Source organism: Denticeps clupeoides, chromosome 2, assembly GCF_900700375.1.
Source record: "Denticeps clupeoides chromosome 2, fDenClu1.1, whole genome shotgun sequence".
In the NCBI taxonomy this organism is placed as follows: domain Eukaryota; kingdom Metazoa; phylum Chordata; class Actinopteri; order Clupeiformes; family Denticipitidae; genus Denticeps; species Denticeps clupeoides.
Window position 1 is genome coordinate 8,740,303 of NC_041708.1, and position 274,326 is coordinate 9,014,628.

The following is a 274,326-nucleotide window of genomic DNA, read 5'->3' on the forward strand; positions in this document are numbered from 1 at the left end:
AAAAGTGTGGCAAAAAATAGAAAAATAAGTGTGTCTCGCATAAACTACGTAATACGCACGCTGTAATTATTCCAGTGGCGAGCTAAAAGGCTAACGCCACACAATATACCGTTAGCCGTCTGGCTAGTTAGCGCGAAAAACACACGCCACAAACAATATCCAGCCTGCAGCATCCGATGGGCAAAAAAACACGAACGCAGGCGTTACAGCCGGCGGAGCAGAGCAATAATAAATATACATGAAGGAAAAATAATAATAAAAAAGGAACTCGTCCGGATAAACAAGGCGGGCTTGTCGGACAAGGTTAGCCGGATAGCGCGCAGGTTTGTGATGGAGAAAGAAAAGAAGTAGTGGACGGGCTAGCCGTTAGCATTAGCTGTTAGCGTTAGCATTAGCCTAGCATCGGTGCGGATGGAAATAAAAACTCTAATTATAGCGGCGCTATTTCCAACGGTTCCAAATATCACCGACGCATCCCCAAGCACGCCCGAAGTGCAGCGCGACGTGCCGCGGAGACCCGCACACATAGCGGCGAAAAGGAACCGCGAGGGTGCTTTGCGTTTTTTAAAGTAAAACCATAAAGGAGATTGGGCATCTTAAAGCCGTGATTACACGAGCCACATTAAACGGCTCATGAGCCGAAAACAATGATGCCTGGTGCTGAAGGCGGCTGTGATTTGATTCAGACCTTCTCATCCCGCACACTTTCGACTGATTCCCAGAGATCGCCGAGCCAAACGCACATCCAAACGCCCCGCCATACTTACCAGCGCATGACCGCAACCTACACTTTAACATCTGCCGCTTTATCCCCCCTCGGTGGATCTTTTGAAATTTTTTACGGCCAAAACATTGTTCTGCTGCGGCTGCTGTTCTCTTCCATCTTGTCTTGGCGCAAGGAATTATGGGTTGGCGGACGGGTCGTGAGAGGAGACAGATGCAGCAGCGGGACGGGTGCCGCTCGTTCAAACTGCCACTAGGGGTCGCTGCATGCCAGCCCAAATTCACGCATTCTGGGTTGTTATGCGCACTGGGATACGCGATGAACGGAACTTCAGTAGTGCAGGTAAATTAAATTTGAAAAACGAATGCGTTGTAAGATAAGAAATATTTTTACCAACATTTACAAATTCTGAGACAAATCAAATTCATAATGAATAAACATTTTGATAAATAATGGCACAAATTGACGACAAATTACCTCCAACCTCAAGATCAGGCTCCATGTTACAAATTACACAATGTGATTACCCCAGCAACATACGAAAAATCTCATTCACTGAATTGTGTAAATTTTCCTTACATGGACCTCCTGAATCATAAAATTCTCTTTTATCTGTACAAATTCGTCGGTGCATTAATGAAAAATAATATTAATTGTATTATTGTTGTTTATTAGAATAGGACATTAAACTACGACCGCATTGCGCCCTAACCGGACCAAACGGCATACGGTCGATGACGCATCAAACGCCCTTCACACGCGCACCTGCTTTGTCATTGGCTGCATCTGATGTTTAAGACCCGCCTACTGCAATTTAATTGGCCCGGTCAAGGTACGCGCGTCCAACCCAAACCCCTCCCACAACTCCACGCCACTCTACACACACAAAGCGCTGGACCACACCATCGTGTTCGACGTGCCGCCTCTTTGCGGTGATCCGAATCTATTGACTCGGTTCACCACAAGGATTCTTATCTTTCGCATTTAAAACAAAATCAACATGCATACCCATAATTCTCATATATGATTCTCATATTTAAGTTAATCGACATTAAAATGGGGTGCATCTAAATGCTTAAAAATGAATCGTGTGACTCGTTCACTTAAGAACCGGTTCCCTCCGATCACCAAAATGATCCGTTCGGACAGCGTTCTTCTAGATTGTAGCGACACGCCGCTTCAAGAGCTCAGCAGTCAGAAAGTGCCGCAGTTGGCGGGACCTTTGCGTCTCCGCAGAAGCTCAGTGGGAAATAGGCACGAGGACAAAGTTTGAGATATAAAAATGCGGTACTTATATTTATATTGAATACATAAACATTATTTATATTAAGCATGCGACAAAAAAGTTATCGCCTGGGAAACACTGGCTAAGATGACCTATAGAACCGTGCTTAGACCTTGACTAAATGTAAGCAGAATTAATTTTTCTGGAGTTCTATTGCCTGGGAATGCGATTCGTGTGACGCTTGCGCTTTTGCCAGATCAGTTATGTCTGCAATCAGAAGGAAATTCGGGGAGGACTACCAGGTGGTCAACACCAGCCAGGGGACAACTTTCTCCGCCCCCGCCGCCAAACGCAAGCGCCAGCGGTTCGTGGAGAAGAACGGCCGCTGCAACGTCCAGCACGGGAACCTCGGTGGGGAGACCAGCCGCTACCTGTCCGATCTCTTCACCACCCTGGTGGACCTCAAGTGGCGCTGGAACCTCTTCATCTTCCTCCTGACCTACACGGTGGCCTGGCTCATCATGGCATCCATGTGGTGGATCATCGCCTACATCCGCGGGGACCTGAACCACGGACACGACCCGTCCTACACGCCGTGCGTGGCCAACGTCTACAACTTTCCCTCCGCCTTCCTATTCTTCATCGAGACCGAAGCCACCATCGGCTACGGGTACCGCTACATCACCGAGAAGTGTCCGGAGGGCATCATCCTCTTCCTCTTCCAGTCGCTCCTGGGCTCCATCGTGGACGCCTTCCTCATCGGCTGCATGTTCATCAAGATGTCCCAGCCCAAGAAGCGCGCCGAGACGCTGATGTTCAGCCAGGACGCGGTGATCTCGCAGCGGGACGGGAAACTCTGCCTCATGTTCCGGGTGGGGAACCTGCGGAACAGCCACATGGTGTCCGCACAAATCAGGTGTAAGCTCATAAAGGTAAAAAAATCATTACAGCACCATCCCCACAACCACAACAGAATTCACAACATTCGGGTCAAATGTACTATTCGTTTTACGTTGCACTTATTTTAAGTTACATTTGTTAGGCTTATTAATTTAACCCTAATAAGCTTGCATTACCCTATAACTTTTTAAAAGTAATTTATGCTGTGCAAAAAATACCTCTATATTAAAACCACATCATATGCATAATGCTCTGTTAGTATGCAGGGTTTAATCATTTTTGGCTCTATTATCATATTAAAACGCTGAGTATACAGCCCGAAGCAAAAATACATTCAGATGTTTTTTGTTAGTGAGGCTGAGGAAATTGTTTTTGAGGATGACATTATTTAATCATAATTGTGCTAATAAATTAAGTATGAATTAGAACACAACATGATATGATATAGCATGAGTGTTGTAATGGCTGGAGATACGGCACTTCTCACATCCATCGTTCCGGCTGACATGCGAGACGGGGGATGTGTTAAAATCCATGTGGCTGTTCGCACCAGTCAGCACTACTCGTAATGAACTTGTCTTCTACTCCACAATGGATGGGTGCTGTTTTACAGCAGGACTAGATCGAACCCCTCTAACACCAACTGCACAACGGCCCCCTCTTTGCAAATTCCCTGGGACTTCAGATAATTTTCCGTCCCAGATTATTGTTTGTTAAAGACAACATATCGACTTGAATTCTATTTTGTTCTTATAATTTAAGGTGCAATAGTTGAACAGAGGCGGATTCGATTTTTGTTTGCCATCGTAGGGGTTTCATTGCTCCTCCGTAACACAGCAGCCAGGGAGAGTGGAGATGGTACAAAGCCCAAGGTCACTCATGTTCTTGGCGAGCGTACGATGCATTCAGATCGCACGATGTTGTAAACCTCACTCTGATTCTGCGTCAGCAATGCCAAGCACTTGAATGCAGAGAATGTGCACTAATTCACTGGTGCACTGGTGCACCCTTCATCACGGCCGTGTAAAACTTAAGCTTCCTTGGCTCACAGCGCACTTTTGTTACGCTGAATGACAGCCTCTGTTTGAGGTTTTTTCATTTTCAGAGGCGTCTGTCAAAAGAACATAATGTAGAAAAATAGCAAAATATGAATTCTTTTGTTTGTTTTTTTTTTCCTGTTTTTGTTTCAACCCCCAAAATGACAAGGTTGCTGAATGGTGCAAATGAAGAGGCATTTAATAAAAAGCAGGGAGTCCATGGAAATTAAATAACATGGCAAGGATGTGTGGCCAGAAATAGAAGAAGGGGGGTGGATGATGGTGATTGACAGATGGGCCTCACCCCACACTGTTGACAGTAGCGGATCTCAGCAGGAGCAAACATGATGTCGGGTGGCTGGTTCCAGAAAATTTCTTTGCCTCATGGATCTCACCACATATGTTGCTGCTAGCTGGCCAATTCATAAAAAAAAGAAACCTTGTGAGGCACCAGGCAAAGAGTAGCACTTCCAAGATGGTTTGTGACCATTATCTAAACCAGTTGTTCTCAAAAGATTTTCAAAAATGTATGGCTCTGTTGGCACTATATACATTTGTTTAGGCTCAGCTGCGCCCAGGGAGCAGTGTGTGGGGACAGTACCTTGCTCAAGGGGACCTCAGTGGCACCTTGATGGTTCGGGATTTGAATACGCAACCCTTTGATTACGTGTCTGCTTCCTTACCCGCTAGGCCACCACTGGACAATAGGAAGTAGGGTGTGTGAGAGCTGTCAGTCATTGCCATTGGTCCTCCATTTTTAACTTTGCAAAGAAAAACTCATCTTATGGGTGTGATCAATGATGATACTGATACTGATGATACTGAAGTTCAACCAGCCTTCTGAAAAACTTCTGCAAAACCTTTTTATCCAATCACCACAACCATTCCAACCATTTAGAGTCAGTGGTTTTTCAGTTTTTCATGGGCACAAACCTTGAGAGGAACCAATGCTCAGAAAAGGGAAGATGTTCTCCTCTGGCTGGGACCGGATTGCTTCTGGTTATTTATGTTAGGTTATAGGGTATAGTGACATACCTCCTTGGTTCTCGAACTGTGGTACACAGGATTCAGGCTCCCTCAGGAGATTTACATGTGTACTTATTATTCTTAATGTAGTGCTGTTAATATCCTCACTTGCTGTGTGTTTGGGTACTTCACTGCGGTACTCCACTGTTCCAAACATGGCTTGAATCTGCTAGGTGAAGAATTTAAAAAGGTTCTTGTCAGGTTTGAATAAAGTTCATGTATTTTCTTGTTGTGCATATGAATACAGATATTATTAAATTCATAGTCTGAAAGTATGAGGTGTCATTTTTTAAATTTATATTACAGACTCATCCACTGTCTGAATGCATGTTTGAACAGCAAAATTATTACTCAGTCAGGCTGAGAGGTGATGCACGAACACCAGGTTTCCTGTGCGAATGGCAGTCTCTCCACGGTGCCAAAAGAGGGAACACATTTTGGAGGTGGGGGGCCAGCTGGCACTCGCGGCAGCATGAATAAACATCACCTGGGATCACACGCTGGGACTGTGCCACGGGGATGAGCCGAATATTACCCACCCGGCTCGGCAGTGCTCCATAGTATTAAGCAGGGAGTCCAGGGAGTCTATGGGGCGATCTCTATGGTTCTAAGACCTCCACTTGGGAGTTGCTTTCAAGTCAGAGGGGTGTCTCTCCTGGTGCAGTTTGATGTCCTCTGTTTTGCATCATTATGACTTATTTTTGCCACCTTTTTCTGCTTCTTGAGATGTACTCTGGGGAAGAGGGAGATTGTTGCATCATTTTGGATTGACTTCAATCCGTAACAAATTATTTCATGTATAAAAAACCACACAAAAAGTGCTTCTAGGGTGCTCACTCAGGGTGATGGGTTAAATGCAGAGGACAAATTTCCCTGTGTGCACCGTGTGCTGTTCTGCTGTGTATCACATGTGACAATCACTTCACTTCACAATCACTTCACCTTCTAATCCTGCTCATATATACACAACTATTGGCCTGTTATTAATTATTTGCTTCGGACTGATCACAAAACTCAAAATATTATTTCTGATGATAGTAATATGGAAGACTCCTTAATTCACCCTAAATATGACAGTGTTCCATTATATGCAATTGTCAACATTCTGTTCCCTTCAATCTTATGCAACGTTGGCAACCCAATTCTCTATGGTCAGATAGCACAAAAGAATCTGCAGGTCGTTATCTGTCTTCCTTCAGCAAGGAAAAAAATGACATTTTGCTAGGTTCATAGCAAGGCTGGATACAGTTAAATAACAAAAGAGCTGTCAAGGATCACAAACTGACAGATTAAGAATAAATGACTGATTAATGTGGACTGTTAGATATCTTTTCAGTAGTAAGTAATTCCTCTTCTTCCTTTTTACATGCCGGAAATACATATGGTTAGCCAAAAAACATGGTAAATGTGTGGTGGACAGTCAAAAAATTCAATGTTCACTGACAACCATTAACTCAGTTATATAGCATTACTTCTAATGAATGCCAGTTCAGAGGTTCAGTCTTCATAGAACCCAATGACCCTTATGCAAAGCCAGACAAATTTTAATTGCCAAAACAAAAATGTATACAATTAACATCTGTCATGGATGGTGGCTGCTTGGCACATAGCCAGCCATGCTCATCATTTACATAAACAAATAGATAAAATTTAAAAAATAAAATGACTTAGTATCTTGAAACTAACTGCCATTTTAGTTGGTGTCTTTTTATTTCTATCACCCATAACACTCCAATCAATGGCAAAGATAATATGTTTCTTTTTTGTTTTATCTATTGACAGGCCTGTTTTGCCTGTTACTTGTGATCGATTAGCTTGGCTAAAAAGTGAACACTTATGACACTGACAAAAGTGAACACTGGCCAAACTTAAAAAAATTTATTAGCTGTACATTTATATCTGTCACACCTAATATTTTATCATTGCCATAATGTGAATAATCCAAACAAACCTGGTGTCAGTAACATTATAGTAACGAAAAAAAAAAAAAATCATTAGCAAAAAATATATATAGAATTTTTAACTACTGTAATTTTAAAGCTACAGATACGGTTTTCAGTGCATCCATACACTGTAAAAAGTGAGCACCGGCTATACTGGCTATACTAGCTAAGAAATCTGTCACACCTAATATTTTAATATTAATTAGTTAGGAAAATAAACCAATCAAACCTGCTGTAACCTGTTTATTTACATTACGTCAATGCTAAAATATTTGGTGTGACAGATCACTTCAATTTTTTTAAGTTTGGCCAGTGTTTACTTTTTTCAGTGTAGTGTCATGCCCTATGGGAATGTCCGGAGTTCCATGTTCTTTTGCTCATTTCACCTCATTCAAACATGCGCATATTTGAACAGATGGTAACATTTTATTTGAAGGGTGAGTGCATGTCATGCTTCACAACACATTTATGCTTATTTCATAATGCATGAATCAACATTCATACATTACTTTCATTCTAAACTTCCTTTGTTCAACTAACATGTACATTTTATCATGACTAATTTCTGACCAAATCTTGTTTACAGATTTAAATTAAATTATTACATTATTAAACACGTTTAAGATTAATCTGTCATTTGAATGAAGTAACACACATACGTGTATGTGCATTATGCAAATGAAAAATGCAAAGGGGAAAAATAATTATCTGTTATCTTTCCAAATTGTCAGTGAATTAATGGTCAGTGAATTATTGCCATCTTCCAGTATTCCATTTTTTACCTAGAATATTAGAGAGCATTACTTTTTCACTAAAGCCAGTCAAGTTTCCAAGCATTGTTCAGTGATAACTGTACTCCACACTTTTTAGTAGAGGGGTAGATTGCTGGTTTTAATGCGGCTTTAAATTTAGTGGAAAGTATGGCCTAAATATTTAAATTCTGTAGCTGTTGAAGAATTTGTGAAGGTTTTTTGAATGCACTCACCCCTCAAACACATTCCATTAATTACTAAGACTTATTCAGTATTTGAGAACCTTTCACCACTGTATTTAGGGACCCCCCCCTCCAGTTATTTCTCAATATCAATATGCCATGCACAGTTGCATGCACTCGAAAAAAAAAATCGCAGGTCTCTTCTGAAGCCAGTATGAGAGCTGTGAGTACAGGCTCTCTTCTGTGAAATGTCTCACCCTTCACACTGGCAGTGGCACCATGTGCACGGCTCAGTCTGTTCACCATCTGCACCCTACCTGTCAGCTCAGCCAACAGAGCTGGCCCGTCCACTAACTGCGGCAACCGTTCCAGAAGGGCTCTGGGTTTCTACTCTGTTTGTTAAATGTGGTTTCTCATGTTGTCGCTATACCCCTTTCTGCTCTAGTCTCGTCAAACTCCTGAGGGAGAGTTCCTACCACTGGACCAGCGGGAGCTGGATGTGGGGTTTGGTACGGGTGCCGACCAGCTATTCTTGGTGTCCCCTCTCACTATCTGCCATGAAATCAACCCTAAGAGCCCCTTCTTTGACCTGTCGCAGCGCTCTTTGGTGAGCGAACAGTTTGAGATTGTTGTCATCCTAGAAGGCATCGTGGAAACCACAGGTCTGTGCAGATTATAGATTAGATATGTGATAATGCATGGCTCCAAAAATGCCATTTACTCTTCGTGTCTGTCCCCTGTTGTCTTCCTAAGGTATGACTTGCCAGGCTCGGACATCCTATACTGAGGACGAGGTGCTCTGGGGCCATCGCTTCCTGCCCGTCATGTCACTGGAGGAAGGTTTTTTTCGAGTGGACTATTCCCAGTTTCACAATACATTTGAGGTACCAACCCCCCTGCTCAGTGTTAAAGAGCAGGAGGAGAAGGCCTCGCTTCTTTCACCTCCTCCGGTAGCCGCCCTCTCCCCACTTCCTGGCGACACGCAAGGCCGGCGTGAGCGGATCTTCTCCCTGGATGGGGTCTCCCATGCTGAGGAGCGACGGCGGCCCAGCAAACTCCAAAGTATGAGTTCCAGGAATGGAAAAGAGGGTCTGAAGGCAAGTGGTGCCCCGTCTACTGAAAGAGCCTCCAGCACAGGCGACCTTCCTCTTCGGATCCAGCGACTGGGGTCCATCACATCTCCAGGGGAAGGTGAAGAAAGGCTTCAGCTCAAGGCCATCAAGGTGAGCTTGGAGACCTTCAGCCAGTGTCCGGGTGAGCTGGAGCCTCACAGGCTGCCCTTGATGCCCACAGCAAAAACTGGCCCGGTACCAGGGCCCAGCCTCAACCCTCTTCCTATGGGAGGGAGCCGACCAGAGGACAACCTCCCAGCGAAACTGCGAAGAATGAATGCCGACCGGTGAACTTTGAGCGCTTGACCTTTCTGAGTGACAGTAGAGGAAATTTGTACAAATGAAGCATGACGAGGATCTCAATTTTTTTCTTTTTTTCTTGTTGGAAAAGTACTTTTCCTACCCTCGGGCAACTGCTAATAGGACATAGCATCTCCTCCCCACTGTGACTCATTCTGAGAGAGAATTAGCCATATTTAAATGACCATCGGACCCTATAATATACTACTACGATTATATGCCTTTGCTCCTATAGAATTAATTATGCAGTGCATACTTGTATTGGTCTATTTATAAGATTGTCTGTTGCAGTACACATATTCATGTACATGTTGCGCGTACCATGTTCAGCGGTGCAACAATTTGATATGACTTTTAAAATCATATTGAAGATCATATTCTAATGCAAGGTTAGCTACACTCTGTGGTTGTCACCACAACCATCATCGCTTTATATTGTGCACATTTGCTCAGCTTTATCCATTTTGGGAATAAAGTTAATATCCTGAATGGAGTGGAAAGAAATTGCACATTGTTTAGAGTGAAATGTTTAATATTCCAAGCTGCATGGCTATAGCTTGACGGCAGCCGCTGATTTGCCTCAGGTCAAGGATTTTGGTTGGCAACCACAGTCAACCTCAAAATTGGACTTCAGTCACGTAGTGTGAACTTAGCTTCTGTGGTGTACAGTAACAGATCGTACCAGCCTACTTTAACCACTGGTTGATGTACATTAGGAATCTTTTATGTAGGCTAGTCCGACCAATAAAGCAACATAATATTTGTCTAACAATGTACTCAGACATAAGGGTAAAACATAAGGATCACTCTCTGTTTGTACATTGTCCTACAAACATGAAAATATCTTGGACAAACAGTAATGAGCAAATGGTAGGTGTATCGATTAACAATTCCTGATGTAGTAATGAATCTTGACTGAATATATTGCAGTTCACTTCTAACTTAATAATTTGAGTGATTACAATATATGATGGTATTCCAAATATTTGGATGGATGACACTAGGATTTTTCATATTGGAATAGCATTTATTGCTATATTTAACTAATAAATGATGGTATGTTATTCTTGAAGCACATTTGAAATTTTTACTTTAATGTTACTCTGTGGCTTGATATCGAGGGTGAAGGTACTTTTACTCTTGTGCCGGTACTACTGCTACAGACTTCATCACCTTATATTGTGCACCTTTCCCTGGCTTTATGCATTCTTAACTCTTTTAATATTTTTCAATATTTTAATACCTGTATGAAGTAGAAAGAAATTACAAGCACTTGATATTGTTTATAGCAACAAAAAGAAAGATGCTAACGTTATCTAGCAGTAAAGAAATGCAGCTGGGCTCAGTCATTCAAAGATATATTTTGAAATGTTAAAAGCAACTTTTTATGTCTTCGTCATACTATTTTGAGTAAAAACCTTGAAAGGATTGACTTCTTAAAAATATGTAATCTCTAGTCAGGAGATATACGGCTTTATCCTTGCACAGCCTTGCGTGGGTATTTTTAGCATAAGCTCTTTCACACTTGTTCAAGGAGATCAGTCAAAAATATATATTTTTTGCATACAGTGAATCTTACAATTCATAGTTTCGAATAATATCTCCAAAGAAACCATTGCAAATATTTACATTTAAATGAAATCAGATGCTGAAACAGTATTACGATATCCATAGGGCTCACTGGCCAGTACATGTTGTACCTAGTTAAAGTAATAAAAGGCTGAATCAAACATGGGAAAGTGGTCAAGCCTTGAGATTTGGGTTAGGGTCCAATGAATTGGATGTTATCAAATGTTGCATGGATGTTGCATGGAAAACTTCAAGGATGTTTCAAAGAAAACCAGTGCATTTGAACAGGACATTCACACCTAGACATGTAACTTTCTGACGAAGGCCCGTCTCCATTCAGCCTCGCTGCTTTTCAAAGTCCAGGGTCTGCAGCGCGTCAGCATAACCTAGACATTGCCAGCTGTCATCTCCGTGGCAACCCCTGCATTCACTTAAGTCAGTGGGCGGAAAAGAAACTAATTAATTCAATTTGCGTCAAAGAGGAAATAAATGTGTTTTCGGTGCTCAGCCGAGACAAGCAAGGCAAGTACATTACTCTTAATAAGCAAATACTCAGACTCTTTCGAGTTTGGCAGATGGAGCATTTTCCATGTGATATGTGTAAAACTGCAACGCTTGATTCCTGACATCGAGAGACAAGGCGACAGATGCAGTGTGAGCCAGACTGGGCCCTGACATACTGAAGAAAAGCGAGGAAACAAATTACAGCAACACCGCCTGCTTATGAAGTTCCACTTCATAGGAAACTGAATCAGTGCATAAAATACAAAATGAATTACTAGGAAACATTTCCACAGTGTGGTGCAGAGAAATTAAAATCCTCACCTCCACTTTTTTCCATTTGTTTCTTCCTCATATTTATCAAAGGTTTTCCTAAAGGCTGCATTTGTTGAAAAAAAATTTCAATGAAACTGTTTTTAGGAGGACTTCTGGTTTCCTTTTTTAAAAATATGCTGTTTTTGCTATTTGCAATTTTGAGGGATAATGGATATGAAACCACCATCTCATTGTTTGCTAGTGTGTCCATTGATTTGTACTGACCTGAAGAAATGCATTCCACCAACCTTATTTGCCGCCATGTGTCTGTATTCTCTTTTTTGTAATCATTGTATCACTTGCATTATTTGCCTTCACACAACTGTGGCACAAGAATTTTACTGTATTGTAATTTATGGGACAATAAAATCTGACGAGTCGACTTATGAGGATTAGTTATTTTTGCCATTCTTACACATAAAAAAGTATGTTGATTGCATTAAACCTAAATTTGAAGCATAAAAAGTCAATCCAATATATATAGTCATATAATATGGTTAGAAACAAAAAGCAAGTTTATTGTTCTGCTTCAGTTTTTTTTTTTTTTTTTACTTTAATTGCATTTAGTGTCTAGCTGAAGCAAGCTCTGCACGACCACAAGGTCACATGCACACTTTTGACTGCTTGCCAGGAAAGGCTAGCGCCTTGACTTAGAGGACACATCGATTGTTGGGCGCCATTACAGTGCCCTGGACAAATGTTACAGCTGAATAATATCCGCCCCATTCCCAAGGTACAGCCATGCAGACAGATGAAAACGTGTTTCAGAGAATGCAGATCAGGAACTCCCTCTTGCATGAGTGAGCAATTTGCGGCATTTGAAAAATGTGTTAATTTTATTTTTTTGCAGGTTTTCAAATTCAGCTACATCAAAAAATAAGTATTTAGTCTGTCCTCTAAACCACTGAAAATTAGATACAGAAAAACAGTTTATTATTTGACCTTGAATATCATGTCACTTGGTGTAATGTATAATGCAATTTTATAACATTTTTTTATAATCAGGCTGCCCACGGTCAGCGCTCTCTGTTTTCATTGAACAGATGCTCATAAATAACGAATGAAGGCTGACACTTCAGTGTCAAAACACAACTACAGACACAAGACTTCAGTTTCTGTAAATAAAAAGGTAAAATTAACAGAGGTGCACAACACTTAAGGGAAAGAAAGGCACAAAAGCTTTATAATTTTATGTTGTTGGGGTTGTCAAATTAATAATTCAGTTTAATAAGCGTATAAATATTTAATGCTTTAAAATAAATTAATTCAGTTGACACAGCTGCATTTTGTTTACTTCCTGTGACATTCATCCTAGCCTGATATAATCATAATAATAAACATGGAGACAGAGAAATTTGGGGCCAATTTGGATGATTAATTACAATCAATTAATTGTAAAATGTGATTTATTACCATCAATTGAGAGCCCTTTTTGTAAATATGCTAATGGTTTAAAATTTTTTTAGTGACATGTCCATGAACACATTTGGAGCAGATGAGCAAAACAGTTTGCAATTATCTTCAAATCATAAATAATAGAATCACTGACAATGTCAGTTTAATGATTCTAAATAAATATTTTTGACCATCATTTTGGTGCTCAATATTAAAATCATCAGTGGACATTCATAGCCAGTGTGCTATGTTACATAGAATTTTTAATTGCCAAATATACTGTAAATTGTTGGGTTCTTTTGAGATTTTAACCAAGATAGTCACCGCTAATTAATAACAAAACCAACACAATACAAGATGTTAACCAAGAGTTAAAACAATAAAAAAATTAAATAAAATTGTGAGAGTTTTGCAGGTGCTGCAACATGGTCTATAATCTTGGTTATTTAGTGAAAGGTGGTAATTTGAGCAGATTTACAACATTGCTTTTTCAGTCCTGCCATTCCGACAAAATGAAACATGTCTGATATTATCATTAAGACCTATGGTTAAGGTTTATGCAAATAGTGACAGGGTCAGTACAGGAATAACTGAACCACTACTGTACCACTACTTTTCCATCACCTCAGTGGCCCCTGCTGTCAGTGGGAGTGCCTAAAGAGTCTAGAGTTAACATAAAAGAATCTCCATTTCCTGTGATGCACTCTAGACCCAGATTGCAATAACAAAACTAAACGACTGAAACAGGAGCTTGAGAAGTACCTACTCCTGGTAGCCCTCCACCTGGTCAGCCCACCCTCTTCATGCTGAACCAGCACATGCTTCTTTACAACTCAGCCGGAACCAGCGAATCTTGACATCCACCAGCCTCTCCCACTTTGAGGTGACCACTGGCCACGGATTCATCTGGTTCCCCACATATGGTGCCATCAGTGAACATTTACATTTTACATTTACAGCATTTACCAGACGCCCTTATCCAGAGCAACTTACAATCGGTAGTTACAGGGACAGTCCCCCTGGAGCAACTTAGGGTTAAGTGTCTTGCTCAGGGACACAATGGTAGTAAGTGGGATTCGAACCCGGGTCTTCTGGTTCATAGGCGAGTGTGTTACCCACTAGGCTACTACCACCCAACATCAAAATTTGACAGATGAGATGCCCCCTGGATCTGGTCCGCACTGCAGAATCCATGCTGAATCCACGTCAGTTGGGCTTACCACCTAAGCCTGACCAATGCCACAGACTGGCACTGATACACCACCCTAGCAACCCGATGTGGGTCTCCACTTGTGGCCATCTGATGCCAAGATGCTGGGGCCCCGTTATGTCGACCCCTTCAGCGTGGTTCACCGGGTCAACCTGGTGGCCAACACATTCTCACTTTCGGTGCATCAAAAACCGATGCTTGGTCACAGCCCTTCGGTGTTGTTTATTGACGCACAAGTCAATACACGCTCCGAGGTTGTGCTCCATCCGCGTTGCTATTTAGATACTCCGAGACCATGCTCCGGTCGCCCACTTCACTTTAGTATTAACCCGACCATGGCGCTCAGAGACGTTCGGAGCATCGGTTGCTGTGGCGGCCCCATTTGGGTGCACATGCGCATGTTTTCACATCCATATAGTGAACACGTAAATTCTTACAGAATCATTAGATGCTAGATCCCTGTAGCTTGGTCGAAGCTTGGCCCAAAATAAACGGATTGGACGTTTAACTCGAAATGTATGATGGGACACAAAATTCAAAACTCAACTTACCTAGCTGTGAATGCACGCATGACACACATTTTGCATCCCATCATGCATTGCGATTTAAACATCCAATCACTTTTAGTTAGCTTACTGCGTCAACCAAGTTGCTTCTCTCTGTGTTTTGATCCTCTGCAGGCACGGATGTTGGAATCACTACGGATGTTAGTCGCTACTACTGTCATTACCCTACAATGAAAGTCAGGGCGAGTTAATACTGAAGTGAGGTGGGCAGCCGGAGCTCGGACCCGGAACATCTGGTAACGACGCAGATGGGATTGCAGTGGAATCAACTGATTGCATTGGAATCGTCTGAAAGAGATGCAGAGAGAGGCCTTGAGAGACTGAAATCAGTTTATGCTAATTTTGAGCATACATGCTCATCACACAGCATCCTGAACAGGAAAGAAACATTGTGGTTGGTAAAATGTCATTAAGTCATTGGTTCAGATGTGATTTGCAAATCACATGGAATGGGGGCCAATATAAGCAGAAGCATTTGGTGCATTGTCCTTTCATAGCCCGTTCAAATAAAGACTCTAGATATTGAACACTGTGTCTTCTAGATAGTGAACAGTGTGTAATGGAAGCATGCAGTTTCTACCATGATGTGAGTGTGAGGTGACATCAACCACAGAAGCTATTGTTTGTCTTGTCATACCCCCCTGAGACCCAGCCATTCATGTTTGTCCTCTGCCAGCGATCGTTATGAGCTTTACCGCATTGTCAAGAGGATGTCCGGATCTTAAGAGTGATATCAGAGTTGTGGTGTTCTGGCCAAATACAAAAATAGATGTTTTGTGAACCTTCATTCTTTGGGTCTCAGGATGAAATAATGCTGATCTTAGAAAGGGCAAAATTATGTTCTCGATAAAATCCCACTTCCTGCAGACAATATGCAATATATTACAAAGAAGGAGTATGTTTTCGTCTCCTTCAGTCAGTCCATCCATATTTCTATCCGTTAGTACTCCAGGACACAGAACAGTTGCATAAAGGACGAAAACCAAGCAGTGACCTCAGGATGTTGCCAGGCTGAATCTAAAAGAGGTCCTCTTTACCATCTAATTTGGCCCTACCATCTCATCCATCGATCACATGTATTTTTAGAAGACAACTCAAGAGCAGACAAGCACTATCGCCTTGGCTTGGCATGGAGATTATGCCTCTGTGTCTGTGATGCAAGAAACAGGGGATTTTTGGCCTTGCTGATGCTCAAGGTTACAGGAATGAATCGCAGGCTCGCTCACGTGGAGATTTTTCCTCAGGCATTCTGGTTTCATCTTAATGACTCAAACACACAAGGTTCAAAACACCAAAAGCCAAATTTTTGTCTTATTATTATGGTTCATCTCACTTGCTCAGCGCTGTGCTCCAAATTTGTTCAATTGGGTTACTGGCCCCATAATAGGACAGTGTAGGCAGCACAGTAACAGGTGGGATCATGTAAAGTCCAAGCTATGTTCCAGGCACGTTTCAAACAAACAGAGTGCATTTTACATTTACATTTCACAGCATTTACCCAGAGGGATTTGTTATGTCCTGGTATTGTGGGTGTGTTTCTGTTCTGTGTTTTGTGTTGTTTGCAGGTGCCTGGTGATTGTAAATGGAGCCCACCTGTTCCTGCTGTGGGACAGACAGAATAAAAGGAGCCTCAGTCTCATTTTTCGGGGCTGCGCTTGCCGTGCCATCCACCCACCCGCCTTCCTACCATTTCCCTTTGACATCACTTCCGGTTTCCCCTGCGCTTCCCCTAGGAGGCGACGCAACTTGTTGTGTCGGCCTGCTTCGGGGTTTGTTTGTTTTTCTCTGTTTTCCTGTTTTGTTTGCCGTTATTCGTTGTAATTCGTTTTGTATGTATTTCATTTTTATTTATATATTTAGTTGTTAATAAAATACTGGTTTAAATTATCCGTTTCGTCTTAGTAGGTTTACGTTTGTGTCCTTTCTTTTGTTATGGGCCGGAGCCCCTAGACCGGCTCGTAACAGATTACAATCAGTGGCTAAGTATAGGGGTCACAGCAGCCTAGTGGGTAGCACACTTGCAAGAAGATAAACAGAGTCACATGTTCAAATTACACTTACTACCATTGTGTCCCTGAGCGAGACACTTAACTGTCCCTGTAACTACTGATTGTAAAATCGCTCTTAATAAGGGCATCTGATATGTGCAATAAATGAAGTGTCTTGCTCAGGAACACAATGGTAGTAAGTGGGGTTTGAACCTGTGACTTTATGATCTTCTAGTTTATAGGGGAGTGTGTGGTAGTAGCCCATGGACAGTGCCTACTCATCGGGATAATAAGTAAGAGCCTTCAGCATCCATAACTCTGCAGCTAGGTTCCTTGTGAGAATGCAAATATGTAAACACAAAACTCTCATATTCTGTTCACGCCACTGACTCCTTACTTCTTCTAGGTTTGAGTGCTCCATCCTCTCTCACTAGAGCATATATGGAACAGCGCCCCTCAAGCTTAAAGAACTATTAACCCCACAAACCTCAACACGATCTCTGCACAATCAAATTGCCTCCAGCCACCAAGGACAAAACTCTGCACTATGGACAATTGGGCCTTCTGTGCTGCTGCCCTTCTGTCACCCTGGGAGTCCCACAGTCTATGGAGATTTTTAAACAGAATTCTTTTTAGCAGAATATATGCGCTCTCTGCTAGTTTAGTTCTCAAATGCTTTTTATGTGCGTTCCTTCTGCTTTTTATTATTTTTGACTGAAAATGTGCATTATAAATAAAATGTATTATTATTACAAATGTTGATACATTTATTTCTGAGGATGCACCCAATATCCAAGGGAGGGGGTGCAGCCTTGTCTTTTTGGCAAACAGGTTTGTTAATATCCAGTCTGTTAATATCCATGCTGTACACACTCCTCTCATATGACTGTGCTGCAAGGTACCTGGGCAATCACACTCTGGTTGGACAGATCTCCAACAAATGATGAGTTCATTTACAGACTGGAGGAGCAAGAACTTGTGTAGAATTACCAACCTCTGCATCAATGTGGACGAAACAAAGGTATTGGTGGTGGACTTTGAGAGTAGAGGTGACACTTCATTGAACAAGCTGTGGAGAGGGTGTTTACCTATAAATGCATGAACCTGAACATATCCATTATCTTTATAAAGAAGGTCCATCAAGGCTGAAGAAGGCTGTCCTGCTGTCTTGAACTCCTTTTACCCTTGTGCGATGGAGAGGACACTGGTGTCCTCCATAATGGCCCGGTATGGGAACTGCACTTTGGCTGTGTAAATCTGCCCAGAAATAGCAACCTCATAATCATAATGAATGACCCCACCCAGCTTACAGAACATGGCTACGGCTCTTCCCAGAAGCTCTGGGTGTTCAATCAAGTCACTTTATAGCCACCTCACTCCTTTTTTGTTTATGTAAATCTTACTGGAGAAAAGCATTGACTAAATAAAGAAAAGTCAATGGAATGTGAAACTCCAGAGGAATTTTCTGGAAATTAATCTTTTTAATAAAAGAAAGGTGCTTCACCTTGGAAACTAGGTGTCTTAAAAAGCAACAGGGCTGGCGGTTATTTATATTCTGCAGACTCACTCTTACACAGATGAAATATAAGCCTTAGGGAAGATTTTTTTTTTTTTACTCTGATGGTATCTATACAGTCTGTAGTGTTCTGCCTTAGCTTATAATAGACCTCAAGTGCCCTGTTTCTGTGAAATAAGAACCTACCATTTTATGACGGCTTTTACTCACTGTAATGTGTTTTACGACGCAGATAGTAAACAATACTGTATACTGTATGTTCTGAAGAACAGACTGAATGATAAAATGACATAAGAAAATCAAATCCATCAGCATTTTGATTACTCTCAATAAATAATTTCCTCATATAAAGTGCTTTGCTCATCATCCCCCTTTTTATTTGGACATTCTGGGCCCAGGTCTAGGTTTGTGGACATTGTGGGCTCAGCTTGCTTAGGTGAACAACAGTTAGTTTTATATTCCCATTGATGCTGCCTAAATTATCCAACCTCAATTTAGGATTAGTTTAAATCTGACCCAATTAAAGTACAGTAGTAGTTTTTTTTACAGGTTGTTGAGGGTGAAAACGTGGTCCCAGTGCATTTTTCAGAGGGGCACAATTGACATAGGACCAAAAAAAAAAACCAGCCACACATCCACACCACTTTCAGTATGTATGCCCCATAAATGCCCCACCACTTTCCAATCATAATCACTTTAAATTTGATGGTTGACATTAATTTGGTTGGGTGTCGGCATGCTCTTTTCACAATGATGAAACTGATGATGCCAACAAAGAACAAGCACAAGTGAGACGTGAACTGTGAACTGAGGTTTCATCCATGAAACTTGTATTGATATTATATAAACTATTTATGTTAATAAGCGTATGCAAACAGACGCTATGCAAACAGCGTATGCAAACAGATCCTACTTCCCGTTTTAAAAGCAATGAACTGAATGCAGTTAAATATAAAAAAACATAGTGCTGTACTTAGTGTCAAAGCTAGTGCCCATAGTATACAATAATTCACAATTCTACATTTTAACTGTACTGTTTTATTTACAATTTATTTGGCACTCTGGGCACTTTTTTCAACCTGACACTAAGCTTGCCTTTGAGTGTTATGAGCACTTCATTCATGTATTTAATAAAGGAAATGTTCCCTGGGAGCATTTGCCCTCTGCCTCACCTCATTGTTGAATGCTGCCTACATTGGTATTTTATTTCACACTTTCATCCTGGGCAACTCTTTTGACATCTCTTTTTTAAAATGGATTGCAGCAGCACTAGTTTGGATAACCATCCAGCCATTACACTAATAGAGAAATAAAATATAGATATACTTGATGCCAGTGACAAAAAGCTAGTAGCAAATGATGAAAATGCGGACTGCTCATTTTTCTTTACCTCCATCCAAGGGTTTTTGTAAAGTAATGGTCAGCACTCTGTTTCCAGTCTAATTACAGTACACTTTTGTCCACTTAAACGTCTCATTTAAGCTACCCCATTGTCTTGGTGCAGGGTTGTTGCAGATTCTTAAAAAGTCTTAAATTGGATTTTTGAAAATGAAGGCCTTAAATATCATTAAAATGACTAGTAATCCTTACGTTAAGGTCTTAAGTTAAAGGTCTTAAAAATATTGCACACCAAATACATTTATTTAGTGGTAATCTCAAAATAATTAGGGGATTTTCTAATATGTGTTTTTTTTTTGTGTGTATTAGATCAGAATATTTTAAAACCATTTGAAGCTAGAGTGTTAAATTCTGCACTCGCCGGAGGACGTGTTCTGGGAGTTGGAATTCCGCTTTTATTAAATATTTCTCTGATATTAGTGAATCAGTAAAAGTGAGGAGGGGATGTTTCTACATTTATTTATTTTTTCTAAATAAAATGAAACAAGCTCGAATATGGCAGAAATATAACTCCATAAAAGCCACACCCCCTCCCGTACAAAAGCGCTGCTCTCTTAAAGCACCCCACACATTTACAAGTCATATGTGTGATGTTACCATGACAGTTCAGGTGGGAATGGATATGGAGTTGTGCCAACACCAACTTGTAGTCAAAAATGAAACAACACGAGGCAACACGACAAATTTGATTCAGCAACAATCATTTATATCCAGCAGTTCCTATTTACTACTATATTTAGTACATCTTTGTTCAAATGTACCTGTTTTTGAAAAAATAAAAACTTATTGATTTATTTATTTTTAAGAAGCTGCTTTTTATTGCTTTTATTTATCATATTGCAATATTGATATCAAAAACCACAATATGAATTTCTCCCTGGCTTGTTGCAGTTCAGGTAATGTGAGTCTGAACATGAGTCTTGGAAGGACAATTAATATATCAAATGATAATATATTTCTTAAGATAAAATACAATTAATATTTTATTTTAGAAGAGCGTCTGGACTTCACAGTGTCTGCCAAGAAAAATTCTGGCCCTTGGACAAATGAGGTTGACGACTTTGATGAAGGGTCCTAAATTTGATGATTTGATGGAGTCTTAAAAAAGTCTTAAATTTGTCTTTTTTAAAAGACCTTCCACCACACTTCATCAGACAGGAGTCATTAGAGCTAATTGACTTGATCATCTGAACCCGCCCTGCCTCTGAAATAGGGCCACTTGGACCCTGACGAGGTATTGATCCACGATTTCACATTAAGTTACTTTATGCTACCTTCCTCTTCCACAGGATTGCATTACAGTACAGTTGCACTTCCATGGGGGTTTCCAGAACAATCCCTGGGTGGAATACTAATGGTAGGGTAATGGTATGGTAAAAAAAAAATCCACAAAAGGAAAAGCCGAATGCATCACAACTGACAAAATTGAATCGCTCTTATGTTTGTTCAAGGACATGCTGTGAGATTGATCTAGGATTGATACAATATTTAACCTCCTTGGATGTACAAATGCACCAATTGTGAGTGACATATAACAACATGCACACTTACACTGGAGAAATGGCACTTATTCTGGTCCTTACAATGATTAACTGCACTTTGTTCAAATACATTTTACCCGGAAAAGATTTCATTAATAAAAGTCATATATGATTATGTTAAACTCTCAGCTGTAGAATCTCATTCATTTGAACAATTATGCTGGAATCTATTTTCACATACATCTTAAAACTGTATCAATTAAGCATGATTAAAAAAGGATGCATACACTCAACTCAGGGTTTTAAAAAACAAGCTGACACTGAATATGCACATATGACCCTAGTGGGAATGATGAAGGACAGAACAAGGACGGGACATGGCATGGATATAGCAGTACTAATTAACAATAATCAGGGAATCACAAGACATTGCAAACACTAAACTCTAGTCTGGAAGATATGGCACCGGAATGCCAGGAAATGTCCATGAACGTGGGCATAATAAATAATGTGAAATTAACAGGCCACGTGCATAAAACATTGTAGAATTATGAAATTATATTTAGTTTAAAGACCATTGACTGGAGCATTTCTCCACTTCCTGACCTACCTCTAGAAGAAAATGATATATTTAGACAATTTTTTATACAGCGATGAAGATTTTTATTTTTATATATTTTTTTTTGTGAAAAGCAACTGTCAAATATTTGATGCACACAGCTGGGAAAAGATGAACACAAGACATGCAGGTTTGGTCTTTTCAGCCCTAATGACCTTTTCATTTGAGGCTACATGGTCATTTTTATTCATGTGGCGTGATCTTGTCCCAGATGGCCACAACTGTTAAAAGGGCAGCGCTTCAGCTGCCTCTTCAATATGCAATTTTGTAACTCAGTGGCTCCTGGGAAGCCTGCATCTGTGTGAATGAGCCAGTTAATGAATCTGTGCTCTGATCTTTTTGAAAAGTTATTTTCAATGCCCAGCATATAGCTGTCAAAAACATATGTTCATTCGGAAAAAAAACAATGCGGTTTAATTGGAACCAGATCAGTCTGACTGTGACTATAGACATTTATCGTTTTGATGATGGATGGCTAGATGAATCTGCAAGATCTGACCACCGCAACTCAATGATCTATCTGTATGTAAGTGACTATTCTACTGAATTTCCATTCTGAAAGTGTGCAGTTTCCCCTCTCTAGTTTTAGATTCTCAGAATACCTAAAGCAGCCTTCCAAAAACCAGGGCTCATTGGCTGCATCTCATCATAGTGTCCTGCAGGGCCATTCAGCGTCATTAACCCTGTGCGCCGTGTACGCCTGTCCACCAGGCGACTTTCTGTGCCTTTACTGTTCTGAAGACTATTCGGAAGTATCCTGGAATGGAAATAAATGAATAAATATACAATATCGCTTCTCACTTTGTAATGCATGTGACATGCTATGATGGGGATGAACCATTGATTATGGGCCAATTAGCTTTATTGATTTTTTTAATAACTGCACTGGCACGAAGCCCCTTTCTGCAAGGGTTTTAATCAGTGTTCATTTACAAGTGTGTTTTCCACTGTCTGATCAAGCAATGGAAAGGAGAGAGGATTTCAGATAATGTGATAATGATGGGAAAAAGGGTTTTAGAAAGATAGAACCCATTGAAAACCCTGTTTTTTAACAGTTGCAGGTCTTCCTAATGATATTGTAAGCTTTGAGTCATACTTGCATGATGGCTGCCTTATGTATCCATGATCAGTCAGTAGTGTTGTGGCAGTGTAGGGATGTGATGTCTACAGTGACAATAGGATAAGGTTTAGAGTTGAAATTGTATAACAAGGGAGTTGTCAGCTGATATCACATACCATGATTAGTTGTACTTGTTTTATACAGTATGGCCACCATGCAATATTATCAATTCAAACTGTAACACAATAAGTAAATTGCTATCAATAAAAAAATAAGAATTGCAACAAGTGCAGAGTGTTAAATATTCAAGTATTTAGCAATTACAGAGAATTTTACAGAGAGCCCAAAAAGCCATAAAGAACCATTCAATCAAGCTTGCTGGTGAGAAATGTGCAACATGAACTGTTCAAACTGGAAATGGAGTGCCTCTAGGTTCTCTGGTTTTGACTACTTGGACTCGACATTAGCAATGTTAAAACAGCTGTTATTATTAAAAGTTAATTTTTTCTTCCTGAGCAAATTGAGAACGATAAAGCAGAACAAATGAAATTCCCAGCTTTCCTATGAACCAAATAAGCACATCACAACACAACCTTGAATACATGAAGATCCAGCCTTTCAAGGTTTAGGGTTGGTAACCTTCAGTGAAAAGGAAATATGACCCTGTCTCACCCAGCTATCCCTTTCACCGCAGCAATCAATCTCAGCTTGGGCCTTAAATCACCGGCAGGGATGGCATTCACATACAGAGAGTGCAACATGGAGATTTATAGGTCCTGGTTAAAGGGGCAGTTCACCCAGGATCAATGATTTAATATGTGATTTTTTTTCACTGTAAGGAGAGACCAATTCTGTTTACGTCCTCTGGCCTGTCTGTAGCTACAAATCAAATTTGCCATTTTCTATTAAGGAAGTGAATTGTGTCCTATGTAAAAAGGAAAAAAAATCAAATTGTATATAGATGCATTTATTTATGTTTTTACAAATATTTATGTGTGTGTGTTCAGAAGATTAGGGTCATTTATAGAAACCAATAGGGTTTTGTTGTTGTTGTTGTTGTTGTTGTAGAATCTGTCCAGACATTGTTAGTGCTGTAAATGACAATGGGAGCCGGAAATGGCTGATAATGCATGGAATATCTTCATAACTGTAGAGTGGCCCATTATCAGCAACACTCACTCACTACCCATAACCACTTAATCCATATTGGGGTCGCGGTGGCTGGAGGTCATTCTGGGACAAAGGGCCTAACAATTAGTCCATTGGAATTATGTGCTCGATAATGTTAGTCTGTTTCTTTAGAGGATTCCCTGATTCTTAAACAAAACCTTTTGTCAGTTGTTATTTCAGTTACTATTTCACATTAATTTAGTAATATTTTCTTTTAATTTCATAAATTAATTTTCTAAATTTTCTGTTTTTTTTAAACCTGAGATCTCAGCAATCTATAAAACATGATGGAGGCTCTGTGATGTTTGGGGCTCGATGTCAGTCTGTGGTGTTCTGGACCTCATCAAAATTGGTGCTCGTATGGACCCTGACACAAGGGTTTGTGATATTACATGTAATGAAAAATAATCAAATTACAGTTCTACAATAAATATTCGACCACATATAAAAAGTGCAGACTCCCAGTCTTCATTTCAGTTATATCATGAACAGGAGAGAATTCCTATGATATTTCATCATCATTTAAGGAAATTAAAGGTCTGGAATAATTTCCAGGTGGGGTTGTTGCAGCTTATCAGGGAACTCACACCACAATCCCCTGAAATAAGGGGATTGTGTATAAAAATGTCAATGTCCAAATAATGATGAACCTAACGCTAACTGTTATTGGCATTTTTTTTTTCATATGTTGCAATAAATTACTGTAACTGTTGTTTCATTTTCCAGAGAAAATATAAAAGCAATTTACACTAGCGTCCTCCTCTAGTGGTGTAAATTACATTCATCCCCAAAATCAAGTAAAGCGAGTTTGGGGATGGATAATGGACACGTAAAGTATTTATTTCATTTACTCAGGGCGAGTTCAGCTGCCGGCTGATCAGGAACCGAAGCCAGAGCAAAATGAAAGTAGCCAGGTCTGCATGAGGCATAATTAGAATCTGAAAACAAAGTAGAGCAGTGTGTTTAAGCACAAGTGGGCCATCACACTAATTTACTACTAATTTACGTTCTAAGGCTCTGAAAAAAAAATCTATATTGAAATTATGCTATAATGCTAATGTTAATACAATAATGCCACTGGTAATGTGTTTAAAGAGCCTCAAAGAGAAGAAAAAAAAAGTTCTCTGTGCCAGTGCAACAGAAAATATTAATATTAATATTCCACCTAAGGAACATTAAATCAGAATAGCAAAGAAGGCCCAGAGTAACTGCAGACATGCACATGATGTCATGAACAGACAAGCATCAGACTTCATTTAAATGGTCCCTTTCATGGACACGACAGCATGAAGAACAATTTGGACCTTTTTTTATCCATAATAGGTCAAATGTTTTGTTTTTTAATCATGCCCGAGGTAGTGGGGTGAGGTTAAATTGCTAAACTTTTGCTAATTATGGGCCGATGGTAGCCTAGCGGGTAAGGAACAGACCCGTAATCAGAGGGTTGGCCGTTTCTAATCACGGTCCGCCAAGGTGCCACTGAGCAAAGCACCGTCCCCACACACTGCTCCCTGGGCACCTGTCATGGCTGCCCACTGCTCACCAAGGGTGATGCTTAAATGCAGAGGACACAATAACTTCACTTTCACTAATCAATATGACCATCTGAAAAGTGGACCATTAATATATTTCTGACATCCAAATTTGTTTGCATGGTCTAATGAGATGGCAATTAGCCTAACAGTGTGCACGTGTTTTAAGCTAAAGATGACTTATTGCATAGGTTTGGGTGTGTTGAGATATTTTAGTAGTATTTTCATTTTGCAACAAATGTGGACAAGGCTCAGAGCAAACACTGATTTTATCGGTCACCAATGAAAGCAGGTCAGAGAATGAAATGCAGCTCCTGAATTGATGCATTAGCTGTAATGGCTGCTGTGGCAACAGAAAGTCAAAAGAATTAAATGTCCGTCGATATTTCAAACGCACTCTACAAACATCACAAGCACTCAAATCCATGTCTACCCAACGTGATTTCTTTCAGGCTATCATTGCCTCCAGAATAAGTTTTATTCTTTTATGACCAAAAATAAAATTTCACTATGTACTGTGTAGATGGTTAGAATGACAATACAATCAAACTTGTCTACTGAAAAAGCTGACAACAAAGTCCCTGTGTGTTAATGACAGTCATTTTCAGGTTGTTCCATCATCTGTCCCATTCTTGTGAATACCATGTTTCAAGAACACCTTGGATTTTGTACAAATGTTGCCCCGTTCATTGTTGAAAGTGCTGTGGCCTTGTGTACCTCCTATTCCCAGTCCATTCAATTTCTTTTCAAATTCAGGACACACATTCACCTGAACTCATGGATGGTAAGGAAAGGTCAAGGTCACTCATGGTTGTCTACACTGTGTGGGGATGATTACCTATATCAATATATTAAATGTCTTGCGTATAAAATTAAATATCTTAATTAGTTGTGCAGCTTCCTATTTAATAATTTAAACCTACCAAAAAAAATAAAGTACAAAAATATAGTACAAAAAACATTTTTTGTTTTGCTCCTGTGCATCTGCCTGCTGGTAGCTGCAGGCACGGCAGACTTTCCGTTCACTTCACCTTTATCACTGGTCTCCCTGACATTCCCAAAGCTCACAGACATTTAAAAAAATTACACTCAAGATTGGGGCAAGACAGTAGCAGCCGGCGCAGGCTTCTGTTCTGATATGTCCCTCACCAGTCAAATTATGCACTAGGGATTTGTTAAGAAATTCACAAGAACTCAAACAAAGAGCCAGTGGCAAGCCTGGATTTAGTACAATTGTAATGTTGCTGTGGTGTTATTCTGCAGAAGATGCTCGTGTGGCAGACTTATGGTCACCAGAATTTGTGCGCATTATCACATCACAAGCACATGATTCACATCATCACATGCTGCAATTTCCTCCACAATTTACTGACACCAGCAGTCAACGTTTCGATTGCAGCGGGCCTTCTGAATGAGGGCGTGATCAATGCTCCTGAAGTGAGTCCTCAAGCATGAAAACTTTAATTAAAGGGGAAAGGGGATTCCACTGAGCACTGAAACATGTCTGACATGTACAGCATTGTAAAAAAAACAGCCAAGACAGTAACACCATCTGACAAATATTGTGTGTTGGTCCGAGGTCATAGTTCATGAAGCAGACTGGAAACACAGAAGGTTGGAATGAGAATGTTCCTCAAGGCACGGTGTTCGAACCTTTGATATAGGTTCTCCTTGATAATATTGAAGACATTGGATGTAAACTGATCTGAATCCAGCCTCAATTACTTTAATTTTTGTAATGTTTAAGGCCCTATAAGAAAAGTACTTTTTGCATTTACACAAGCAAAACCCCTCAACAGAAGAGAACATGATAAAAACCTTATCGTTCAGTTCTATACCTCTCCAAAATGTTGTAGTTTTATTTTTCATTTATTTTTAGTTAATGGTGTTGATCCTTCTGTAACACAATTCCTCAGTCTGTGTGTGACTGCAGTGGTTTCTGCTTGGAGAAAACACTGGCTGATAAAGAGACAGCAGGTTACATAGGATGCCAAAGATAGAATGAATGCCAAAGGTATGGAATGGCGTCTGTTGCTACATCTGTGAAGAATCACAAATACGCTTAAGGAAATAAAATAAACAACAACAAAAAATTAAATGTATTTTTATATGTTGACCGGACATAGCTTATTTATTTATTTGTTTATTTGTTTGTTTATTTATTTATTTATTATTAATTCCAGAGCGGTGTTCCTGGAAAAAGTCTGGATGGCACTAATGTAGGAGAGATGGCTGCTCGACCGCTCAGGGGAGCTTAGGCTTCCTTTCTCTGAGAGCCAGCATGCTGTCCACAATGCAGCACTTCAAGCCAGCAGGATGCACAGGGTCAGGCTGTTCTAGTGGGAGAGGCTTAGACATCAAAGGATCCATGGTGGTGTTTAAAAAGAAACTACAAAATGTATGTTTTGATCTGAATTGTAAAGACATTAGTTCTCTGGTTATGCTGGCTTGATAAAGGAAATAAATATAATGTACTCTGAATACAGTACTTTTTTATGTTACAGAATACATTTGTGGCAGCAATGTATTCAGTTTTTAGCCATCGTAGTTTTTTTAATGGTCAGACCTGCTCAGCGGTGATTCTTCAGTCAGAAACTGGGTTTATGAGTGTTTGATAAAGAGAACATGTTTAAAGTGGGTCACCTTTAAAAAAAAATGGCGTGTGTGTGTTTTTAAAGAAGCGGGCAGGGCCATTTCACTTGCACATTCAAACAGACAGACAGGTTCTCTTCCGTGCAGCTGTCACCCGAGGATGGAGGAAGAAGTGTCCCAAAAGTGCTCTTTTGGGAATGTTGTGTGCTCTCACACTCATAACTAAAGTCCACCGCATGCCAGAGCAGGTCCTTTTCCACTTCAAAGCTGAGCCAATCTTTTTCAGCGCTCAGCCGCACCTCTCAGCCCCAACCAGACTTCAGCGGTGGAGTTTGTTATCTGTGACAGAGAACCGGTGTCTCAGAAAGGGGAGGTTCTTTCATTACCATTCTGATCACAGCACCGCAGAACAGCTCGTGGTTCTGATGAACATCTCAGCTTCATGAATTTCTCTGCATTCATCAGCTGTGCATTCATCATCGAACAGTGTTTAAATTTTTTTTTCCAGAGAATAATACAGAATGTGGATCTGTTCTAGTTTTGTAAACAATATTTATTTAAGAACTATGCTTTTAGCAATTTACTAAATGGGAGGTCTAATGGAGTCCTTAGGGTAAATAAACAAATATAATAGATAGGGTTCTTTCAACCGGTCAAATAGCTTGTTTTTCATTGGCCGGGAGCATCTTAGATTTAATAGAGGCACGGAATGACATTCACGGCACTCATAATACACGGACACCAGGATTGAAACAATTAAAGAGGGCCGTAGAGCTAATGTAATAGCTTTCCTCCCCGTCTCTCAAGGACATGGCCTTCCACTCATGGCAATTATGTGTAAAAAAACGGCGAGCCACGTACATGAATTTCCCGACATACATGATCGCTTTTTATCGTAATGGGAAACACAACTGCGGCTGTAACCTCATTTGACGGCGAAAAGGTGGAAAATAATATCAGCCGCCACCTTGCTCTGTCGGTGGAGTTGTAATAAGCTTCCCTTTTTTTCCAGTTCCCACCAATCAGGCACCAGTTCATGACTGGAATTTTTTTATGATATTTATGATTTGATGATCATTTCAGGCAAGGCAGGTTTTTACAGATGATGAATCGCTGGTACTGTCCTATAATTGTAAATATGCACTTTTAAAAGTCTTTCAAAGAAAGGGATCATCATTTAAAATAAATCATATGACATACAATACATACATCATAATCTCATGTTGTCATGGCTCATTCTTGTGACACCCTGCAGCTGCACGCCCTGCAAACACACTCCTGACTACTCATCATGCTATTATCACTAGCCACACCCACCTAACCTGAAGCACATGTGCACTCCCTGTTCACCCACACTATAGAGCCCGGTCACTCCCAGTAGCAGTCATTCCGAGCTCTCCTTGTGCAACACATCAGGAAGACACCTATTTGTTCAGTGGTCCTTCACATAATAGGAAAGGTAGAGTGCTTACGTCCTGGTGTTGTTCTGTTGCTTTGTGTTTTTTTTTTTTTTTTTTCAATAAATTGCCTGCTTCTGCACATGGGTCCTTTGCTTCCATCATTGCCCCTGGCATCACAATTCCATAAAATTGGAAAGTTTTAAACAATTTATTGGGAGACTTTTGGAATGTGTTTTTGTTTTACTCCATATTTATCATGCATATAACCCCTTCATCATTAATATGAATTGTGTTGAACAATTACAGTGTGTAATAGCGCAGCTATTATTTAGATGTTCATACATTGTTTATCAGCCTGTCCACTGAGTTTCGAAGAATAATTGACTGTATTCATTATTTCACCATGTCCTGTGCTGTGGTGTTAATGATTCCAAGCGGCTGAACAGCATGATGTACTGTGCAAGATGAAAGATTCATTTTTAAGTGACCGGTAGGAACCCGTGAGACGTGCAGCACTGTCGCCATCAAGACAAGAAATGGGAAAATATCCCCTCTCATGTAAATTCATTTTTATGGATTTTTCTCTTGTCCATTTTTGCTTGCCTGTTTTCTTGCCTCGTGCTTCTCAAACAGCCCATGGCCATGGACCCATCCCATTAATAATTAAAATGGTGAACGTGTTCCATACGTTCTGCTCAAAGAATTGGGATGAAGAAAGAAAATTGAGGGCTGGCATGGAGAATGCATTAACACAAGGATTACAGGCTTATTCACGATGTTCTTCCTGCCCCAGACTGTATCTGTCCTACATATTTGAATTTACACTCTGTAGCAAAGTGTATTTAAAGTTCCTCAAATATGTTAGTCAAAGCACAATATGTTCATAAATAAGGTATCAGTAGGTTCCTGTTCTACCTCACCCTTTATCTTAATTTGTGTTTATATTGGATTAACAACTAAGTGCCATTTATTTGGATACTGTAACTCTTTCATTGATGCATTGCGTGTTTGAATATTTCGAATTTTCTTTTTAATTTACTAATATGACATGTTGTTAAAATGAGCTGGAGCTGTCCAGTGTCTACACAGGGCCAACAGGAGATGCTCAGCCTTCTTTTCACTTTCCTAATAATTCAAACACTGGCTAAAACATGTTTTCTATGAAGCTGAGAAAATAGGTCATAAATGTACATGTTTAACAACACGTATTGGCCCTAAGCACAGCGCTACATGCTAAACATGGAACTTGTTCGCTTGTGTAAGGTCTTCAGGATTTACATAAGAAAGAAAAAAATGTTAGTTTGATGTATATAAAGAAAATGAATACCATTTTTGTTGGTGCAAACATCATGTCTATACATTTAAATCCTGAGGATGCCTTTGAACTTAGACTAGCAGACTTGCCCTGGGCTCATCACACTGGGCTGCGCTTAGTGGCAGTTTGAAAATAGTGCCCATAATGCCAGTCTTTTCAATATTCCAATATTAGTTCCAAATATTCTTGAATTTAAAATACAACAGATAATCACAGTAAAATTTAGTTTGTTCCGCTGTTTATGTTCATTTTAAGGGCTGCCTCCATCCTATAACTCATTTAGTGTCAGGATTGCCTGCAGCTGGGCTCCACACCGGAATCCAATCCTGACGCCCCATAAATGCCGGAAGTTTCCGCCCGTTCGGGGTCGCTGGCATTTTCGTGAACTCTCTGCACGAACTTGACCTGGTTTAATTTATGTGTTTTGAGTTCTGGCAATCGCCACACGCCTACGGGTTTGTTTCAGTTCTTTATTTACGTTAAACTGTTTTCGGCCACCGCGCCATTGTTTCTTTGAGTTTATTGTTTGTTTATAAATAAAACCCCTTCCCAGTATGTCAGACCTCTGCGCTTCCTTCCCCCGTAAGTCCGTAGACGTGACATTTAGACCATTAAGAAAAATTCTGCTCTGAAGAAATCAGTGGTTTAGTAGGAGCTCTCCACTCCTTCTCAGCATTAGAACTCTTTTTTTTTTTTTTTTTTTTTTTTACATGAACAGTTTAATTCAGAAGAGTATGTGATTTAAACGTTAAAAAACTGTTAATGTCTTGCAATGATCAAGGCTGTAAAATGATTTGAAAAGTGTGTGTATGAGAGAGAGAGTTAGAGAACAGGGGCTTTATAGACAAGTTTCTGAATAAGTGGATGTGTCGAGACTTCACTTTGCTGAGCTGAGATAAGCAGAGAAAACGAAGAGATTACCCTGTCAGCAAGGCTTAGGTCAGCTGTGGAACAATCAAGTGTGCATGTACACACTCACACTCACACACACACACACACCCCTTAAAAACTGAAAGAAGAGATGTCGAGAGAGCAGGCGTGGTTGTAAAAAAAATCTTCAGCTATAAACAAAGACAGGTTTCAATGAAAGATTTCTTCTCAAGGCTTTTACTTGTGTTAAACACACACACATTTTGACATTGCCTTCAAGCTAGAACACATAAACCACTGTGATTTTACATTGGTAAAAAGCCATATTAAGATTTTTTTATGGATCCAGGAAACCCTTCAGGTTATGCATTCATAAAAACTAATTTCAATGACATTGCACTACTTTTTGACGCAATAAAAGGTTGAAACACATATGGGCAGTTCAGGTATTGAAGGTCTGGCTTGTTTGAAGCATGTGAACTGTGGAGGCACACATCATGGATATGTTTAAATCAAGCAGGCCAGTAATCCAAAATAGAGAACAGTTGGAACAAGTCTGGCAAACAGAGAACAAACATGATCCAAAACAGCATCAGCCAGCCAGCAAACAGACAAAAACGGAGGAGTAACAGCTGAGAACAAGACTTCATTAATGCAGAGAGGAGGGTTCTTAAGTAATATTGCATCTAAAATATGAAATGAATATGAGGAAAAAGGATAATTGTTTATGTAATTGGATCGCACTGTTGCATGATGGGTAGTGCTGTGGATTCAAACCTCCAAGCTTGTGAGTTTGAATCTGGCTTTGTGTGTGTGGAGTTTTCATGCTCTCCCTGTGTTACTGCGGGTTTCCTCCGGGTTCTCTGGTTTCCTCCCACTGTCCAAAGGCATATACACTAGGTGGGCTTGTGACTAAATTCCATAGGTCTGAGTGTGTGTGTGTGTGCGTGTATGTGTGTGTGTGAGTGCCCTGTCGCCCAAGGTGATTCCACGCCGTGCTCCCGGTTTCCCGGGATGCGCTCTGGCAGGTATCCTGATATGGATTAAGTGACAATGTACAGTGATACAGTGATTTTATTTAATTCAGAAAGGTAAACCCTCATATATGCTATCTGTATTATGCTTAAAGTGAAATAATTAATTTTTTTCTCCAGCATCCATTATTTCTGCATAAAATATCTTTAGGAACCTGATTTATCAACAAAATGTTATCAACACAGTAAAAGCTACAGTTTTTCTTTAACTACTGGGCTTGACCAGGCAAATGTCTTAGATGGATGGATGGATTGGTAGATGGACTGTGTGAGTAGTGTGTGTGTAGTCATTAGATAACTGTGTAAGTGGGCACTTGGCGCCCACGCTGTGTTCAGCAGGTCGGAGCTCATTATGAAGTGCATTAACTCCATCAGGGCCCTCAGCTCTCCCGCACTCATCAGGCCTGGAGAGGTTGCGCCACAGCACCGCCCCACACCAAACAATAGCGCCACTCACTTGATTGAATCAGAGAACTCTGTAAACATAAATTACACAGAGAGTACGGTACTTATTTGCCGCGGAACAACAAAGTGATGCCATTAGGATCAGGAAAACCCTCCTAGGACCTTTCAATAGGAAATAGTTACATCTTCTTCATTATAGTCTGTGCTTTACATTTTACGTCTAAAAAGAGAAGAAATTATGATATTACTTATAACAATTTGTCCTAATTTTCTCTCTTGTATTATTATAATACTGTAATTTTTGAGAAGAAAGAAATTACGGGCTTAATAGCATGTAAGACCCCACTGGAAGGACTAGAAAGGAGAGAGTGGACTATGTTGCCATGGCATTATAATGACAGGCGAGTAAAGGGTAAGTGCACACGCACACACACACACACACACACACACACACACACACACACACAGCAGGGCTGTGACATCAGATTAACAGTTATACTCCACGGCCTGTCCCATCTCTCCTGTGAGGGACGAGTGCTGCTCCACATCCCTATCTGTCTGTATGATGTGTTTGAATGACTGAACATAAATGTAGGTTATAGTGAAAAATCCCAGGTCAATGGTGGCAAATTAATCTCTATTCATCTGTGCTCACCAAGGGTGATGGTTAAAAGCAGAGCAAACTTTTTGTTGTGTGCACCGTGTGCTGTGCTGCAGTGTATCACAATGACTTCAATCACTGTAAGAGTTCACACTCTTACAAATTCACTTTTCATTACCACTTAGTCCTACTGGGATTGGGTATATGGTGTGCCGTCAACCACACACACATACTCACACCTATGGACATTTCAGAATCACCAATTCACCAAACGTGCATGCTTTTGGATAATGAGAAGAAGCTGGAGATCCCAGAGGAAAGACGTGTGCAATCTCTACACACACAAGGTCCAATCCAAATGAATGATGAATCAAAATAGCCTGATGAAAGGATAATGACACCGGTTGCAAGAGTGCCTTTTATTTCTTCTTCAATCCACGTAACAGTTTTCAGCTCTACTAAAATTATTCAAAATGGTTTTCTAATAATGAATTTAAGTGAAAGTGAAGTGATTGTCATTATGAAACACGGCAGCACAGCACACAGTGACACAACAAAATGTGTCCTCTGCTTTTAACCCATCACCCTTGGTGAGCAGTGGGCAGCCATGACACCCGGGGAGCAGTGTGTGGGGACGGTGCTTTGCTCAATGACACCTCAGTGCCACCTAATGTGATAGACTTGGATTAACAAACACATGTATGCAGATATTTCATCATTACCAAAGTCATTTAAAACATTAATAATGTCTGGACGGAAGTTTTCATACATTTTACGCCTTTTTAAGAGGTGATATTGCAAATTTCATTAAACTCATTCTGAATTGAGTGCTGAACTGCTGAGTGGATTAATTATAAATAAAATATTCAGTCATGTGTTAAAAACTAGTACTTTTTAATAAAGATTAGAATTTTTACTTTTTGAATAAAAGGTGTATTTTAAAGCACCATACAGAAGTTACAAATAAATGTGTTGCTAAAATCAATATTTTCCAAAGGCTGGTCTCCAAACAATATCAGATTGATATAAAAAATTTATCTTTAAGGCATGCTTACTCTAAAATATTAACGCATGTTCCTGAATTTGGAATTGCAAACACTGAGACAGCTGTCAGCTTTTCTATCAGTTGATGACTGATGAATACAGATAACATAAATAAAACATTTTCTATATTTCAGAGCATACAAATCAATACAATTTACTCTGCACACATTCCCTTTGACTGAGGAAAAAAGTAAAAAAATATCTATTATTTGGATGCACAATACAGGGAGTGCAGAATTATTAGGCAAATGAGTATTTTGTCCACATCATCCTCTTCATGCATGTTGTCTTACTCCAAGCTGTATAGGCTCGAAAATGGGTCAAAAGAAGGACTTGACAGGCTCAGAAAAGTAAAAAATAGTGAGATATCTTGCAGAGGGATGCAGCACTCTTAAAATTGCAAAGCTTCTGAAGCGTGATCATCGAACAATCAAGCGTTTCATTCAAAATAGTCAACAGGGTCACAAGTAGTGTTTGGAAAAACCAAGGGCAAAATAACTGCCCATGAACTGAGAAAAGTCAAGCGTGCAGCTGCCAAGATGCCACTTGCCACCAGTTTGGCCATATTTCAGAGCTGCAACATCACTGGAGTGCCCAAAAGCACAAAGTGTGCAATACTCAGAGACATGGCCAAGGTAAGAAAGGCTGAAAGACGACCACCACTGAACAAGACACACAAGCTGAAACGTCAAGACTGGGCCAAGAAATATCTCAAGACTGATTTTTCTAAGGTTTTATGGACTGATGAAATGAGAGTGAGTCTTGATGGGCCCGTGGCTGGATTGGTAAAGGGCAGAGAGCTCCAGTCCGACTCAGACGCCAGCAAGGTGGAGGTGGAGTACTGGTTTGGGCTGGTATCATCAAAGATGAGCTTGTGGGGCCTTTTCGGGTTGAGGATGGAGTCAAGCTCAACTCCCAGTCCTACTGCCAGTTTCTGGAAGACACCTTCTTCAAGCAGTGGTACAGGAAGAAGTCTGCATCCTTCAAGAAAAACATGATTTTCATGCAGGACAACGCTCCATCACACGCGCCCAAGTACTCCACAGCGTGACTGGCAAGAAAGGGTATAAAAGAAGAAAAACTAATGACATGGCCTCCTTGTTCACCTGATCTGAACCCCATTGAGAACCCGTGGTCCATCATCAAATGTGAGATTTACAAGGAGGGAAAACAGTACACCTCTCTGAACAGGGTGGTAGTGGGTTAGCCTAGTGGGTTAGACACTCGCCTATGAACCAGAAGACACGGGTTCGAATCCCACTTACTACCGTTGTGTCCCTGAGCAAGACACTTAACCCTAAGTTGCTCCAGGGGGACTGTCCCTGTAACTACTGATTGTAAGTCGATCTGGATAAGGGCGTCTGATAAATGCTGTAAATGTAAATGTAAATGTAAATGAACAGTGTCTGGGAGGCTGTGGTTGCTGCTGCACGCAATGTTGATGGTGAACAGATCAAAACACTGACAGAATCCATGGATGGCAGGCTTTTGAGTGTCCTTGCAAAGAAAGGTGGCTATATTGGTCGCTGATTTGTTTTTGTTTTGTTTTTGAATGTCAGAAATGTATATTTGTGAATGTGGAGATGTTATATTGGTTTCACTGGTAAAAATAAATAATTGAAATGGGTATATATTTGTTTTTTGTTAAGTTGCCTAATAATTATGCACAATAATAGTCACCTGCACACACAGATATCCCCCTAAAATAGCTAAAAATAAAAACAAACTAAAAACTACTTCCAAAAACATTCAGCTTTGATATTAATGAGTATTTTGGGTTCATTGAGAACATGGTTGTTGTTCAATAATACAATTATTCCACAAAAATACAACTTGCCTAATAATTCTGCACTCCCTTTATTCTCTTCTGTAAGAAGGTTTAAGGACTATGCCTTCAAACCAACTTGCTAAATGCTAAACATATGCTTAATCTTGCCGTTATTAGTTATTAAGATTGTCTTAGGAAACCCACACACTCACATCTATGAACAATTCAGAGTCAGTAACCCACCTAGTGTAAATGCCTTTGGGTGGTGGGAGGAAACCGGAGGACCTGGAGGAAACCTGTACCAATAAGGGGAGAGCATGAGAGCAACACAAGTTCTGAGAGGGATTCAAACTCACAACCTTTGAGATGTAAGGCCATGATGCTAACCACCAGACCGCTGTGTAGCCCCATTTGTAACTTACTATATAAAAACTCAAAGATCCCAACAGAGATATTTACAGACAAACAAAATGGGTCTCCTTGTCAAGACACCAAAAATTAGCAAGCATTTCTTCTTTCTTCTTTCTTTTATTTACACAAATCCTGTATTCAGCAATCATCTCTAAAACCAAGGAAAGTAAATTCGGATCGGATGTGAACGTTTCCTCTTATCCAGTCAAAATGTGGAATTAGTCCTCCTTTAATTATTAGTGTAAGTATTACTGTATATTTCTGGTAGGGCAATGCTAATTTGTTCATATCAGTTTCCATGTAAAACTGAGCTCCATTCCCCTTTTTTATTACAGTAGAGAAAAACCTAAATATTTCAAGTTCAATGTTTTACCCTCTACAGAAACATATTCTTTTGTGTAGAATTTCTTTCCAGATAAAGGTATTTAATTAGGACATCCTGTGTAGGCAGCATGTGGTTGCATTTACATGGATGGGGCTCGTTTTTGTTGTTTTTGAGTTATTCCCCTCAAGGGCACCTTGAGGCACTCACCAGGCTGACAGCATCATTTGTCAAAGGGTTGGAAATAAATTCCTGGTTTCTGGTACCTCAGCCTCCCCATAATGCACCACAGGATTCAGACATAGCAGATTGGTTTAATTAGAGTTGCACATGAATCTACTCAAATTCTGGCACAATGAGCTTTCGTTCGACATTTTGTGTCAACAGCTCATGTTCAGCACTCAGAGCAAAGGACTAGGGACCAGAAGGTGTACGCCAGTCTTGTACTTACCATTACAACTGTGTCAAATTGTTGAGAAAAATTAATTAATTAACTTTTTGTTTGGTTTATAATTACTTAATCTTTTATGACGCTTTTATAAACTGAGGAGCCAATGACCAATATGTCACATGTGCAAGGTAGCACAGACGGTGTTGCCAGATACCTGAGCCCAAAATTACCAGAAATGGCATCCAAATCTCATAAATCTGTAATTGATGCAAAATTAAAAACCAGACACAAACCTGCCCAACTTGGCAACACCAAGAGCAAGACCATTTCAGTTCCTTCCTCCATTATTCACCTCATCAAACCTGCAGATAGACTAACAGTGTAGGACTTTGATTGGCCAATATACCCAGGGTTGCGTAAAATTCACCATTTCTCTTTCCATAAATAGGTTTCCTGTGGAGATTCAAAAATTCAAGATTTGACTTTTCACATGCATAGTTATACCAGTACAACACACAGCGAAATGCACCCTGAGCGCTCTAAATTTTGTATGTGCATTTTTTGTTTCTTCACCATTCTGGGTGCGAAAACTGACAGGTCCTGAAAATATGTTACACATCTTGTTGATGAGGTCTAGTGTAAACCCATGGAATATTAGCATTAATAATTTCAGTTCAGGAAGTTTGGTCAGATTATAATCGCGACCAGTAACACCCCTTCCTAATGCAAGGTCCTTCTGAGTGTAGCTGTTTCCATTAGTTTTGATATTGTGAGGTATCTGAATAAATGGAAGGACTGCAGTAGACACAGGAAAACAAGCAGCAAGCAATCAAGAAAAAGAACGAGAGGATTGAAGGCAGGGGAGAAAGCAGCAGGATGTGGTGATAAGATTAACATGGTTTTTGAATGCGCATTTTGGAAGCTGTGTTCATTACACTTGTGGTGATAGCACTGCAAGAGACGTATTTTCACCCACACTTCTTAATACAAACATCTTTGTCTCTTGCTTTCTCTGCGCATATTTTACTACTGGCTGCAGGATAATAAAGTTTATAAGCCACACATATTGTGCCCTTTATCTTATTATTGTAAGGAGTTACTGGTTTAATGGTGACTAATTCTGATTTGATGAGCCCAAACTTAAGGGAAAGTTTGTGTCTGCATATTTCATAAATGAATTAACAAAACGCCACAAAGGGTAGTGTCACTAGACCTCAGCCAAACCAACTATGACTTAATATGACCTAATATGTCTTCAGCCCATCGGCTGTCCTGTGGGTTTTATAGGTAGAAAAGCCAAATGGCTGCTCTCTACGGACTAGTATGGATAAGTTGAGTTTGAAAAAGGAGGGCCAGATGCATACCATAGTCTACACACATAGCATACCACAGTCTACACACAATATGAAATAATTCAATCTAGATAAGACAGAACAAAAGGACACAAAGTGTAGCAATAATGAGCAACAGTACTGGTCTGGTGATGGGGAATATACTGCAGTATTCTGTGTGTGTTCTGCTTCATTAAAGACTTTCTAATAGACTGAAGGTGTTATCAGTACGGTGCTTCTGATACAAGCGGCGTCCGGGATGGAACAGGTCAGATGTAATTTTCATGTCACGTCGATGTTCATAAATCTCCTGAATAGATAAGCCATACTCGTCTGAGCGGAATCTAATCATTCGGTGCCGTAATTCAGAGTAGCAGTAAAATTCTGAGAACGCAACATTTTTAAAGGCTCTCGACTGGTTGCTTCACCACTAGCATTAGGATGCATATTTGTGCTGATCTGGGAAATGCATGAATGTAAAGTGCAAGCCTGCAAATCTGGTCAAGCCTTTCAGGAAATGTTCTGTAAGTAATGCTGTAGGAATTTGATAATTGAATTTGTTGCTCAAACCAAATAATGCTGGATTTTTCCTCTCCATGTTAAGGTCTTTGGATGGTTACAGTAATACAATGTGAAACATTAACACAATGCATACTCTATAATGTTAACACTTACACAGAATTTTTTTCTGTATCGTAAGAAAAATGCTGCGATTTATAATTAAATTCTGCTTTAAAAAATTTTTTACAACTTTTTCTTTGGCAAAGGGTTCATCATAGACAATTTTCTTGCAATATATTGACTATTGTGATAGCATTGTTATGGTGAGCAATACTGTACTACTTACTAGCTACAATTAGCCATAACTATAATATAGGCCCCCACCCATTTCAAATTTGCTCATAAGGTGCCCCCGAACATTTACATTTCATGAATTTAATAAAAGATTTGCTATGCTATGAAATGCTATGTACCACACAACGCCATTTAAAATAATCATTAGCAAACATAATCATAATTTTGCAAAGGTCATGATGACATTTTATACTCCCTGCTCCCACCCCCGCAATGTTGACTCCATGGTTACGGCCTTGATTTCATAATTACATTTCAATTTCATTTGCAGCTAATCAGATTTAGGATATTCACATTAGATGAACAATTTCCTTTGTCTTTTTTTATTAATGTAAGAACGTTGATATAGGCAACTTTTTCCATTTTTGGGACACACTTTGTCCCTAAACAAAGGAGCGCTGTTGAGCATTCATGAGACATCTGTACTTGCTCTTGTACCAGTGTGCAAACCCTATTATGCTTTGAGTCACCTGATGCCTCCTGTCACACAATGACAGTTAAGTCCCCTCTTCCTGTCCACCTGTTGGTTGTGGCCATTTCACAAAGAACATGCCCTATTGTATTCAAGTATAATAATTAATTTATCAAATATGGCCTTGACAGCATTACTCCATTAATTTTGTGCAATTTTTAATTTTGGCTGTTGATGAAAAATTTGACCAATAAGCATTGTCTCATGAGATTCACCAGTCATACCAGACAGTGGCTGTATAAGATAAAAAAAAATGCAATCTGTTGTCTTGAGACATTTAAAAAGATTTGAGGTCCTTTTCTCACTCTGGTTCAGAGTAAGAATTTTCTTTCCTGTATGATACAATTCGTGTCTGGGTAGAACACAGTGATGGTTTGCATTTCTTTTTAGTTTGTATATGCTTGTTGCTTGTTAGATTGGAGGTGTGTTGATTGTATGTTTTGTGATTGTAGGCTCTGTATTTTTTTTAACTTGATTATATATTTATACACTGTATGAATACAGATGCAAATTTGTTGTAGTATCTATTTCTTCTTATTATTTTGTTTGTTTTGTTTGGTTTTCTCTTTATTGCTGTCTAATATTGTTATTGCTATGCTCTAACCCCAATAAACAAATGTAACAACAAAAAAAAAGCAATCTAAAAGTCTACATTAATGGGCATTTTCTCACCGATAAGGCACAGTCCACTGGATGTCAGTACATACAGCATCATAAACATGAATGCTTAAGTTTTCATTCTCACTGGAACAAACAGCCTTCAATCTGCCTTTTCATGAATTCTCAAAAAGAAACTCTTTCTATTTTTGTTTTTTCACAAATGCACAACATTGTGGTATATATCATAAAGTGCACAAAACTAACTGAAAACAGGCACAGAGGCCAAAAACACAAATATCTCTCAGGCGAGGTCTGAACTGAACAGCAACAGAGCAGGGAAAAGTAAACAAGGCGATCAAGAAGGGAGTGATGGAGGATGGGAGCTAAAGTAAAGGTGAAATTTAAATTCATCAGATACACACGAGCATATGATTATGGCCAGAACGATGGCAAACCAGGATATTATTACAATTTTAGCACCCTAAAAAAGGTCCACAACATCCTGGAGGGACTGTATTATTCTGTTTTGGACATCCTATTAAAAGGTGAAGGGTATTTGTGGGGTATTCTTTAAAATTGAAAGAGCTAACTGTATCTCACAGGTCACCAAGCACCTTTCACTGCCATGTTCTTTTGTCAGAACATCCGTTTTTGGCCTGAGTCCATGATTTCTGGTTCAAATTACATATTAAGGGATTCGTACCAAAGTAATTTATTTCAGATATTGAACTCATAAGAGTGGGATAGACAACCAGATAACATAGTCTTGGCCATGGATGTTAAAGCTTCAGAGGTGCAAAAAGTGTCCTGGTCTTAATTCTTTACTCCCTAGTTTGAACCAACACAGTCAAGTTTTTTTTCCCTCCTTCAAACACAGATTTTGAGAGTACTTATTAGTGTCCTGGAACAAAAAAGTGGAACCCTCTGATTTCCGAAAGTGGCAGAAGGAGGTGAAGAAAACATAGAAGAAAATAGAGAGACCAGAACAGTCACATTGGCTCTGGGTAATTTAGCTTCCAGCAGGCAATATCCAGCACGCTCTGCTGAGCTGTGTGGCTGAAGGTGCGGCGGGAGGCCAGATTGCAATCTCAGCAGAGATTAGAAGCTGAGGCAAACACAAGGGGCTCAGAGGGTGACACGCAGGGACAGGAAATAATACTACGTGTATGGAAAAAAAATCACTCCCTGCTTGTTTGCAAAAGCCAAACTATTAATCACATGGAAGGAGAGTAGGCTGACCTTTGATGAGTGTAATGGGGTGTAATTGGCCAAAATCAACAAACTTGACGACCTTTTAGCGCACAAGTGGCACTGATGTGACAGACTTAGACTACGTTATGTAATATTGAAAGTGTGGTGTTCAAATTAGACAATAGAATTTGCATGATCCGTGTAGAATATCACAAAAACATCCTTTTGACCTCGGAAGGTGTCCTGTGGTATTTGATACCAAGACTTTAACCAGAGATCCTGACAAATCTTTTTATATTATGAAGTGAGGCCTACATGGAAATGTTTTTGTGAGAATGTTTTTCTTACAAATGCTCAATTAGAATTTTGTCATATTCATCAAAGCCACTTCTGCCAAGTCAGTTGTGCAGATCTGCTGCGCTGACCCCTGTGGTTGGCAGTGGTTGCCTAGTGGTTAAGGGAACGAACCCCTAATCAGAAGGTTGCCAGTTTGAGTCCTGCACTGCCAAGCTTCCATTGAGTTGACACTATAATCCTATAATAACAATTATTGTGTTAAGGCATTATACCTCAGTTAGAATGTTTGAATAGATGATATCATATAGTAAAGTCCATAATCAACCCTTACACACCAACCTATACCCACTGACACCTACAGCCTGAAAGGTGTGAACGTCACTCCAGTTGCAAAAAATCCTGCTATTTTGATAGATAGATAGATTTGAAGAGGTAAGATACTGTTAATTTTTGCATATTAACAAGGTGCAAAAGCACTGTCATGAATGTCAGTCTGTGACCTACGTGCAGAAGCAGCAACGATTGTGAGGAACCATCTTGATCTTTGATGTTGAATGCAGATGGTGCTTTGCTATAATGGGGGGGTTGCTTTGATGTTATTGTTGCTACAGAAGGATCAAACTAATACATGCAAAGCCACAAATTTCCATGATCATAGAAACACACTTCAGCAGAGTTGAGAGGTCAACCACCAGCTGTCAGCCCCTAGACTCCACCTCCATCCTACTTTTTTGTAGCATTGTCAAGCATGGTTTGCATTTCATTGGTCTATAATACCTTACAATAGTAATTTAGTTTCAGTTTACACTTAAATTAGTTAGTCCACCCTGGAAGGTTTGCTTACATAAAAATATAATTTCATGTAAAACATATTCATGACGTTCAATGTAAAATTCCATACCTTACAACAGACAAATTACACATACACATACATCAATTAAGAATTAAGGTCACATTAGATTAAAAGAAGAAGTCTTTAAATGCCCATTTAAAAGGAAATACACTGAATGCAGGGCATGCAAGGAATCAGAGCAATATAGTTGCAATAAAGCAGCCAAGAGTCTTAAGAATTCATAACTCAATGCATAAAACATAAGAACTCCCACTAACTGAAAGGACACAAGATGTTCTGAGAACTCAACAGTAAATGCAAATGTATGAGATAATTAATTAATTAAGGAAATGGGACTTTTTTTATCCACAAATAACAAAAGAGCTAGTGCTTTCAGACTTTTGCATTTTGTGAGGTTTATTCTGTGTATGTTTCAGCAGAGAACAAAATGACAATGTCAGAGCTTCGTCTTCAGTGAAACAATTATGCTCCAATAAGGGATCCTTTCTCTTTTGTTCTTTTCATATGACATTTAGAATGTTGGGTGGGCTAGCAGTCAAACTTTAAACAATTCTTCTGTTTAAGGCTCAGATTCCAATTTTGATGTCAGATTCTGTTGAGTATATCAGTTGGGTATAACATTGTCAGCACTGGTGCATATTCAAGGCCCTCTGCCATCTGTCTTAATGTGATTTTTTTTAAAGAATCAAATCAATGTAGTTCTCTTACACCATTCTTGCTTTAAGCGTGGGTGTAAAAAAACAGTGTTCTGTGTTCCTTTTTCCATGTTCTAAATGTCCATAGTATATGGAGCTTGACTTTGTTTAGTTTGATGTAGGAAACTCCAGGTCTCTTTTGCCAGAGACCCCAAACTCTTTAAAATATTAAAGAGTTTACGCTTTAATATTTTAATATTGCTGTTGTGACAATGTTAAAACTTAACAGAAAACATGAACTCCTGGAATTAAACTTGTTGATTTAAATACATCATTTCTGATCAAGCTGAGAGAGATTCTGGACCACATGACCAGCCATTATCTGACATCACGCCCCTTAAACAATGAAATAAGGTAATTTTTTTTTAAAGAAATGCCTAAGACATTTCTCTCCCAGTCAAAATTCCCATGTTGATCAAAATACCAGGTTAGACCTAACTGTGGTACAATCTGCCTTTATAAAGGCACAAGCAATTAACTGAACAGATTTGCCAAACTTTAGTCATTGCAGTGCTTTTTAGTTCCTTAGTGAAGCTTCAGTCCCTGCCCAAATTTGTCTATTTTATAATTATACAAAATTATAGAAAAAAAGACTGATTGCTTTGCCTCTTGATAGGTCTGACCTAGAGATTTAATAATCAGCTGAATGAGAGATCAAGACTGAAAACATCAGCCAAGCAAGCCCCAATAGAAACAGCAGGCTTGTGTGCAAGTCGGAAGATGTCTTATCATCACTCCGCATAAAACATTCCAGACCATCTGCCATAGCCTAAACAGTCAGATATGATGTTTGCTTTGTGCAATTTTATCATACCCTGCCGTTTAAATAACTCCATTCCCACCAGCAAAATTGAACCAGTCAAAGTTAATCACAGCTTTGAATGAGTGATCGAGCTACTAGGTGACAAAGCAATCTCTAAAACCACAGGAACATGCTGATGGAGTCGTTTTATTTTAGTCACATTTTATTTTATTGATCATCACAAAGAAATGGCAAGAAGACAATTTAATACAACAATACAAACACAGCCACATACACGGCCAATCAGAGGTGAGTCCCGCCCCTCATGATCCCCCCCCCAGCCCCCATAGGCCATTGTCCAGATATAACCCCCCCTGATTGGCCATGGTCCAGATACTCCTGTACTGACCCGTGTGCGTTACATTACATGCAGTGTTTTCCCACACCTAAGACTGTCTGTTTTATCACCTGACCACGCATTTACCGCCCAAGCCTGAGTAAAATTATAGTTCAAGCCCTTAAAACACTTGCACTTTTAAATGAGCAAAATAGTTGCATTTTTTAATTTTCTGTATGTTTGTTAGTGCAGTCGCAGGTGCTAACTTAATGTTTGCTAACTGAACTGTGGAGACAGTTCAGAGACAAAAAGGCGGACAGACGACACTTTTAAGTTGTTGGTCGAGACCAACCATGTGCAAAAAGGGAAAAAAAGGACTTGAAGTAGGTAAATGGCCATATAGTGAAGTTAGCTGATGATTTGTTGACTTCATCTTTTTTTGTTAAGTACATAACTCCACATGTGTTCATTCATAGTTTTGATGCCTTCAGTGAGACTCTACCAACGTAAATGGTCAAGAAAATAAAGAAAACACATTGAATGAGAAGGTGTGTCCAAACCTTTGGCCTGTACTGTTAAAGTATAAATAAGCAGTATTTAACCATGTGGTATTTTTGCTATCTAGCAAAACAGCAGTGAAGAGCAAAAAATGAAAATACCGGTGGTCTTTTGAAGTTTAAAAAAAAACAAATGTATTTATTTGTGTGTTTATTTATTTATTTAGACAGAGATCTAGGACACTGAGTGCCCAATGCAATAAAACTCCAAAATAACCAAATAGAGTTTAAATGGATTGGTTTTCACTCATGCACTACGTTAATTATATTAGCCTAATATGAAAAAAGATGTTTTAAAGCATTACATCATTAATTGTAACAATTAACCTGTTAATATGTCAAATTTCATAATTCATTAAAAAGTTTTTTGTGTGTTTTTGGGGAGGTGCATGTGTGCATTTTGAGTTGGAATCCGTGATACACCCATAGTTATGTCACTGGTCCAGTTGATACCTGGATTCTGACAGGCTGGTGGATTACTTCCTAACATCAATGACACATTCATAGGTGTCCACAGCATCACCACACCAGCAGGGGACTCTAGGACGCTCAGGCGTCGGTTGAGAGGATGACGATTAAGCCCAGCCCTCCCGTACCTCTGCCCTCGCCAATGCCAAACCCTACCCGGTTTTCACTACCCCAAAGCCACGGTGAAAACTTTTCTTCTGACTCAACTGTGTGCCCCTAACACCACCATGTACCAGCTTCAGAGTCCCTGCACCCAAGCACCTATTCTCTCGCCACTCCAAATGCCCTGATTCCTGTCCAGTACTGCCCAACATGTCTGCTAGTGAGTTAATCTGCGTAACAGCCTGTCAATGGAGCAATAAAGAAACATCTCAATGTCATTTTATCCAGAATAAGAAAAATGGGGGTGAATTATGGTGGATCACTGCTCCATTCTACCTGTTCTGATGATTTTCTCGCTCTCTAATCGGTGCTGGGGGCAGTTTCATCTGTTTCTCACCACAGCAAACCGATTCCCCAGCTCTCACCAGCCATGTCATCTTGTGTGGAGTGAAAATGCTCAAGCACAAAAGCACACAATGGAACCGAACGTCAGCTGGAATTACCTTCAGATATAGGGGAACAATCCAGTTTCCATCAGACGTCCTCGAACTTGATTTTACCCACATTAAAGACACAGACCTACTTTACTTTATTTGAACAAATATATTTTCTCAGCCAGAGGCAATTCATTTAGTTTCTATTATAGAAAGCATCAGGAAAAAAATCCGGACATAATTGATAAAGTGCCTCACCTTGGGGAAATCTCCAAAGCGAGAGAACATAAAAGTGACACAAAACTTGAAACTTAATGCCTTAAGGGTCCAATTCACTTGAATAACTTAAATGGGGGCCCAACAAATAGAGCAAATAAAGACATAAATGTAGTTTTTAAACAGGCTGTTCTTACCTCACATTCCCTCAGGGATATTCTACAGCATGCTATCTTTCTGGATGATCATGGAAAAACATTACTTAGCAACAATGCAAGCACATGCTACATTGAACAATTTTTCATTGCAGAAGGTATTCCTAAATATTTCCGATATCTGATCAGATTTCCCACAGGGCCTTGAAAGCTTCTGAATTTGAAAAAACATCAAGGCCTTGACTCAAGTATACCTGAGTCATCAGCAAGGCAATGAAGACCTCAGTACGGTATTATTAATATTTTACCATACTTGAAAATTCCATAAAGCCTACTACCAATACTCATTATGCCATTCTCAGCTCTGCAACAGTAATTAATCTTGAGCTCTATGTCATGTCTTAATGCCATGATGGGTCCTTGGATTTGGTGGAAAATCTGCCTAGAAAGTTAAAGAAAGATTACAGACCCTATTTTATAAGTGCTGCTAGGTGCAGCACTACGTGTAAAACATGGAGTTGGTTTCCTAGTCTACATTTGAAGCCATCCCCAGGATTTACATACCTAGAAAGAAAGAAAGAACTACAAGAAAGAAACTATCTTGAACAAGAGAAACTAACTACCCCTTTTGCTGGTGTGTTATTATTTTGTCATTTTGTCAAATAAAAAAATTAAAATCCAATCACAGCCCACATGCACACCATTTCCCTTTTCTGCATGATTTTCTTTCAGGTCATTGATTAATCTTTAATACAGTGCCCATTGTGCAACTAGTGACATGCATCCCATCCCCTTCCATTCTTTATACATTCAGATATGCTCAAAGTAACTGCAGATTTAGCAAATTTCATATAATATTGCTTATTTATTTAGTCCAAAAAAAAACAGTAATTAACAGTAAGAACAGGATAAAATGTAATACTATCGCAGTGTTTAGAAGCCTTATAAGCTGTAAACAATGTGTTCGGTATTAAAACAGAAGAATGAATATGCAGTTTACGTTCACGGAGGCAGTTCATTGGACTGGCAGCCTCGGTGCCACACCAGGTATGGAGAGAGGAAACAACGTAACATTTAATGCACTTTTACAGGCAGTTTCCCCCTTTTATCACAGTTTCACAAAGGCAGAGTAAATAAAAAATAATCATAATAATACATATATTTATAGCATAGCTGTATGTATGCAACTTTCCAAAAGGCAGATTAATATAAAAATACTGAGGCTGTACATTTGTTTTACATTAAAATGTAAGTTATATTATAGGAAAAAAATAATGTTGCTCCTCTTCAACCACAAGCAGTGACGAATATACAATAAAGTGTTCCAGATGGATTTAAAAAAGGCCTTTGCTCTTTTTCAGGTTGAGCTGCTTCCAGTGTGGGAGGGAGCTGAACTCTTCCCGCGTCATCTCCAAAACGCACTGAAATCCAGACATACACAGGGTGACAAAGGCAGTTAGTAACACTGATAAATGCCTTTTATCTGACAATAGCCGTCCCTGCCTGCAGTTTCACTCATTTATTTGGCTGTTTGTTTGGCCTCTGATGCTGATTAAACTGTTTCAAAGTTTCCTCCATTTTCAGACAATTAGGCAATGAAAAAAGTCCTCCATTCATGTGGAAGAATGTTAACAGTTGCTGTCAACGGATAAGACACTAATGAACCTGCGCATCTTGTACCCAGTCCTTTGTTCCCCTTAGGCAGAACTCTGGCTTTTCCCCTATTTTTTAATAGTTTCATAACTGCAGGTCTGCATCCTGACCTGAACCAGATGGGACGAAAATATCAGCATTTTAATTGGTTCCGACTCGGGTCAGAATGGGCCTGAACACCTCAGACTAATTTCTGGCTTGGAGACGAGGCTGAGGCTTGTGTAACGCAGGTCTGTAATAGGGCCTGTTTGACAGTGTGACAGAGCAATCTCGTCTAAAGTCGTTACCTGGAAGTCCTGATCGGACAGGTAGACCTCTAGATGAAGTGGGTCGACACCCTCGGGCAGTGGTTTGGAAGTGAGCTCCTCCAGGGAGAACTGGTTCTTACTGAGCTGAGACAGAGCATCCTCTACCAGGATGATTTTATTGCGAGCTCCCTCAGCCTGTGGGCACACACACACACACACACACACACACACATTTATAGCATGAAAATGTACATTTGTTAATGTACAAATATGGAACATGGCCCAACACATCTAACCCTTTAAAACAACCAGAATCAGAACCAAAGACAGTTCTTCTGTAATTTTATTCACTACCTGGGATGTTTTGTAAAGATGTTAAGGGGTTAAACTAGTTTAACCAGAATTACTTATTGAAATTTTCTATGGTTAGAAAAAACCCAATACTCACAACAAATTTGGGTTTGGGCTTTGTATTGAAGGACAACAGGACAACAAATTTGGGTTTGGGCTTTGTATTGAAAACCAGTCCTTTACCCATGGGTTTACTTGGAAACTGAACGTGGAACTGATTTGTAAAAGACACCTTAATAGGTCTGAAGATCTAAGAAACGACCCATATTGAGTATATTGTACATTTTGGCATTGTCTTCACACACACAGCCATTCCTGTCACTCATTCATCGATAATGTCTAGGATGCATTAAAAATGGAATGAGTACCAAATAATACAAAGGAACTGAAGGAAACCAGAGAACCTGAAGAGACTCTAAAAAGACTTGTGTAACATTATATCAGGGCATCTGTCCAAATGGTATTGGTTCTTTACAAAAGAAAAGAAAATAAATGTAAATGTAAAATGAGTGAAGAAATTGGACCTTTCGTGATCAATGATGACTGAAACGTTAACAATATTTGGATATTGCTGCTAATGTTGATGTACCTGCACCGTAATGCTGGGATGGCTCTCCCAGTACGGGAAGATGTTGGTGAATGTGAGCGGCTCTACGCCAGCCAGGATCAGGTACGACTGAGGTGGCCGTCGGGAATTCTTCTCTGAGGGAGAAAAAACAAGCGCCGTGTCTGTCTTTTAAACAGGTTTCGCCCTGACAACTGGTCAAACTGCTCCCCCTGTTGGTAAGGGGACACCAGGTAAGCTAGTGCATGAGCATATTTAATAAAATACTAATGGCTACAGTTTAATCAGATAAAAACGTGTGTATTGGGTATTCCACTGAACTGGAAGTAAAAAACAGGTAACTATAAAAATAAAGCCAAGCCTAACAGCATTCTGTGCTTTAAACTCCTGCAATAACACTGCTGTTAGATACTTCCGGAGAGCAGGACTCTCCATGCAGAATATGACAGATGCAGGGGTGGGACAATAAATCGATCCAGCAATTGATTGCTATGCAGTGACAATTTGTCTAGTATCCAGTATACTGATTATTAAATTGCCTTACACAGAGATTAATGTAATATGATAATAATTTAATATGATATAATGTGATGCCAAGATTTTACCATAGTGTCCCACTGTACAGTACACAAGGTGTCTGTGAAAGACATTTTAAGGACTAGCGCATTTCTGCATTTTTCCTTTGTTGACCCCTGACCTCTGCAGTACTGCAGCACGGTCTCCATGGCGCATTTCCTCTCCATGTCCCAGCGGATCTTGGCGGAGCCGGTGCACTCAGTATCCTCCGGCTGAGCACCCTGCCACAGGTACACTTCCAGCTTGTTATCCAGGAGAAACAGGGCTGGAGAAGGGAAGGGAGAGACAGAAACAATGTGAGCGGCGTTTAGGAGAGGGGTCATTTCAGTGGTTGGGAACGGACATGGACGGTTGCCATGGTGCCAGAGAGGGGCTACTGAACTGAGCAAAGTACCGTCCCCACACACTGCACCCCGGGGCGCCTTTCATGGCTGCCCACTGCTCACCAAGGGCGATGTGTTAAATGCAGAAAACGCATTTCGTTGTGTCACGGTGCTGTGCTACAGCGTTTCACAATGACAATCACTTCACTTTCTTTTAAATTCGTACCTAACTGAGTGTGGCCATACCTGGCTGCGGGACGGAGTAGAGGTTCTCTTGCAGGAACGGCATGGCCATGACCGCTCCAGTCACACGGGCGGGACCGAACTGCTCCTCGCCCACAAAGCTGCCGGCGCTGGCGCTAAGCCGGAACAGACGCGGTGTGAAGCTGTATTTGCCCGGGTCTGCAGGACACACACCACATCAGCGTAGGACTTCCTAATGCCTGTTTAACAAGATCTCAGCTTCTTCACCCCGCACCCACATGAAATCATTTGCTTGACGGTAGTCGTGTCTTAGGATTGAGACACTGGCCAGTGCCAATACATTCAACCCCCCATCAAGCAAGGTTCAGGCACAAATGTACAAATGTCGGATTGGAAATGTAAGCTCTAAAAAGAAAAAAAAATCTCATAACCAGCAGAAAGGTTTGGAGAAGGTCCCTAAGGTATTTAAATAAAGTTTATAAGACAGTGAAATTTTCCCCCCATAAATGTAAAATGATTCTGTATTTCTCTATATTACCCAGTGTTCAAATTTAAGTAAGAACATTTATTTTCACAATCAGTCAGGTATTAACCCCTTTCAGTCCGTTTCATACCCCAAACACTGTTAATGTCTGATCATCAACAATTCAGACACTATTATATATTCTGGTTAAGCTCTAAAATATTGGCAGATGCAGAGCTACGATGGAGTGAACGCTGGTTACACGGCTTCTAATTCAATTATGAAAAATGAACTTCGGATGAATTTCTGAACGCCAGGTTTATCAGTATGGCCTTGAAAATTATTTGATTGGTCGGTGTTCTCCCTTATACTCTTCTCTGAAAAATGAAATATGATTAGCGGATGAGACCCATCTCATTAGCGCCACGATTAGCAGAGCCCTTCGTAAATCAGGTGATAATTGGACACGAGGTGACCTCATCTGTGCTGCGACTCGACGCTGCTGCTGTGAGTGGAGTGAAATGGGTGGGTTGGGGACAGGGAGGGACAATCTCTGTACCTTGCAGCATGCAGTCATAAGCTTTCCGCTCCTGCTGACCCAACACTCTCCAGAACTCTTTTGGCTCGGCGCCTTCGTCCACTTCCTGCACCTTCACGGAGCTGTTGCTGTTCAAGCCGAATTCAGGAGGGCACCTGAGGCACAGAAATGCAATCTTTTCATTTGAATCATCTTGTCTATATATTTGGAACGCATCAGTACATCAGCCACATTAGTATCGGCTGAGATGTTGATTTCTGTGGTCTATATTTCATCTGTTGTGCCTTATTAATTTTATACTGGTTCAAAAGAATATATGCCTGTGTCACAAAGGGGAGAATTGATAGTAAAACTGCACTGTTTGAATTAAAACATAAATAACCTTAAACAACAAAATAATTTTAATCAGGCAAACAGACAGTAAAATATTAGTATTGGCATCTATATCACATCTGAATTAACCCAATGCCATTTACAACTGAACTGCAAAAAAGTATACAGTTTTATAGTCTTTCAGTCCACTGTGTGAAGAGAAAGGAGCATTGTGGGAAGCTCACAACTGAAACAGAAGGTAATCCCCAAAAATGAATGGTCCTGACAGGAAGTTTGGACTGCCCAGTGAAACAAATGTGTGATTTACATTTACAGCATTTATCAGACGCCCTTATCCAGAGCCAATCAGTAGTTACAGGGACAGTCCCCCCCTGGAGACACTCAGGGTTAAGTGTCTTGCTCAGGGACACAATGGTAGTAAGTGGGATTTGAACCTGGGTCTTCTGGTTCATAGGCGAGTGTGTTAACCCACTAGGCTACTACCACCCTTGATAGTAGCCTCACAGGAACCATTCAATTATAACCAATTTAACTTTCACCATTCATTCACAATGGAGCCTCTTAACAGTAAAGCTGTAGTACAATTCTGGCTGTGTATATATACAATCAATCAATCAATCAATCAATCAATCAATCAATCAGTCTGTCTGTCTGTCTGTCTGTCTGTCTGTCTGTCTGTCTGTCTGTCTGTCAGATGGAACTCACTCCTGGTACTCACGTCTCGGTGAGGTGCTTCACTGCTCTTTTGCCCACCTCCCGGGCCCCGGGGTGGGCCTTGCAGCCATGCCACAGATAAAGCTGCCCGACGTGAGCCCCCAGCAGCACGAGACTGGCACGAGAGCGCAGGCTGGCGCAGGAGCACTCCACCTCCACGAGGTACGCCTCTACTGCAGCTTCACCCCTCACACAGAACAAACGCCAGCCCCCTGCAACACACGCAAAAACATTACACTGCAGCTATGATGCATGTACTATTACATAAAGATTAGTCTAATTGCATCTGCTCCTCAAACAAACGTAAGTGTTTGTGAGTGTTTGTACCTGTATTGCTGCCGCAGTCCTCCCTGCTGCCACGGTGGATGGTCAGCCCCCCCTGGAAGAGCTGCAGGAAGCAGGCAGGCTCCTTTCCCTGAGCAACCAGCACCTGCAGACCAACAAGCAAAAACAGGGCCACTCCGCAACCGACATAATCCACAGAGCAAACATGCGGCAGCATGATCAATACATCCAGAGGTGCAATCAATCAACATGACACGTTCTGGAAGTGAAATTTGCATGCTTTACCACCACACGATACTGGCCAGAACATAAGACAACGCCCCCTTTTTACGAGACTATTTAATCAAAATACTGTGTTTTGTGCCACCTACCAGTCTTGCATGACAGGCCCCAAATACTGTATTTGTTGCCGTCTATTGGTATTGGATCACAGGTCCAAACTATAGGATTCTGTGCCATCTACCCGTCTTGCATCAAAGGCCCAACTATTGTATCTACCAATATTGTATCACCGGCTCCAAATATTGTATTTGGTGCCATCTACCGGTATTGCATCATGTCCGTATCTTTAAAACCAGCCCAGTCTGTACGTCTGAAATGTACCTGTGACCCTCGATGGCTGCCCAGCTCCACGGTCATTAAAGCGGATGTGCCCCGCCCACTGGCGCTCGAATGACGCCCCTGCCAGAAGAAACAGGCTGTGCGCTCTCTGCCTGGACCGGCGCTGCTCAGCTCGCCAGGTTTCTGTCTCTTCCCCACTGCACATGAGCACAAACATGAGAAGATCTTTGTGAAGATTTCCCACCCCAGAGCTCCAAATAAGTGAACATGAACGAAACAAATCTACGTCGAGGAGATTTTGCTGCATATGAAGAGGGAGTTGGACTGCACCATTTCAGCTTAATTTCATCTTAATTGTATTATGGTTAACAAAATGTCCAACATCTGAGCAGAATTTGAAAAATGGTCTGGTAGTGTGGGAAGAATTTAAGGTTTTAAATAATAAATAAAGTGAAGTGATTGTCACATGTGATACACAGCAGCACAGCACACGATGCACACAGTGAAATTTGTCCTCTGCATTTAACCCATCACCCTGAGTGAGTGGGAAGCCATGACAGGCACCCGGGGAGCAGTGTGTGGTGACGGTGCTTTGCTCAGTGGCACCTTGGCGGATCGGGATTTTTAACCGGCAACCTTATGATTACGGGGCTACTTCCTTAACCGCTAGGCCACCACTGCCCTTCGCAAGGTCACAGAAGATCAGATTACAACTCTCTCACCTACACTGGTGATGGAATACTTCCATCGGATGACGTATGTGTCGCCCTCGTGCAGCTGGCCTACACTCTCGGCCGGGATCTCAAAGTCGTCAAACTCCCGAATGTGCCACGCATCCACAGCTACAGTGGCCAGCTCCGCCCGCCGGCCGTCATCGCCGCTGATTAAGCCGTAGCCGCGCTGAACGTCCACACCCTCCAGAACGGTCTTTACTGGTGCCCCCCCCTCTTCCATCAGAGTGGTGACATCACATGGCCGAAGGTCCGAGGACTCACGTGGTGAGGTGGGTACCGGAGTATGAGCCTGAGGAAAAAACAGAGTTCTCCACTCATCCTCTACCAAAACTAGAATATATGATACATATATGATATAACACAATATTAGTCTAAATATTGTTTGTATATCACATGGTGGCATTTTTGCACCTTGATTTCGTCCACTGCAGTATCTTCTTTTGCAACTTTTCTTTCGGACCAGTCTAGAAACTTCTCTCTGAACAGTGCTGTTTCGTTGTGCTCAGAAAGCCGGCCAAACAAAGCCCAACTGGGCCGACCCTCTCCTTGTCTGATGTCACACACACGCACACAGACACACACACAAGCCTGTATTATAATAGTTCATAAAAATATCTAAAATTGCAAAATAAATAATAAAAAAATGTGTGTGTAGTGTAGCAAAACACATAATTTCTATCACTTTTAATCTGGACACTAGAGGGAAGCAGTGCTCCATGCTCTGTACATTTTCTAAATCACAAATATTATGGAAAAACAGAAAGCTTAAATATCTCTAAGTGAAACCTTTTAGATCCAATTTAGCTTTTTATTATTCTGTGAATTAGAAAATTTTTTAAATAAATTAATAAAACATTACACACTAAACTCCACTGTTCTCTTAGTAAGAGTTGCGTTCATACATGATAATATAGTTATTAGTTATTTCATAACCAGGAGCAACTCAATCAGGGCCAGAGGCAATCAAATTCAAACTCACCGGGGGAGGTCTACATTGGCTGAGGAGGGATCAAAGGGGTGGACACCGCAATTGGTATAATCGTAGGCCCCGCCCCAAAGCTGTTTGGCAAGCTGCACAGCCACCTTCCTGTCACTCAGGGGCACATCCTTCCCGTGCCACACGTACACCTCAGCGCCGAAGTCAAACACGAGGACCTGCAGGAGGTAGGAGGACAGATAGACACATGTGGTTTTAAGCCTACGGCTTCCCCTGAAAAGGATAAAAGCTCCCCTGAACATTTGGAAGCAGCTCTACATGACACTGCTGTCTCACAGCTCATGTTGTATCATAATGCACATTAAAATAACTGAAATGAACAAATTCAAAATATTAAATGGAAAATTTTTTTGTTATTATTTAGATAAATTTTATTTGTATACGAAGATGTATATTGTATTTACGTTATTTCTATATAAAGTAGTCAATGTTGTACCTTCATTTTTTCATTATGTTCTATTTTCTGCGACCAATTACGACTGCGACTTTTGTTTTGCTCTGTTCAAATTTACCCACACTGTGGATGTGTCCTGGGGTGGGCTCCAGCAGCCGCAACCCCGAGTAAAGGACTAAGCGCTTATTCTATTTCTTAAATGTATGTATGTATGTAATAAATGTATGATCATATGACTTGGAAAGTCATGATGCATGCTAGAAAACAGGGCTCAACAGAAAGCCACCAACAGGCTTCTTACACATTATTAGAAAAGAATTACCATGGCTTTTCAATTACTCTAAAGCAAATATTCATGAGCATGTCTTCTCTGAAGTTTTAAACGTTGCATTGAAAATTAAAAAAAATGTATCTCGCTCAGTCTTACGGGAACAACGTACTTCGTTATACATTAGTGTGTCAATCATTAGTGTGGTAATTACTTTTCCAACTTTATATGCTTATTTTGTATTGCAAAACTTCTCTTCTTCAAATTCCATGACTTATCCAGGTTTTTAAATGAGCATAGGAATGCTGCAATAAGCAACACAAATAATCACATAATGCAGTTCAAATCTATAAAAGCATCACAATGTGCAATCTACTTGTGTGAAAGTCATTGTTTCTGTCATTGTGATACACAGTATAGCGAAACTATGTCACCACTATTTTATAATTTCCTTGCATCGAATGAATGAAATCTGAAAGTGATCATACCACAGATATCACTTATTTAATACAAAATTAATATCTATTTTCTCTAGCCTTTTGTTAAAGTCCCAGACACTCATTTCACTTCACTTTGACACAGTGTCAATTATAAAGTCCAGTTTATCACACAGTCCCCCTGTTAGACAGTGTTAAATTCACCCTAGTTAGGCTGTTCTAGTTAGGGTACCAGGCCACTGTAGCACCAATATACCACTATAACCACATATTTCAGTACAGTGCCACCGTCTGCTGCTGCTTCTGTTTGTTTTCTCCGAGACACAGAATCAAGCACCCATACCACCGGCAGACTCCAGTGAAAAGACCACCAGATAAATCCTGGTTCCTGGCAACTGCTAAACGATGACTCAGCATGAAATGAACCAGAGGGTCACCACAGCCACCACCACCGTAACAACTACAGCTTCAGGGATCTTCAAATGGACCAGTAACATCATAATGGACCCGTAATGTAGACCATGACACTGGACTACACTCTGGTCTTCTCCAACCCTACAACTGTAGGACTTATTTTTTTGCAAATAAATTTGCAAGCTCACTCTACCCTGGAAGGGGGTCCCTCTCTGTATCACTCCTTCCCAAGGTTTCTTCCTTTCTTTTTTTCTCTCTCCTAGAGTTTTGTTTTGTGTGGAGTTTTTCCTTGTGTGCAGAAGGGTCAAGTGTGGGGCCTGTCAAAGCCCATTGAGACATACTGTATTTGATTTTGGGCTATTTAAGAAACAAATGTTGTTGTTGTTATTTAATACAAAATCATGTGCATCATTTTCTATGCACATTCTTGCCTTGTGTAAATGAACTGTATTGTGGCAAATTTATTTTGCCATGAAATGGATCTAACCTCTCTGGAGTTGAGTAGTGAGACACTGGGGATGGAAGCCCAGGCTTGTTCATGGGGCACCAGCTTCTCTTCCACCAATCTGTACACACCATTAGACTCCACCACCCCAGTCTCATACAGCTCATCCTCCTTAGGGTCTCCGGCACCTGGAACAGATACACACATACATATGCACACATGCACACAGAAGAACATGACACACAATGAGGGTGTACACCTCCTACCGCTGTACTCTGTCTTGCCCCCGAGAAGATTCCAGAATTCTTTGGCTGAGCGGCTGTCGGTGTTGATTCCCTCCTCCAGCAGAGTGACTTGGGAGGCTTTACAGCCGAGGTCACGTTTGGCCTGAACATACTGAGCCATCTCTGAGCCCTGATATTCACACACAAACACATCATCTTTCGCACATCTTCTCAATGATTAAATACTAAGTGTGATGTAAGGAAAAGTCAAGACGAAAGCTAATGTTCCAAGATTGCATAAAAAATATATACATAATACATAGAACAAATATTCATTTAGCTATTTTTGTAATTTACGTGTTTTTAACAGCCCTTTTGTTAAGATGACATTGTGGTTTATTTAAAACGAAACATTAAAAATTGCTCAGTGGCCTTACCTTGGCTTTCTCGATGACGTTGGCAAACTCGCCACACCACAGGAAGCAGTGTTTGGCCGTTACGAGCAGGAAGCAGTCCCCACTGTTCAAAGAGCGTGCAGTCGGCTCCACCAAACGCACCTGGACATGTCTGCGTCCTGCGCACACGTTTGCAAACCGTCAGACGGCCAAAGCTCACCTACGTTTCCGGGGCTAGTACACGAGGAAGTCTGGCTCATTTGAATTTAGTTATGTAAACAATTCCCAATAATTCAAAATTGCACCCAAACCATGGAACCGTATAGAACCATCCTGATGATGAGACCAACCACACCTTTAACCCCTTAACTACTGCTGACCTTTGATAAGGATGAGCATGAGCTTGTGGAAGGGGACCGCGCTGTTATTGGTCACCACCTCGGTGGATTTGACGCTACGCAGGCTCACTTTCCGGAAGTTCTCCTTGCTGGCCAGGCCTGCCAGTGCAACATCTGCCAGGTTTGAGTGCTTTGCCACTGTGTCCAGAGGGAAACCACACAGACACGGGTCACGGTTATTACTGCGTCTTCGCCGTTCATATTTGGGCGGTGCTAGTTTAGCTCCATAATTTCACACGTAAATCTCTGAAATATCTAAATGCATCTGTTCACAACATTGAGCCTCACTTCTCTCCACTTGTATCCTCTTGGTTTCCACAGTAGCCACATTGAGCCTCTGTTCTGTGTAGGCCTGCCGTAGGTCTCTGCGTGCAGCAAGAGCCCGGAGAGGGTTTGGAGACGCCTTTGTGTTCCGGGCAGGACGAATGGCCCGTTTGTGTTCTGCTATGGCTGATGTCAGCCTTAAACGGAGGAACAGGAACATGAGTAGACTTAAATGCACTGATGGATGAGCGATGAAGATGAAAGGAAGTCGGGGAAAAAAAGGAATGAATGTGCTTACCGTGGGGTGTCTGAGCCGATGACGTTGAAGTCGTGGTGAACAGAATGGTGCTCAGCACTGGAGATGACAGTGACCGGAGACACAAAGCTGTAGAAACGACCGAAGGTCTCGTCGTCGTCCAAGGTCATCACCTCCTTCTCAGTTTCCTCCGTTACCTGGATGGTGGAGGTCTGATTGTGACCTGTGCCTGTAGGCAGAGATCCTTTAAAATTTTTTGTATGACGCTGACGCCACATTTAGACGTCGCTTTGCAGAAATCCAGACGACCAAACCAAACCAGGTGGCCATCTATTGTAACTGGGCAGACTTTAATGGAAATATTAATTTCATCACACTTGTGGTTTGTTGGATGGATGAAAGAGCAATATTTTAAAAAATATAAAAAAAATATATATATTTATATATATATATATAAAAATTCTGTTTTTGTTGGTGACTAGCCCGTGCATTTATATGAATGTTTTAAAGAACCTTAAGGGTTCACAATATCGGTTTCAGGGAAAAAGTGAAGATAAATGACAAAGTTCTGCAACAAATCTGGGTCATGGGACTGATAAAGTAAACTGCAACCACACATGTGAACTGTGAACTCTTTCACTGTCCAACCTTTGCTGTGCAGCTTGCCCAAGAAAGACTCCAGTTTGTCCAGCCGCTTATCTCCCTCGACCTCGACATCAGGGCGACTCGCGATCTCTGTTGGGAAAGAGAAACAGCACTGAGGCCACCCACAGATGATAAGAAGTGGAATCCAATTACTTAAGAGTACTATGGATTAAACCCAGAACAAAATAATCAAACCTTTTCCGTGTAGAAGTCAGATTTCTTTTTTTTCTTACTAAACTTTAAATCTTAAAGTGACAACTCACCCTCCAGTGGTTTGACTGGTGTTGCTGCACTAGCTTTCTTCTGGATAATTGGCAATTCATCTCTAGCTGAGATGGGTGAGACAAGGCCTTATGGAGGAAAAAAAAATTAAGATAATGAGTCATTATGATCGCGTCACTGAGAAGTAAAGTGTCAGAGCAAACATGGAGAGGTAGTGTCCTACCTCTCTTGGCCATGCGTCCGGCTACAGAGAACTGTGTGGAATCGTTTGATGCTCCCTTTCCTTTCATTTTCCACTGTTCCTCTTTCTCCTGGAGGATCTTCATTCGATCCGACAGGGACATTTTTGTCTCGACATCTGCAGAAGCTTTCTAAGTAGTGGACATAGGAGAAAACAACAAAGTCTGATGACATGTCCAGGACAGGTAAGAAATGACTATATAATGGCTAAATGATATAAATACTGGTTAGTTATAGTTTGCAATGTCTGTTTTTATTGTGGCTATTTGCATATACTCCAGAATGTTAATAAGAGTGAGCAGATAAGTGAGCAATGTCCCTCTTTGCCATAAAAATGAACTTAATCCCCCCAAAAATTTTACATTGCATTTCAGCCCTGCCCCAAAAGGACCTGCTGAGATCATTTCAGTGATCCTCTCATTAACACAAGTGAGAATGTTGATGAGCACAAGGCTGGAGATGATTTTGTCATGCTGACTGAGTTACAATAGCAGACTTGATGCTTTAAAATGAGGGTGATGCTTGAAATCATTGTTCTTTCTCTGTTAACCATGGTTACCTGCAAGGAATAGAAGAGAAAACGGAGAAACAAATTGGCCTCAAAACTGAGCCTTGTGGAACTCCCTGTGTAACTACTGTACTCTCGGATCTACAACTCATCAGCAGAATGTTAACTTGTCAGCAAGAGCGGATAAAAGCCATAATGAAGTGCTTAGCCACAGGCCCCAAAACTACTCAAATATTGAGTAAACAAGTAACAGAAGTGACATGGTGAGCTAAGATTAAGTAGAAGAAGGATGCTGAGTGGCAGCTATCTCCTCAAGAGTTTGAGGGCAAACTAATGGGATATTTTAAAGATATTGCTGAAGTAGATATTATAAAATAAAAGGTGCAGACGTTTCAGTATGTCGAGAACAAATGCCCCTGTGCCAGGTGTGCCCCTGTGGCTGGATCCAATTCCTTTGACAGTGCTTCAATCGATCCCAATCGATGACCTCTTCCCTTTCATCACATTCATCTTTAATAAGTCCATAACATCTGGTCTTGTCCCAACAGCCTTCAAAAAGGCTAGAATAATCCCAATTCCTAAGAATTCCATGAACAAACCCTTTGATATCTCCAATTATAGGCACCTGGACTCATCACCTGTGGCCCAATCCGGACAGCATTTAAAAGCCGGGGATTTCCGCCCCTTCGGGAGCGGCGACATTCTAGTGACCTTGCAACTGTGTATGTATTTTGAGTTCTGGCAAATGCCACAGGCCTGCGGGTTTGTTTAAGTTGATTCCCCTTTATTCCCTGTTTTTGATTATTTGTATTTATTTATTGTCTTCATAATAAAATCCCTTTCCAGAATGTATTGCCTATGCGCTACCAAACCCCTCAGCTTGCCGGCGTGACACCTACCTTTTCTTTCAAAAATCCTATAACATAGCATCTATAATCAACTCTCTATCTACCTTACCCAGAACAACCCAAAACAGCTGGGTCATTAAAGATCTTCCAACGCAAACTGAAAACTTCTGAAAAACTACTCATAAAATATTTGGAGGAAACTTTCTATCTTCAATAATTATATAGAAAAACAAAAACTGAAAAAAAGGTTTTGTTCTGAGTTGTTACCTAAACGGTATCTACAGATTGGGTCCTAGTGAACCAAACAAGAGTCTTCAAAAATGTGGGGTTTCCCTAGACGAGGTTGAGTTTCCGTCTAATGGTAAACAATCATGCATGCAATTTTTAATATTTAATATCGTTGCAAGTATAAACAATGGATTTAAACATACTTTTTATTTTGTACTTGTATAGTTAACAAGTAGCCATGAACAGTCATGTCATTTATGAAATACTATCATAATAACCCATGCCACATGGAACACAATCCTTGTGATTTGTGATTGTATTATCAAAAATAATATTAGAGTGACTGATTCCATTGTCTTGGCTCAATTTACTAGGTTCTTTCCCACAAGCCAAAAACTAAAGCGTTCATCTTTCGTGCAGCAATGGGCTTTCCATTGTACATTTCTGAATGCTGACTCTCCATTACAAATTGCAGTAGAAGGAATTCACCATCTTGGCTCACGAGTGACAACAACTGAGCTCACGTTTTCAATTGCAATAAGCAATTGCAATTTAAGCTGATTAAGCAGTTCTTGAAAATGTGTGAGTGAGGAAAATGTTTAGAAATGGTTTAAATAGAAATATTCTCTCAAATTGTTAACGTTAAACTCAAAAGTTTAAGGTATATCATCGTGAAAAAAGCTAAAAGAGGGAAACGAGCTCCGAAATAAAAATGCTCCGGACAAAATCCCTAAAATAACACAGAGGCCATAACTCAAGTTGGGCCTCAGTTTTGAGACTCATCGCTGAATAACGTAATGATGAATGACAGGAGAGCAGCCATGCCTAAATAATGACTCAGCGGCTTCGTACACGTGGCCCGAACGGAATAACGGGAATTTATTATTGTGGCCTGAGAGCAGCTGGAGTGCTAGGGATGCCGGGCAGACTAGGTAGGAAGAGAGATTTCATTACTGCCAAAAATGTCCCCTGCTCAAGGGTCCCTCAACATCTGGATCACATCACAGGGACACCTGTGATGTGATATGCCCAACTTAAATAAAAACAGACGTGTTAACTGGTGGTCAAATGTTCTTAGTTCAGTGGGCACAAATGGCAGGTTTTACATGTTGTCTCTCTCTATACTGTCACACACACACACACACACACACACACACACACACACACACACACACACACACACACACAGACCTTTCGAAAGGGGCGTGTCATGTGCAGACAGGACCTGCAGGGCAAACGCTTCACAGGAAGTCAAGCTTTCTAAACTCAAACAATACTCCATTCAACACACTGCGGCCTCTCAACATTCAGAGAGCAGAGTCACCGAAAAGCGGCTGGAGGACGGCCAACATGGCCCACAGCCACGCTGCAAACAAGCGAAAACATGTCAAATGGTAAAAGACAAGCAAGGAAGTGAAGATGGGAAAAGGGATGCAAGTAGGAGTTGAAGAGACTTGCAGAACAGCAACACAGAAGATGGAAGGGTGAAAGTGTGTAGATTAGAACAAATTAGAACAAAGGTCTAAAACACAACAGAACACTCACCTGCCTTACAGAGACTAGACTAGATGGTTAGGAGAAGAGGAGGGGACAGGGTCCTGATTGCAGAAAAAGCAGAGCAGAGCAAAGCAAAGGAGGATGAGAAGGAAACCCTGAAAGAGGCTAGAGAAGAGAAACAAACATAGAAACATCAGCAGAGGAATAAAGGAACATTTTGTGTAGTTATTTGTTTGTTCTCCTGTATGCAGGTTTTAGAACAGATGAAGGTGCAGTACAGGCCAAAAGTTTGGACACACCTTCTCACTCAATGTGTTTTCTTTATTTTCATGACCATTTACATTGGTAGATTCTCACTGAAGGCATCAAAACTATGAATGAACACACATGGAGTTATATAGAATGTGTAAAGTATGAGCATAGTATGATGTTACAGACTATTGCATCTAAAAAATAATTCAAAAGGGTCAACAAGTCAGTCCTACTCAACAAAGTACCAACAATACAAATGCAAATACTTTTAAGAAATGGGACTTTCAGTATTTTTAATGATCGTAGGTTAATTTCGAATAATTATGTTAATTACACCAAGAATATGAAGGCTAGACTTTTAGAATAAAAAGTGTGCAATTTCTTGCACAAGTAATGTGTGTGTGTATGTGTGTGTGTGTGCTTTCAGGCCCAGTACAGTGAAGCCATTCCTGTAACAGGAGGGTGTCGGTGATGAGCTCATTGTTATGATAACCGATTAGCCTCCCCAAAAAGATTAAATTTCTTCTCCCTTCATGTTAAGATCTTTCCACACGTCTGTGTGTGTGTTTGTGTGTGTGTGTATATGATGGGAGAGAGTGCCTGTGAGAAACAGACTCGCTGGGTCAGCTTTCTAGATGAGTGCGAAGGCGGAAAATGTGTTTTAAGACCCCCTCTAGTTTTGGGATGTTGGGCAGGGGGGATTTAAACCAGATTTAAGGGGGACTCTGTTGACATGAATTCCCCCCTCACTCCCTCATTCTCACACAGACACAGCAGTGCAGTGGTGTAATTGAAATTTCACAGACATTTGCTGATGGGTTAAATGTGCCAGCCACCCTCAGAAAATGTGCCTATGTATGTGTGTGTGTGTGTGTGTGTGTGTGTGCGTGCGTGTGCACATGTGTGTGTGTGTCCCTCCGTTTCTCCTCCAAACTGGTGAAGACAGGCCTGTCACATGACAGCCATAAAGCCTCAGACAGAGGCGTTACTAACACAAAGCAGCTGTAAAAAAAAAGGTTGTGCCATCCTATGTAGCTTGTGTGTGTGTGTGAGTCTGCATTCTTCACAAATCTATGTCTCCTACCAAAGGTATGCCTCTCAGGAATTAAAAACAGAAAAGCAGAAACTAAATTATTGGATGAACACAATTGAAATGTTGTTCCAAGTACAAACTCCCTCCCTCTCTCTCTCTCTCTCTCTCTCTCTCTCTCTCTCTCTCTCTCTCTCTCTCTCTCTTCTCTCTCTCTCTCTCTCTCTCTCTCTCTCTCTCTCTCTCTCTCTCTCTCTCTCTCTCTGTGTGTGGTGTGTGGTGTGTGTGTGTGTGTGTGTGTGTGTGTGTGTGTGTGTAATTTACTTGACTGCTGTGGAAAGATTTTGATCTGACTGAAGCACTACTGAGACATTAAAAAATATTGAAAAAAGCTTATTTATGCAAACTGTATATACATAGACAATAGTCTACTTATGCTACTGTATTGTTTCTTTAGGCTAAAGTTTTAAAGTCACATGCACTGATAAACTTGCATTTTGCGCAGCTTAAAAATGTTGCTAATTGTCAAAATTAAAACCTGGAAAAGTACATTTACACCTGCCTCTACATCTATAGTGGGTTATGATGACTATAGAGCGTGACATATAAAATGTTTGATACCCATGTTTAAAACTTGGTATTAGTTAGATGGGAGGATTCACTCTGTAAAAAATAGTGTTTCTGGCAGTAATAAACAGTAAATTTTGGAAATTTGTGCTCTATTAATCATGTAACAGTTGTAAATAACCGCCACTCATAAGCAAAGACTGTCCAGAGTGTCTCCACTCAGTCTTCTGTGATATTAAAAGCACAAAGCATGCCGACTCCAGCAGCATCCCAAGATTTATGGGGAGCAAACTGTGAACACATCTCCCTCAAAGTGGTCGCTGATCACATGACGACAGTGTTCAGCCACAGACATTTGGGAAAATGCTCGGGGTGCCCAGACAGATTCAGAGGGGGTGACCTCACTCCACAGCTTAAGGGTGGAAATCCACAGATGGTTTGGATGCAGTTTTGCTGAAGTGTCACTTCACTTTTTTCTTGGGATTAGAGCGTATTTGACCCATAAGTCATTTTGACCTTGTTTTTACACAATGCTTAGATCTAAATAGCAAAACTACATTTTAGCATTGATTAGTTTAGCATTGATTAATATATAATATGACATTTATGATGTGCTTATTAATTTGTGTGTTTCTGTATGTGCACATAAAGCCCATAAGTACTTGTTAAGCCACCCTGAATCAGCCTCCCTGGTCTCTGCTCATAATCCAACATACAGGGCCCAGTGGGTCTCTGGAAATATTTACAGTAACAAGGGAGCAAGCAATTGCCTAGGTTGATTATTTATTGAACACAGTCATACTTCAACATGATTTACTTTCATTCACCGAGCTGTTTGATCAGCTCAACCAAATCTCACCAAACAAGGAATGGTATAAGACCCAATGCTGCAGACCCAAAAAATGCATCCTGTGTTGACTAAGCTAAAAAGTCTTAATAGTGTTAAGTTTTGCACAGGCACAAGCCCATCAAGTTGAGAAAACCTGAGCTGTAGACACTCAGATGTGCCACTGAGCAAAGCACCGTCCCCACACACTGCTCCCCGGGCACCTGTCATGGGTGATGGTTAAAAGCAGAGACACATTTTGTTGTATCACTGTGTGCTGTGCTGTGTTTTGCAGTGACAATCACTTCATTTTCACTTTCACGGGTATTCAAACAAACTGATTATTACTGCACGAGGTCACCCTCATGTGAAGGGAGTGCATGTTCACCTTTTTCTTCCAGGCATTCTCCGAGTCCTGCAGTTGACTGTAACGATCGGCCAGCGACGTCTGCACCACCTCACCAGGGTTCGTCTTCGGCTGCTTTCCTCTCCACTCCTCTTCTCCACACTTTAAATCAGGAAGTCTGCAGAGAGAAAGAAGCAAAGTGGGTTTGAAATAGCAAAACAACAGCCACGGTCTGTTGTTATAGATCGCTGACTCACTCATCGTAACCGCTTTTTTTGCAAAGCAGGCTTGCAAGTTATGGATTATGTGACATTGTAATTATAATTTACTGCACAGAGTGTGGCTATGTGAAAGATTTTCTTCTGAATGAGGAAATGAGAAAAGATTTACAGTATGTCGCATTTGGGTTAATATTGTGTGTACTGAGTGGTTAAATGCATTGTGTGAACTGTTTTGTATGATGTAAATGTAAATGTAATGATGTAGGTTCTTCCAGACTTGCATTTTAATCTACATCTGTGTGAAAACTAAACCGATTCTCAGACTTGGTAGTGTTGTAATGTTCTTCCATATTTGAAATGAGGGTAAATCAACAAAGCAGCATATCGGACACCCTACCGGATGCCGTACAAGCTGGTGTCCAGATCGTCCCCGTCCTCTGACAGAGACAGGGATGAGGTCTTCTCCACGGACGGATGGGAAGACAGGCTGATGGGGGCATCACTGGAGCAGCTGTCTTCCCTCTGCAAGCTCCTGCTCGCTGCCCTCTCCTCTTCCACGGTGTTATCAGAGGGGTCATTTGGGGTCACTCTCTTCTCATCAGAGGAGTCGGCATCCACGCTGGTGGAGCGGCTCTTCTTCAGAATGCCCCTAATCTCTCTGTGCCCTGAATCCGGGCAGGGATGGAGAGGCCCGGCTGACCCTTCGGATGCTGGAGCTTCGTTGTGAGGGTCGGCATCCTCGCTGGAGGTGGGCTGTGATTGGCTGAGCAGGTCACAGTGAATTTTCTGATAGAAATTGGAGAAAAAAAGAAAGAAGACATTTTATATGGATTCTAAGCACGACCTCTCAGTGTTAAAATTCCTCATTTCAAACATTCCTCGAACAGCATGGAAGTGTTTACTTCTCCTTAACGGAACATTTTGTTTGTTCAAGTCTAATTATGCAAGGAAAATGTCTTTCATTCCAGGGTGATAATGATAAGCACGATCATCTTAGGAATTAATTATATACACTACCATTCAAAAGCTTTGACAGACCAATTCATTTCTGGATCCTCCAACTGAGGTTTCTGAGCACTTAAATAAGAGATGTGAGGTTTTGTCATGAATTAAAAGTAAAATATTTTAAAAAAGTGAATTCCTGGGATGACATTTCACAGTGTTAAGCGCCTCCAACAGTCCTTACAGAGTCGAACACTAGTCACTCATGTTAAGGAGTCCCAAAGGTAAAAAATAGACAACTCTGCAGAATCTGATTCAAGAAAAACACATTGTTTTCCTTGAATTCTTAAGAATCGCCTCTTGTCATAGTCTCAAAAGAATAGGTGTGTTCAAACTTTTGAATAGTGGTGTATAACGGGAAAAAATATTTAAATAGGTGTGTGTGTGTGTGTGTGTTCTTTTACAGGGCTGTGTTTGTATGTGTGTTCTCTGTTCCCATGTTTCAGTGGGTTTGGACAGTAAGGCCTTACTCCATCTGCTTCCGCCTCCTCATTTTGCTGTGTTTCATCCTCTGATGCCGGCTGCTCTGTGTGGGAGACACTCGCATCTCTTCCCAAACTTCTCCTCTTTTCTTTTTTCTCAGTCAAGGACAGGGGTTGACTGGGAAAACTGAAAATTCACATCTTTCAGCATCTATCACCTATACTTCATCCAAAACAAGAGCTTGAAAGTGAATAAAGACATAGAACAACTGCAGAACAGATCACAAATATTTTATTGCATCGGTATTTGATGCTACCATGACAACCACTGACATGAAAAGGGTTCTTAAACTGGTTCCAATCCAAACCATCTGCACCATGGATCCACTGGCTGCAGAATGACAATTTGGTTAAAATTATGCAATATGACATAATTGAATATAATTGGTCCATAAATATTCCTTTGTTCCATGAACTAATATCATAATATCTCATTCAACATTAGATAATGCATGTTATGTGTAATGCTCATTAATAATTGTGTTAATTCAAAACCTTTTATTTTGATCCATAATGGAAACAAAACTGAATTTAATATGAATTATTTCCAAATGAATTATCTTCAGTAAGGGGTTGAAAACGTTACTTTGGTATTTGAACACATGACAGTAGGGACTACTGTTTCTGTTTCCTGTGCTGGCATGTTGTGGTTTGTGTTTGTGTGTTAACAGCACACAAGTGAAACACGAGACAAACTTTTAACATCATGCAGGTATGACTTCCAGGAAGTGCTGTCATCCAGGGTTAATCCAGGAATTGTGCAACTCAAACCAACCAGTGACTATACCACATATTTACTGTCTACAGATCAGACGATCGGGTTTCAGTTGTTTCATGAAAGAGGCGCCACAACTGACAATAGTCCTTCCAGGCAAGTCCCGCACCTCGGCAAACTTCTGGGTACTGGCCATGGGGCATTTTATTGGGCTAAATGGACTACCCACCACTGCATGTGGTTTATGGAGGAACGTGGAGTGATTTGGGTTGATTGTGTTCTACAAATTAAACTGTGCTTTGTTTTTAATTACAGTGGGTACGGAAAGTATTCAGACCCCCTTAAATTTTTCACTCTTTGTTATATTGCAGCCATTTGCTAAAATCATCCTCATTAGTGTACACACAGCACCCTATATTGACAGAAAAACACAGAATTTTGGACATTTTCGCAGATTTATTAAAAAAGAAAGACTGAGATATCACATGGTCCTAAGTATTCAGACTCTTTGTTCATATATTTAGCTCAGGTGGTGTCCATTTCTTCTGATCATCCTTGAGATGGTTCTACACCTTCATTTGAGTCCAGCTGTGATTCTACTGATTGGACTTGATTAGGAAAGCCACACCCCTGTCTATATAAGACAGATGCAGTCGGGAGATGGGGAGAAAGTTGTAGAAAGTCCACCATCATTGCAGCCCTCCACCAGCCAGGCCTTAATGGCAGAGTGGCCCGAAGGAAGCCCCTCCTCAGTGCAAGACACATGAAAGCCTACATTGAGTTTGCTAAAAACACCTGAAGGACTCCAAGATGGTGAGAAATAAGATTCTCTGGTCTGATGAGACCAACATGGAACTTTTTGGCCTAAATTCTAAGCAGTGTGCATGGAGAAAACCAGGCACTGCTCATCAATCATCCAATACCGTCCCAACAGTGAAGCATGGTGGTGGCAGCATCATGCTGTGGGGTGTTTTGCAGCTGCAGGGACAGGACGACTGGATGCAATTAAGGGAAAGGTGCTTCTACTAAATAATGAGCAAAGGATCTGAATACTTATTTTCTTTTAATAAATCTGCAAAAATGTCAATCATTCAGTTTTTTCTGTCAATATGGGGTGACATTAATCACATAATCACATTAATGAGGAAAATGAGCAATATAACAGAGTGAAACATTTTAGGGGGTCTGAATACTTTCCGTACCCACTGTAGATCAGGTTGGGAACCAGGGTACTGTTAAGCCATTTCACCACCATTAGTGCTTGTCACCATCTCTGTTCCCACTGTTACCGCAGGATATTGTTTTAATTTGCTAACCATGACGTGGTAGTTGGATGCTGTTAAGATGCAGTTGAGATTATATCAGCAAAACCAAAAAGTGATATTTTCAAATTCTCTATAAAATACAAATGAAAGTGTTTCGACTGAGGGATGTTGTGAAATGTAATTTTAATAATCGTGGTGATGGATGGTCAGGTGGTAGAAGGTGTTATTATGGAAAGGCAAGCCCCATCTACATGGCCTTGGCCACGTATCAGGGATAATCAGATTATTGGCTATTGACCATACAGATACACTGTGTGTTTAAATTGCACTTTTTCCACATAACCTCAAATGCTACTTCACTAGAGCATAAAAACCTTTGTTTTATATACAGGGGTTTTTCCCCCATTGGACAATTTTTCAATGGAAACATCAGCTCAAAATGCAGGTTGTCTCCACACACACACACACACACACAAACGCGGTGAACCCACAGGGTAGGTATTTCTAATAAAACAATGCCAAAGTCACACCCACACCCGGTGACACCATCGTTACCTAACAAGACGCGTTTATCTTGTCTGGCTCGCAGCTAACAACAGGCCGGTGGCACGTTCCTCGTTTCATGCCAATTACAAACAGACATGAAAACATGGCTGCGTGGGGCGCAGGATATGTGAACTATTCCGGCCTCACCTGTGAGTTTGGCAGGGGACCATGCATGCTCCCATTATCACATTATCTCTTCATACTACGGCCACACAGGCAGTAACAGAGTCAGTACGAGACCAATAAAAAACTATTATCCTCTGCTGGGAACACTCCCGCCCTCTGGCACTGCCTACCTGCTGGTAACTCTATTTTCATGGCAGCTGACTGGCTGGGAAAGGATTTCGTTGCAGCGGCCACCTCTGCCCCTTCCTGTAGTGTTATCTGAATCCAGCAAACCCTGTGGCAGAAAGAGAGAGAGAGAGAGAGAGCGAGAGAGAGACACAAAATAGAAGAGAAAGGAAAGAGAGTGGCATTATGGGTACTTTCCACATTAGCACAATTCTCAGGAGTCACACAAAGCAATGCTTCCCAAATATAAAAAGCCCTGTGAGTGCTTCCCTCAATTGTTCCATGCCAAGAAGAAGCCTTCCCATTTACCAAAACAGAAACCATAATTGTGATTATGTGCACTTACCACATCTATCCCCCATAAACCTATAAACATGATGAATAAACTCTGATGTAAACTCTTAGTCTTATGAAGGCAGCCAAAAAATTACATAGTTCACAAATCTTTAGGACCAGTAAATATCTGTATGGAGGAAAATAGCGGAATTTACTTAATGATTACAATGATAATTATAATCGAATAATTTATAAGGTGTTTCTTAGACTGTTTTTATTCCCTTTTTGCACACATTACTGTCATTCGTAAATGGTGTTGTCTTGTATTAAATCTCTATGTTGTCTGAAAGTAAGCTCTTACCTGCATATTGTATAATATGTTGCATTTATATATATATATATATATTTTTTTTTTCATATTATATTGTGTTTTTCGAGAGACACAAATGGCCGGAAAGGAAGCGAGGGAGGGTGGAAGGGAAGGAGGGAAACACACTCGCGGCATGGGAAAGAAGTGTGCAGCAATGTGAATGTGCCCTGAGGGATGGACGTGTCTGCAGCGAGGCCTGGCAATGGGGGAGGGGCCTTTGGGCTTTGACCGGGTTTATTCAGAAAGTCTGCATGCTCCCCTTCGCCGAGCAAAATTCTCTCAGCCCCTTTAATCTGAGCGACAGACGTGACAGAGGGGTTAAACAGCCACAGTAAATCTGGCCAAGTGTAACATCTCAAAGTCAGCTTTTCACGGACGCCCGGAGAAAAAACACGTGCGCCCACACTGTGGCGACCCCACGTCATAAACATGTCACATGCACGACTAGTTCTAAATTAAGAAAATTTACTAACCAGTGGCCCCAGCTTTAACCCTTGTCTTTTTTTTTTCACTTTTCTGCTTTGTAGGGAAGCAAATTACATCAAGTTCCTGCTAAACTTACACAAAAAAAAAGAAGGACAGAATTGTTGTGGAGAACACACTCGCATAATCACAACTTCAGTCCAGCTGCAACCGGACTGGGAAAAAAAAAGAAGTGAAGGAAACCAAGGAGAGAGACACTGGCAGGGGGAGAGTTTCCACTGCAGCCTTCAGGACACCTGGCCGTTCTGGCCGGGACAGAGAGCTCAAGGACATGCAACTTGCAGACCTCAGAAAGTTCAAGGCCCCACAAGGCTCCTTGTAATTTTGAAATTTTATGCAATTTATTAGTCATGAGGTCTATGCATGTCTGTGCTATCATAGCAAACTAATGATTAAATATCAAAATCGCTGATTGCAGTTATTTGTAATGACAAACTTTCATATTTCCCTAAAAAGATGACCACTCCCATAAAAAGTGTGTGTGTGTGTGTCATACTCACTTTAACACAAGATGCCTTGGCTGCAAAACACGTCTTGGCACATTCATCTGTACTTTTTTCAGCTGTGGAATACACAGATGCACAGCCACGTCACACACACACACACACACACAAAACACACACATACCGCTCAAGTGTGCAATATATCACCCCCCCCTTCTCCTCCTTTGTGAGTGACATGTTGGCCTCCAGCCTGAGAAATGGAGCCAGACAGGAGTGTTTTCTAGTTACTCCACACTCTTATCTTCACATTGTAATCGTGAAACGTATAGTTCAATCTCAGAGGGGAGTAGAAATGTGTAGTCAGTACAAAGGCCGCACGCTCTGAAAGATTATGATAAGGAAACCTCCCAGAGACAATATTTTTTAAAAAGATGAGGGTGGACTGGGGGGGAGTGAAATGTTGGATTTTCATGAATATGGCCAACATGGTGGCACAGCAACAAGTACGTGGATAGATGGAATTGATGTAATGTCCCAGTAATGTTCATGTTAAGCACTGGTTAACAAAATGGAGAAAGAGATCCATGTGGGTCGTGAAGACACACCAATTAATTAGGGTTGCAAATAAATATTACTCATTTATATCTATCATTTTCTCGATTAACCGACTAGTGTTTTAAACAAAGAAAAAGTTGCACCAATATGTATCCATCAAATAATCTGTTCCACACATTATTATTGGGGCAGTGGTGGCCTAGCAGTTAAGGAAGCGGCCCCGTAATCAGAAGGTTGCCGGTTCGAATCCCGATCTGCCAAGGTACCACTGAGGTGCCACTGAGCAAAGCACCGTCCCCACACACTGCTCCCCGGGCGACTGTCATGGCTGCCCACTGCTCACTCAGGGTTAAATGCAGAGGACAAATTTCACTGTGTGCACCGTGTGCTGTGCTGCTGTGTATCACATGTGACAATCACTTCACTTTCACTTTATTGCATTAATAAAGCTGTGTGATGGAGGATCGGGACATTTTTGATAGGAAAAACAAACTAATTTAATTGAAAATTAAGTGACAGCAACGTTTGATTACATAATGTAAGCAATATATTGGCAGACAACTAATTGACAGAATTAGTTGGCAACCTAATTGAGTTTTTAATTAATATGTGGGCTCAAAGCTCTAGACTAACTTTTTGCACTGGTTCACCTAACTTTTTTCTTAGGTGCACCAGCATGACAGTTAGGTGCACCAATTTTTTTCGACAGCATCGCATTTAACAAAGCAGTTTTACAGGTTCACTTTCCCCACCCTTTTTAAATCACTGTGCATATAAGCAGTACTGACTTGTAAATGATTAACTAACAATCTGGTTAACATGAAGTTAAAATGCAATTCTACAGAAAGGTAGAACAAGTTAAAACAAGTTCAGGCTTTTAAAAAGATGTACTTGTTGGTTTCGAGTCTAACGTAGGCCTGATTAAATCTCTAATCTGTGGCTACATCCACTCTGTCTATCTGACAGGTCCAGGCTACTCACCTCTCTGTGTCTGACGGCAGCACGTACAGGAAAACCTGAACCACAGCCAATCAGAGGCAGGCACCACCCTTCATGATCTCGGATTGGTTTACAATATGACATGGACCTAGCAGTATACAGTTCACGTCTGTTGCTTGTACCACAGGGAGTTTACGAAGGTGTGACCTTCGATTGTTTTTAGTTGCACCATTGAGAAATTAGGCTGTGTTCTAGAGCCCTATGTCTAAAAAGTGCCATGTTAGCCTTACTTTTGTCTCTTTGCTCTCTATACTTCTATGGCCTCCATTTAATTTTTTTCCAAAATTCTGTTTCTGGATTTTTTTCTGAATTCCATGTTTTCCATTACAAATGTATTTATTCACCTAAAAATGGTGTGATTATGGAGTAGATGGAAAAAAGAACAATGCAATAAAATCATATTTAATCACTGTTCAACAAAGTGCTTGGGTATTCAGTGTTTGCTTTTGTAAATCGTTTACATGTTAATTATATGTGCAGTTAATGCAAACATTCGTCTATTTGAAAAATAAAATAAACATAAAAATAAATAAACATTGGGGATTGGGAATTCCGCAATTCCGTCTCGATAACCAAGTTATACCATCTTCATATGACATCTAGGCTTTAACCAAATTGTTCAGATACTCACTTTTTTCCATCCATCTGTTGCTCTCTCAAGATCAAGACACCCCCACCCCTAAAGCATATGTAATAGAAAATGAATGTGCTGAGTTAGCGTTTCTCCCTCTCAGCAGGCTACATTTTCCACCCGTCAGGGTTAACATGCATCCCGGGGGAAGCCGTGTCTGGATCCGATGAGACTTTAATAAGTCTGCTGACTCAAAAACAGGGTGGGGGGGCGTAAAAAGTTTAATCATCATCCCAAATCTCAAGCCTGTCAGCATAGGACACCCACCGATGACAAAGGAGACTTGGCCAAGTTCCTACGCACACTGATCCCAGGGTTCTCTACATTCTGAAAGTGTTCTGAAAACGTTCCCGTCTGAAAGACTACACAAGTTAACCCTTTACATGATGTTGCAGACTTGGGAAGACCCACTAACAGGCTCTTTTCATCTGTCAAGTTCCTTTCTTGCAAATCCCAAAAGACACACTCATATAATTTCCATAAAGACCACTGAAAGAATCCATCCACCCAGTCTTTGTGCCTGTCTGCCCAGCGGTCATGTTGAGCTGTACACTGACCCTCAAGCATAAACCACCGGGTAGCACAAAAAGGGCAAGGAGGAGGAGAAGAAAAAAGAAAGGCATCTGTGTTTTACAAAACAGTCTTTGAGTATAAATGAAAGGAAAGAGGGTTACCCTTTGGCTTCCTGGCTTCCTCTTCTTCTAGCAGACTATGAAGGGAGAGAGAAAAAGAGAAGAGAAATTAGGCTTTAAATTGAGACCAATCAACAGTGCCACAAAAAAAAAAAGTCAATCATATATAAAAAAAACAGTTTTTTATAAAAGTGGTGCTGGTCAGAGTAAAAAACAAGAAGCTGATGCCTACAGGCCTATGAGTCAATTCAACTAAATCAAAATAAAATTTTGAACCCATTTGCAACTATGTCATAAAAAAATAATAGTCAGGAATGGAATAGAATAATAAATTCAACCCTCCCAGCTTTCAACTTTATTCATTATTAGTCAATCAATAATGATGAGTCTGAGGCAGAGTTTCTCTAGGACGAGAACTGTGAACCAATAGAATAAAACAGCCACATTAACCCATCAATTCATTAATTATAATTATTAGTTTGTTTATTGCTTTTTAAAATGCATTGTTAATTCTGATGGTTTCTCATTTTGGTCACTTTTATCACAGAATCTACACATATAATCGATTATCTGATATTATATATTTCTATAATGATACACATTTTCTCTTCATGTGACACTTGTTCTAATTTTTAAGAATATGCAGCATTCAATGTCACAAGGTCCCTGTGATCTTCAGAAGAATAGCAGGAACTGGGCAGGTCTCCACACCAATTCACCTAACACACATGCCCCGGCTCTGTTGGGAGTGCAGTCTACCTGTTTAACTGTTCTATTTTTATAATTTTGGCCTATTTTACCTAGGACATTAAATTATTAATATTATGATTATACATAAATACAAAGTTGCAAAAATACTAACCGGAGGAATTTAACATTCAGATCCAGTGTCTGTTATTCCTTCATGCACATGTGAAAATGAAAGTGACCGAATCCGGTTTATTTACATTTACATTTAAGGCATTTGGCAGACGCCCTTATCCAGAGCAACTTTCAACATGCTTCCATGTTACCATCAATGAAGTGATCAAATCTGGTTCACCAGGACCCTCAACTATGAATACAATCTTTTTATTTACTATGTTGTAGTTTCTATACATAAGTCAGACAATATGAAGGTTACAAGTTAATCTAAATATTCCCTAAAGAGGAAGGTCTTGAGCTGCCATTTGAAAGTGCTCAGTGACTGTGCTGTTCTGACCTCAAGGGGAAGTTCATTCCACCACCGAGGGGCCAATATAGAGAAGAGTCTAGATGAGTGTCTTCCTTTTACCTTCAGAGATGGAGGGACCAGGCGAGCAGTACTGCATGTTTTGATTTGCAGGCCAGCATCAGTATTTTGAATCTGATGCGTGCAGCTACTGGGAGCCAGTGGAGGGAACGTAGCAGTGGGGTGATGTGGGAGAATTTGGGAAGGTTGAAGATCAGTCAGCACATTTTGTATTAGTTGTAGAGGTCGGATGGTACATAGAGGTAGACCAGCTAGAAGGGAGTTACAGTAATCCAGTCGTGAGATTACTAAGGACTGAACCAGTATCTGGGTGGCCTGTGTTGACAGATAAGGATGAATTCGTCTGATATTGTAGAGAAGGAATCTACATGAGCGGGAAAGATTGCTGTTGTGAGTCGGGAAGGAGAGTTGGTTGTCTATTGTTACTCCAAGGTTGCGGGCTGTTGTAGAAGGAGAGAGCTGTGAGTTGTCCAGGTAAATAGCAAGATCCTGATTTGGTGAAGAATCTGTTTATTTAGCTCCTCCCAGGCATACTGCTAGATGACAGCTTAGGAACCTGTGGACTGAGATGTAATGTGACCAGAATTGAGACCAATTTGGGCCTCAGCAGATGATGGTCTGAAGGTCTGAGTTCATCTGCCAAATAAAATGGAATATTAAGAACACTGGGCCGGGAGGTGGTATGGGACCAATGTCATTGAAGAGCACCAAGCTCAAGTGCTTGGACTCTTGCCTAAAAATTTCAAAACTAAAGCTCTTTGCTCACATAAACCTCTAGACAACATTTACAGCTCACACGGTTTATTGCAGAAGCAAACAGTGTATTAAATAGTCTGAAACAGCTGTTTAAACGTCTACAGATCTTCTATGGAACACTGGCAAAACTCAAGACAACCTTTAATCATTTCTAGGGTTGAAATACAGCTGCCTCTGGCTATAATTTTAGATTCAAGCGTGTCCGTGTGAACAGCTTTGATTGGTTCTCTTGGCTCTCTGCCTTCAGATCCTTAGTACAAGCATCAGCACTTAACTTGGGTCAAGTATATGCAAGGTCTTAGATTTAGATGCTGCTCATCACATCCCACATGGACAATGAATATGAAAAGTAAAGGAACCAAACATCTTCAGTAAATCTCTCAATAACACAAGATGCTTCTTTATAAAGACATAGTGGGAAACTATTGAGTGGGAAAACTGGGCATGGAAAACTAAAAAAATCATCAAAACATCAAACTGTTTGAAAGTCAGGTCATTTGGAGATGTTCCTTGTTTCCCATGGGAAAAAAAAGGTTTGAACAGAAAACATTAGAGCACATTAGAAGATGCACCAGATACCAGTACTACCAGTTTTATTGATTCTATACATTACAACTGTTTTCATCTATACTAAACTAACTGAAAATGGTTTCCTAATAATGTTGTTTCTAAAAAATGAAGACTAATTGTTGCTAATAATGTTCATAAAGTTGCTAATAAGCAGGTATTCCATCATTAACAGAGACCAGAGTAATTTACAACATGAACAATGTCTGGACTGACGCTTTTACTAATTTTATGATATTATAAAACAGACATTTTCAATCAAAATGAGGACATTTAAAGGTTAAACTACAACCTGAACATCACCCAGTAGCCAATGGTATTCATATTATTTAGTCTGAAATGAGTTTTTTTCTAATTAGCATCCAATATCTCAGTAGGTTTCATCTCTGTTTCTGATGTTCTCGTGTTCTCTGCCCCTGATGTTCTCAGTGCATTCCAATTGTGGTTTTCCTGATCTCTGTCATTTGTAAAAGCTTAATACTGCGCAAGTGAAATTAAATAACAATTACTTTAAACATATTCTCCTAAGTGAAACAAAAAGGCCAGAATAAAGCCGGCAGCATGTTCTCTCATGTTCTCTCCTCAGAAGCCCGTTCATTATGAACATGTCGCTTTCTCAGCAGTCTGCCAGTGTTTACTGCAAACAAGGCATGGCTTTAACCAGCACACGTTCCCTCTTTCCCGAGTTTCTCAACGACCAAGAAGGAAGCCGGGATTTCACACGGATAGAACAGATCATCATCAGATGATCACCATCACAGGCCTGAGCACGAATTTGGATTCTGTTATGGCCCAGCCTGCCAAACCATCATCAAGATGTTTCTAGGAGTATTCAGTAAATTATGAAACTCTTCCACATAAAATAAATCTGAAACACCATAAATATGGTTCCGTGTGTTTTTATAGCAGCTCTCTTACAGAAGTAATTTTTTTGTTCATACTTGGTGCTATAAGGTTTGAAATGTTCAACCACTTAAAATATTAGAAGCAATGGCTAATTTTGTCCAATCGTTAACTTTAAGAATGCATCTTGCAACTAAATCACAATTAATCATGATTATTTTTTAAGACAAAAGATTGCTATGATGCATATTTAACTAGGACAGAGAGACAAGTGTGGAAAAGAGGCTCAGACAGGGAGTGACGGGGAGACAGTACTTTGTGAGATTAAATATTTTCATCTGGTCGCGCCTTATTTGCCTGAAAAAAAAAGATGCATCCAGACGCATTATGTACACGCAAGTTGCTCCCATGTTTGAGTGCACTTGTGAATGTGTTGTGTGAACCAGAAACTTCTACACTCTGTCTCTTTCTTTATGTATTGTGACCTGAAGCAGGAAGAAAAAGAAATGCTGCTGTGTTCATTTATTTTAATTACAAATTAATCAAAATTTCTTTAACACATTAATTTGACAGCAATCCATATTTTTACTCTCATTCACCACTTAGACCGTGGCTGCTGGAGACCAAGTTGCCAATCCACCTAGTGTACATGCCCTTGGAAAACCCGAGAACCTGGAGGTAACACACAGATCCAAATCAGGATTCGACCTCACAACAAGGGCCACATCACTAACTGCTGCGGTTATTTCCTAGAGCCGTGTTTAACTGAAATTCATGACTGTTCAAAAAGACTTCAGGTAAGAAATTCTTCTTCATGGAACACCCCCACCCCCCAGGACAAAAGACTGTGGAGATGTCTCAAGGCAGATGATTGTACTTGTGTATCATTGCAATTCAAGGTGTTCCCTTCATACATATCCCCCTGAAACGTACAGCAATAATAAGCTTGGCAGCTCAAATTTCATAAGAGCGAGGCATGTCCTGGCGAGGACCTCTGCAAACAAGCAAATTCCTGATCTTGTGAAATTCCAGGAAAATTACCAGAGAAATGTGAAGCCTATGTTCACTGCACAGTTGAAGGACATAACCCAAAACCTCACCTGGAAGAGGAACTGGACACAAGAACATGGCTCTCTTCTTGGTTCTGGGACACTGAAGGTCCACCTGCATCGGCTGTGGACTGCCTCTCCTGTCTTCCATTGCCGGTTTCAGAGTCTGGAACCTCCTGGCTTTGCTGTGCCTCGTTGCCTCTTGGCTCTGTTGCCTCGCAGTGCCTGTCCCTCTTCACAAACTTGGACGGAAGGTCCTCCAGGTTTCCATAGCGCTCAGCCAGCTCCCTCCGTCTCTCAGCCTTGTATCGTGCTATGCGATCGGCCTTGGTCTCCACGGATGGCCCGGATACAGTGTCCAACCCATCCATGATCACTACAGTCTGTTCTTGGTCCTCTTTCAACCAAAGGAAAAAAAAAACGTCTCTTGTCTAACTATAACGTTGGTCGCTCCAGGTGCCTTCAGCTTCAGGAACAAGGATCACTTTAAGGAAAGCATCTCTCTGTGCAAAAGAAAGAGAACATCAGCATTAAGGCAATTTTACGAGGCTTAGCACCTCTGTGTGTGTGTGCGTGTGCGGTGGATATAGTGCGCAGTGTCTGAGTGTCTGCATGGTGCAGAGCGCATGCTGGGGGAAGTTGTGAATGGGCGTGGTTGTGTAAGTAAAGGCGCAGGCCAGCAGGAGGTTAATGTGTCCCTTCTGGAATCCCGCTGTAGAGAACCGCCATTAATGAGCTACATCTGGAGCAGCAACGAGAAAAAAAATGGACTGGAATGGAGTAAAACTCAACAGTAATGTGGCACAGTGTGCTTATAATGCATATAAACAAGAGTAAGACGTGACAAGAGTGTAGTAAAGGCAGAGATGTAGTAAATGGTAAAGAACAGAATGCGGATGATGGAAAACAGTGAACTGTGCTGCATGAATTTACATGAATTTACAGTTAAATTTCATGTCTTTAACACACCAGGGTCTTTCTGGCTCAACTCGCTCAAACTGAACCCTTTTGTTGCATTTTCTTTGCCCCCTTGGCCAATATAAACTAATCCTAAATATCTCTGGCCTGCCTATTAAAGTTGAGGACTTACACTGGCCTTCAATTTAATGAGATTTTTCCATGAGATCGCTGCAACAAAATACAAAGTTGTAAACATACATCCCTATTGAATCTTGTCTAAATTTGCATTTCTGTCAGTACTATATGCATGGTCACCAAAAACACTGGCAAACCAGTGTTTCCTATACACATTTATTAAATATGTAAAACAATCCTAGTTCTGACCTGCATACTGATGAATGTGGCCGTGAGTTTAGAGCAAGAAAGTTAAACCTATCACCTCACCAGCAGCTCAAAGCAGATTATTTAAATGATAAAAAGTGATCATGAGAAACAAAATACTTTGATTTTACAGAAACGACAGGAGCTAAATGTTTAGTAACGTAACCCTGCCATTTACATTTACGGCATTTATCAGAAACTCTTATCCAGAGTGACTTACAATCAGTAGTTACAGGGACAGTCACCCCTCTAGCAATTAAGGTTTAGTGTCTTGCTCAAGGACACAATGGCAGTAAGTGGGGTTTGAACCTTCTGGTCTTCTGGTTCATAGGCGACTGTGTTAGCCACTGGGCTCCTACCACCTAATTTCCATTGATCAGAATGGAAAGAACATGTGATGGGGAGATGGGACCCAGCATGCCTCATCAACTGGTAATCCAATAACGCTGGCTGACATCTGAACAGAGCTAAGCAGCCCCCCCCACTGGCCTAAACGTCTCAACAGCAGACCAGTCTGATAAACAAACTCCAAACACCAGGCCCTTAAGACATATACAGTAATAACAGTGAGGAATAATATAAAAAAAAACACCCTCTCGCTCATTTAAATGAGAAACACACAATTCCTTAGAAACCACAAAAGATACCAAAGTGCCCACATAGAAATATGCACACATCTTCTCAACCAACAAACACACACCACACCTCTGTAAACCTCTTAAAGATCCGCTCTTAATACGCACTGCTCGCATCAGAAGCGTCAAATGTATAGCTTTTAATATTTATTGCAAACACCTATGAGGAAAGTAAAAAAAGAAAAAAAAAATTCAATAAATTTTTTTTTGTGGCAATGAAAATAAAACAACAAGGACTCATTTCTTGGTCCTCGGAAGCCACAGAGTGTGAGCTGTGTCTGGACGTGAGTATGGTGGGCGGGTCCGTGCCATCGTACAGCGACTACAGCCTGATAAAGCGTTAGCAGGACAGATGGCCAAGAACGGAACACTCTTCTATGGCCAAAATGCATAAACACCGTTACCAGTGATATTAATAAACTCACGACATAAAGTATATAAAGCTTATCATTAATTAAAGGCAGGAATGACTAAACTGTAAGTGGGTAACACACTCGCCTATGAACCAGAAGACCCAGGTTCAAATCCCTCTTACTACCATTGTGTCCCTGAGCAAGACACTTAACCCTAAGTTACTCCAGGGGGGGACTGTCCCTGTAACTACTGATTGTAAGTCGCTCTGGATAAGGGAGTCTGATAAATGCCCTAAATGTATGGAAGGACCAGGTTCTTCCGTTGGCCCTGGGATTCAGGGTGTAGGACCAGCCGGTTCCACTACACATTCTTCAAACACGCATGGGGGAAAGGCCAAGCGCCTGAGCAATAAACAAAGTGAAGCGACCTCAGACTTGCTGTAAAGTCAGGAAGCGTTCGGAAGTATTAAGAGTATTCATATTGGAATGTTGTAATGTAGCCTAAGCATTTATATTATATTGCACCATTAAACAAAACACCAAATTGATCATTAGCCTGAATCATAAGCCAAACCAAATATAATATATCCCAACCCTATGTGTTACGAAACAGCGAAACAGAATGTAATCTAGGCATTGTAACAATCTTCGAGTGTTACAATTAATACATTTTTTCATTTTATTCAATTTAATAATCTAGAACAAATATTGACTCGTCAACGTGAAACTTTATAAGCAAAAGCAAGGGGAATGGACCTCGACATCTAAAACCCAACACTGTCGATAGGAAACATTCCTCCCAGCCTGTCTTAACGCTGACGTGTTCCAGCTATCAGAGACGTCCGCCGTCCTGACTGAAGGGCACATTTTCACCATTCCTTCAAGATATAACAACTAATATTAACATAATTACCAATACTTTTGTTATACCTCCTCATTCCAGATGCTGGCAGAGGTGGCCAGGGACAGGCCAATTATCACACTTTAACCTGTTCTGCCAGATCAGCAGCCCCCAAACAGAAGACGGAATGTCTTTTATTATCTACAAGCCTTAAACTGGTGGACCATAGCGCTTTCAAAGACATGTTTGTAGTTGCACAGGCGCTACAGTTAAAAACCATGTGTTTCCACATGCCTCACATACCTGCACATAGTAAAGTGATGGCCGCTTTATTTGCAGCTCTGAACAAACAGGAACGAGTGAGGGCGCTGGACTGGAAGGAGCTTGGGTGATCGTCCTGGCAGATAAGGCCGCCCCTGCCCCGCCCTTCCTGCCATCTCTCTAATCCCTAACCAGCAGGCTGCATGTAATTGAGTATGTGTGTTTCCTTTTGTGTGTGTGCGTGCTTGTCTCCTGCTTCCTGCTGCTGAATGGCTTCGCTGGAACTTTTATGGGCGAGCACAGGAAAGGTGGGACAAAGAGAATCAGGGCAAAGGGCCAGAAACAGACATCCAGGAACACTGTTTACTGGTGTTCAGCATGTGGATATGGAGCACCAATGGCCTTCAGGCCTTGATCTTCACTTCGTATATTAAAGAGAACCTGTGTCCACATTAAAAGAAAGCCATTGGATTAGTCCACACTTCCGAATTTAATCTTAAATAAATAGTGATAAAAACAGGAACAATTGTAATCGAGCCCAACCGAATCTGACCCGACGAAACACTTTTAAGAAGCTTCTTTTCTTATACCAATAGATATATAGAGGGGGGGGGGCATAATATTCAAGACCAGTATCCTCGAGTTAGGTCAAGTTATGTCAATTTTATGCCTGTTGCCTACCAACCAACCCTAATGTTGGCCACTAGCCCATAACTAGTAGTCGAGTTGTGAAAACAAATCAGCGGGGAATGGTGAATTTTACCTTGCTACACATGTAAATTCACGTGGTCTTGTTCTTTTCATATTAAGACACATTAATGCAAACTAGTTTTCGTTTTTTTTCCGCCTTCACTTGTGGCCCTGGATGGATGATGCTCTTACCATTTGCCTATTTTGCCTATTCCACATTTTAAAAGAAGGGGGATTTTGACAGTTATTATTTCAGGAGGGATGACATCACTACTCAATGGAATTGAGGAATTCTGAATGTACCCTGTAAGCCAAATGTATTACTGTTTTCCCGCAAATGAACACTGGCTTTATGACCTGATCTTGCCACCTTTTAGGTGAACTGATGATTTAATGACAGATGCAAATATGAATTTTTTTTTGCATGAACTTGATGTTTGGATGAACTTGGGGCCGTGAAACTCCCACACTTTCTCAAACAACTACGACCTGTAAGGATTCCTGTACACTTCACAAGGAAATATATTTATGTTAGATCTGTAAACTGTAATGGAGCTGTGTGACATGCTCTTCCACCCCGAGGCCAAGACTCTCCTTCACCTACTGAAGTCGAATGACTTTAAAAGGCATCCAGATCAGGGGAGATTTTCAGAAGACAACACGTGACATAGTATAGCCAACATATGCAGCTGCTATTCTGTAAACTAAACCACAAAAATGTAAATCTAAGGCTTGTAAGCTCTCTGCAAACCCTGGCTTTGCTGTAGCAGGCGACTGAGTGAATGTCAAGAAAATACTACTTTATTTTCAAGCACAATCACAGTATCACAATTGTACAGGTTATAGGTTATATTAAATTTGGGAAACTTATTGCATCCTTTGTAGATGCCCCCATGATGTCATGATGGCAAGTTGTCTGAAAAGTGTTCATACTGTCAGTCAAAAAAAACTCATGACCATACTGATTCTGCAACACTCAACACATTAAATGATGGATCATCAATCACAATACATTTATAACTGAAGAAATTACAATCCAGCAAAATACTCGCTTGGAAAGGGAGGGGTTCCCGTTACGCACGGCATGTTTAATTTCCTGAATGACTTCTACTCCTCTCCTGTCAACTGTGAGTGAGCAAGAATTGCAACACCTCACTGCTTGAGCAGCATTTCTGCTTTCCGACTCGACCGTGTGCAAACGAAGAATGACATTTAATATATCGCAGCCGGCATGTGTTCGAACCAAACTATTCTCCTCAGGCCGGTGGGCGTAAGCACAAAATCTGCAGGAGAATGTCAGTAGTGTCTTTATCACAAGGGTCATCAGCATTCCCGAGCCCTCTGACATAGTGTAGAAGATAGACGAACCGGAGGCAATTCCTATTGTTTGATCATCAGTTTGTGGGCCTTTTCCCCCTGTTGTAACTAGAAAAGGCCGAAAAACACTGTTGCATTGGCAAACAATGACCTGCTTGACTTGATTTATTCATCAATTACTCATCATGACTACTGTTCATTTCCTGTAGCTCCCAGTGGATCTTTGCCCTGATGACAACAGAAGTGACAAATTGTGACCCATACAGATCCTGGGCAGCCGGTACTGCTGAAAGAGGCACAAGCAAAGCTCACAGACGTGATTCATCAGTGGCACACGCAAACAGTCTAAACAACAAACCCACATTATCATGCAAGAAGGTTACTGTAAAATGTGGCAGAATGGGACTATGGGCTAAACAACAGCCTATTGACCGGGACCATTCACACCATGACGTCCAGAAGAAACAGCAGGCGCAATCTCTCCTGGCTTTTAACCACATCCTTTCCCATGCAGCACAAATCGCCACTGCAAATTCAGACAAAAACACAAAAGAAAAATTAAAGATCAGTCTATGCAAATGAAAATGAACTAGTTCACATGAACTAGTTTGTTAAGTTCACCACAAGCTAGTTTGTGTATGTGTAAAAGACATCGAGTAAACTGCACAGACTGGGTAGTGACAACGCACCATGTTTATGGACTAGCCGTCCAGCATGGCGTAAATGGTGCAGTTATTCAAGTGATAGTACAATTAATCGTTCAGTTCAGCTTTCACAAAAAAAAAAAATCATGCACAACAGTGCAAATTAGCACACTTTTACTACTGCACTTATTTTCAGCTTTCACTCAGAACTAAACACATCCTGGCATTCGATAATGTAATGATATAAATGTTATTTGGCTGGTTCATTAAACAGATTTGACAATCAACCATTCAAAAATTATATAATCATGATTATTACTTTGCTCAGCATAGTAATTATAAATTTACAAAACTGATTTTTGAGAACTTGACTATGAGAAAACCTAGAGAAGACAGTATAGTCAATAAACAGGTTCAAATCCCACTTACTACCATTGTGTCCCTGAGCAAGACACTTACCTCTGAGTGTCTCCAGGGGGACTGTCCCTGTAACTAATGAATGTAGTTCTGTAGACAATGGCGTTTGATAAATGCCATAAATGCATTATTTTCAGCCATTGATGGCCCTGCTCCCTAAATACAGACACTGGCCATTGAAAAAGCCATAATGGTCAACAACAAAATAAATAAAAATGATTAGTTAGCTAGCCAAAGTGACCGAAAGACAAAAAATTACTGCAGAAGCAAAGCAGAGGTGGATAGAACGTCTAAATGTTCGGTATGACTGGTGGCTTTTTAATATGGCCTCTTAGTTCACGTCTGGCTTTCATCATAAAAAAAAACAAAAAAACTTTTGAAATAGGAAATAGGCCTTTCCTCACTGCATTAGTGCCGCTATAAAACAGACATCACACACAGGGAAGTAAACGTTTGAAGAAGCTGGTCCTGGGAACCTCGGCCATTACGCTACTGTAAACGCAGCCGGTTAAACAGTTTGGCTAATCCAATAAACAGAGCATCCAAATTCACAGACGGATCCGAATTATTGGGCCAATGTTTGGGTATCCCTGACATAACTGTGCTGTCAAGTTATTAATATGTGCGCAACAAATGACTGGTGAATATTTGGAAACGATTATCGATAATTCATTGAGAAATGGATTGAAATGCAACAGCTAGCCCCATCGACAAATTATCGACAGCGTATTCGGTAATCAAAAATAGTAAATCTCCAACTTTCACGATTCTGTTGTGTAAAGGGTTGAATACCTAGACAACTCGCAGCTCTCTCCTTCTGCAACAGCCCGCAACCTTGGGGTAACAATAGACAACCAACTCTCTTTCTCAACTCACATCAGCAATCTTTCCCGCTCATGTAGATTCCTTCTCTACAATATCAGACGAATCCGCCCTTATCTGTCAACCCAGACCACCCAGATACTGGTTCAGTCTTTAGTAATTGCACGACTGGACTACTGTAACTCCCTTCTAGCTGGTCTACCACTATGTACCATCCGACCTCTACAACTCATACAAAATGCAGCAGCACGACTGATCTTCAACCTTCCTAAATTCACCACACCACCCCTCTGCTACGTTCCTTCCACTGGCTCCCAGTAGCTGCACGCATCAGGTTCAAAATACTGATGCTGGCCTACAAAGCCAAACATGGAGTAGCACCATCCTACCTCACAGCCCTTATTACACCTCGCACTGCACCTCGTATACTCCGAGCCTCCAGTGCTGCTCGCCTGGTCCCTCCATCTCTGAAGGTAAAAGGAAAACAGTCATCTAGACTCTTCTCCGTCTTGGCCCCTCGGTGGTGGAATGAACTTCCCCTCGAGGTCAGAACAGCTCAGTCACTGAGCACCTTCAAACGACAGCTCAAGACCTTCCTCTTTAAAGAATATTTGGATTAAATTGTAACTTTTTTATTGTCGAACTTGTGTACAGAATCTACAACAGAGTGAATTAAATAGATGTATTCATAGTTGGGGTCCTAGTGAACCGGAATTAATCTCTTCATCGATGGTAACTTGAAAGCACGTTGTAAGTCGCTCTGGATAAGGGCGTCTGCCAAATGCCGTAAATGTAAATGTAAATGTAATGTAATGTAATGAATAAAAGCAGAACGAGTGAAAGGAATTCCAAAAAATAAATTTCTGAGGTTTAAAATGAAAGGCCAGCCCAGCAGTAACTCTGTGTGACGCGATGGCATCTCGACCGTACGCAGCCTGAGAAAAGTGATGGTCGGCTGTGACTGCCCCCCCCCTTCCCCCGAGAAGCTCTTTGTTTGAACAGCTGATGAAGGACTTTTGCTATGATGGACAAATATCTGAGATTATCTACAAAGTTTTCTGACTAATACTTTCATAATAATAAACATAGGTTCTTATAAATTAATGTTTGGTTATTTTCAACATAATTTTTTTTTTACATATATTACAAGGTCATAAACAGTTCACCAAAACCCAACAATATAAAAAAATTACGTGATATTACATAAAACTCAGCAAGTGTATAAATATATACTTGCATTTATGCTGATGGCCTTTGGCAGATGCCCTGACCCGCGGTGACAATAAGAAGTGACAGGGACGGTTCAGGTGCAGCGGCACGGGGAAGCGTCCTGCTCAGGGACACAAGGATAGTAAGAAGTGGGGACACTTCTTCCGTCGTGTTCCATCAGGACTGCCTTTTCGGGACCTGGTAATAAATAAACCCTAATCCAGCCGTGTTTGCATATGATCTGGTTCAGTCCTCCTGGCTGACAGCTGTAAAGGGCGGCCTTTCAAACCTATGGGGGTTTTTTTTTCTGTGCAAATGTGACTCAAACATATTCAATACACGCGTTAAAAACATTATCTTCATTATGAACGTGCGAGCGCAGCAAGGAGATTTGCAGGATGCGCCGTGATAATCAGATGATTATTCATCCGGGTTTTAATGGCCCTTGATCGGATATATAAGTGTGTGACAGCTTGATGAAAGGCGCCACTGCGGGTAATAACGCGGCCAGTTCGATCACGTTTAAAACGTCGAATTGGCTGACGAGGGCAGAATGGAAGGCGCGTTTACCTGCGGGAGTCCAACGGCGGTCCGGAGGGTCGCGGCTTCCCGAAGCGCCAGAAGGCGCACGGAGGCCTCCGGGTCGGTGCAAGTGCGTCCAAAAAAAAAAAAGCGACAAAAATAAAAACGACAGAAACAAACCCGAAACAAACAAAAAGGCGGCGCGCACGTGTCGAGCGCAGACGGTCCTGCAGAAAGCGACACGACGGAAGGGGAAGAGGGGGAAGGTCCCGACAAAGCCTCCCGGGGAGCGGGGCCACCTCGCTGGGTGTCGGCGGCGGAGCGGCTGCCTTCTTCTTGCGGGGGCTGAACTTTGTTTTCCAGGCGGGCTCGGAAGCCGGGAATCCCGCCCCCCCCGCGGCGGTTCCGCGCTCCTGCAGCCGCGGCCAGCTTTTCAGGTCTCAACACTAGCTCTGGACCTTTGTTTTTTTTTTTTTTTTTTTGATATTATCCTTCAATATTGCTGCCGGTACTAAAAACCTGGAGCCATTTCAGTGTTCTTTGGGGGGAAATTTAAAGTGAAGTGATACACAGCAGCACAGTGCATACAGTGAAATGCGTCCTCTGCATTTAACCCATCACCCTTAGTGAGCACCTTGGCGGACTGGGATTCGAACCGGCAACCTTCTGATTACGGGGCCACTTCCTTAACCGCCACTGTTCCTGAATTGGAACTTCTACTCCTGCACCATAGAGAACATCTTGATGGGAAACATCTCAACCTGGTTCAGGAACAGCACCATGCAGGAGAGGCGAGTCCTACAGAGGGTGGTTTGATCAGCTGAACGCACCATCTGTACCAAGGTCCCTGACCTTCAATAAACCTACAACAAGCAGTGCCGGACCAGGGCCAGGAAGATGGCGAAGGACCTCAGCCACCCCAACAATGGACTCTTCTCTCTGCTGCGATCAGGGAAGCGCTTCTGCTCCCTGAAGTCCAACACAGAGAGAATGAGGAGGAACTTCTTCCCGCAGGCTATACGAGCTCTCAACCACAACACTAAATATGACAGACCTCTAATACACTCCAGCACTTTCAATCACTTCTGGACTCAATCCCCCCAGAATTTTGCACAAATTTTCACTTTACACATTTGCACACCTTCGCTCTACCTGTTACACATATTTTATGTTTAAAAAACATAAAATTGTAATATTTGGTTATGTTGGCAATATTTGCATATTGGTTTCACTTGAAAACTATGTCTATGGCAGTCGCAAAAGCATTTCACTGGATATCATACCGTGTTTGACTATGTATGTGACTAATTAAATTTGAATTTGAAACCACGGTCTGATTTTTAGAAATTTGATTAAAATAATAATGTAACAATGGACTATGATGTCTACATTTCCCAAGACTGACTTCACATAGTTCTTTTTTAGTTTAAATGTTTAATCATTTAAATGAGTTGGGAAACAGGACGGCCTCTGACACAAAGTGCTGTAAATTAAATGAAAACTTTTGGATAGCATGTGGTTTGAGGCTATTTAAAACATCCCTACATTTATAACCATGTTATTTACCTTCACTTGCTATTTTTTTTTTTTTTATTTTTTAATCACATAGTTTAAGGCGCAGTCACTTCCTAAGATTAGACATCATACACAACACACGCACAAAAAAAACTTTAAAAGGTAACCGAGAAGAAATAAATAATGAATTGAAGGTTTTGTACAAATTAGGCAACGTGTTTCTTATCACAGTGTCCAAAAGAAGTTACCCTGGCTAGAGCGAACATGTTGACGACTAACTGAACAAGTTAGGGCATAAAAGTCTTGCACAAGCAGTTTTATTCTGAGATTACAGGGTGCTTATTTAAATTCCCTATTTTAGACACTGGTGTCAGAAATGGTCATGAAAAACGGTTAGGATTATACCTGGTGTTTCTGCTCTGTGTTAAGGTTTTTTTTCTGGAAATGTGATCAATATGGTCGTGCAAATAGAACTGATTTAAAGATGCCGATCTTAACCACCATGTTTAAAAACCCTTCACTGCTATACAAATTATGACACTTCCAAAGCTTCACAAAGACTTTGGTCTTCTCTGGACCATTCTAGATTGGTGGACAGACAGACAGAGCAGTAAATTAGATACCTGGAATACACAATTAACAGAAAAAAAATTTTATTGAAATATTTAAATGTTTATTAGAAAAAAAAAAAACTATGTTTACACATGTACAGCAACAGATTTCAATAGATTCCATAAGTGACTTCCTGTCCATTCCTGTAGCGGTCAAGGTATCGGAGGGGCTGGCCGTGTGGGTATTTCTTCTGGGGAGGATGATAAACCGGCGGCCGGTCATATTCAAACACAGGCTCCTTCATGTCTGTGTGGGTGGGGTTGAAATTAAAACAAAATAATGGAACGCCACGTTTGGCCATATGCAGGAACATCGCAGTCTGTGCTGTTAAAAATGATGGATATGCTTGTACTTTAACCGTGTGTACTGTGTGTCCATGCTGCTTTGATTCTAGTTGTGTGGTGTAAAATGCTACATAGAAGTCAGCAGGCGGCAGCACAGGCTGGCCCAGTCTTGGAAGTGTTAAGTGCGTCTAACCGCTTTGCACCCCGACTAAGAAGGATTGTCCAATTACACTGGGAATATGCAGTTACTTACTCAGAACGTTGTGAAACACGCTCGTAACAGATTCATCCCACTGACACTGGAAGAAGGCCAGAGAAGCCGGGGTGAGGACATCCTGGTGCTTACGGTAGAAATCCACAGTCTTAAAGGTTCTTTCGTTCAGACAGTGACTGTTGGGAGGGCAAAATAAATCAATAAATAATACTGACAAGATTTTCTCAATCGTGTATTGAACCTATAGGAGATGAGATAAAGGAACAGCCATCTAACCACGGAGAGGGTCTGCAATCGTCTTTGTAGTCAACGATGGCGTCCTGCTTGAACAGAATAAAGACAAATCTGTGAAAGCCTGTGCCCTTTGCAGGGAATGGGGGCAAGTAATGACAGAGTTCCTCTCCAGACTGGACTGCATTGCCAGGGATGTTCCCACTGCAACAAGACCAAAAATTAGATGAGGAAAAAAAAAACCCAAAAAGTATAGTTACTCAAGCATTATGATATTGAGGTAAACAACTAATGTACACTAAAGATGATAGGCAATACAAAATATCCTGATGGTTTGATTAGGTTCAAAGTATATTTAAATAAATATTTAAGTTTGGTATTTTTGCCACTAGACTGTTGGCAAGTGGACTTTGCAGACCCAAGCAGAGGGAATGAGATTGGATTACTTAACAGTCATGAAAATGTCATTAAATGATTGATTGACCGATTGTTGTGCTGACACTTTAATAAAAAAATCTTACATTGTTATGCTTTAAAACAATATAGCTATAATTTCTTGAACTGGAAAACAAAAGGTTTTGACTAATCCCATACTCACACTAGCCAATGTATATATTCTTGCTCGTTATCCTGTAGGTGCTCATCTGTGAAGATAAAGAAAATATTTCTAAACCTCACACTGCCACCTAATGGGGAAAATGCAAACTGCAGTACAACGTCACACAAAACACATAGCTTACCTAAATTTGGAGGGCTACAAGTGCCAAAATTAAATTGATGAAGGCATTAATAATTACATCATAAAAATTGGGAAATCAAAACATTCTTAATTCATTCAATGTGACATCAATTATGACTAAAAACTGGAAATAAAAAGATAATTAATTGAATCAAATTAAAAAATTTAATATTTAATAATTTATTTAATTTGGGCACATTCGGTGGATCCATCACATCAATTACATTTTGTAATTGCACAGGAACAGAACTAGTAAAAACCTTCGATCCTAATAATTCAACTGTTCATTGACAGTTAATTTTAATGTAAATCCCTATACTGAAGCAGAGCCATGGCAAACATATTTATACATTTATAGTCTTAATACCTGGACTGGTGAGCAACAGCGTCCAAAGCGATCCTTCCTCTGCCTCAAATGTAACATGAGGGGGCACTTCTGCCTGCACACACAGAAAGGAATTTGCACTGGTTTACACCATAATATGCAATAAATGTTGCTTCTGTTCATCATTATAGTGGGGGAAAAAAAAGAGAAAGCATGTGAACAAGATTCCCCACACCTTTGAGGCCGGAAGCTGATTTCCATAATGCACTCCCCCATCTTGACCATACCCGACACGCAGCATGACCCGGGGCACAAAGTAAGCCATGGGGAAGAGGTCTCTGAAGACGCCATAGTGCTCAGCCAGCCTCTGTACGTGGTACGGCCCATTCGTTTTCTCCCATTCTGCCTTGACGCGATCCAGGGGCATTTTAACTAATAAAAGAAGGTCGTGTCTCATTAGATCATGCAGGGAAATACAGAAGCAGATGATAACTTTCTTCAAAAAGATGCACATACAGGTACGCAGCCGCATAGCCCTCTCCAGCTCAGCATTGTGCTTGTTCTCTTTCAATGTTATCCTTCTTTCCTTGGCCTCTTTAGTTCGGGAGGGACGCTGATATGGAAGCCCAATATCCACCAAGAAAGAATCTAATAATAAGAAAAGAAAAGATGATGAGTATCCTAGTATTCATTACATATATAACTAAAATGATAAAAACACATTTACAATTAATTTTACTGCCAAATTTCTATATGTTTTTCCTTCTTTCATTTTCAATACAGTTACTCTAGTTTCAATTAACTTGCCATTTTTTGGTACTAGGCTATTTTTGAAAGATACTTAAAGATAAAACACATTAAGATATGAAAGTGAAGACATTGCACTGCAGCACAGCACATGGTGACTCAACGAAATGTGTCCTCTGCTTTTAACCAGTGAGCAGTGGGCAGCCATAAAAGTGTGTGTGGGGACGGCACCTTGATCAAGGGCACCTCAGTGGCACCTTGGCAGTTCAGGACCGGAACCGGCAGCCTTCTGATTATGGGCCCGCTTCCTTACCAGCCAGGGCACCACTGCCCCATCCCATCCACCTTGAGATGTACCTTGGGCTTTTTCTCCCTCGGCATACTGGCTGTACGTCCGCCACCACGCCTCCTTGCTGCTGGCCTCCCATGCTGCTCGCAGGTAGCGCTTGTAACCGCGGTATTTCTCCAGCGCATCCAGGTTTTTGGTGTCTATGTCCTCATTTGGCATCGGACCCAGTGGTGCTGCTTTGTGACAGAGAACAGCTAGAAAAACAAACAAAAGAAAACATGTGATTTGCACATAACTTATTCTCCGACTCATGAACTAAAGTATCAAAGAATAAAAGAATCAGAAATATCAAACGCTGAAAGTGACATGATGAAAACATGGTGACAGGATAATGGATGAGGAACCCTGGACAAACACAACAAAACAAGCAACACGATCGGGAAATACAACAAATAAAATCAAAACACAGTTCGGCACAACGCCCACAGACGCTTACCTGCGCTTCCGAAGCCCCTTATATTACTGTTGACCCCCAAATCTGTCCCCACGCGCAGCGCGGAGCCCAGCGCCATCCGGAGCGCCATCTTGGAACGGCGTGGTGACGTCACGCCACACGCAGAGAAAACGAAACGATGCGCCGGCCTGCTGCGTCATCACGTCATTTCGATACAGGAACTGTGCGCCTCGGCTATACATGCGCTGTAATTCTTCATTTACAGACCTACATCAGCTACGTTTTGCGGCAGTATGGAGTGGTAAGCCCCCTTGTACTTAAAAGTGACTCCGTATTGGTTTTGTTTTTATTAATATTTTATATAATCATTAGTGTGCCACGGAATTGTCGTTTGCTCCATTGTCATTTTATTCTGCCGACTGCTTGTCATGTGTATCCTACATCTGACCTGCTTTTGGCAAAAATGGCGTAAAATGACGTACGTCATTACGATTAGATTCATTTTTACTTTATTTTCATTGCACGCAGTGCTGTTACCGGCACTACGTAATGCATAAAACTTGAAGTGAATGCAGAGTAGAATAAGGTGCGAGGTGTAATATGTAGTGTATTAGTAGATAATAATGGTTTGGGGGTTATTATATATATATATGAATATTCACCAAAGCAATAGCTTCAGTTTTCATACTTTCATATCAAAAGTACTGTGATTTATTATTACTGATGTCCTATTCCTGTTCTTGTTTGTAATAAGACTGTTCACACGCTTGTCACTAAAGTCAGTCATTTAATGCAATTAATTAGTCTAATACATTTACATTTACAGCATTTATCAGACGCCCTTATCCAGAGCGACTTACAATCAGTATTTACAGGGACAGTCCCCCTGGAACAACTTAGGGTTAAGTGTCTTGCTCAGGGACACAATGGTAGTAAGTGGGTGCATTTAAGACGAGTGTCTTACCCACTAGGCTACTACCACCTTCATAATACTTATTATTATGGACAGAAGAACCAAGTGGTTTTGGTTCGAGATTTATTCATGACAGTTGCCTCTGCATAAACATGAACCGGCAAGATCAAATTAGCTAACACAGGCCAGACACAACTGCACATGTGTACATATTTCTATACTTTAGTCATGTATTGCTTTTAACCATCATCCTTGGTGAGCAGTGGGCAGCCATGCAGGCGCCCGGGGAGCAGCGTGTGGGGACGGTGCTTTGCTCAGTGGCACCTTGGCAGCTTGGGACTCAAACCAGCAACCTTTTGATTACGGGTCCCCTTCCTTACCCACGAGGCCACCAAATAGCTATTTCCACACAAAATCAGCAACTTGCTGCATGCTTTTTAGTTTTGACACGTTACATTTTTAAACACGTATGAAGTATAGGGGATATTTGATTTTGAAATGTAGTGGAGATAAAGTAAGTATTCTCCTCAAATGGAAGTATCTACTTTAGTCCAGTTACCAGTCACATTTACATTGCTGAATATATCTGAATCTTTGCAACCTGAAATATTAAACTTTGTTATGTGTACATACAGTTTAAATGCAGGGTATGGAGTGGGCAACATACTATAGTCAAGTCTTTTATGACAATGACTTTAGTCAGAATTTTTTTTTTATTTTGTATTCTGTTTAGTCTGGATTTATTTTGAAACTATTAGAACACCATGATAATAAAGTACACAGTTAGCCATTTTTAAATTCATATCATATAAATTAAATTCATATGGCATTATTGATTCGTTTGGAACTGCTGTGCTTTTTGCAGAGACTCTGTTAACTCTTTTTGGGAATGGAGACTGAAAATTTGTCCTGTATCATCTGCCTGGAGAGATTTAAGGATCCAGTCACGGTGCCGTGTGGCCACTCCTTCTGTCACGCCTGCATCACTGAACACTGGGACACCAAAGAACGAGACAGCAGCCCCCCACAGTGCCCGGTATGCAATCATACGTTTGTGCCCAGGCCCTCCTTGAAGAGGAATGTTAATCTGTGCCATTTGGCCGAAGCCACCATGGCCAGGAGTCCAGAACAGAGGGACTCCACTCTGGCCTCCGGAGATGACAGATGCTGCCCAGACGTGCTGTGCCAGCATCACCAGAAACCCCTGGCCATCTACTGTAAGACTGAAGGCATTTGTGTGTGCTGTGAATGCTCTATCAGCAGGTGCAAAGGCCATGAACTGCTCATGGTGGAGACTGAAAGGAAAAACAGAGAGGTGAGTCGGGCATCATCCATATGTATTTTTTTTGTAGAATGAACTCATGGCAAAATGTCTGTGTAATGTGCTTGATAGGAAGCGCTAAATAAGAAGACTGTAGAGATCGCAAAATACAAGGAGGACACTGAAAAAAGCATGGCAGAACTTACAGAGAACATTGCCTCAGCCAAGGTAAGGAAGGAACCTGACTTTTCCAGGAGTAAAATGTAGGCCGCTGCGTAACAGGCACTGTAGCCATACTTTAGCCATACTGTTGCCATACTGTATAAATATTCCAAATATTTATTACATTACATGCCATGGCTGCTTAGACCACTGTTAAAATGTATTCCTTCCCAATCACAGCCTGCATGAAACAAGCAGCAATTGCTAACCAACACAAAGCAATTATTATTTGAATGATGCCTTATGAAAATATTGCTTTTTGCAGCATTTTATATGATTCTATTATGTATTATGCCTCCCAACCACTGCATTCCTCTGTAATGCGTCTTCCCTCAGTTAAGAGATCAAGTACTGTCATTTTCTTTTATGGTCACTTGCTGACTGAATGGTTTTCTGTTTTAAAACCTACCTTTTGCACTTTAGTTCTTTTTACCATGACTGACTTATCAGTTTATCTGTCTAGTCAAAAGCCACACAATCGGGTATTTGAGATTAGATTATAGGAAATTACATTGTTAACTGGTCACATGCACAGTCATACCCAATACAGTATTTGTCCACTTGCAAACACATCTTAGTGCATCTTAAGATGGGGAAACTAAAGACACTTACAGAATGTTGTATTTAAGTTAAAAGTATAGCCTTAATAAATGTAAATTTCATAGCTGTTACTTTACTGCCATCTGTAGGAATGTAAGAGAAGTGCACCGGAGTTGCATAATTGCTTGTGCAAGTGACAATGAACTGATACATTCAAAGATACAATATGAAATTAAAGATGTACTGCATTTTTCCCCTCAAGTTCTTCCCTGTCTGTTGAAGAAAATATTAGTTGAATGTGATGTGCCGTTTGTCGTCTAGGTTTCCGTACAGCAGACATCCCAGTGGATAACCACCAGGTTTTCTCAGCTGACGAAGACGATCTTGGAGAAACAGGAGTCCATGCAATGTTTTATAGATCTTGAGCACCAGGCAGTGCTGGAACAAGCTGACCAACACCTCAACACACTCCAGGAGAGGCTCATGCAACTGCAACACACTAAAGAGCAGATTGAAGGCCTTCAGATGCTCTCTGATAGCCAGATGATCCAGGTTGGCAACAATTTTAAAAACATGCTGTGAACCTGCCGATTATTGTCCCTGTTGGATTGCTGTAGTTGAGGTGAGGAGGAGGGGGACACACTGTGGTGGCCTCATAGGACAGTTACATATCATATAACTATTATTTCTACTACTATTTAATAGGCTTTGCTTTGTAGGTAAATTCATGTGGTCTTGATCTTTTCATACTAAGACACAGTAGTACCAACTATTAAAGGTATTAAAGGTCCCCGATTATGATAATTTCACTTTGTGAGATTATTTAACATTTTTATGAACCCGTCTATGGATTATGAGGTGTCTAGGAATGGCGATAGGTATAAAGAGTGCTTTGATCATTCTGCATCACTGTTCAGTCACTGGCATCACTGGTATCACTGGCCGTTCTCCACCTCATCCCGCCTCTCTCCTCCTCATTTGCATTTAAAGCTACACACACCGAAACAGCGTGTCCTGGCGAAATCTCATTGTGGGACTGGCTAAAAGTGGCTGTAATTCTCCACCACTGCTGAATTTCAGAAAGAGACTTCAGATACAGTATTAGGGGACCTAACCCTATATAAAAGCATTTGTGGCTCCCCTGGATGGATGACAACCTTAGCATTTGCCTATAATGCTTATTCTTTGGGCCGGAGACTTAAGTTTATCTCATTGTCTCCATCTCTCTCCGCCGGTTTGTTTACTGCACTTCATATATCGGTGCATATAATGATATCGGAAAAAAACATGTTCCACGGAGTCACAAGCACCCCACTTATTTGAGAAGGGCTGCCCTACAGGAAAATATGAATGTGTTCCTATGGGCCACTGTGATAATACCCTTCATGTTGTTTTTCCTCTCTGCAGGAATCCAGGCTTATTGAGGTGCCGCAGATTAAGGAAGTTCCCACCGAAGTCTCCGTGACCCTGCATAAGAAGCTAACACAGGTTACTGAAGTTTTGTCTCAAATCACCAAGCTTGTGCACGAAGACCTGGAGAAGGCAGTGGACGCTGCGGTTGGACAGGACAAACAAGGTGTGGATGGAGGTTGATGAATGCGCCAGGAACATTGGTCGGCTGTAGTTACTGATGCAGCCTTTCTGCTACAGGATCACCTCAGGATAAGAGACCCGTGCTCGCCGTGGTCCCGAGCCCAGCCACTCCGTCATACTCTGCTGGGAAAGAAGGTCTCAGTGCACGTAAGATCTTGCCTCTGAATTTATGAAAGTATGACTAGTGCAGAGTCCATGTGTAAAGATGGGTTTTTCTTGTTTTTTTTCCTCTAGGTATTAGAATTAATATCCGAACTTTTGAATCTCTATGCCTCCCACAGTGTAACTAATGAGCAAAAGTGGTTTACAGTGATCTTCAGCTCTAATTTACATTCCTTTTAAATGGAGACATGGAGTTAAGGAAGTCATGGTTTTATATGTTAATAACTGTTTATTCGCTTTCAATCTGGCAATATCAGGAAAAATCATTCGAAATAGGAAAGTATATCCTCATCAATAATTTATGTTCCATCTCCCCATTTTTTTCAGACTACTGCTCATTAACGTTTGACCCCTGCACAGCCAACTCCCACCTGCTCCTGTCTCAGAACAACTGCAAGGCGGAGCACCTCAGCACCGGCCAGCAGGCCGTTCCCACACACGATGCAAGGTTTGACAATACCTGGCAGGTGCTGTGCAGCGAGGGATTCAAGCAGGGATGTCACTACTGGGAGATGGTGGTCTCCAAGCCCTGGGCATATCTGGGTGTGGCCTACTTAGGTATTCCACGCAAGGAGAAGGGCAAGCGCTGCGTGGTGGGCATGAACGAGGTCTCCTGGAGCCTCCAGCTGGACGAGAGGGAGCTGAGCGCCTGGCACTCTGGCCGGCGGGAGACGGTGTCAGCCCAGCAGCCGCAGCCGGACAAGCCGCTGCGTATCGGCATGCTGCTGGACTACGATGGCGGCACGCTCACCTTCTACGGCGAGGGCCAGGTGCGACTCCACGCGTTCTACTGCGCCTTCGCACAGGAGCTCTACCCGGCCTGCTGGATCGGAGAAGGCGTGAGCGTCACGCTGTGCCCCCTCTGACCACCTCCTGAAACTTTTCTCTCGTGTCAAGCGTGAACAATCATAGGCTGTATGACCAGCCTATACACACCTCAGAAACGGAGCATAAAGTGATCAAAAAGCGTGTGAATTCTTCACACGATCACCGCAAGTGGGATTTTTTTATTTATTTATTTTTACAAATGATGAGCACACTCCAGAACACTAGTCCACATCTAGTAAAAGTAACCTCCTAAACTGTACAGAAAATGTACTGTAATGATGTACTGTACCCAAAGTGGGTATTTGCACAAAGCAGAATTGAGGTTCTGTGGCCTTGTTCAGACCTGGCATTGACACCAACAACTCTAAACGCACCAATTACGGCATTCGAGTGCAAGACCGCTTGTGATTGGATCTCCTTTACCTGCTTTAAGGGCAAATGTAAATGTCAAATGCGATTCCAATCAGACCCCCAGCCAACCATGGCGGGGGCATCAGCTGGCTACGTTGGGCAGCATTGTGGTCCTAGTCATGCTCAAGAACGTTCAATTCAAGCAACTGTTTTGTTGACTTGCTTAAAGGAAAATACGTTTTAGGCCCTGCAGTACATGAATTATGAGTTCCAGACAAATCTATTACAGTGCAGCAAATGAATTTGTGCTATTGCTAACGCTGAGGTTCACACTACACAGGGGTCCTGGGTGCGTTCATACAGTATCTCACAAAAGTGAGTACACCCCTCACATTTAAAAAAAAAAAAAATCTTTCCAGTGCTGAAGATATGACATTTTGATACAATGTGTTGCTGTGAGTACACCCCTAAGTGAAAATGTCCAAATCGTGCAGTCCTGCGTCTTCTCCCTTGGTTTCTTTTATCAAGGCAGTCATGGAGATGTTTTTGGCGTTGTTGTCGTGTGGCCCATTTTCTGCTTCAGTTTGTCACAGGACATATGGGCAATTCCCTCAGTGATCAGCAAATCTACACTGTTGTACAAGCTGGACAATGAATTCCTTACATTAAAAGTGTTGTCCCAAGAACATTTTTTATTTCCATTTACTTTTAATGTGAGGGGTGTACTCATTTTGTGAGATACTGTACATAAACTGCCCATTTGGGCTAATGCCAGGTCTGAACTGAATGGATACGATTGGATAATTGAGCCCCGCATGACAGGTCTACAGATTTGGAAAAAACTAAGAGACCACTGGATCTTTCTTTTTCTTTTTTCTTTTTTCCCCTGATTTCTCAACTGAAGGGCATGTGTCTGTGTAAATTACACACAGCCTTTTTATTTTCTTCAGTAAACTTCAGTAAAACATGCAATTCATCAAAGAAATTAACAATAGAACTAAACAGTAATTATACAATGATACTAAACATGATTATGCCCGTTATTACCCATCAAGTATAACATGATTTATCAGCTTTAACGACAACAGGATAGAATAGATGGGTCATGTCAGGGGTAGAGGTTCTCAAATCTTTAGCCATTTGATGAGATTTGGTTGATCTAATGAACAGCTCATCATGTTGAATTTCAACTGATAATTGACCTGGAATTGCTGCCATAAAAATAGAAAGTGGTCTCTTTATTTTTTCCAGAGCTGTCTGTTGTAGACTACTGTTTATGCATTAGACTTCATTCCACAATGTGAACATAACAGTTGATATGATTTAGAGTAAAACCTATTTATTTAGGTTACTCCTGTATCTTATGTTTCTCATGGTATTTTTTTCCATATGTCTGTAGTTTACATGGGGCCTAATCTGCCCATCAGCAATTCAAAACTCTGTACTGTATTACCTTTTCAATCTAAACTAAAACCTGATCATTCAAATCATTCACCAGATTCACACAAAAAATCCACCAAAAAAGAAAAACAAGTCCCTCCCGTTCATACCAGTGAGGTTTGAATACTTCCTCCTCATTGACATTTCACCTTTAACCATGGCAGTCTAGATTTCTACCTGTATGCATATCTACTATGCATAATAATTGGGCCTGTGTTCAGTTCATTTTTCCGATTTGGTTGTCTTTAACTTGACCAAGTGAAGTAGCCCCCCTGATCGTGGTTATGTGTGTGTGTGGTGCCTGTAACTCTGTAATAAAATCATACAATACAATGTGTGATTTCACACAAGTTGTACTTTATTAAAATCCAATCAATGGACAACAGAAGTCATGCTAGACGGGTTATGCTTTTCACACTCAAAAATAAATATCACGTACAGGTTATCAGGACCGACACTGCCACTGAGAGGAGAGGTTGCTGTACAGCAATTTAAAGTGCGAGGAGTTGTGGGTCTGCTGTGTGCTGGGTTAGGATGGGGAACAAATAAAGTAAAACGTCCAGAGCGATGCGCGCAACGAGAGCTTTAGCCAGTGGGGTGGTGACTGAGTACGACAGGGTTAATACAGAAGAAAAAGGGGGATGGGTGCCTCATGTACACAAACCAAACGTCATTCGTTATGTTGTGTTTCCCACCACATTCACCAAACTTCTGATTTCTAAACTTAATTATTCAGTTTTTGGTCATCCAGTTTCCTCTTGAACCAGTGAAAAAAAAATCCATGAGACTTGTGAAATTAAGGTAGTAAAAACACATTTGAGAGAAATTGTGCCAATTAAATGCATGAGAAAAAAGGCAAAATTACTTCCATTTTTGCAATATGAAGTGGCTTCATCCACAGTTTCTGTTCTGAGCCACACCACATGGAAGTAGCCTGTAGTTTTCCACTACCTTTTGTGGAAAAGTTTCTCGTATAATCCCAAGACAAAAGGCCCCATAGTAGAGGTTATAGTGTTAACATAAAGTGTGACAGAAACGAAAATCATTATCATTTGTATACTTAGGTCAGTACTGGATTATTTTCCCAGATTTCCCAAAATACTGACTGATTGGACTCATTGATTCCCTTCATCCCACTGATCTGCGCGATGCCCCAACTAACTAACTCTGCCGTCTCTTGATCAGTGTCTTATAAGGTGCATTTCTACATTCTCCACTTTTAATAAGATTTAACTGGCCAACCTAAGAACAACATACAGACTATTGGTCCACACAAAAGTTGCCGTTATGTGTCAGCATTTTTCGGTAAAATATTCTGATATTCATGATTTTTAATACATTCGTTAACAATAGGTGGAGTATTATTTGCTTGTTGTTAATTTGTCCAGGCTTCTGTGCCCCTTATGTTTGGGTCCAACTGCCCCATACTGGTCCCCACTCACAAAAAGTCAGTTCGATCATATCGAGCTTCCAACTGTCATTCACGTTCTACACTGTACACGGCACAGTGGTGTTTAAACAAAGCTTAAGAGAAGCGCTGATGGGAAATGGGGGCTGGGAGGTGGAGCGTTGATGCCGACACAGCAGCCAGGTTGAAGGAGGGGAGCTGGGGAGTTGCTGACTGAGATGTCTGGACACAGGATGCTCTTACTGGTTCTTCTTGTCTTCTGGTGGGGAGTAAGGTGGAGGCTTGTCCTTAAAGAAAAAAACAACAGATTCAGTTTGGGGGAATAAATAGTAAAAATGCAAAAATATTTTGAGGTGGTAATTTATGTAAAACTATAGCTCCTCAAGCCTTTGTGTTGGTGGTGTATGGGGTCATGTAGGTGATGCTAAACTTTACATGGTCAGATTTAGGGTTTTAATTTAAATTTAGGACACAGGTCTTCTGAGATAGGATAAACTGACCCTTTAACAACTTACAGGGTTCACATAGAAACATTTTTCATAGCTAAGAAAAGAGGGAAAAACTACCATATTGAAACCAAAATAAATGGAAATCACTATCATTTGTAACCGTATGTCATTACTGTATAAGAGATAATGTTAGTTTGGTCACCTGTGGCAAGTAGACATGAGAAGGGGGAACTGTGGAGCAACTGCCACTGGCTGCTGCTTCTGCAGCTTTCGCCTCCGCTAAACAGATCCAAACAGAAAGATGCCCTTTTGGTATAAATGATTATTAATTAAACAGTGTGGCTAAAACTGATTTCATCCTATTTAAAAGGCCAAAAACACACTTCAATCTGTAAAAACCATGATTACAGTGATGCGTGGCCTAGTCATGTAAGGATCTCTGACGGGTTCCTACCAGCTGCTGTCCTGGGGAGGCCAGGCTCAGGTGCTGACTCCCCTAGCGGTGCTGAATATGGAGGTGGAGGCATGTAAGCTGCAGGGCCATCAAACATCGGAGGAGGCGGGTAGTAGCTTCCTACCAACAGCAAACAATAGGAAGTATTCAATATCAGGCTATACACTATTAAATTCAAGTCATTTTATAATGAACACCTCAAGTACCAGGTGGGGTGGGGTAGCCTGGTGGAGGTCCAGCTGAATACATTCCATTTGTATTGGCATAAGCTCCATTTGCCATGTAGGGGCACCCAAAATTCCCCGTCACCGGTTGCCCTCTGGATGCTAGGAAGGCCAAATTAAAGAGGAAACAAAAAGCTCTTGTATATGTCTGTTCAAGACTTTTTTCATTAGGCCAGCAGAATTCTGGACAGGAGAATTAAACTAGCAGAGTGGGTAAGAAAATAAATGTATGTCACTGTCACTTACCCTGAGCTGCAACTTGCAGCATATACTGTCCAAACTCAATGGCTCCCCCAGAAGAAAAGATCAGCTTGAAAGTGGCAGAACCTTCCCAGCCTCCTGCAGAGAACCACAGTATTAAAGAATGTAAAACCAATAAACAAATGTCCAACTAACCATTTCCTGGTTTAAAGGTTCTGGAACATGTCATTAAGGTAATTAATTTTAAATTAATTTAAAAGCCATTGCAGATGAAAACCTGCTCATGACAAGGCACAAAATAAATACAACTCACTATAACGGATAATCAGTGGGAGCCTTGAGCTTGGATTCCTACTTTTTATATTTCAGCTCAGGCTGACTTGTGAGCTTCATTTATTATGCAGTTGAAGAGATCAAGCAATAATTATTCTATACAAATGCACTAAAATTGTGGCATTTCCATTTATAGAAATAATGTGAGCTCAAATATGATTGCATGACAGCCCATGTGGTCTTTTGAACAACATCAATTGACCTTATTTGCCCCGATAATAAAATTCTTACTGCATGACGTTGCTTAGCAACAACACTAACAGCTGGACAACAGATGGAACAAATTTTCCCTCAAAGAAATGTAAGAATTGCTGAGACCAATTTAGCTTTTAGTGTTAATATAAAGTGTAACAGAACAGGAAATCATTATCATTTTTATCTATTGGTCAGTACTGGATTATTTTCGCAGATTTCCCTAAATCCTTATTCCATAGATTTTTCCCCCAAGAGGCAACTGGATGTTCAGAAATGGTTACTGGACTTATTGTTTCCCTTCATCCCACTGATCAGAGTGATGATCCAACTCTGCCAACTTATAAGGTGTCTTATAAGGTGCTTTCAGGTGCATATTAGTTGGACAACATCAGTCAACTGTGCCCCAATTTACTTGTAGTGATAACAAATTCCTACTTACCTTTTTTTTAACTGCATGATGTTGCTAAGCAACAACACTAACAGCTGGACAACGAATGGAACAATTTTTCCATCAAAGAAATTTTAAGTAATGGTGAGACCAACAATCTACTTTTCCCAAGTGATTATCGCTGCTATGCTACAAGCCCCACCCCCTTCTTGACTTTGAATAATTAGATGTTACACTGAGGAGACGAGCACTACAGCGGTCATAGACAAAAAGTATCTCCAACTGCTCTTTTTACATGCGCATGCAGAAACCATAATCACATATGCTGAAAGTCACAACGTTCAATAGATTTTAGAACATTATATTTATTATTACTACTATTTATTATTTCTAGATATTGCATGCGCACCCGTTGCTGTTTTGTGTGGACCTTACCTCCAGGTTCAGCAGTCACGTGGCCCTTGACATAGTTTGCTCCAAGCACAGGCTGCTTCACCTCACAGCCCTTCACCAGGTAAAATGGCATCATGAATGACTGCAGTGCATCTTTGCCTTTGGTGAGAAAGATCATCTGAGAAAAGGCAGGAAGTACAGTTATGTTATTGAATATGCCACTATGTCACATTTCATATTCTGTGTACAACAGTTCTAACGCAGGCATTTAAATATACAGCATAAAAATATTTTAAAAAAGAAAAATCAAATACAGCACATGCTTTCATTTACAGATAATTATTACTGAATTCAATTGCAATATTCCCTTGTTAGCAACTTCAATGGCAACCATAGAGTAATTTAGGGAACTGTAAATGTAATTATAAACATCGTGCACAGGGCGTGTTCACTAAGCTCAGGTCAAGTGAGCTCCTCACGGTTTAGATGATATAGATGATGCAAGAATAAAGAATTGCCTGCTAATTATCTGTATCTTGATAAGGAGACACTAAATACCCATTTAGTTTGTGAGTAATTATCTTGGTCACTCGAAAGTCAAACTATTAAAATGGGATGAGCCCTCGGAGATGATTGACGGCTCTCACAAACACTTCCTCATTTTGCATGATTTAAAAACGCCTCCAGTCAAGTTGTTTCACATGCAAAGTGCTGTGAGTGACCAGAGATCCGCCGAATCTGCCTGGTAAGTATTTTACTTAACAAACTTAAATTAGAATTGGGTTCATATTGTCAGAAATGGGCTTCTAACGTGTAACAGAATACAACATTGCAGATGTTTGCAGAAACAACTTGAATGCAGAATACTGCCAATGATTCCTAACAGGTCTGTGTGTAGAATATGAGCACAGCCCCTGGTCCCATTCAGACAGCCACCATACATTCCATTTAGCACCCTGTACCCTGTATGGAGTCAAGTAGATGGTTCCTTTCTTGCTCTTCCTGAAGCACTCCGGGAGGCCATCTGCGTCCGGGAAGATCAGTTCCACGTTCTCATGGCTCATCAAGATACTATGGAAATAATAATAATAATGACAGCGAAAGATGACACGACAAACCAGTCTGAATTATGAATAACTCCTGCACTCCCCACCAGATCACACAGATGCGTTTTAAACCGTGAAAGCCACCGCCGGGCACAGCATGGACCACCACCACCCCAAAAAAAAACCCCATCCAGGCTACAATCCCGCACCCTGCACTCACAGAGGCGTTTCTACTCCATTTTAATAAAGAGGAAGAAGAACGCACGGTCCACGTTGCCCCGTTGGACGGACCAGCTTCAGACTGTCCCAGTGTCCCCGGATGGGGACCGACCATGAGCAGCTAACGGGCTTAACCCTCCTGATAACGGGAGCGTCTTAATAACAGGCTCAGCGTACGCAACTGTGCACTGTTTACATCACTGCAGGAACCTTCACCAGTGACGCAAAAAAAAAAGAGAAATAACCGGACTTTAAACTGTCGGGTTGGTTATATTCGTAATTAGCCAGCAAAGCTATTAAAATGTAGGTAAGGAGGTTATCTAACCCGACAGCGCGTCGTCATACTATTTACCTCTCGCTGTTGTTGATGATGACGCCTCCAGACTCCGAGTTGTTCTGGTTCAGGGCCATGCTTTCACACCGGATATTTTAACTGTTTCCCTGAAAATGATTTATTATTGTTTTGTGTTTTTTTTTTTTTTTATGCCCGACGGCCACGGAGACTTTCAGCCATGTAACAGAGTCGTGAAATCCACCTGAACTTCCGGCTCACGCAACGCCTACCCTGTGACGTAGGCTGGGGCTAATGGCAAGACGTGTGCTCATTTATCCGCTAAAAACCGGAACGAGAACGACGCAAAAATCCACTGGGCCTGTTTTATTCATGATAGCGTCTATGCAAAGCAATACACCCAATAAACGGAGGTTCAGAGTCCAAAGTTCCTGACCTTAAGAAGTACGGAGCAAAACGAACATGGTGACAGTAGAGGAGGCCGGCATGACGTTTTAATAGTAAGAGTTTATTAAAAAGATTCCAGCATTTAGATGGCTTGTGAATTTTTGCTATATGGCATAAAGTGCATAAAAATCTGTTGCATTACTTTTTTGCGACTTGAACTATTAACTATTAGCCCTGACTGTTTCCAATGGTACTACTCTGTTCTGACTACATACTCACGCTTTTCTGAAAACATGGTAGTACATACTAATTGGACAGAATGCTCACTCTGTCTCCGTATTTGTCTTTAACAATGTTAAAGGAAAGATCTCATTTGTCCTGCATTGCATTCTGCAACTTTTGATATAGGGGAAGACCCTGTGCTTTTATATAGGTAGAAAAAGATTGTTCAAAGTACAGGTATTGACTGTCGATATAGCCTAGTGTTTCTTAAACCAAAGTCCAGGCCCTGTTGTCAGTTTTCCTGATATTTCTCATTGGCTTCTCTCAGAGTAGTGCTCAAAGGGGATTTATATAGCATAATAACACAGTCTATAGATAGTCAGTGGATTTTGACAATCTTGTCCATTCTAATAACCAAATAAAATAAAATTAACAGAGGACGTACAATTCCTGCATTCTCCTATAAGAAAAGTATGACATAAAAAGTCTTTACCTAATGATAACAAAATCTGTAGCATATAGATCATATTAAAATTGACAGCTATGTTGTTTCATATGTTGCCTCACTGCATCCACAATCATTGTATTGACTGTACCAGTTAAGAAAAAGAAAAGTGAGGGAGGAGACCTTGAGATAATAGACTGAATGACATCCAGCCCCACTGTGATACACTGCCAAAGAAGCAGTTGCAAGTCACAGGTCTGACCTTTGACAGGAAGCGGTGACTTCCGCCTCTGCTAGAAGAGCTTGCTTTTGCGAAGTGTCAAGCACTCTGAAGACATCTCAGACTTGTTCACAGTGCAGACATTTTAGGACAATCATCCTTTTATACGTTCTTAAGTGATCATTTGCATCCTCAGAAGAAGTTTTCTGGATCTGGCTCTGCAAAAAATGGTGCCAGCCCAAGATGGGGCAACCACATCGGGGGACACTCTGCTCCACCTTCCTCTACAGGCAAGCAAATTGTTTCATGCTGCAATGTCTCAATTTGAATTATTTAGAACAAGCCTAGAAATTAAGCAAAGGTCTGAGTGTTACCCAAAAATTTAAAGCCCAGTGTATACCTTTAAAATAGGAGCCTGTTTTGTAGAGCGGGATATAGAAATAGGGTTCATTGCCTTAATAAAGAGAACTACTTTTTCAAAGTAGCTTTGAAAAAAACAAAACAAAAGGGGCTAAGACTATGTGGTTTAAGACACACTGATGGGCTTGTTTGATTGCCGTTGGTAAGGAAGAGCTAAAAAAAAACTCTAGATAAACACTATCCTGACATGTGCATAGTTAACAGCTTGGCCTATAGAGGCTTGTGTGAAGAAAATCTTTCGATAAAAAAGAGTCGACCAAAGTGCTATAGAGACTATGGTGAATGAAATAAGAAATGTCCGTAAAATCTAAATGTACAAAAACTATAACATGCACATGAGTTGTGTACTCAGTAAATAAACAATTTAGTGTTTTCCACTTCAAAATAAATTACAATTATTAACGCAGTTGTGTTTTGTTTATGCACTTAATTGTAAAAATGGACACAGACAGATTGAAACATTTATGATAACACAATAGCACATGCAATGTACATAACTGTAGAAACAGCATGGACCATCACCCAAAAAAAATAAAAACATCCACGCAGCACTTAACAACTCATCATCATACTATTTACCTCTCGCTGTTGTTGATGATGATGCCTCCAGACATTTGTTTATGCCCGAGTTTCTTTAAAATGCATATAAAGGGCATTGAGAATTTGTCAAAGTCAAAAAAATCTTTATTTAATTTTTAAATTCAAATAATCCAAAATTTCTGTGTAAAATGACCTTCTAATATATTTGTCTAACCCTTTATAATCCATACCAGTCCTCAATGCGCTATTACGGTCATATAGTTTAATTTCAGGCTATAAACTGAATTTTTATAAAAGCACCATTGTGCAGGTTAATCAGAAAGCAATGTCACTGGATCTTAGTTCCTTTCCGTTTAAGCAGGTTCTGGAATTTACCTATCTTGGAATTAATGTGATTCGGGGCTTTCTCCTATTTCCTTAAGGAGTGCTCCTACACCTATGCAGCCATACTCACGCCTCCTTAATCCTGTAGTAAAACACTCACTTAAGATTTGACTCCAGTTTAGGAAACATTTCCGTATAAAGCAACCTAGCTTATTCTTTTAAAAAAACATATTTTCTTACCATTTCAAATAGACGCAGACTTTCAAACCTGGCACAAGAAAGGCTTAATCTTTATCAAAGACCTCTTTGCTGAAGGAACACTTATGACATTCAAAACATTCCAAAAAATGAGCAAACACTTTAGATCTTTACATTCACCAGCTAAAAATGATACAGATGAAATTCTTGTTCTGGACCCCTTTATGAGAGGCAATATATCAAAATTATATACAGGGTGGGCCATTTATATGGATACACCTTATTAAAATGGGAATGGTTGGTGATATTAACGTCATGTTTGTGGCACATTAGTATATGTGAGGGGGCACAACTTTTAAAGATGGGTGGTGACCATAGTGGCCATTTTGAAGTTGGCCATTGGATCCAACTTTTGTTTTTTCAATAGGAAGAGGGTCATGTGAAACATCAAATTTATTGGTAATTTCACAAGAAAAACAATGATGTGCTTGGTTTTAACGTAACTTTATTCTTTCATTTATTATTTTAGTTATTTACAAGTTTCTGACCACTTATAAAATGTGTTCAATGTCACCAACCATTCCCATTTTATTAAGGTGTATCCATAGAAATGACCCACCCTCTACTCTGATCCAGAACATTTATTCACCCTAATGGGAGAAAACTAAAGTGGTATGGGAACAGCATCTTAACATTGTAGTTACAGGTGAGAGCTGGTAACGGTGCCTAGAAGCTATTCATACCTACTCGGTCAGAACATTTTAAAGTACTACATTGTCTACACTACTCCTAATACCAGCTTGGAGTGCCTATGATGTCACCAAGGGACAGCTACTTTAGGCCACATGTTCTGGAACTGCCAGTCATTGTACAATTTCTGAGAGAATATTTTCATAGTCTTGTCTACATGCACATACATGCATCTACACCATACATCTCTGTTTTTGGGGTTCCCCCTCCAGATATAATTCTTATGATTTCTCAAGCCAAGGTGGTAGCTTTCGCCTCAATAATGGCCAGAAGACTTATTCTTCTGGTGTGGAAATCAGACAAGCCCTCCTCTTTCAGTGGTTGGATTAAGGAAATGTTCTCCATGTTGCAGTTGGAAAAACTGCGATGCAATCGTCAGGAAAAGTTCAAGGAGATATGGTCACCATTTATTGATTTTGTTAAATCATCCAGTTTAAGTCCAGCATAGACATGTCATTTCTTAATGCATATACAAAGTAAAATTCAAAAATTCTAAAATTTTCTTATTTATTTGTTTGTTTATTTATTTGTTTGTTTGTTTATCTTCTCCTTGCTGTTTGACGGGTGGGTCTGAGGGTGATGGCTTGATATTGGTCAACAGCTGTTATTTGTTTGTTGTTGAAAATGTTTAAATCACAAATAAAACATTAAAAAAATTAAATTCTGCGTAGTTTATATTTTCAGAACTAAAATAAGAATCACACTACATATATATATCACATTTATATGCTGACCCTGCCTCTACAGACTCACTCATTAAACCAGGGGTCAACCCGACTGAGACAGAGACAGGTACAGTCTGAAGAAAAATTGTGCTTCTTACTTCAATGTTTTTCACCATTAGGCACCATCTCACATTCTCCTCTTTTTCCTCAGGGTTCGCCTGCTCGTAAACTGGCCATGACCAGGAAGCAGAAGGAGAGGAGGGTAAGGCATCCTATGAATGTTAAAAGTGGACAAATCAGGGTCACATATAGCTCTTAAGCATTACATTTCTTTTTTAACTGTAGGACTTTAAAGAATCTGAAAACCCAGAAGAGGCACAACGGAGACACAAAGAGCGGGAGGTAAGTGCATTCATGTTAACAGTGTTAACATTAGTGTTCAAATCTTCATGGAATTAGAATTAAATGAAAAAATACACAGAACATACATGTTGAAATAAAAAAATATGCTATAGCAATATTAATAGCAATCATTATTCACAAATGATATGTTTACTGTTTTTTATGATTATATATATATATATATATATATATACACACACACACACACACACACACACACACACACACACACGTTATCATGTTACATACTCTTTTTTTTTTTTTTTTGCCTCTTTTATCTTTTTTTGGCTGTGACTAAGACATATATCCCAGTTCTGTCACCATAATGACATTGTGATATATATGTGAAAAATAAAGAAGTGATAAAAATGAACACAAGCATTAAACACAGGTATGGATTATTACAATGTGCAGATCTCTTGAACAGCACCTATTCACCTATTCAGTTATCTGCAGAACAGAATATAATATTGAAAACAAAATATTACAAACAGAGACATGAAAAAAATGGTTTCTCATTAAAGTTCCAGCATCTGAATTAATGTTGTATTCTTCTGTCTTTTCAGTTAAAGCCTCTGTATAAGGAGCTGCTATATACCATCACTCACAGACTTGGAAAGCCAGCCACCAAGACAAAATACTCTGAGCATCAGCTATACGAATTCATCCAGCAGGTGAATTGACCTGGAATGCATTTCAATAACCTTTGCACATATATATCACATATGTAACTGAATTTAAAGAAGTTTTACGTGATTTCATATCAGGCGTTTTCCATGACTGATGATGAACACAAAAGTTTAGCAGACAAAGTTCGGAATGCTGTGGTAAGAGAAATAAAACTGCAAAAATTATCATTTTACTCATGGGAGTAATGCTGTTTAGCACCATATTTCTTCTTTACAGGCCCCGGTGTACTGTCTGATGGTCACAATAAAGGAAGCTAAGGGAATTTTGGGGAAAGATATCAATGGTATGCACACACTTTTCCATCCTGAAAATAACAGTATTGACACAGGTCAAATCAGAATCAGATCCATGCTAGCGCATGGCGCAAACAGGAACGCAGAAATTAATTGATAACTTTTTGATTCGTTCATGAATTAACCAAAGACAAAGATGAAACATGAAATAAGGCACGAAGACCAAAACAAAACACCATGGCATACTGATGTGCAAGACAATATAATTACCCACACAATAAGGCCTAACCCGCATTGCTTAGCATGAATAGCATAGGACTGAATGCTTAGCATGAACTATTAAGTATTAGGCACTAATGTTTGGCAGTTGAGTGGCTGATAACTTTGGATGAACAGTTATTTGAATATGAGTGTGACCACAGGCTTCAGCGACCCCTACTGCATCCTGACTATTCTACAAAAAGAGAAGGAAAGCAGGGATCCGGATGCTTTGATGAAGCCGAAAAAGGCTGTGGTGAAGAGCGCAGCGCCAGAGAGAAACATATTCCAGACGGACGTCAAAAAACAGACCCTGAACCCTAAATGGGACGAAACCTTCAAACTGTAAGATCTGTGGAAGTTCATTTAATCGAAAATGAGATGGGGGTGAGATGAGGTGATGATTTCAGCAGATTTACGATCGTCAGAATAGAATGAATAATCAGTCCCAAATTTACTTTTGATTTTGATTCAGAATCTATACTTATTATAAAAAATTAAAGTAGCTATTTATTTAATAAAACAAAATAGCTACATCTAATACTTAATTAATACCGGCCTCTGTGTATAAATGGCACAGTTATTTAAAACTTTAATGAAGTTTGATGAAGTGACAGTTTCGTGCTCTCAAATCAGGGAATTTGAAGACATCATTGGTGACAACCTACATGTGGAAATGTGGTGAGTCATTGGTTCCTCTTCTTCCGCTCTTTTTATCAGGCAAGCTTTCCCCTTTTCTGTGGCACGAACCTTAAGCCTCCAAAACCATTTGCTGTTTTTGACATACATTTCTGCAGCCTGTAGTGTGGGAGTGGGCTTTGCAATACTGTGATTCATTACAACTGAAAATGGAAAAGTTTGTTGTTCTGTGAAACTTGATTTCATTGTTTGGAAATTAGTATATTATTTTAAATAATCTAATCTGAAAATTATATTGTGGCACTAGGTAGATTTGGCAACAATCTGGCAACATTGAAACACATTTCACATACACTGAAATGATCTAAGACGCAAGCTATTTTGATCATGTAAAAACAAAACCTCTATGTTAAACTGTTTATTGCAGAATTCCCTTATTTTTCATGAAACAATTACATTATGCGTAAAGAGAAATAGACTCCTGTCCTCCTGTTGTTCTCTGAACTATGTTGTTCTCCATCTGTAGGTTTTTGCTTGTAGGAGAACATTCATTCATTTATAGAGTTGGGAGATAGCAACATGAAATCATTGCCACTTTCACTTTTTAATAATTATTATTTGCGTGTTTTTCATTTTAGATCGTCCCTTCCTGAACAATTTCAGAGTTACTGTTGGGTAGCTGCCTAAAAGTTTTGCACAATATCACATGTAAAATAAAATACATAAAACTTAAACATAAGCGGTAATAAAGCTGTGAGAAGTCATATTATGTAGTACACGGTGTGAATAGATATGAAATTATTTTTAATACACAGTGTTTTAGGCATCAACTTGATTTAATTAAACTTTTTTTTACCTAAAGGGACAAAGATGAGGAGTTGTCGCTTGCTCAGAAACTGGAAGATATTCGCACTAATATTCATGGCTTGAAAAGGTCAGTTTGCATATGATCCTTCACACTGGGATGACTCAGACAAAAAGTAACACTCAGCCCCCATACACAGATACTTCTGCAAAGCATAGAAATGACTCAAAGAAATGGCTTTTGGTATAAGGTTTCTGTGATGTTGCATAATGACCTTTGCATTGGTTTCGCTCTGTATCTGTCGAAAAGGATGATAAAGGACGCAAAGAAAGAGAAAGGACAGGACGATTTCCTGGGCAGCGTGGTGCTCAAACTGCAGGTACAATTACTGTTTTGTGGTAAGAGCGGTCCTGTGATCAGAAAGGGACCATCACTGATAAAAACGTTCGAACACAAAATTAGAAAAGATTAGATACAACCTGTTTATGTGTGTTTGTACAGGACCTGCACTGTACAGAGGACAGGTGGTACAAGCTGGAACCTCGGACCGAGACCTATCCAGACAGAGGAGAGTGTCGCATGCAATTCAAATTCATACACAAGGAGGTCAGAGCCATGAACACTAAGAAATAATCAGCCTCATATGAAACAACGTTAACGTAAACCATTCGCTGAAACCAATTGGACTGAATACGTAATTGCTGCACTTGTCTGACTAATGACATTTAATAATCATTATTGTGGTTGGCAGAGGGACGAGACTCTTAGCGCTGGACGCAGTCCATATGTGAACTACTGCGGGATTTTACAGCAGTTTGTCCAAGCCCACATCTCGAAACACCAGGTAGTTTTTGTTTCTCAACGCTGTGCCCACTTCATATCATGTGGCACTTTCTGTCTCAACTTCCTTCCTTTCTCTTGAACTGAAGCAAGAGGCCTTTTTTTGCACTTGTTACTGTATATTTATATTTGTGATTACTTGATTTCACATTTAGATTTGATTTGAAATTACATTTTAGTAACCATTACATGGTGACCCACTATGATATCAGGGTGGTGGTAGCCTAGTGGGTAACAAACTCACCTATGAACCAGAAGACCCAGGTTCAAATCCCACTGTGTCCCTAGAGAAATTCAAAAACAACGAAAAACAAGTGTTCATATCAAAAAAGTCTTTTTTTTGTTGGAGATGTTTGTGAAAGTAACATTCACTTGTTCTGGAACAAAAGCACCGATAATCGAAGTGAATGTAAGCCTGAGATGACCATAACAGAGATCATGTTTCTGATGTCTGCAAATGGCGGTGTGAACAGGTTTTATTATGAGCAAATTAAAAAAGAGGGATGGAGCAGGAAGGGAGGACGCAGGACCTTGCGCCCAGTGTTGCCAGATTGGGTGGATCTGAATTTGGCATTTTGGGAAAAATTGCTTGTGAAGAGCTGTGGGCTGAAACCATCACAAATCTGTCAACACGGCTTGTGGCTGTTGTGTATTGACAGGAGCAGGTTTAAATAATCCAGAATGAGGAAGTAGTGTGTGTGAGAAGTTTGTCTTGTCGGTGTCATTAACTCATTAGTAAGCATGGTCCAAGTTATTATGTATATTATTGCACCAGAGGAATTATTGAAATAGAGGTGCTTGTCTTCTTTCTTGCCAATTTAGTAATAGAAAAAAGAAAATGGGAGAAAACACTACATTTATTTACCAGTATGTCTTTAGGGAAGTGGAACCTGGAAAGGTGAACTGAGTGGAGAGGGAACAACTCTGCTGGAGTTCTATGCTACCCAAAATGACCTTTCGCCCTTCCTTCAGGACCTTGCGTAAGTCTGATTTTTTCCCACTGACTCACTTTTTAATCTAATCCCGTGACCGAACAATAATGAAACTGGTCCATGGGGTATTTGATGTGCCTTAAACAGTGACGTATGCACACAGGCAGGTCAGTACAAACCAATAACAACTTTAAAGTGGAGTGAAGCGATTGTCATTGTGATACACAGCACAGCACACAAAGAAATGTGTCCTCTGCTTTTAACCCATCACCCTTAGTAAGCAGTGGGCAGCCATGACTCGTAATCGGAAGGTTGTGGCACCTCAGTGGTAACTTGGCAGCTCGGGATTCGAACTGGCAACCTGGTTATGTGTCCGTTTCCCTACTCGCTAGGCCATTCACTTCCCCAAAGTCGTTCAAGGTGTTCTTTCTCTGCATGTACCACATTACAACAATTATTTCACATCAATAAAAACCACATATCCAATAGCAATGAAGATGATATAGTATATTCTATTTAATTATATTTTTTAATCCTATTTGTATAGGAAATGGGTGGCCTACAGTAAACTGTACCAGAGTTTAGAAGTGGATTCAACTGTACTGTTTCAGCAGCTCACAAGTATCGAATATCACTGGGACCAACAGAAGCTGCCATATCAGCAGGTAAACAGATGTGAAATCCCTTGCCCTGTACAATTCATGTCCGTATTTCAAACAGATCACATGCTTTTCCTGTCTACATACAGAAAAAAGAACTTGGGGACTCTTTACACGACTTCCTGCAGTACGGCCTGTGCCTGGTGTCAAAATACAGGGACATCTTTCCCCCGAAACAAGACACTACTGCACGTCTACACACACTGCTCAGGTACAGCACTGTGTATATGTGTTGCTTCTGGATCAGTGTTTTACTGATGATAATAAGGGCAAAGAAAATTTCATGATTTTTTTCACCAAATCAATCAAATTGACAACTAATTGCATTTTCATCAGGTCACATAGTGAACATAAAAACATAACCAAATGTTATATGTTGCATGTTTAAGAATGAAAGAAAAGTTTAATTTAGCAAATTTGATCCGGCAGATCAATGATATAAATATGAAGGCATTTTTATTAGCTATATTTTCTGTTTTTTTTTAATTAGAGTACTGATGCAAATATGCAAAACCAGGGCATTTCAAAACCTAAATCCTGCCCAGTTTGATCTGTGTGAAGAGGTTACAGATTCTGTGCAAGTAAGTATTATTGCAATCCATTGTAAAGAGTTGCAGATTAGGATAGACAATGCTGGAAATGGGAAAAAAACTGTTTTTCTGTCGACTGCAGGTGGGCACACAAGAGTGGTTCAACATTAAAAAAGGTCTTCATCAGCCCATGACTAAGGTAAGTATATTTTACATTATCTCACCAGTACACTTTGTTGTGAGATATAATGCAGATGTGTATGCGGATGTATGTGTCACACATTTTTAATGTAGATTTTTTACATTATTACATTATCCTTTTTCACTGTATCATTCCTCTGGTCACCCCTGTAGGACATGCCAGAGACAGTGAGAGCTCTCTCCAGCCTCATTTCTGAAGTCAAGGAAGACATTCAAGTTAGCAAAGATGTGTGGAACAAAGTGTTTTACAAGTAAATGAGTCTTATAATTGCTTGTAAATTACTTAAGAATGTCTTGACCTGTGAATTGAGAACATCAGGAAATTAAACACAAATAAAATAAATAGGAGAATTCAGCTGAGACAAATAACCTAATAATCACTTCAGAAAAAGGGAAATGTTTTCAAAGCCCAGTGTGTAAATAGTGACCCCTGATGGCCAAGGCCTGCTAGGGCCAGGACCTGACCAGTACATCATTTACATTTACAGCATTTATCAGACGCCCTTATCCAGGGCGACTTACAATGAGTAGTTACAGGGACAGTCCCCCTGGAGCAACTTAGGGTTAAGTGGGTCTTGCTCAGGGACACAATGGTAGTAAGTGGGATTTGAACCTGGGTCTTCTGGTTCATAGACGAGTGTGTTACCCACTAGGCTACTACCACTGTCTCTACCACCACCCTACATCCTTTTATAATTTTTTTTGCAGTACTGTGAAGCTGGATGTGTTTACTGTGGTCTATACAAAGCTGGACTCTTTGGTGAGTAGCTGTAACTGTGTTGCTGCCTGCATTTCTGGATTCCCACATGCCTTGTGGCCTTGTGCTGTATTGACCTTTATTTTAAACATAATTCATGTCAGTAATTTTCATGGTCACAGCAGCGACATTTTTGGTTTTCAGAATTTCATATATTGTATTAGTTCTCACAATGACAAGTGTGCGAAACTTTTTGTTTTTCTGCTGCTTGGCTTAGCTTGCAGTCGAGATCCAGCAGACCCTGGCCCAGATGTGTGACCAGATGGAGCAGTCTCTGGCTAACACCTTGTTTCCAGTTTACTTGAGCCTGCAAGCTGTCCACAAAGACAAGAACTTTCTAAAGGAATGGTAAGAGATAAATGAATAACTACCTCTAGCAGCCTAGCAGACACACATGAAATATGATAAGATTTAGTCACTGAGTAATAAAAAGATGTGGATGTGATTAGTAGCTGCATTAGAAGGTCATCTTTTGCTAGATATCGCTGAATGGCCTATTGGTCTATTTGCACTGTTGAATATTTTAAGGTTAATATATGTCCATAATTACATTTTTTTATACATTTATTTTATGATACTTAAATTTTAAGTAATTATAGAATTTGTGCAGCAAAAAAATAAAAAAGTAAAATTTGGGTTATGTTAAATAAAGGGTACATTGTGAGTATAACTTCTGTTAACTTTTATTTAGAATCCAACAACTTACTGGAATATACTGCATTAGCCACTGCAATGTATCTGATTTTTGATCCCTTAAGGAACATAATTATTGGCCAGTGATGACCTAGTGGGCTTGTAATCGGAAGGTTGTGGGTTCGAACCACCAAGGTGCCACTGAGGTGCCACTGAGCAAAGTACACACTGCTCCCCGGGTGCCTGTCATGGCTGCCCACTACTCACCAAGGGTGATGGGTTAAAAGCAGAGGACCCATTTTGTTGTGCATCACTGTGTGCTGTGCTGCAGTGTATCACAACGACAATCACTTCACTTTCCCTTATTGCTAATGCACTCTGTAAATTAATATAGAAAATAAAGTAGATATGATCTGTCCAGGGACAAGCCGCTGCAGCTCACAAACTTTCATGAACTGTTCCGTGACGCCTTGCCATACTGGCTGAACACAGCCTTCAGCACCACGATGGAGAGGGTGGAGAAAGCTGTACAGGTGGACCAGGTATGATACAAGGACATCTTAAAACTCCCCTCCATCCATCCACCCATCCATCCATCTACTCACTTTCCCTTTCTCTTATTCCAGCTCCAACCTCTACAGGGTGGCTCTGCACCCATAAAATACAGTTCTTCGGCGGTGGACCTGGCTGCCTGCTTGCAGCCCATTGCTTTCCTCTGGGAGCAGCTGGCCTGGCCGGACCCAGAGGAGGGTTTCATGCTCATGGTCAAAATCACTGAGGTGCTGTTTCACGTGACCAGTAGACCAGTGTGGTTGTTCTTGTGCTCAGGATGGACTCTAATGTGTGTGTGCATGTGCTGTTTTTAGGACATGTGTAAGATCTCCTCTACGTATAGTCAAATGTTGAAGCAGCGGGTGAAAAGACTATCAGAAGATTCAGACCAGGGAAGAGCAATCAACATGGTGGGTCAAGGATCTTCACACAGGCCTTCTAAATCTTTAAGTGCCACCTTGTGTACTAACATAGTTGCCCTATTGGTAGCTGTGTGTGGTGGTCAATGACTTGGAGCACTTACGCACGGTCCTGAGCCACCTTCCTCACCAACTGAAATGGGCAGGGCTGCGGGAGCGCACGCGTCATGTGATCAACGACACCCAGTTCCAAAATACTCTCCACTCGCAGCTACAGCACACCCAGGTGGTCCTGAGCCGGGAGATCCGCTCAGCCGTTGATACGCTGGCAAGGAAGGTTGGTACTGCTCTTATAATGGAAGAAAAATATAAGAAATAAGAAACATAATTCACCTGGGCCAGACAGGGTTTTCTAATAATGAATGAAGCTGTTAAGGTAACAGGCTTGGGTTTACATTCCCCTGGAAGACTATTTGTTGCTGAGAAGGTTCCTCTCTACATGTATGCAGATATTCCATCATCAGCAGACATTTCCAGCTACCAGAGTCATTTAAAACATCAACAATGTCTGGAGTTTTCATACATTTTATGCCTTTTCAATGCACCAAACACACATTTCGTATCAAAATGACCTAAACAAACTTTTCCTGCCGTGTGGATGTCATCCGGCAGTTCATGAGTTAATTTTATTACTTGGGTAAGCTAGCAGGAAACATATAGATCTGCATCCACCTTGCCTCTTAAATCACAGGTTCAAATCCCACCATACATCTAATTAGTCAGTATAAATGTAGGGTACAATTATCCCCTTCTCTAGACCTGTTAGCATGGAAAGGCCATGCACAGGAACCCATTTAATGTCGTAAATGCTTTATTATTGGTTTCTAATTTAGAAGCGACAATGTCAGAAAGAAAGCCTTTATCACAGTGTCTTTGTCTGTTCTCGTCTCTTAATTTACAGCTTCACACAGATATTGAGACGTATGTGAGGAATATGGCTTCTCGACACCGACACCCGTCCAAGTCTACAGAGGATGTGAGAATTGCATTGAACACCACACTACTTCCCTTTACTCATGCTCTTGTGGTTTCATTTCATCTTTCAACGTGAATTAAAGGAACTGTGCATTGAAAATATAGTTTTAAGGGACTTACAGAACAGGATTTCTTCCCCTTGTTCAAGTCCTTAAGATGTTCTCTGACTTGGAGGCTTTGTGGGCTGGTTAGAATATACTGATTAACCCTTTAATGCCTGAACCCAGTACCAAGACAGAACATTAAAATTTGTTAGTCTTTAGTCTTTATTAGGCCCTTTACCAAAATGTAAAAAATTAAATACAAAAAGAATTCACAAGTCTATTTTTTGTTTGTATCATATTTGATTTTTGACTTTTTTTGTATTTTATTTATATTTCGGGCAATAACAGACATCATGGGAGTCGAATTCGTACCTTCCACTTCATCAACTGTCTCTTCAAAGCGCACTATGTCACTTAAGCAAGTGAACTTCCAACAAATAGATATTTTTGATTGTAATTATTTGTTGTAAATATCACATTTCAATCTGTAAATTGCGTAAAACACTATTGTGTACTATGGAAGACAAATGTATAATTGTGAACTCCACCATAAATCCTGCTACTGCTTTTGTAGCCACAGGGACAACATTTGATCCATCCAGTACGATATTTCATTTTTATGAAGTATAACACACGCTCAAAAAACCAACCAAGTATGTCTATATTTTTGACAGATGTTAAAACCAACCAAGTTGCAACAAAATATTGCACTGTTTTGTGAGTTTGATCCGAACCAATTGTTCACATCTTTGTGTGTGACTGGGCGAGATAAATTAAAGTCTCAACTAGAATTTTTTTCAGGTTGAAAAACCATTCAAAACCAGACCCAATTATGGAAATAAATATTGTCAAGATGGTTTTCAACACTGTGAACGAATTCATTAATACCACTTGTGTTGCTGCGTTAGGCTGTCATTCCTTTAATGGGTTATCTGGAGAAAGAACTGAAGTACATGAATGAGAACCTGGTCCAGGAGAACTTTAACAGGTGAAACAACATCCATTGTAACCAAATAAATCAATTAAACATAGAAGTTGTGGCTCAAAATCCAGCCAGCAGGGGCGCCAGACCTCTGGTAGTATTTTTTATTTTGATATTTGTCCTGTACTTATTCTGTCACAGCCTGCTAATTCCACTATGGACAAATTCTGTGAAGATTTTGCATCAGGTTTCAGCACAAGAGGGCGGGACAGTTATCTATTTTCAGAGATTACAGTACACGCTGCAGGTTGGTTAACAATCATTTTGTTTGTTTCCTATGTTAATAATCTAGAAATATTTTTTACCAATTAAATTAATCAATACATGCTTAAGGTGGTAGTGTTTGCCCTTTATGGTGCACCTTATGTTTGGCAGTGTTTGGAACAATGCTTCCATGCAGAGGGAAACGGACTTCCTTTAGAAAACCTTCACACTGAGGAGTATAAGGTGAGCAGAATCTGGTCAGTCATATTGTAGCCCGCCTAGTGGTAATACACTCAACACTTACGTTTTACATTACATTTACAGTTACATTTGATCAAATCTACTTACAATTAGGTAGGAATATTCAGGTATTTTAAACATTGCAAAATATTATTCTGGAAATTGAAAGTTTATAATCATGACATCATGCAATACATTTATTTTACACATCTATTTTACGTCACTATATGGACACAGTATGGATTGCACAAACGGGATTCCTGGTGTAAGCCAGAAAATGCACAGGCTTCTTTGACAAGGAGATTTTATTGTCATTGTCAGACTGTTGCTTTTAATTTTTTTGCTCAATTTCATCTACAGCATAAATAGGTTCTAAGCTTTTGTGACCCAGAATGCTCTGACTGCCTTTGAAATTTGTGTTCTGGTCAAGCAGCAGGTTTAGTATCCTGTAGTTGTGGGTTTCAGGCCAGATGGGGAAAATTCTCTCTCAATATAATACAGTATTGATGTATAATTCCATTACATATTCTTGGTAAGGGTCTCCAAGAAAATACAAATGAAATACTGACACATTCGTACATTTGCCCCATATGTTAGGTCCTTCAAGACAACTTGACTTCAAATGCTCTGGGCAGCCGACAACTGATCGAGAAGTTCCTGGAGAGGAAGATTATGGAGCAGGTAGTTGGACTGTAGTGTCCGTTACACTCTCCACATGTATCCCACCTAGAATGAACTCAGAATTGCTTTCCAGAAAGTGCAAAGCAGCAAGAATTACGGCGCGGTGACCCTGATTGCCTCCTTCCGCCGTTCAGACAGCCGCCTGATTGTGGAAGTTCTGAACGCCGTCAACCTGATACCTATGGACTCCAACGGTGAGCTCGTCTGCTGTCTGAGTGAATCCACTCTCAGTTGTTCTGAAAAGATCTTTACCAGCGCTGCCTGTTTTCCTCTTTCAACCCCAAAGGCTTCAGTGACCCATTCGTCCAACTCTCCTTGGAGCCCAGGCACCTGTTCCATGAGGTGGAGACCCGCAGCACCAAGATCAAGACCCGCGAACTGAACCCGCTCTTCGACGAGGCTTTTGAATTGTACATAATCAAATATCAATCAAGGCTTTAAATCCTTTATTTTCATACACCTTCAACTTCTTAACATGAAAATGAAAATATACAGTTTAATATTATTTATATTAGCTTACATTAAAATGCATTGTTTTTAAAATACAGAGAGAAATTTGCATATCATAGTAGTGTCAAATGTTGTCCTTGGTGGAGGTCCCCTTGTCATATTGGGCGAGGGGTTAAAAAAAATCAAATGAGAGATCGGAATGTGTAAAAGCATGAAAACATGTTGAATGACAGACCTTATATACCCTCTCTCTTCTATCTGCGAGATAGTCTGGTGTCTGTGGAGCAGTGCCAGGCGGCCGGCGCGGTGTTGGTGGTGACAGTGTTCGACTACGACACTCTGAGGAGTGACGACTTTGAAGGCGAGGCTTTCCTCTCTCTGAAGGGCGTGCCGGGGGTTGGTGGCGACGTGACAGATCCATTACCTGCTCAAATTCGCTTGCCGCTCATGCATCCTAAACCGAACAGTAAGCACTCCACACATCTTCTCCCTTCAGGTGGCAGGTGCAGACATATGTAATGCCAGTAGATGGCGACCAATACCATATAATTTATAACAAGTTTTACTTTACTTTACTTTACTTTATTTAGCTGGGTAAATAATGTGTAAATAATGTTTATTTGGCTGTGTAAAACCTCCCCTTTTGAAAAAGGGGAGGTTTTACACAGCCAATAGTGGGATATTTGTCTACAGTAGATCCACAAAATACGCATAAGCATGACGTCACAAATGTAACGTGACCCACAAATAGACAAGAAGTGATGCACAAAAAGTGCACAAAAGCCTTTTCAGTTGTCTTGGGGTGCGGGGGTCATGAAAACAAGGATTTATTATCAATACAACAAAAACAGGGAAAAAAGGGGGAGAACAAAAACTAACCCGAAGGCGTGTGTCGTGATGACAGGGACATATTAATGCAGTAGCGTCTGTCTGCTGCCACCTTGTTCCTTATAACACAACCCTAATCATGAATGACAAGATTGCTCTGTATTTTTGAGGCTTTTACAGAACACAAATGTAAAAATGAGTATTTGTGGATACTGAAATACTTTTGCATCACTACACAAAGTCTTCCGTAGGTTACAATTCATGATGTCTCTTCACGCGCTTTTGACTGATTTCAGGTGACAACTACTTGAAAATGCTTGAATCCAGGAAGGATGACCGTGAGGCCCAAGCTTTTGTTAAGCTTCGCAAACAAAGGGAAAAGAAATCTCTGGAGGTCTGAAGATGAAAGGATCCGTCAATGAGAAGTTAATTGTGACAACAAGCAAATGAAACATTTACCATAATATACAAATACAAATAGATAAATCAGACAAACAAAATATTCAAATGTATACTTAAATTTAAATCAAATGTATATTATAATTAGTAGTATTATTATATGTATCATACTGTAAACATTACTTATTATATATACTATAGTAGTTATATTTATATAAAGTATCTATATAACAATTCTATATTTTAGAATTGCATGAAGATATTTATTTTCACATTTTTAGTCACATAAACTGGTCATCACAAATATTAAAAAAGTGCTTTTATTCTTGTCCTATTTTTGTCTGTTTTTAATGTGATTTTAGATCCACCAGGTGGCGCCCCAGAGCCTGTGACATTTATTCCACCCTGGCTTGAATAACATTTATTTGCTTTTTTCCCCTCGATAATGCAAATCCCAAAAGTATACATGTCTGTTGGCAACATGAAGTCCTTCCCTGGATGACGCCCGCTGTATGAAGTATAAATAACGGAGGGGGTATAATGGGGTACATCTACAGTAAATATGGCCATTTTAAAGTAACCAAACTGTTACAGATAAAATTAATCATTACCCTACGGACAGCATAGTCACGATGATAATAAAAGGTCCTGCTCTAGGGTAGATTTTCTTTTTCCATTATCACACCTAGGCTAGGGAATGAAATTGAAAAGTGGTTGCTCCATTCTCCGAAAAATATCAATTAGTATTTTCCAAAATTAGTTCCTAAACACACGAAGCAAATACAGTACAGTTGCTTAACCTGATCATTGCATTATTTAATTGTATTAGTTGAATCAACACTGTATTTGCAATGGCAAACCGCAATCCACCTTTAATTTGAGTTTATTAACGGTAAATGAAGAGGTGGCTATTACGCATGCGCCAAAAAACTCGGCGGCAACTCAGGCTTATTACGCTGGCTAGTAATTTATACCGACTGATCCCACTCGCCTGGTCTGATCCGTAACAGCAGAGTTAAAGAAGTTCCCATAATTTTCTTTGCTTGGTGTGAATATTGACTGAGCAACTGCGTTATAAGCGACATTACGCACGGTTTTACGCATTTGCGCAATGACGCACCGCTGGAGACGCCGCGCACTCCCCTTTAAACGCCCGCAGTGGCGCCAGGATTCCTCACGGAGCCCGTGAAGGAGGGAAGGAAGGAGGGAAGGAAGGAGGGGAAGCGACGATGAGCCGCGGGTCTCCCTGCGCTCCCGTCTGCCCGCCCGCCCAGCATCTGAACCCGGACTGCAGCAAAGCAGACGCACAAGCGCACAACTTCCCACAACTTCACAAGAGCGAGGTTGGTTCATCCGTTCGTTCTAGTCGGACTCTTTCCAGAAAAAAAACACGAATTCATTCATGGTACATCTCTGCGCGGTTGTGGTGGACAACGTGGATGCTTCTGCCGGGTAGGTTCACCTGGATGAGTAAATCCTGGTTTTATTGGCTCCTTCTCCTGGCCAATCAACATCTCAATGTCGATTAGAGGCTGTTGATTAGAAGATGAATGGTGAAATTGTAAATATACTGTTATTTTTAATTGACCTGTTTATAGATCGATTTTGCATATTTAAGCCTAATTGCTTTGTTAATTGAAAGTGTTTTCAGTACATCTGTACCAGTGAGTGTGTGTGTGGTGGAAGCTGATATGTGGACACTGAATACATTCTTGCTACGAATGAAGCCCGCCATGACCGTGTTTTTTTTTATTACAGGACTGAATTCCTGGGGAAAAAAAACACATGTTTTTCTGGAGATTCGAAATTGGGCTCGAGACCCAGGAATGTGGGCCCTGTGTTGCGGTTATGCTGTTGTGTCATTACTTACGCGTAATTAAACTTCTGAAAAAAAAACGGGAATATGACTTGCTTCAACACACAGAATCTATTTAAGAAAATGGGTTTTCTTTTTACTATATTAAGCAAGTTTTGACTGTATTGTGAGTGAAGTTTAAAATCCTAACAGTGTGTGGCCTGTAAAAACTATTCATCCTATAGTGGCGCCTCTGTCTGCTGGCTGCACTTCACTTTTTTGCTACCACTATTCCCATGAGTTACTGTATCGCTTTTCTTGGTGAAATATAGCTACTTTTTTTTTTTAAGTAATGAAGCCTTTAAAAAAATAATAAAGTACATGTGGTGGTAAGAGCTTTTCTATGAAAATGTGTATGTTTATGACTGAGTGTTGTGTTAATTCCAAACTTCTGCATGGTGTAATAGACAGAACATCATTTCACATCATTGCTGGCAACCAAATAATATCAGTTATATCCCATCCGGGGGCACTAGGCGCAGGGTGGGGACTCGCTAGGGCCTGTGTGCCAGCCCCCCACAGGGTGCACACATGCAAATCATTCACTCACACGCCTGACAATTTAGAGTCACCAATTCACCTAGCGCGTCATTCAATTCATATTTAACATTGCTGAGAGGCTGCAGAATCAATTCAAGGGGCCAAACCTTGGAAGGTCTGATTGGGCCACATTTGAAAGACCCTTGGAATTAGGGCAGCCTTCTCAGGCCAATTATGTCTTCATTCAGGGATTCAAACCCCTGAATTGAGATATAAGGTTGCTAGTAGGCTAATGGGTATCAGACTTAAGTATCAGCCCAAAACACCTAACACTTGAGTTTCAGAGGACTGTTTCTGTAACTATTACATTTACATTTAGAGCATTTATCAGACGCCCTTATCCATAGCGACTTACAGTCAGTAATTACAGGGACAGTCCCCCTGAAGCAACTTAGGGTTAAGTGTCTTGCTCAGGGACACAATGGCAGTAAGTGGGGTTTGGGTCTTCTGAGACTTCTGGTTCATAGGCGAGTGTGTTACCCACCCTGTGTAAGTCCCGGGTCTTTTGTCTTCATCGTTTAATAAAAGTTAATTTTTCAACTCACCTCATTGCATTTGGAATGTCATTTTATGCAAAAAAAAAAAAAAAAAAGTAAAGTACAAGATGGGTGACGGGTGACAAGATGGTGCCTCAGGTGGTGAGCTCACATATATAGGCGTGGGGAGTAAAATGGACATGGGTGACACTAATCGCACTAGGCACACACACAGAAATACACAGAGTCCTGTATTGGTTGTGCCCCCTGGTGGCCGTGGGGTGTCAGGTCAGGGACGTCATACCAAAGGATTCCATAATATGACATTTTAAGACTAAATGTCAATGTATGTTCTATGCAAATCAACACTCTAGCTCTGGAAGCAATGTTTGAGATTAGCCACAATGCCCTAATTAACCATGTAAGAAGTTGATTTCTATTTAATAATTCATTTTTTTCATTTTCATTTTACTTGTTCCACAGGGGTTCTGCAACAGCCTGTACAAATGCTCCTCTCTCTGCAGATCCCTAAATGACATATTCGAACATCTGAGCTCCCTGACCGACCACTTACCAGAACTCAGTGCGACACCAGAACCTGAAAAATCTTGTCAAAGGCCACCGCCCAATTACCTCTGTCATCTCTGCTTCAACAAGGGACACTACATCAAAGACTGCCCTCAGGTAAGATGCATTCTTAAACTGCAGCCTGGTATCTTAGCGAATGGTACCTGCAGAACGGGTCCTTGTGAACCAAATGAGGGATTTCAATGATGGATATTTAAAAGCACTTATGTAAGTTCCTATGAATAAGAGGGTCTGCCAAATGCTGTAAATGTAAATCTAACCCAGCTGTAGTCAATGAGAGCACAGGACGTGAAGTCCAAGTGTGCCAGTCTGTTGGCTTGATCCATGCAAGGCTTTTTGGCCAGAAGAATTATTCTTGTTAATATATTGTATTAATTACATGGATAATTAATTTGTTTTCTACTGACATCGCTGCTTTGTACTGATGTGCAGAAAGTATTCCCACTAAAGGAATTCAAGGTTTTAGTTTATGGCAGCAAGATACCTTTCAACAAATGAGTTTCTCTGAATTTTTTTTTCATGTTTTGACTTCAATATGTGGAATTGCAAAGTTCACCAAAGCCGCTAAAACTACTCATTCACAAACACACACACACACACACACACACACACACACACACACACACACACACACACACACACACACAGACATGTAATAAAACAAACATAGTGTGTAGTGCTCAACCCCATGGCATACTCTCCTTGTGCAGAACACATGGTTTTAGTTGGAAAGGAACATCGTATCAGATGACACGACTGCAATCTGTACCCAATCTTGAGCACTTGTAAGAGTCGAGCCAAACCCTGCGGAAGGCTTCCTGGGCATGCCGCTCTGCAGATCTGTTCACTTGAATCACTATTTCTCCACAGCCTCACACGCCTCATTAGAACACATCATGTGGCAGGTGACGCAGAATGTTTTTTCGTATGAATAATGCACTAGTTTTCATTACCGTGTAGATCGTAATGTACAAACTAAGCTGATTTCATTGAAGGGTGTACCCCAGCCTACACCCCAGTCCACTTAATTGACAGTAATGAAGGCCAGATGCCGTGGGCTCTTGACTTTATGTAAGCCAATATGGGATCTGACCATGCATGCAGGTCATTTCTTCACTAAATGTCTTTGCTGTTATGAGTTATCAACTGCCAATACGAATTTAAAGTAAATTGAAAGTTCAAGCGCATTGATTTCAGCCAAAAACATTCTTGAAATCTTTTTATCATAATTGTATGAATTTTTCATTGTTTCTACCAGAGGTTTGATGTTATTGCATAAAATCCATAATACAGTCAGCGCAGTGAAAATTAATTCACTATCAGGACAAAGGGAAGAGTGACCACTTTGTGTATTGAATTGTGTGTCGCTTGGCAAACACACCAAATACTATAATTGACACTACCAAAGTAAATTATATTTATAATAGAATTCTCAAGAATTAGGACTTTTGTCTGTACTCAGATCAACATGGCGGTGATGTCAGATATGAGGGAGGCACTGCCTTCTGGAATGTCTACTCTTACGACGCGGACTGCTGTTGATCTTTGCAGTACATTTCATGTGGAATTGTGCAATAGGCTGTGTGCAGACAGTAAGTGGCACAACAAAAAAAAATTATACAAATCTCTGCATATTTCAAAACACTTACAGCTTTGACATGTTTGATATCTGTGATAATCTACTATATTGTGAACATTAAATGTACATAATTTTTTTTGCATCACCATATAAAACTGCTACTAGTCACACTTTGAGCACGTTGCCAGGACTTTCATTGCTGAAATGGCTTTATTATTCTGGCTGGTTTATGTGCAGAAAAGTAGTTAATTAAACTAGTTATGGAAACCTGCAAATGGTTGCGTGCCGAAGCCCTGTGCAATAGGCCATCAGGCAAATTAACACTCTGTGACTTTATTCTTTGGACTGACAAACATACCCTTCCTCCTTTATGTTTAGAACGTATTATCTGTTACTGTACTGTTCCATTTTGCACAGCGGTATTTGCACTGTTTTTACCTTCATTATTCTTGCACGTGCACTCTGTCAGTACGTAACTTTGTTTCGTTTCACTGTGTACTGTCTAACATGGATGTATCTGAAAGGAGCATAATGCTCACTTGAACTTGTACAGCGATGTAACCATGTAAAGTAATAATATGGTTCTTTAGTGGGCCAGTGAGAATCAGAATCCACATCTCTGGCATTAGGTATCGTGGTCTTGCAAAAGGGCCATGACAAAGTTTCAGACCCTTGGATTAAAGGTCTGAGTGCACTAAAGACCTACACAGGCCGAACCTGTCCAGCGCACCCCCCGCGCTCCCGATCCCATTGTTTTCTATAGGATGCGCGCAAGGGAGAGCAGCGAGTGGCACGAAAGCAATGCTCCGCGAGGTCAAAGTTGAATAACCAATAGGAACAGGGGGTCGAACCGGGTGGTCAAATCTAGATGGAGGAGAGGTTGATTGTAGTAGTGATTGTAAGATGATTGTAGTGATTTAATTTAACAGTATGATGTTACCGCTACACAGCGAGAATGGATAAAAATGTCGGGTGCTGTAGAGCTGCCAGTGTACGTTGTTGGTTGTTGGCAGTGTTGAAGCATCATATTATACCTACAGACCTTCTTTTCAGTTTGTTAACTGAAATAATGAGATTTAGTTATAAAACTCATTATGTGGTGGGATCGTGATGGTGGTGTACAGTAACATTGAAAGCCACTGCTATTTTTTGAGCCTGCAACATGAAGCATGTAGTTACAATTTTTCAGATGATTGTTTTGCTTTAATCCATGAAGGACATGGGCTGACAGAGGGGTCATATTCTGGTATGATACAATCCAGAATGCCACAGAAGTAGGTGCCTTGTGGAGTTGAGGTCAGGAGTCAAACACCAACAACTAGATAGATATCCGCCTATGACCACAAAGTTTAGTGAAAGTGATTAATTGTCACATTTGACACACCACAGCACAGCATCTAGTGCAGACAGTAAAATGTGGTCTCTGCATTTATCCCATCACCCTGAGTGAGCAGTGGGCAGCCATGACAGGCGCCCGGGAGCAGTGTGTGGGGACAGCAGCTCAGTGGCACCTCAATGCCGGGTTCGAACCGGTAACCTTCTGATTACGGGGCCGCTTCCTTAACCGCTAGGCCAACACTGGCCCATCACACCACATAAGCAGGCAGTTAGTTCCCAATATTGTCATTTGTCACCACCTGCAGTGGTGGCCTAAGGAAGCTGTCTTGTAATGAAAAGTTGAGAATTGTGAGTTGTGCTAGATGTTATGATTTAAAAAAATATATATATTAAAGTTATAAATCTTATAAATGTAAGGTGGAAGAATTTCTTGAATTTCCAACTCCTCAAATATTGCCATTGCTTATCGGATGAAAAAAATCTTTGCAGTATTGTTTAAATCTTCTTTGATTTCCAATTTGGTTGATTAGCACTAGTGTTTGGATTTGGAATTGCATCCATCTAATTGAGTGACAGGACAGGATTGCAGCTGGGGCCCTGTAGCCCCGTCCCTAGAACTGCCAATGGTGCGAATGATCCATAAAATTACTCAGAGCGGACAGTTTTTTTTTGTCTTGTTTACTCCACGCTTGGGCAATGCCTCCTTAAACAAATGACCTGCCCCCTTAAATCAAACTTTTACAAGTTGAGAAAGAAAAACAATAGCTTAAAACTGAACTGAATATGGACAAGATTTACTACAGTAGCTAAAAAAAAGGCAGGGAGAAAGGTAATTTATAGCAACAAATCAATGTTTTTTTGTGGACCCCCCTCTTAAGTTTACCCCAGGAAATGACCAGGAAAAATGAGATGTGTTAGTGTTGGTTTTGCATATATTTGATATAGGCCATTCAATTACGGTACATTCTATGTTTTTAGTTAAAAGCTGATGGGGAATATTTCATTTTAGTTTTAGCTACATGACAAAAACAGTTATCCAAAGCACTCCCACTCCACCCCTTTCCCGCCCCTGTTGCCACCATGAGCCCCGTTCACATTTCTGTCTGGCCCCTCATATACGCATGTATAGAACCGGCTCTGCTTGTTGCTTTTCATAAAGCGGAACTTCTATTCAGTTTTTCAGTGCCATTTTCAGTGACGGAGTTTTCAAACCATAGTTTATTCATGCATAATAGCCAAAGATCCTTGGCTAAAGCATTTAATCATTTTTGTTTTTCATTTTTTTTCTGCATAGACTCCAGAAGTGCTCAGCTAAATGAACTAAGCAGTTTTTTTTTTTTTGCAACAGCTGGTCTTTTTGCACAGGCCAAGTCAAACATAGCAGAAAAAGACATTTTGAATTTGTTAGTCTGGAGTAATTGACCACATGCGTTTCGCAAGGCCGAGAGAAGAGGAGAACTTCATTGTATTTCCTGATGAGTTCCAGATGCCAGCGATGGAAGATAGCCAACTTCCAGGGGCCCTGACTCAGCAAGGACCAGGAGATATTCCAGGATTATCTGAAGCTCTTGTGTCTCAATGATGACCTTGACACTTAAAAACACCTTTTTTTTGGGGGGGGGGGGGGACTTTAGATAAGTTTGAACAAACAAACGAACAGCACTGCTGGACCTGGGAACCTGAAGCTCTGGTACTTTCAGTTTGGATTGCTACACTTCAACTCATGCGGCCAGTTACCATCTAGGAGGCCACTCTCTCATGCTGGTGATTGACTGGCTTGAGAGATGGGAGAAGTCTCAAATGGCTTTGGGCAACCAAAGCATCTGTACTTCCAGGTTATCTGTATTTAGTCATTAAATGAATTCCTTCAACCTTAGCAACAACACACCACTGTCACCATTATAATGTCCAACAAGGCAGAGGGACTAATATCCCAAGCCATGCAGTGCTGCTGGAAGAGGTTGGACGGCTTTCAGAGGAGCTGTCTCATAGCGAGGCCTGTAGACCAGTGGTTCTTTCAAGACAAGCCAGGACCCCCAACCCACATTTCTTCCCACTAACATGCATTAAAATAATAAACTGATTAATTACAAACTTTTATTTGCAAAAAAGAAACTGCAGTTGTTGGATTTTGTTCTTATTCTCCTATACTTCATGCAGGATAAAAAATTGGAGGTCATGTGGCTTCGGTCTTTGCTTTTGGGCTGATGCTGACTGGCATGTAAACAAATGGGGCGAAGCAGATAACTGGGGAAGCAGCAATGCTGAACACATTTTAAACACCGGCCACACAGACCTGTGCCTTAACTTCACTTTACCTACTCCAAAAAATCTGGACCTGATGGTGTTTGGGTGGCAGCAGGGAGTAGAAACACTCAAGAGCTCACGGTGGAGCCATATGAGACCTTAAAACCTGTCACATTTATGGCAGCTGGAGTAATCTTGATGTCTGAAAATGACATCAAAAACTACATTAATTAGCGAGTATATATGGCCTGACCAGAATGAGATTATGTGGCCTACGCATCTGTGTATGAAATATGTTTCCTCAGCAGGTTTAAATCAGCACATTTGTGTACTTATATATGTATATATGTATGTATTATTAATACATACACTTTCCAAAGTGCTGCACAACTAGAACCAGAATAAGATGAAACATACTCAGTAAATATTACAATTAAATGAACAAATAAAATTGAAAACAAGAACATAAAACAAGAAAATGTAATAAAAACAAATAAGATCATGGTCATAAGAATATTATTTTATGTAAAGTAACTAAACACAACTCACGGCACGTTAAAAGCCCGAGAATAAAAGTAGGTCTCAAGACAAAGACTTAAAACACTCCACAGTGGGGAAGTTCAAATGTTGCACATGTAATGTCAATACATCACATGTGAAAACTTTATTAAATATGTTGTTTATGTCTTATTTCATTCATTTATTTCCCAAGACCCTATCCTTAGTGGCAGAATGAAAGTGTCCTTTATGTCTTGGTGATCTTTTGTTCCAGGCACAGCCCAAAGGGGAGGGTCTTACACCATATCAGGGTAAGAAGAGGTGTTTTGGAGAGTACAAATGCCCCAAGTGCAAGAGGAAATGGATGAGTGGGAACTCCTGGGCTAATATGGGTCAAGAGTGCATCAAGTGCCACATCAACGTTTACCCTCATAAGCAGGTATCAGTCCATGTCTTTTCAAACTTGTTGGAATGCTGTTCAGTTAAACACATTTTGCTGCTTGCTCCAAATTTCTATACCTGAAAATGTTTCAAACTGTGCACATGTTAATTGTGCCCTATTCTCCCCATTGTAAATGAAATGGATAGCAGGGATAGAAAAAGGATCAAATATAAAAGATGTAAAAACAGAAACCATGGTTTATAACCAGTTTTATTTCAAAAATCATTCTAAGATTCAGTTTCACACAGAAAAGAATTTCTGGCTTGAATTACTTGGTTTGACCACGTTGGATTTCGAGTGTGAAAGATTTCACCTCGGGTACAACTTGTAGCTGACGCAGTGGTTTCCGTTTTGTCTGTTTCTCCAGCGTCCTCTGGAAAAACCAGATGGGCTTGACGTCTCAGACCAGAGTAAAGAGCATCCACAGCACCTATGCGAAAAATGCAAAGTGCTGGGCTACTACTGCCGCCGAGTCCAGTGAAACCAGACAGACGCTCAGCTTCCAACACGGTGCTAAAAGGCTCAAACTTTCCTAACAACGTGCTCAACATTGTCAAAACATGTACTGTAGTAGCATTTTATATTTTTATGTAAGGGCATTTATGTATGTATGAATGTATATATCATATGATCCATGTTTAAGTGTTCCAAGTAAACAGGTTTAATTAAACGATGCATATGACGAATAATATTTTCACCCCGTTCTTCCATGATTGGCTGGATTTGCTCCGTATTTTAATTACGCTAAATTGGATGTGCATATTTCTTGCAAAAATTACTCTTGATAAATAATTTAAAAATATATTTAATTTCACAAGATATTTAAGCTACTTGTTACATTAAATTACCATATTTTTCTCCATATTGTCTACACAGCACCAAATATGATATGTCCAGAAAAGGGGACCGTGAAATTTTTTTTTTCTGTGGGGTGACACCAGCTATATTTGGGCCAACAATTCTTTTTATCAAGTACTTCATTTTAAAAATTAATTTATCAATAAATTAAGCAAAAGTTCTGCTGTACAGACACCAGAATGAACAAATTTCTAAAGAGCATTGCCTAACAACAACACTACAAATGTTGGGGAACATTCCCAATTTATTGACTTATTGATTAGAAGTTGAAAATTTATGGCCTTCAGAGGTAATTTTGTACATTCCTGGACCAGAAAAAACAAACACTCATTTCACAGATTTCTTCCCCACCAAATACATACAAGTCCCCATTTAACCTGAATAGAAAACTACAGTCAGTTTTTACACAGATTGACTCCCAGTCAACACATAACAGTACCACCCAGAAGAAATAACAAAGAAAGCCTCTCACAGCTCAGTCTCCAAAATTCCAGCCCCTGATAACGCCGCTGTGCCGCAGGCGGTGGGGTTTCTTATGAAATTCACAGTTGGTGCGCGGCTCTCCGGCGACGGACCGGAGGTCTACTTCAGCTCCCCGCAGTCTGTGATGGTGATCCTCTTGGCGGTGCGACCGGAACGAGAGCCGAGATCCTCCACCTTCTTCACCACCTCCATGCCCTCTTTCACGCTGCCAAACACAACATGCTTGCCGTCCAGCCTGCGGAAAACACCACGCTGCTGTTTAACCAGCCAGACTCGGACTCTACGGGGTCAGACACATCGGAATGGGGAGGATCCCGAAATGCACTCACCACTCAGTCTTGGCTGTGCAAATGAAAAACTGAGAACCGTTTGTGTTTGGTCCTGCATTGGCCATGGAGAGTATACCTGTACAGATAGAGAGCAGAATTCAGGTGTGGGTGTGTATCTAAGATGCACAAAAAATAAAGAGAACACAAACAAGACATCCTAGATCTGAATGAATGAAATTTTCTTATTAAATAATGTCTTATTGATGTAATGTCATTAAAACAAGTCAAAATGAGGCTCAGTAGTGCGTTTTGCCTCCATGTGCCTGTATGACCTCCCCACAACGCCTGGACATGCTCCTGATGGCAGATGGTCTCCTGAGGGATCTTCTCCCAGACCTGGACTAAAGTATCCACCAACTCCTGGACAGTCTGTGGTGCAACGTTGGTGGATGGAGCGAGACATGTCCAGATGTGCTCAATTGGATTCAGGTCTGGGGACCAATGCCTTAATCATGCAGGAACTGCTGACGCACTTCAGCCACACGAGGTCCAGCATTGTCTTGCATTAGGAGGAATCCAGGACCTACCGCACCAGCATATGGTCTCACAAGGGGTCTGAGGATCTCATCTCTGTCACATGTCCTCAGTGTGAACCTGCTTTCTTCTGTGAATTTGTGAGTCTTGGTGTTCTCTGGCAATTGCCAAACATGCTGCATAATGTTTTTCTGTAAGCACAACCCCCACCTGTGGATGTTGGGCCCTCATACCACCCTCATGGAGTCTGGTTCTGACCATTTGAGCAACACATGCACATTTGTGGCCTGCTGGAGGTCATTTTGCAGGGTTCTGCCAGTACTCCTCCTGTTCCTCCTTGCACTAAGGTGGAGGTAGCGGTCCTGCTGCTGGGTTGTTGCCCTCCTACGGCCTCCTCCACGTCAAATTTCCCTTCCTGACTGTCTAAAAATGTAAGTTTCTTTTTGGGAAGATTAAAAACCTTTCACAACTATTAGTTGCACAATACTGTATATAATCTGTACACGGTCTGTACATGCCTGCTGAGGTGATACAGGCATTAGTGTGAATGATGAGAAACACCAGATGCATTTCGGATTCTTGTCAAACTGACCCTTACTCTCAGATAAGTATTCAAGAGGTAATTAATTAGCTAATTGTTATAAAAATTGACCCTCAAGCCTAACATAATCGATTTGATGACGTCAGAAAATTCATTAGCTGAATGTGACCGCATAATGCAGAGTGCACTTTACTGACTTTGTAGCACAAAAAAAGAATTTCACAGTTCTGCTAAATAATCCATTTATGATACACAACACAGCACAAGGTGACAACAAAACATGTCCTCTGCTTTTGACCCATCACCCTTGGTGAGCAGCGGGCAGCCATGACAGGTGCCCGGGGAGCAGTGCGTGGGGACGGTACCTAAGTGGCACCTTGGCGGATCGATCGGCAACCTTCTAATTACGGGGCCGCTTCCTTAACCGCTATGCCACCACTGTCCCGTTGACATGGAAACTGCATCTGTACAGATTCAGATGGAGTTGATTGCGTTTGTCAATGAACCTGAAGCACTGCATTTTAATTTAAGTATAAAAATGTGCAGTGCTGTTTTAAGTTTATACTGCCAATGTAGGAATAGGAGATGAATCACATTTTAAATATAATTATTAGAGTATAATTAACCATTGCGACAAAATGATATTGCAACAAAATTGCAAATTGCAATTCAAGCACTCTCAGAAGCCCAAGTGTGAGCATTTGGTCAGAGTAATAAAAAAACCCTCAGAATTAGCATGGTCAGTCATTGGGAATTGTTCAAGTAGCTGCATTATAGTTACATTAACTTTTTTTTATTCAAATTTGTATTTCATGTCATCACAGTTGCAGAACATCTTCAGCGTGTCATCTGTCATCAGCGTGAGCTCAGTGGTACTCATTTATCAATATAAGCGTATATTTTGGTGTAAAAATTTACGTACGTTCAATTCATGAAACCTGTGTCAACCTTAAATTCAAAATGACTTAAAATGCTTAAAAGAAGCATTACTCAGACCAGAGGAGCACAGTCTGACTCCAGCCTCCAACTGACACCCACAGAAGAATGAGTGGCTGCGCTCATATTTGAACGTGGTTCCTTTATAAAAAAAACAAAGTAAACCTGATAATTAAAAACTTGATTCAAAACAGGTGATTCAGTCTCAAACATGAGAAAAGAATTGAAAGAATATATTTATATATATTCTTGTATACACACACACACACACACACACACACACACACACACACAAAGTAGACCATTTATTTTTATGTTGATAGCATACAGGAAGTATACCTGGAAAATATCTACATTTATCTCATGGCTTAGATAAAAATGAATGTAGGTCAAGGGAACAGTTCAGGTTCATTAGTTAAATGTCACTTAGTTAAATGTCTCCACCTTGTGGTGAATATTACTTCTTGAGGACCTTGAGGAGGCCCTGCACCATTTGCAATTGTACAGTATCGTGAATTATTTAGAATGTTTTATTAAGTTTAAATTAATGATTAGTCTAACCCACCTCTGTTGATGCACTAGATACTGTACGAGTGTGAATTTTGCCAGTTTTATTGCTTCTTTAATCAGTGTCAATTTTTTTTTGTGAAACTCTTTCAATGAGGACATTGCTAAATTATCTCTTAACTTTCTTTCACTAGTGCTGTTGTGTCTATGAAACATGCTTTGACACGATCGAAAATATAGTTCATTTTAAAGCAATTAAGAGCGGTGGTAACATTACCAGGTCCAGTGTGTTTGAGTGTGAAGTTCTCATCAGGGAACCGTGGCCCGTAAATGGATTTCCCACCTGTCCCATTGTGGTTTGTGAAGTCTCCGCCCTAATGTTGCAGAGACATGCATTAGTGCTGTTAAGCACTCCAGGGTAAGATCTTTTAAAAGAAAAACCGTACAGCAGGTCCAGCCATGTTTGCTGATGGAAGCACAAGTAACATTACCTGACACATGAACTGAGGGATCACCCTGTGAAAAGTGGAGCCTTTATAACCGAAGCCGTGTTCTCCAGTGCAAAGCGCCCGGAAATTTTCTGTGGGGAGGGTGAAATAAATGAATGAATGAATTAAAAAACGTATTATAGAAAAACGTTTGATGCTAAACTGCAGTGGAAAAATACAACGAAAAAGGTCAAAATGAAAAGGGAAAAACATGCAACCACATGTCAGACTCAGTAAGCATTTGGCAGGAAATAAAGTTTTGGTTTCTGATTTTGCATGCCTGATAAGGTTTTACCTGCGGTTTTCGGAACAATGTCAGAGTTCAGCTGAAACACAACAAGAAAGTGGGTCAGGGGTCATTACTGAAAGTCACAGTATTTTAGATTAAAGTAAATTAGGGTCAAAGACTAATTTTGGTGTAATACCTTTAAAAAATTTTTGTTTGTCAGTCAGACATTTGGAGGAAAAAAGGTTTTGCTACATAGGAGCTCAGAACTGTCAAATGACAATGAATCATTGTGGTGTTGGCCTAGCGGGTAAGGAAGCGGATCCGTAATCAGAAGGTTGCCGGTTCAAATCCGCCAAGGTGCCGCTGAGCTAAGCACCGGCCCCACACACTGTCACCTGTCATGGCTGCTCACTGTTCACCAAGGGTGATGGTTAAAAACAGAGGACACATTGAGTCACCGTGTGCTGCAGTGTTTGACAATGACGAGGGTGATTTTACACATTAATATATATTTCTCCCCCCATTACCTGAAATGTACCGGTTCTTAAAAAAAAAAAAAACCCAAAAAAAACAATTGCTCTACATTTATACATCTTGCTTTATTAGAAGCTATTACTCCAGAGCAATAGTCACTATTACAGTTTTATACCACAGGGACACACTTCACTTGAATGCAATGGTCAAAGTTACATCATTAAAAATCCGTCCCCACGATAAACTACCAAGTAAAAGCGTTGACTTCCCCAAACCACATGCCCTAAACCAGAGCTTGTTCAGACAGAGCTTATCTTAAAAGATCTTTTGATTGCTGCGTTGCTTTTATCTGCTTCTGAAATTGGGTTTTGACGGCAACAAGGTAGACTTTTCAACATTATTAAAGTCAAATGCAAGAGAGAAAAGTGCAACACTGAACTCGACTTTATTCCTGTGATGATTCATATAATATTCATGTTTCATTCATTAAATTGCATTTCGGGTGAAAACGACTCAGAATGAGTCTGAGGTCAAGCAGAGGTCACGTTCACTCTAGCTGGGACCCGCGGACCGGTAAAGGACGGACTGTAGGATCGACTCCGGATCTTTTTCTCTTTTCTTCCTCACCCACCTGCAAGGTGACGCGGCCGAGCGGCTCCTTGTCCGCCGCGACGTCGAAGTAAACCACCGGGTTGTTCTGGGCGCCGCTGGCGAACGTCCGCGCCGCGGAGAGCGCCAGACAGCAGACGCCGCCGACGCGACCCTTCCACAGCAGCGACATGACGGCGAGTCCGACCGCCTGCACGCGGCGACTTCTTCCTCAAATTACGTCACGTCATCTAACCACGCGCTACAGCGCCGCCTACCGTTCGGGCGAAGCCACCTCGTAAAAACGACTCACAAATGAGTCACGTGAAGAGCGTCGTGACATCGGTTTCTGGGTGTCTCCTGTGTTGTAACGCAAACAGGTCTTGAATCAAGACTGATCTTCATACCTGTATAACTAGACTTAAATCGGTTCCACAGAGATGATCACAAGCCCCTTAGAGCACAAAGATCCTTACATTTAAAAACCAAAAGTGATTGTGAAGTGACAGCACACGGTGCACACAGTGAAATTTGTCCTCTGCATTTAACCCATCACCCTGAATGAGCAGTGGGCAGCCATGACAGGCATGAGCAGTGTGTGGGGACGGTGCTTTGCTCAGTGGCAACCTTGGCGGATCGGGATTCAAACTTTCAAAAAGACAGTAGAATAACGTTGAAGTTGTAATAGTCCAGTAAACACACCTTGGAAAAAAATGCACTGATAAGCAATGAAAGCCCAACCCTAAAAGTACAACTACCAGGCATCAGAGCTGCAGCTGCGTTAACTTCCTTTCACGACCTAGTCTTTAGTCATGAGACTCGCATTGTTCAGCAAAGATAGAAAGGCCGTGTGAAGTGGTGGGCATGTTAAACAGGGCTGTATAAGTGAATTGAGATAAGGTTTTTGGGTGACTTGTATCTGTTGATTGTATTCTATTTAACTGTATTAATGGCGAAAGATATTTTGTTTAATATGAGAACTGAACGAAAAAAAATACTTGATTCAGTTACCATCTGCATACATATTTATTAGATAAATATAAGGATGTCACATTATCTAACTACTTACAGTTCTGCAAGACTAAAAACCACAGTTGATTTTTTTTAATAATCTGACCAGTTTAAAATATGAAAGGATTGTACATACAATGTACAAACATGAAGACAAATGGCCACTTTTGGATGAAAATTACCTCAGATTGTACCATTTAATTTCATGTCATGATATAAAAAAGTGTGAATTTGGTTACAATCTTTCATCGCTCTGTGTCTCTTTATGCCAACCCTCTGTATTCGTTTGCCATATAGCATCGCAGTGGAGTACACACTAGTACACACAGGATACATTATATGTTGGTTGAATGCTTCCTCTCAAAGGAGCCCCAAATGGACACAAAAGGGGAAAAAGTTGGGACGGGACCAACTGAAAGAATTGGAAACCCCCCCCCCTAGAGATAAAATGCATGTTTCCAGAGGGCAGTGGATACATTCCTGTTAACGATATATATTTTTTAATGCATTTACATATGTACACAGTTTCTCTAGGGTTCTATATTTCTGTCGGCTGGAGTAAATGTATAGCGCTGCATGAATGCCTTCCTTGTTTTAATTAGAAGAAAATGATGTGGCAGCGCATTGTAAAAAAAGTCACGAGTAGGGCGGGTCTACATCAATGCAACTAGGCTACATTGATCTTGTGTCCGAAAACAATGTAACGTTTGCAAACGATGCTTTTGTTTAATCAATACATAGCTACATATTGTTAAAGTGATGGAATGATATTTCAACTTTCATAGGGGAAAAAAAACTGAAAACATAAAATAATTTAGCCAAAACAGAAATAATAAAAAGGATTACATTATTTTAAATGGGATACAAATTTAAAACGATCTTTTATCTTTTAAAAACTGCATGTGCTAAAACAACAAAAACAAACAAAACAGTATTATATAATCATTTAATGTAAGGCTGTGATATATTTGCTTCATAAAATACCACTTGTACATATTGACATTGACAAACAGTTTTGATAAACACATGGTTCCATTAATTACATTAAATGCCCCTGACTTGATAAGACACACTGAGTCTGACATCGGTTGTTCTCATTTGAAAAATAACATGATGCTTAAAATTAATATTGCTTTATAGGACCAAAAATGCACAGTATGGCAAACCAATTGTTCAATGAATCCCCAAATATTTGCTGCCAATGGCTATTTTGTTCTGGGGCACATCAGGGCAGTCATCAGGCATTAGGTGGATGCTCAGTTTTCAGGCTTGGGGTGTGGTGCTGAATGAGAAACGGGGCGCTGCAATCACCATACAGAGATTTAAGCATGCTAAAGCTACAATGCTAACATTGGGCTGCACAGGAGATAGTGATGATAGACCAACCCAAAGGACAACCAGATATGAACCGGACAAACATCTTCTACAACAGTACAAAAATATTCACAAGAATATTTACAATAGCTTCTTCAGATTTTTGTTTTTCTAAAAAATAATACATTTGTATATTAGACAGCACTCATATAGTGTATTTAGGGGCATAAAGACGTGGACAGATTATAATAGTGTTGACTGAACTATCCCACATAATGCAACATTTTTCCAAACTTCCCAAAGGTAGAATAACTGCAGGCAGTGCAGCGGTCATCCAAGTGTTAACCAAGGACCAAAACTGTTGTTTTTTTTCTTCTCCAAAACACAATAGTGCCCAGTAGAACCTCACACATGTGAACATGCACAAAAATACACATGTAGAACCATTTAAGCACGGATGGGAACCATGCAGAGGACATCACAGAGCAAACATCTGATACAAAGATGTCCGTACAAAACTTGTGTCTCTGAGTATAGTGTTGGTCGCTGGTCATGTTAGCATAGGTGCTAAAACTTCCCACAGATCTTTCACACTGTATGCTGCATGCATTTACAGCTGTTGACACAACATGTCTCCATTCTTATCATTATTGATAAGAGATAATACCCTCAAGTGTCTGTGTCATAGGCTGTGGCTGTAGTCGCAGTAACACACACACACACTGTGTATTATTGCTTCAGCCAGGGCTAGTGCTAAGGGTGAAAGTAGGTTGGTACGGTCCAGTACTACGTACCGCTAAAAGATTCAGCTAAGACCCACACTCAAAACCGGTCATGGTCTCAGATGTAATGTTATCTGCGACAACGTTCTGAACTTCTTCTGAACGTTCTCAATGCTCAAGCTTCCACCATTGCACCAATGTCAAGAGTTTCTAATTTAGTTCTACTCCATACAGATATTAAAATTTTGAAATCGTTTTTTCAAGTATACTTGAGGAGAACTGAACAATATGAAACAACAGAGGTTGTGGTAGTAGTATAGGCAAAATCTACTTTCACCCCTAATCAGGACAAGTGATAACCTAGTAAATGGAGGTCAGTGACGGACCAGATGTAAAATTTGAAGAGTTTCGCACTGAACTCTCCTACTGTCTCATTAACTGTGAAGGTTATGACCTCTGGAAATGTTCGCAAAGTGAATAATATTTCCCTTTAAATTGTGTTCCTTTTTTGCATGATCATACTCGTTGTGCTTTAAAGTCATGTGCTGAAAACAGACAGTGCTACTGGTTGTTGTGGAGAGAACAGCTGGGATGGCTCACGTAAGAATGGAATAACAATGTTCAAAATGCTACAAAACGCACTAGTCAGGATGGACGACTTTCCGTTCAGGTGTAATTATTCCTTTGGGAAAAAAAAGAAGAGTACAAAAAAAAAGCTACTACACTTTCTTAATGTGCACACAGATCCTGTGCGTCATAGAAAATGATTTGATAGCTGCACAGTTTTTTTTGAAGTTCAAAGGATGTCATTATATGGCAACCAGTGCAAATGCTAGTAGAATTCAAAACAATGTTCAGTCAGGCTGCTCCGGCTTTGTGAACTGTGTTCGCAAGGAAGAAGAGAGGGGGGAGTGCATCTTTTTCAGTTTTTTTTTTTTTGTTTTAGCTGAGTTTTTTAGGACTGAACAATTGCCCCAGACTGCGCGGTTGGCCACTTCAGACTTGTCCGACCAAATCCATCACTTCACCAGCTAGACCTTCCATCTCAGTTATTTTCAAACAGGGACAGAAGGTCGTCGTTGCTATTGCTCTGCAGACCTGGAGGGTCCAGATAGTTCAACAGGTCATCTGTGGCTCCGAGTTCAGGGAGAAGCTGTGTAAGACACAAAACAATTGGTTAATTTGGTGAAATCTGATTGGCAGAGACACACATTAACAATACATTTCAGGTCGTGTGTGTGTGTGGGGCTGTTTTTGACTGCTAATTATAGAAATTAGCTAATTAGTATTAATTATTAGTATTTTCACAGTCACTCACATCCAGAGAAGGCTCAGGCATCTCTGGCACCACATGACCCACATTCTGCCCATCTAAACTGTTGGAAGGATTGAAGGGTAGGTCCGTGTGCGGGTGGCTATTGGTTCCAGGTGGTGCTTGGGACTGAGGGGGCTGCTGGCGCGAGGACTGGACAGAGCCACTATGGTGTAACGACTGTCCTGACTGGTTTCCGGGGTGGGCTGGCCCATGCAAGTTCGGCTGCATGGGATTATGAGGCTGTTCAGTGCTGGCAGAATGAGGTACCTAAGAGAAGAAGAGTGGAAAATGAATCATTAGAAGTAAGAGATGTCAACCAGCTAAACAAAAATGTCATATATTTGAACCACACCCTAAAAAGAGTTCTCAAAAAACAAAGGGTATGGAGAACTATTGCCGTACAATCACAACCCAATTTGACATGATCAAAAGATATTTAGTTATACAAAAAAAGACAAAAATGTCAGGTGACTCAATTAATTGACAAATTAGTAAAGCACTGGGAAAGTACATCTCACAATGGACATCCACATGCCTTTTATGTCACTATGCTTTCACGCCAATTTTTTTAAAGATTTTTAAGGACTTCCTAAACAACAAACATAATAATTATTATATATTACCATAGCATTGCAGAATTGTTTCTATATGCAAAACTTAATTTGGATTTTAACACAATTACTGTGTGAAATTGGTGAAACAAGCAATGGAATTGATTAGACATTTTTTTGAGGACCCCCCCGATCAGGTCTCAAGAACCCCCAGGGATCCCGGGACCCAACAAGGGCCACGCTGTCTTTCTGCGAAAGGAGAAACTAAATTCCTGAGTTGAATTTAGATGACTGTCCACTCACTGATTCAGGCAGGCTGTGGCTCAGTGGCTTGTCGGCGTTTATGTGAGTGTTGGGGATATCGGGTGGGTGGGACAGCTGAGGGCCATGCATGAAGTCATTCATCGATGCCGCTCCGGGGTTCCCGTGTGGAAAGTCAAAGCTTCCGTGTCCCTGGTAACTGTTGCCTAAAACAACGGATAAAAAACAAGATTATCACATGCTCCACAACAGATCAAAAATCGACAAAGTTGTTTTCATTATACAAAGTGCATTGTTTGTTTATAATAAGGAATGAACTATTATTAACAGCTACATCATTATTTTACATTTTTTAAGTATGGTAATCTGGAATTATTATTTCTAACCACAATAGCACCTCATTTTAAACCATGTTGGGTCCCTTACCTTGGCTACCATATTCATTGTTGTTTCCCCCTTGCTGGTGAGGCATGCTGGGATACGGAGAAGGACCTGGGCCCAACTGTGCAATCATGTCCATGACATTGGGCATGATCATCTGACTCGGGCTCATGGTCTTAAACCTCTTGGCCATAGGTCCATCGGGGTCCTCCTTGATGTGGATCTCAGATTTTATAGCCACAGGCCTCCAGCTGCATGTTGGGTCGATAGTGACTTCTTCAAACTCTGAACTGAATAGGAGGAATTACAATAAACCATTAGATTACACTTTAAACACAAATGTTTAAACATTTTAAATCATTTTTGGAAATAGAATGAATAAAGCTGCAAAAGAACCAATAAAATCTTACTTTTGTATCGCGTTCAAGATGCCCCACATATACTGGTCAACTTCCAGTCCTTCTAGTAACGCAGTTTTACTGGAAAGTGAGAGATGTAAACATCAGTGACATTAATTCACATTATTCACATGTACAATATAGCTGAAAACATCAACTTCAGAACTTTGCTTACTTGCATACTGGACAGCGCCACGTGCCTCGTTCACAGTTCAGCTGCAAATACGATTCCAGATCAAAGCACTAAAGATAAAAAAAGAAAATAGTGTCACTTAAAAATATAGATGTAAAACACAAATGTAATGCAGTTTCATACCCCATTTGGTGGCCCATTTTGGTAATCATAATATTATAAGCGAGGCATTCATATGACTTTCCTGGGACTTTTTTTTGCTTCCTTTACTTTTTTACTTTCATCACTGCCCAGCATGCAACACACACACACACACACACACACACACACACACTTACCTGGACATGTTTACAATCATGACCTCTTGCAGGCAGCTGGATTCGCCTAAATGTGATTGGACACTTCAGTGAGACTTTGATGGCTGTCTGCTCCACGCCGTCTTCACCATTGAGCGTTGTGTTCCCCGACGAGGCTGCTGCGCTGCTGAAATTTCTCTTCACTTTGAGAGAACAAAGATAACGAATGTATGTGAGAGAGAGTGAGACATAGGCTGATAATTTGAGACCTGGTATAGTCAGACTGCATTAAAGACAAAAAAGAAACCGGTAGATCCATCATCACCTTTGGTGATGCAGTGTTCTGCAGGCAGGAGCCTCTTCTTTAGGAGCCCCTGCAGGACGGAGCGCACCGACGGCCGATGAATCAACTGCAGCACAAACAGGTGGGACTGTGGACAGAAAAATTCAAACAACTCTGATCAGTGAGCTGCCATTGTGGCCTGAAAACAACGTTTTCATCTAAAAAAGAGCACCTTCTTATTTTTGTTGCCTTGTATTCATGGACAACTAGCTATAAGTTCCAATTAAATAAATAAGCCTATAAATAAAGTGGCTGTATCAATCAAAAGAACATGTTGTACTGAGTGGAATATGTCTTCTAAAAAACTTTACCTTCTCCTGGGTTGTGACTCAAGCCACTGATTGTTGAGACCAGGGTTCAGTGACCATTCAAAACTCATGATCTAATTTAGCATGTGCTAAACCCTTCCTAATCCGCTAAACGGTCCGCTTACGTTAGCGCAGGTGAGTCAAAGGCTGAGGCAAATACTCACACAGCAGCAGGCCGTGACCGTGATCTGGATGGTGTTTCTCCCAGGCTGGCACACCTGCTTCAGGTGCAAGGGCTTGTGGGAAGTCTTGTTGTCTCCTCTCTCGATGGTGAGAGGTGTGGCGTTGACGCTGACCTGGACAGATGCTGGCCAGTTTGTATTCATCTGCCGGTCCTCATGGTGGTAGCACTTAAACTGCAGCTCCAGGTCCGACCTGAGGGTGTACGGGACAAAGATGCAAATATGAAAGTAATTGTTTTAGTCATTGTGGTACACAGCAAACACAGCACACAACGTGTCTTCTGCATTTAACCCAACACCTTGTAAGCAGTGGGCAGCAATGAAAGGCACCCCGGGATCAGTGTGTGTGGACAGTACCTTGTTCAATGGTACCTTAGTGGCACCTTGAATCCACAACCTTTTCCTTAGTTGCTATGCCACCACTGCCAAATATATGCCTTGGAATTGGCAATGATATCCCAATTATGCCATTTTATGGCCATACAATCATATTAATAAACAAAATAATCAAAAAAGTATTAGAGAAACCAGTCACTGCTGTAGATTACAGTCAGCAGATCACTCCTGTTGTATCTGCGCACCTAGTAGATTATCTACAACAGGAATTGGTTATGCAACAGTGTTTTGTCATCTGATCACTGAACTATTTGTGTTGAAGCTCTCTCTGTTGCCAGAGAAACACAAACATGAGCTGTTGCTGGGGGACATGCAGGTGTGTGTTCCTCACTCTTACCGCCACATCAGGGTCTGGTGCACGGTGGGACGCAGGTGGAAGACATGGTTGCTGACAGCGAGGTTGTGCTCGAGACGGAACGGCTCCAGTACCACACCATCGCGAACGGGGAAGGTTAAACGCAGCTCCTCGTTTGGGTTTGCTGAATGGAGGAAGACAGATATTTAAATTGTGAATTTGCATTAAATTTCCAAATTCAACTTTTTGGTAACTTCTTGATATTTACATTACATTTAAAGTTATGTCTTGCTTAAATAAATGCTTAAATAAGTTTAAATAACGGATCATTAGTATTGACATATCACTGACATATTAGGAGGCACATCAGTCTTTCATAATAATATACACCCGTATTTAGTTCTTACAAGGCGGGGGAGGGAGCGCAGTCATATTTGGTTTGATGTCGGGAGGGAAGAGCGGTTTGACGTCCTGGTTTGGGGAGAGGTATGGCGGCATGTTGGATCCAGGGGTCATGGGCGGCGTGGGGTTGCCTGGCACTGGTGAGTGTGGGTAGTTACTGACTGGTCGCGGAGGCTAAAAAAAACAAATAAACCATTACAGTCTGAAGACTTGATAGAAATTATATCTGCACTGATATATGACATATCTGTCCTTACACATATATCCTTGGTCATATTTCCTTGGTTATACTGAAATGCGCTTCCAGAGAAGTTGTTATTTTGGCCATTAAATGGCTCTTGCTATAACAGAAGAGCAAAACCATGGTCATTATTATTCCATTTCAATTACATTCTATTTGAAGATTTTGTGTTTTTGGTAATACTGACTTTAAAGTATTGTCCCATGGCCACACTGGGAGGAGGGTACTGGCCAGAGTTCTGCTGGCCCTGCAATCTTTGTCCAGGGTAGTTGGGGGACGGAAGAGGCCGCGAGCCGTTTGGAGTCGGGTACTGCTGGTTGGGAAATTGACTATTTGGTCCGTATTGCTGGCCTCCATAGTTATTCTGGTGAGGAGAGAACAAAACACACACATTCCAAAACCATTTAATTACTACAACCAGCTGGAATTTTTCATTTGAAACCACGTTCACTGACCTCCCCAGGGTACTGCCTCTTCATGCCTGGCATTGGCATATTCTGAGGTCTTGGGCCCGGGTAGCCCTGTTGGGGCATCCTTTGAGCATGTCCCACGAAAGGCCCCATGCCCTGTGGCCTGGCCTGGTTCATACCCATCGGCCCCCCACTCATATTGGCAGGGTTCATCCCACCACCCATGTTTCCAGGGTTCATGTTCCCTGGCATAGAAGGGGGCCCACGGGGGCCAGGCTGGCCCATGAATTGGTTGCTGTAGGCTTGGTTTGGTCCCATCTGGAAAGAGGAACACATCTGTAGGAGAAAAGGCAGGGTGGGTTAAACGTAGCTGGCTATATTAATATGGTTTATGTGTTTATATGGTTTATATGAATATGGTTTATGTGTTTATGGATTATATTAATATTGTTTAAGTGTTAATATGGTTATGTGAGCTGTTTTACAGTTTGTCTAATTTATCTAATGATGTTATATCATTTCAGCTATAGTTCAAATGTGCTAGACAGTCAAAGGGTCTTACCGGGCCGTATTGGTTCATATCCTTATTCTGAGTTTCCTGTAGAGCAGCTACCGTTGCTGTGGCTGTTGCCGTTGCTGTGGCAGCAGCAGCTGCCACCGCAGCAGCCGCCGCAGCTGCCGCTGGCTGGGTGAAGTCAGATGGAGGACGTGAGTGGGGTGGGATGCCCATGCCACTCGGGGTGCCTGGGCCTCCTGGGTAACTGCAAATCATGCTATCATGTTAATTGAAAATGTAACATTATAATATGCAATATGCTGTAACAACCAGTAAACAATCATATATTATGCAAATAAATATAGTTTTTTTGTACAAACAAACGATAATGATAAAATTGATTGATTTTGGATTGCTGATTTTTTTTTGCAAGGCTTTGCTCCATTTCTTCTTGGCCCATGACATTAAATTTCAATGAAAACCGTATAAAATACCATTAAAACATATCAATACAGCCAATCTTAAGTGGCTGTAGTGACCATTAGCTTATAACAAGCAAGCTAGGCCCCAACAACCTTTAGACCCCACCTCAAACAAAAACGGCCCCATTAACCACCCCCAAAAAGGCCTGTGCATGGCCCTAAAATGACATAAAACACACACCTGCCACCAAAACCCCCTCCACCGGGGTAGTTAGGCCGGCTGTACTGCATGAAGGGCTGGTTGTTGTTCCCTTTGGGTGGGAACTGCTGCTGCTGCCCTGGAAACTGAGGTGAGCTAATGCCGGGGTTACCTCCTGACATGGCGGTTGCCATGTGGTTGCCCGTGGGGTTCATGGGATTGTTGGCATTGGCCATAGGGTTCCCTAAGACCTTCAACAATAGAATAACACCAATGACCAATGTGAGTTTCGTTCTTCAACAGGTGTGTGCTGAATGAAATCAATATCAACTTTTCTTTTAAGGTGAAACCAGTGTCTCCAGCAGTCATATGATGTATGATGTTAAAAAAAATTCACAATTTAGGTACAGTTACAAAACACTGCAAATTCGTCTGCAATTAGCCCTCAGCAAAGGGTTAAAAAGGGCTGAGAAACCTCTGTCTCGAGTTCAGGTTAAATGAGTAGCTGCCGCTGGGCTGGGCCCGGCCCTGTCGTCTGTGTTTCAGGATGGGTGTAGTTTTACCTGACTCTGTGATGTGTTGGTCACGCCCCAGACAGTCGTCACCACTGATAAAGAGCCGGGAGGCTGATTTGCGTTTTGTTGCCAGGAAACGGAATCATATGGAAATGACCCATCGCTGTAAACAGATGAAACAAAAGTCATGATGTTCCAATTTTGAAAAAAAAAATGTAAATTTTAATAAAGCAGAAACAAACACCTTGTTTTTCATTATTCACTTTAAGTACAAACGACTTGTATTAATTAGAATTGTATTTGTAAGATCTTACAATAATAAATGAAACCATAAACTGACCCATGAGACAGGCCGGGCTTCATGGAGTTCATGGGTGGCTGGATGGCTTTTCCTGCTGGATCACCCTGTCGACTCTTCTGGTGCCTCAGGAGGAGGAGGCGTCCAAGCTCCTCACACCAGGACGAGAGCAGAGCTGAGAACAGAGACAATGAACAATAATTAGAATATTTTCTTAAATGCACTTAATGTACTAGTACATTTTAAAACAAAAAAATAATAATACAAACATAAACTGAAAGTGATTGCCATTGTGAAACACTGCAACAAAGCACACGTGCACACAACAAAATGTGTCCTCTGCTTTAAACCATCACCCTTGCTTTGCTCGGTGGCTACTCAGTGGCACCATGGTGGATCAGGATTCGAACTGGCAACCTTTTGATTACGGGGCTGCTTCTTTAACTGCTAGGTCACCACTGCCCAGAATTTCAAGAAAGAGATCATTTTTTTCCATCGTCTTTGATTCAAAAATGTAAACCTTCAGCCTCAAATCAAGAATTGAGTGAAGATACTTTTCAGGTGTTTCATGAACTATCAAGTATAATAATCAACATCAAAATAAAAGATGCATATACAGTACAGGCCAAAGGTTTGGATGCCTTCAGTGAGATTCTACCAATGTAAATGGTCACGAAAATAAAGAAAACACATTGAATGAGAAGGTGTGTCCAAACTTTTGACCTGTACTGTTTATAAGGACTAAACCTTCTGAATGAATTTCTACAAAAGAAAAAAAAAAGATTTTTCATAATATTCATATTTTTTGAGGTATAACTTGTATAATGCCATTAACATTTTAAGAAATATGGCAAGAAAACTATGGGTATCTTATCTTTATGTAATTGTAAAGATTTTCATTTGGACAGGTCCTTTAAATTGCAAGACTGCATTGCACCACCATCGCCACTAGAGTGCAGTATAATCACACCAAAGGTCTCGAGGTATTAAATTGCTGCTCATTCACAAACTCAAATCATATGCTTTGATGTACAAAAGGCCACTTTTCCTTTCCATTCTGATGGGGGAAAAAACGAAGGTAGGGTATCTGCCAGTATTGGTGATTCTTATGATTCCACGAGGACACGTGAGCTCTCGGGTTACCCCTGTATTATTCCCATTATAAAGAACAGCATGACCAAACACCCCCCCATACAGAGACAGGGACCATAAGAACAGATGAAAGGCGCATTGTTCTTGTCTTGCAGGTAGTTGCAAGACCTCTTCAGCTACTGAAGAGGGTCCCTCCATTCTAGCTACTGAAAGCTCGCCAGCCCCGGAGGACACTTCCTGTTTCATTAGGACCCCGCTCACACCAGCCTGGCTGTGTATAGATGTGGAGAGGAATACAAAAGACGGGTACAGATGGCGCCAGCAGTCTTTCGTTCCTCTCCTAGCCCCGCCTCCCTCTGGTCGGGCTACAGCTGAGCAGCTGTATTTTTCCTCTCTGTGGTTTAGGGGTGGGGGGCAGGTGGCAAGTGGCAGGTGTCTATATCCAGGGGGGCTGGTGCAGCTCCTCAGGGGTATTGATCCGACATAGCCGGGCCAGAGATGAGTGATCGAAAGCTCCCCTCTCACCTCCAGTCAACGGCTGTACAAAAGGTATAAAAAGGAGCTCGGGGGGCAAGGTTTCGTGAGCTGGGAAAAAAGTGGCAGCTCTAAAATGGTAAAAATGTGCTTTAATGGTACACTGATGCTTTCTAATACACTCATGGTACAACAGGAAAAAACCTGCTTCAGACCAACCCTCTCTCCTCAGTTTCACAACACAAAAAAAGAGCCAAGACACCAAAACTGCCCGAACAATCAAAGCATGGATGTGCCATCACACAGATACTGAGATCTGAGGAGTTTTAAGGTTGGAAGTTCTTCAATCCATTCGACCGGTATGGCAGTGATGACAGTCAATAATAAATAAAATTCTTATTAAAAAAACTGACTACTGAGCAAACTGGTTAAATATGATTATGCCACTCTTGATGGTTATAATAGTGGTACTTGTAGACCCAAGGTATATAGCCAATATACCATAAGAATGCAATCAGAGCTGCAGCTTTAGTGCAATATTTAGAATTTGTTCCATTTTTTTTATAGAAAGAGACAGCTGGGGTGGCAGATGCCCAGAGCTCCTGAGAGTTTATCTAAACTCACTGCATTTTCATTAACTATTTCAGAACGATGACAATATAAAAAAATTATAAAATTAAACAGCTGGTTTGTCAAGGTACCCGCGAGAGTCTCAGATATCTGCCTTCTCAGTGCAGACAAGTGGGACCAGTGGGGTCAAGGCTGCTCAGAACTGTGGGCATGCCTGCCCAGGTCTCTCTAAATGGCCCACAGCTGGTGGAAAGACGGAAGCTGCGTTATCTACTGCGTTTTTGGATGTGTCGAGGTCCCATCCTGACCTTCTGTGCCGCTGCCAGTCTCAGGACGGGTGCCAAAAAGATGCGAATAAATCACTGCACTCATTCTCAGGACCCAGGGCTGCCAGTGCCATGCAATAACCGAGGTGCCCTGCACAGCTGGCACCAAAACACAGACTCTGTCATTTGTCCAGATGCCAACCATCACCATCCATGCCAGCTTGGCAATGTGAGCACCACTGGTTTTGCGGTCAGAGTTTTGTTTACAACTTCTATTAAATATTCTAACATGTCATGCCTTATTACTTTTACAATAAAATACATAGATAAAAAAGGCTGCAATTATGTCTCAAGTCTTCTGTATAATTAAAATGGATTCTATTTATTTGCAGCCACAGGAGAGAGTTTTTAAGGTAGCATCTGGTGTATTAACATTTACAGCCCTGTTTTCAAATCACTACTATAGGGGCAGGTCCACTAATTTACATAAATACATGGATAAAAACAAGAATACTTAACTATATCTTGAAGAAGAGAAACTAAATACCTTTTTTTTTTGCTTGAGTGTCATTATTTCTGTCACCCAGAACACAAACTGAAATGATGCCTTTAGAAACAACATCTTAAAATGGGAGGGTTTACAGGGATGATTGACAGCTGTCATTCTGCACCAAATCAACTGTCGTGACTAAATACCATGCTTAAATGAGATTTGGGTGCTTCATATTCCTTTTTCATAAAATATCAGATATGAAACTGCCCTCTTTTTTTTGTATAAAACCCCTTTGTCTGCGAGTCGAGTGATAGCGTCCTTTCTTCCCTGCCATTATTGATAGAAGACCCAACACAAAATCAGGACAAATGATTAGACAACACTAGCGACAGATACCAAACAATCCAATAATCCAATCCAATAATCCCACTGTGTTCAAAACACGAACAGCCGCATCATAAAACCCTAGCGGCAGAGGACCTCACCTCCTACTGAGCATTAATTCCTTACACATCAATCCCACAATCCCTGCTAGCCTAAATTCAATCTGCAATCTGTTAATGTGTCTCTGCTTGGAGTCTGAAGAAGCTAGGGGTGGGGGGACTGGACCACCCCCCAGATCTACATCTTCATGCTTTAATTCGGTAATGTCTTCAACAGGTGGGTTCAAAACAGGGGAAAGTCTGAAGGCGGCGGTGAAAACTATTCCCCACCGTCCTTCAGCCGCTAATGGACATCCTGCTTGGGTTTAACTTCTTCTGTGCTTGAAGGATGTTGAAACCGAACAGTGAAAAACAGAAAGCAATGTAAGGTTCTGGTGGTGTTTTTTTTTTTTATCATGCATTGCTGAGAATTAATTCCCTGGAAGAGACATTCCAGTGATGAGCTGGAATAAGACATGATTAGGCAGCTCAGTGAGTGTGTACCTGTGTACTCATAACCATGGTTGGGCTTTAATGGAATACATGTAACAGTGATACTTATTTAGAACATATAACCTATCGGTCTACATTTTGTAAGTCATTTTTAAAAAAATTTAGAAAAATAAATAAAAGAGTTTTAGATATTCAGTGATTTAATGTATTTTAACATGTTGAATAAGTAATCACAGTGATTAACATGTTCATTTGACAGCCCTAATATGTACATATAAATATGTCACATAACGGCTACACAGTGTGTGTGTGTGTGTGTGTGTGTGTGTGCTTATATTGTGGGATTAAAAACAGCAAAAGAGACTATGGCTCACAAAAGCAGTATCTTAAAAGAGCCAGACATTCCCCTGAGCAACAGGCTGCCGTTAATGAAACAGGGAGGGCTAAACGAAGTCTGCGTCTATGGTGATCCTAATTAAGGTCCAGACATAAACAGACCGGACGGGACAGAACAAGGATATGGCGACGAGGACGTGACCCCGTGAGCTTCCTCTGCTACTTATTAGAAACATGTATGCTGAATATACACTGTTGTGGTTCAGCTAAGGCCAGTTGATATTTGTGCTTCTTCTCTGTAATAATAATTACAAAAAACTCCTAATGATAGCAGTGGTCCTTTTTGTCCATTGACGAAGAAGTGGCTGCTACGGGCACAAAATCAGCTCCACACATGGCTTCCCAATCCAAACAGGGTATTCTTTTTATATAAAAACCTCGGTCTGTTAAATTAATGGTCAGTACCAGAACAGAGGGCAGGATTTAACCAACCCTTTTTTGGTAAAAGGAGCTACAATTATCTGCTACCTCTGGGTACAAGAACCTTTTGAAGAATGCCTTCCCTTCCAAAATGCGCAAACAAGCCTAATTAGCACTAGCACTTCTATAACTGATCTACTGTACATGGACTGTGAATCGATGTAACACTTGCAAATGTACCGTGATGATGCTTTAGTTTTTGTGGGACTTGACGTTAAGCAGCTTTTTCCTTCATGACGGGACATGATCAGAGATAAGGCAAAAAAAAAAAACTCTTTGTTGTTGGGGATTAGCTAAATTTGAGATGCAGTCAGGCTAGGTTAGATGCCAAAAGATTTAAAACATTCCTACCAACTGCTGTAGAAAAATAAAGGGAACACAACACAATGTAACTCCAAGTCGATCAAACTGTCCACTTAAGAAGCAACACTGATTGACAATCGATGGTACATGCAGATATGCAAATGGGATAGACAACAGGTTGAAATGATAGGCACTTAGCAAGACGTCCCCAATAAAGATGTGGTTCTGCAGGTGGTGACCACAGACCACTTCTCAGGTCAATTCGCTTTCTGGCTGATGTTTTGGTCCTCTGTGATTTCTGGCGGTGCTTTCACTCTTGTGAGACTTGAGTCAGTGTGAGCTGTGGCAAGAAGGTTTGCTGTGTCTGTCAGGGTAGTGTACAGAGCATGGAGGTGCTTCCAGGAGCCAGGCCACATCAGGAGAGGTGGAGGAGGCCGTAGGAGGGCAACAACCCAGTAGCAGGACCGCTACCTCTGCCTCAGTTCAAGGAGGAATAGGAGGAGCACTGTCAGAGCCCTGTAAAAAAATGACCTCCAACATGGTCAGAAACATACTCTATGAAGGTGGTATGAGGGCCCAACATCCACAGGTGGGGCTTTTGCTTACAGCCCAACACCGTGCAGCACGTTTGGCATTTGCCAGAGAACCTCGAGATTGGCAAATTTGCCACTGGTGCCCAGTGCTGTTCACAGATGAAAGCAGGTTCACACTGAGCACATGTGACAGACGTGACAGAGTCTGGAGACGCTGTGGAGAACATTCTGCTGCCAGCAACCTCCTCCAGCATGACCGGTTTGGCAGCGGGTCAGTAATGGTGTGGGGTGGCATTTCTTTGGGGAGCCCTGCATGTGCTGAGGTGGCCTGACTGCCATTAGGTACCGAGATGAGATCCTCAGACCGTTTGTGAGACCATATGCTGGTGCGGTAGGTCCTGGGTTCCTTCTAATGCAAGACAACGCTAGACCTCATGTGGCTGGAGTGTGTCAGCAGTTCCAGCAAGATAAAGACATTGATGCTATGGACTGGCCTGCCCAATGAGCTCATCTGAGACACCATGTCTCACTGCATCTACCAATGCCACGTTGCACCACAGACTGTCCAGGAGTTGCCGGATGCTTTAGTCCAGGTCTGGGAGGAGATCACCTCATCAGGAGCACGCCCAGGCATTGTAGGGAGGTCATACAGGTCGTGGAGGCGACAGACACTACTGAGCCTCATTTTGACTTGTTATAAGGACATTTCATCAAAGTTGAATCAGCCTGTAGTGTGTTTTGCTGTCAGCACATTCAACTATGCAAAGAACAAAGTATTTAATAAGAATATTTAAATAATTCAGATCTTTTGTTTGTGTTCCCGTAATTATTTTTGAGCAGTGTATATCCTCTATGGAAAGTCTCAAACTCTAATGTCTTATAAGTGAATGTTACTATGAGAGAGATGTATGCTTCTGTACAAGGATTAGATTATGGGTTGAGTGTTCTGTGGGAAACGGCTCACTACCCTGCCTGGCATGGCCCATCCAGCCTACACACACATATTTTTAATGCTTGGGGACACAGGCCAACACACATATCATTTAAGAATGTGTATAATGGATTATCTGTGCATTCCCAAAAGGCTGTAATACACTTATTATACCTCAACATTTTATCAGCACTGACTCAGGGCTGCGCTGCAGCTGTCTGTGTTTGCAATTGAAAACTCGGCCTGGGCGCTGTAAGTCGTGCATCGTACTGTGTGCATTTTCATGTTTTCACTGGCACTAGAGATGAGTAACTGTAAACATATGAGTCTGGGACCGCAAATAAAAATGAATTAACAATTAATCTTTATCACCGGTTGTTGGGCACACTGCTGAGTCCTCTACGGGAAAGCAGCGAGCAAGAGTGAGAGAGCTGCAAAGAACAAACGGGCCATTCATTTAGAAAAAAAGTCACTAATTAACGGGTGGAGGGACCCCCCCTCCCACTGCCACCTTCAGTCTGGCCTGTCTTGTCTTAGCACGCTCGCCATCTTACACAAGCGCTGCTGAGTGGGTTCTCTGTTACACCCGAATCCCCGCTCACGCCCACAAGCCCTAATTACCAGTCGGTGGAGGAAAAGTCCCGCTGGGTTTACACTCATGAGTGGCGTAAGTGAGGGGAGCTGATCACATGATTAAATCAAACACAAAAAGTTAGGAACTGTGCAAATACGGCGTGCTCATGCTGACGGCACCAGTTCTGACAGCCGAGCACCTTTTTCACGTTTGACTGGATTTCCGTATGGCTGCAGCTTTCCAGCTAAAAACCTGTTGCCGTAGAGCAAACACAGGGATTAGCAGCTGTTTCTGTTAAGAGAAACTGAAAAAAAAAAGAATCTCTCCAGACCATCTCCTTTAAGAAGGTATTTTTTTGCTGTCGCCCAATCCTGAATTTTGGCACAAAATCTGACACTACACAATATGTCAATATGTCACAGATATAAACAAATAAAATAATTTTGACCAATCTGGTAATACTGGTAGTGACTGACTTAAAACGTGCTCTACAGAAATATCATATGTTGGCACCATCTACTGCTATTCCCTTATTTAAAAAAAAGATGTGTGTGTGTGTGTGTGTGTTTAGATTTTTCTCAGTTCAGAATGTTAGGAGTGTTTGTGCCCCTTAAGTTACTCTAACACCTCAGCCTCATCTGCAACAACTCTCCATGCCCCAGGGGGCATAATGAAGTCAGGTTAAAGAAATATGCCCCTCCACATCCACTGTCCTCCTAACAGCCCCCCTAAATCCCTGTCTCTCTATTCCCTAACAGTACCGCAGCCTTTCAGCAGTACCACACACACACACATCAGTTCAGTCACAGTGCCACCCGCATCCCCATCGGCTACCCCCCCCCCCCCCCCCCCCCCCCAGTCCATTTCTGGCTCTTTTTTCCCCCTTTACCGCAGCCAATAAATACCCAGCTGTCTCTATCACTGCAGCTATTTCTCACTGAAGTGTCTCCCCACATCGACACACCACCTCTCCCCACACTACACATCAATTATTCATCACCTTTCTTCTTTATGTTTCACAGCCAAGAGCCAATCAGAGACGAGTACATCAGTAACGCTGTCCTTGTCCAGCTGTAGAAGTACGTTTGTAGAAGAGAGGGAAAACACGCTGCAAGACAACTTCGCCAAGCGTCAAACCAGAGAGGCAGGGGAGGCAGAGAGAGGAAGCCCAGTAAACCACCATGCCTCCGGGGTGCGTAATGGGTTTTAACAATAGAGAGAGAGGGTAGTGTGGGGGGGGGGGGGGGGGGGGGGGTAAGGGGTTAAAACACAGAAGAGGGAACAAAACCAACAAAACAACTCATCTCTCCTCACCTCAGACGTGTGCGCCTGCTACTGATGTATCTCCCTCTTTTCTTGTCTAGAGATCCATTGCCGGCTCTCCCCACATACTCAGCCTGGCCACTTTGCCAGAAGGGGAGAAGACAAGAAAAAAAAACACACACACACACACACACACACACACACACACACACACACACACACACACAGACACACACAGACAGCTCACATTTCAAACTTGCGAGGGGGGAGGGGCTTAATGTGCTAGACAGCCTGGGTCTTGGCCCGAGCCCAGGGCTCTGTTAAAGAGAAGAAGCCCCAAAATCAATTCGCTCGGAGGCGCACTGGTTCCACGGGCAGCGTTATACCCACGTTGCCTAAGACCGAGTGGATGGGGACGCTGTCTCTCGAGTTCCCCTCATGCTTTGCGTGTCTTTAATCCATCATAACAGCCGCGCTAATTAAAAACAGGAGAAAGAGCCGGCATGAAAGCCGTGCCGCTCCAGAGAGGGCAGGAGGCCGGGCTGCTGGACGGAGGCGGTGGGGGGTCGGGGCTTGAAGTGTGGGAGCGGGGGTGGGGCCAGACATTAGTGGACATTTGTCTTTTGGCGTCGGGGAGAGAGACAGAGACAGAGAAGTGTCTCTTCTTCCATAAATAATTACGCAGAGTCAAACATGCAGACAGACAATGCAGCCTGAAGCCCCCGCATACAAAGCAAAACTAAAAACAACCTTTATCCTTTTCAGACAGTGTCACGTCTAGCTGGACAAAACCCACAAACAGGGCTCAAGGAAAATGTACATTTCTTTAAAACACATGTGGATGGCATATAAAGCATATTAAGTTTGAAACAAACTTAAAAAAAAAAAAGAAAACTAGACTTATGCTGCCAACAAGTCTCAGACACATTTCCTAAAGAACAATGTTTTGTTTTTTTGCTAGAGTACCCATCATCTTGAACCTATTCTAATATAAATTGTTAATTTTTTTTAGGGGTGGTTCCATGCAAATTACAAAGTGCATGCAGTTCATTTCCATTAGCAGAAAACCACGATGCGATCACATCCAATGTTTTTACCTTGTCCTTGTTTCGACCGTTTCTGCCCCATTGTTCAACAGTGTCTCCCCTTGCAAGTTTGTAGCCAGAGGAATAGGAACTCATCTCAAAAGCTCCAGGGTGATGTTTTTCTGCGAGACTATTTAAGCCGTAGTACAAGGCGAGTTTTCGCTAATGTCAAAGTCTCAAAATAATTTACCTGCGTGTTTGGTTTGCCCCAGTGAACAAGGGTATTACGAGCAAAGGGCATGGCGGGAAATGGAGTTGTAATTCTTTTTTTCATTTCATCTTCAAGTTCATCTTCTGTCTGTCAGAGATAATTAGTTAGTTCCTGCTCTCCAAAATACAGAGAACTAGCAAGTATCTGTTTATTTCTGTATATCCTGAAGATGTATTTGACGTAGCATTAGCATAACACTAACCACAGGCTAAAAATTCAGACTTTAACGGGTGTCAGGTCTTTCCTAAATTCTTCAATTCTGTGGTTAGCATTTTTAGCGGTCAATACCCTGCAGACAGAGCCTTATCTCAGGTATGCGGCAAGCACCCGCGCCGGGACACAAAGTCGTAAACCCTGAATCCCGCCGGCTAATTTATAGAGCCGGGACAGGCCGGTATCTATCATGGTTGACACTGGCACTTCAGCCGTTCCAGGGCTGCGATGCAGCCATGCTAAGGACGCGAGGCGACGGTGATATACGGCCATGTCGACGGGCTTAGCTCATAGTTAGAAGATCTCTCTGTCGGTCAAACGCGGTCGAACCTGCTGCTGCAGTGCACGCTGTGAGTCCTGGCTTTCAATTGTGCAAATCATCAGCAGGTCATTGTCTTGAGGAAACACAGTCGCAGTAAACAGTGCAATCGCTAAATCATGCTAAATCATGGCAAAGAATGCAAGAACAAAATGGATATAAAACACTAGTTCAGATGCATCATTAGCTGGTTAGCCAACACAGATGCTGTTTAAGCCTTTACTCCTCTGCACCACAAAATCATTGTCAAACAAATTTCAGGGTTTTCTTGTTTATATATTACAGTTTACATTTGAAATTAAGTTATTTTCTGTTCTTCAACAAGAAATTTCAAATAGCCGTGTTCAGCAAATAATAAAAGTATACATACATTAGCTAATGGGCCTCAAAGCAGTTCCAAAGAACAGAAAATATGATGTGATTAAAAGACATTTGCTCTGAAATATAATGTGGAACAGATGGTTTGGGGAGAAAAATCACCCTTCTTTAGAATTACAGGTAACTGTTCTACAGGAGATTTCTTAAAAAATAAAGATGTAAAGTATTGCAACATGCAACACTCTAAATCCTTAATCTACATAAGGGTCTGGGCTGAAGGAGCCCATCCCGGGACATTTGGCGCAGGGTGGGGACTCACTCAACGGAGGGAGCCAGTCTACTGCAGAGTGCACACACCACTCACGCACACCTATGACCAATTTGGAGTCACCAGTTTTACTGGGGTCTCTGTTGCACCCGTGGAAGAGCCTCCTGTCTCATACACAGAAACAGGACTAGAGTTTTGACATATTTGATGTCTTTTTATACACGTACTGTATAAGGTTATGCACGGCTCATTTCCACATTGCTGAATTTAACAGGCTGCTATTTAGACATATCAAAAGATGTGCAGAATTACAGCACCATATAGATGATATAATTTACGAACAAGAGTGCATGTGGTTGCCTAAGTTGACACAGACCTTTTATCATTGGCCGAACCTGCAACATTATGCAATGTTTCATAATGTTTCAAGATGAAGCCATCACTCTATAGTCAGTACATTTACATTTACTTGTATTGTTGCTTAAGCTACATAGAAACATTTTAGTTCAACTGAATCGTTCTATAACTGACCCAGCATTGGACTAGGTACTCTGTGTATTTGCCAAAGTACTGGATTTTGACCCAGAAGCAGCATTCTCTGCCTTCAGACAAAACTCTAACCACAAAGGGGAAATGTGCATCTCATTTGCGAATTAATTGAAGTGCACATGCACAAAATATATAGAAATGTCTACTCAACAATTCACCACTCAACACATTACCAATTTGCTGACAGGTAATGAACAATTTGCTGTTATTTTGGCATGTGGCATAACAGGTCAACTAGAAAAAGCACAATACAAACAAGCTGAAATTTCTACCTGTCAGTATGATGTACATCAGTCAATAATTTGTAAAATTCCTGTGCATGTTAATGGCCAGAAACTGTGTACAGAAACATACTGAATAAGGCACAACACCACAACTGTTTAGTAAAAGTCCCACTAGAGCCAGGTAGAGTCAACCAACCGTGATATAATCAAATGAAATCAGTCTTTCTGATGTATGCGGTGTTGAGGTAGTTAACCCAAGGACAAGCCATCAACATTCTATTCCAGCCAGAACATATCCATCGCGGATTGTCACTTGTGATACACAGCAGCACGCAAACGGTGCACACAGTAAAATTTGTCCTCTGCATTTAACCCATCACCCTGAGTGAGCAGTGGGCAGCCATGACAGGTGCACGGGGAGCAGTGTGTGGGGATGGTGATCAGTGGCACCTCAGTGGCACCTTGGCGGATCGGGATTCGAACCGGCAACCTTCTGATTACAGGGCCACTTCCTTAACCGCTAGGCCACCACTGCCACACATTTATACACTTCTACTGATATTTAACTCAAGAAATTGTAACATTATCATCATTAGACAGATTTGCAATATTAGAAATATTCATGGTAATAATAATTATGTGGATATTGTAAGCAGTCTTTTGGCCCAGCCACTGTACTCACAAGATTACTCACTAATTACTCACAAGAAGATCAAACTCTGCACACTGCACCCATTACCCAGCGCTCATATACAGGAGCTCTGTCAAATGATACCTAAATCACAATCATAATTATGTAATTAGATTAGAAACAGTCTACTTTTTTTTACAGATATCAGTACTGCCCTGCTAAGATCTGGACATCTGCTGGTCCAAAAACAGACATGTGAGAACCTTTTAAGATCACATGACACCCTCCACTTGTCATAATCCCATTCCTGATCTGGTTTATAGGGGAAGAAACTCATTGCTCGGCTCCAGCACTGACCGGGCTGCCAGCAGAAGTCTGTCTGCTGGATGCCGTCTAGCAGCCCAGGCAGACGCTCTAAATAAATTACATCATGCAAAGAGCACTGCATTGGATTAAACCGGCCCAGCACCGTCCCTCTATCCCACCCCTTCTGTCGCTGATGGGAGGGTGACAGCGTACCTGCTAGGATGCTCTCAGCTCCCCCTCGCTGGACCCTAGGCGGAGACGCCTCCATCTGACTGGCATCGGAAGTCCAGGACTGGTCACATGTTACCTTCCCATCAGCTATTTCTCTTGTTTTTTGTTCGTCCTGTCTCTGTTAGAGCTAATGATAAGACTAGACTAATGATAACATTTTGCAAATGAACACAAACGTTTGGGTCCACCCTCACATAACAAATAATTCTATAATTGAAAAATTTACAAATATTATAATAGAAAATATAATATTACAATATATCAAAATGGAAACAAACTTATTTTGGAGCAACATACACAAAATCCTTTTTATTTTGAACCTTTGAGAATTAATAATATGTTACAATATTTTGAAAAAATCCTACAGTAGGTCCCAACACCTGGCCTGTAGTGTATAATATGTATTTTGTGGTAGATATTTATATGACATAACATAGAAAAGCAAATTGCATTTCCACACTTCAATATTAAAACAAAATGTACTAATGCTACTAAGACCTGAGTTGCAATATTTAGGCATTAATGTTCTGCCTGCTCAGCAGAGATTCTGAGATCCTTAAACATGTCTTTGACAGCCCTTCTGTGAAGGCAAAACACCGGGCGTTTCCAAACATCCCCACGAAAAAAAAAAAGAGCAGCCACTCCATCATAAACTGGACATTTTCCACACACACACACACACACACACACACACACATACACAGCCTGGCAATGCGCCTGAACTGTCTGCAGCTCTGCATAAACACCACGGCTCTCTGCCGCACCCATGGAAGAGCCTCTCGTCTCAATCGGCTGCAGTATTTATGCGTGGACATAATGGACCATGAAATGCAGTTGGAGATGATGTCTCAGCTCAGCTCTTGCATACTTGCCTTAAAAAAAAAATGGGCGCTGCCAGGTGGTGCAGGAAATTATTGTAAGGCCCCACTGCTGATGAAGTCATAAAGCAGGTCTGTGAGCGAAACAGTCATGAACTGCACAGGAGGAGCACTAGGAGATTTTATTCCACTGCAGCCACTAAAACAACAGCAAAGTCTCTAATAGCAGCCTGTCTCTAATAATGACCTGTTAGAATGTGTTGTTTAGTTAAATAAATACCAGCCTCTGGCAATGTGAGTTAAAATGTAAAAAAAAAAAAGCTCATTAACAAGTAATGCATAACTGTATAAATATATAGCACCAAGTAAATTCAATGTTAAAGGTGCCACTTAGTTTTGCAAAACTTTTACAAGTTACATGTGTGGTTGAAGGAGGATTTTCCACAAGAGGGTCAAGAACACAGTTGCACAACCCCAGTGAATCACTTAAGTTTTGTTCAACTCTGTAATGAAAGCAAAGTTGCTAAAGCTATATGGTTGAGTAATCCACTCCAGGTGAAGATCATACATCTTTTTTCTTTTTTCCTCGTCATAACTGATGATAATTTGAGATTTCTTGCTTCATTTTATTGTTCTGTCAGGATGTATTGTTCATTAAGACTTTTCAGTCTCTATGTCTTTTTGGTTTTGCCTGAATTGGTATCTCTTGCTTAATTTGATATTATTAATAACCAAGATACTAAATAATCAATACTGAAAAGACAAATATTGGCCCAACCTGAGGATCCATCCTTCAACTCAAACTAGTCTGATGCTTGATTCACTGCCAAAATTTCTGATATTTTATGATTTATTTAGAGCACAAACATTGTAAAATCCTGTGTTAAGGCACAGATCTTCTACGTCTCATTACTTCACTTGAAATAATTTTGTGCCCCAACTACTTCATTCCAGAACTGTCAGACGTGCTGCAGCTGAGGGTGATTGCATTCTCAGACGATACGTTAAGCACTTCCACCACCACAGTAAACAACCCAATTACCTTCCATCCCGTCCAGTCCTATCATTTAATCATATCTCATCAGAGAGAGGCTTCTGCTGAAAGCTCTGACCCACAAACGACTGGCCCAGTCACAAAAATAAGTCTGATGTTGAGAGGCTTGAGGTTAAGGGCCCCAAACCACAGCAATTACTGAGGGTGAGCGGGAAGAGCAGCAATGAGGATGGAGCGCGAGTTCAGGAATGGCTGAGGGCCTTACCTGCCGACTTTGGAGTGAACTTTTCCCTGTTGGCGGCGCATACGGCCAACAGCCGATAGCCCAGGTCCAGGTCGAACCCCTGCTGCGCAGCGACACGACTGACCACCTGAGAGAAAGAGAGGAAAAGAGAGACTCACAACCAAATACTAACATCCAGAATGTGGAAGTAATGAAGTACGAAGACTTTGCTACTACACTTCAGCAGATTTTTTGGAGAACTTTTTTTATGGTGGCTGACTGGAAGCAGAATGGCGATGTTTTCATTGCTTATTTCAGTGCAGAGTGAATCAGACACCCAGCATACCTGGTGTTGGTAGTGCAAATGCTTCTGAGTATCTGGTTTAGTTTTAAGCACAAACAAGTGCAGAATCACACTGAAGCATTTGTAGTCTATTTATTAATAAACGAATGCCAACTAGTTCATGGAATAGGAAGCCGAGTGAATAATTTATTTTAACACAAACATCTATGCTTCTGCATAGACGAAGAATGCGAGCACTTTTGCCACCTCTGCTAGCACCCAACATATCCCACAGACTGGCTGCAGCCAGTGTACGGAGCCACTTCCCAAAGCCCCTTGCCCTCCTAATGACTCATTGCAAATAAATTCAAAAGCTGCTTGACATTTGGCGGCCAAGATAAAAGGAGGCCTCTGCCAACCCGGCTCCTACAGAGCTGCCACATAAAACCAGACCCGAGCCGGCCACGCAAGGCGGTGTAAATCACGACTAAGTGGCCAGAGCTACTTTTGATTTACCATTTCCATTATCTGCTCAGATAATCTCCAGTCCCTCTGATCTCCTTGACCTTCGTGAACAATCGGCAGCGCAAGAGGAATGCACGGCCGACTCTGCACTGCTGCCACACTCAGTATTCAGCCTTCTGGGTTCCTTCCACCGTGTCATTATCTAAGTAAGGATTGTGCATATCTTTGCTGTATTTATAGCAGACACATATTAAGGGGAAGATATATGTGAGCATGTTATCTAATTAAAATCTCAGCAAGTGAGACACATTTTCTTTAAGTGCAACTCCAAGCCTGGCTAAATAAAGCCTAGCGGTCCCACTGACGCCTTAATTGCAGACACGAGTCTGTGAAATAGTGTTGGTTTCTAGTACTCTTTCTGGAGCAAATCCTAGCAGACTTACATTTACATTTACATTTGGCAGACGCCCTTATCTAGAGCGACTTACAACGTGCTTTCAAGTTACCATCGTTGAAGGGATCAATTCTGGTTCACTAGGACCCCCAACTATGAATACAATCTTTTTATTCACTCTGTTGTAGTTTCTATAGATAAGTCAGACAATAAGAAGGTTACACTTTAATCTGAATATTCTCTAAAGAGGAAGGTCTTGAGCTGCCGTTTGAAAGTGCTCAGTGACTGAGATGTTCAGGCCTCAAGGGGAAGTTCGTCCCACCACCGAGGGGCCAAGATGGAGAAGAGTCTAGATGAATGTCTTCAGAGTTGGAGGGACCAGGCGAGCAGTACTGGAGGCTCGGAGTATACGAGGTGCAGTGTGAGGTGTAATAAGGGCCGTGAGGTAGGATGGTGCTACTCCATGTTTGGCTTTGTAGGCCGGCCTCAGTATTTTGAACCTGATGCGTGCAGCTACTGGGAGCCAGTGGAGGGAGCGTAGCAGAGGGGTGGAGAGGGAGAATTTGGGAAGGTTGAAGATCAGTCGTGCTTCTGCATTTTGTAGAGGTCGGATGGTACATAGAGGTAGACCAGCTAATAATCTCTCATTCGTGAGATTATTAAGGACTGAACCAGTAGTTGGGTGGCCTGGGATGACAAATAAGGACGGATTCGTCTGATATTGTAGAGAAGGATCTACATGAGCGGGAAAGATTGCTGATGTGAGTCACCACACTTGACTATCCTGTTCTACAATATAAGACATGCAATATACTATTACACTTAAAGTTAAATATTTTTGTTTCATTTATGAATACAGCTCATTAAAATCCAGTAATTAAGTATCTAATAAATTATTACAATAAATCAGGAAAACAAATGTACTTTTTCCACTATATTCTAATTTGGCACAAAACAAACTAAACAGCTAATCCTCTCATCAGGGCTCTAGTGTGTGACTAAAAATTCTGTAAACTCCATGTGGTTCACTCAAGAAACACACATTAAGGCAGAAATATACTTGCTCTGAGCTATGTACATGTATCCATACACTGTTGCGTTGTTAACATTTGTGCTGATATTCTTGCGTCCGTACTGTGTGTCGTACTGTACTGTACCGTACTGTAGTGTGTACCCTCCTCTGATTGGCCATGGCCCAGATATTCCTGGACGTTTAGAAGCTGGCGTGCTGCATTCAGACAGAGAGAGGCGAGTAGCCTGGACCAGTCAGATAGACAGAGTGGCCTTAAAAGTAAGATATGAGCCCAACAAGTACAGCTTTTTAAAAGCCCAAACCCAACATTATTGTGGCGGTGGATGCCAACACGACTCTACCAACGTGCTTTGTGTGTGTTATGTGTTATTGGTATATTTTTACTGTAATTTTCCATGGTCAATTTATTTTTTCCACACCTCAGACTTTGCTTTCGTAATCACAGAAGCCATAGCTTCCATCTTCACGCTAATCTAAACGCATCACCTGACTGCTCATTTACCACGCGAGCCTGAGTAAAAAGATAGAAATGAAACGCTGGAAAACCACAATGCATCTATAAAACACATTGCATGAAGCGATAAATGTACTGGCCAAGTGTTCCCTCTCCATGCTGCCTTCCAGCAACAGATCATCAGGCCGAGATGATAATCAGGTTCAAGCCCTTAAAACACTTGCACTTTTAATTTAGATTTGTTTTTATTTATTTGATCTTATTTTAATTACAGCTCAATGAAGCACTTTAAACACCAACACATTTTAAGTAAGTATCCTTTCTTGCAGAATGAAGAACTTTATGTTATCCAGATTGTTATTTAATCATTTACCAAGTCAATATTGACTGTATGGACAGCAATTTAAAAAGAGGGTGTATTCATTTCGATGAGGCCTTAATCCTACCCGGAGCAGCACTGTACTCAGATCATGTGGCCACAGCCACTACCGGCACTACTTTTTAATAAGAATTTTTATGCTTCCATCAGAAAATCACCAACCAATATCATTATGAGATAATCGATTATGTTCTGCACTGCACTGATGCAGAATTGTCAACGTCTGTGGAAACTATTATTAAAAAAAATGTCTTAACCTAGTGGTTAAGAAAACAGACTTGTAACCAGAAGGGTTCAAATCTTGAACTTGACATATTTCAGAATGCAAAAATCGCCAGAGGGGACCATTTAGTTTCACTAGCCATGGCCTAAAATACACTACTAGACAGAATATAACACAAGCCCTCCTTTTCAAAACTAATTTAAACATATTTGGTGCCATATACTGGTATTGCTTTTTTGTAACAACCCTAAATGTAAGATGACATCACTTTTTCAGACATATTTAGAGAGAAAAATATTATGTGAATTAGTGGCAAAATTGTACATTACCGTTAGTCAAACACATAAACATTGGAATTTTGTTGTCATAATTCACCACTTTCATTACTTTAATCTGATTGGAGTATGGTTTTTCTAAACCTTTAACCATAGTTTCAAGATTTCAAGTCAGTTCAAATTGTATTTCTTTGCAATTTGTGTTAGGATTTTTGCTCATTCTAATTTGTTCTTCCTAATATCCCTGGCTTCACTTTCAGGATCATCATCACACTGTTAAAAAGTCCTTTTTTATGCAAACACAGCATGTTAAACAGCAATTTGCCACTGTTATGAGCGACTTTATTAGAAAGATGCTGTAGGAGGCCACGTTACACCAAATTAAATTTCCAGTCTTCTTAAAGAGCTCATGCTGAGAGACAGAATGGTTCAGCATTTACCACTGGGGAATAAAGAGCTTTAACATCTTATTACTTAAAGAACACAGATTGCTTTGAGGTTCATGAGCGGTGCTTCTGCTCACTGAGAGCATCATTTCAAGTGGAGGCATATGTTTGACTACTGAAACTTTCTTAAACATCAACACTGTAGGTCTGCTGTAAAGTTTAGTGACTTCCCTACTTTCTGTCAAGAACCTGTCATCTGTCATGAACCCAGACTAGTGTGGAGCTCTGGCTTGAATGGAATATTAATGGTCAGAGTGCAGCAAACATGATCACACCCACATGTTCATTAATTTCAATTCATTAAACTGCAGTACCGTTAGGCATCCCATGAGGCTTTGCTCGAAGGGTCGCTGAAAGGCCCGGGGGTCACCGCACCAGTCCAGCAACTCGGTCGCCGCCGTGTGGAAATTTGCTGGATTTTGTAAGTGCTGAAAAAGAAATCAAATATCAAATAAGATATCAAATGCATGTGGGCTGATGAACCATTAGCATTACTGATTGAATATTACATCCTTGTATTGCTGCATTATACATACATACATAAAAATATTATCTATATTCATTTAGATTTCATTTGTACCCATTAGAATGCTTAGTGTCACTAGTAATTAAATGAATTAGGTCTGACTGCTAATTTATCCTCATTTTTATTATTATTTTTTTTATATCCTCAGAATACATCCAGCCAATAGGAGACTGAAGAGCAGAGCTGGTTCCCTAGCCTCTCATCATTCGTTAGGGGGCAGCACAGGTTAGCATCTGAGCCGTCAGCTCCCATATCAGCTCACACGAGCCGCCGGATAAAACCAGCGTTTGGTTGGGTGAGCAGTCTCAGGCCCAGCGTGGTGCGGTGAAGGGGAGGATGAAGGGGTGGGGGGAGTATCGCGGATTTCGCCGGTGGCTGACGTCTAGCGGACGAGCGCACACTCGCAGATGGCTATATTTAGAGCTCTCCACAAGCGCTGCACACACCCGCGGCCGAGGAGAGGAGGGAATTTTAGGCACAAAGACACTCTGGCCTGTTGATGTGATTACTGCTCGAACAATCGGCCCACCGGTGCGCCAATCAAGCGGCAAGGCTGGCACCACCACGCCGCAGATGTTACCCATTCTCCGGCCAAGCGCCTGGCCTACCCACCCAGCCAGTGAGCTGGCCAACCTTCCTGCCCACCCCTGCGCACACTCGATCCCCCAACGTATAAATCTTGACGCCGAAAAGGGGGGGCTTAACCACAAAGGCCAGTCAAACGACAGAGATAAACGCAGGATACTCAGGAGCTGGATTTATGGAGATTTAACGGCATTAAATGCCCTGTTTCTTCAACACACGCAGTCATACACACTTAATCCCACAAAATGATAATACAAAACAACTCCAAATAGTAAAAAGATTAATTATATCAGAAATTACAACTCCTTATGTATAAAAATGGTGTGCAAAACAACTGCTTGTCTCACACACAGGCTTAAGTGTTTAACTTAGATACACTGAATCTAAAGACCCACATTATTGATAATACTTCACCATAGGAAACACCCCAGCATATTGTCGTATCGATTTTGTGTCCCATCCCTACTCCACACTTCAGCGGTATAATGGCTACATATCATCTTAATGGCTGAAGTCATCCAGTAGCCAGGAGTGTGAGGAAATTCTCCATAATATTGAGATTTTCTGCACAAGAAGAAGTGGTGGTCCTGCACCAAAACGGGAAACCCTTCACACTTATCAAATATGCTATCTTGTAAACAACAATAACAACAACAAGACAAAAATGGCAGAAAAATGTATTAGAAGCTGAACTGTAATAAAAAAGACTATTACAAATGAATAGTTCTCATTTTGGCCATGCTGACTGTGTGTTAAATAGCAGTATATTTCTGCGGCAGGTTAGGCAAAGAAGGGGAATTAATTGTTCTAATTTGCAATGCTGAGAATGGCAGGCTGTTGAATGGCATCGCCGCTAATCTAATTGGCTGAACAGAAATGGTGTTTATAAAGATCAGCGCCCGGCCGCGATTGTGCAACACACAATGGGTTCTTTGTTCACACTTGACTCAATCTACTGTGACGATTTCATCCCTCCGCCCCTTAACTATCCATCAAAACTCCCGAAATTCAGATTATAGTGAAAGTGACACAATGGTGCACTTCATTACAGCATTTATCAGACACACTTTATCAGGCAACCTACAATCAGTAGATACAGGGACAGCCCCCCTTTAGTAAGTGGGGGTTGAACCAGTGACTTTGTGGGTGTCTGGTTCATAGGCAAGTGTGTGTTACCCGCTAAGCTACTAAGACCCATTTAACCCATCCCCCTTAGTGAGCAGTGACCTCGATGGCACCTTGACTGTTCGAGATTTGAATTAGCCATTGGAATCTGTAACCCTTCGGTTACAGGTCCACTTCCTCACCCGCTAGGCCACCACTGTAGTGCGACAGGCACTAGAACTAGTATTATTACAGATCAGATTATATGAGAGACGCCTTTGAATCGTAGTCCGCCATATTACAGCTATATAGCATAACTATAGCTTTACACCCTTCCTTTACCTGTGAGTCAGGTGTGTATAGAAAAAAAGTGTTAAACGTGTTAAAGAGAGCGAGCCGAGGACTGGATTTCTTGCACAGCCTCTATTCACAAATCTGCTTCTATCAATAGCTTCAACTCAATTTGCAACAACATAGCATTTCAGCAAATAAATAAATAAAACGAGCTTTAACCAGACATGCGAAAGGATTCCTGAGTGCATTTTTCTCTTGAATATGTTATATTATTGAATGGAATACACTGCTGGGCAAAGGTTTGGGGCTACACTTAAATAAATAAAAAAAAAAAGATATGTTGCTCGTACACTATGAGTGAAATTTAATGGATGTGCCAGTCTATGCATGAACTGGAATTAATTTCCACCAAAGACAACGTCAATGCACCAAACACACACCCGACACGGCTTGTTCTACAATACTCAGTTACATATGTTTTGAGTATTTCTAATGTTTTAATGTAATAACATTTGGATGAAAAACACGTATTCTTTAGAATGTCTAGAGGGGGGGCAGCGGCGCACTCTTCAGGATTTTAGTGTGCAGAAACATAAAACGACTGCTGAATTCCTCATTTTTTGGGGTTTTAAAAGTAGGCTGTCGTCTGTATACATCTGTCAGTGTAAAACCACCATCTCTTACCTCACGAACCTCAAACCCCTTACCAGCTAAACCGCCCAGAGACGCTGTAGCTCAGATAAGATGCACCAAACACACTCGACCCAGCCTGACTGGGACACAGCAGAGGAGCCTCTTTAAAAGGCCTCACACCCTGTATGACAGCAGCGCACACTGAGCATCCGCAGGGGTAAGAGCACCATCAAACACGCCGCCTGTCCACCTAACACACATCAAAGCTGCGCCGAAAGCCTATGGGCCCTGTAGGTTCATTCAGTCATGAGACACACTTATGCCGCAGTTACACACCCTGAGAGCAGAACAAAGAGGTGGAATGGTGCTTTCCGAGTGGCTGTGAAGAGAAGTGTGTGTGGTCGGGTGCGCGTTTACAGGTGTGAGCCTACGCCAGGCCAGGTGGCACAGCGCAATTTACACGAGTGAAAGGTGCCGGCGTGTGTTTACCCATTTCCATGTATGCACGTTGGGACCTATATGTGTCACAGGAAGTGAAATCACTTACCTGCTTGATGCAGAGCAGACGGTCGTTTGTCTGCTGGATGTGCCGGTCCATCGGCGGGATCGAGTTCATCATGAGCGCTCCTCTCCGGCCTCTACCTCCAAGCCATTAAACTTGTGCTCTGAAAGAGAAAGGCAGACATCAGCCGCAGGGCCTGCTTTCCCTAACAGGCAGCATAGGTGGAAGCAGTTGCACTCTTTTTAACAGGTGACATACCCAAAAATACTACCGTGAGCCACAAATACTTCTAGTAGGGTGACAAATATGGGACAACTGTTCTAAAACGATAATTACAACAATAATGAAGCTTATCCTGAAACAACAGCTGAAAAATTGTTGCAGTTCTACAAATTCCTAACATTGCTTTGTCATAACTTGAAAAGCACCACAGCAATATCATAGTCATAATACTGTATCACCTTTGTGTCAGCCCCCCCATGCTTGACAATGCAAAAAAAAAAAAAAAAAGTTTATTTAAATTATGATTAATACACAATTAGTTGTGCAGCTGTAGTGAGTGGGATCCATTTTAATGAGTGGGAACTGCTCTTTTTTAAAAAGAGATTACACTAAAATGGCATGTTCCCCTTGTTGACATTACTCAGACGTTACGTAATCTCTGCTTAACATTTATCTGCACTCTGTGTTCAGACATGTTTCACGAGTTTCATTTTTCTCTCCCAAACAAAGGCTGCATTAGCGGCATCTAACAACAGACTATTTATTGATTTTCAGGGAAAAAAACGGATTTGTGCGAAGCGTTCTGCGTGGGCTGGCCGGTGGCAACAAGACGGTGTGTCTCGGTCGGGGGTTATCTACGGTGCCTGAGGGAAACTGATTTATCAGCGCGTTCAGCGTCAAATAAACATCAGACGCCTAGTAGGGCTGTAACTCGCAGACCTGATAGTGAAGGAAGCAACTGACACCCCCCTCTTTCTCAGTTATTTATGCCTTTATTTATTTATTTGTCCCCTTTGTGCTCTATCTACATCATAATTGAGAGTGTGTGTTTGTGTTCTGTTATGTGTGTGTGTGTGTGAGTGTAAATATATATGCATTTTCGAAAGGTTCCATAAATCTGTGTGTGAAGCGTCTGTGTGTGAAAGAGATAATGATCTGAAAGTACCGTGGTGTGTGTGTGATAATGCCATCTCGGCTTTAACTGTGTGTTTGGGTAATGCCGTCTGGCTTTTACTGCCCATCAGTAATCGGCACCAGTAAAGCTTCCTGAAGCCTGTGGCTCCAGTCCACACATGAGAGGAGACACGGGCACCACTGCGCCATCCTACACGTAAACTACAGCTTCCATAAAAAACAGACCCCCTTTTTTTCTTCAAGGATAGAATGCATTTGTTGGTTAACTCATTCAAAACCATTACATAAATAAGGCTGAAGCCTTATTATAAGCCAAATGCATGATCTTGAGAATAAATGATAAGGATGCATTATAATGCATTATTCATGATGTTTCGATGACAACAGAAATACCTTTACACACTCACACAAACAGACATGCATTTTACATTAATCCATGTTCATCCAATGCACCATACTTCCACACACACACGACTGTCCTCCAGGACATTGGAAAACAGAAATGAAAACAGCGGGTGTCTCAGCCTCCTATCAGAGAAGTTGTTGGACACACTAATGGCAGTATATGGCCGACTGTGTTGCTGCTTTAACCTTTAACTGACAGGGTTAATCCACAGCCACTGCACACACCCCCACATTCTCAAAAATCACAGCATACAGTAGAGAGCACACACACACATACACACACACACAATAATCCTCACACATTGAGCTTCCGCATAGGAGATAAGGCGCTCAACGGGAGATTAACAAATCAAAATGCAAATGATGCAGAGGTGCATCATAGCATGTCTACTGCTACACTGTCACCAGAATATTTCAATTGGCATTAACAACCATGCATACATGGATACTTGTGGATTACTATGTTCATAAGTGTATTTTACCACATGTGTGGGTGTACATAAACACCATGACCTATTTGGGACTCTCTGACATGAGCTTTTGCTTCACAACAGAACCTGGAAACATTTGAAGGGGGTAGTGAGGTGTGGATGAGGCCTTAATGCACAGTGGTGATATTTGCCCACACTGCCTGTGGGAGTCTTCAATTACACAGAACTCATGAAGGAAGCACTAATGCTAAATGTAATGTTCATGATAACACTGGTGTTAACATTAATGATAACGGCAATGACAAAATGTAACAGGAGCCATAAGGCTAATAAGGCTAATGTGAATGCTTTCATAATGTTAAATTAGCACAGACAACTAGGAAGCTAATGCTAACGGTAGGCTCAAGTCTAAACCAATGCTGCCTTTCCAGTTTGTAAATCGTAATTATGACTTACCATGCATGCAAGTGCTTTACCAGCAATTCCTCAAATATCAAAGTAACCATTAAAAATAGGTTTTACGGTGGAAAAATTACATTTCTAAATGAATAATGACGATAAATAAGATGACAAGTTGGCTAGCAAGTTAGCCATGCTTGAGCTAATTTATATAAAAAAAAAGCACAAATGAAGATTCAGCAATTCACTGGAGCATGTTATTTAACATCGATTGATGGTGTACTTTACAATACAAATCAGGTAAATACGACTTTAACCATCCATGTAATTATGATATATGAAGGCACCATATGTTTTGATACACTATTAAATGGCACTATTAAAAAAACGTAAAGGCAAACAGGTGCATGAGCTCTTGAGTATTGTGGGAAAAAAACCCACTTCTTTAAACTTTATGAAACTTTAACAACATTGCAGCTATAACCACCTGATAACTAATTTGAGGAATGCCTTAAGGAATGCAGTAAACATGTCAAACAACTGTGTGATGCATGCTAACATTAACCTTCAATATGGTTTCATTCCAAGCAAATCAGATTAAATGGAGTCTTTAAACGCTATCATATGGTAAGATGGTAATTATTTTTCTGGCCTTAAAGCCTCAGTTCAGTGAGGTGAACTCTGGGTGAACTCGTGCTGGACTGACCAAGCTTGCTCGTATGGACTGATATGAAAACTTACAACTGCAAATAATAAAATAAAAGTCTAGCAGAACTAATGACGAATATCGTTTCACAGTGGGAAGTGCCCCGTAAAGCCAAAACATGAAGGTGCCACTCATACAGCTATTAGATCGTTATGAACAATTATTCACTAAACATAAGTGAGTAAAGGGGGATAAAAAAGGTGAAAGCACTATGCTCAGCTGGAACCCAAGGCTTAAATAGGAGGGGGGAGGTCTATTAATGAAACTGAATGCACTGGCAGTAAACCTGCATTATTTACCCAGGGCATAGTTAAGGCCTCCAGGTGCAGCTTCTGTGGCCTGTTGTGCACCCAGGCTGGACGGACAAAGCGCCGCTTGTTACGCAGCGGAGTCATGGCCGTGGAAATGGCCTCTCCTGCATTCACCATTGTTGCCTCCCAAAATGTGCCACAATCCCCAGTAGGCTCCACATGGTGCTAACAACTTTGTGTGTTAATGTGCTCCTGCCCTGCACGGAAAGCAGCTGCCAGTCACAGAAGATGTATTCATATGAGCCAATCAAAGATCCCCAGGCCACCCCTCTCACAGTCTTTCACATCTCTACTGCTTTTCCCTCCCTTCCCCTGACTGCCGAGTCACTGGGGGCTCCTTTGGGAATACAGAGCTGTTCAAGCATCAGAGCTGTTCAAGCATCATCTGCAGTTAGATTAAAGCAGGACTGTGCCAAACATGCACACACTCTGTAGCCTAGTATAACACACAATTTGGATACTTTATGTTACAATTGGTATGACTTGTATTTACGTTTTGGGCAAAGTAAATACAGGAACTGCCATACTCATACACAATTGGAAAAGAGAGCAGCTGACAGGAATACTGCAGGTCACATGGGAGCATATAATATAGTGAGGACTTATGTTTGTCGATGTGTATTTGTGTGAGTTTGTTTGAATGGAGTCACTGGTCCTTTTTTGAAAGGATGACCTTTGACCTCTTACCACGAAGAGACGGCATTTAGTCATCATTTTGTCATAAGAACTTTCTGAAAAAACAGCATAAAAGGCCGACTGTAAATAACACTAATGCAGCTTCCTGCAAAATTTAAAGGTCAAATTGTGAGAAGCTGGCAGTATTGAACAAGACTTTATTCAAAACCACACACACATAGAGCGAGCGAGAGGGAGAGAGAAGAGGGTGTTTAAACAGCAGTACAGGCTGTACAGGCTGCTGCTTTACACATGCATTTTTTAAAGTGGGGGCCTGCGAGAGGGAGGATGGCATGGGGCCACCCTTTCTGCTTATTAAAGCTGACTCCTTAATTGGCCAATAACAGCCATGCATGTCTGGGGGAGGAGACAACCTGAATGCCTTTATGTCTTGCAGAGGCTGAATGAGGGAGATGGCATGTGACATCTTCCACCATGCAGACCTTTGGTCCTCACCCAGTCCAGGACACGCTTTTATGCCACCATACTGCAGCATACCATATAGTCCAATTAAATCACATTTCGTTGTGTGATCTTATAATTTAGGTAAACCTATTTGGATCAAAAAGGTAGGAGAAGACCCCATTATTTACTATAGTAACTCAAACACAAAATATCATATTTACCATCACCTATATTGCACTGTCAATGTAAGATGGCACTTTATTTCTATTTGGGTCAAACGACATTTAAAAATCTGTTTTAAAATGCCACTAAACTGTATAGCGTGATACACAGGTGCCTCTGGGCACACCCAGATGAGTGTTGGGTCCTGATAACTCACTCATTGGGCTCTGGTGATCATATAGAATTTCCACATTCCACAACTCACATAGACATGAGATGTGCTGATTACCATGAAGCAAAGCATAAGAAATGAGGCCAGTTGCTACTACTGACTGGATGCAATACTGGCTGATGCAACTTCACTTCTTTCATAATAACAACTGGGACAGTCTGGGAATAGGAAATACAGAATTTACTATAACAAATCAGACTGTTGTATAATCATGGTTGAATTCAACTTGAGCTATGGAGAGAAGAGGAATTTCAAATCAATAGATACAATGAACACAGCAGACATGACATGTTAGGCTCTGTTGGGAGACACTGGCTGTGTGGTTAATGTGAATAACCACTCTCTTTGGTGCATTTAAATGAGCAATTCTCAGTTGCTGCACAACATGATCTCTATCTGGCAAAGGTATGCTCTCTGAGATTTCCTGATTTTGTTGTTGCTTTATAAATCCATATGCCGCTGTTCATAAAGCAGATCCATCTTCTGCCAATTTAAATCCTTCTATTATTTACTTAGTAAACATGTATGTGTGACTGAACCTGCGTTATTATAAACCCTGAAATCTGTCTTACATGAGACAGAACATATTAGACCAGAAAGTGTGGTGCTGATGGTCCTGGATGTGGAAGGCCTGGCCCATGTGCCTACAGAAAGTAACATTTTATCATGGAGAACAAAGACCTGATAAAAATACAAACAAATAGCACAGATGATGATGTTGCACATTAAATTCAATTAGATATAAATGAAAAACCACACCAGTAAATCAAATCTTGTTTTCTAATAAAGTTTTTCTCTATTTTACCTTTCTGGTTTGTGGGCACAGACAAGGCATTAATCCACGTCACGGTTTTTCTTTGGTGGTTCAGATGCTCTAATGCAAAGCACATGGTTCCGGATGTTGAGCTCATTTTATATAATCTTCGTGTTCTAAAAAAAGCAGTGTGAATATTGTATGCAGAGAGAAGCAGGTTTCAGAGTTACGTAATTCTCCTCTGTCACCGACACAGGGGCACACTGTGTGTGTGTTGATGAAATTAGGCAGACTTCAAAAGGCGAATGCACATGACAGAGAGAAATCAGATACATATTCAGAGGAGGCACACACTCTGACGCACACACACACACACATACACACAATAACGGCAAAAAAACCCTCATTCACGCAACCTTTGGTAAGCCTTCAGGGAAAATGTTCATGCACTCCCCAGGAATAGTGGTGCTGAGAGATTCCATGGATGGGGTGGGGCGACTAAAAAAAGTGCAGAGTCAGCTGCATTTTGTGCTTCTCAGGTCATCAGCCTGACCCTCACACTGCAAAAAAAAATACACATACACACATTGCTGCAAATACACACTTCCAAAGCCAAAGAAAACAAGGCTGAGTTAGAGATAAAATGCTATTACTAGTCTAATATGAGGACGCTGTCTTTGTTACATGTAATTAAACATTAATTTTTTTTTTTTTATAAATAATATTTTTTTGCCTTTAGAGAGCACTACAAGTGACAGTAGAAAGGCAGCGTTACTGGTGTAACCAATGATGCTTCAAAAGTGGCATCAGTAGACCTAATGAAGCTCTGAAGGTGGCATTAGTGTAGCCAGTGGTGCCCTGAGGGCTGGGCCTGAGGCATAACTGTCCTGAGGGTGAGGTCTGTATTATACTGGCATCAGGGTGCCAATGAATATAATATAACTGCCAATGAATATAAGATGACGCTTGTTACAGAATATCATATTTGGTGTCATCCACTAGTGTTTTTAGGTGGTCTAGACCATAAATATAAGATGAGATGGTGAATATAGTGCTGCACGATTAATCTAATCGCAATCATAATCGCAATGTCAGTCTGTGTGATTACATGAACGCAAAACGCTGCGATTTAAATTATTAGTACATGGATTGAATCGGCAACATATCACTCATTTTCTCAAAGTTTGCGAGCTGACTGAAGTCTGGTCACATGAGCTAGCGAAGATTTCAAACTTTGAAGATTTCCTAAAGAAATTCACCTCAGTTTACAAATCTTAACCTTAGCTAAGCTAGCAAAGCTATGCATGCCTGTGTTCAAGTCAGCCTCCAAACAACGTTTTGGTTAAACGTAAGAACTATAATACGGGGTTTTATAATGGCCAAATATAATCAAAACAGTTGTTTAGCCTTACCAGGGTTTGTCGTTTGACAGTAATGTAAAGAGTTTCTTGTGATTATTTAATTTAGTAGAATATTGTATTTTGAAAGCACTGGGCATTTCAGGTTGTTATAAGTAGTTTGTATGTTTCACTTTGAAATGAAACATTTCACTATTAGTAATTTGTATGCGACTTTTCATTGATATACAAGCAAGTGTCCTTTATCATATCGCAATCGCATATCGCAATATTGATCTCAAAAATGTCTTTTTTCCCCAAATCGTGCAGCCCTAGGTGAATATGGTATATAATTTTTAAATAGTTTATAATTTTAAAAATAGTAAGGAAGAGTACTAATGATCTTTGAACATCTAATGAACATATTTGTAATGCTAGCAGAATAATATTCCACTGTAGAAACTGTTATTGTGTGAGATGGCAATCAGGGACAGAAATGTCCACACGCAACTTCTGTATAATAATAAAAATCTGCTTATGATAAGAGAGTACAAAGATGAGCCATTCCACATGGGCGGTTTCTTCCAGATTGTTCTCTGATCAATACTGGAGGCAAAACATGCACAGTGTTCTGGATTTTTAAATAAATATCCTTGCCAATAACATTAATATTGATTCATTCACACATTTGGAGAAAACCATGTGGCAAATGATAGGAGTTGCCAATGGACACAGGGAAATGGGACGGTAAAATATAGAGACATAAACACACACAGATACACACATTGGACTGTGGCTCACTCCAGTGGATTAGGATGGAAATTGGAGGCAATCTATTCCAGCAGTAAAATGGTAATTTCATAGCAGATTGGCGTTTTTTTTTTAAAACAATTCTAGTGAGCACAACCAATAAATCCCTGCTTTAGAAACATACAAGGAACCCAAATGCACCAAACAGGTACCAAAGAACATTCAATTAAAAAAAACAGGGGCAGTGGTGGCCTAGTGGTTAAGGAAGTGGCCCCGTAATCACACACTGCTCCCCGGGCGCCTGTAATGGCTGCCCACTGCTCACTCAGGGTGATGGGTTAAATGCAGAGGACAAATTTCACTGTGTGCACTGTGTGCTGTACTGCTGTGTATCACGTGTGACAATCACTTCACTTTCATTTTCATCTTGGTTATTGTGTTATAACTCAAACTTATTGGCCAAGCCTGTTATAGGTCTAAATAAACTGGCCTAAATTTAACGCATTCGTCCCAAAATACATATGACTTACATTCACAGGTCAGATAAAATCCTGGCAGATAGTGCCAAATATGATACTCTATAAAGAGTGTTTAGTTTTAAATTTATAGTGCTATTAAATGTTTGCACCAATTTGTTAAATACATGAATGAAGACGATTTCATCAACAATTATAAACGGTCCCTTTTGTCTACATGGGCATAACTGGGAGTGTAGAGGAGTGTAGAAGAGTTCTTGTGGGAGAATGTGGGATGGACGGTAAACAGTCTCTTAATTGAAATGTTATCAACATGCACCTCATTAAATTTCACATCAATGGTTAGGGCTAATAGTAGATATAATGCTTATCTTCAAACTAAACAGAGTCCAATGGGCATAAAGAACAATAACAAGATGAGAGCCGTTTGTCCTGAACAAGGAGGGAGCATATCTGGCCCTCTAGACCCTGCCCCAGACCAACTACAGGGCATGACATCTGTTGCCTTAGCAACCACGTTCATTTAGTTCTAGCAAATATTACAGGGATCTGATTTCCATGTCAATGAGATTAAAGAGCAAGTCATTTTTGGCCTTTGATTAAAATGAGCAAAGGAGTTAGCAGAATTTTTTTTTATTTGTGGAAGATCTGACCTTGCAGAATTAAAATACTGTAATTGTTACTTTAAAACCTTGTTTCATGTTAGAAGCTGAAGCAAGACTGCTTTAACAAATCATTTTCCTACTAATTAAATGGTTTGTAGCTATTTATTTTCCCCCATGAACTGAAATGCAAAGTGTCGCAAAAAAAAAAGGAACTGAACTGAATGTAACGAAACTGAACCATTTTTTAGCTTTTCCACCAGTTGCTCTTTATCACCACCTGCTGGGCAGGCATTTTTGTAAACTGGCAAGAAGCAGCATCAAGCTAAAACAAAGCCACCATCATGTGTCTTGCTGTCCTTTATATTTAAATTACTATTCACTCTTACTGAAATGAAAAGTGAAAATTCCTCCAGAATGTGTATATAGAACCACTAGGACCGGACTGTTTCACTACTACACTAAGCTACTGGCTATAAACTCGCTCTAATGAGTGAAACACCAAACTCTTAATGTTATATTCATAGCACTCATGTCTTATTTACTGATAATGAACCTGTGGATTTTTTTCTTTTCCTGACGTTGAGTTCTAGTTTACCGGCAGTGGGAGGCACAGCGTCAAATAGAACATGTGTTACAAAGCAAGAAAAAGAACAAAATTTTATATGCAGGTTTGAGATTCATTTCACGTCTTTCTCTCTGTACTTCGCCATTTCTACGTATACACCGGGCTGAGAAGACCAACACTTCAAACTGAATTCCATCTTTTCTAAAATCGACATGTGTTGAAACATGTGTTCAATTTTCATCTTCCGGCGCTGTTGCGACATGGTTTGGCTCTTTGTCTGCAGCTCTGCCTACAGAAATCAGATTTTCGATATTTAGCATTAAGAGAAGAATCTGCTCAAATCCTAATATACTAATGTTTGAAACGTCAGATACAAGCCAGTCGGTCAACCAAGGAACATTGATCACTGAAGAAAAACACACACGGCTGCAACAGCGGCGGCATTGTGAGCAGTTGCCACAATAAACACAGATGGGGTTGACATGGGTGTGCAGAGACCAGTGTTATCGCATCAGAAATGTGCTGACCTCAGCAAGAACCGGGATCTTGCATCAAGATATTTGCTTTATTATGGTGTCAAAACTATTTTATAGTTTTATAGTGCAGCACTACGTTTACATTTACAACATTAATCAGATGCCCTTATCCAAGTGTCTTGCTCAGGGTAGTTGATCCTGTGACTTCAAATCTAAGTGCAGCACTATGAGCAAAGACGTCCTCTGAATCTTGAATAAGAGAAACTAACTGCCCTCTTTGTTGGTGTGTAATTATTTCTGTCACCCAGAACATGACTTTTAATTTGAATTAAATGGGATGGGCCAGATGATCAACAGCTATCATGCACTCTGCTTACACGACATCGCGTTTCACGAGGACGCCTTTAACCTTAGACAAGCGAACACGTCGTGTGCTTAGTGTACATGGCTGTGTGGACATCTGCCCTATTCTTGCATTTTGAATGAAACCGAAATCTACCAACTACCTGACCTCACTGTCCTCAGCAGTAAATCTCTGACAGATTTTTAAACTTTTGTTCAGAAATGATTTGGGACAGTTTAAGCATGGTTATGGAGCAGGTTGGAGTTTCACTGCCCACTGTCACCTGATCCCCTCAGCTTGGTTCGCTTTTGACCTGCACCATCCCCAAAGAACCAAGTCCTGCTGTGTTTCCAGCCAACCTTTACCTGTACGACAGAAGCTAAATGTTTCTGTCCAAATCATTGGCCCCGGTCTGCTTAACCTGAATATATAACCAAGGGGGGCGTTCACTCGGATATCGATGAGCTCTTCAACTGAAGAGCGGCGCTACAGAGGCTCTCCTTCATTGACCAGGCACCGTTGTCAGGAGAGGGCAGTCACATTTCATTCAGGAGGCATGGAGGATGTGCTTCTTTTTCCTAGAGAGCAACTGCTGCGGACTTAAAACCCTCTGTTTATTCCTGTTTTGACTGCTGAACTCTTTCCAAGAAAAATACTTTATCATTTGTGTTTAATAGTGGCTAAACAACGTATTATTACTCAAAATGATTTATAAATGTAACATTCAATAACGGTTGCATTTTCAATCAATTTCAGCCAATATAGGTTTTTGAATGCAATTTGAATTGTGTTGAGCAGTTTACTGAACAATGTAAAGAATGTCAAGCTGAGCAGTGCGCTGAATTCTGGGAATGCAAACTAAAGGTCTGGTTATATTTCACCTCGTAACACTCTGCTACCTTTACTGGCTCATTTTCCTCCTCAGCCACCACAGGACATTATCATATAAACACCTTGCACTGTCACAGCAGTGCACAGCCATCTCCGGCACAATTTAACAAAGATACAATCACTGATCTGTACCCAGACTGTGTGCATGTGCATGTGCACATACATACATACATAATTTTTTCAAAACATGCAAAATGAATAAAAACATAAATTTCAGCAATATATTATATCTAATATATCTTATATATCTAATTCATTAATAATGGTATAATAATATATGAAGACATTCTAGGTATAATTCTTTGAACAGCAACAGCTTGTTATAAAAAAAAAGCAATGTTGCCCTTAGTTCAGGCTGCTTGAACATCTGTTCAGCCCGTCACCATCTGAAGTTTTGCATACTACATTATACACCCTTGTGTGATGAAAAGCCTTTTCTGTGTCTGCAAACTGCTTTGGGCGCTGTTCGCAGAATCTGGGAGTTTTCTAATGTTTTTTTTTCAGTCAGGTAGGTTGAACCTCCATTGTGAAACACAGCAGCACAGCACGCAATGCAGAACGAAATGTGTCCTCTGCCTTCAACCCATCACCCTAAGTGAGCAGTGGGAAGCCATGAAAGGCACTCAGATGGTACCTTGCTCAAGGGGACCTCAGTGGCACGTTGGCAGTTCCAATTACGGGTCCGCTTCCTTAACCACTTGGCCACCACTGCTCCAGACTTGGCAAGCCATGTGAAGATCAAGGCAAAATTAATTAAAAACTTTGTTGCACTGAGACCCAGTACCTACCAATACATCGTGATAATGTTTTTGTAACATATGTAATGGTCTGAGCATGCTCAGACAGGAAGAGGGGGCAGGGCTGTAGGGCTGCAGGCCTTTGTCATGCTGTAATGTTTGTGACGTGGTGGTAGGGGTCGTCTCTTTAACATGCATCACCAAACGATAACACACCAGGCGGCATTGATTCTGCAACGTGCACCATCCCCCATAGCTTCAAGATAATAAGATCGATGTGGCATGGTGTCATTTCATCTTAAGCACTGCACACACATGGAGTAGAAAAGTAATGTCAATCGGACATAATTCATTACCTCATCTCTTATTACAGTACATGCACTTGCTCAGAACAGCATACGCTGGCTCATTACATTTAATAGTCTTTTAATTTTGTCAAAGATGCCATTCAGTTCATTGACTGTGGTTTAGCATATACCTTCCAGAAACTACAAGGAGGCTGATTTAAACGCCGTGCAAAATCCACCATCTTATACACTTCCTTATATGGCACCTTATAAAGCACTTGACAAATTATGTTGGGTTTTGGGTGCTACATATTTAAATTAATCACCAGTAAAAAAATATAAAATTATAGAAAAGTACAAATAAGTACTTTTTTCCTCCATGGTTAATCACTGCTCATCTTATTCAGAAGATAAATTAAAAGAACACTATATAAAAAATGCAATGAGTAGATAATGTTCTGTTGTGCTATTTTTGCGCATATTAACAGCTGTGGGTCTGCCTTGGGCACAACAATGACATTAACCCTCTAAATTATACAAGAAACAATGACATAAAAAAGTACAAGTGTGGCTTTGAGGGACACAGCCAGATAAACAGCTGATAACATCTGAGGACACCTTGTGCTTTGCATTTTTACATTTGTTAACTAACTAAATATATGAGGCCTACGAATGTTAAATATTGGCCTATCAGACATCAGCTCTTCCACTAAACTCCCAGAACTTACCTGGGCCTTTACAGCAATAGTGTACGAATGGAAAGGGGAATCTATTCTCAGAATGATGGAGAGTGTGAAAAACATGCTCCAGATGAGTGGCTGGCCATGGCCAAGGAGCCCTGACCTTTGACCCTTGGCTCTACAAGAAAAAGGAGGTAGGGGGATGTGGGCGGTTGGTCTTGCTGCTAGGAACAGAAAGTCGATGGTTGCCGTTAGCCAAACACACAGACAAACAACATTCAATTCTAGCATCATGGGGTTCATTTTTGTCACCTTTTAGGAAAGAAGAACAACAAAATAGTCCTTAACCAACAAGCCAAATTTGTGCGAAATTGCATAGGTGAATGTAACGTAGCCACAAGAAAACAAGTGAATCAAGAGAAAGAGAATCCAACATGGTTGTGCATAATAAGCATGATAAGCATTCACTCGACATGAGTCAGTAATGAATTAGCCACAATCAGAGCTTGCTCTGAAAATAGTGCACGATTCAGTAAGCAAGACCACAGAGGAGCAGAAGCATCCCTAACAACGGTGATGCCAGTGGCGGCAACTAGTGGTACTGGTCCGCATGTGAAGAGATGTTACAGAAGTGTAATTTCTTTCCGCAGTTATTTATTTATACCTTTTATGAGCCATTATGAGCCATTTCTTTAAATGGTTATTAATAATGATCACAAAACATTTTAATAGTTTGCAGAATAGTATAGGCTGTATTGTGCTATGAATTAGTACATAAGATTAAACTGGTGAGGCAGTTACAAATTTCAAATGCATTTGTTAAATATTCATTATTATCCTTGGTCCACACAAACACACACACAGGCTTTCCCCATGCCCCTCACAGCCAATTCGTACATATGGCTTTTGAATTCATATTGCTGTTCAGTTACATTTCCCTAAAGACAAGGGCAGCGGAACCATTATAAATGATCCCATCATTTGCCAAGGAGCATTTTCTAAAACCAGAGCTGAGATCTGCCAGGAGATTTCGCTTCAAATGAAATCCTTCACCTGCTGCCTTGACCCCGCAGACAGGCATTTACTCAGAGACGCGTTTCCAATTTTATCTAATGGCGGGCTGAACATTATAAATTGTTCTCGGGTGCTTCTTTTTCTTTTTTACTTCTACCTGGACAACCCTGTCAACACCCATATCTAACCTCAAGCTCTGTTCAAAATATTGGACTGTTGCATGTAAGACTTGTCAGGCATACTGTAAGGTTGTACAGTGGCAAATGACAATCACAGATAAATTATACATCAGCGAATAAAAAAAACAAGAACAAATGCACATTATCAGAACAATTTATTTCAACTCATTTTAAAACGTAGTAATTGAGAGCAATGATCCAATGTTGCATATCAATGAGTGCAGCGAACAAACTCTCTGTTTTCCACCACATCTGTGACCGCAGTGTGTGTGTGTGTGTGTGTGTGTGGCAGGGCAGGTGAGGGGGTAAGATGTTGGGGAGAACTTCTGTTTACTGCACAGCATGCAACAAGCACGTTACCCACGTCTTCCCCGATAAAGAAAGCCACTCATCCCGCCCGCCTGGCGTCACTATGAGTCACCGGTCACAAGAACTCAGCTGACCTGGCGTGCGTGCGCGTTCATGCATTTGGTGCTATGCTGTGTTTTTATGTGTACTGCATATCTATTTATGTTTACATATGTATGGCTGAATTTACATGCCTGTCACAATGTTAAGCACACACACACACACACACACACACACACACACACACACACACACACTCCTTCTTGGCCAGTTGAGCAATCAGGTCAGCTCTGACAGCCCTGTCTGTCCTGTTCACTGTTCTGCTGTGGTCTGTGCAGCTGTTATTCCCGATGTCAGTGCTGATGGCTGGGATAGGGGGTGGAATGTGTGCATTCTATTTCTGGATTCTGATTTGTCTCCGTGAATCTAGGCGTTTTGCTTAAGATGTCTGGCAACGTCAAGGCATGTTACCTGCTGTAATCGCACCTCATGCAGCACAGCACTTCATCAGGAATGAACGTGTGTTTTGTTGTTCCCTTTCATTTCAAGACCTTGGAACCTCATTAACATTGGAAAGAGCAGCACAGCCACTGAAAATCCTGAGGGCTACTGAATATGCCCCACGCTAGCGGCACTTTTAAAATAGTGGCCCAGGTCTTCTTGCTTTGGTATCTGTCATGTAAGTACACTTATATTTACGCCATTTATCAGACACCCTCATCCAGATTGATTTACAATCAGTAGTTAGAGGGGCAGTCCCCCTAGAAACACTCAGGGTTACGTGTCTTGCTCAGGGACACAATGGGGGTGAGTGGGGTTTGAACCTGTGATTTTGTGATCTCCAGGTTCATAGGCGAGAGCTGTACCCACTCGGCTACTACCTCCCCTCTGGATGTTCTATTTGTGCTTTTTCAGTAGACGCCGGATCTAATGCTCATTCCAGAAAACTGTCCTTACAAGGTTATGCATTCACCAATGGGAAGGCATGCTACTAACTAGGCAGTGGGTAACAAAATAAAAAAAACTAAAAACTGCTCATGCCTACAACTACAATCAAATCCACACAGGACCCTCATAATAAGGGAGCCAGGGTTAATTTTATAAAACGACATACAAGCGTGTCAGTTTTTCTTTTTTTTTTGTTGCCTATTGCAACGAATGTAATAACAAGTCATACATCCAAATATGATCCAGTACTGCTGAGCTGTGAGTGCTGAGACTTTCTTGTTAGGCTTTTTCACCCTCGGGCGACACATAAAACACCGACTTCTCTCAATCACTTTGATAGACAGAGAGACAGGAAGCAGCTCTGGGATTCGTCCGCCGGTGTTACCTTGCGATTGCGTAGACTCATGTTGGGTCCTGGACGGGATCGTGCCTTTGCTTGCTTGGAGTGAATATTTACGTCAGTAGCTTCTTTACTTTTTTTTCTTCTTTCAAACATCAAAGTCTTTAAGCCTTTCCGCCACCAACAGGCTGAGGCGAGACGCCACATCACAGGGGGGGGACGAGCGATACGTCCTTGCCTGTCTCCAGTTAGATGCCATGTTTGATTAGCACATCAGGGCACATCATGTAACCTCAACAGATGAAACCTTCCAGAACACACTAATATTACAGCTGCATAAATCTAATAAACACTAAAAGCTGTCCCATAACAATCAGAAAAAATAACAAACCTAAAACCGTCCAAATTGACAAAGCAGTCTCATCTCGTGAATGATATTCCTCTATTCGTCCCAACTGCATCTTCCTTTCCAAGAACATTTGCACAGTTCACATGCAGAAAGCTCAGAGGCGAGGCTGAACAAGCTAGACATGGTACACCGAGATTTTCTTTCTCCTGTAAGATACAGCAGACAAAGCAGCCGGTAAGGAGCCATTTCCATACACAAAGCTCTTCAATCGTCCACACGTTGCACCTTTCAGCAGATTCTTGTAGCAGGTCTTGCGGTACTTCAAAGAGACCACTGCCCGAGGCCACGATGGGCCAACCCAATATGAGTTATGCATCATAACACAGTTAGGGGTCGGAGGAGATAGGGCCTATAAAAACAAACCTGTATAAATTGCTCATTCAATTTTATATGATAAGACAAATATTCTGATAATTATTAAGGAGCTTGGGATGAAAAATGGGGAAAAAGCAAAAATATTGCTAACCACAAACTGTTCTGACTAATTTGTTTCGATGAATCAGTTACTTAACAGTTTAAACTACAGTTCAAATGTAACAATGTAACTGTTAATTTAGCCCACTTTTTTAAAATCACTTTTTTAAGGTGTGCAGGTGCCAATAATTAAAAAAAAACTGATTATTAACTAATACAGCTTGCATCATTAGGTAGGTAGTAGCTACTAGGTAGTAGTCTAGTGGGTAAGACACTCGCCTATGAACCAGAAGACCCAGGTCAAATCCCACTTACTACCATTGTGTCCCTGAGCAAGACACTTAACCCTAAGTTGCTCCAGGGGGGGACTGTCCCTGTAACTAGTGATTGTAAGTCGCTCTGGATAAGGGCATCTGGTAAATGTAAATCTAATAAATAATGTAAATATACCAATGTTCTTGCAGCCATAAACATAAATGTAAAAGCCATACATGTACACAGATATGTAAATGTTATAATTTCCTGATATCAATCAATATTAGAGGTTCCAAGCAAGAGCTCTAAAGCAGAACACTTCTCAGAGCAGATTGAGAACAATCTTAGGTGACTATAAAATTAGCAAAGGATATACAATATGTGTAACAAAAATCAAGTACAAAGATAGCAATTTCAAAGTAGACGAAGTGTAAGGAAGCAGAGTCGTAACTGAAGGGTTGCGGATTCAAATCCCAAACAACGAAGGTCCAGTTGAGCAAGGTGCCGCAAAAGTGAAAAATTTATGTGCCTTGAGCAATTACATAATTGCAAAACACGGGGTGAGAAGCGAAGAAGGCCATTCTTATAGTTAACTTGCTTCAACAGTATTGACAGAGCCAATTAAAATATTGATATATAACACGAACAACTTTTAAGTACTTCTCGCAAATGGGCATGTGCACGTTTATCGGGTTGATATCTTAAATACTTCCAGACAGCGCTCTTGCTTTTTTACATTTACTAGCAAGATCCTATTAAAATATTGATATATAACACGAACAACTTTTAAGTACTTCTCGCAAATGGGCATGTGCACGTTTATCTGGTTGATATCTTCAATACTTCCAGACAGCGCTCTTGCTTTTTTACATTTACTAGCAAGCTTGCAGAATTAACACTGGAGCTGCTTTCACCCCATAAGGTACAAGTGTAGCTGTTCCTTGTTAAACACAAAACAACTGTACATTATGTGTATCGAAAGATTAGCGACTTGCAGAGTTCTGCGAAATACAGCAAAATCTACAATGCCTTTAAGTCACAATGCTTACAGGAAACACTCTGACTAATGCAAAAATATTCCTTTTTATGAACTTCATAGGCTTGCTGGACTGTTCGTGTTGCATGTTGCGCTGAGTAAGTCCTAGGGTGGCAGAAACCCTGCTGGCCTGGGACTATAGCACACGAAGGTGCTATCAGGTGACTTGTCACCCTGACCTTGAAATGACAGGAAATTCTTTGTGTAAGAGCTCTGGTTCTAGAGCCTTTCTAGGGCAGCGTGTAATCGTAAGCTCAGTTCCAAATCAATGACCTACTTCCCTCCCTCCCTCCCTACCACCGTCCCTCTGGCACAGAAGCAAACACACCCGGATTTTAAGTCAACAGGTTTAAGTAGAAAAACTGATGCAGTTACATTTCTATCTTAACATTCTCTTACGTTCTTTTTCCTTTTTCTATCCTGTTTTGTTTATTAAAATTCCATTTCATGCAATTAGCATATATAATGCCATATAATACAGGGAGTGCAGAATTATTAGGCAAATGGGTATTTTGTCAACATCACTGGAGTGCCCAAAAGCACAAGGTGTGCAATACTCAGAGACATGGCCAAGGTAAGAAAGGCTGAAAGACGACCACCACTGAACAAGACACACAAGCTGAAACATCAAGACTGGGCCAAGAAATATCTCAAGACTGATTTTTCTAAGGTTATATGGACTGATGAAATGAGAATGAGTCTTGATGGGCCCGTGGCTGGATTGGTAAAGGGCAGAGAGCTCCAGTCCGACTCAGACGCCAGCAAGGTGGAGGTGGAGTACTGGTTTGGGCTGGTATCATCAAAGATGAGCTTGTGGGGCCTTTTTGGGTTGAGGATAAGGTCAAGATCAACTCCCAGTCCTACTGACAGTTTCTGGAAGACACCTTGTTCAAGCAGTGGTACAGGAAGAAGTCTGCATCCTTCAAGAAAAACATAATTTTCATGCAGGACAATGCTCCATCACACGCGTCCAAGTACTCCACAGTGTGGCTGGCAAGAAAGGGTATAAAAGAAGAAAAACTAATGACATGGCCTCCTTGTTCACCTGATCTGAACCCCATTGAGAACCTGTGGTCCATCATCAAATGTGAGATTTACAAGGAGGGAAAACAGTACACCTCTCTGAACAGTGTCTGGGAGGCTGTGGTTGCTGCTGCACGCAATGTTGATGGTGAACAGATCAAAACACTGACAGAATCCATGGATGGCAGGCTTTTGAGTGTCCTTGCAAAGAAAGGTGGCTATATTGGTCGCTGATTTGTTTTTGAATGTCAGAAATGTAGATTTGTGAATATGGAGATGTTATATTGGTTTCACTGGTAAAAATAAATAATTGAAATGGGTATATATTTGTTTTTTGTTGCCTAATAATTATGCACATATAATAGTCACCTGCACACACAGATATCCCCCTAAAATAGCTAAAAATAAAAACAAACTAAAAACTACTTCCAAAAACATTCAGCTTTGATATTAATGAGTTTTTTCGGGTTCATTGAGAACATGGTTGTTGTTCAATAATAAAATTATTCCTCAAAAATACAACTTGCCTAATAATTCTGCACTCCCTGTATAATGCATTGTTTGGCACATTTCACCATAATGATCTTAAGAATGCTAATTGTATAACTATACAGTTTAACACAGTGAGAGACAACGGTACAGTACAGTGTGTTGGCTGCTGTCCTGTCCCAGTCACAATGTATCGCAATCAGACTTGACCTGGATAGATGCCGTGCACACACGCACACACACACGCACACACACACACACACACACACACACACACACACACACACACACACACACACACACACATACACGCACACACCGGTTTATACAGGATTTAAGTTAATAATTCTATAACACATGTCTTGAATATGTGTTACTTTGCATGTATTTAACCTCTGACTAAAAGCCAGAGGTTTTTGTTGATTAAATATTGTACAATTGAATCCCATGAAATGTCCAGCACATTTGGTCCTTGCTAAGATAAAAATAAAAAGAACACACACACACACACTCTCTCTCTCGTCCTCTCTCTCTCTCTCTCTCTCTCTCTCTCACACACACACACACACACACACACACACTCTCTCTCTGTCCTCCCAGAATACCTCTTCCTACAAAAGGGTGGCCTATTTAAGGACCCCCAGTTCCCTGCTGCTTCAGACAGAATTCCCACACCCCTCCTTGTACAGACCTGAGGCAGTGCTGCAGATGGCCACGCCCTCAATGATTGGTTACATATTTACATTAATAACAATGAGAGGAGGAGCTAAGAAACCTCATCAACATTATTTGAGAAATGCATTGAATAAGAGGAAACACAAAAACGCACACACTTGTTTTGGATCTTCAGGAGCAAAAGGCCCATCTTTGATTTTAATTACTTCAGATGGCTACAATTCTTTTATTTTTCATCACGATTATTCATCTCTATAAACAGAAATGAAATTTTTTACTTTTTTTAAATTAAGCCTGAATAATGGGATTAGGATTAAAATGAACAGAATAATATACAATTACAGTATTGATAAATATATAGTGACTCTAATAAAAGTTACATCTATGTCTAATGTTAACCCTAACCGTTAATCTTAAACTTTCTAAATGAATTATTTTGGAAATTACATTTATTCTTCTAGTAGGAACCAAAACATTTAGCAATCTTTGTGAGGTTGTTTAAAACACAAGAATATATGCATGCATACACATGTTCTTTAGCCACAGAAAAGAATCTCCCAGCCAATGCCACAGCCCTGACCCCTCCCCCACTGATCCCAGGTCAGGGGTGAGCAGGTCCAGTCTCATTGTGAGGACGACCTTGACGACACAGGGTTTGATCTCAGCAGGAGAGATGAGGCGCGTCAGTCAAGGTCTTGTTGCAGGTCAGAGCTTGCATATGGATTCTTTACATGAACATATGCCAACCTGTGCTACAGTCGCCGCGGCAACGACCACTATCAATAAAGCACAGGCAGGGTAACATGGAGCTGTAGTTCTTCCCCCTGAGGACAGGAGCGGATGGTTGGCGCTGCGTGAGAGTCCGGCAGACGTCAGTACTTCCACTCAGGCCACTGAGAGAGGAGAATTTACAACTTCCCCATCTAATCACTTACTGGGCTGTGTGTGTGTGTGTGTGTGTGTGTGTGTGTGTGTGTGTGTGTGTGAGTGTGTCGCTGACCCTGTCCCCCACTTCACAATTAAAACACCCCTGACACTACAAAGACATAACGCACATACACAGGAAGGGAAAGACAGGCATTATCAGCACCCCTGGAATCTTCCCAAAAATGCACCATTTCTCCCAGAAAATTACAAAAAAGGAGGAAAGAAGCCAAATCTGACATCATTTTCCCACAAAACTTTATTTGTGTTGTTCCAATGCACACAAAGGAAATAAACATTTGTTTAGCAATACATTTAATTGCAACAATTTTGTGCATTTTCAAGGAAAATTCCAGGGGTGCCGATAATTTTGTTCCTGACTGTATATATACATACACACACGGATACACACACATTTGGCCTATCTCAATTGTTTTAATAGAAACATTTTGAGCAAAATATTTTTTACGCAATCAGATTATTAATAATTAAAATAATTAAAACATAATTATTTACCTGGTTTTAATCTTCTAATACTTCTGCTACTAACATGACTACTGACTACTACTAAGCAAATATTTTATTGTATTAAAAAACTCATTTTAAATACAAAGAAGCTGTCAATAGAAGCTGTCAATGTTTAAAAGACACATGGTTCCAAAGAGCAAAGCCCCTCCAGGCACTGCCATCTCACTCAGACCCCCAAGCAGGAACCCTGTTACAGGAAATGGACTCTTCCATCTGACCTACATCCCCCACCGAGAGGACAAATAATCCAGACGTACGCGCCTCAGCAGCCAGCCTCACACAAAAAAAAAAAAAGCGAGGGGGGAAGAAAAGGAGCAAATTCCACACGCAGGCCAACAAAAGAGCTGACACCTTAGAACCTGGAATTCGGTGGTTTTCTTTCCGGTCGGAATGAGTGGGGGCTTTTGTGCCGCGCAGCAGTTATAATGCAACATAATCTTGTAAAGCTCCGCTGAGGACCATGTGAAATCAATACAGCGGTTACTGTACATTTACATGCTGTTTGTTGCTGTTAAAGATTCGGGGTGGGAGATTAGTGGCCCGATCTCCCATTTGATGGACGCCAGTGATGGAATAATAACAGGGAAGTGTTGCATAAGCACTTCCTTACAATTGTTATCCAGTGTTCAGGCCAGACCGCAGGTCATAGGAAAATACAGATTAAAACATACAGTGACGACTGGTATAAAAAAACAATTCCCCAAAAAAGGTACACTTAAGCAGCGTTTACGAAATAATACACAATGCTTTTCAAAACCTAAAATTTGAACAAAATAACCCATTTATAATAATGTATAGTATACAAATGATATGATTTACAGACAAAGGAAATGTAATATATCAATATATTATACATACATTTATTGATGTCATTGACCCTGTGGGTGTCTTATGGCATTTAAGTAAAAACCTAATGACACTTCATGGACATTAATAACCTTGTATTCCATATACTTAAACAGATGAATATTCAATTAATAACTGAATTATTGCAAGTTAATAGCAACAGGCTATAGATTGCTTAACAATAAATCTGCCAAAGCAAAGTATTTAGTTACTTAAAATGCTCAGCAACATACGAGAAATAATAAAAGTGCAATAATAAAGGTTTGTTGTAACAGAGAATTACATTTATAGATTTAGAGTTATATGTTAACGTGCCTTTGAACATGGCTCAGCCAATCAGATTTCAGAGCACTTTATATAGCGCTCTATAGTTATATAGGGTCATAACTAACAGCAGTATCACAATGATTAAACTGAATGTGATTGGATTAGTAGTAGATGATGCATACTGACAGTCTATATATGGTCATCCATTACAAAATATCATATTTGGTGCCATCTACCTGTCTTGCATTTTTTGTCTAAATAGGACAATATTGATTGTAAAAAAAAAAAAGCATAAAAGAAATTGCTGAAGCCTTCTAGTTCTTTTTTATCTTCAAGAACCAGTATGCATGAAACATACAGAAACCATTCATCACTCCAGCAACAGTTTTCTTGAGACACTGTCATGACTTTTTTTATACCAGCATTTTTACATTGAGTGTGTACTGTGAAATGAGCGCATGGTAGCATATGCAGGATTATAACCCTTCAGGAAATACCAGGTCAGAATTCCACTTCCATGTGACCCGTGGCACAGAGGAGGCGTTGTGTGCCGGTTTGCCAGAAAGAGCGTGATAAGAACATTTGGTTAAAGAGAAACAGCAACATGGAAATGACTTCTCTGCGGCTGTGCTGATTTAAATGTTCTGACGGCGAAGGAGCCCCCCACCACCACCACCATTAGCATACTGCAGATGCAACGGAAACGGCTCACCTTGGTGCTGCTCAGCGTTATTTAAATAAATTATCAGGGAGTCGGTGAGCGCCTCACCAACCTGGAGGTTTTGCCCCGCCCCCCTCCCTCTGTGACTACTGACACCAAAAAAACAGCGCAGCATTTATCCCCATAGTTCACAATTCTGATGTTTTACATTAATGCAAACCCTAAGGGGGGGAAGGTGTTCCTATGTTCAAATGAGAATATCTACACACTGCGCGGGCCCTTGAAGATGCACTGCACCATGAAGTGCTTCGGTTCGGCAGCACATGTGGGAGGTGGCAGATTCCAGAGATTACCGGCAGATAAAAAAAAAACACAGTACCACACCCAAATCCAACATGATGACAGAATGAGAGGAGCAGAACATCTTACCTGGGAGATTTGAGTCGTCCTTAGGCTTTACAGTCCTGTGTGTCACGTGGGCATCACCTAAACACCAGAAAAAAGGAGGAATTAGGTTCCACTGCAGTTATTAACGTATCTACAGTCTGTGTTCAGGGTGGCAATCGATGCCCTGGCCTCAGGGCTATTAGTGATTGTACAAATTGTACATTTTCAGTACATATTATTGCCATACAAACTGTAGATATTATCAGAAACATCTATTTAAATTAGAACAACTTTACTTCTATATTTGACTGTGGGGAAATACAATTAAACACAGAGGCAATAGAAAGTATTCAGACCCCCTTAAATTTTTCACATTTTTGCAGATTTATTAACAAAGAAAGACTGAAATATCACATGGTCCTAAGTATTCAGACCCTTTGCTTTGACACTGAGGTGGTGTCCATTTCTTCTGATCATCCTTGAGCTGGTTCTACACCTTCATTTGAGCTCAGATGTGTTTGATTCTACTGACTGGATTAGGAAAGCCACACCCCTGTCTGTATAAGACCTTACAGCTCACAATGCATGTCAGAGCAAATGAGAATCATGAGGTCAAAGGAACTGCCTGAAGAGCTCAGAGACAGAATTGTGGCAAGGCACAGATCTGACCAAGGTTACAAAAAATTATATTCTGCTGCAATTAAGGTTCTAAGAGCACAGTGGCCTCCATAATCCTTAAATGGAAGAATAACCTTTCCTAGAGTTGGCCATCCATCCAAACTGAGCTATCAGGGAAGAAGAACCTTAGTGAGAGAGTTAAAGAAGAACCCAAAGAGCTCCAGAGATGCAGTCAGGAGATGGGGAGAAAGTTGTAGAAAGTCAGCCATCACTGCAGCCCTGCACTAGTCGAGTGGGCAGACGGAAGCCTCTGCTCAGTGCAAGTTTGCTAAAAAAAAAAAACACCTGAAATTTAAGGGGGTCTGAATTCTTTCCGTACCCACTGTAGATATCTGATTAAAGTCAATAAACCAGATTAAGGTATTTTTGCAATGTAAGACTATTTAACTCTGCAAAAATTGAGCCAGCAGTGCCGTCTGACATCATCAATGAAATCAAGCATATCAAATATAATAAAGGAAATCAAAAAAGGAGGTTATTAGTTTTGTGTTTCCAATATACAAATTTCCTCAGAATTCATGAAAAGCTGATGCTAAAATTCATCTGGTGTTATATATGTAGGTTCACCTTGGCACCAAAAAAATGCTGGGGCAGGCGTAAAATGCACAAAAAAAAATCACAATATTGTCATGATATCACATATATTAATTTTCTAACAAGAAAACAAATGTCTCCAAATGTTCAAAAAAAGTCTCCAAATGTTCAAAAACACATGTGGAAATGATGCCACTCTGAACTGCTTTCAGCTCTCTGGAAATGTATTTCAAACTCTACTGGGTGTAAAAAAAAATGTTTTTAAGAGGCACAAAAAAATAACACACAAGCATCCTGAACTAATTGAGTTACAAACTTTAAAGGACGAAATTAAACTATATCCGCGATGCAAACAAATTCAATTTGAGGCCTGCGGTTGACTTTTAGTAAAATGTCACTCCAAGATATATTACACTTTGAACTCTGCTGTGGCTGTAATTGGGTATGAATATTTGAAGTGAGCTCCGGATGGCCGCAACTGAAACTTCTCCTTCTTCTCAGAGCATGCATGCTACAACTGTTAATGGTAACTGCAGATACTAAAAATTCATTTTGTCCCGTGCTCCGTTAAAGTTCTCATCAAAACTGGAGTCGATTCGAATTTGCTACTAAATGAAAATGTAATAACTGGTAACTGATATTATAATACCAAAGACTAGAGCTTCATAACCCACCCAATGTTGGGCAGAATGACTCCAATTAATGTGGATTTGAAGTGTGTGTGTGTTTGAAGTGTGTGTGTATGTGTGTGCATGCGTGTGTGTGTGTGTGTGTGTGTGTGTGTATATATATATAACCAGTTTGATGGTGGACCTCAGTGAGGCAAGACAGCGATTTGACCAAGACTCTACAGACACTTTTTGCTGTAGTCACTAAGAAAAGGCGTGATGTTGTGTGGCTGGCTCTCATTTGCATTTCCATATGATATAAAAGCCCTTTTGAAGGGTATGGTTCTTATTCATTGTACCATTCAGGTCATGCTGCACATGGCCTTGTCACTCCAAACCACAAATAGGGTTTTCAATTCTGCTGGGGGACCAGTTCCTGCCATACCAAAGCCAGTAGACAAAATAAGCATGGGACCGAAGTTGGCTTGAGTCTCCATTCTAGAGTGATTTTGGTAATCTCTTGTTGATCTCGTCTCCCATTAATTACAAAAAGATCGATAAAATAGAATCATTTTCAAAAATAAAAGTACTGAAAGTACTTTTTTTCCCTACACTGTACACACATTAATCGTTAACCTGGGATCCTAGTATTTATTATGTTTACACTATTGTACAGTACAATTTTGAACTGTTCGGCCCACAGGATTTAGGTTTTGGAATAAATTTGGAAATTGGTCCAGAAATATAGGCCAGGCTTTCACCCATTGGCTTAATAGGTTACAGCTTAATATGCTCACTGTGGAGATTGGCAATGGCCGATCTTCACAGCAATGGATAATGTCCAATCACTGTTGTGCCTCCATCCACTCATGGTCCAAAAACCGAGGTATGGCCCTTACCATGGGATACTTGTACCATTGCATCCCAACTGTAAATGTAATGGGGATGCAGAGTTGTGCCAATGCACAACTACAACCATGAAAGAGAGTTTCCCTAAAGCATCTCTTTCTTCCCAAAGAACATTCAGGAGTGTATACAGTGAAAACAAATAGTTAAATCATGATCAGACATCTAACCAAGGCTCCAATTCAAGCAATTTCCTCATTACTGTAAGGCTTAGCCTGGGAATCCAATGGTCTACAACTGGCTATCAGGTTTCAACATTCCCAAAACATTCCCAATCATCCCTGCCAAATGTTCACAACACCTACAATCTGAACTTGACACTGTGGAATATTTCAGTGATCTAGAGAAACCAATAAAAAAGCACAGATGGAGCACAATTACTGTTGGGACTGAGACAAGATTTCATGCTGGCCCTGTTCAGAAGTGGTGAAGTTCAGAAGTTCATCAGGTCTACTCAGAGAGACCAGCAGACAGAAGGGTCACAACCCTGAAAAGGGAACCTAAAGCATCAGACACTGGCCCAAAAAGACATTTTTACATTTAAAATTTCCCCCAAAATTTAGAAATTCTAAATTGCATGCATTTAACAACTCTGACCCTTGCACTTCTTAACTTGAACTGAAGTAACCCCACACAAGGAGTCTTTCTCTCTGACTACAGAATTGGACTTGTCTGGCGTCTGTCATGAGCAGCTGCCTTCAGACGCAAATGCCAAAACTCACACAGACATACATAACAGGATCCATGAGGCCTGTGGCAGGGGGCATTTCACCAGTCCAAACATCTACAATGTCCAGGCCTGGGTCTCCAATCATGTTTGTTAGACTGTGTAGATACACTTCAGGACTATCTATAGGGCACAGGGTGATGACATTAACATGACAGAGAAGTGTAGCTGTCTGGGGGCCATGCAGGCTTCAAAGCAGAGCCCAAAATAATGACCAACAGGCCTACATGACACTTTGTGTGCAGCTGTCTACCGACCACTGTCTCATTCTGCCTTACTCTTTCCCATTCTCCCTCTTTCACTTGGGTGACAAATTCAAGATTTGGGTGGCCTTTCTATCATGATGGGAAGGTCTTCCAAGATGAAGATGTTCCTCAACCAAAGAACATACTTACGAGTCTAAAAATGATACAAATCATATTGCATGACTTGCAGTCATCTCAACCCAACGCAACACCTCAGAGAATTTTCTTTGTAAGTGAAAGTAAAGTGATTGTCATTGTGAAACGCTGCAGCACAGCACATGGTGCACACAACGAAATGTGTCCTCTGCTTTTAATCCACCACCCTGAGTGAGAAGTGGGCAGCCATGACAAGCGCCCGGGGAGCAGTGTGTAGGGATGGTGCTTTGCTCAGTGGCAACCTTCTGATTACGGGACCGCTTCCTTAACCGCTACGCCACAACTGAAATGAGACCGGAGAACCTATAACAATGAACACTTCAGATGTACCAAACAACTACTGAGGCATTGTCTTAGAATGTAAGAAGTTTTCACAAATGTCACATTCACTATTTCAGCAGTCAATAAGCTTCTTTAAAAAAAACAACGTCTCATCTTCTGAGTCTAGTAATTACACATCGGTTAGTTGCTTTTCTCCAAGATATGGATGCATTCTAGATGTATAACGGTGGCTTTAAAAGCAGCCGCTCAGCAGGGGTAAGTGGACTGGCTGAACTTGGCAGCCCGCAACAACGACATACCCAAGCGATCTTGCACGATTTTAATCAGGGGGAGGGGGTTTGGGGGTTGATAAGTGCACATAGCTCGCATTGTGCTCCAGGGTGGGATCCGCACTGGAACGCCACAGCCAGGGCTGCTGCAGCGCTAAAACCCCGTTGCCCCCACCCCCCCGCTTTGAATTTTCCACATGGTTGCATAAGAAATGTCTTTTGCATATAAACTCGCCGGCGAGTGAAATGACAAAGCCCGCATGTGACTGGGCGCACATTGAGAAACTGGTATTAACTCCCGTTCAGGCAAGGACCTTGAGAAAAGAATAAAAGAGCATCTTTGAATAAAATCTGCATGGAGAGAACATCTACACCTTTCTGCATGTTCTCCCAAGCTCTTATGAAATGGTTACAAATGCTCTCCTTCAGCCACGTTTGTAGTATTTTACGAGGAATAATGAACCACTGTGGCCAGGTACTGATTAACCAGCTCACTTAGAATTAATGTTTCAGCTTTTCTAGCATTGAGTCTGCAACAAACACACAGTGTGAAGGAATGTCATGAAAAAAAAAAAAAATCATCCAAGATCAAGTTTTTTTTTACACTTCCCACCATTGGGGAAGTATAAATACTAGAGTCAAGGTGAACCAAAGGTCATATTTCTATATTATTACAGAATAATAATATAGACATGTTTAGCCACTCCCACTTCTAAAGCTCCACCCACCCCTTAAATCGGAAAGAAGGATTCTTTTCCAGTCTTATAATGACAAGAATGTTAATGAATACAAAAACAAGTGTCTTTTATACATATTTTAAATATATTATATATATTATATACACAAACGCACACTCACACACACACACACACACACACACACACACACACACACATATATATATATATATATATATATATATATATATGAAGCCATTAATCCCCCCTAGAAGGAACAGTCTGGCATCCATAACAAACTAATTAAAATGTGCCCCCAACAATCACGTACAGATTCAATTATCCAGACAAATGGGCATGCCACATGCCAAATGGTTGTTATACTGGAGTGGGGGTCATCTTACATGGTTTCCTTGTTCGCTCAGCTCACATAGCTTTACTATTTAATAAGCGATTGTGCTGTTTTCCAATTGAGCCCAATCAGAATCAAATTAACAGGAAGCAACGAAAGAACAGATATTCTGATTATTATGAAGCCCATTGCTACACACAGATTTCTGCCAGGAGCAGTGAAATGAACAGCACGGGACGAGCACATTCGTCAACCTTCACTCTTAGAGCTGTGAGAATTCTTAAAAACACATCAGAGAGGACCAGTAATTAATTTGTTGGCTTATGAAGTCTAACATATTAAACCCATTAATCACATTTTTGTAATCCTGAAAACACAACATAACCATTCATTTTGTCAACAACCACTAATGCAGAGCAATGATCACCTGAAACATCATTGACAAGAAGACTAATGGGTCATATTACAAAAGCTTCCAAACCAGGATTAGCTCTTGATACAGTAAATAAAAATGTTTAAGATGGACAGTTAATTTTGATTCCATAACTTCAGATAAAGAGAATATCACATGAACGTACCAACTACATTTCCATTTGGCATTAATAAAGTATGTATCTATCTAACTCACCAACATTTTAACATGAACTCTGCTAACTGTTATTCTTTATCTTTAGCTAAATGTATTTAATCTGTATAGATGGTCATTTATTTCTCTTCCAAAACTAATAATCAACTTATTGAGTGAGAAGCAATATGGTGTGATCTATTAACAAAAGACTTAGTAGATAGAGTGTCATGATCCTTCAGTTATCAGATTGAACACTGTTCTTGATTTCTGGCACTCTGAGTGGATTAACTGCTCCTCGCCATACAACACTTGTCTCTTGTCTTTGAGTAATTTCTACCATTCCATAAAAAACCCTTCTGACTCACTTAAGAAGCTGCCAGTCAGGCCCCTTGACTCTCCTTCAAAAAGGGTCAAGACCAGATGTCTGCAAATCCATCTAGCTCAAACAGCAGAGATGACAGCCTGAGTCAGCATTTGTGACCTTGTATGACATCTGTGTGACGTAGGTATGAGGTATTAGAAGACATGATGACGACCTAATACATAACTATCCATGAAGCACAACAACCTTCCATGAATGCACTACAATATCCCACCCAATTCATAACAATTGAGCTTTTGCTTGCTGCCAGGGGTAAAACAAAACACAACATTTTGGATATGTTGGTCCCTGTGTGAGACTCAGAAAGTGGGAGAGTCTGCAGTACAACATTTACCCTTTCCCAGTCACAACCGATTGCGTCTGTTGTAGCTTTACAGCTCTGAACAGCCTTGAATACCTCTATACGTCCAAGCAGTCATCTTTATAGTAATGTTTGCTGCGTCTTTAAGGGTCTGTAACACCTTTGCCTTGAAAGTGAAAAATAAAGTGAAAGTGAAGTGATTGTCATTGTCAAACACTACAGCACAGCACACGGTGACACAACGAAACGTGTCCTCTCCTTTTAATCATCAGCCTTGGTGAGCAGTGGGCACAGTCCCACCCTACCAGAAATTATGCAGTCGAGATTCCCACATTTGCGGAATTCGCAATGGTCAGCACTGCCGGAGTGCAATGGCTGAGCCTCACCCGGTGTGAGCCGCCTTCTTGATCACGGTATCTCCCCTGTCAGGTAAGTATGGTCACTTTAAAAGGTGCGAGATGTGCAAACAAAGATGTAAGGGTGGGTATTTGGGTGGCAGTTAACCCTAAGTTGCTCCAGGGGGACTGTCCCTGTAACTACTGATTGTTACTTGCTCTGGATAAGGGTGTCTGATAAATGCCGTAAATGGCCAGAGGAACCACTAGATGCACTGAATCGGCTAACCTGGATCTCTGAGCGGTTCCAATTTGGTTACGTTTCCGGCCAGAGACTCTGGTTAGTAGAAGTATTAGATGGTGCAAAGAAACTTTAATTTATGCAACTTTTATGGTGGTAATTGATGGTTTAATGATTATAAGACGTAGTTATGTGATGGGGTTTACAATTTAGACCTGGTGTAGTTAGGACTAAAAGTATTCAGTTCAATGGGTTCAATGTTATTTAATGGATCCGAGTGATTTACCCTGGTGAGTTATGAATCACACAGAACTAATGCAAATGCCAGTATCTTATGTTATAATACCACTTCTTGTATATTATGGTTTACATATGCTAAATATGTGGATTACTTTTTTTAAATGCACAGTTCCAGGAATTATGCACAAAATGCTGGTGACAGTGACAATTCATTTCATAAATATTCTTCCAGGTTAGTTTACATCGTGTGAATCTTTCAGCAGACACTGTAGCATTTTGAAATGTGGGTGGAGTGGCCTTGTCAGGATCTAGTCTGGAAGGGGATCCTCAGACAGGAGTTTTGTATTTCTCCTGTTACTATGATTCCTGATTATTTTCACCTGTGCATGCCTGAATACAGCTGCCCTGTTTGTGTCTGTTATTCGTCGGGCCATTGTTGAATCTCGTGACATCATGCTTATGCGTCCTCCGTCCTCACCATGTCTCACCACCGTTACAGTCCCTTTTAACGTGAAACTGAAAGCCCTATCCCTGGGTCAGAAGTGTGTGTGAAAGAGTATGACGGCCCGGGGGGATCTCAGCTGGGTGAGAAAGTGTTCACTCTTTGACCCGTGGCTTCATCCCACTGGTTATTTTTAGTGGAGGACACTCTGTCCTCTCTGTCCCCACTGTGCATTAAACCAGAGCGCTTCAGGACAAGCGGTGCCATCCTCGCTGTCCGACTGCCCGAAGACCAAAAGTTCCTCATCGTAGCACAGGCCTCAAAGCAGGAAAGGGAGACCAGGTGTCTGCATTCAAATATAAAAGATGCAATCGAATCGAATCTACGTCGGTGGTCTGAAGGAAGGAAAGAGCTCCTCCAACTGCAGAACATGACTAATGGCCTAACAACTCATGCGTCATCACAGCACAATGTCTGCCGCTGTCACACAAGACCCGTGTGACAAGTCTGCTGTCTGTCACACCCCAGCGTGAATGGACGTAAACGCTGGCGGCGTGTGAGGGATGGGCTGTCCGGAGAAATCAACATGCCTTTTCTTGGCCTCCCTCGGAGTGAATCAATAAAAGGCAAAGCAGAGTCTGTTTAGCGGATGGAAGGCAAGAAAATAAGCAAGGATCAGGTATAGAAAAGGCCCCCAAAAATGTTTTTCTGTGACAACATGTCCAATGTAGGCTGCTTAAGCCGATGGCAAGAAATGCAACACGTCGAGAGAGCAGCAGTGATGCGGTGGTCACGAAATCAGCATGATCCTTTTAATTGAACAATGTAACACACCGAATTATAACAACTTAAGTACGACATCCCGTATTCAGATGTGAACACACGCATTTCTATATCTATGCAGACACACACACACACACACACACACACACACACACACACACACACATATATATATATATATATATATATATATATATATATATATATATATATTGAACATCTCCACAGTGAGCTTTTGTATAGTCAGAAAATATAGTAGCATATAATAAATTAATTTTTAAGCTGGTAAGTAACGTTATTCTGTGCGTTTCGGGTAACAGTGGTCTGACCAATCGGGAATCCACTGTTCTGAGAGCTATAAGTGTGTGCTGTTGTACCTAAAACTAACTCTAACAGCTTTAACAGCTTTTAACTCAGCCCTGCTATTAAATAGCAGGTAGCGCGAGTGTCTGTGCATTGTTGTCAGCAGCCTGTTATTTAGATCCCCACAGTGTTGAAGATGAAATCAATGCGGCCTGTGAGTCCCACCACGCTGGGCTCACACTCTCTGCAGTAGCGTCGCTGTGAGCGACAGATTTCAAACATCTGCTGCATTGCACACAAACACACACACAGGGAAAATTTCACTGACAAATTCTGATCGCAGTCTGACATGTAAAATACGCAAACTGCTGACCCTCTGTGGGCCAAGAGCATACATGACAGCCGTTCTGTCAGTGCAGGGACCTGAAATGACCAACTGCAGCACGTCCTGACCCACCCTGGTCCCGACAGGGGCTCGAGCAGCACATCTGTTTCCTGCCGAGTTAGTTCCGCTTCTTAACACCCCAACGCCACGTTCGAACAAATAAAGGAATTACTGGACATGGTGTCTTGCCAGTGACTGTTTAGAGGTGGACATCAGCTTCAAAGCCAGGCTTTCCTGTCTAGTTAGCCCAGGTCGGACGGCCGAGGTGGTTGTGTCGGGGGAGGTGTTGCGGCGGTTCGAGCCACAGAAAGGAAGGGATTTTTTGCAAAAACGCCTGCAGACAAACCGAAGAGGAAATGAACCAGAGCACTAACTGCTTCTGCGGACGGCGTGGGCTGGTCTTTTAACTGGCACCCATAAACACAAGCACATTTCACTCACTCCACTGGCTGCCAAAGCCTTTTAGGATTGGTTCTAAAATTCTCTTATTTCCTGCTACACCCTTATACACCCCTTTCAGATGTGCCCTCAATAGCAGTACGTGGGGGCCTGAACCTGTGACCTTGTGGTCATCTGGTTCATGGGCGAGTGTTACCCGCTACGTTGCTACCAATGTATGAATTGGTCAAAAAAAAAAAAAAAAACATTTGGGGAAAAATAATTGTTTCATTCTTTATGGTGGCCGACAAGTGCAAAACAAATGAACCCTTCATAGAACAAATGAACATTTCGGAAATAAATTAACATTTAATGAAACAAAATGAACATTTCGTAAATTTCAGTCGGTGGTGTACGTTGTGCACTGTAAGTAAAGCGAGACTGTACGTGGTGTTCTGCGGGGATCATTTTAGCCAACTGTCCCACTTTTGTGTTTCCTGTGTTTAGATTTTAAAAAAAGACTCTGAGCAGAGTTAAGCACAACCTCATCCTTCCCAGAAACTGTTTGACTGACACCACAGTACACCACTTCCGGTCTATCGTACCTACCCTTTCCGTTTTCTTCCTTCTTGTTTACTTGTTTAGTTGATTTGTTTTGCATGTGTTTTGTGTTTTAATACAGAATGGGTAGGTACCTTAGACCGAAAGTGGCGTTTCATTAAGTGTTCGTCTGTTTTAGTATAGTATGGTAAAAAAATTGGTGATCAAAAATATTAACTGAATGTCAATATTTGTTTTCAAAACACACATACAGTAATCAACTTGCCAACCATACCTGTGCAGTCAATTGGATTCCTAACAACATAAAAAGACTTGAAGGAACAGGGTACTGGAACACGTCATTTGTAATAAGGCAATAGGCTGCAAAAAAATGTTTTTGAACTATAATTTAGTTGCTTGCTCTGACTGGGCCTGCTCTGAGCAAGATTTTGTCTTTGTAATTTGAATGTCGAGTTCATATCTGACTCAAAAGCACATGAAAACATGCCAAAGCAAGAAAATTGAGCATGGGAACATGTGTTTCAGCCACTTTGAGCTCAAATTAAAATCCATCCACTTCTAAATGCCATAAATGTATATGTAAATGTATAACGTATATGTATATAATTAGACTATTGAGACCACTACTATAGACTACTACTATACTGTATCATACTAAAAAGTAGGGATGGGTTGCTCTATACCTAGTTTCATCGCAAAATCAAATTTTAAGCTGCTTAATTGGGTGGGGACGCAATTTTAGTTCTTCCGATATGTTGGTGATTCCATTGTGTATTCTTTGCTTTTTCTTGACGTCTTCTATTATTACATGTCATATCTGTTTTTGCCTCATCCTGTGCCATTTCCAATCTCTGTTTTCCGTTCTGTTTCATTCTCTTTGGTGTCAATTCAGTTCTGAAACTGAAAGGACTCAAAGATTCAACGCCTTGTGTTCTAAATGATCCAAGTCTTGTTAGCCAGCATTGAAATGTACAGCGTGGCTCTGATCAACCTTTTCACATGAAGTTGCCCTGGCATCATTCCTGTTGGATACCCTGTGTGTGTGTGTGTGTGTGTGTGTGTGTGTGTGTGTGAGGGTGTAGAGTGCATGTTTGTGTGTGGCCTGGCATCTTTGAGCACTAATCACTGTGATTTATCCCACTGGCCTATGTTAGGCAGATGTTAGTAAGACCGCAGAGATTCTCAGGGTTCACACTACTTTATTCAAAATTACGACTCGTTTTTTTTCCCCTGCCTGGCCTGCCCTAATTCCTGCACCCAGAAATAAACATACAGTGTGAGAAGGTTCAGAAGGTTTTATCATTTTTGATCAAGCCACTGTAATCCGCACTGGGTTACACAACGCAACAGAAGACATGACCGCCACATGCCCTTTAATATAAGGGTGGAGGTGGGAGGGTCATGTGTTCAACAGTATTCATCCCTACTCAGTTACAAAGCTCTTGACAATGCGGTCTCCTTCACTGCATGTCTAGTAATAAAGAGCTCAGTATATTTATAGACAAGTGCTGTCAAAAAGACGAGAAAACGCGAACATTTGGCAACATTTTGTTGGTTCCCACAAGGGGTAAACGATGTATGTATATTACACATTAGTCCTCACAAGGATACAAGCAAATGTGTGCATGTGAGTATGTGTTCTCATAAACAGTAACAGATGCGTTGTCTTGTGTTATTCCGCACCGTATGGTACTGCAGGGTCGGCTGTATATTCATTATGTACCAGGCATCGTACTTATGTAACGAGACAAGCCGGGTGCAGATGAAACATTCTGTTGAGGAGAAAATCATATTTTGGAAACTTTTTAATGTCATGTATGCCACTGGTGCTATAAAGATCACAACAGGAATGTTGATCTTTAAAGAACACGATCTTTAATAAAGAGAGTAAAAAATGTCAGGAGCCTGATGATTGACAGCCTTCATGCACACTACGTTCTTTCTCGTCCGTCAATACGTCACATGCACAAAACATCATTAAAGATCGTGTTTTTCTGTTCGATCTGTCAAATTATTTATGTTAATCCCGAGGACACATTACACGGGTGATTGAAAAATGAGCTCTGTTCTGTGCACTGGTGTTACTGGTCTCAGTCCAATATATCAATCTGATGAGGTTTACTGAAGTACTGGGTGGGATTTTTAGACCATAAAGAAAATGTCAAAATAATTGTAAAAAAAAAAAAAGTTTAAATAAATCAACAAAATTCGGTATGTACTTTCCCTGCCTCAGTTCCATAATGTCAAGATCCCAGCACAGCCTCCTCCTGCCATTGACAGTGGAGTCCCACCAGAGCCGCATGTGAAGATGAAGATGATGATTGGAGGGGTCGCTGCCGGTGCCTTTTCTGCTAGGATAAGCGGCCCTTCACACTCCAAAAAACGGGAGCTGCTGGGCCATGTGACTGCTGGAGCACATTGTGCACATTTGCAGGTTCTCTGCCAAATCCAGCCTCCACTCCACGATAATGGTTTACTTACGACGGATAATAGATGTACTGTAGTCAGTCCTAATTAACACGGGCGGTGTGATACCGTTTAAATAGATATTATTGCAACACAGTCGCACTATTTTATTACAACCATACAAAGCGAAAGATAGATCAATCTAAAATAGATCAATAGATAGTTTGAGAGACAGATCCTTTGTTAGTTACACAAGTAAAGAATAAAAAATGCCCACTGTAGGCTTTCCATCATATGTCCTCACTGTCATTCTGCGGCTGGAGGGAAAAAGAAGATCAACGCGCTCGGCGATGGAAGCCGTTAATTGACAGGGAGCAGGAAATTCCTCTGTGGAGCCCAATTGATTTGTTTAAGTGGAATAACAAAAGGCAGAAGAATGGGCCACACAAAGGGCGCGGCAGATTAAAGCCACCAGCTGAAATTGATAAATTGACCCGGACATCAGCAGAATAAAAGAGGTGGGTGGAGCTTTACGTGAAGGAGGGCTGCTAAAGTGTACCTGTTGAAAAAGAGGAAAAAATCGGATTTGTCGGGCACTGTGAATGTGCCCTTAGTGTTTGTCCATGTAACCATATAACCACAAAACCCGCACTTTTCTGGTAAACAACCAAGACCGAATAAATCATAGTAACGAAATCTAGTTTAGCATCTAATCTACATAAACTGAATGTAAATTGCTAACATTGCAGGGAAAATAGAGACATATTCAAATTATTGTTGGTGATTGCAGTGAAAGAACCAGGAAAACAATACAAGTGCACAAGATTGAAAGCACAAACACTTTATTGCAGGCAAAAGGCACCAAGAAGTCTAAATAAGGGTAATCCAGCAATCCAAACCCCACAATGAGGGTCCACTACAACGTTACATCCAATACACACAGTAATAATCCACAGAGAATAGTGAGGAACACAAAAGACGATGACTTAGATTGCATGGCACAGTCTGGACGTGGGACGATCAGTTCTGAGTCAACACCAGTACCAGCCCAGAGCAATTACGAGCCAACCAAACGTCAAGGTCATAATGTGGCTATGTCTTATCCTAGCAATCAAACCAGTCCATCACAAGGTAACACTTATGGGTTGACTCGTGTGGTCTACTTTTCATGGCTGATAATGTGACCAGTGTGTCACAATGCAGAATGACACCAGAACAGATGTAAACATATGTAGATTAATTTACAAAATCATATTTGATGTTCTCTACTGGGCTTTCGTCTAGATAGATGAATATAACACTTTTCAGATGGAAAATAAAAAAAAAACAACATATATTTGGGATCAGTACAGTATGTACAGTAAGTATCAGATCACCTAATCAAGAGAAGATCTGTGCAAAAAAACTTAAAACATGCACACTCCACTTGCCAGCGTCCTTTAAAAAGAAGGTAAACCTATGAGGGTGATTAGCCAGCAGTCACACATTACAGCCTGGTGCTTCCTAACATCTGCTGAGAAGTTTCTTGCCACGCAAACAACCAAACATGAGAGCATCTCTAATCACGGCATGCAATCGGACCAAAGGGAGAGAGAGAGAGAGAGAGAGAGAGAGAGAGAGAGAAAGACAAGAAATAATGTTATAGGGTTTTTGGGAGGAGCTTCCCCTTCCAAAGCCGCTGAAAAGTACGGAGGGCTCAGGCTAACTCAAGCAAGGCCAGTTCCTAGGAAATGTTCAGACGTCTTAGAATCCCTCTGGTTAAAAAAAAAAAAAAACAATAAAACGGCCATATGCAGGCCAGGGAATCAGGGTGCTTTCAGCATCGTTATTGCTCCCATGGGATGAGAGAACAGATGGATGTCCCAGAAGTCAGTGGGACTTCGTATCTGTGTGGCTGAAGGTCTTAAGTTATAAATATTCTTACCTATATGTTCAATTGTTATATTCATATAAATGAGGGCATACACTGGAAAATGGATACATACACTGGATTATATGTGTTTACAATCTTTTGTATTTTTATATTTTTGATATAAAAACAGGACCCCAAATGTTTTAATGTTATAATGGGAAATATTAGATATCATAATATGATATTTTCCCAGCACCGTGTCAATATTGGCCAGGCACAAGCAGCCCTGTCCTGTCAGTCCCGCGATCTCAGGCAGACATATTTGCATTTCAACAGCTTTAAACAACATTTATTTGCATTGCAACGTACTCGCGCGTGCTACAATGGGCAGGAGTTACCGCCTCGTCACCCCGTCACGTTCAACAATGCTTACAGCACATTTTACCCAGTGTGTCACGGGTGGGCTGGACATGGCGGTGAAGGAGGACGCATTCGCACGATCACAGGACAGGGGTTTAATACAAACTTCACAAGACAGGGGAACATGAACACGCACAATGACCCGATCGGCGAACAGACACGAACAGGATAGTTTTATACAATTATATAAATAGAAAGCAGGTGAACACGATCAGGGAACATTACACAGGACAAACATGAAACTCCGGTCCGGACTCCGTGACACAGTGTAGATAAGGGCCGGCAAATGATACCGAATAAGCATGGCACAAAATGTGCACACAGTTGAATGTTTGAATATTTCGTTGCATGCTCTTCTATTAATAAGCGGCCCTAAAAAGGTCTGCAGTTTTGTCTTGAAAAAGTCCCCACAGGATTGGTTAACATATAGCCACAGCAAACCAATTCAGCACCAATATTTGCCAGGCCCGAGTTCAACATGACCGGTGAAGGGTTGAAGCCCCGGGAACATTTCTAACCGACTTTGCCCTGCTTCCACACAGAACCAGTGTTTAAAGGGGACCAAAATATTCAAACAGAGTTCCAGAGGGACGGTAAAATGCTGACGTATTTGCCCAAGCTCCAACCTGACCTATAACCCCAAACGCGGCGTGTATCCGCCGTCCTTATCCGGAGCAACTTACGATTGGTGGGTACAGGGACAGTGCCTGGCTCAGGGACACAATGGTAATAAGTGGGCATGCATCCTCTGTGCGCTGTACTTTTTGAATGAAAAGAGGGAACAACGGTATTCCGGATGCTCGATACAGCGCCGAGGAGAACTAGACGCCAAACAAGGAGAGTTTTACATCACCTTGTTTTACAGGTGTGTGTGTGTGTGTGTGTGTGTGTTAAAATCAGCATTTTGGGATGTTTTCTGTGTCTCTGTATAGATGACAACATTTCATGCTACTCTGTGTGGACCCGTTATTTTTGAGAAACCCACAACCTGTTTTAGAAAAAGAAACACCGTTCTTGTGTGAACGGGGCCTGAGATTGCACCGCCACTGTATATTCATCAAAGCGAAGGAGATAATTAACGCTGCGAGCAATAAAACAGACAGCTGTCTGGGGGTTGTGGGTAATGTAGGCACATGCTGTTTATGTGGCATCTCCATCATCATCCGGGAAGGTTTATGTCTGCATCTCTTCTCCCCTCCGCTGTCATTTTTAACAGGCCGCATTTTATTCACACTATTGCTGCTGTGTATACTGCTTGCATATAGTATGCCCTGTAAACGTCATGATAATAAAGTTTATCATCACAGCACAGCTAACGTGGGACAATTTGAAAAAAAGGGTGGTAGTAGCCTAGTGGGTAACACACTCGCCTATGAACCAGAAGACCCGGGTTCAAATCCCACTGAGCACCATTGTGTCCCTGAGCAAGACACTTAACCTTAAGTTGCTCCAGGGGGGGGACTGTCCCTGAAACTACTGATAGTAAGTTGCTCTGGATAAGGGCATCTGATAAATTATATAAACCCCACTTTGGGGTTCATCCCTGCAGATATTTAACTTAAAATGTGAATATGTCAAATTGTTATTGTGATTCAGCTTTATTCTCTGGTTCTTTGCACAAACACATGACTACATAAGCCAAGTGTGTAACACACTCGCCTATGAACCAGAAGACCCAGGTTCAAATCCCACTTAGCACCATTGTGTCCCTGAGCAAGACACTTAACCTTAAGTTGCTCCAGGGGGGGACTGTCCCTGTAACTACTGATTGTAAGTCGCTCTGGATAAGGGCGTCTGATAAATGCTGTAAATGTAAATGTATTACACAGTGGGTATAAGGTATCCAAAGATATAGCCACACTTTCGGTCATAAATGTGAAAATGGATTTTTTTTTTACATGCATGCGTAATCGTTCAGGTCATACAGAACTGGAATCAATTGCCACAAGTTGCAAACCACCTCAAACAGCAGGTATCAGCGTAAGGCAACATGGGTGAGAGAGCTCAGTGTAGCTGATACACAACTGAGTGAATGCCGGCTAATGCCTGTCCCTCCGGGCCATTTCTTGTGCCACGTAAGTCCGGCTAATTAAGCTCCGCTCCGGCATTTGACTGATTGCAATCTGGTTCCCTTCCAATAAAATGCACAAAAGATCTGCTGAAGTTCGCAGCGCACGTGCTCAGGCAACAGTAAAGAAATGCTTTTTGGATGAACCGGTAACCATATGCTATGGAGACCCCGAATGATCCGAAAAGACAGGCTTGCGATCAACACACATCAGACAGGATACTGAAGACCAAGATCCTTTATTATAAGCTATTGATGGCTGTTCTTTTCTGCAGAGCATTTTCACTTGTGCTTAAAACAGCAAGATTTCATGCCAGTTACAGAATTTGAGGCTTTTTCTAGGTTCCATGTTCCATGTTCCTATGGCCAGAGTAAAACAGACAAGACTAGATGTGGGGGAAAAAATGCTTTAAATGGGAACGCGATGCATGCCATGCATTTTCATGATGTTTTCAAATGCAGGAGTTAAGGTCTTTTTCGCCGCTTGGATTTGCTACAGTGAGCGGGAAAGGTCAGTGGGAGCGAGTCTAAAGCTGTTTTCAGAACGAACGCGGAGGTTTGAGAGTTGAGCTCAATGCTGGTGTGGTAAGATGATAATGGCGTGTTGTAGATCTCTGGACACTCAAGAGACAGACATGCAACGAAGGGACCGACGAACAACAGCCTGCTTCATCTCTATTCAATTCCACAGGCACTACCGGCACTACTTTTTAATCCTCAGGCAGGGTCATTATAATGTAATCGATCATGTTCTGCACTGCATTCATGCCGAATAGTCCATGTCTGCATTGTGATGCATCGCTTTTAAGATTAATTTCAACACCCCCTACTGTCTGGCATAGAATTGGGAATCTTCAAACCTGTCCATTACAAACAAACATTTATTCTAACACAGCATAACCCGACGGATTCTATTTCAAAGGAGCAGGTAAATGTCCCCCATATGAGATCACTTACCTGCACCCCCAGTTACGCTCCCTTTCATGCTGTGCATTACATTGAAATAACTTACTTTGATATCTGGGGGAAAAGAAATTTGCACATAACAAAATCTTTGGTAATAGGTTGCAATTATTTCTCTAATCTTCATATGACAACACATTTTGGTGCGAGGTCGTAGGTAACGGGGAGTTATTATGCACGCACACGCTCGCGACTACACCACAAAGGCCACCAGCAGTAGGGACTATGCATGATGGACGCCGGGGTTTCAGAGGACGCCGTGTGACTGATTGGTCGGCGTTGGGCTCTCGTATAACGCTGCGGGCGCCATCACCGTAATTAGTGTGTGTAAGAAACACACAGCTCCCAGGTCATAACAATTCATTACTGACCCCCCGAATCATCCGCAGAGCTGTGGAACAAGTCGGCACTAATGATAGATATTGCCATTACCTCCTCGAGTGGCAGAAGCCGACCTGCCTTCCCGTCTCAACGGCTAATGAGGCTGGAAGTGGATCACTTCACCAATCCCACGCTCCTCTGTGTTTATCCTCTATGTAAATAATGGTCGGCCATTACAATGCATTAGGCAGGGCCCAGGGAGGACGGACTTTAATACGAGAGGCTGTGAAGCACCCTTACTCTGGGATCGGGCAAATCGGATAATCCGCCCTCCCCATGCACGCTGGGAATTCCTCAACAAAAAAAAAAAAAAGAAAGAAAAATCACTCTGTATGAAAAAGGAGAATTAATGGAGTAGGCAAGGAAAAGATTAAGCGGAAATGGACAAAGGGTAATCCAAAAAAAAGTATTCCTTAAACCTTTTTAAAAAAGATCTGCAACCCACAGTGCCACTGCCTGTTGTTTTCCACCAATCATTCCAGTTGACTAACACATGAAAAAAAGCATTACGGCCAACAGCTGAGCTCCAAACCATTACTGTAACCCACTGGTCCAGATGAAATATAATGGACACACTCTCTCTCCATCGTGGGTCTCTTTCACTGTCACATCACCCACCGAAGATCCACCGTGAGAAAGCACTCATTTGTCATGCATTCGTACTACCATTAATTCATATATTAATAATAAATATTTGGTGTTTGACTGTTTTTTTTTGGCTGATGGGATGTGTAGGACAAGCTGCATCCACCAAATGCCACTGATGCTGCTGTCAGTATCGGCATCAACATCAAAATATCACAAACAGCCCGTTGTGCCGAATAATATTTATTATTATACAGTCATTATCACATGATTTCATGACATTTTGGTGATGCGACTTTGTCGTCATGCAGGTCACAACTGATTTTGTTACCAGGTAGGCACCCACTTCCAACCTAAGTTCATTAATAAATAAAAAAAAACAATGAATCATTATTTCATTAATTGAGCTAATTAATCATTGATTTAATTTGTTGAATTAATTATGTTCCTTTGGCTCTATCACTCAAACCTCAATATTCTAATACAGGTGGCATAAAATTTTAATCAACATCAGATAACAATTTTCCTTCATTACATAACCATGAAAGGCAAATGCAGGTTACCCAATTAATTTGAACTTTAATGAATGAACCCAGACGCTTATGTTGTTGTTATTGTTATTAACGTATTCTTTTTAATTAGAACAGTAGTTTCTACCCGCACCACAAGACCGGGTTCTGCTCGTTCTCCTGCCACGTGCCGTTTAGCGGAGAGCAAAAGGCGCCGACAGCTGTTTTTATGACAGCCGCCTGTGATCTCTGACAGGGGGTGTCACAGGGTTCTCTGCGTGGACAGAAAAGATGGATTTAGGAGCAAAGGCAGCGTTTATCTGAGACTACAGGCCTGTCAAGGAGCTCTCTGATGAGCCGCGTGTCTGCCAAGACCCCCCAAGCCCACAACGTGACGTCCCCTCCCCTCTCAAAGCGCTGCTTCTCGGGTGTCACCGACTCTGAAGCCTGCTCAAGTTCATTTGATCCCACATTAAACCCTAATCAGCCCGTCTTCTTTGCTTTTTTTCAGGGCCGAGTTCAAACAAAGGCCTTCAAATCTAGAATAAGTGGCTCCTAAAAAGGGTCAAGGTCGGGGTAACATCCCAAAAAGTCGCAGAACCGCTCGACAGACATACTGGGAGGGACTCTGGGAGGGTAACAATGGCTGTCCGGTCGCGTTTCTGTCCAAAACAATGACAGGATGGCAGCGGCCCTGACAGCCAGCGAACTAACAGGATTTGCATAGGACAGAAAATAAAAGGACACAATGCGGCGTAGAAAAACCTCGCGCGCTCCTCCTTTTTCCTCTTCCTCTCATCTTTTATGTGTTTTGGCACCTCTGCCAGCGACGGTCCGCACCGAGCTCGCGCTCACGCCCTTGTCGGGAGACGGAGGGACAATGCCGGAGCGTGTTGCAGGGCTGCGCCTCTTCCTTTTTAAATTCTCGGACAAAAAGAGGCTGAAATGTCGGCACGGCCGCATGCGCACGCTGCACACAGGCCCACCACGCCCTGCCCCGGCGATGACTACCCTCTCATTCCCTGAAACGATCGGCATCATAAACAAGGCCGTAAATCTATCGGAACCGCTGCAGCCTGATTGGAGCAGCAATTTGTCACGTATGTTTATTGTGTCACACGGGACGATTTGTCTCTCCATGTCCTGCAGGTATGACCTGAATTAAAATACATTTTTACATTTACTGCATTTACCAGACGGCCTTATCCAGAGCGACTTACAATCAGCAGTTACTGGGACGGTCCCCCTGGAGACACTCAGGGTCTTGCTCAGGGACAATATGGTAGTAAGTGGGGTTTGAACCTGTGACTTTGTGGTCTTCAGGTTCATGGGTGAGACTACTACCACCAAAATACATTAATACATTAGTTTACACAGATGGAAATTGAATATTTATGAATATTTTCCATAATTGACTGTCAATGACTGTCCAGCGAGTACAGAAAATAAGCTGTACTACATTGAGGATATTAAGAATAATGAATATACGACATATCACCAATCATCTCTGAGTCTCCTACGTGTAACAGTGGGAGAGCCTAGAATTTCAGCAATAATGTGCTCAAGGTGGCGCTATACGTGATGTACTGTCATCGGTACCAATAGTTTTACAGAATTTTGTATTTACTAAAATGTCTCTAGCGCAAACGGACACAGCGTGTCCATGTACACGTGGGGACCGCTCGGGGCACATCTATGATCACATGACCAGCAGCTTCGACTGTAAACAATGCAATAGAACATTTTAAATTGAAAAATTGAGAGCAAAAAAGAAAGAATTGGCGGGGTATAAGCATCCGAGCGGGTCAAAGTGGTGAAACTCAGCCGCTGGATGCGCCGCGGCAACCCTGAAAGTGCCCTGAATTATTGATGGCCTCCAAGCAGAGGACTTTAAGGAGCTTTGCTCCGTTTTATCAATCATTCATGCCGTTTCCATTGAAAACACTTCCAACACCCACCAATACCGAGAGGGTGGGTGAGGCCAAAGGACAACAGCTCACGATTGGTCACTTCATTTGCTTTTGCATATAGAAGAAGTCAGAATAATTCAAAGGAAAACTGGGGCCATGCTGCACTCAGGGAGCACTATTTGGCACTTAATGAAGTATCAAAGCCCTCTCATCAGTAAACCTGCCAAAAAGGACTCCTGCACGTTATTATCAAGTGCTTGTGGTTAAAAGCCACTGGGCCCAGTGCTCCCACCCATGCCAGGGGTCAGACAGCTACAGCTATTTTCCCTCCCTGGCTCACCTCTGACCCCTCCTTCCCTCTTGCTCGGCCTGTCTAGCCCTCCTTCACTCCACCTCTCACCGAGAGCTTCCTTAGGTGACAGTCTCTGATTGCCATCAGTGTGCGAGTGCTCACCGCACTGGAAATTTTCCATTTCATCATTCCGCCCCGGTCGGACCTTTCGGAGCCCAGCGGTCGAGAGGCACATGACAGACTGTGGCCCGCCCCCCCACGGGGGCTCTGGTAAATTCCATGATATGTCTGGAAGGAGGATGGGTGACTCCTCCGGCGATGGCCAGCTCTGTGGAGCGTAAATCGCATCCCCAGGGTCAGACGACGGATTAAAAACAACTTAGATTGGGAGGGCGAAGGAAGAAAAAAGCATCCGGGCCCCTCCCCCTCCATGTTCAATTGGCCAGTCAATTCATGATGAAGAACATCGGCATCGCCTGTCCCTAATTTTTTGTTGATTGATCACTCTAGAACAGGTCTAGAAGCTGTAATAATTCCTAAGACTTTCAATTGCAGTTGATGCTGCATTTAAATGAAATGATAAGAAATATATTCACGCCGCACTTTAACGGCTAACGGACAAAATCTAAATTCAAAAAGAAGATCTATGATTGTTTGCTTTTAAAGCCTTTTTTTTCTCCTCAGAAAGTTAAACCTTATCATCAAATCAAATATGAGTGATGAAGATTTCAAATAACATCATGATATGAATTTCCAGAACGTTCCCGGTCCTGTTGTAAGCCACCAGTTCATAGAAAAACGCAACGCAATTCTGTTGGGTGTTTTGAATTTGCAAACACGTGACGGTTTTGGTTCTACATCCTGTTGCATTAGACACATGAACACGATGTTGAGGTTCCACCACGATCCGAAAAGCTGCACAGAAGACATCAACCATCCAAAAACCCCAAAACCATAAAAGCACAGAAATCCACCTCCATCCTGGCATTCATATCAAATGTTTGCGTTGTAAATATTTAGCGTCTAATGCCTCGCGCACCGAACCACCAAGCGTCTTTTATCTCCTAAGTGACGCACCCCACGGAAGACACGGCAGAAATCAGAGTGAACAACCAAGCCACAATCCGGGTTTATGAACGTGAATTGCGACTGAGAGGAAAGGTCCACGTATACGTTGTTGACTACGTCAGGCTACGTCAGGAAGTTAGAAAAACGTATTTCATTTTGTAACTCAACGAATGTCAAAGGAGACTTTTTATATATGCTGTCGCCTTCAAATCTTTGTCAGTGAGGCATTACACCTTCATTACACCTCATTAATATGTGTGTGTGTGTGTGTGTGTGGGGTGGTTGATAAAAACAGGGAGAGTTCCCTTGCGTGAGCCATCAGAGTGACCGAGTGAAAAGAGTCAATATTGACAGACTGACGATCCTCGGCCATTGTCCACCACACACACACACACACACACACACACACACACACATACATAAACACAGCAGGTGTGGGTAGACAGCTGGGCGATGACGCTAGAACCAGAGTACAACTGAGTCACGCCCCACACACACACACACACACACACACGCATAAACACAGACCAACATAAGCAATCATAAATCCTGAGACACAAACTGACAAGATGGTCATAAAGACATGGGTACACACAAACACACACACACACACACACACACACACACAAACAAATTCATGTCTACTGAGTCAAACCAAAGACCGACTTCCCAGCTGCAGACACAATGTCTGCATTGTAGGAGTAAGTGTGTGTCTGTGTGTGTGTGTGCGTTGACAACTCTGCACCAGCCCTTCTACACAGAAAAGACACACACACACACACACACACACAGGCTGCCCTCTTTGTGCCCGATAAGTCGTGGCTCCTGGTGGCTCCGTTTGCACAAACACGCCGTGGTTGCCGTGCCAACTAGACGACTGCACTTTGAACCCTCGCTCTGTTTTATTGTCTCTCCTTTAAGGCCTAGCGTCAGCCGCGGCCTTGTGCACTTTGACCCCACAGGAAGCAGGAGCGTTAACGTTTAAAACCACCAAAGCTCAAGTGGAAATCTCTCGCACTTACACGGCACGCCGTTGAGTTGTTTATCTTTTACTGGCTGCTAATTGGTCAGCTAATAAATAAGGAGGCACGCAGGGATAATCTAAGATTTATAAGACGCCTCGCTGCTCTGCTGTAAAGACTCAATTTCATCAGCGGTACAGTCGTGTTTAGCACATTCCTCGTTTCTGGCTCACGGCAAGGTTCTCGGCGACCAGAGCTGAAGAACTACGAGCAGGAGGCTCAAGTACAGGAGGAGTCCAGTGCAGTATTCCCAGTAGGACGGGTCGAGACTGGGGGGACAAGAGAGCTGAAACGAGAGCAGGCGGGGTCACCAGTGACAACAGGAGAGATTCGTGACTCAGTTTTATAGAAAAGCCCGCGGTGATGATATTTCCAACAACGTTCACTAGACATGAAATTAATTTGCATTAAAGTGAAGTGATTGTCACATATGATACACAGCAGCACAGCACACAATGAACACAGTGAAATTTGCCCTCTGCATTTAACCCATCACCCTGAGTGAGCAGTGGGCAGCCATGACAGGCGCCCGGGGAGCAGTGTGTGGGGACGGTGCTTTGCTCAGTGGCACCTCAGTGGCACCTTGGCAGATCGGGATTCGAACCGGCAACCTTCTGATTACGGGGCCGCTTCCTTAACCGCTAGGCCACCACTGCCCCAGACTAATGCATTTTGCATTAGTCTGCGGTTGGATGTGATCGGACGTTCCAACTGGCTGAGGAGAATGCTGAGTCCATCAATATCCCAGGATATTGGAACCAGGGTTGTCAAAAAATATATATACACCCAGATATTGGTCAATAGCAAAAACTTGTACATACATTTATTATATGCTGCTGCAAAAATGTGCCACACCTCCCACAAGACTTCCCCCCCGGAACTCCATTAGCCAAAACTGATGTGTATCGAGACGATATTGCTGCTCACATTCTGGTCAATTTGCCAGGCGGATTAAGTGAATTAAATCCATTTTGCTGAGCGCACCGAAGAGGTGTCAGAATGAAGCGTTTTTCAACTTGCACGGCTGTACTACACGGCGCTTGTGCTGCTGAAACACGCGGCCACGAGTAACGCTACGTTCCGACAATTCCGAAATTACGCTTTGCACTTCGATCCGACCTCCCCTAGACTTCTCAAGACATAATGGCCAACATGAAATATTCATGTTTAAGCTCTTTGGATGAATATTATGCCCTCCCTAAAGCTTTCCAGCTACGAAAAAAAAAGAATGGATCAGCTTTTTAAAAAACGTCTTAAAAATGCAGGGATCATTAGGGTTCTTCGAAAGTCCACACGGTTCCAAGCGAGAGTGTGGGGTAAACTTGCAGGCTGAATATATATTACCTTTTGGAAAGTACCCGGAAAACCCACTGCTCCCACTGCATTAATTTCACTGCCGCTAATAAGAGTAATGGGAATAATAAGGTCCGGGCCGTGAAAACCACGCTGCATTCATAACTCGATGTCTGGAGCAAAAAAAAAAAACCCAAAAAAACAGCTTTACAAAGCATCCAACGACACCTTCTCAACTACCCACCGCCGCTGATAAATTTCAGTCATTAATTTTTCACTCCCAGGGCCTCTCCTGCTCGCAGAACAAAAACGATCACTTCAGAGGTACAAAAAAACCACGGCGAACTTGCCACAAGACCAAGCGGTGTTATTAAATCCACAATGCACACGGGGTTATTAAAAATGAAAAATTTGCAAAAAAGGACGTACAACGGTCCTGGACAGACCCTACATACATGGGGCAGTGGTAGACTTGTGATCGGAAGGTTGCAGGTTCAAATACACCAACTTTAGGGTGGTAGTACCCTAGTGGGTAACGCACTCGCCTATGAACCAGAAGACCCAGGTTCAAACCCCGCTTACTACCATTGTGTCCCTGAGAAAGACACTTAACCCTTAAGTTGCTCCAGGGGGGGGACTGTCCCTGTAACTACTGATTGTAAGTCGCTCTGGATATGGGCGTCTGATAAATTCTGTAAATGTGAACTTTTCAGGTCCCCACCTTCCATGGCTGCCCACTAATGAAGTGGTTGTCCTCTGCATTAAGCTCACCTTGTTGAGTAGTTGGCAGTAGTGGGTGCTCTCAGTGGCACCACAGTGGTACATTGGCAGTTCGGGATTTGAACCCGCAACCTTCCCCTGTGTGTAAACTGAGTGCTGACGACCACAATGACAAACAATCACTTTCACTTCAGTTCACATGTAGCATAATACAAAAAGAGCGCATTAGAAGGAGCAGCATTGGTCTGAACAACGTAAGATTTTTACATCTAGTCCAGACAAATCACCGTTACATGGTGTAATAATACGGTATTTTCACACTTGTCCTGAAAAGGGAGAGACCAGACCACAGCTCTAAGCACAGTCCTGTTACAGAGCAGATAGTGACATTGCTTTACTGTAACCCTGGCTGTTTGCTGGCTTTAAAGACACGTATGCACAATCGGTGGCAACGTGAGTCCTGCTCCGCTTGCAGCTGCAAGCCATGCGCGTTCGCGGCACCGATTGCGAACATGCGCTCCCTTACATTTCAAATTAGCAGCCAAAGAGACGGGTTTCCATACAAGCTGCTCAGCACTGCAGCCACATGTAATAGTTTGCAGGGAACAAGATGTAATCACTGCACGCTTTGATCCTAGAACAATAAAAAAAAAAAAAAAAAAAAACACTACAGAAAATGATCTGAAGCGTTCATCCCATATTGGAAATACGCCCGCACCTTTGAAGCCAGGCTAGGGAATCTAGTCAAGGAAAATAAGGCCACGCCCTCCCAATTCACGTCTACTGAAGAAGCCACACCAGGCAAGGTGGGCCGCCGTTTGTCTTCATGCTGGAACAACCTCAGGAAAATCACTTCATTTAACTTCACACACACAAACAGACACAATATTAATACTCCCGCACTATCTATATCTGAGGCGTCTCACTTCTGACATTGCAAGTGGTATGTGGGCGGGTGCTCTGAACACGCTCATTTCAGTGAGACCCTCAGATATAGATCTATGCAATATAGATCTATACCACATTTCTGATTCATTCAACCACACACACACACACACACACAAAAAAAAAACCCATAATAAATATTAAATCAATGAAAACCCTTCCAAACTTGATCTTAATGACTGCGATGGATCTGTAATCAGTGATTCCGATAACTTGTACTACACAGATAAAGAACTAAAGTAAATATCTAAAATTCACATAAGAAAGGGAAAAACATCAGTTTATTTTTTAAAGGTTTGTGTTATTATGATCTCCCTTCTTTTACTGGTGTTATAGTACACCATCTAACAATACTCTATACTGACTACACTAGACTATATAATAGTTATAGATCATTTGAGAAGTAAAAAAGATGAATAAATCGAAGCAATAAAAGCAACATGAACATTTATTATGGAAAAAAAAAAAACTCACAAATGGCAAAAATTCATAAGCAAAACGATACATTTTTTTTAAAGGAATCCCGGTTCATTATTAATAGCAAATTGGCCCCTTTTTTCACACTAATAATATTACGATGCCGACCTTGATTTATAAATCCCTCCCCCCCTTTCGCAGTGAGCATTAAGAACAGCACGTGGACCCTCGGCAGTCCTCTCAGCGGAGGCCGCCGCTCTCTGGCCTCGGGGCAGCTGGTGCGCCTGCGAGCGCGTCAGTCGCTCAATCCGCTGCGGCTGACCCCAGAGACCGGCGGGCGACCGCGGCCCCGCCTCCGCGGCCCCGCCCCCCACACTCGTCCAGCTCATCTGTGGCTCTGACTCACCGGTGACGCTTTTAATAGCAGACGCGCAGAAATAGCACCACCGTCAATACGCTCGTCACCCTGCTTCCGCAACCCCCCCCACCACACACACACACACACACACACCCCCGTCCGGCTGAAATCCGCGCCGCCGGGCCAGGCAGCGATAATCTGGCCTCTTGCAGCTGGCCAGCTCCCCGCTGCTAACAGCAGCACTTTCTTCAGCCGCTCAGAAGGTGCCGGACCGACTGTCTCCACAGTGAGCGCCGCTCTAATAAATAAAAAAAAAGAAAAGAGGGCTGGCAAAACCTGGAAAATTAGAATGGCTGAAAATGATTTCTCAACCCCCAACCACTGCAACAGCAGAGCGCGTTAAATACCTGGTCCAGTCGCTGGAAAGGGACCTCCAACTCTCCGTCTAAATCGGACAAATACGTATAAAGCAGATCAAAAGGCACCTCCCGCAAACGTTTAAGACTCCTGCTTTTCTTTTTCTTTTCTTTTTTTTTTTGGTCAAACGTCCTTCCTCTTCCGCAAAGCTTACGTTGGGAACGACTGGGGTCACAGACGAGAGAGGTCAAATCCATCAAGCTGTTCGGCGACTGAATTTCCCTGAAATTCTCCGTCCGTCAGGATCGGATCGCTGGATGCATTTTCCAGAGGAAGCGGCCGACTGTGTTTACGCAGCAGTTATTTACAGCCCTCCAAACACGCTCACCTACAACCCGGCTCCTCTGCACACGTCCCCAGCACAAGGCCACCAGGCTGGTATATCCTTGGTGTCGAGGCAAGCTGGTATGTGACGATGCGAGTAACCGTTATCGTTATTGGTGATAATCATTATTGAGTCGAGCCAAAAATAATGAAGATCTTGGGGCACTATTTTCAAAATGGGACTAAGAACGGCACTACGCGCTAGGCGTGTACTGGGTGACAGAAATAATTACACACCTACAAAAAGTGTAGTTAGTTTCTCTTCTTAAAAGTACAGACAACCAGTTAGTTTGTAACGTGGCCAATTTTGGGGCATTTTAGCTCTTTTTGCTCCTGTTAAGGCCTAATAATGCCACAAGGGGAACTCCCGGTCAGAGTTCTAGTGTGCGTCAGGGGATGGATGGGCCCTAACTACATCTAAACCGTGTGCACACCCGCTTTCCACTTCATGTGGAAACATCGTAACTGCACCGCAAGAGTGACTCCGTCAAGTGTTAAAATAAACATGGAAATGGATTATATGGGAGCTTTCATACACTTATTAAGAAGCCAGTCCAGCATGCACACATAAAAAAATATGAACGTTAAAACACACACACACACACACACACATTCGAATTATTATGCTCTCCAACACACAGGCTTCTGTTGCCATCTTCTTTCGTCGCCCCTGCCTGCCACCTCGGCGTTGAGGCGTAGTGCTGCTGAAGCTGTGAGCTCCTCCTGAGAGGCGCAGTGGCAGGATGGGTGTTTATGCCTTGTCCCGGCGTGGCAGATTTACGGCTCACGGTGGCAACCAGGCTCTCGCGGTGGCGCCGCCACCACGGGGCGTCAATTATAACCCACGCTCGCCATGACGGGGACCAAAAAAACGTTCATGTTTCTACTAATCTGAGGGCGTAACTGAGGGCAAACTGATGCTCCAAACAGATCAGAACTCCAAAAATGGTACGGTTGCTGCGCGTGGACCCCCCAGATGAACCGGCGTCCACGGCGAAAGAACAGATGCCGACGCGCGGCTGAGGCTGGGGGAAACGCGCCATTCAGGCTCGACGGGAACGTTGGCAACTCTGCATGTGGACGAAACGCTTACTGGGAAAGCTGGGGATAGTGAGAGAGGGGGGGCATTCCCCGCACGTTCATAAATCCCAGGTCTGTTTCGTTGCCGTCGGACAGTCGGGCCCACGCTCACCCCCGGGTGCTGAGAGAGGCCAAAAAAAAAAAAAAAAAACACGGACACGTCCTTCCTGCATCGAGAGAGTTCTATTACACCAGAACTGGGAATAATGAGCGCAATTGGGAAAACCCGGGTCAGGGAGCAGCTTGCGCCTAACCTCTTTTCTTAGGTACACCCGTTCGAAGGCGCAACATTTTTCGACGGCGTCGCATTTAGCAATGCAGTTTCGCAGGTTCACGATTTATTTTTATTCTTAAATTGCACATAGTCAATATTGACTTATAACAATCTGGGTAAATTGAAGAAAATTAAATAATACAAGTGTTTTTTTTTACGATCGGTCTGCGGCGGATGTGCTTGTTCCTTTTCAGCGTCGAATTTCTATCAATTTACTCGGGCTTATGCTTGATGTGTTTCGATTAGCACAACGATGGACGCTGAGGCGGTGAAACCGAGTCCACGTTTTGGTTGCACTGGAAAGAAATTACGTTAAAAATGATTTGTAATGCACACAAAGCATTGTTGTTGGCCGGCATCTTTTATTGGATTGCGCTTCAATGTGAATATGTGCATCAAATTCGTACGCAACTGTTGCAACTGGTTAGCTGTGCACATCGCACTCCCTGTAGGTATAAAATTATTGTGGCAGGATGATGCGATAGATTTTCAGGAGTATCAATTTAAAGGCAAAATAATTACTGTCGCCATTTGAGGAAAAACGAAATAAAAAATACCGCATTACGTGACCTTTAATTTTTTTTTTATTATTGCCACTTACTGTAAATATTTCATAGTGCAATTAGACCTCCACAATGGTGTGAATGTCTAAGAGTTCTGTGCTTCAAACATCAAAGGTAGCAGGCAAAACTGTCTGCCTTGACGTGAGCTGAAATCCCTTAAAACCGCCCTCCTGTTTAATTAATAGAGACGGGCTTTCAGAAAAGCAAGACGCTATTTATGATTCAAAACCCTTGACGTCGCATTGTGACACCCTCCACGTGTGTTTCTCGCAGGGTGTCAGATCAAACATGCACGATCGGGTGAGCAGTGTGCATCTACGGCAGCATTACCAAGTCTCCCGAAAAGCCTCGGCTGGAGCGGCACCTGTTCTTACTTCGCTGGGACTCGAGCAGAGCTGAGAAGCGGTAGATGAAGTGACGTACAGGTGAAGTGATTGTCATTGTGATACATGGTGCACACAAGGAAATGTGTCCTCTGCATTTAACCCATCACCCTGAGTGAGCAGTGGGCAGCCATGACAGGCACCCGGGGAGCAGAGTGTGGGGACGGTGATCTTGCTCATTGGCACCTCAGAGGCACCTTTTTAAAAATAAAAGGTGAAGCGATTGTCACTTATGATACACAGCAGCACACGGAGCACACAGTGAAATTTGTCCTCTGCATTTAACCCATCACCCTGAGTGAGCAGTGGGCTGCCATGACAGGCGCCCGGGCAGCAGTGTGTGGGGACAGTGCTCTTGCTCGGTGGCAACTCAGAGGCACCTTGGGATTCGAACCAGCAACCATCTGGGCCGCTTCCTTAACTGCTAGGCCACCACTGCCCAACACTTGGAAACCTCCACATGGAGCTGGAAGAATCTATTTAGTAGGTTACAGCTCGGCAGGAACCGAGTACTTGTAACTAACAACTCAACAGAGTAAGAAAATACAAACGAAATTACAAGTGATTATCTGTTAAAGAGTATCGAGTACAGGACTTCTAAAATGTTTTAATAACCAGGAATGAAGTGAAGTTTGTAACTAGCATCTGTAACAAATGTTTTATGTTTTTAAAATGGGGTGTTAGCGGCAGCGAAGTAAATGTTGGGGTGACAAAAGACTTTCTGCCAGTAAAACGGAACTATTGCAACGTTCAACAGTATAATGTCTGCACTACAGACACCCGGCGGGTGTTTTGTTAAAGTATCTGTAACAGAGTATCTGTTACAATGTAAAATTTCCACAGTGTTGCAGCAACTGGCGAGTAATGAAAACAGAGTAACAACAGAGTGCAGCAGATCAGAAATTTGGTAATAACTGGACATGTACTATATCAATAACTAAGTGTATTAACTGTTTCAAAAACTAAACTAAGAAAGTGAATAACAAGCGGGTATCTGACCAGGTAAGAAACAATATTTAAAATTTTGGTTTTAACTAACATCACAGTAAAGTTACTTAAAACCACGATACGATATGGTAGCAGAAACTACAGTACAGGCCAAAAGTTTTCTTTATTTCCATTTACATTAGTAGATTCTCACTGAAGGCATCAAAACTATGAATGAACACATGTGGAGTTATTTACAAAAAAAAGCTGAAATAAGTGAAAACATGTTTTATATTCTTATTTTTCTTCAAAATAGCCGTCCTTTGCTCGGGTTAGGGGTGGTAGTAGCCTAGTGGGTAACACAGTGGGTGACTCCGGGGGGGGGGGCTGTCCCTGTAACTACTGATAGTAAGTTGTTTTGGATAAGGGCTTCTGATAAATGCTGTAAATGTAAATGATTACTGCTTTGCACACGCTTGGCATTCTCTCGATGAGCTTCAAGAGGTCGTCACCTGAAATGCTTTTCCAACAGTCTTGAAGGAGTTCCCAGAGGTGTTAAGCGGTCCAGCTCACCCCAAACCATCTCGATTGGGTTCAGGTCCGGTGACTGTGGAGGCCAGGTCTCCACTTTTTGTTAAGTATATAACTCCACATGTGTTCATTCATAGTTTTGATGCCTTCAGTGAGAATCTACCAACGTAAATGGTCGTGAGAATAAAGAAAACACATTGAATGAGAAGGTGTGTCCAAACTTTTGGCCTGTACTGTAAGTCCCGGACCTACGCAGTTCTAACAGAACCACTTTTCACACCCGGACACGGATGCCAACGAAAATATTTGTACGTGTTAATGAAGTGCAAACTCGCGGGGGGTGGGTGGGGGGGTTGTGTTACGGCGAGAGAGCGTCTCAACACCGCTGCACAAACGCGGCACATCACAGCCATTGTCCAGGTTAACGAGCCCAGAGCGGAGGTCACCGTTGCCGTACTCCTTCACACACACACACACACACACACACACTCTTGCCTGGATCGCCCGGTTTGTTTGGAGTGGACTTAGGCATTGGCTTTTTTTTTTATAAACTACCATCACCCACGGCCTTTTAGAAAAGGGGAATAGGTTAGATTAAAGGAGATTAGGCCAAGTGGTGCTCCCAAAAAGAACTAAAATAACAAACGGAATACTTAGCGGAGAAGTCAACAGCGGGATTAGGAGAAAAAGACTCTTAAACCCACAACTAATATCTCTGATGGGCTTAGCTTACAATGGAGATTTACAATAGTGATTCTGCGAAGGCAGCGCAATTAAACCATTAAAAAATGGATTACGCCGACAGTCACCCGGAAGCTACGACCAAATCCCGGTGTCAGTCAAACGGCGCGAGTCAACGCCGGCACCAGCCGGAGGTGGCTGGCCGGTCCCCGGCGCGTCCCGAGCTCCGCCCCCACAAGTCCGCACGCTGGGCGAGGCCGCGCGCTATAATGTGATTAAATGCTCTGTGGTCTGGCGCGAGCCCTGCCAGCTTCCCCCTCCGACTCCCTCTCTCCCTCTCTCTCTCTCTCTCGCCCGCCCGCCCGCTTCGAATAGGCTTTACAAGCTTAACTGGACGAAAACAACCACCGTTGGCACAATTAAGTAAAACGCGGGCCGGACGCGAAGAGGTGAGCCTGGCCAGGGCCCGCGGCGTGACAGGGCCCGTTTGTCTTCGTGGCCCCGCTCCCCTGCACCGGGACCCCCAGAGTGCAGGCACAGGTGCAGCGCAGCCTGGTTGTGTTACTCGGGCTGGGAAGCGTCCGGCGCGCACCAGGAGCCCGATAGTGTTTCAGGGGAGCGCGGGCCGGGTCGCGGCGCCGGGCCCGGAGGTCGTGAAACCGCAGACGTGTCTCGGGCCGCGCGGGGCCCCGCGCATCTGTCCGCGTGTAATAAACAGACGTAATAAACGGGGGAGGCCGCCGCTTTTTAACAACACTGAGGTCTTTGTCGTCTAAGGACAAAAAACAGGCTCCTCGGTGTGGAGCTCATACCAGGACAGTGACCTCACCCTGTTCATGTTCGCGCCCGGGGACACGCGCAAGTCGCGATAACGGCCGAAATACGTAGCGCCGCGCGTCCCTTCTGTGCTGATGGATCTCGGCGTTTCCATCCCACATCGTTGCCCGTAATGAACTTTAAACAGGGATGACAGTTATGTACAACAAAAGTTGAGTACGTAGAGAAAATCATTTTTACCAGAACTTCTCATGAACTTCACGTTTTTTTTTTTTTTTTTTTTTGCTGAAGAACCGGGCGAGATTACTGATATGATTCAAAGGCGATAGAATGGGACGGTTAACGGGACTGTGTGTGTGTGAGGTCCAAATGTCCAAGTGGGAACAGTCTTTTATTGGGTTAGAAGAGTCTTGCTAAACATGCGAAGGTCAGTGGTGGCCTAGCGGTTAAGGAAGTGGCCCCGTAATCAGAAGGTTGCCGGTTCGAATCCCGATCTGCCAACGTGCCACTGAGGTGCCACTGAGCAAAGCACCGTCCCCACACACTGCTCCCCGGGCGCCTGTCATGGCTGCCCACTGCTCACTCAGGGTGATGGGTTAAATGCAGAGGACAAATTTCACTGTGTGCACCGTGTGCTGTGTATGACAATCACTTCACTTTCGCTTTTTAAAGTTACATATTTATAATTCATCACGAGCGAACCGGCGTAACGTTCAAGTACAGAGTGACACTGGTCGCATCCAGACGGGGATTTCAGAAATAGGCAGATGCAAACAGACTGTCTGTATCTTTTAGAGGAAGACCTACCTCCCCGCACAACTTCCCGTGTTTGTCGGGGCGTAATTATTTCTGACACAGCAGATGAACTCCAAGAGAGCCGACAGCTCTCGGCCTGCCCACTTTCCCCATCCTGGAGGCGTCGATGCCCCTCGTGCGCGTAACTGCTGCCTCGGGCTCTTCTTTTGCCCTCGGAATCCCATCCATGACCAAGGATGCAGACAGATATGATTGATTATACGACCCTACTGATGCCGAAGACAACGCGTAATGCGTGTACAGGCGTTCGTACGAGGACCGAATGTCAACGCTGGGAAATTACATTCATTTTATAGGGTTAGGGTAGGGTTAGAAACGTCTTTTTTACACAGATTGAGTTCAATATTAACAGTGTGTAATAATTACTTCCACCGGTGCCCATGAAGTTATGAATGTGTTTCAGTTCTCTGATATCACGGCTGAATCACTCGACCGGTGGCGGGGTGGACCGCACATGGCGCAGCTTGTGGGAATATCATGGGAAAATATAGATTTATGGATCTGTAGACGATTACTACCTATATAGAATTTATTTAATAAGAACAGGCATTGAGCAGTGAGGGTCGCGAGGTGGTTTTTCAAAATTCCGATTTTTCCTCTAATCTACACGCTTCCATCCAACAGATAAAACTCTCTCTATATTCATTTATTTCGTTATTTAATGTGGGTTTTTTTTTTAAACCACGCACGTGTTGGGCAGCAGATCTTGGTTTCAATGTGCCTTTTGTTTGCCGGCTGGTGTTCCTACATCCTCCAGCCGAACAGAAGAAGGTCGGCCTGGGGCTTCTGCCCTGGTGCTCATTCACAAGCTGAACCTGGGGGCCCCAGAGAGGAGAGGCGAGGCGAGGAGGGGAGGGGGAGGGAGGCAAGGGAGGGAGGAAGGGTTGGGTGGGGAGGGAAGAGGCCAAACTTCCTCCTTCCACCCCGAAAAAACACCAGCGAGTAAAAGCGAGGCTCGGGCCACATTGTCCGCGTGCCCGATTCGACTGGGAGCCAGTCCGTCCGGCGGGCGCGGTGTGTGTTAACCCCCCACCCCCACGCCACATTACCATGACGGGCAAAACCAGGCCGCCAAACACGGATCTGCACCATCAACACGGGCGGCAGGACTGCGGCACGCGATTTCCATTACCGGGTGACACCGGCGCTGCGGCGCAAGGGGTCCTCAGACGACCCCCACCGGGCGCCCCCTCCCCGCCCCCCTGACAGCAGTTTAAAAGCGCAGGAGCACTCCTGGCCGCCCGGTCTGCCAGATTTTTCTTTTCTTTTCTCCCACTCTGCTGTTCTTTTGCTCCCTGGACAGATGAAGAGCAGTGAAAAGGGGGGGGGGGGCTGTCCCCACGAACACACACATTACACACATGTTACACACATACTACACACACTGCCGTCTCGTCAGCTCCCTGGCTCTTTGCAAAGTTACACTGTAATACACTCCACTAAAACGTGAGCGTGTGTGTGTGTGTGTGTGTGTGTGTGTTCCTGAGCTGCTATTTAAGGGACCCCGTAAGGCAGAATTTTGTGAATGGAACGCGCGCCTCCTCGTTTCCAAAAAAAAAAAATGTCTTTAACTTGTCCGCCGCGTCCTGATATTAACAAACCTAAAGGCTTCGTAATACAGACCCGACCCCCAGCGCGATCTGCGACCACCACACACACACACACACACACACACACACACACTGTAATAAAGCAGCGTTGTAAACGCTCCTGGAACCGATTGCTCCATTGTTGGGGGAACCAAAAAAAAAGATCCACATCCAGCTCGGGGGGAAACATTCCGCGGCGCGACGTGCGGGAAGCGGCGGCGGCGGCGGCGGAGAGCAAACAAGCGAGCAACTTACGGGCGAAGAGGCGAGCGCGACGCGGAACGGGGAGGGGGGGAAAGGCGCGACAGGGATCCTCCGTGCGCGTAAAAAAAACCCCGCGTCCCCGGCTCCCGTGGCCGGCTCCGGTCCGTGGATGAGTAACTGAATCAACTGGAGCGGAGCGCAGTAAGTTGGAGTGTCAGATTACAGCAGCTCTTCTGTTACCGAAGGACCAAAGGACCCTGCGCGCCGGACGGGCGAAAACGCGGGACGGAGCCGCAGCGGCGCGGACCGGATCGTTCCTCACGCTGTTGGTCTTAAGGACGTAGAAAACCGACAAACTAGCCCTGGATGACGTAAGATGCATTTCAACAAACATCTAGTAAAAAAAAATCGAGAATGTGAACATGCATTATATTATTGAAAAAAAGATCATCATTTTGTAACGGAAGGTTGCCGGTTCGAATCCCGAGCCGACAAGGTGCCACTGAAGTGCCACTAAGTAAAGCACCGTGGCCACACACTGCTCCCCGGGTGCCTGTCAAGGCTGCCCACTGCTCACCAAGGGTTATGGTTAAAAGCAGAGGACACATTTTGTTGTGTCACCATGTGCTGTGCTGCAGTGTTTCACAATTTTCACTTTCATTAAAAAACATCATCAAGAACAACTCCTCCCCTGGCTTTTGACTTGTCACTACAGGTGCATCAAAAGAATGACAAACAGACTCAAGAACAGTTTTTTTTTCCACGAAAGCCATAACCATTCCCAATTCACCAATGCAACGACTACACAGTCTAAACCCCGAAACCAACGGACGTCCACCCTTTCACATCCCCCAGCCGTGAAATATTGATATTTATTTAGCATTGAACACTGTGCAATATCTGTATACTGTACAATGACATTATTCTCACTGTCAAACGCCCACTACTCACTACATGTTCATCATTACTGTGAACACTTTGAAATCAAGGCGCAACAATCTAATGTGCAATAATGTGCAACTTTACCCAGTTATTTACTCTACCACATATATTTATATAGCACTGTCACTTGTCACTTTGTAATTACTGACTTATTGTATATATATATATATATGTGTGTGTGTGTGTGTGTGTGCACGGAAGGAGTTGCTTTTAATTGTACATGCGTTTGTGACAATAAAAGTTATTCTATTCTAAATATCAGTGGCATCGCAGTTATCAACACACACACACAACCATTGGTTTTAAGACCTTAAACTAAAATTTATGAATATTATGGCATTGTTCTTGAATGTACATTGTAATAATACATCAGTAACAGAGCGTAACGAACAGTAGTAAGAGAATAACTATATGGTAAATAGTAATAGCACAGTTTCTTTACTTTTTACTATTTTTTTAAAATAGTGTCTTTAGTGGTTAAGGAAGCGACTCGTGACCAGAAGGTTGTGGGTTCGAATCCATCAACCGACAAAGTGCCACTGCGGTACTGTCTGCACACGCTGCCCACTGCTCACAATGCACACAAAGGGTTAAACGCAAAGGACACGTTTCATTGTGTATCACGCGTGACAACTAATCACTATCACTTCACTTTTCACTTTAACCTAGAAAAGCCTGCTTTCAGGAGGACCCCCGTTGGGCCGCGCTGTTGCGCGCCGCTCCAGATCCGCGTCGCCGATCCAGCTCCGGGTTGCGCGGCTCGCCGCTCTCCGCCGAGGAGCTCTGAATAACAAAGACATGTTTGAGAGCAGCAGCTCCAGCAGCGGCAGCGGCAGCGGCAGAAGCGGCGGTGGCGGCGGTGGCGGTGGCGGCGGGTCTGGCGAGGGGCTGACGTCACCACGCCCAGACTGTTCCAGCGCAGCTCAGGGGACTGACCATTGGCCAGAGTTCGGCCACATCCGGGCTCTGCACATGCGAACACGTACAGGCAGAGGGATGCGTGGTCAATAGATAATAAATACATCGTAGGAAAAGTAAAGTAAAGATACCTTTAAATATCTGTCAACATCTTTTCACCTCCCCTTGCTGCATGAAGAGCACCGCAGCATTATATGCGGTACAGTTAGATGGTGATTTCAGTATTTCATGTGTGATTGTAGACAGGCCTATGCAGGCACAGACAGAAACATCTAATTATCCTGACAGGCTTCAGATGATGGAAAACAACGTTTTAATAAGATGTGAACTGGTTTGATAAAAGTTTTTTATTATTATCATAATTAGTCTTATTTTTGCAATATCAAATGTCAGCCACACTGCTTTGTGGTCCTGTGAGCATGTCATTGGCCCGGCCGACTCTCAGCTCTTGGTCTGCTTGTCTGCACCTCGCTTGTATAAGTTGGGGGGAGGCCAGGCCCAACAATGGACACCATTTGTCGTGCTAAAAGGTGACAGGCCACATTGATTTCTGCCCGCTCCTACTTATCTGGGTGGCCAGGCTTTTGCAGATATCTCGCAATATGCAAATGTGGCTGACGTGATTTGAAGGGTGTGACATATGACGAACACCTTTGGGGAGGACAGTGTTTTCATTTTTGTTTTCCAAAGTCCATTCCCACAGCAATAAAAATGATGAAAATTGGATTTTTATGTGGCTGATGTCTTATTACATGCTAATTCCTGTCATATATCTTCATAAGCCCATACTCTACAGAAGAAGGACATTATTATTAGTAAAAAGTGCTACGTGGGTCAGACAAAAAAAATCTTATTTAAATAAAACTAATAAATAAAATAAAAATAGTTTCTGGGCTAATGTTTGCCAGAAATCAGAAAATTCCTGATATATATCTTCACAAGCCAAAAGTTTGGACACACCTTCTCATTCAATGTGTTTTCTTTATTTTCATGACCATTTACGTTGATAGATTCTCACTGAAGGCATCAAAACTATGAATGAACACGTGTGGAGTTCACAAAAAAAGGTGAAATAACTGAAAACATGTTTTTATATTGTAGTTTCTTCAAAATAGCCGCCCTTTGCTCTGATTACTGCTTTGCACACTCTTGGCATTCTCTCGATGAGCTTCAAGAGGTCGTCACCTGAAATGGTTTTCCAACAGTCTTGAAGGAGTTCCCAGAGGTGTTTAGCACTTGTTGGCCCCTTTGCCTTCACTCTGCGGTCCAGCTCTCCCCAAAACATCTCAACTGGGTTCAGGTCCGGTGAAAGTGGAGACTGTAAGTGTGTGTGTGTGTGTGTGTGAGTGTGTATGTGTGTATATATATGTGTGTGTGTGTGTGTGTGTGTGTGTGTGTGTGTGTGTGTGTGTGTGTGTGTGTGTGTGTGTGTGTGTATATATATATATATATATATATATATATATATATATGATTTAACCTTTTATCTGTGCCCAAAATTCTCCTCTGATGTAACGAATTGTCAAAAACAACTGCAATGTGTTACAGAGGAGAGGCCAAGAAAATACCGCCTAAGGCTATGTTTGCTAGAGATATTACGACCATCGTTATCTGCTTTAGTATTACGCTGCTGGAGACGGGCCCAGAGCTTGGCCACCCCGAGATAAAATCAACCCTCCCGCATCTCCCCTCATGAACTCCTCTCGCATTTTTCAAATGGCGATTTTGCTACAGTGTTTTAGTGCGGCTGTCAGGTGTTTATACCCCTCCTGTGCCAGGGCTCCTGACACTCATGCAGCAAATAGTTCCTCAGTTCACCTTATCTGAAGAAACAACTGGGTGTGTGAACTCAGGGCATTCGTTCTACAGGCCAGTGGTATTTTTTTGTGATTTTGTTTAGGACCATGTGTATGATTGTGGACATTGTGAGCAAATCGGCTGTCAATAATGAAAACGTTTCACCTGTCGAAAAAGTGTCTCATTCAGATCAAGCAAAAAAGAAAAAAGAAAAAAAAAGCAAAGAAATGATCCAAATGAATAGGATCTGACACCCTTCAATGTTGCTGGAAACACTTTCAGTTTATGTACTTTTATATATGGCTGAGAGATATTTCCTCTGTGCTTGACCTCGGCCTTACAAGGTCTGAGATCTTTTATTTCCACTCTCTCCACAATTCCCACTCTCGGCCTGTGCCGCCACGCGCACAGCTGAGGCCAGATGGCTGCCGTGAAGATGGATAGCGTGGAGACAGGGCAGCGTCAGCTTGACTGAGTTTGTGTACAATGCTATACAAACAGGTGCAAAGAAATGTATCCTTCGGTGCAAATGAGATTGATTCCTCTGACTACCCAGTTTGATTTGCTTTTGAAATGGTCACACTGGGTTACGTTTCAACAGGTGCAGAGATAACGCTCAACACATTTCCATTCATTGATTTCTGATCCCAAATTATTCCGATAACTGTGTTTTGATTAACTGTCAAAACACTGATCTTCCTTGTTGTTTTATTACACTTGTTTTGTACATTTGATGTCACTCACACACAGTCTACACATTACATGCAGTTTTTGATTTAAACCACCACATAAGATAGAAAAGGCCTTATATTCTGGATAATTCAAAGACTACACAAATAATATGCATTATTACGATATATTTAATCTATTTTAATATGTTTGATTTTAACCATTGAACAGTGCAAAAATGCATGCTGGGACAATATTGCTCACAAACAAGATGCTAAAAAGCATCCAAGGCATCTAGGGTATGCAGACCTCTGCTGAATAGATAAAGCATTAAAGCAGATTGTAAATATGAAGGGTATATTCTTGAAAAGATAATGCATGAAACCAAATCAAATTCATGTACAATCTCCCAAAAAGAACTTTTTGTCATTTACATTGTATGCACTTGCATTAAGACGCCCATGTTGTGTCGCCTTTTTTCATATTAGCCCAGAACAGACCAATCAGTCACAGTCTACAGAAAAAGCCTCTTACGTTACATAAATAAGCTTTTCAAGTTTTGGCTTACTATTCTGCATAATATATAGCTACAAGCAACATGCCATCAAAAATGCCTATTTAAACACTTACAGTCTTCACTTGGTTGACGAAAATGACCAACCACATGCCCTGGAGATGATCCCTGACACTGGCGGTCATCCAATCGACAAGATCAGGTCACATTTACAGATTTTCTACAGGCTGGCGGAGGCCAGACTAGAGGTCTAGAAGGGGTCATTCGGTTCCTTCAGCATCACTCAGTCGCCACAGTGAACAAGATCTTCTTTGTAAGGTTTTGGCAACATGTCCCAGTGGAGGCTCAACGTGGATGAGCGGCGAAACTGAATGGTGTTACTTTACAAGCGCCAATCACAGGGGGAGGCACTACTGACTCCAGAAGACAGGTGGGAGCTCTGAGTCATGGGACCGCTGAAGATCTTTTTAAAATGATGCATCCATGTATTTATAGAGGAGGGAGTCTGTTTCATAATTCACATCATTTTTAGAAGGGTGGCATAAAAAAATTGTCACTTTAAGCGCATCCTGGTTTTATTGAGCTTCAAATTGTCTCCTGCCACCAACCAGGGTCATTTTAAAACTTGTGTTCAGCTCGGTGTGACCCATTTCAACAAAAACATTATGTGTAATGTAAACCTGAAACCTGAACCTGACTTTGGATTGACCTTCAGTGACTTCCTACGGTACACTAGGGCATTAACAGAAAAGCCAGATGACTAACTCCATCATGGAAGGTGGTCGGACATCTTACTAAATTCCTAAAGATGTAGTGGTGTGAGTGACCCCTGCCAGCGGCCTGCGTAGCTGGCAAAAGGCACCAAGACATGTCATCGTAGGGCAGGTTCATTTACATGTGCCTGCCAACTGGGGATGAACTGATCATGGGTGATTGCTAGTTCGGTTGATGAGTTGGGGACTGTGCACTGGAAATGTAAAGAATTGCTAAGAGATGCTGTGATTATATTGAGTGCTCTCAACTCGCCAACAAATAAATACCATTGGCTGTAAGATGCTTGTCTAAATTCTCTGTTGTCATTCTTCATAAAATTATTGAAATATCTTAAAAAAATTAAGATTTTTCCCAAGATCAAATCCTTTACGTTCACATTACAGTTTAAAATTTCATACTCTAAAAGTGATAAAATTGTGTTGAAATTACACAATAAATTGGAATTAAGGAACTGAGTATTATGATGAATCAGCATTAACAAATTAAATATTTAGCTTTAAAGAATAACAATTAATTGAGAAAAATTAATTGAACAATTAATTGATCATGTGGGACTGATGTAATCATTCAAATTAAGTAATTTATTTTGGTATCGACAGTATCAATATTTTGGATCAATCTGCACATCCATAACTGTAACATGTTTCAGGAAGCAGGACAGTCTTTTGGGGGTGTTTCTGGTGCTTTTGGGAGTCTTCCCTGCTCTGGATTTTCCTGCTTGTAAGGTTTTCTGTGTGTGTGAGAACTCGCTAATAAAACTGACATACCTACTACCAGGTTGTGTGCTACAGTATTTTTTTTGTTTTAGACGGGACATATGACGGACAGCTGTCAGCTGACAGCTGGAATAACGTCATGTTGACTTACTGTATTTACAGCATTTATTGCCTCGACTTTGACTTTCTTGATGGATAAATCATTCTGAAATAATCTGAAAAGTAGTTAATGCCCTACGACCTCCACTGCACCCACAAAAATATGAATTTTCTATAGTCTATTTGACTCGGGCCTGTGGGAATCGTACATTTAAAAACACTATTTATGGTCAGATAGCAGTGTATCAATAATCAATTACTGTAGGAAGAATAGCTCTGAACGTGCTGTATTGATTTATTTGTCCTGCGCAACCCTACAAGAAGGGTGGGAAAAGGAAAGCCGGTTTGTGCCTAATTGCAACTGATGGAGTGTAGGACAGTGTTGCTTAAGTGTTTACCAGCCTGTTACATTCAGATTTGTCTCACTGTTTTACAGACTGGGCCCTGCACCAAGAAGAACCCCAGAATGAGACCACTGGGGTGGAAAAAGTGAGAGGCATCAGCTGACAGATGAGGTGACGGAGCCCCGTCTGACTAGGGGACATGGGGGAAATTAATTAAATAAACATCGATTTACAGTGGCACTGCTGCAGCCAGAGAGAGAAAGACAGAGATAAAGGAAGAGTTGGAAGGAGGGAGACAGGAGCAGACAGAAAACATCAGAGAGAGGAGCAGATACACCGAGAGAAAAAGACAGAAACAGGCTTATAGGGAGGGGAAAGGAACGGAGAGAGAAAGGCAAAAGAGGGAGGGCAAAAGGTAGAAGGAGAACATATTTAAAAGATCCCTCAAGAATATGGGAAAAGTAATCACAGTGCATCACTTTTTCCACCTTTTGTTATGTTACAGCATTGTTCCAAAATTGATTAAATTCATTTTTCATTAGAATTCTACACCCCATAATGACAACATGAAAAAGGCACATGTACATGAGTATTCACAGCCTTTGCCATGAAGCTCAGATTTGGGCTCAGGTGCCTCCTGTTTCCCCTGATCATCCTTGAGATGTTTCTGCAGCTTAATTGCAGTCCACGTGTGGAAAAAACTGATGATTGGGCCTGATTTGGAAAGACACACACCCGTCTATGTAAGGTCCCACAGTTCATGTCAGAGCACAAACCAAGCAAGAAGTCAAAGGAATAGACCTCCGAGACAGGATTGTTTCAAGGCTCAAATCTGAGGAAGGTTACAGAAAAAATTCTGCTGCTTTGAAGTTTCCAATGAGAACAGTGGCCTCCATCATCCGTAAGTGAAAAAAAGTTCTAAAATGCCAGCCCTTCCTAGAGCTGACTTTAATCCGATCTCTGGAGAGATCTTAAAATTCCCGTCCAAACTGGTGGAGCTTGAGAGTTGCTGCAAAGAGGACCATTGCTGCCACCAAACAAGTGTCGTTGTATAAGTACAATTATATTTCATAGCTTTTCACACCTTTCCATGTCTTTGTCACTCCAGATAGGGGAAGGTACGAATGAATGAGAGCAAATGGGGAGAATAAGAGTGAATATGGAGTCCTCAGTGGTGGAAATGGATGTGGATACCCCCCCCTCTTTTTCATTTGGCAGGAGGCTGCGAGTTACGTTGGAATGAAGCAGGCAGCCGACACCCAGCCTGCCATGCCACGCTCCAGAGCAGCAAGGCAATCAATGTGTGTTCACAGAGACGAAAGACACTCACAGGCAACTGCTCCCCCAGGCCCTGGAGACACACACACACACACACACACACAGATTAGACCAGGTGGTTTTCACCAATTCTGTACACTAATTAAGAACAAGCAACTAAAGGGAGTGTGTAATGAAATATATAGTATGTTACATTTGCATATTTTTTCATTTTGTGTGCTTTATGGTTTTCATGAAATAAACCTGTGGCACATTATGCAGCTAATAGACAAGGCACAACAGTTTTTTTCTAGGTTTTGCATATGGTAATTATGTATTTATTACATTTCTTTTAAAATTGCAGGTGCCTAGCTATAGTCTGTTGTTTAATTTTATGAATTTATTTGATGAGGGCAGTGCTCCTTGTTCAAAAGAAAAATGACAGCAACTGATCCAGTGTTAGACCCATTAACGGAAATTTCTTCTCCAAGCAGTTCTTAACTCTTAACTGTTTTGGAATTTAAATGAACCATTAATGCAGCATTCTTAAAATAAAATCACAGACAGATAAACCAAAACTATTGCAGTACACACCCACTGAACACAATATGAAAGAATTTAAAAAAATACTCAATTCAATATGCATTTTGACCAATTTTACACAAAACTGCATATTAAATGTGCAGATTTGGTCACTCTCTTCTTGCTCTCTTCATCACTGTTGTTCTTGCTAACCTGACGACGACCAGTACACACCAAGTTGGAGACAGGGAAGATGGAGAGGTAAATCAAAAGAAGAGTTTACTGTTGTATTCACTCACCACCTGTTGAGCAGGGACATGGCTTCCTCGAGCAGGTCTGATGTTGGACAGTAGCTCACTACTGCCTTCTGAGGCGCATAGGGGTATTACAAGACAGCATGCTAACTTAAGTAAAATATTCCAGCAACACAGTGCATGGACAGCTGTGATATGACATCTAAATTATGACTCTTTCACATACTGTTCTAAAATCTAAATGTTAGACTATAAGCAATATTCTGGTGTTATAAGGGAAAGAGACTGCTTTTATCATTGTGATACACAGGAACAAAGAAACAACAACAAAGTGAAGTGATTGTCATTGTGATACTCAGCACAGCACATAACGAAATGTGTCCTCTGCTTTTAATCCGACACCTAGTGAGCAGTGGGCAGCCATGAAAGGCGCCCAGGGGGCAGTGTGTGGGGATGGGGCCTTGCTCTAGGGTACTTCAGTGCCACCTTGATGGTTCAGGATACGAGTCCACTTCCTTACCTGCTAAGTCACCTCAAATTATCTTCCATCATCCTATGTCCCTACAATGCCAGGTGGTGTACTTCTGTCCACAAAATGATTTTAATGAGCTTTGCATAAACAGTTTAAAATGGGAGGAGCCAGAGGACTAGGTTGTTTGAGTTTTTTAGTGTCACTCGGTGTGATCATAGCAAATATGCCCGGACTCTCGGCAGGCATCTCAGATTAATGCAAGTCCCACACTGGTGTCTCTGAATTTTGATTCAAAAGGAAGCTAGAAGCAGTTCTCTGGGAATAACTCTTACCTTTCCCATTATGTATCGCCTGACACCAGGTTAACTAGCTATTTTCAGCTCCATTATTCTCCCATAGCCCGAGGGCAAAGTGGAAGTCGACAATTGCAATAGTGTAGCCATTTGGTGTGGGCACAACTCGCAGCCCAGGCTCCATGACAAAACAATTTTCAGCTGCAAAAAGCGAGGTGGATTTTAATTAACAGGAGGATATTACACGAATTATAATTAGGCTGATAAAAAAAAAATACAATCATGTTGTAGTGATTTTCAGAAACACTCCTCACTGCAGAATGTCTCTTTTATATGAGTCGTGAGCTGCCTATCTCCTCCTGGCATTTGCAGCCTCTCTGTTTCACGAATTGGGTAAAGCCATCAACTGCTAAATGTCAAGAGAGTGTTCAGGTCAAAATAAAACTCTTCGTGTCATGATAGCCTCAAAGGGCTGCTGTGGTTTCTGTCTGAAAAATTTCCATCTGGCATTTCTATGTGTCTCTGACAAGCACAGTCTTGAAACAAGACTATGAAGTGTGTGTCTCTGTCTGTGTGAGAGAGAGAGGGTGAGAGAGGTCATTTGAATTTCCTTGCACCTTTTCATCACTGCTGGTGGCGTGGAGCCCTTGTGAGACATGACCAGGTCTGGATTCAAGTCCTTCTAAGACCCAACCTTTCACCCCACAGCAGAAAGCAAACAGTGTAGAGCTGTTAAGACCATAGGGCATTGAAAAGAATATGAAACAAATCGCTGGCAATGATACTCAGACGACCTTCAAAGAGGTCATGTCATGCTGTTAGACGATTAGATCTCTCCAGAAAATCTACATGGTTTGGAGAGGATCCTACCTGTCTCTAATGTGTGGCCCCTTAACTCTAAAGCACATACTGATGGGGTGGAAAGTGAGCCTTACTGAAAACAGAGGTGTTGGGGAGCTTAACTAGAGACCAAGAGGGTGAGCACCAATGCCATGACCTTGGACACTGGAACTGCTGGAAATGCTGTAAAAGGCTGTAAATGTAAACTGCCCTTTGGTTACATCCTTCGTTAGCTAGTTCCACCACAAGGCTACTGAAGGAGGCTGGAGTCAGATGGCAGGCTCAGAGGAAGACTGTCAAGGATCTTTCAGATAGCGCCACAAGAAGCAGCCATTGGTTTAGGCTGAGGAGGAAGGACAGTCTGGGCTGGTCGATGGAGCCTCCAGCACCACACACACCCAGGTCTGATCATCCTGTGGTGGGTCGTCCTTGAGCGAGGAGGTATTGTAATAAAGTAAACTTACAGTCAGTAGTTACAGGGACAGTCCCCTTGGAGCCACTTAGGGTTAAGTGTCTTGCTCAGGGACATAATGGTAGTAACTGGGGTTCGAGCCTGGGTATTCTGGTTCATGGGCGAGTGTGTTACCCACTAGGCTACTACCACCACAATAATTAGTGATGTCTATCACTAATGGAACCATTTATCTTAAATCTTCATATAATATTAGTCCAGACTTAGCTAGAATATTAAATCACATGGTGGTTGCTCCGTATTTAATAGTATAGCCCCTAAGATTGAACTTGTGACTCCATGGGTTATTTACAGCTAATGTTTCATCTTGAGCATCTCAAGATCAATTTGGATTCTGTTCAATATTGCAACGAGGGCTGCTGAGAAACAGTAACAGCAATAAGCTGCCAACCTAATATGACTGATGCAGTCATATTAGATTTGCAAATATATTTTGTTTATGTACCAACCATCTCAGGCTGTGAGCTTATAGGAACAGGGTTGGCTGGCTTAAAGGGAGGAAAGAGAAAAGACTTAACTCCTCTTTAGTGGCTCATGTGAGGCTTCAGGCAATGATGAGGGAACCAGCATAGCACACGTTCCCGTGGAGGTACGTGAGACACATTCATTACAAGTTGTAGACAGCTGTTCAAATGTGGAGGAATATAGAGTGAAATATGACACATTCAGATTAAATACATTCCAGCAGACATAACAATCTATATACATGGACATGGCAACGTTATAGCTTTCTCAAATGAAGGCATTCATTGATATGTGTTCTCAACTAAATGTAAGTCCATTTACATTTATCAGACACCCTTAAGCAGAGTTATAAGTCACAAGGACAGTCCCACTGGAGATGCTTGTCTTGCTCAGGGACACAATGGTAGTAAATAAGGTTTAAACCTGGGTCTTATGGTTTATAGGCGAATGTCTTACCCACTTGACTATTACCACCCCAATTCATTATGCAATGCAGAGACAGGGATGAGAAAAGATACATGGCATACTCACATGTGACAAGAAACACTTCATGTGACAAGTGACACTAAATCATTTTCTTGCCATTGTAAACATTTAGCATTTCTATTTCAATGCACTGAAATGACATTGCGCTAAGACCATGACTAAGGTTAGTAGTGCAGCATTAAACTGTATATCTGTGGCTTATTTTAGAAATGTACAAGTGCAAGTGTTAGAAGGATTTTTGTTAATTGTGCATATTAATTTAATAAAATAAATAAGTAAAGACCCTCTAATTTAATACATCTTATTTACATGCATACTTTACTTCATACATAGGGTTCACTGGAACACTGTTGAAATGTGTGCTTGTGCATATGTCAGCTGTTTCCACCATCGAAATTTGCTTGAGCATGTACATAAGCAATGTCGCCTCAAACCTCCGAGCTTGTGAGGTTGAATTATGGCTCAGACCATGTGTGTGCAGAGTTTGCATGCTCTTTCCGCCTTTGGCAAACACACACCAGATCTGAACAGTCCAGATGACTTTTTTATTACTGGAGTTGTTGGGCAGTGATTGGCCTAGCAGGTAAGGAAACAGACCCATAATCTGGTTGCTGGTTGCTGGTTCGAGTCAGGTTGCTGGTTCGAGTCTGGAACTGTCTAGGTGCCACTGAGCAAAGCACCGTCCCCACACACTGCTCTCCGGGCGCCTTTCATGGCTGCCCATTGCTCACCAAGGGTGATGGGTTAAAAGCAGAGGACACACCATGTGCTGTGTTTCACTTTATTCTGATGGAATAGTTTTACTTCTGCCACACTCATTTGTTATGGGTTAATGGAATGCAGACATTGGGTTGATTTTGCCACTCAGCAGTAGAATATTTAAGCTCCTGATTGTACAATCAGTGACAAAAGACACATTAAACTGATGCATATCAAAATGCTATCATGCCATCAACAGACTATAATCATGGGAAATCGCAGTACACTGTGTAAGTATAGTGTCTTTTATAATTACTTCAAAATGCAGCTTTGTCTCCCTAAGCTTCCGCTTGAAAAGCAACCTAGACCCCGTATCTGCATCAGTGATCTGATTAGATTTGACGGGTCTGCCAGGATAAGTACACGAAGGGAGGAAGCACTAACTCCACCGATTAAAGAAAATGCAAATGACGACCATAAACTTCCTCAGACAGAACGCTGTGTCAGTCTCACCATGTGCTGTTCGGGGTTAAACAACTCCAGATGGAGTACCTTTCAGACCGCTCCACCGCTAAATGCAATTAGCCGTTTCGCTTAATGAATGAATGTCCCTTAAGGTACGTCGATATCACCCTGCTAGGAACTAGCCTTACGTGCTGGTGCTTTCACGTGAGCCACCAATTTATTGTTATTGTGAGCGGCTCTACAGCTACCTGGGTATTGATTCGTTACCACAAATGGACAGGGTTTGGAAAGAAGATAGATTTCATATCCATTTTCAAATGGACGTCTGCCTGCTTCAGCGCTTATAGATTTCCCACCATTGAACCGCAGAGTATGGGGCCAGAGGAATGTCCTGAAGAAGAGTTTCACAGTCAAGAGATGTTTAGCGCAGCCTGAGGGGCAAATGAGAACATTACAAGTTTCTGATTAATGCGGCAATATTTGTTGTATCCCATTCATTAATCGTTGACCATTTAGGCCATTTGTGTCATTTGTATCTTTTTACAAATTAATCCAAATTATTGAAGTTCAAACCAGACATCCAAGAAAAAAATGGCAATTCACAAAGAGCAGGGATCACACAGCAAATTTTATCACCCAGTCCCACTGTCAAGCACTGGCAGTGTTAAATTCACCTTAGTTAGGCTGTCCTAGTTTTTCTCAGAGATACTGAATGAAGCGCACAGACTACTGGCACACTCCAGTGAAGAGACCAGCAGATAAATCCTGGTTCTTGGCAACTGCTAAATGAGGACTTAGCATGAAACGATCCAGAGGGTCACCACCGTAACAACTACAGCTTCAGGGATTTTCAAATGGACCAGTAGCATCATAATGGACACGTATTGTACACCATGACACTGGATTACATTATGGTCATCTCCACCTCTACAACTATGGGCCTTTAATCTTTTATTGGACTATCACAAAGCCTGCACTGACACCCCTTGCAGGCTCACTCTACTCTGGAAGGGGGTCCTTCTCTGTATCACTCCTTCCCAAGGTTTCTTCCTTTCTATTTTTCCCTTTTTCTCTCTCCTTTTTTTGTGTGGAGTTTTTCCTTGTGCGCAGAAGGGTCAAGTGTGGGAGGTGTCAACTGTAGAGCCTGTACAGTATATCACATACTGTATGTGATTTTGGGCTACATAAGAAATAAATGATGATGATGACGATGATTTTGATAAAAGGTACTTTACATGCATTTAAAATTACATTTGAACTGTAATATTGAGTGATTATCAATATATTTATATAACGACTCAGTTTATTGATATGAATACATTTTGTTGGTCTAAGGTCAAGGTCACTATTGGATATTCACAGTGTGCAGGAGTAAGCATGCTTACTGTTAAACTTATGCTTATTGGAATGTACAGTGCATGCAGACAGTGTTGACACTCCTCCATTTTTATTATATTTTGTTATGTTACAGCATTAATCTAAAATATATTTGGGTAAAGTTTTTTTCTTTTTTCAAAATCTGCACAAAAACTGTTTTCAGAAATTTTATTACATTTACAAAAAAAATAAATAATAACTTTGCACAAAATACATACATAAGTTTTCACAATTTTTCTCAACACTGAGGACAGATTTTTGCTGATCGTCCTTGAGATGCTTCTGCAACTTGAGGTAGTTTCAGTTGATTGAACACAGTAAATGTTATAGAAGTTGTTGATGATAAATGTAATTGTGCTTTATAATTGGAATGTTCATGGAGCTTCCACTTCCATTCTACTTACACTTTTTTATCAAATAGAACATTGTGCAACTGTCAGACCGTGCTCGGGTCCACAGCAGGAAGTGAAGCTGTTATCTTGCTGCTGTTAAAATGCAGGGCATCTACTTCAGTTTCTGTGGTTGTGGTTAAAGGTGGCGATTTTAAAGGGGATGTTTTGTAGGCGCTTCAGAAATTAACTCTGAGAAAAGGCCGCCTGGTCCGTGCTTCTGGTGCAGCAGCGTTTGTGTGGCTGACCCTGCATAGTCATCTCCATCTCTGTACCTACGCAGGATTAAAGGCGTGTTTGTCCAGTAGCATATGGCCTAGTCTGCTTCAGCACTTACCCTAATCTTCTCAGAAGGGATTCGGGGCGGCTACGCGAGTTAAGAGCCCAACATCGCCTCATGCTGCACTTTATCCCCCCTGCACGTCAGCCGCGATCCCAAATCACCTCCTGCTCGTCAGGGCCACCCCGGAGTCGGGCATGAACCGTCCAACCCGGAACAACCCGACCTGCAGTTTAAAATATCTGGCCAGACAAAAACCACCGGCAGCTAAAATGGGCTGGAATTGAAACACTTTAAAATTCACTTATTCTATTGTTGCACTGGATTGATTAAAAGTTGTTACTTCATACGACATTAAACACACAAAACATTTTTTTCTGTATTTTTTCATAAAACTAGAAATGTACTGTAGGAGAAATGTGTTTCTAATGAAGGTTTATACATTCAAATCAGTGTGAGAATCAGAATATACTGATTTTTTTGTCCAACACCCTATGGTATGGTGATCTAGAGTTGGAAAAAAGGGCACGAGATGGAATGTATAAGCAGTTCAAAGAACAACACCGGAAAAACAGAAAACATGCAGGGTGTCAGGGTGAAAAACAAAAGAATTGTAAGAAATATTACAGTATTAAAATTTATTAAGACCTTTTGGTTGAGGAGGGGATGGTTTTTTTGTATTTCTTCCAGTTCCCCTGCATCCATCGCTAGACGATGCTAGAGAGGGAAGGGGCTTTGGTTATGATGTGCAGGTAATAATGTTGGAATTAACTGAAATAAACAAACAGAAGTGAAATACGTTTACATTTTTAATATCTGGTTATAAGGAACTAAAAAGAATAATAATTCCAGCACAGTGGATGCAGAGCTCTGTAATCGACATGAGCAGCAGCTCTACTGGGCTTTTACTGCACAGTGGCAGCAGCTTGTAATCTATGTTCAGCTTGACTGGGAGCCAGTGTGATAACACAAGAGTAATATGATCGTATTTTTATCACGATTTGCGAGAAGCCTGGCTGGAGTCTGACACTGAGGGGCGAGCCAGAAAGCAAAGCATTACAACGCTCAAAAGAAAAAAACTGATGTAACAAATGCAATGAATGAATTTTTCCCAGGAAGCTTGGAAAAACAGTGGCCTCATTGGCAATGGTTCATGGGCGGATCAAGGCAACAGCGGAAATATATTTTTATATTGCCAATCAAATGAAGGGTCTGTTTATATTACACCAAAAACTTTATTAATCTTAGACTAATGGAAAGGACTTTTTTTTTATATTTATGCTGCTGTTGACTAATAAGAGCCTTGTTTTTTTTTGGCAGCATGACCACTTGATGATTTTCCGGCCCAAATTGTTGTGAAGATCACAAATGTAGCCTTTTATGTTAACTGACCTCCTTTTGCAGGACAATATCCAGGTCTGAGTTAGGCCTGAGTTATACTTATACTTTTTAAATTGACAAAGGCAATGGCACAAAGACACATAGCGTTTTTCACATGTAATTACAGGGTAGGTTTCTGGTGATAATAAGATTATTTGAGTTCATTTACAGGGCTGAGAATTATCCCTTCAGACCGCAAGAGTGGTGTCTCGAGAGGCGTTGCCTCAGCCCACAGATGCCACTGCTTTGGTAGAATAAAATGTGAGCATAGGACCCTGCTGTACAAAATGTCAAGGTTTAGATGCACATAAAGGGTTCATTGTGTGAGGATGTCATAAGGGCACGATTTAACTGCACTGGCATGGACACACACACATATTTATGCTCATGCCCCTTACCCTTATCTTGCACATAAGGGTCTAATGAAGCAAATGGCCTTGAATAAATCAATCCAGGCATAACCACGCATCATTCTGAGTGGTGTTCTTTCCTTGTTCCTCCATGATGATGATCAAACATCCTGGTGTGCATTTTGTCTTCTCAGAAACACTTTCACCTTCATGTTCACCTGACCCTTCCTTGAACCTGCTGTGTCCATTATGCTCTGCCTGCAGAACAATGATTACAGACCTGGTACGCCTGGTATGGAACGTGCTGGCAGGACCTGGACATGAGGATATTCAAGCATCTAAGCAACATGGCCCTCAGGGCAGCTCCATGCTATTTGGGTTTTGTGCCCAAAATCATGCACTGTATATCAGTATCGATAAATCAAATCCAAAGGAACATTTGGAAAGCAGCACACACCTACTGTAGAAAGGTAGAAAAGGTCAGGAAATTAAAGATTACTTTATGACATTTTACTAGGGCTGTCAATCAATTACAATCATTACATAATTAATTGCACATTTGTGATGAATTGGTTATGACAAGTTATAACCAAGTTATAACCAAAAATTGCTGCAATGCATTTTTAAATAATGACCAGTGTGGGAATGTGTCTCAGGTGGGGTGTTATGGGGAGACGATCTGGTCATTGTTTTAAACACCCAGCATATTTCCTTTGGTGCACAAAATATCAGCAAATAAGGGCTGATTCATCTAAAGACATTGTAAACAGCACCCCCGTGCGTGTTTTATATTTTCATCTGGTCGAATGTCTCTTTGAAAATAATAGGCTTAGATACATATGCAGCAGTAGGTGATCTGTGCATTGTACAGCCAGGAGATGAAATTGGAGATGTACAGCATGCACCACAGTCTAGATGCATATCTGTTCAATGATTGGTATTATAATGTTTTCTAGCTGTACTGCAGATTGGCTGTGTGTGTGTGTGTGTGTGTGTGTGTGTGTGTGTGTGTGTGTGTGTGTGTGTGTTTTTTTAACACTGAGAATGATGGCTGCCTTAATGTGTAACCGCTGAATACAGATAGTAGAGTCTCTATTGAGCCCGTCGGAATCGCTCATTCGTCACGTTCTATAGCACGCTGTCATTTGTACAGTAATACCCCCCGAAAGGCAATTGCCATGACAACAGAAGGATTTGAACGGGAGTAATTAGCGTGATTCAGAAAGTATGGGAATTATGTGTCCGTGCCCATTGTGTGCTGCCTGATCTGTCACTCATGGCCGAGTTCGCTGGTACCCCAGAGACGGACCTGTAGATGGAGGAGAAACAAAGGACCCCACAGGAGTCAGGGCTTTGTGGGATCAGATACCCCCCCCCCCATCCTGCATTAAAAACGCACCATCAATCAGTCCAGTGCAGCGCAGGCCGCGGCTGGCTGTGAGGTGATGTGAAGCTTAACAATAAAGAGCCAACAGCATCCTAACTCGATAAGTAACGAAGCATTAATCAGCTCTGCAGGACCGCTGCCACGTCCCCCTTTCCCTCCCACCAAAAATCATTCAATAAATTGGCGAAACATAACAATAACAGCCCTTGTTGGGCAAGGGTAATTTTATTTCACCTAACATGTGGTACAAATGGCACCCCCCCACGCGGTGTTGTATTTCAGGCTGAATTTCTTTGCACCCGGAAGGCGGGCGAGGGCGAGCAAGACAGAAGTGAGCCCTGCTCTCCTCCCGTAATCGATGTGTGTGCCGCTAACTGGCAGTTGTAATGGGCTGCCAGTTTGCCTGCCCCCCTGCACTTCCATTCTTCACTGTTGTGCTAATGTGCCACAGCAATTTGTCTCACAAGCGCCACACATTCTTACAGGATGGCAGGAAGAGAGAGGAGAGAATAATGCACCTCTAGTAATGTCAGACGAAGAGTGTCATATACATGTGACTGGAGGACATGCAGTACAGGCCAAAAGTTTGGACACACCTTCTCATTCAATGTGTTTTCTTTATTTTCATGACCATTTACATTGGTAGATTCTCACTGAAGGCATCAAAACTGTGAATGAACACATGGGGAGTTATGTACTTAACAAGAAGTGGAGACCTGGCCTCCACAGTCACCGGACCTGAACCCAGTCGAGATGGTTTGGAGTGAGCTGGACCGCAGAGTGAAGGCAAAGGGGCCAACAAGTGCTAAACACCTCTGGGAACTCCTTCAAGACTGTTGGAAAACCATTTCAGGTGACGACCTCTTGAAGCTCATCGAGAGAATGCCAAGAGTGTGGAAAGCAGTAATCAGAGCAAAGGGCGGCAATTTTAACTAGAATAGCAACAGAAAATCAACAAGCACAAAGAAATGTATCTTCCCGCATGTCCTCTGTTTAATAGGGAAGCAGATGAGACATAACCGGCCACACCTGACACACTTTACACAGTGAGGATCGCCGTCCATGCCGCAGGGCCCTAGGGAGGTAACATGATATGGAACCATACAATCCAGAAGAGAGAGACAGGTAATGCCAAGTGCGCCGCCACGCACAACAACACAACACGCAGACACAGAAATAAAGCCTAATACTCAGGGGAGGAAGTGTGTGTCATGGGGGGCGGAGCTGCCAATACCCCCTCCTCCAGACGTTCCTCCGGAAGAGGTACCCTGTAAGTCACCAGCCAGAATCTAACTCGTAGCTCTCTCTGTCCACCAAGTACTGCAAAATGTCCTCCGGGATGCCGCAGACCCTAAAGACGTTTTGAAAAAAGGCCTCTGCATCCTGGAGGGAGGGCATGGAATGGTAAAAAGTGACAAGGACAAGCCGGCACCTGCTGCACGTGTTTCACAATGACAACCACTTCACGTTCACTTAAATAGATGGCTGAAGGTAAAGACCCAAAACTAGGGTCAAACTGTTGCTGGGGGGCACTTATCTTGCACATTTTATGGTTTTGCTTTCATTTAGCACACCTAATTCAACCTCTGTAATTATTATCACGCAGCTCTGGAATCAGGTGTGGTGGTACTTGGAAAGATCTAAGCTGTGCAGGGGCTGGTGACCCCTGGTTCAGAGCATGTTCTCTTATAGGGTGTTTGGAATCAGTTAAAGGTGTGGGTGATTGTAAGAATGTGGAGGAGTGAGGCCAAAATGTGTCAAGATGTTCCACAGGGCACATGATCGAATGATGTCTACCCCAATATGAGCTCCCTTTAACGTAAAGAGCCAAGTGATAATAGCCTGGTGGGTAACACGCTTGCCTATGAATCAGAAGAGCACAGAAGATTACCAGGAGATTAAAAACCCCACTTACTACCATTGTGTCCCTGTGCAAGACGCTTATCCCTGAAAAGGGACAGTCTCCAGGAAGACTGTCCCTGTAACTACTGATGGTAAGTCTCTCTGGACGAGGCCATCTGATAAATACCATAAATGTAAATATGCAATGCAATGCCTGCTCTCTGTGCACCCTGTTGTGAGCCTTTCTCAGCCATTCCTCTGGGCGGGCCGGGTACATGCCCGTCTGATTCAGGAGAACTCCCACAGGGTCTGCTGCTGCCACTATATCCGCAGTGCTCCAGAAATAGAGGACAGACTGGCGGAGGTAAAGATCCCACACACTAGACTGCCGCACGCCTTAATAAATCACTCCCGCAGGGCGTGATTTCTCTGATGCGCCGCCTGAGCTGGTCTCCGCTGTGCAACAGCGGCACAGCAACGTCTAGAGAGCGACCTCGTAATATGCCGCTTTAACACTTAATGTTCAAGGCTGTCCTTCAGATTGTAGCGCCACCTACAATGCTGGCAATGTTGGTGTGCTATGTTTTTCAGCTATTAACTAGGCGGGTAGCAGGTAGGAAGTTAAAAGCATGGTAACTTACCTCTGAACTGCCTCTCATGCAGTCACAAAAAGTATGAATTAAATGAGATAAGACCATACCAGACTAATTCTAGAATAATGTACCTGTCAAAATGTATTTACTGCTGTTTAAAACCATTTAAAAATGGTCATGTGATGCTTGGATGATAAACAACATGGTGAATGTGTTTTCTCATTCAATCAAAATTCTTGGGGGGAACAAACCAGGGTGCAATAGAGAATAAAGAAGCTTTGGTTTGCATCAAAATAAGATGTATTCAAATATACTTGTGCATGAAACAACTTAATAAATGATTTATGAAATCACTTTAATAAATGAATGCCAGGTCACTGGCTGCAGAACAGCTTGAGAGTAATTACTCCTGAGAGCAGCACTTTTTTTTTCAGACCTGCTCTCCAGCAACCCCAGAAATATGAAATCTTTACTTTTTCCTGCTGTCGTGTTTATATTGATCCCTCCTGCTCCCTCTTGCTTTCAGTGCAATTAATGATTGAATGAAACAGAGGCGCAGTCATTATTGTACAAATATGGAAAGTGAAATATATGGCATCAGCTTGACACCGAACGTGATTAAACGTAATAGTGCAACTTTTGCATTCTTATGAACCAGACTATGACCAGACATATGGCAGAAGAACTGTCTAGTAAATCTGTTCCTGTCCATGCCAGATATGTGAATGTTTCAGCCCAAAATAGCAAAAAAGATCTGAGTAAACTGGTTCAAATAATTAATAGCTAGAATTTGTCCAGAAATATCAAAGGCAATCACTGCATGCATTTACATTTATGCCATTTGACAGATGCCCTTGTCCAACTATGACTACAAGAATTTTATTTGCTCAGTGGTGGTGGGACCAGGCGAGGGTCAGAGAATGTGAGGTGCGGTGCAATTAATAATAAGGGCTCTGAGGTAGGATGGTGCTACCCCATGTTTGACTTTGCAGGCCAGCATCAGTATTTAGAACCTGATGCGGGCAGCTACTGGGACCCAGTGGAGGGAGAATCTGGGAAGGTTGAAAGCCAGTCTTGCTGCTGCATTCTGTTTAAGTTGTTGAGGTCGGTTGGCATTCAGAGGTGGACCTGCTAGAAGAGAATTAAAGTAATCCAGTCAAACAAGCATCTGGGTGGCCTGTGTTAATATTGTAGAGAAGGAATCTACATGAGTGGTAAATATTGGTGATGTGAGTCAAGAAGGAGAGTTGGTTGTCTATTGTTACTCCAAGGTTGCGACTAGATGCGGATGGAGAACTCTGCAAGTTGTCCAGCAAGATCCTGATGAGGTGAAGAATCTGCTGGAATGAATATCAGCTCGGTTTTGGTGGGATTGAGTTTTAGATGATACATCTAAATGTACATGTGAGGGAAGAAAAAAGAAGATGAATTGTGTGGTGTCAGAATAGCAGTGGTAGGATAACCCATATGAGAAAATGATGTCACCAAGTGAACTTTTGTAGATGGAGAAAAGAAGAGGAAGGTCCAGTATTCTCTCTTTCTCATCCATTTACTGTCACGGTTCAGATGTGGAACTGGTGAGTGAAACGGTGGTGCTAGTGTGACGAAAACATCACCCAAGTATTGTTTCCTTTCCCTTATAACATCTCACCATATCATGCAGTTATTTAGAAAGATATTGTTCAGAAGGACCATATACCTAATAAATAACATGCCTACATCACACTATGATGAAAAAAACTGGTTTGCAAAAAAAAAAGTTAAAGTCCTGTTTAATTCAATCTCCCCAAACCTCTATTTTCCTGCACTACAGGCACTTGCATGCAAAATTCACTAAAGTTGTAATGCATTACAGGACATTCAGCTTCTGCAGCCCTTCTGTAGACCAGCTCTCTTATCAACAAAAGGCCACTGGTCATTTCACCTCATCCCCGCTGCCTGTGACTGATAAGGAGGGGACCTTTCCCCAGAACGGTGAAATATGCTGACCCTGTTGAAAGGTAACAGAGATGAGGGGACTCATTACCAGTCATTACCAGTGCCTTTTGGAAAACGTTGTCATTTTGTTATCATATAGGTAGCTGATGTCACAGAATTTTATATTTGTGTGGCTTAAACTTTGACCTTGCATTTACCGTGTGGTGCTGTGCTTAGCAGCGGTTTGAAAATAGTGCCCAATATGTCTCTACTACTTTCTTACCTTTCTCTGCCATGTTCATTCAACAGGCAAAATGTTGCAGATGAAACAGAATTCACATTAAGTAACAGAAATAAGAAGGAGGAAATTGTGTGTGTGTGTGTGTGTGTGTGTGTGTGTGTGTGTGTGTGTGTGTGTGTATATATATATAAATGTAAATGTAACCTGAACCACAGGCAGTGAAGAGGATTAAGCGAATTCCATGCTGTGTTTGGATAAGCAGCAAGAGGTTGAGAATTTGCGGAAACACCTTGAGGATTCTCTGCTTTCTGTGGGAAATGCAGGACAGCTGTGCTGAGGAAACCGATCCGTCCTCAACCGAAGTCCCTTATTTGCGGGTTACACTTCATGACTCGTCCTTTACGATGTCAGGGAGAAAATCAATGAAGTTCTTTCATTTCCCTTTTTTTGTGTCAAAAAAAAAAGACATAGCTTATAGCAAATAGATTGAACACAGTGCAGAAAGTGTGCCATGTTGAAATAGTCTAGACGATTATTAACCTAATTATTATTAGGTTTGATGATATGATAAGTAGGGAACCTGCTGGATTTGTGATGCCACATTGGACAGAAATACAAAAAGTACATTCCTTTATGTTACGTCCCTGGGTGCTTGTGACAATGTGACAATAACATACAAAATTTCTCAAAATTCCTTTTGGCCTTCTTTTTGCTGGTGATTATTCCAAGGACCTATACTACTAATTACAGTAGTAGAATTATAGTAGTATAATATTATTTATACAGTGACATTTTGCTCAGATTTAGGGATGTGATCTCGTAAGCCCTGATTTATCAATGCGACCGTAGATTTGCATGAAATAGTAAAATAATAAAAGCACAGTACGACAAATTGTTGTAACCATGCATACACAGGTTTCTATGTAGCAAGCTGAAACCAATCATAATTTACATCTGTGTATGTAAATTATGGCCCAAAACAAAGAAGAGGTATTCAATAAATAAACAAGGTACCTTGTGAGTGAAATATAATGACATAAAATATGAACAAATAATGGCAGCCATAGGCAGGTCTTTAATAATAATCACCTGGTGGTTTAACCTAATTTAGGCCTAACTTTGATGTAATTAATTCTATGGCACGGCTTGCATCTGCTGACAGGAAGGTGCAAATGTGACCTAAAATCTGGCGTGGATTTTCACATATCATCAATTCATGTCAAAATGTGGTAAATCACAAAGTGGTCATAGAAATTATAATACACCCATTTTTCTGTTGCATGCACAATTGAAAAATGAGGGCTATACTGTTTCACACTTGACTAAAAATTTGCTTTTGAAATGATGCTAAGAGGAAAGCTTTGCATTATTACAAGATGCATGTGAACACAATCAAGACCGAAAGGTCAAAAGATCATAGAATGGGTGCACTGTCCCAACTGGTAGTTGCCAGATACCCCACTTGTCTATTTATAACAACAACAACAATTACTAATGATAAACAATGTTCCTTTTTGAGTGAGGTAATCAGTGGGGCAGTGGTGACCAAGAGGTTAACAAAATCCACTGACCACTGAGTACCACTGAGGTGCCACTGAGAAAAGCAACATCCCCACACACTGGGTGATGGGCAGAGGACACATTTTGTTGTGTCACCGTGTGATGTGCTGCAGTGTTTCACAATGACATTCACTTCACTTTCACATTTAATATAGCATGTGCACTATTGTGCTTGCCGAATACACAGGGCACAGGACTAGGCTTAGGTCCACACAGTGCCAGAAAATGCCTGAAGCTCAGCTTTAATATTGCAATAGGTGAAAATCACAATCAGTCTCAATGTGTACAAATTATGTTTTAAAAAATGGAAATGTGACCTTGGGCCCTGCTGATTCATAATTAACGCTGGAATATTAAAAGGAAGCAGGACGTCTCTTAACAAGCCCCTCACTGAGACATTAAACTTAATACCATTTTTTTATACAAAGTGGATTATAGTTTAAATTGTATTTTGTTGACTGGAATATGTTGAAATGAAGCCACACCTCACACCATTGGTACCACACAGAAAACAGAGAGCAGTTCTCATCTGGGTTCTTAGTACTTGTTCCAGTTGACCCAGTTGAATAAACTGTGGCATTGATGACCATCGTGTTTGGTAACTGTTTTTGTTAACATATACATTTACATTTAGAGCAGTTACAACCCTTGTCCATGTATGAACTTCATACTTGTATAGGTAGACTTAAATCAACAGCTGCTGTTTAACAGGGACTCTCAGGTAGGTTATACATTTGTGGGCACATGGGTACTTGAAATATGTAATAGGGGTGGATGAACACATCAACAAGTTGATCGACTATGAGACAAATCCTACTGTTCCTGATCAACACTCTCAACAAAGCCATTAATAATTGCAAATGCAATGGTGACCTGAACAGCACGTTTGCATTATCTAACAGGCTCTACACGAAAGGCCAGTTTCTTTGCATGTAATTATTAAACACAATGGTTAATCAGTGATTCAGTTATAATGATTCAGTTAATAATGTTTTTTTTTGTATAAATAACCTGCATTTTTTTTTTTGTAACACTGGTCTAACTGGTCACCAGACAAACCCACAGACCTGGTCAATAGAGTTTTTTTCATTAGCAAGGGACACTCACTCAGCAGGACACAAGGTCAAATTTCTATGGCTTTTCCCGTGCACCCACCCTTCCCTCCTTAATTGGTATTTTTCTCCATGTCCCCCTTTAGAGCCAGAGACCACCCAAATGAAGTCCTTGAAGTGTGACATTTTGCAATTACATTTTTCCAAGACTCAGGGGAGAGTATTCCAGACCACTAAGCACTCGCGCACGTCTCCTCTGAAGCTGCAGTACTTCAGAGAAGATATGTGGGTCACGCTCTAATTTCTATAAGCGTCGTGCCAAAGGGCTGAATAAATCACATGAAATTCACCTGACAAATACTGTAAAGGATCTTGCCATAAGAATTGAACAGGGCATCATGAAAAATGTGTCAGAATGTGCTGTTAACACCTTTTAGTGTCTCTTCTCTTCACTTAATATGTGCAGTCCTTTAAGTTCCAAGGACACTTTAACAGCAAATAAACAGTGCTTACATTAAGGCCACATTTTATCACTTCAGTCCTCAATACAAGTCTCTTGAGCTACAATACATTATACAAGACTTAAGCCTGTTAATTCCATTCTATTTAACAGTTATTGTGTATATATATTGTGTGTGTGTATATATACACACACACACACACACACACACACAATATATATATATATACACAATAACTGTTAAATAGAATGGAATTAACAGGCATATATATATATATATATATACACACACACACACACACACACACACACACACACACACACATATATATATATATATAGACATTTCCAGTTACAGAGGGAAACATATGATTGTGATTGAACTGGTCACTGGAAAATTTCATTACTGATATTCAGGGACACTTTACGTATATTTTACGTATAATTGACACATGTCTATAATTCACAATGATGAGCTAGTCTGACTCCTGCATAATGTGTGTATCATTGTCCTTCCCTTGCGAACATATACTGCTTGGTCAAGTGCACAGCAAAATGGTCCGGCAGATTAAATAACAATGTATTATTTAATGAGCTGTGTCAGTTGTTCATATAAGGTGGCAACAATCCATAACCTGAAAAGGCACTGCAAAATAATCACACTTGAGAAGTCAATAACCACAATGGACTGGCAATGTGGATGAGTGCAGAAATGTCAAGCACGTGTTAATCAACAACATTACGCATTAATTGGAGGCTTTCATTTACATATATTAGTTTACTTTGACACTAATGGAGTGCGGCTTCCTGTGAGATCAGCACAATTAATGCAGAATAGGCAAATACAAATTACGTTTTCCACATGCAATCTGTGTATCTGTGGGAGATGTCATTAACATGGTTGATGCACTGCCAAAGACATTGGTAATGTTCTGCATGCCTGAATACATATGTTACTTAACACATGAACAGCAGTAGTGTAAAATAAGCCACAACTGTACTTGCTCCTTTTCTTGAATTAGCACTAGTTACCACTGTCAAATGTGACGTATTAACATGGATGCAGCTATTTAACTGAATAAACAGTTGGTAAACACAAGTACATCTTATTGAACATAATTTATTTTCATCACCAATTATCATAGTAGAACAGCTTTCTCAAGCAGTTTGTGATGCATTTTGGAAACAGGAGATGAGCCCCTGGTCTAATGCGCCACCTGGCTTGAGAAACCGTTCTCAAAGAGTTACTTTTAGCCATTATTTGGGTAGCACACCTATTCTGAATGCCTTCGGCAGAATTCAAATGAGCCATTTTAATCTAGATTAATGTAGATTAATGTAGATTAATCTAGAATTTAGATTAATCTAGATAAATTTTGCTTACTCTAGATTAATCTATATTAATTCCAAGATTACAGTGAGATTAATCTAGATTAAGAAAATTAATCTATGCCCACCTGTACTATATATATATATATATATAGTACAGGTGGGCATAGATTAATATATATATATATGAAAATAAAGAAAACACATTGAATGAGAAGGTGTGTCCAAACGTTTGGCCTATATATATATATAGTACAGGCCAAACGTTTGGACACACCTTCTCATTCAATGTGTTTTCTTTATTTTCATGACCATTTACATATGGTAAGTACATAACTCCAAATGTGTTTTTGGCCATCGTGCCCTTTTTTCTGTTTAGTCATTGAAACATTCATAAATGTTGTGCATTGTGCCTTGTGCTTTCACTCTGGTGTGACATATTTAATACATAATAAAGTACATCACCTCCTGACGACAATGTCCGTGACTGAAGACTGATTTGCTTTAAAAACACACATGCTACATATGCAAGACTAGCTTTTTATTTAGTTATTATAATTCTTGCACACACTGTTCTGTTCAGTAAATCATTGCCAACCACTTTTTCTCACATTTTCTTGCAAGTGAATAATTCTCTGTTCTGCTATTAACAGCAAGATCCATGACTAATAATGTATAATGAGAGTCACAATTTTTCCACTCTTAAGCAAACCTAGGACCATTAATTCCCTCCTGAATTTTTATGTCTACTTTTGTCTCAGTGAAAGATATATTCATAAATCACAAACACATCAAATAGATGTCCCCACTTTCTTAAATCCAGACTTACAAGAAGAGAGGAAATGCTTATCTCTGGTACTGTACCCCTGGTGAAAAATCAGTACAGCGAAAAAATAAACATTTTGCATGCATAATCTTAAGCGAACTTCGGTAAAGGTCTCCATTCAAAATCGTATTTCATCTAGTATTAGGTACAATTGATGAATGATAAACTGCCCCGATAAGACTAATTATGTAATCACTGTGCTCCATATTAATACAAAATGCACCTTAGTATTATTCTCTACTAGGATGTAGAGTAATTCTGTATGGTGTTGGAATAAAAGCTCTGAGTTTTGACCACGCAGGGGAAGAGGAGAACCCTGCGGCTGGTATTAAATTATGGATAGGAGGAATAAGAGAGCAGGAGAGAGAGTGAGATGGAGGCAAAATAACTCTCAGGAGAACTAGAGGTAAATCCCATGTACTCTTGTGGACAGGCACTGTCCCTGCTTTCACTTACACTATATCATTACATGGGCTGAGTCTTACATTTACATTTAGATTTTACAGCATTTACCAGACGCCCTTATCCAGAGCGACTTACAATCAGTAGTTAAAGGGACCATCCCCCCTGGAGCAACTTAGGGTTAAGTGTCTTGCTCAGGGACACAATGGTAGTAAGTGGGACTTGAACCTGGGTCTTCTGGTTCATAGGCGAGTGTGTTACCCACTAGGCTTCTACCACCCTATAGAGCAGTGGGCAGCCATGACAGGCACCCGGGGAGCAGAGTTTGGGGACGGTGCTTTGCTCAGTGGCACCTTGGCAGACCAGCAACCTTCTGATTACGGGGCCGCTTCCTTAACTGCTAGGCCACCACTGCCCCAAAAATTTGACTATCTTAAGTATTGCTAACAATTCTTTCTGTACACAGAGATATTCCAACTCGCCTGATCAGGGACTTCATCCCTGGACCTTAAAATTAAAAGTCTGATGCTCTACTGACTGAGCTTTCCAGGCTAGTGATGAGCTGTCCAGACTAGGCCATGATTGTTGCAATGATATATTTGAGTTTTATATTTTTCTAATTGTATCTCTTTGAACCCCTTAAAACCCTTTATTCTTATTTCTAATGGCATCTTATCTACATGGAATGGGGTCCAGGAGGGAGACCTATAATTATAATTTGTCATATATTAATTAGACATCAACCATGAACAAATTTTTATGAATTAAAAAGTAAAAAAAACTGTTTCATTTATACCAATTTGGCAACATTTTTGTCTGACTCATAAAACACTTATATAGGTGGAAAAAAACATAGGAAACAACCAGTATCCAGACCCTGATGTGAGGCAACACAATGTCCCTCTAATATATAATAAAATAAATATATTGCTTTAAATTTTCTTCAACGCTATAATATATGGGACCACTGCTAATTTTGTGCAATCATGGATCATGTGTATTACAAGATTAGGCTTTTTTTTCACTATTGTATCACATAGTTTAGAATTCCTGAATCATTTATTAAAGTTTGTTACCAAATAATAATTAATTAATTAATTTCAACAGTTAAGGTTAGTCACATGGTGACATAACATATTATTCAATATTTCTTTACGTTGTATGAGAATGACAACCCTGTACTTAAAGACACCCCAGGCTTTATTACGTAACACTTTTTTTGCTTATGGTTTCTGACAGATGGACCTCTCTGTGGTTTACTGCATAGGAAATACAGCTCAAGATGTGCTTCGCTTAAGGGAGAAAGCACGGCAAACATCTCTCGCGTAGTCATTGTGGCTTGCTTTTCTCCCGGCGATGTCAAGACAAATCTGTGATCCGTACGTTAGGAAGTAGCACAGTGTCCTTGCAGTAGCCCTGCACTGGGCAGTAAAATGACTTGTATATCTTCAAAAGGGCCCTGGCATGCAGAGAGTACGACTGGGTCCTCACATCGACCTGGAGCGCTCTAAAGCATTTGATCCTAGGCAGCTGGAATATTTTCACGGTCTCTTCCATTTTTCAGCTCTTCTAATAGTACTCACTGAACCAAGAGAATGATCCCTCCCGGTTGTGCGATGGCACCACTGCTAACTTGAATTCAGCATTCATTCTTATCTCCTCAAAGAGCCATTTGTTAACACAGTGATTCTGAAACTTTTTCTCCAGGTCCCCCCCATTGAGCAGATTTTTGACGCAAACTCTGACACACATAAAATCTCCAGTGTAATTTATATTAACCAATGTTAAAGTGGCATGGATCTTGAATGTTAAAATTTTACTGTGTAACTGAATAGCTCTGTGTCCCCCACTTTGGGAATAAAATATGGATCCTGTAAGTGTTTTTTTCTGCCTTATATTGCACTTAAAATACTGGGTGTTACTTCCAGCAATGGCTTTCGTTACAGTCCACAATTAAGAAATTTCTATGTATGTGCTGCTGAAAACGCATGAAAAAAATTATTTTTCATAACCCTGTGTTCAGGGTTCTTTTAGTAAATCTTGGCTTGATGACAAACTGAAGACACCACTTAGCATGACCCCACCCCAGTTTATCACATTAGCATTAGTAATCACTCCCACTCTATTAGTTAAACCAAAACTAAGAGAGTTTACAGTGCATTTCGTGTCTGATGTGAAAGGATGCTACACACAAATTTGCCAAAAATGGGAGAAAAATAATTACCATTCAGGCCCCAAATCAAAATTCTGGCTCTGGCATTCCTTTTTCAGCATGTAGATGTAATCAGCCATTGAGAACAGAGCATGCATACAGCATATTCAGTTGATATGCCCCTACATTTCCAAGCAGAGCATAATGTCAAAGAAAAAAAATACAACCTTCATTTTCTATAATTATCTTTTCTTTTTTTTTAATAATGAATTATTAACAATTGCCTGTGTGGTTAACAACACTTTTTATGGCATGATCAATGCATTACAAACAATATCAGATGCAACAGTCAAGCGTAACACTGTGCAAATACATCACTCATCATTAATTGTCGCAAATTGTTCCAAACGTTTAATTGGCACATGCTGCCTGGTGCATAAGAGGAGCAATCATTTGTGGAAGCAACAAGATTTAAAGCCAGCGTTGTGTGTAGTTGAATGTGTATGGAGTCAGTGTTGGCGCCCCTGTGGCTCTGTGTCGTCCCTTTGTTGACCATCGGCCCATGGCATGGAGTAGGAGGGGCCAGTAATCTCATGTTTTACCTCCTCCCAAATCAGACAGAAAGTCATTGATTTTGCTGTGACGTGCCCAGCCTCCTCCCCTCTGTATACACACACACACACACACACACAAATCCATTGCCCTGCCCCCCCATATCACTCCCCCATGTCCTCTGTCTCTCTGCTCCGTCTCTCGTCTCATTTGTGCCTTTGGAAGGCAGCTGCTCCCAGAGAACACTGGGAGCGGCGTTCGCGTCCGAGCACATTAGTCACCAGATGTCACCTTTTTTGCCGCCAGCCGCCGCACATCGGCGCAGACAATGCCCCAACGCATTCTGAACATCTGACTTCCCACTGCTCCGATAAGCAGGGATGGGGGAAGAGTCCCCACAAGACACCAGCCCACCAAACACAATCATATCAAAGCCCCGTCTGTGGAAAGGTGGAGATGGGAAAAGCCCCCTTAGTGTCTCTCGGGCCGGATCGCAGGAGATACACATCGTAGGAAAAAAAATCTATTACGAAGCACAGCAGCGTCATTAACATTCATCTAATCGTTACTGTAATAAGATCCTTAGCAGTCAGCTTGCACTGACAAAAAGAATCTCAGTCCAACCATTTCTATGCTAATGAGGTTATCCACTTCAATTACCCACAATTCTTTTGTTTCTTTTTCTTTTCTCTGTCATTTTTCACATTGTGTAGCTAACCTTATGATCGCTTTTCAAACCTTAATTGAGTTGACTACATTGTAGAGGTAATCATTTTTATAATAACACAATCCGGCATTATTAATTACACGAGAGACTTGCTGGAAAGGAGCGTGAATGAAACTCAAGGAGCGATGGCGCCGCCACTAACTTTCATCTTACCAGTTCTTTAAACTGGGACCACACCTTTTGTAGGATATTTTCTGACTCATCCCTAAATTACAAGTGTCAGGCGTGTTTGCCGTCAGAATGCAAATAGTGGTGGATGCCTCAAACTGTCAATGCCTGCGGGCAAGAGGGGAAAAAAAAGAACGAAAAAATGTGCATGAATTTCAAAATCCATTAAGTGTGTGCGCGTTTTTGTCCTTTTTTCGAGCCCGGGCATTGAAATGAAAGTTTGTGACCATGGTGTCTGTGCACGTCTCCCTTTTAATCGCTTCACTCCACTGACACATGAATTATTTATGACCGTCTGAAAACCATTGTCAAGGCCCTGTGATTCCAATGCTAAAAGGAAAATATCTACATGTACCTTTAATTGACTGAATAATGTTTGTTCCCTACTGAAATTGATCTGCTATTACTATATTATTAAAAAATAAGTTTGTCTTGAGCGGTCTTGAACTGCAAAACGTAAAGCAGAAGAGGAACTGTATACTACTGATGCCAAATATTAAGACGAAGTGCACCAGGCAATTTTTAAAACATTACAAAGTTCATTACAAACATTTTTTTTATTTCTTTGGAAATAAATAAATACAAAAGGCTAAGATTATAAAAATAACTTAATGTGTTTATAAAGTATGAAAATAAAAAAAGTTATTAAATACAGAAATGTTTAAAAAGCAAGGTCTGATTTCTTTTGGTACATTTCAGTTCAAATATTTGGCAAGAGAAAATTATAAAAAAAAATTACTCATATTCCTAATTAATATAAGTACAATACTGAGTAAGATACACTAATAATTAATAAACAGTAACATGTTTGGTGATGTGACCTGTTGATGGCTCAGAAACATAGTATTTTGTGTTTTTTATGGTGTGTATTTTTATTTTCTGTTCTGTACTATAATTTATAATCAGTATAATTTTATGTCATGGTATTGGCATCTTGTGGTACTTGTGATGTTTGCTGTTGCTTTAATAAATGTATGATTAATTTCTCAATTCAACGGCGCACAGTTGATATTGGGATTAGGCAAATTAAATTTTTGATGGTACTGAGATACTTTATCGTTTTGTATTTCTAGGTGAAAAAGGGGGATTTGGTGCAGTTTGTTTCCACCATGATGGATCATTTAGTGTGGAATGAGACAGGAAATGAATACACGACTGCAGCTCCTCAAATAACAAGACACACATGCATCTACTGCTGTATCTTAACAGGACTCAGGCAAGGGTTTAAAAGAACATGGTCTGACCTTCTTCAATTTCTCCAATGGGTGCTGAGGGAAAAATGTTACCTCCAGGGTTTGAAAACCTGTTTTCCAGCGAGTGCCAGGAGAGGATCGGGTTATGAAGAAAAACATTCTACCTATACTAATGGCTACAAAAACTGAAGACAAACAGCTTTTCATTTTAATTGGTGCTCTCACTCAGTGTTCAGACTGTGGTTGGCCTAGCGGGTAAGGAAGCGGACCCTTAATCAGAAGGTTGAGGGTATGAATCCAAGGTGCCACTGAGGAGCCCTTGAGCAAAGTACCGTCCCCACACACTGCTCCCCGGGCACCTGTCATGGCTGCCCACTGCTCACCATGGGCGATGGGTTAAAAGCAGAGGACACATTTCGTTGTGTCACCGTGTGCTGTGCTGCAGTGTTTCACAATGACAATCAAGGGTTTAGCCTCCATCCATCCACTTAGTTTTGATGCATGTGAAGGTGTATTTCTTAGTGCCAGTTCCATACCTTGGTATAAGGGGATGGTTGCATCCGGTGTCAATTGTGTGGACCGGCTGATCCACTGTGGCGACACCTAACAGGAAGGAAGAAATAAAATGGAATGTAATGAGTGAATAAAACACTCAACCTTGACATCTGTATACTATTATATTTTATTTCAGGTGCCTTAATGTACCAAAAAAACTGAATATAACCTTTTACATTTTAAGCATCTCTTGTAGATGTTTTTCTGCAATTTCTGTTCTGAGGGTTGAGCATCATTTCACCAGATTTATAAAACGACTGTAGTTTTAATATCACAATAATTGAGTATGTGCATTTGTCCTTCATATGTTCTTTTGGTTCCAACTTACAGGTACAGCAAGGTCATCAAAGAGCGTGCCTCAAGGATACAGATGCAGAAGATGCAGATGTAAAAACCCCATCAACAAGATCATCATTCACAGCATGAGAGAGACGTCAGAACCACTAAGAACCCTCAGTAAAACAAAATATAAACCCCCAAAAGGCTGACTGTTTGACAGATTAAAAACGCACAACCAGAAGATCGATGCGTTTATACCATTTCTTAATAAAACAGTATCACGTTAGTTCAAATGGAAGCAGCCGATGGAACCGATCTCCCGCAGTGGCACCATGTAAGTCAGATGCTTTGGACTGATGGAACAATCCGTTACATCTGAGCTCAGGACTGGCTGGAGTTCTCACGGACCTGCAATGTATCATTACTCAACCCAGAATGGTCAGTATCTTTTTTTAAGCCTTCAAATAAACTGCCAGAAGATTAGATTTGATCCTCTCATAAAGACATCCCTCAGTGGTGTGCAGACACACACACACACACACACACACACACCAAACGAAAATGAAATGCAGGAGGCTGAATATCCACTTAATCATGTCACCCCTGCAGGGTGCTGTGATAAAATGACAGCGAACGCACACCACACAACTGCATCCATGCTAACCTCAGAAACACAGCAGTACACACTGACTACTCTTCCTCAACACATGGCCTGCCTTATACTCTTAATTGTCCGTCTGTCTGTGTGTGAAATGACGGGCCGCACAGTAGTCTCCGAGCCTTTGAGGTCAGATCGGACCTTTAGATACTCTAACCGTATTGGCCCAGCTTCCCTCTGGGTTTTCCACGTACAGTAGGGCCCTCACTTATCAATACAAGAGTACATATGGGTGTGTAAAAATCACTGTGCCACAAATTGCATGTGTGATCCATGAAATGTGTACCTCGGCCAATCCATGCGTGCACACATTCACAAACGTGACGTGTGAGACGTGGTGGAACGGAAAGTGGCAAAGAAGAGAATTTGTCAAAAATGGGAATGGAATATAATGGTCGTGAATGAATTATAATTTAAACATAAAAGTCTGTAATAATGTAACTATGCACACGAAATGTTTGGAATTTCTGCAGTCTGTAATCTTACAATGAGATAAGTCGATCACGTCAATCATTATATCATATATAACCCATAATACACATCATGGCTGCTTGACTTTATGTAAGATGAACTATCATGTAGTTCATTCTCTGATTTCACAAGTCCGCACTGACAGGAATTCAAGCAGATGGTATGTACATGTCAAAATTTGGTGAGTCACGAAATGGGTGTTGAAATGATTGTATACGGCCGTTTCTCTGTGGTAAGCATGTTTGATAAATGTGGGCCTAGGTGCGAGTGTGTGTGTGTGTGCCCTGCAGATCGATCCCCGCCCTGCGCCCAGTTTCCCAGGAATGGCTGTAGAATTAAGCAGTTATGTTCTGCTGCCAACTGCTCCGTGTGTGGAACAGAAATCATTCCAGAGACCTAACATAATTTTGTGAAGTTGCCTTAAATAGAGGAATCTTGCAGACACCTTCTGAGCGAAGGTGAGTCCTCACTACTGTGGTTGGCCTAGCGGTTAAGTAAGCCGACCCGTAAACCCGTAAAGGGTGGAAGTAGACCCAGGTTCAAATCCCACTTACTATTGTGTCCCTGAGCAAGACACTTAACCCTAAGTTGCTCCAGGGGGGGACTGTCCCTGTAACTACTGATTGTAAGTCGCTCTGGATGAGGGCGTCTCATAAATGCCGTAAATGTAAATGTAATCGGAAGGTTGCCGGTTCAAATCCTGACCCGCCAGGTGCCACTGAGCAAAGTACCGTCCCCACACTCCCCAGGCTACCACGCACACTGCTCCCTCAGGGTTAAAAGCAGAGGCCACATTTCACTGTGTGCACTGGGTGCTGTGTTGTGTCACATGTGACAACATTTCTTTCACTTTCATTAACACCAAAGTAGGGTAAGTAAATAAAGCTAATGAATGCTTCTTTGCTGAAGATCACTGGGAACACTTTCTGTTGCCCCTGGAGATGAAGACACCCAGACCTGCCATCTGCTGCTTCTGACAATGTTGGCTTCATGCTGCGGCCTGCCTCCTCCTCCAGGACCCTGATGATGGAGCCACCTTCGCCATGTCCTCGTCCTCGGCCCCGTGTCATCACCTTCTGACCCATCGCCCCTCGCGAGCCCCTTCATCCATACTGCCGGTGACGTGCTACACAGGCTTCCAGGTTCGGTATCTTCCATCAAAATCAAAGCGAGGGATGAGGTGGGATAGAGAGAGACAGTGAGGCAGTGAGAGAGAGGGGGCTCCTGGGACAAGGCTTGCAGGCTGTTGAGAAAGGGCTCATTTTCCAACGCCATCTGTTACCGGTACAGAATTTGGAAGCTCATTTTTGTGTGTCAACCACCTCCCACAGCGGCAAGAACGAGCTACTTACTGACAACCAGGAACTGCATCACCTACGCTGTCGTGCGATTTCTGCAGAGCTCTTTATGGTTTATTCATGGTAATTCATCATCAGATGTTATTCAAAAGCGGTCAGCATGGTCCAGTTGAGAGTAAAAACAAGAAGCATGGACATCTGCTATTTTGCTTTGTTTTCTGCTGTGAGTAAAATACACAGTTAGGCAAGAGAGGAAAATACGCACACACACACACACACACACACACACATTGGTGTTAATCAGCATGTTCTGTTTGGGTAAGGTGCTGCCATGACTTCATCAGAGATCCATTGGTGTCCATTCATGACATCTCTCCAGGTGGACTGTCCCAGTAAGTCGCTCTGGATAAGGATGTCTGCTAAATGCTATAAATGTAAATGTAACGATGTACCCTGTGTGCACAGGGTTATTAAGAGTGTACGAAAATATGGAGGAGGATAGGAGGAGACGGGACCTTGAGTTACTCTTTCGAGTGTGTAGTTGCGCATAAATAGGCTCAATTAAAAAAAATAAAAAATTACGTATTTTCTGGTGACAGAAATAAGTACACGCCAACAAAGAGGGCTGGTTGGACAGTTCATTCCTCCCCTCCGAGATAATACAGGTAATAACTCGTCTTTTCTTGTTTTAGTATACATGACGTACATGGCAATCCCCAAGCCCTACATGTATTATAGTGCTTTTGAAAGTAGAGCTCATAATGTGAAATAATATGATTTTTGTATGACAGTACAGTACCACTGGAGCAACCATCCGAACAAACCTAAGTACACTCAAAGTACAAACTCTCCTTTGTAATTTCCGTCACACTCCTAACGGCTGCCGCTTCAGCACCGGCAGCAATCCGAAGGCTAGAGAGCGAGGTCTTCTTTGCCCATCCTAATGAGCCGCTGCCGGCCGGCCGGCCAGGGTGCAGCTGCTGTCAGTGTAGCGCCAGCCGTCCAGGCATCCGGAGGGGAGACACAGCCATGCATTTTAATTGCCCCATTTCCACAGCGTTCCAGGGTGTCTCTATGCAAATCTGTCCACAGACCCTGTTCGCATGCAAACCTCCTCATAGCGGAGAGTCTGCGGGAACGCTGAGCCATGATGGATTGTGAGAATGGCTCGTGAAGCTTCACCTCAGCCCTCAACTTGTCTTTTCATAGGATCCATTATTTATCTGCAGTTGTGTTGAGGCTGGCCAAGTGGGAAGTGCCGTTCAGTCGACTTCTGGCCTGCTCTTGCATTAGAATGCCATTATATTTAATGAGCCACGGTGAAGTACCCCTATAAATACACATAAGTCATTGTACTCAGGTTTTTGGCGCTAAGGGTCCATCAAGTTGTACCAGCATTCCAGTGAAAACTGATGTCTGTGATTATTTATGCCATTTGCCAGATTCATTAATGACATTTAGCTGATGCCCTTATCCAGAGTGACTTGCAATCAGTAGTTACAGGGACAGTCCCCCTGAAGACACCGGGTTAAGTGTCTTGCTCAGGGACTCAATGGTAGTAAGTGGGATTTGAACCTGTGACTTTGTGGTCTTTTGGCAAACACACTATGTATAAAATATGTATAATGTAATGGTCAAAGAATACCCCTTTCACCATGTTTCACTATGTACAGAATCTATATCTTAATGGGATGGAAAAGATAGAAGAGATATCCCATCCTTTAATCAACAATGACAATTAGTTGCTGATGTTGAAGCCCTGGATGTCCACATTTGTCAAGTTTATTACCCCTACTGCTGAAGGCCTGAAGGAAGATGGGCTACAAGAAGTTAGACGCAAAACATTTATGGTATGGTATGGTATGGTATGATGGAATTCACTAATTAGGGCGTAGTTGGAAGCACTTATGAAGGGAGGTGTTCAGTTTCCTCTTCACTAGCATGTTCTTCTCCATTTCTGAAAGGTCTCATGGGTGATTGACTCACCCGCAAGCTCTTCTTCCAGCTCTCCTTCCACCTTCAACATGTTGAGGTCATGCCAATCTTTGACAGGGAATTGCTATCTCGGAAAATCTCTGAAAGTGTGTGATCTCCTGCCGTCTGCCAGTCCAACTTCGTCTCCTCGTGTCTACAAGACAAGCTGAGCAGCTACATGATCACCAGCGCAGCCCAGCTCTCTCTGTCTCTGTTAGTGTTCAGCGGCCACTCAAATGAGGCCAAGTGGCCATATTAGTGTTCTTGAGTGCTCCGGTCTCAATGCAGACAAGCAGCGGCAGATGGAGAAACAGCCACGGCACGAAGCCAAGAGCCCAGAACCCCTAATCGCCGCGAGGCGAAATGGATCCGCTCAATTCCCACTCCCTGTCCAATAAGGGATTCAAGAATCTCGATCACGAGCCACGCGAGAACCCATTCAATCGAGGGCGTACTCTCGCCCGACGACAAACACAAACAGGCCTCCGATTACAGACCGCGCAGCCAGAAAGGGACCGTAATCCACGGCCTGAACGTAGGAACGTTTTATCCTTCGCTCATTGGGAGTAATAACGTGTAAGGGACCTAAATGCGAAGAGACAAGGAGCCCTGGTGTTTTGACAAGTTAAATGGCTGCGGGCAGTGTTGGTCTGAAGGCTGCAAACAACAAATCTGTGTTTATATGTGTGTGTGTGTGTGTGTGCGCGTAAGCCAGAGGAAGTGTGTGTGCGCTCGTGCAATCGATAGCATTACACACTTCTTTATTCTAGCCACAGTCTCCCACAGACCCCCCGCCGCCCTGCTCCCTTTTTCTGACGTGCAATTGAAACGAATTGTGTTGTTCAATATTTTATTGACAGCTGACTCACGGGGCTGTTGCTGCGGCGACACCGCGGATAATTATTTCAGTGCGGATACCTCCCCCCCCCCGCCTTCCTGTTTCTTTTCCTTTTATTTCCTCTCAGCTCTTCGGGTCCTGTGGTGAATTAGTTGTGCATAAATTCCCTCCAGGAGCAGAGCGTGAGCGTGGCAGTGGTGGTCTGTGTGCAGGGAGGCTGATAACGGAGAATGGGGCTGGTTTGAGAAGAAAGAGCGCCCCCAATTGGCAGTCGGTGCTCACTGCAAAACCGGCAACCTGTAACTAGTGTCAAGGAACCACATGAATGCCAGCAAACCTGTTTAATGTACCTGGTTACTGACACATGGAGTCATCTGATGTACATTGACACTATAAAAATAGATAGAAAATAGATTTTCTTTTCTTTCACTGTCAGTCGTGGCAGGTAAGGAAGTATTGGTTCAAATCCTGAGCCACCAAGCTGCCACTCAGGTGCCACTGAGCAAAGCACCGTCCCCACACACTGCTCCCTGGGCCCCTGTCATGGCTGCCCACTGCTCACCAAGGGTGATGGGTTAAAGCAGAGGACACATTTTGTTGTGTCACTGTGTGCTGTGCTTCAATGTTTCACAATCACTTCACTTTTTCACTTTCACATTTTGCCTGTCTTTTCAGTTTAAGCAATTAAAACGAATTAAAACCAACCAAGAACTGGTCTCAGATAAAACAAACCCTAGACAGCACCAGCCTCTGTACGTAAAGAAACTTTAAGAACTTTCTCACGGAACCTTTTGACAAGCTAATGTTTAATAGGTATAGTCTCCTCGTTAGTATAGTGGTGAGTATCCCCGCCTGGGGCATACTTTGGGGCAGTGGGGCAGTGTTGGCCCCGTAATCAAAAGGTTGCAGGTTCGAATCCCGATCCGCCAAGGTGCCACTGAGGTGCCACCGAGCAAAGCACCGTCCCCACACACTACTCCCTGGGTGCCTGTCATGGCTGCCCACTGCTCACTCAGGGTGATGGGTTAAAGCAGAGGACCAATTTCACTGTGTGCACCGTGTGCTGTGCTGCTTCATTACTTTATTATTATTAGTAGGCTGTAAAATAACTATGAAGGGCCGCATTTTTGAGGAAAGATGCATTTTACAGCCACATTTGAATGCTACAACGAGATTAAGGGCTAACGTCATGGAGTGCACAGCGTAGCCTAGAATTAGCAATGTTGCATGGGCTCATATTTCATCTAGACACTAGACACTGATTCTAGTTGGCTACAGGCCACCTGGAAAGGAACAGTGTGTGGGGACGGTGCTTTGCTCAGTGGCACCACAGTGGCACCTTGGCGGCTCGGGATTCGAACCTTCCGATTACACATCAGATTCCTTATTCTTGGGCCACCCACTGGCTACTGTGTACTGTGCATCGCCATGGTGTTGCATCGATATAGGTGCCAGGACTAAGGTGCCAGGATCAGGAATATTTTATGTTGTAAGTGTGTCGTCTGTGCATTAAATAAAACGTCCTCCTCAACTTAAAATATTAACCTCCCAACCTTCTGCTGAATGAGCAGAGCAGGAAGCATTGAGTTTAATGGTAAACAGCGCCATCCAGTGACCACAGCAGCCTGTATATATGATGATGTTCCTACAGGACAGATCACAATACCAAACAGTAGACTAAAGAGACTAAAGATATTGATGCCTTTAAAAACCTCTGTGAACAGTGCAGGCTGGACTTCATACAATCCAGTTGCCAAAAATGTGGCAACAGTACTTTTTGTTCAAGTTTATGTCCAGTTCATTCTATTTTCTAATGTCCTCAAAAAAGTTGAAGACAAACCTGCATCATACCTGCATCATGCCATATCATGTACTATACAATAGAGTACAATACCTCTCCATATCTTCAGATTCAGATTCGATTTTTTATGCTCAATCTCATATTTGAGATATTTAGTTACTATATTATGAGTTACATTTGAAATTCAAGGTGATTGTCTAAGTTTTTTAAATTGATTATAGATTGACAAATTAAGTTGCATCTTCCCTGGTTTCCTCCCACCATCTGAGGGCATGCAAGCACGATAGATTGGCACATTGGCTGGCACCCTGCCATAGGTGAATGCCCAGCCGCAGCCCTGAGTAGGAATAAGAGGTTATGGAAATTGAGTGTGTGTGTGTGTGTGCATTATAATAAATAATTTGTTATAGTACATTTAAGATTCTTCTGTGCTTAATGTTGGAGGTCCTTCCAGGCGTTGGAGGCCCTTCCAGGCACTTAGTTATTATTCTTGCAATACCGAAGGGCTCAGTGCGATTTGCTGAGCAATTAATGTTTTTTTTTTCAAATGTCTGAATGTTTAGTGCATGTACATATTTTTCTGATCAATCAAAAATCAAACATTTAACCCAAAAGCAACAGTCACACATCTTTCAAATGAGAAGAAAAAAGAAACACTCCTGTGTATTACATACAAAATGAGGG

The 274,326-nt window shown here is 41.6% G+C and overlaps 10 protein-coding genes and 1 non-coding gene across 18 annotated transcripts in view; 4 read left to right on the plus strand and 7 right to left on the minus strand.

Annotated features, from left to right (window-relative positions):
* znf281b (zinc finger protein 281b) overlaps positions 1 to 900 on the minus strand; it is a 7,687-nt gene extending 6,787 nt beyond the window's left edge. For 2 of the 3 annotated variants that reach the window (XM_028965262.1, XM_028965243.1), the window contains exon 1: positions 768 to 900. The gene's annotated coding sequence lies outside the window, so the exon portion shown is untranslated. Of the gene's footprint in view, positions 1 to 688 lie in introns of all 3 variants that reach the window. The other variant, XM_028965252.1, reaches the window with a different exon arrangement.
* Positions 901 to 1,843: 943 nt separating this feature from the next.
* kcnj19b (potassium inwardly rectifying channel subfamily J member 19b) lies at positions 1,844 to 11,968 on the plus strand. The gene is made up of 3 exons (XM_028965272.1): positions 1,844 to 2,881; positions 8,235 to 8,451; positions 8,543 to 11,968. The coding sequence occupies exons 1-3, from the start codon at positions 2,213 to 2,215 to the stop codon at positions 9,190 to 9,192; spliced, it is 1,536 nt and encodes a 511-aa protein (XP_028821105.1). The 5' UTR covers positions 1,844 to 2,212; the 3' UTR covers positions 9,193 to 11,968.
* A 35,856-nt stretch (positions 11,969 to 47,824) lies between these two features.
* Positions 47,825 to 88,892, minus strand: svild (supervillin d). Of its 2 annotated transcripts, none has more exons than XM_028966116.1 (29): positions 88,626 to 88,892; positions 79,637 to 80,088; positions 75,182 to 75,216; positions 72,380 to 72,441; positions 70,756 to 70,859; positions 67,922 to 68,060; positions 66,847 to 67,235; positions 66,271 to 66,406; positions 60,110 to 60,257; positions 59,928 to 60,014; positions 59,668 to 59,754; positions 59,062 to 59,248; positions 58,788 to 58,960; positions 58,482 to 58,637; positions 58,144 to 58,280; positions 57,749 to 57,896; positions 57,525 to 57,670; positions 55,507 to 55,682; positions 54,939 to 55,077; positions 54,516 to 54,816; positions 53,836 to 53,990; positions 53,275 to 53,377; positions 52,952 to 53,159; positions 51,922 to 52,055; positions 50,942 to 51,097; positions 50,494 to 50,637; positions 49,821 to 49,933; positions 48,920 to 49,075; positions 47,825 to 48,400 (listed from the first exon to the last, which is right to left on the minus strand). In XM_028966116.1, exons 2-29 carry the CDS (start codon positions 79,954 to 79,956, stop codon positions 48,314 to 48,316), a joined length of 4,326 nt encoding a protein of 1,441 aa, XP_028821949.1. In that variant the 5' UTR covers positions 79,957 to 80,088; positions 88,626 to 88,892; the 3' UTR covers positions 47,825 to 48,313. The 2 variants fall into 2 exon arrangements, with proteins under 2 accessions (XP_028821949.1, XP_028821954.1); XM_028966121.1 differs by lacking the exon at positions 88,626 to 88,892 and adding an exon at positions 86,067 to 86,315.
* Positions 88,893 to 90,780: 1,888 nt separating this feature from the next.
* mrpl38 (mitochondrial ribosomal protein L38) lies at positions 90,781 to 94,131 on the minus strand. The gene is made up of 9 exons (XM_028965282.1): positions 94,030 to 94,131; positions 93,602 to 93,787; positions 93,014 to 93,145; positions 92,733 to 92,929; positions 92,540 to 92,612; positions 92,032 to 92,077; positions 91,479 to 91,637; positions 91,242 to 91,378; positions 90,781 to 90,950 (listed from the first exon to the last, which is right to left on the minus strand). The coding sequence occupies exons 1-9, from the start codon at positions 94,115 to 94,117 to the stop codon at positions 90,814 to 90,816; spliced, it is 1,155 nt and encodes a 384-aa protein (XP_028821115.1). The 5' UTR covers positions 94,118 to 94,131; the 3' UTR covers positions 90,781 to 90,813.
* A 21-nt stretch (positions 94,132 to 94,152) lies between these two features.
* trim65 (tripartite motif containing 65) lies at positions 94,153 to 101,630 on the plus strand. Of its 2 annotated transcripts, none has more exons than XM_028965286.1 (7): positions 94,153 to 94,288; positions 95,766 to 96,215; positions 96,294 to 96,389; positions 97,245 to 97,475; positions 98,331 to 98,499; positions 98,574 to 98,663; positions 99,006 to 101,630. In XM_028965286.1, exons 2-7 carry the CDS (start codon positions 95,790 to 95,792, stop codon positions 99,542 to 99,544), a joined length of 1,551 nt encoding a protein of 516 aa, XP_028821119.1. In that variant the 5' UTR covers positions 94,153 to 94,288; positions 95,766 to 95,789; the 3' UTR covers positions 99,545 to 101,630. The 2 variants fall into 2 exon arrangements, with proteins under 2 accessions (XP_028821119.1, XP_028821120.1); XM_028965287.1 differs by lacking the exon at positions 94,153 to 94,288 and having other exon boundaries at positions 95,811 to 95,936; positions 96,007 to 96,215.
* A 4-nt stretch (positions 101,631 to 101,634) lies between these two features.
* Positions 101,635 to 107,148, minus strand: wbp2 (WW domain binding protein 2). Its single transcript, XM_028965289.1, has 8 exons — positions 106,960 to 107,148; positions 106,305 to 106,413; positions 105,385 to 105,520; positions 104,079 to 104,171; positions 103,815 to 103,934; positions 103,609 to 103,728; positions 103,357 to 103,433; positions 101,635 to 102,992 (listed from the first exon to the last, which is right to left on the minus strand). The coding sequence occupies exons 1-8, from the start codon at positions 107,016 to 107,018 to the stop codon at positions 102,945 to 102,947; spliced, it is 762 nt and encodes a 253-aa protein (XP_028821122.1). The 5' UTR covers positions 107,019 to 107,148; the 3' UTR covers positions 101,635 to 102,944.
* On the plus strand, positions 106,054 to 124,673 carry unc13d (unc-13 homolog D (C. elegans)). 3 transcript variants are annotated; one of them, XM_028965284.1, is made up of 35 exons: positions 106,054 to 106,087; positions 108,370 to 108,463; positions 111,153 to 111,197; positions 111,282 to 111,332; positions 111,416 to 111,472; positions 112,039 to 112,146; positions 112,240 to 112,299; positions 112,379 to 112,445; positions 112,818 to 112,998; positions 113,290 to 113,334; positions 114,155 to 114,226; positions 114,407 to 114,476; positions 114,599 to 114,703; positions 114,849 to 114,941; positions 115,817 to 115,917; positions 116,417 to 116,534; positions 116,618 to 116,739; positions 117,019 to 117,109; positions 117,201 to 117,257; positions 117,413 to 117,510; positions 117,968 to 118,019; positions 118,234 to 118,364; positions 119,071 to 119,191; positions 119,276 to 119,428; positions 119,516 to 119,611; positions 119,691 to 119,897; positions 120,522 to 120,596; positions 121,548 to 121,627; positions 121,763 to 121,868; positions 121,997 to 122,068; positions 122,663 to 122,746; positions 122,820 to 122,940; positions 123,033 to 123,156; positions 123,466 to 123,662; positions 124,321 to 124,673. In XM_028965284.1, the coding sequence occupies exons 2-35, from the start codon at positions 108,401 to 108,403 to the stop codon at positions 124,422 to 124,424; spliced, it is 3,327 nt and encodes a 1,108-aa protein (XP_028821117.1). In that variant the 5' UTR covers positions 106,054 to 106,087; positions 108,370 to 108,400; the 3' UTR covers positions 124,425 to 124,673. The 3 variants fall into 3 exon arrangements, with proteins under 3 accessions (XP_028821117.1, XP_028821118.1, XP_028821116.1); XM_028965285.1 differs by lacking the exon at positions 106,054 to 106,087 and adding an exon at positions 107,344 to 107,399; XM_028965283.1 differs by lacking the exon at positions 106,054 to 106,087 and having other exon boundaries at positions 108,201 to 108,463; positions 124,321 to 124,672.
* Positions 124,674 to 125,490: 817 nt separating this feature from the next.
* LOC114774085 (zinc finger CCHC domain-containing protein 24-like) lies at positions 125,491 to 134,683 on the plus strand. Its single transcript, XM_028966053.1, has 4 exons — positions 125,491 to 125,766; positions 127,778 to 127,978; positions 133,819 to 133,983; positions 134,354 to 134,683. The coding sequence occupies exons 1-4, from the start codon at positions 125,653 to 125,655 to the stop codon at positions 134,465 to 134,467; spliced, it is 594 nt and encodes a 197-aa protein (XP_028821886.1). The 5' UTR covers positions 125,491 to 125,652; the 3' UTR covers positions 134,468 to 134,683.
* On the minus strand, positions 134,179 to 140,145 carry LOC114774101 (peptidyl-prolyl cis-trans isomerase A-like). Its single transcript, XM_028966054.1, has 6 exons — positions 139,937 to 140,145; positions 138,898 to 138,928; positions 138,606 to 138,694; positions 138,392 to 138,488; positions 135,657 to 135,732; positions 134,179 to 135,562 (listed from the first exon to the last, which is right to left on the minus strand). Exons 1-6 carry the CDS (start codon positions 140,084 to 140,086, stop codon positions 135,427 to 135,429), a joined length of 579 nt encoding a protein of 192 aa, XP_028821887.1. The 5' UTR covers positions 140,087 to 140,145; the 3' UTR covers positions 134,179 to 135,426.
* Positions 140,146 to 141,836: 1,691 nt separating this feature from the next.
* On the minus strand, positions 141,837 to 232,845 carry LOC114784543 (zinc finger MIZ domain-containing protein 1-like). Of its 2 annotated transcripts, XM_028970014.1 has the most exons (23): positions 232,645 to 232,845; positions 196,508 to 196,564; positions 173,004 to 173,121; positions 169,629 to 169,742; positions 165,405 to 165,510; positions 150,825 to 150,957; positions 150,533 to 150,647; positions 150,012 to 150,220; positions 149,415 to 149,613; positions 148,898 to 149,188; positions 148,630 to 148,806; positions 148,459 to 148,542; positions 148,207 to 148,375; positions 147,842 to 147,983; positions 147,091 to 147,301; positions 146,601 to 146,706; positions 146,318 to 146,478; positions 146,022 to 146,089; positions 145,859 to 145,927; positions 145,494 to 145,738; positions 145,110 to 145,273; positions 144,259 to 144,522; positions 141,837 to 144,093 (listed from the first exon to the last, which is right to left on the minus strand). In XM_028970014.1, the coding sequence occupies exons 3-23, from the start codon at positions 173,073 to 173,075 to the stop codon at positions 143,986 to 143,988; spliced, it is 3,207 nt and encodes a 1,068-aa protein (XP_028825847.1). In that variant the 5' UTR covers positions 173,076 to 173,121; positions 196,508 to 196,564; positions 232,645 to 232,845; the 3' UTR covers positions 141,837 to 143,985. The 2 variants fall into 2 exon arrangements, with proteins under 2 accessions (XP_028825847.1, XP_028825848.1); XM_028970015.1 differs by lacking the exons at positions 165,405 to 165,510; positions 169,629 to 169,742; positions 173,004 to 173,121; positions 196,508 to 196,564; positions 232,645 to 232,845 and adding an exon at positions 159,024 to 159,147.
* Positions 203,427 to 203,587, minus strand: LOC114784975 (U1 spliceosomal RNA). The gene has a single exon (XR_003748978.1). It is a non-coding gene; the product is annotated as a U1 spliceosomal RNA (small nuclear RNA).
* Positions 232,846 to 274,326: the final 41,481 nt, after the last annotated feature.

Bases quoted from the DNA above. Each gene is read 5' to 3' on its own strand.
- wbp2 (XM_028965289.1), bottom strand. From the start codon at position 107,018: ATGGCCCTGAACCAGAACAACTCGGAGTCTGGAGGCGTCATCATCAAC. The intron at 105,521-106,304 runs GTACAGGGTGCT...GCCTTTTCTCAG, and splicing joins TCTACTTGACTCCATACAGG to ATGATCTTTCTCACCAAAGG. The intron at 103,434-103,608 runs GTAGGAACCCGT...GGATCTGTTTAG, and splicing joins CCTCCCCAGGACAGCAGCTG to CGGAGGCGAAAGCTGCAGAA.
- mrpl38 (XM_028965282.1), bottom strand. From the start codon at position 94,117: ATGGCGCTCCGGATGGCGCTGGGCTCCGCGCTGCGCGTGGGGACAGAT. The intron at 92,613-92,732 runs GTGTGGGGAATC...CTGTGTGTGCAG, and splicing joins ATCAGCTTCCGGCCTCAAAG to GCAGAAGTGCCCCCTCATGT. The intron at 91,638-92,031 runs GTGAGTATGGGA...GTCTTGTTGCAG, and splicing joins GAATATATACATTGGCTAGT to TGGGAACATCCCTGGCAATG.
- svild (XM_028966116.1), bottom strand. From the start codon at position 79,956: ATGGATGGGTTGGACACTGTATCCGGGCCATCCGTGGAGACCAAGGCC. The intron at 66,407-66,846 runs GTAGGGTGTCCG...TTCTCTCTGCAG, and splicing joins ACCAGCTTGTACGGCATCCG to ACTTCCTGATTTAAAGTGTG. The intron at 50,638-50,941 runs GTATGGCCACAC...TCCCTTCTCCAG, and splicing joins CTACTCCGTCCCGCAGCCAG to CCCTGTTTCTCCTGGATAAC.
- unc13d (XM_028965284.1), top strand. From the start codon at position 108,401: ATGGTGCCAGCCCAAGATGGGGCAACCACATCGGGGGACACTCTGCTC. The intron at 112,147-112,239 runs GTGAATTGACCT...ATTTCATATCAG, and splicing joins TATACGAATTCATCCAGCAG to GCGTTTTCCATGACTGATGA. The intron at 122,941-123,032 runs GTGAGCTCGTCT...TCAACCCCAAAG, and splicing joins GATACCTATGGACTCCAACG to GCTTCAGTGACCCATTCGTC.
- LOC114774101 (XM_028966054.1), bottom strand. From the start codon at position 140,086: ATGTCGCTGCTGTGGAAGGGTCGCGTCGGCGGCGTCTGCTGTCTGGCG. The intron at 138,489-138,605 runs GTAATGTTACTT...CTGCAACATTAG, and splicing joins TCCCTCAGTTCATGTGTCAG to GGCGGAGACTTCACAAACCA. The intron at 135,563-135,656 runs GTGAGTGCATTT...TGTTTTCCGCAG, and splicing joins TGCACAGCCAAGACTGAGTG to GCTGGACGGCAAGCATGTTG.
- LOC114774085 (XM_028966053.1), top strand. From the start codon at position 125,653: ATGAGCCGCGGGTCTCCCTGCGCTCCCGTCTGCCCGCCCGCCCAGCAT. The intron at 125,767-127,777 runs GTTGGTTCATCC...CTTGTTCCACAG, and splicing joins CACAACTTCACAAGAGCGAG to GGGTTCTGCAACAGCCTGTA. The intron at 127,979-133,818 runs GTAAGATGCATT...CTTTTGTTCCAG, and splicing joins ACATCAAAGACTGCCCTCAG to GCACAGCCCAAAGGGGAGGG.
- trim65 (XM_028965286.1), top strand. From the start codon at position 95,790: ATGGAGACTGAAAATTTGTCCTGTATCATCTGCCTGGAGAGATTTAAG. The intron at 96,216-96,293 runs GTGAGTCGGGCA...TGTGCTTGATAG, and splicing joins CTGAAAGGAAAAACAGAGAG to GAAGCGCTAAATAAGAAGAC. The intron at 96,390-97,244 runs GTAAGGAAGGAA...TTTGTCGTCTAG, and splicing joins AGAACATTGCCTCAGCCAAG to GTTTCCGTACAGCAGACATC.
- LOC114784543 (XM_028970014.1), bottom strand. From the start codon at position 173,075: ATGATGAACTCGATCCCGCCGATGGACCGGCACATCCAGCAGACAAAC. The intron at 165,511-169,628 runs GTACTGCAGTTT...TCTTTCTCTCAG, and splicing joins GCCTCATGGGATGCCTAACG to GTGGTCAGTCGTGTCGCTGC. The intron at 145,928-146,021 runs GTAAGCAAAGTT...CTCACTTTCCAG, and splicing joins TGGCGCTGTCCAGTATGCAA to TAAAACTGCGTTACTAGAAG.
- kcnj19b (XM_028965272.1), top strand. From the start codon at position 2,213: ATGTCTGCAATCAGAAGGAAATTCGGGGAGGACTACCAGGTGGTCAAC. The intron at 2,882-8,234 runs GTAAAAAAATCA...TTTCTGCTCTAG, and splicing joins TCAGGTGTAAGCTCATAAAG to TCTCGTCAAACTCCTGAGGG. The intron at 8,452-8,542 runs GTCTGTGCAGAT...TGTCTTCCTAAG, and splicing joins AGGCATCGTGGAAACCACAG to GTATGACTTGCCAGGCTCGG.